Below are 228982 nucleotides of genomic sequence, written 5' to 3' on the forward strand. Positions count from 1 at the left end.
CGCACAGATATATATATATATTAAAGGGATCAAGGAAGACGAACGCGATGACGATATCGAACAAGAAAAACGGGATAAGGAGGAGGAGGGAGGGAGGACAAACACGCCTCTTTACAGTCCTGTGATAGCACAGTTCTGCCCCAGGACACACGTACCATACATACATGCACATGCACAATTGCAGACTCACACCGGTGGTGGGATGGAGGGCTGTTGGGCGCCGTTGCCGTGTGGGGAATGAGGAAGGGGAGGAGCCCTCCTCCGCTTCGTCGCGAGATTCTATGCTGAAAGACTTCACACGCTGCACCGCGGAATTCGAGGAGATCAGAAAAAAAAAATGAGGGACAGAGAAGGGACGAGAAGAAGGGGTGGGTGAGTTCGAGTAGAAGTGCTGGGCCAAGGAGGAAGACGGGGGTGGGTGGGTGGAGGGCACCCGAATAGGTACGATTCACCGTCTTGTTTGCCGTGACGAAGGTCGGGCGTGCTTTTCTCGCTCCTGTACAGTTAGCCATCCCGTTCGTCTGGAAGCTTCAGCGGTGAGTGAGAGACGGCTTCCAGAAGTGCTGCTCGATTCCTCGTTTCTTGTTGCAGTGAAGGTGCTATTTTCTAGTCTCCTCTGTTTGCCACTGGGTCGAGATGGCGAAGGCGATCACGAGTGGGTGGGGCTGGGTTGCGTGGTGGGCACATACAGACACAGATATGGATAGCCCCCATACAGATATAGCGCCGCCCCCCTCTCCCAGCTTGCGCACGGCAGCACAAGAGTTACAACGCCAAATAGATAAGAATGAAGCGAGCGGGCACGTGCGCAATGCACACAAGGGAAGGCGGGTGAACAGGAAGTAAAGCCTAACGTCCTCTGTCGAGCACACACACACACACACCATTGCACACGTCAAGACACTAAGCGATAGAGACGAGACAGGAGGGGACAAGAGACCGAAGGCAGATAGAGCAGTAAAAGCAAGCGAGAACGCACTTCCCTGCTCCGTTTCTTCTTTGGCAAAAAACATAGCAATACCGCTGAAATAAAGGACCCGCCCATCAGCAGTCACGTTTGTGCGTGCACGAGCATGCATGCATGTGTGCGTTCCCTCTCGGCTGAATACGCCTGCGGCACTGGAGAAAAGATGGAGAAGGTCGGAGAGAGCCAGTGACGGTGGTGGTGGTAGTGAGGAGGGGACTTACAATAACACGGGAGCAAGACGAGCAACCAACTAAAAAAGCACAGAAGGGTGAAGATGCATATCCCGTGCCTTACGTGGGCGCGTTAGTGAGAACAGCACGTGCCACCTTTCACATGAACATTGAAGAAGCACTAAAGGGAGCCGGAAAGATAAGAGGAGAAATGCTCGGCGACTATCTACCTGGCACCGCCATGGCGGCATCGGCGAGTCATGGCAGCCCCCGCAGGAGCCCCGCGAACGGGCATCTCCCACTTTTCCTCTTGCTGTGGTGCACTAGGCGCCGCCCGTTTGCCAAGGTAGTCCTCCCACGCACGCGCGCACACACACACTTGGATCGCGCTATCAGACGGATCATGTGACAAGCGATTCTAGCTTGTCAATGACGCGGTCATTCTCGCTCAGCAGTTCTTGCACCATCTTGACCGTCTCAATCTGTCTCTTGATGGCCGTCTCGAGAGCCTCTTGGGGCATGTGCGACGGTTTCGTCTCAGTCTGCGGGTTAGCGAGCTCGTTCCACATGCGCACGATGCTCTCACCTTCGCTTCGCACATCGCGCTGCTCGTCGAGGTTCAGATTCAGCGAGTAGCCGCTCAGCTTTCCATTAAACTTCGCTGCCTCATCAAGGACAGAGACGTGGGATCTCCGACGTTCGGTGGGGTCCCTCGAGCTTGACTTTTTACGAAAGAGGCTACTGGCTGGAGGAAGGGACAAGTTGCCGTGAGCCGGATTGGTCGAAAACGACGCTGCGGGTGGAGACGCGGAGCTGGCGAGCAAGGTGGCACTCTTCTGCTGTGGTGCGGAGGCCGCTTGCGCGGCCTTCTCCCGCTGCGCGTAGCCGACCCCAGCGGCCAGGTACTGAAGAAAGACGTTGGTCTTCTCGGGCTCGTTGCCTGACACGATTTTCTTTGGATTGACATCGATCTCCACCTTCATGATCTTGTTGATGTACTGGATGAGGGTAGTGAGATATTCGATCTTCTTCTCTTTTGTATCCACCTGAGCCGAGTCGCGCAGTTCGGCTGGAATGATGTGATCGTAGGCCGCAAACCGCGCGTCAATGCTGCAGACGATGTCGTGAATAAAGCGAAACGGCGGTCTCTTCAGCAGTTTTGGGGTGAGCACTGGCGAAGTAAGCTGCAGCGGCTGATACGCCGCAATAGTGGCGGACCAGAAGTCGACCTCGTCACTCATGCTGACTTTGGAGACGACAGAAGAGGAAGAACTACACACACACACACACAAAAGGAGCACGAATTCCGAACAATGAAAGCCGAGCGCACAGCACAGCGTGCCGATTCTCCGCCGCGTTGGCCACTGTTCAACCAAGAGTGCACGAGCACGAGCGGCAAAGCGGTGGTGCGTGTGAATGCTGGTCGCGGCGAACAAAAAAGAGTAATGGAGAGTGAAGGACACTGATCAGATACGCGACTGCAGCCAGCGAAAAAGAGGGAGAAAGGGGAGTGGAGCAGTGGGTGAAGAAGCCTCGAGACGGAATGGAATGCAAACGTAATGCGGAATAGCAGCAGTCAAAGACACAGAGACACCTCAAATCTCGAGTTGCGCCATGAGCCCGCCACCAACGATTTTTGTCCGTCTCGATGCGCCCCTACTCCACAAGGAGCACTTCGCCACACATCTCTTCTTGACATTTCCTTTAACATGCCAACGACTCTTGGGCATCTGCCAAGGCAACTCGGAGGGGGGGGCGAAGAGCGACGAAGTTTCACTGTAGGTGTGGCCATGAACCGGTGACGTGCTGTCCACCATACAAGAGGTGCCACCATCACAGTTTCGCGATCCCGATTCACGCGCTGGCACATTAGAGAGAGGCAGTCCACGATTTCATCGCCATGTCACGGCAGAGTGTGTTGTCGAGCCTCTTCTCTATATCCACAACGTGGCGAAGAAAAGGTTTCCTTTTTTTTTCTTTCTGTGAACGGTGAGAAGTTTGAATCCGGAAGTGTATTACGTGGAAATAAGAAGGCAATACACAGCACATACCACGCACACAGCACACTGACCAAACACGTGGAGTGGTCCGCGACGAGAAGGCGACAAAGAGTGAACCAGAAAAAAATGGGGGTACCGTGAGCCTCCATCCTCCTCCGCCCTCCCCCTTTCCCTCCCACAAATGTACACACACACATACACAAAGACGCACAGGCACCTGCACGTCGTCAAAGACGCATACCAAGGCAGCTTCCAAAAAGCTGCACGCAGGAACGACAGCACAGAGACGATGCGCTTCATGCAGAAAAGGCCACAAGGAACCCTAGCACACTCGTCTCTCTCCGGAGCACACGCAGCCCTCGCTCATTTATGTAGGCGAATTTTTCACGCTTGCCTCGTCTTGGGCTGAAGACGCGACCGTGGCTGTCCCTTGCGTGCTAGACGTCGGCGCGTCGGTGATGCGGTCGTGGCCAGTGATTTGTTTGAACTCCTTCAGCTTACGCGTCTCGTCTGGAAGCCCGAGAACAGCGTTCAACGAAAATCGACTTTCCAGCCGGCGCTGCTGTGGCTTAGGGAGCAGGCGGTTCACGGTGGCGTTGTGCGACACCGGGACAAACAGCGTGCTGGCCCCAACGCCCAGCAGCTTCACACCCATGTTGCGAATGGCGAGGTGCGTGTCGTGGTTCCGCACCGACAGCCACGACTGAAACTCAGGGTTCTCCTTCTTGAGATAGTTCATCTCGCGCAGCTTATTGACGATGGCGCAGAGACTAAACGGGGCGTCCTTGCCCAGCCAGTGGTCCTGCAGCGCCTCGATGGGAGTGTAGTGGGGGTAGAGTTGCTCATCGACGCCCAGCCAGCCCTTCAAGGCATGCGTGAAGCCGACTTCGTCCTCTGTCCTTACTTTTGCCGTCCGCATCAGCTGCGAAGGTCGGTAGAAGTCTCTCATTGGCCGGGCCAGAAGGCGACGAATCGCTCGCAGCACAACAAAAGAGAAGCCGTGAGCGGATATGGCAACCTCGTACGTCCCCTCCGGGTCCTTGAAGTCTAGCTCGCTGAACTCCGGATCCATGAGGGACGGGTGGTACCCCCACGTGCTCATGCCCTCCCTCTCCATGGATGCCTCGTACTCGTCCTTCTCCTCCTTCCGCTGAAACTTGTCGTACTTCTCGGGAGGGCGAAAGGCCACGTACACGTCGGATGTGTAGCGAGACCGCTTACGGAAGGTGAGGTCGCGCGTGCAGCCGACGCCGTCATCAAAGCGGATGGTGCGATGCACGTCCGAGCGACCGAGGCACGCCCCGACGGCGGCCAGGAGATCCGTAAATCCCTCCGAGTACGAGACGTCATTCCGCGCCGACCATACCAAGTCGCGCGTGCCGGTCTTCTTATCTGTGAAGTAGAAGAGAATCGTGAAGAGCTCCTCGGGGCGGTGCTCGTCCAGCTCGATCACGCAGTCCATACACTCGATCTCTTCGCCCATCTCCTTCCACGTGAGGTGTTTTGGTGTCTGTTTGAACTTGTACTCAAACATGAGCTTGTGCTTCCACGCCTCCTCTTCCGCATATGGGACGAGTGCCTCCTCGACATTCGTGCGGCCTTCGAAGATCTCGCTCTCGACATCGTCGATGCGGCGGAAGTCGACCGTCTTCTTCGACTCGTCAAGCACCTCCTCTACGGACCATAGGCCGGTTGCACGCAGCGGCCCGTAGTCTGGCACCATCGGGCCGTCCTGCGGTCGCGCCGCCGTTTTGATCTTCTTCGGTGCCTCTGCTGGCGCTGTCATCTCGCGTCTCGCATTCGATGCGGACGGCGGCGGTGACGCGTCGTGGCTCCCATTTCCTGGCTCGGCACGGGTACCGCTACTGCGTAATGGTATAGCCGCGTACTTTTTTCGCTCAGCGGCCAAGCCGGGTCCAGTGCTAACGGAGGACGCGGTAGCCGGCGTTGCCACGCCAGTTGGCGCCTTGTCAGCCTCAGTAACGATCGTGTGCGTGTACAGCCCCGCGGTGCGATCCATCCCATTGACCTTTTCACCGCTCCCGTGCTGTGGCGCTAAGGATGCAAAAGAGGAGCCGCGTTTGGAGCTGGCTGTCCCCTCTGGGGCGGCGCGCAAAGCCCACTCGCGTGCATCCAGGTCGGCCGAGGACTTGGATGACGACGGCGGCGCAGGTGTGTCTGACCCAGGCCGGGGTGGTGTGGTTGATAATGATGTCCAATCTTTTTGGAGGCGGTCACCGGCGCTTCGAGAAAACCGGCGCGTGGCGAGCGCGGCGGTCGTAGTGCAGGAAAGGCGGCGTTGTCCGCGAAACAGCGACAGCACCGCTGCGGAAGTGCGCATGGTGAATGCAACCACCTCTCCGCAGAAAACAAACGAAAACAAGTTACGCACGTGCGAGTTAGAGTAACCAAGGCCAAGGAATGATTATGGTCGACCCGCTTGAGGTTGATGCACGAGAGCAGGCGGATAAGAAGCGGTCGTCTGCGATAAGCGCTCTTCCGCGCCTGGGGAGTACGTTCACACGCGCACAGAGAGAGCGGGAGCGGTGGTTTCTCGCGTGGTGGCGCCTCAGGGATGCTACAGATGTAGTCCAACGGAGGACGGCAAACGGAAGGAGTAGTCACAAGTAAAAAGAATGCTCTCAGGCAGACGACAGAGCAGTGTTCTTAAAGGGGTGCTCGACGCTTTCCCTCCAACATTAAAGGGCGAAAATTAATCTTGACGCGAAACTGAGTTGGGGCGATCTTCTACAGCATGGCACCTCGGTGGTGGTTGTCCTGCGCTTGTCGGAGAAGAGAAAAGAGCGCCACTCAGATACCCACAGGAGAAAAAAAAAGAGAGCAGATACTCGTTCCACCGTAGAGTAGAAGTTGGGAGACCAGCGAGGAAGGGAGGAAGGGCAAAAACGAGAAGTTGCCGGCGGTGAAAAGAAGGAGGTACACAAGATCCGCAAAGACAGAACGGGAATGCATACCTCGACGGACATTGCACAGGAGCGCGATACTGTGAATAGGCACACAGAAACATTCCACAGGAAGCAGATGGTGATACGAGCGCGATGGGTTGAGGCCGCTATCATAGCGTAGCATTGGAGTCCTTGCCCGGACTCGACTTCGCGGCTGGCTCGACATTTCTATCAAGGAAGAAGTGGTCGTAGTTCTGCACGCAGCGCTTACTCGCCTTCGTTTTTTTTTGTTTTGGTGTTCTTGATCGGCAAGACGTCAGGGCACAGCACGGCAAAGAGTACCGAGCGCCAGTGGCCAGGTAAGGGAGCAAGAGGAGCCGCCCAATGCCCTGAAAGCATTACCTGTGTGTGATTGGACACGCGCACTCAGTCACATCCGTTATTTTTTTTTGTTTTCGCTCGCCACGCACAAGTTGAGATACGTTCATCACCAGTAGCAAGGAAACCTCGCCCCAACTCTCCTCTGTGTACACATTTGACAGCATGCACGTGGGCGCACGTTCCTGTTTCTTCCTCGTGTGCATGCAAAAAAGTGGACCATTCTTTTCGATGAGCACCCTCACAGTTTTCGAGGCTCTTTCCCTGCCGTAATCCTCACTTCCGTCTTTCAGCACATCTATGCAGACGGGCAGTCGTGCCGACCCATTCGGTAACCCAAGAAGAGGAACGAGAAGCAATACCGACGCGCCACGACCATTCAAACTGCTCGGCATGCCACCAGCACCACCACTCCAAAAAAAAAAAGTTTGGAGACAAGAAGAGACTGGAAACACAAGAAGCGCCTCACAGCAGAGAGCCCCACTAAATCAGGGCTGCGGAAAAGGCCTGCACTGCGCACAAGAAAAGGACGTCCGTGGGAAGGCCAGATGCTTGAGCCGCTAAGCCTCTTGTCGCCGCGGAACTGGAAAGTGCAGAGCACGTCGACATTCATCATCATCCGAATACAAAAACGGTCAAGTGCCAAAATAGAGAAAGGAGCATCGCGCGGAGATTCAGTTAGAAAGCGTGGCTCCTCTTGGCCGACACTGATGATGTCAGAAAAGTGCCGATTTCTCTCACACATACACAGAGAAAAAGCATGGTGCAATCACACCGTCTTCCTTATACCCCTTTGTGCTCCCCTCCGCAAAATTGTAACCGCCAACCAGATGGAAAGGCAAACGTCAACTAAACGGGGCAGGTGACCGCAACCGTCGGCGGCGAAACACGGAGCGAGAGCGACACCCCATCACAGCCAAGGGAAAAATAATCGCCACGAGAAGAAGGACGCACCCCCAGAGATACCCCATATGGGACCCATACATGTTGAAGTATTCATAGCACGACGTGACTGAGCGCTTTTCCTTGGCGCTCCCGGCGTACTCATGCTCCATTTTTCGCGTGCCAAAGCAAAAAAGATGTAGTGACAGAAACACACAGGAAACGACACGCGAACAGGCCGGCAGCTGTGCTTTTGGTTGCGCTCAGTATGTCCACCCAAGTGTGTCGACTTACCATATGAGAGACCGAAATGAAGCTAGAAGGCCATCTCTACGCACCACTGCGCTCGTCGAGTATCAGCCCGAACGGGGCAGTGGGAGGGGACGAATCGTGTGTGTGTGTGTGTGTATGCGTGTGTGTGTGTGTGTGTGTGTGTCGGTGCCCGTACAAACGCGCGAGGGAGCGATGCGGGGAAGAAGTGAAATCGAAAGGAAAGGTTGCCAATACCGGCGCAGATGGCAAGATAAACGAAAAGATTCCGATAGCGACAGACAAGGACCCCTGCCCGGATGTCGACCACGTACCATTCGTTGCTGGCCACGCCGTCCGGATTGGTAGGCACACGCCTCTTGGCATTTTGAGGGGCTCTGCGCCCCACAAGGTAAGATCCCTCATCAAAACGAGAGTCAGCCGTACAGCCGAAAATGTCGTTTCGTCTTCTTGTTTGCAGCATGAACATTCTCTGCCGTACACGAGTTAAACGCCACAAATACACACACACTCTTGCCGAAGCCCCTGTCACAGGCCCCCTCCTCCCCATCGCGTCGTGCGAAGCAGCGCTGCAATAGCCTTACAGCAACGCGCCGACTCTGTCATCGGAACACCGCCTCCGCCTCAAACCATACCCAGAGGCCCGCAGCGCAGGGTCCCTCACAGCCGCGTCCATCATGCCCCGTCGCCACCCCTGGCGCATCCCTGCCCCCTCATCGGCGGTGGCACTCAGCCCCCCACCCACCCACCCACACTAGTAGGCCGTGTGAGGACCGAGGGGAGGGGTGGCGGGGGGAGGGGATACGTCCGAGCCACGCTGGCACGCCGCCTAAACTCCTATGGATGGCGCCGCCCTGCTGACACGATCGCGGGCCGCTGCGACGCCACGCCGTCCAGCACCGGACCGCCGACGTCAGCAGCGATGCACCGCTCAGACACCCTCCTCCTCCTCCTCCTCCACCCCCGCTGCCTTACGTCGTAGGTGCCTGATCGTGCCACAGCCAGAGGTGGCTCGGCATTTGGCGGAGGATAGCAGGGGGAGAGTCGGGTGGGCTGCTTGGCTTTAACTCAAAGAGCTAGTGTAGTGGACTGGGTGATACGCCGCACTGAAACGGGCGCATCTGGTCATCAGAAACACAGGAATCAAGCGGCATACAGGAATGCGGAAGGAAAGAGCAGGTATGCGAGTGCGAAAAAAAAAATATATTCATTGTTTCTCGCCCGCGACGGCGTTGCCGCTGCCAGTGAGGATCTCTTCATGTGCCTGTTGTCCTCTTTAGTTTTCAGCTGCAGGGCCCGACATCACTCTTGGAGCGGCCAGACGACAAAGACGATACCAAAGGGGGCGGGATCGTGTGCACGTTCAGCATGGGCATGAGAAAGGAACGGGGAGGGGAAGGGACAAGAGTGAGGACAAGAATGGCGGCCATGATGTCGTGTACAACCACGATGTGATCATCCAACTCGAAAAAAAAAAACGAAAAAAAGGCGCACTAAAGGTTGGACAGAGGAGTAGCACAGCAGAGCGCGGTGCCGCCGGGAAAGGGAAGGGGAAGCGGAAAGGGGGGGTGTTCGGAAAAGGCCAGCTGCCCTCAGAGGGGGGCATTTTCACGGTGACGTTTGTGAAAAGCCTGCGTGCCGGTCTGCGTGTGTGTGTGTGTAGCGTCCTTGCGAGCTGTCTTTTTTTTTTTCAACGCTCGTTACAACCACGATTACCGACAGCTGCCCCTTATTGCCGGCTGATCTTCTGCAGAAGAGACTCCACACGGCTCGACATAACCGGCTGCCCCTTCTTGGTCCGCTTGGCAAAGAGCGCGTTGCGCGACTTGCGTGCTTGTACGCGCGACTGCTTCTGTCGCTCGCGCTCCTGGCGCGCCTTCTGCTTCTCCTCTCGCTCTTGTTGGCGCCTGCGCTGTACCTCCTCCATTCCAGAGACAGCGCTGTAGCGCTTCTGCTGCTTGTCAATGAGGTCGTTGACCGTCGTCGCCGCGAACTTGCGCTTCAGGTTGTACTTACGCTTCTTTTTTTCGTTGTTCGTGAGACTCTGGTCATAGTCGACTTGCTCAAGAGTGCTGCTCAGATTTTCCTTGGCCGCCTTGCGCGTGCGGTCGTAGTCCTCGAGTCGCTTCGACACAATCCCCTCCTCCTTGCATAGTTTTCGGTAGGCCTCCATGCGAGCGCGCTCCTCATCCTTTTTTTGCCGACCCTCCTCGAAGAAAGCCCGGCGGATATTTTTCGAAAAGAAGGCTTGGCGCTCAGCCTTGAAGCCGTACACCTTGCGGCGCTTTCCCCCCTCACTCATGCTCCCTTCCAGAAGTGGCGGTGCAAGTTGAATCTACAAGGCGGTGTAGCTGTGCCCTTCTTCAGGAGAAGCCAAATAATATTAGCGTCTGTGTGTTTGCCGGGGTAGGGCTGTAGACTTGTGTGGGGAGCATGAGGGAAACCCCGAAAGTGGGCAGCGGAAGATGGTGGAAGGCGAAAGGAAGTTGATAATAAGGAAAAACTTGACCAGAGCTGGCACTAGATGCCGCCACGAAATGGTGGCAAAGACGTGCGCAGCATGCCACGTGATGCTCCCTGCCACCCGTTCTCTCACACGACCCGGTCGCTCAGAGAGAAAGAAAACAAGGACGGGCTAGTGGGCGATGAGGCGAACACGATTGACTTCGCCTTCCCCCACCCACACAGCCCTCATCACCATCGTTGTTGGTGTGCTGCGGCGTCTGCGCGCGCTACGGGTGTCGCCATGGAGCTCTCTAGCGCATGCACAACAACATCACAGAAAAGGAGAGTACCGTACAGAAAACACGATGGTCAGCCGGGGCACAAAAAGGGAGAGACGGGATGGCGGGTGGCCTACACAAAAGCAAAAGAGAGGAGGAAGTGTACAAGCCGTGAAGAAGCAAAAAAAAAAGGAGCCGCCTTTGCAAGTCAAACTTACCCGCACCCTCCCCTTCCTCTTTCCTCCACCACACACACACAGAGGTGCGCATAGCCTGCGCTCTTCATGCATCGAGGCCACCCAGCGCTCTAGAATGTGTGCGCCTCCTCATCGTCGCCGCTGCTTCTCGCTGTGATTCGTCCCACTACGAGTGATGCACGATGTGGCGTGCGTCAGTGTACAAGAGCCACAGAAGCGCAGTTGGCACAGATTGCTTACGGTAGAAGCCACCGAAGGGAAAGAGGAGGTAGTGGTGCTCCGCGATCAGGTCCTCAAGGTGACGAATCGGGCATCCGTCAGGCGTGTAGAAGGCGTGTGAGGCGGGCTTGCAGTCGGTCAGCTTCGCCGCCGTCTCCAGCACGTCTTCGAAGTACCGGTATCGCCCTCGAACGAGGACGCGCGTCGGATGCCGAGCGCGCGATACCGCTGAGCCACCATAGCAGGGCCACACGTTGATCCAGAAGCTACGCGAATCCGTCGCTTCGCTGTGCCAGCGCAGACGGCGTTGAGCATTTACTCGCGCTGACATGGCGCAGAACCGCGACTGCTGTAATTGAGGAGTATCCACTTCTACACGGCAGCGTCGCGGAACGCTTGATGGCACGTCATGCCCCTCACAGACAAGCTCCCTCCCGTCCTCGGAAAGGGAAAGCAGCACCGCAGGCGAGCAGCACAGCTGCCCCATCTGTTGTAGCACGGCGGCTGTGGCACATGGAACAGAATCATTTTCATCTCGACCATCCAACCCGCCCTTCTCCACAGTTGGCTTCAAGGGCAGGGATAGAACGCAAGGCGACGAGGAATTCGAAGGCACCGTCACGTCGCGTCGTCTCGACTTCGAAAAGAGGTTGGCCAGGAGGCAGCGATGGTCTGGATGCAGCACAAATGTGGTGCGCGCATCGCCTGCTTCGGCAAACGTCGCGGACATATCATTCCCTGCCGCGTTACTCCGTACATCGGCAGCCTCGCTGCTGATGGAGGAGATGTGCAAAGGCCCCGTATGCTTATCGCGCGCCTCCGAGGTAGCTGGGGATAGAAGAGTACCTCGTCGCGACGCTGCCGTATCCGGCGAGTCGCAGGGAGCGTTTCCTGCGTCCAGCTTGGATAGAAGAGCAAGAACCCGCTGACGTTGCACCTCAAGGGCTCTGCTCTCCTCCGAGCACGAGTACGCAGAGGCACCGATAGCGTTGAGTATGTTCTCCAGTGACTCACGTAGCTCGGCGGCCGGTAGGGTCACCAGACCATCCGAGAAAAGAGGTGCGGAGATGTCCATCCTCACAGCAGTGTATGATGTTCTGTTCGCCTGCCCTCTTTTCGAGTAGCGAGAAGGATCAGCGCAAGTGCGCTGCACCTTCCTGGCACCCCGCCCCCCCTCTAACGCAGGATAATCCGTCTAATGCAGCAGAGAGAAGAGCAAGGTCAAGGAGGAGTCCTCTGCGGTGACGACTTTGCTTTTCTGCTTTCTGTGCGCTTGAAGAGAGGTGGGAGGTGGGGACGGTACAAGCACCCGGGAAAGAAGCCGACAAGCCTCGTTCGCCTCTGCCAGTAAAGCCTGCGTAGTCGTCCGATAACACTACTTATAAAGCATAGCTATGAAGAGTGAGAGTCGCACATCTTTTACGTGGGTGCGCGTGTGTTGCTCTGCAGCACCCGCCTGAGTGCTACGTCATGCAGCGGAGCACACCCGAAGAGAGTAAAGCGAGCGACAGATGTGCAAAGAAGGCGAAGGACAGCGGAAAGCGTTAACACTCATCTCAACTGCGCAGCCTCACCATACAGGCATGCAAGAGAACGCGGCAGCGGAGAGGGAGCCGCGCAAAACATCAGGGCTCCCATAAAGAGGCGTTCAATGGCAACCCATTGCCACTCATCCGCCAGAGACACCCTCGTGCGCCTGAGCGGCGCCACAGTGTTGAAGCCACCTCGGCGGATTTCGCGCAGTTCTCGTCAAAAGCCCAACAGAGGTACCGCCGTCGCCATCTGAATTCAGATGCCAAGCGTACTGTCTTTCATATCGACACGGCCCTAACACCAGACTTGTGACAAGCCTACCGTCTGCTCGCGCTTGCTGATGCTCTTTTCTGTGACATGTAACAGGGCACGTACTGACTTGAAAGGGAGAAGGGGAGGGGGACCGCTGCCTCCTCCCCGCCACCTTCCCCCATTCACAATCCAAAAGGCAAGCACTTAGATCAATACAAGGGAAAAAAGAGCAAGAGAGGCTAATAATGTGCAAGAGAGCATCACCACGTCCAAAGAGCGCACGTAACCAGAGGCACCGACACAACACCCACGCATGCATACACACACAGACACAGACAGACAGCCTAGAGAAACACCATCAGCCGCTGAACGCTCCCGCCGTGGAGGTATGCAAACCGGCTTCCTTCTTGTGGTGAGTAGCAGAGCTAGAATAATGCCGAAGGAGCCATCGCGCAACAATCTGCACAGCCGATGCCAGCCAACACAGTAAGCCAGCGTTGCATTCACAAGAGGGTTCGAAAACGCACACTAAGAGGAGCGGGAAACCCTGCAGGCCAGGCAAACCTCACCGACGCGAATAGGATGGGGAGGGTGGCAGAGGACAGAGTCCAACACCGGAAGCAGTACAACGAAAATAAAAGGAAAGCCGCTCGTAATGAAAGAAAAAAGGACTCGAAGAGACCGGGAAAATGCGTAGACGCACGGAAACATAATGCAGGGGCCCATGAAGCAGGACCAGCCCACACGTGCCTTCGCACTAGCTACGTGATTGCCTTTTCAGTAGATGCTCGAGGGACAACGCAGCGTGGTGCCCTTCAACGGTGGATATTGGCTTTCCGTGAGAAAAAAAAAGCGTGCACACTCTCACCCCTCGCTATTCACACAAGGATACACACGCAGGTTCCTTTCCGTACATTTTAGGCCTTCAGCACCGGACGAGCGCCGAGGATGCTAGCAATATCTGCCTTGTCCAGTTCTTTTTTGCCAAGAAGCAACTCTGCCAACTTCTGGTGCTTATCCTTGTGGGCTAGCAGGGTCTTCTCTGTGTGCACATAAGCCGACTCGACAAGCGCGCGGGCCTCGGCCTCCACCTTGGCGTGCAGATTCTCCGACCACGTCATCCACGCACGGCCGTCATTCTTGTCGTTTGGCTTGAAGGCGAGCTGGCCAATGGTTTTGGACATGCCGTACTTGAGCAGCTTTTCCATCGCCAAGCGGGTGGCACGCTGTAGGTCGTCCATGGCACCGATGGAGATGTCCTTCTCGAAGATTCGCTCCGCGGCGCGGCCGCCCATCAGCACACACAGCTGTGAAAAGAGAAACTCGTCTGTCTGCGGCTCCATCGCCTCGTCCTGCACCTGCTGCGTGTACCCGCCGGCACGACCACGAGGAATGATGGACAGCTTGATGACGTCCTTCTGCAGCGGGTTTGTCCAGGCCATGATGCAGTGGCCTACTTCGTGGTAGGCGGTGCGGTGCAGCGACGCGTTGCTCATGCGCTGACGGTGCTTCTTGCCGATGAGGACGTCGTCGATGCTGTCCTGAAGCACCTCCAGCGGCACCACCTCCTTGCCATTCATGGCCGCGTTGAGGGCCCCTTCGTTCACGATCGTAGAAATCTGCGCCGGCGACACCCCAGGGGTGCGGTCCGAGAGCACGACAGCGTACTCTTTGTTGCTCACGCCGGGGATCACTTTAATCGACTCGGGTTTGGCGTCCTCTGTGACCAGCGCCTTCGTCTCTGTGGCGGCCTTCTCGCTGCTGGCCAGGGCAGCCGACGGAGACGCCTGCGCGGCACCGCTGCCTCCCGCCTCGGCCTCATTGCGCGTCTTGAACACCTGGACCTTGGGCTTGCAGTTCGGGTCACCAGTGATGATGCGGTTGAGGTAGAACTCGAATAGCTCACAGCGCGCCTTGTGATCCGGCATGGGAATGGTCACCTTGCGGTCAAAGCGGCCCTCGCGCAGAAGCGCCTTGTCGATCGCCTCCGGATAGTTTGTGGCGGCAATCACCACAATCGCCTCCTTGCTCGTCAAGCCATCAAGCTCGGCGAGAAGCTGGTTAATAGTGCGGTTTTCCTCGCTGCTACCGCCGCCGCCCATGGAGCGGCCACCCTGGTTGCGCGAGCCGATCGCGTCGATCTCGTCAATGAACACAACGCAGGGAGCCGCTTTCTTCGCCTCCTCGAAGAGCTCACGCACACGTTTTGGGCCGCTGCCGCCAAAGATCTCAATGAAGTCGGCGCCCGAGCAGCTAAAAAACGGCGTGTTTGCTTCACCGGCCACGGCGCGGGCCAGCAGCGTCTTGCCGGTGCCAGGCTGCCCGGTCAGCAGGCACCCTTTCGGCAGCCGCGCGCCAAGGCGAGTGAACTTGGCGGGCTCCTTCAAGAAGTCCACGTACTGCTTCAGCTCCTCCTTCGCTTCAGGGATGCCGATGACATCCTTGAACGTCGTCCCTTTCACCTCAGTGCGAAAGTTCTTCGGCTTCATCGGGTTCATCATGTCCATGAGCCCGCTCATCATGTTCGACGAGCCTCCAGCACCACCCTTGCCCCCTGACGCGGCAGTGGAGCCGGCCGCACTCGCCATGGCATGCATGTACTTGCGCCGGAAGTACCAGATAGGGCCAACAAAGAAGGCCACGTTCACGACAAGGGGTAGAATCCAGCTGACGGCGCTGCCCCAAACCGGCCCAGAGGGACGAACAACGCCATCGTGGAAACCCTTGTAGTAGTCGTCATCCTGGACCGGCGGCTGATACACCGCCGGCATGCGCGCGGGCTGCTGCTGCGCCGTGTAGCTATACTGCTGGGGTATCATTTGCTGGGACGGGTAGTTGTAGCCGGCATAGGTTAACGGCAACGCACCTATGCCTTCTCGGGGAACTGTGTACGGGTTTTGTGCATAGCCATCACCCTGGCTGCTTTTCTGCGGCTGAAGAGTAAGGGGTGGTTGCAGTGAAAGCTGGCCTCCGTATGCCTGCGGCGGCGGCATCTGCTGCTGTTGCTGCTGCGCGCTGTACATTTGCTGGAACAGTGATCCGCCAGGCGAGGCGTCGTTCTGGTTCATTGTGGATGGTCGTTGTGTGTCTCTTTCAAGAATAATAGGAGGTATCCCTCACCACGTAGGGAAGGGCGTCAGTCACAATACGCACAGGTGCGGAAGAGGGGGAGGGGGAAGGGATCAAGAGAGAGAAAGCGGGAGAGGAACGGACAAGGCGCCGCGCACGCTGGAGTGCGAGAGGAAAACACCAAAGCCAACAAAGAATAATAATAAGGGCAAGCGCCGCCGCCGCCACCCCACAAGCCGCAACGACACCAGTCCAAGATGCAGGACAACGAAAGAAAAACGGGGAAAAACAGGTGGAAACCTTAGAGGCAACTTCGGCGGCAACGTCCTCGAGGGCCTCTCTGCGTGTTTGCGAATGTATATATATATATATATATGTAGATTGTGTGTGTGTGTGCAGCACCCTCCCTCTCTCTCTAGTAGCGTTCTGGGTATCTGCGCGTGTGCGAGCGAGCCTGCAGTGCTGTAGGTGTGCGGATGTCTGCTGCGGAAGCACACCAGTGATAACGGGAGAGCGCACGCACGCCCGCGCCAGAGAGAAAGCCAAGTGAAGACGGAAGGGGAGCCAAGAGAGGCACAGGCAATTGGTATGCAGAGGGTTGGTGTGAGGAGAGAGAGATGGAGCGAGGTAAAATGCGAAGGAGGTACCAGCGACGTCCGAGAAAACAAACACCGCAAATACTCCGCCAAAAAAAAAGGAGCTAGCAACAAGCAAAGAAAAAGATATGAGCTCTGTGCGTGGGGCTGGGATTGCGTCGATGCAGAGTTCTTCGTGGGCAGAGAGACAGAGTACGACACACGCAGCGTTAGGAGGAGACACGAGGAAGGAGAGGGGAGGAGTGACGGAGAGACAACAGAGTCGGTGCATCTCATCGCGCAGTGGAGGACAGAGGCGCTGCTACCTCGAGAAGATGCAGCTTCATGCCGGCTTGCAAGTGATGCGATCACTCGACGTTCTGCCAACAGATTCCCTCAAGCGGTGGGGCTCCTAAAAAGGGGGTAGAGGAGCGACCTCCGCCGTGGAAGAGGAATCTCGTCATACAATTCATGTACGCTGTGTATGATTGGCCGTGTGCCGTCAAAACCACCTCGGCATGCGCAGCTGTGAGTGCTAGCGGATCAGCGTGAACGTGCGCAGCCGGGCATGATAAATGCTTCCTCACCTCCACCCAAGATGAGAGGGAAAGAGTAGGATGGCACAAGGCAGAGAGCACCGTATCGAGGCCCTTAAGCGAGCCAGCACGCACGCCAGAGTCAAGCCGACTTGCGAGGCAGTGCGTGCGATCGCGCCGCTTAGACCGAGGCTACACCGGCAAGCGTAGAGGGCGTCTTAAAGGATACACACACGCGTTTCTGCTGTGTTTGTGTACTGACGCGACTGCTGAGCAACCGATCCTTTCATCACCCCGTCTCACCGGGTCGGAGGCGCCAAAGGAGACAGTCGCATGGCGCAGGACTTACACGGATGGCACGGGCAGTGACCTTCCCCGGAAGACGACGGGTGCCATAAGGTCACGGAAGCCCCTTTGCAAAGAGCCTGGCTGCCCCTCAACTACACATGAGAGTTAGCGCAGCCTTTGCCACGGTCCAGCGACATCGAGGCCAAAGGAACAAAAAAGAGAACAATAGTCACATGTGCAATCGCACCTCCATCCTTCCTCCCCTCCCTGGCGAACCACGCTGTCATGTTCGGAGAACGGCGGGCAAAGATAAGCACAACGGTGCATCCACAGGCGGGCAACTCATCATGTAGCCCCCTCTCCCTCTCTCGCACCATCGCCACAACCACCACAGGCATCCGGGACCTCACTGGATGGACGACGAAAAACAGAGAAGATGGTAATGATACAAGAGACAGCGCATCCTCCTTGGCCGCATGCCCCGACCACGGCCCACCATCAACGCACTACTCGCATTCCCTTCGTACGCATCTCTTTCTCGGTCGCACAGCACGGCTTTACCTCCAATTTGCCCCGCCTGCCGCAGGCCCCCTCCTCCCCATCGCGTCGTGCGAAGCAGCGCTGCAATAGCCTTACAGCAACGCGCCGACTCTGTCATCGGAACACCGCCTCCGCCTCAAACCATACCCAGAGGCCCGCAGCGCAGGGTCCCTCACAGCCGCGTCCATCATGCCCCGTCGCCACCCCTGGCGCATCCCTGCCCCCTCATCGGCGGTGGCACTCAGCCCCCCACCCACCCACCCACACTAGTAGGCCGTGTGAGGACCGAGGGGAGGGGTGGCGGGGGGAGGGGATACGTCCGAGCCACGCTGGCACGCCGCCTAAACTCCTATGGATGGCGCCGCCCTGCTGACACGATCGCGGGCCGCTGCGACGCCACGCCGTCCAGCACCGGACCGCCGACGTCAGCAGCGATGCACCGCTCAGACACCCTCCTCCTCCTCCTCCACCCCCGCTGCCTTACGTCGTAGGTGCCTGATCGTGCCACAGCCAGAGGTGGCTCGGCATTTGGCGGAGGATAGCAGGGGGAGAGTCGGGTGGGCTGCTTGGCTTCCCCAGAAGGAGTGGAGGGGGGGGTCTGGTCCCTGAGAAACGACGCTCTGAGGTGTCGTTGCGTTATCGGGGCTCATCAGGCTAAATGAAGACGCAAAAAAAAAGTTCGCTGTTGGCGTTCACGAGGCCCACGTTCGTGGGGCTACTTTGGAGAAAAACAGGAGCGATCATGAGGACTTGCGTGCGCCGAGATAGAGAGAGCCCATCCATCTCCGCTGTTTCACTACTCTTCCACGTTGCCGTGGCAATTTGATGGCGCTTCTACTCGAGGTGTAATCATTGTGTGAATTGATCACAGGGAGGAGCAGAGCGGCCAATGGCAGAAGCAAATGCATTACAGATGCTCGAAATCAAGCCGCACTCCATGCACCAGGTCGAGTCTCTTCCACACCGCCGAGGCCTCAGCGAAGGCGAGAGTCACACGCCGCTGCAGCTCTGTGAAACGCTGTTTAGTTTACTGGTGGCTCGGAAGAGAAAACGCCGAGTCTATCCCACCCTACTTGTGACGCAATGGACCGATGTGCGCCACAGCGGAGCCCAATGCGTTGTCTGCCGCGCTTTCTTCCATTGGTGCCGCTTCAGAGTACCCTGAAGGCGCCCTCGGTGGCGGCGAAAACGGCACCTCGTTGTATGCCGCCAAAGAGCTGAGGCCAGGAATACTGCCTGCGTCTTCGCGCACGGCAGAGGACGCGCCGCTGATGCTATCGCGGCTCTGCAGGACGCTCTCAAATCGCTGAAAGGCCTCGCGAAACTGCCGGTCACGAAGAGCTTCCGACATGGTAGTGACAACACCGGCTGCAGTACCCGGGATGTACTCCAGGTCGGCCTTCTCGAGGCTCTCCCAGTCACTCATGTACCCCCTCAACCGCCACTTCAGCGGCGTAGATTGGTAATAGTCCGTGACGAGCGGCACTCGCGCAGCCAGTTCCTCGCACTCTAGCACCCGCCGCCGTGTCCGCTCCTGCACAAAGAGGATGTGGGACCGGTAGTGCGCCAGCACCGGCTGCAGCTGCGCCCGGATTGAATCCTCTGCCTTGCCACGCCAGCGAATTGGCTGGAGTTTGACGGAATCGGGGCCGCCCTCTTCTCGCAGCCGATGTGCCACAGCCATGACGCTACTCTTCCCCGCCACCTCAGCGGCATGCCCTCGGTGCAGACCTTCCAGGACGGGAATCAGGTGCGGGATGCGCTCCGCCTCCAGCACAGATCCCCTCTGCTGCTCATCCTGCAGGACACCAAAGCAGGTGATCATGGGCGGAGCTGCACTGGTGCTCATGCTTGATTCGGAGTTGCTTGCTTACAATGGTACGCGCTGAACCACATAAAACGGAAAGATGCGAAGCGTTGCGGTGGTCGGTGCCACCATGTCCAAAAACGGCAGACGTACGTGAGCCGCTATGCGGCAAAGCGCCCTCGCAATGAACGAGGCTGCAAACAGATGGCACACACAGTGCAGCTGCCTCGGCGTACGCGGGGCGATGAATCAAATTCACCGCCGGTGCTGCGGCGCACAGAAAAGAAGATGAAGTAGGTAAACCTCGAGAGGCAGCGGCTTAGTACGTAGGTACATCACGGCGGCGGCACGCTGGGCAATTCAGTTCGCCTCTCTTCACGGATGCCAAAAGCGTACCCTTGCGCAACCGTCATGGAGAGAGAGAATGGAAGGCGCTTGTTTGTGTAATGGAGAGAGTGAAGAGGGGTGGCAGAACGGGAATGTATAGTGGCCGCAAGGGTTGAGCGAGGCGGCAGTCGAAGGGCAAAGCAGTCGACAATTCGGAAGTGCACGCTGTGCTCTCTCTTGAACCCTCTGCTGCCAAAAAGAGGAGAAGGAAGGGGCGCGCGTCGGTTTCACGCTTGGCCTCAAAGCAGTCGTTTCCTTGTCACTCTCGCACCAAGACGGTGCCGCGTGTCATCGAGCGCTCTTTTAGTGGCCTTAGTCGGTGCCGCACGGGGCCCCCAGGCGACAGCAAGCTCGACATGAAAAGCGCCACCCGCTGATGCCTGCCGGGGGGGGGGGGAACACTCTTTCGAGGTTGCTGCACAGACACTCACGATGATCAGTAAAGTTGACTACACGCCCGCGGTTTGACACCCACAGCCAGGAACACCGTTACCCCTGAAAGGAGCGCTGCTGCCTCAGGCAGTGGCTACGCCACCCCATCCAGTTCCTGTTACACTAGCCTGCTCTTTGCATCGTCGACACGCCGGCGACGGCAGGCTCCCGTACCCCACTCTCGGATCAGGTCCTTGGTCTGTCTCAGCACGCTGGTGGCATCCGCGGCAGCACGCACGAGAAAACACGGGGTGCCTCCCAGGTGTTCTATCGTATCGCGCAAATGCGAGGACGAGCCCGCGGTGCACTCCACAAAGCAAGGAACGAGAGAAGCAGGAGGACGTGTGCGGGCGCTTACTTGATCCCATACAAGCTGAAGCGGACTCAGTGCGGATGGCCGCCCGAACGATGCCTTCGCGCTCGTATGGAGAAGCTGCTGCATCACCGCGGTCTCTCCAACGAGAAGTGTAGAGCCAGGCGGCGACCATGTCCCGTCCGCAGCGCCACTCATCGAGGGAGGCCTCAAGTCGCGTAGTTTTTCGTAGTAGCAGAGGGGCGCCTGGGAATCGGAGACGAGAACGACTCCCTCACAGTCATTCGCGAATCGAATAACATCCAGTAGTTCCTGCACCGATATCTCGCACACAAGGCACGGCCGCTTTGAAGGCAGAAAGGCTGGAGGGGAGGCCAGCTCAGGCAGCGGGACCGATGCGCGCTGCAGCACTGCTGCATGGTGCGTTGCGGCAACAGCATCCGAAGCAAGTGCAGAAAGCTCGGCAGGGTTGCGCTCCTCTGCGTGTTTGTGAAGTCGGCACTGGAGCGGCGATAGACAGTGACAGAGATGCTCCGAAAGTGCCGAGACGACGCGCTGCTGCGATGGGGAGCACTCTCTCGGTGAGAAGCACACCACAGACGAGGATGGCGTCCCGCCGGAGGATGCCCCTCGGCGAGACGGTGCCGCCATGCCAACAAAGGAAGAGGCAGTACTATATGCCTGAACGCACGTCGCCGCCGGGCCACTTGCCGGGCGCTCCAGCTCTTCTCTCTTCGACGACGAAACCACCGACTCGGAGAGGAAGGGAACCAGGTTCGACAGGGCAGCGTGCGGCGGCGGCTTCGCCGCTCCGGGTGCCGTCACGGACGTTGCGCGCTCACACGGATCGGCCACGTCGTCACCTAGCAAGGACGCAAAGAAGAGACGCTGGTGGAAGTGGATAAAGGCCGTGTCATACCTTGAGTCCAGGGCATCGCCCTGAGTACGAGGTACCGACGGCAAGCTGCACCGCGTCTCTACTCGTCCGGTATCCCAGTCACACGGGACGCTGAGAGTTACCTTTACAACCGGATCGCGGCCGGCCGTGGCCGTGCGTGTCCACTCCTTCCAAAACACCGCCGTCGCACTCTCCTCAAACACGCCCTCCACCTCCAGCGCTCGCCGCCACGACGACAGATGGCTCCATAGCTCAATTTTTGCCTCGAGGGCTTCCGTGTCATCTGTGTCTGCTTCGGCGGGCGCAAAGAGCCGCCGCACCGCAGGCGTCTGTGCCGCAACAGCGATGCGCTCGTACTCGGTTATGTCCGCCCAGGCCAGCCCTGCGTAGGCGAAACACCAGTCCTGCGCTTGCGCCTGCGCGTCGTCATTGCCGCGGGCCTCTCGGCGTCGGTCAAGGGACTCAAAAGGGTTGGCAAACTGCGCGAAAAAGGCGAAAGAACGCGGGTCTGTCAGTGCAGCGTTCGCCGTGATGTCAAATGGAAAAACGAGCGGCACCACCTCAATCGTGCGGAAGTCGAACTCGGTGAAGGCAAACGACCGATTCAGCCAGTCCGGCGGGCCGTCCTTCACCCAGCTCGACACGCGACGCAAGTTTGGCTCTGCCCATGCCCAAAAGGCACGCGAGCGGCGCACGCGCCACCCCTCCACCTGACACATGGGATGGTCGAGGTAGACAAAGAAGTCGCACTCTTCACAGTCGGCGATGGCGAGCTGGCCCTGTATTTGGCACATGTAGTGCATGGGGATACCGAAGGGCTGGTAGCCGGGCTTCGTGGAGTTGTACAGCGCTCTAAATGGGGATTTGATTTCCAGCAGCCGGACCTTGTGATGGGAAGGTGACCCCAACGGCGTCGAGAGCGTCCCATCAATGCTCGCATGGCTCTGCGTTAGAGCAATAGCAGATCTCCCATCCGTGGAGCAGCGAGTGCTGCCAGATTTGCAGCTGGTGCTTTCGTCGTCGTCGCAAGCAAGGGCACCAGAGCTGTTCGACCTGCGGCTAGAGACCGCGGACAGTGGTGAACGTGGTCGCCGCTTGCTCTTGAACGGCACGTGCACAGAGCATCTGCTGCCTCGCCGCTGCCGCTCCATCATGCTGACACCGTTGCTGGCACCGCAGCCGCCGCTGCAGCTCTGGAAGCGGCGTGTCAGGGCCGACGCAGACAGCCCTGCTTGTTGCTCGATGGGCCGCTCGCCAACGTGGTGGTAGATTCGCCCGTCAGGTGAGCAGCCTAAGATGTGGTCGCTCGTCACAAAGAAACCGCCGTCGTAGACGCGGCAGCCGGTAAGAAGCTCATACAGCGCACGAGCCTTGGGCTCTGTGCGGGTGCCGTGTGCCGTAAAGGCGTTTCCCTTGAACTCGTGCTCAGTGCCCACAATGTCGCGAAGGTAGCGCACATAGTCCGAGACGCGACCGCAGAAACCCAGCGCCATCCCAAACTGGGATGCCGACAGTCCGTGCGGATGCGCGTCTTTCCACTTGAGCTTGTCTGGATGCTGTGCCATGATGCATCTCAGCGTTGCAACTTAGGATTTGTCTAGGTGCGATAAGGGCGAAAGAAAAACAAAACAGGCAGCGTCTATCCACAATCAACGAGGAGATGCATGTGCGCGATGTATGCGACCCTCTCGCTCACAACGCTCTAGAACTGTAAATACACGATGCAGGCCGGCAAAACTGCAACACGGAACGAAAAAGAAAGAAAAGCTCACCACACACAGAAGGTGGGGAAGGGGGGGGGGCAAATCCTCACTATCGCCTGTTTGAGGAGCGTTCAAAAGAGTCTGCCAGCGATGCGAGGGATGGCGTTGGCGCACCACTCAAGCATCTACCTGCGGCTTGAATACAAGGGAATGAGGGGCAAAAACGAAATTCATAAATACATTTGTTTTTGGTGTGTGTGTGTGTGTGTGTGTGCGTGCGTGCGTGCGTGCGTGGCGGAAACTATCTATCCCAAATACGTGCTCGAGTAATGGACGCGCTTTCGCGGGCGCTCCTAATCGGCGAGACTGTGGTGCAGCGGGGGGAGGAGGAACGAGGGACGAGGAACCCTGCCTGCCACCGATGCCGCTCCTATACGTCTGCCGGCTGGAAGCACGCCAGCAAGAATCATCGGTATTGAGCAGGACATGAAAAAGGGAAGAAGTTCGTGAAGGAATCGAGGAGAGAAGCGGCACAGGGATGCACAGGCAATGAAAGGCTGAGAGAAAGCGTGTGTATATCTGTGTGTATCGGCATTGTCGATGAAGGAAAAGAACAACATAGCACGGTGCTGCTTCTCCACGGCTCGTCCGGCAAGCATCAATGACAGCGTTGTCCATGCTTCGAATGGCGCGCACCAAGCGCCTCGGCGTCGGCAAGCAGAAAGAGAAACCAAAACGCAACGAGAAGAACATGAGCAACGTGCGCGAGCAGGGTACCCTTCCTTCTCTCAATGCCTCGCGTTGCATTCTCTTCGCCTTCTCACGCAATTTTACCTTTTTTCGATGATGATCGCCCGCCGAGGTCCGCACGACCGCTTCGGTACGTATAAACCTGACAAGCCCGTGCAAGCATGCAAACTTGCGGATGATCACGCACTCAACCTCAAGCGCGAGCAAGAAGACCTCAAAACAAGACACACGCAGCAGACTATGACGAAACAAGCATTTGAAAGAGAAAATCGCCACGAGTAAGGAATGGGTGAAAGAGAGAGACGTGTGCGGAAACAGCCGCGCCTCTGCTCACGCAAGGCGACGCCAGCCAAGCATGGCAACAGAGAAACACAAGCGTCCGAGGGTGGCATTCACGAGACGAGAAGCACTTCATTCGCAAAGCCCCAACTCTCTCTCTCCACTTCCTCGATTCACACAGACACTGGAGAAGCCGAGCAAACAAGAGTGGAAGTATAATATCCTGTAAGGAATGACGGCTTACAGTACGTGAACCTCTGAAAACCGCTCACAGCTGCTATGTTCTTCACGCGCCACGCAGCCAAGAAGAGCCTGCCTCGCAGCGCAGCCAAAAATGTTCGCGGCGAGCGAGTTGAGTGGCGAAGCCGCTGGCGTGCTAGTGCCTGATCCGTCGATGGCCGCGAGCGCGCCGTCCGCCGCGGCACTTGCAGTGTCTACGGTAATCGTGGGAAGGACCGCCACGTTGGCAGCAGGCTGGTTGTGCTTTTTCTGTAGCTCCACACGGAACAGCTGCCACAGGGCCCCGAAGCACCGCTTCGACCCTAGGGGCAGAATGGAGATGTGATACTGTGCCTCCATATCCGGCGAACGCAGTGCGCGCTGCAGCACCTGCAACGGGGTCCACCTGTAGTCCTCATACCACCTTTCGTAGTCAATGAGTTCCTGCTCAAGCAACAATCTGCGAAGCCGCGCCGGCTCACCGTTGGCGGCGTTGCCTTTGCCGACGTTGTCGCTCTCGGAGAGCCACGGCAACGCAATGAAAGAGGCGACGGTAGCCTGCGCCAGGAGTGTACGCAATGCCACATCGAACTCCGCTGACGTTCGAGCACCTCGAAGGGCAACATGAGGGAAGAGGAGGATCTGGTAGCTGACGCGCAGCTCTTGTGCTGCTAGGCTAGCGTAGTAGCTAGAATTGAGGCTATACCTCGGAACGCACAGATACACATGAGGAGGCGGCCACACCTGCGTGGCTGCTTCGGCCTTCGTCTGTGAGGTGATTCCCTCAGAGATGTCCCCACCGACACCGACGTTTTCTGCGGTCGCCGTTCGAACGTCTGTCTGCATGGCCGGCTGCTGCGAGGCTTCAGCAACCCCCTCAGCGGCGGGGTTCGCTAGCACCCGTTCCACCTTGGTTGCCACCCTCTCTGCGTATGCCTGACGTTTTGCTGCGAGCTCTTCCGACCCGAAGCCGTACGGGTCCTTGGGACCATGCCGGTAGCGTTGATCTTGGGGGCGCCATCCATACTGCTGCTCTACAGGCGCGCTTGCCACGACGCTGAACACGTATGTGGTGGGCAAAAAGTGTGCCAGCGACGTTGTAATGTATCCTTCGTGGCTTTCAACAACGTCAATGACAACCTTGCGCGGGTTATGCGTGGCTGCGCTGCCGATCACTGACGCGGTCGTATTGATGGTCGAGGTCTTGAGCACATTTGCCTCCAACTCGTCCAAATCCGGCTTGAGGCTGCGATAGAGAAGGTGCCACATGAAAAACATTGCAGGGCGCTCGTCCTCGCCCCACGGCATCAGATATGGCACAGCTATGCGGGTGCGGAGCTTCGCAAGCCTGGCGCGATCTTCCGAGGAAAGGGTCGTGACGGTGAATGCATCGGGGTCGGAAGCCGGAATGTTCGCATCCAAAACGCCGCGCTTCGCGTTCGGGAGCGGGAGATGTGCCACGTTGAACCCGACAACAGCGCAGAAGACGCCAAACGCAAACAGGACAAGAAGCTTCGCGTATATCTCCTTCTTTGGTGGCCTCCGAGAGCGGAACATGTGCAGAACGTCCATCTTGCCGGTGAGCGTGGCTGTTTTGTCCACGTATATCTCGTGCGAATCGGTATAATGCGGTGCCGAGTTGTGCGGACGTCTGTTGGCGATGTGTGCGCTATGTCGGCGTTCTGCGCGTGCGATGCTGGAGTCTGCTTCCCCAAAGGCCCAAGCCGGGGAGTGCTGGCGTTGATTCAGTGCGTCCTTTTCCTTGACCCACAGTGCCGTGTGCATACCCGAACAGCACGATACAGCTCACATAAGGTAAAAGAACTTCACAACGGGAAAGTTAGAGGGGCGGAGAAGGACATGGTAGGCAAGTGCAGGTGTGAGGGAAGACGGGCAGGGGACGCCGGCAGTCCTTCAGCTAAGGCAAGGCAAGCACACCAACAACAAAAAGGCATTGATCATGCGCCTTCGATGGGTTGCACACTTCCAAGCTGCGCCATTGCAGTGCGAAACGGCAACGAAAAAAAAAACGACTTTAGAGAGCGAAAACTCACCCGGGAGCAGGTAGGTCGCTAGGGGAAGGCAAGGGGTGTCAAGCGGAGATGCCCGTGCACGCAGAACATCTCCGCAAAAGACCCACGCCGCATGTGTTTGCTCTTTCCCACACAGCAGAGGAGGGAGGGAATCGCGGTAGAAGGCAGGAGAAGGGCAGCGTGTAAGTATCCGAATGCGCGCACGAAAAAAAGAATAAATATGATAAAACGCAAGGAGACGACAAACGAGAGAGACACACATATCGCACCGCTGTGCACTCCAGGACTTTGCCCAAACGACGGGGAGAGAGAGAGCTCTGAAGGGTGCCCTTGTGGGGGTCGAAACCCAGCAAGTACATGCAAAACATCACATAATGCGGCCGCATCTTCTCGATACCCCCTGCCCCTCCCCTACCTAAAAAAAAAGGAAGTGCCCGCTAAACTGCTGTTTGCGCATGGCTGATCAGGTTCGTGGAACCAGTGATGGGGTAGCCACGCGACTCCAGAAGCGGCACGGCAGCAGCAGCCACAGCATGGCACACAGAACCCATCCCTGCCCTCTTCCTAGGAGGCGCCTTCTGTACCAAGTTTGCCAACGATCCCCATGCGGCCGATCAAAACTCTGTCCGAACGCCGCGCTTCGATCCAAGAGTGCCCACGTGTCGTGACTTCTCGCTTTTCAGTAGGTAGAGAAGGGGGTACAGCTCTTGGCCGTTGATGCCCAGTTTCTGCCACGCCTTGCGCTTGTAGCGAAATTCCTTGCGGCGTTCAGACACGATTTCGTTCCTTTTGATTCTAAAGACTTCCTCTTCGCCGTGCTCTCCCGACACGGCGGCAGACGGGTGTGCCTCGCACAAAAATGTGGCGGCCTTCTCAAGATCGAGTCCGAGCTCTTCCCACGTCTCACGCTGCGCCGTTTCCTGCGGCGACTCGTCGCCCTCACTGCCGCCTTGCACCGTTTGGCGGAAGTTCACCTTGCTCGTCCTGGCAGGCTGGCAAAGAAGAAATTGAGTGCTCTCATTCACGAAAAATGCCTGAACACTGCGACGATAAGCAAAGCCGTCTTGGCCGCGAGCAATCACCATTTTCGCCTCCCTCTCGGATAGCCGGGCGTGCTCATTTGCGAGTTTGACCGTCTCCACCTTCTTTGATGTCGCTCTGCCGTCGTCCTTCTTCCCTCCAGATGGGGAGCCGCCATCAGCGATCGCAGAAGCTCTACGGTGCTCTGTCGAAGGGGCGGGGATCGCAGTCTTCCCCCTCCTGCTCTGTTGAGAGTTCTGCGGATGTGGGTGAGAGGAGCGCTTCCTGTGCGCTGAGGACGGTGCGGCTGGGAAAACTGGAGGTGAAGACCCATCAGCCGCGGGACCCTCGTGAGACGCCGGCAAAGATGGTACATTCATGTTCGACTTGTGTGGGGTCCTAAAAAAGTTGTGAGGACAGAACAGAAGGGAGAAAACACAAACAAGGGCGCAAGGGTGTTTCCACGAGAAACAGTAGGGGCAGCACAGAGTCGAATACACAGAGGAAACAAAAACGAAAAAATAGCCAGCACACGCGAGCAAAGACAGCTGCAGAGAAGCCAAAGAGATACGTGGCAAGCGTGCCGCTACAACAGCACTCACAAGCGATATATATATATATATATATTCCTGCTGGCTGCGCTAGAGCCAGGGAGAGGCGCACACAAGAAAAAAGACCCGCTAAACGAGGAACAAGGCGACAAGTGGCGCAAGACGCCAGTGGAGGATGCAAGACATATTCGACCGAGAGCCGTTCGCAAGATCAACCCTGTTCACCCCTCTGCAGTGGCAAAACAAAAATAGACTGCAAAAAAAAAGTTGCCACAGGTGAAGCGACGGAGGCACGCGCGTGTAATCCTTGCTCCTGTGAGAGCTGAGATGCACAGCACACGCAAAGAGAGAGAGACAAGCACAAGTCTTGAGAAACCACCCTAGATGCAGCCATATACAAACAAGGAAGAGTCCCCACACTTGTCTGTCTGTGGGTACGCGGTGATGTTCTGGAGCGTCGCGACTATGAGGGTTGCGGAACGTGTCTGGTACACAGTTGATGTATTGTGCGTGTCGGTGCTCATTTTGAGCACTCGACGTTACATGGATAGACTCGAAGGACGGGGAAAGAGAAGCATGGTGTATATAAGGTGCATACCTCAAGGTTGGGGGGAGTACAACGTGCTCCATAGGTCGAGCGCCGAGTATCTACTATGCCCACCGCCACCCTGCAGGACATTGCCGCGTATGCTTGGGGAGAGTAGAAATGACGCACCCAAGTAGTGAGAGAGCACACACGCTCTCACGTTTACGGTCTCCGCTATGAGCGAACAGCCGCCCTCCCCTCCACTCAACCACCACCAAAGAAAAAGTAAAGTGGGCTGAAATCGGGCCTTTTTGTCAAGTTAGCCATGTGGTTGCCTTTCGCGGCAGCATCTACAAACAAACGCTACGATACGTATGCGGCGATGCCGTCCAGCGGGTATCTCCAGCATTGCAGAAGCGGCAGAGCCGCTGCCGCCACAGCGGGGCAAATCACTGACATGACCTGCTTCTTCACGGGCGGCGCCTGATCCTCCAGGACACAGAGAGGTCCCCAGTACAGCAGCTTGAACTCTTGGCGCACCCCACGCTTCCTCGCCTGCACGTCGAGTTGGCTGATGTGATCCCGCGGCAGAAAAAACAGAAACGGGTACATTTCCTGACCATGGATACCCTTCTTGCGCCACTGCTTTGTGCGGTATCGAAATGTTGCCCGGTACTCAGAGACGATCTCCCCGCTGCTGTTCAGCACGCCGTTGTTATCCTGCGGCACGGCCAGTATTCCTGCCGAGTCACAGCTGCCTGAAAGAGAGGTGGGGGGCGGAAGCACCTCCAACAGGAAGGTCGCGTCCTTGGCCAGGTCAAGTCCGATCTCCTCCCATGCCTCGTTGGCCGCCGTCTGCATCGGCGTCTCGCCCTCCACACTCCCGCCCTGCACGGTTTGTCGGTAATACCTGTTCGACTCACCGACGGGGCAACCGATGAGAAATTGGCCATCCTCGTTCACGAAGAAGAGCTGCACGCTGCGGCGGTATGCCAGGGAGTCCGCCGCACGAATGATGACATTCTTCTCGGTAGACTCGTCCGCGTTGCCGCGAGTCCGCCTTGCCTTACTGTCCTGCAAAAGCATCGGCGCGAACATATCAGCGCGGGCACCGGCGATGAGATGTGGTGATGAGCTTAACCTGGTGCAGCGACCTACAACGCCGCCCAGTGCGAGATGGCCACAGAAACGAGCGTTGCAGAAACGAAAAAAAATTTGCCACTAAAAAATATGTAGCAGGCGTCAAACACACACAGACTCACTTGACCGGGGGAGAGGAAAGGAAGCCGACACACTGTCGATGACGGGCATCCATCACAGACACGAAGAAGGCAGATTTGTGAACGACTCTCGCAGACGATCTCGAACCCGCGCCGACGCTTTAGGGGACGAACGGAGAGGTGGTGCCCCGTTTTAGTGCTGCACCCACCCCTCCCTCCCTCCCTCCCTCCCTCCCTCCCTCGCCTGACTCGGCTATGAAAGGCAGTCAATACGGTGGTAGCTCGAAGGTGACGTGCACGACGGGTACTTTAGCAGCGGCTGCGAGAGAGACACGGAGAGCTACCAGTGGAGAAAAGCAGGCCGCGTATCAAGCAGAGACAAGAAAGTGGAAAAGGTACACGGGCTGCTTCTATGATCGGAACAGGTCGGCAAACCCATCATCTTGCTCTACCGAAGACATGGTTTTCAAGCGCATGCGGGCATTTCAAAAGCACAGGTGAGAAACAGTGATGTGCGCCAGTCTTGTCTGGCTCGCACGCACCGCTGCCCGTGACTACCGAGTACCGCCCCATTGGCGGCGGGCCGTGTGACCTTGCATGTAGTGTAAGGCCTCACGCATCACCCGGGGCCAACACGGAGGTGGTCGACTTCCCAAACTCATTGGCGCTCTGGCACCTCCTAGAACTTGCGCACTGGCGGGTTCCCAAGGTGCTACTGCGGAATAAAAAAAAAGAAAGGCAGGGAAGAGGTCGCCATCGAGGTCGTCTACCTTGCGACAGGAGACCACAAGAAAAACAGATACCAAGCGAAGAATGCTGATGGACCTTGGACATGCGGCCGATGCCCACAACCACTCCAGCAGCGACCGCTGGCGAAGGTACGTCTCACGCTCGACAAAACTGGCATGAGCACATCATTGAAACGTGACGGCTTTTTCGGCCGAGCTGAACCCGATCCACACGGCGCAGCTGTTCCGCCTATATCTTAACGAAACAAGAAGAAAGATACACGCCTACAACCGGTGCCAGTGTGGATGCACACGGCAAAGACAGCGGCCTGATTGCGGAGGGAGAGGGAGGCCCTATCCCCCCCCCGCCGCCCCTCGACGAAGCTGACCTGCGGAAAGGCAAGTGATACCCGTTGAATTTGGAACCGGCAACTCTCTATTTTTCTGCGCATCCTGCCGCAGTGTGCAGCACAACTGAAAGAGCTCGACAAGGTAAAGGTCACGGGCAAGACATCGAAAGGGACGGCGCATCGTCACACTCCCGATGCACACCCTACACGCGCCGCGAAAAAGGCGAGGCGCTTCAGGGACTCGCACTAATCCACCACAGCGCCGGTGATGGATCTAAATGGCGAGCACTCGTTGGAGCATGGTGGCGAGTCTGCAAAGCGGCGAAAAGCGTACTCGCGTACCTGGTAGACGGACCATCAGCACGCGAGCCACTGAAAGAGCCAAGCCGGCTGTGCGTGTTGGCCGCCGGCGAGAAAGGGGCGCAGCAATAAGTGCAGAGCAGGCAACGGAACGTCAGTGAGCCAACTGCTGCGAATAAACGGGTCACACCTCCTACATGACGTTGCAGCAGTAGAGTGCATCATTGGCCACCAACTCTCGATGCAAGACCACACGGCGCACGTCGCGAAGCAAAGTCGCCGCAACATCTTCGTCAAGTAAACGTAAAAAATCACCGATGGTAGTGTCACCCGTAGAGGAACGCCTCACTACACCTGGCAACAAAACTAAACGACGATTTGGTATCTTCCTCGCCGATGGAGCCGCCACATTGTGAGGGCCGGCAAAAAAAAGGGTTTCAACCCTGCTCACCGCTTGATGAGATCAGGTATTCGACTACAAAATTTTTTGTGAGGTGGGTGGGTGGGTGGGCGGCAATCAGCAGATGCGACGCACTGCTGCCAGTCAAAGTGCGCAGGATATTGAACGCAAAATCTCTGTAGAGCCATCTAGACGGCCGCCATGAAAGCCTGCCTCCAAGAAGGCAGCTACACATGAATCTCAGCCTGCACCTGGAGTGTACAAGGCTGTCTTTCTTATTTTATGAGTAGCAGAAAATAGACGCTATGATCATCTGGCGGGTAGGTGGCTACGGCAGGGGGTGTCCGTGAAGGGGTGGAAGGTGCGCTGACCCGCAGGATATGCCCTCGAGCGCATATCCCAGTTATGATCTGCTAGACCTTGGGTGGCATTGCGGCCCAGAAGCGTCATGAGCAGGATTAAGGCACCCACGCGCACACCCTCTTTTCCGAAAAAGGATGAGCCCACGAAATGCCTGTTCGTACGAGCGAGTGTATCGCGGCACCTGATTCTCACAGATGGGCTGTTGGATGCCGTTCGGTGATGTCTATCGCCTCACTGAGCGATTACTCGTTGATGCTCTGCTTCCCTACCTTTTAGAATGTGGGGAGGGAGAGCTGGTGGGCGCAGGAAGGCATGGTAGGCAGCCATGCGCAATGCCGTCTGCTTCTCCGCCACTTGAACAAAAAAAGATTCGTTTCTATTCCGTGTGTTCTGTACTCACCAGCAAGGAGCATGAGCATGAGGTTCGATCACGCCGGTGCTGTTTTCTCCTGCAGCATAGGATGCCTGGCTTCACGTGTCGCCCTCGCTCCTCGGTATGCGGCGTGCTCGCTGAGTCACTCCGCCTACCTCCTTACCTTGGCCTCGCAAGTGCACACAGCCGGCTTCATGAGCCGCGAGGAAGAGTGTGCTCGCCTGAAAAAGAAAACCACGTTGAGCGTGAAAAGAGACAAGGACTGTGTGGAACGTTGACGCTGCTGATGTGAGAAGATAAGGATGCCGCCACGGCCGAGGGTGCGAAACAGGACGCACAGAGAGTACAAAGATCGAGCGAAGGGAAGCATGTCGCCGCTTGACGTCACGTAGAGCGTCCTTGGCACACACGCAAACGTGCTCCTGAGGTGATCTACGGAGCATGCGGCCTCCGTTTGCAAGCGCGTTCATCTTTCTTTCTTTTTTTTAGGTTACATGCTCGAGGTCGCTGAGCGCAGTTGTTTACTGCCTTCTGTGTTCTTTCTGAGCAACTGTAGCAGTCATGAAGGTATAAACAGCAGGGGGAGCCCCCTCCCTCCCCCAAAGAAAGACATCCCCGCACTATAATCTAGTCTTGCATGCGGTTGTCGTGCAATGCCAGGCAGGCGAGGGGCGCAAGGCTGAGAAAGGGCCCGCCGCACAGGATGCGTTCCGGCGACGAATGAGAACGACGCTAAGAACACCAAAAAAAAAACACGTTGACCTTTTTTTCTGTCGTTTCTTTTTTTGGGGGGGGGAGGACGAGCCGCTTCTGTTGAAAGCGCTCCGACAGCGATACGAACGTCTGTTGCCATCTCAACGTGCAACAGCCCCCCCCCCTTCCCCCTTCCCCAAAGGAGAGAAGAGCGACAGCTGAAAATGGGACAAAAAAGGCAAAAAGAAATGGTATAGCAGCGAAATAAAGACATGTGCGGCCTCCACCCATGCCCGCTGGGAACCCTCGGATGCGTCTTGCTCGTCGCCGTGAAGGAATACGCAGCAGAGGGTGGCTTAGACGGTCCTCTTCCTCGGCTTCAGCGCGGCGCTAAGCCCGCCCCGCAGGCAGAGCAGCAGGAGACCGTATCACCTTTGTGCACGAGGCCATGGCGCGGCGGAAAAAAAAATCTCTCTCTCGATAAATATATATATAAATAAATAAATATAGCCAAAGGGGTCGGAAGAGGCGGAGAGGGAGGCGGTTTCGCGCTGCCTGCAAACGCCAACAAAGCGCAAGGCACTCGGAAAAGGCACAACGAGTAGCGAGGTGGCCATGCAGCGAGGAGGGGGGGGAGGATGCGCCCAAGGCACGCTTCTCCTCCTTTACAAAGGGAACGATGACGCGCGCAGAGCGCGACGAAAAAGGCACGCCGGAACTCTCGAGGATGTGCTTAGTGCGCCGACGAGGTACCTTGGAAGCCGAAGCGCAAACGGTGCGCTCGCCGTGACGGCACCACATTTCGCGGTGCCTCGTTGCGCACTGCCGTATTCGTGTTCTGCATCCAGATACGCGCGTTGAAGACACGGAACAGCTCCTTGTTGAGCTCTCGAAAGTCAATCACCTCGGCAGAGTCGAAGAAGAAACTGATCTTTGTGCCGTCATACTGGTACTCGCAGTCGAGCACCTCCATGGAAAGGTGCAGGCGATCGGCAATGTCGCGACACGTGGTAAGCGCAAGCCGCTCCATGCTGACGTGCTCGCGATGCAGGCGGTGCACCTCCTCGTCTGTGGCAACACGGATGACCTCCATGATGGACCCCGCGTTTCCCGGCGGCAACACGCCGGGGTCGAGCGACTGAATGGTATCCACGTCGTATGCCTGCTTGTGAGGATTCCACAAAGCACATTGCACCACGAGCCCGCAGTCGTACCCGCGGTCGCCAGGCACAATGACGTAAGCGCCTGCCTTCACGGTCACAGGGCTCAGAAAGCGACGCAGCCGGCCGCGCTTGAACTCCACATGCGTCATGTAGCAGAACTGCGACACCGGCCACCGACGCCGCCTCGGCTGCGCCGCGACGTCATCGGAGAGCCGGGGTTGGGTGGCGGAAGCACTCGCAGGAGTTCTGCTCGTGTCCCGCACATCCGATCGCGCAAGAGAGGGTGTCAGTGCGACACGCAAAGGAGAGCCTTGCATAACACGCATGAGGGACACACGAGGCTCTTCTGTATCGAGCGGGTATGCACACGCGTCGACGCTCCGCTTCGCGACATCAAAGGGAGACTCTGAGTAGCTTATCCCGCACGAGGCTTGATCAGAGGTGGCGCCGCTGGTGACGGTGTCTCGACTCAAGAGAGTGCACACCACATTCTGAGACTGGATGACGAGACGTCGCGTGTTCTCCATGACTGTTTGGAGGAGGTAAAGTGCGTCGCGCTCCGAAGCCCGACGCCAAGACAGCGCAGCTTGCGTTGCGCCAGGCTTTGCAGGATAGCCGTGCGCACCCGATCCCCCCGCGCTGGTAACGGTTGGAGATCGCGAGGTACATGTGACTGCAGAGGGGCCCGTCTCCGCCCACCCGTGCAGCTGCTCCGCGAGGAGCTGAAGATAGCCGTTCACGGCTCTCACTTCGGAGAGCACCTCCAGGGGACCCATACATCCCCTCTTGACCGGTAACTCGTCGACGGGTGCGAGCGGCGCCGTGTCGGTGGCTCGATGCGGCCGGCCGATAGGCGTGCAGAAGATGCCCTGGGTATCTGCAGAGGTACCCGCAGCCGCAGAGGCCATATCGAAAGCTCTCGGGCGTAGGTCTAGGAACAGCTGGTCTGTTCTGTCTACGCAATGTCGCGTGAGCAGGGCACGACAGCAGCTGAGAACTTGTGGTTCAAAGGGGTGTGGTAGGGAGAAGAAGTGCAGGAGCGCAAAATCTGCAGGTGCGTAGGCGGGAAGGTCACAAGAAAACAAAAGGGCCCGCAGTGTGAAGGGGATGGGTCGCAGAACATGTACGCGCAAGCATCCGGCCGAAAGCGTGCGGGCGCCACTGAGGGATAGCGTTGCGTTTGTCCTGTGTTCTGTTTCGCTGGTACTCTTCGCCTTGGCGGTTGTTTGTGGCGCGTTGATGTGGCGTTTCTTTGCTCGCTGTCGGATGATCGCAGGGAGACCAGCGACTATATTTGGTGCCTTTGCACTTCACCGTAGGTACGCGAAAAGCACATGCGAAGACGAGGATGAAGAGACGCGAGGGCATGAAAATGGCCAACGGTGGGAGCCGCATTGCAGGACGGGGGGAGGGGGTGGCACCTCTCGCACGCGAGCGGTGTCGCCATTTCCTTTTATCCCTTCCAACATCGGAAACGTGGCCGAGGCCAGTGCCTTCTCCTCGTTTAAACAGCTCAGCAGGACTAGTTGGCGCCCCAACAGAGACCCACGACATGACTGGCCATTTCAAGTATGCTAGTCCGTCGCCTTCCCCGCTTCCTAAGAGGACGCCCTCAGGGGGGGGGCGAGGGGAGGTGCCAGGTGTATGGACACTCCAAGACTAGGGGTTGGAGAGGGCGGGTTCGGGAAGGAGGTCTTCTGTACGCGTCTTTTTTCCCTTGTTTTCGGAGTTCTGCCGTAGAGGCGTGGAGTGGCGGCAAAGCGAGACGCTTGCGTCTGCCCATGACTTCCTGTGCACAGGAACACCACGACGACATCCATGACTGCAGTGGCGCATGCACATTCTTCTAAGTGGGTGTTTCTTTCTTTGCCTGTTTACTCGCCTCCACTATTTACCGGAGGGCCATGTGCAGCACGGACTCGTCCAGGTAAAAAGGCTGCTGCGCGTCATCTGCCCCTTCCGGGGTGTGCCCAATCCAGAACAGCAGAAGCCTCTCAGCACGGCGCTTTGCTGGAGAACACCCTTGCGGGCCGCTCTCTTCACCTACATCCTCTGACGCGGGTAGGGATGGCAAGGGTGGCTCCATGGGCGGTGCTGGGAACACCAGAATTAGCGGTGCAATGTGTTTGATTTCAACGAAAGCACCGCCGGTGTCCGTTGCGGCCGCGGTGCTTAGAGGGTCTGCCTCACCGTTGTTCGTCTCAGTGTCGCTATCGGTTCGCCGACGTACTATCTTTGGATTCGTCGGCGCAGAAAGTGATGCCAAGGAAGACAAGCACGACTCCGACAAGGTCACCCCGGCCAACGCCGCAACTCGCTCGGCGACCAGTCGTAGCGCGTGCACGGAGAGGTGAAAGGGGCTGCACATTCCGAGAAACCGCGACTGGAGCGCTGGCCCCAAACGAGTGCGCCAGAATCGCTCTGAGGCGGCACCAGTTGGCTGCAGAAGTGAGGTCAACAAAGCCTCACACGTTGCCTGTGCTTCTAATGGGGTGGTGGCGCTGCGGAGATCGTGCTGCAGGAGGTGCTTCGCCGTTCGCGCGACCATCTCCACGTGGCACCAGTGCTCGACTGCAGCTCGTGTTGCCTGCGGTAAACGATGCAGAACGTACGCCAGGTATCGCAGGTTAAGGCCGTTCGCGTGCATCAGCTCACTCAGCGTCGGAACCATGAGAAAGCTGCCCGCTTTTCGGCACCCTGCCGTGCACCGCACCGCAGTGGGGCAAACCTGCCCCAATTGGTCGACAGGAGCCCCCTCTCCACTCGCATGCCCCAGTACCAGTCGCGTGTAGCAGTGCATGCACACACGGCAGCACTGCAACGGATTTGTGCACACCACGAAGCGTAGTTCGTTGGCGTCGATTTCACCGTTGCACAAGTTGCAGGGCTCGACTGGGACCAGAGGTGCGGCCACGGGGAATTGAAACCCGAGTGTGCCGGATACACGTGTAATGCCCTCTGACTTGATCCACGTGCCCGCCGCATAGGACTGGGACGCAAGTGCCGCCGATCTGCACGCGTGCGCAGGACTGGCTCTCGTCGCCGACTCCTGTGACGTGCAAACACACTCGTTCGGGGGCCATCGCGCCTGCCATCTGAGGAACACCTCCGGTCGAACACGATAACACAGCAAGCTAGCGTACAAAGACGAGGCGCGTGAGAGGTTGACCAGCTCGTCCGACGTCTTTGATGGTGGTGATAACACGGCGACAGAGACGTCCGCTCGGTGTAGAGGCAGAACGGGTGGAAGAAGACGGTGGGTCTGCGACAAGTAGAGCCGGCGGTCGCGTCCTGCGTACACACGCCACTCCCGGGGCACGTCGCCCCCCTCGAAGCCAAGGGCATCACCAAGACTCTTCAGGAGCTCAGAGACAAGCGCCGATCGCGGCAATGGCGGTGTTGGCGTGCAAGCACAAAGGGTGTCATCCCCACCCGCGGCAGCAAACATGTTGCTATCACCCGCCACCAGGTTCGCCGACCCATAGGGAGGAATTGTAGAGCACAAAAAGGAAAAGCCACCAAACGTGCAGCAGGCGTGAAGCGGCACATGAAGAGTGTGCCGTGGTGCCACAACAGCGAGCATCTCCTGGTTGCGATAGATGGCGTGCCCGCACTTCATCGCCATCTCATCGCCACCAAGGACGCCATCCGCCGTGTCCACGCAGCGCCGCAGCAGAATACCGCCGTCAAAGTACACTTGATCTGGAAATTGCGGGTGTGCCGCAACCTGGCGGCTCGGCGGCGGCATCGTCGCCTCCTTCCATATCTGCACTACGATGCGCTCAACCTCGGACCGAAACGCGGCAATGAGCGCGTCCAGTTGGGCGTGCCGTGCTGTCTCAGGTGGCGCTGAAGAAAGAATAGAGGAGGCGGGCGCAGCGGGGCGGAAAAAGTCCGCCCAGAGCCAGCGCAGCTCCACCGCTCGTTGATACTCAAAGTTCCAATCCCGCGCTGCCTTCTCTTCGGGATGAATCGTATCCCAGTAGTAGGCATACAGCTCCGCATCGCGAAACAGAAAATGAGCTGCTGCAGTGCGAGAGAAGTCCGCGCAGGAAACGGACGGCAGGACGCTGTGCCAGCACACCTGCGTACTCGGTAGCGCAGCTCGCGGGGACGGCGCCTCGACGCTGTCAGAGGCCGCAGCGGGGGTAGCACGGGTGTCGTACACGCGGAGCCAAAATGGTGCAGCGCCGGCATCCTCAGTCGTTGTCGTTTCAATCGAGTCTGAGTAGGCGATCCACCCTAGCGTGCCATCGTCGCACCGAGTGCTGATCCACCAGCCGCCAAACACGTCGCGGTATCGAGACGCCTCGAGTAAGACGGCGCCCACAGGAACTGTGCCAACGGCCTCGCCCAGCGGGCCGGCGTAGAGGGGCGCCTCTTTTAAGGCACCCCAGAAGACGGGGGAGCGGCTGCGGCGCGGTAGGCCTTTCGGCGGCGCAGAAGACTGCAATGAGGTCGATGCGGTCACCGAAGCCATGGTGCTGGGTGGAAACGCTCTCGCACTTTGAAACGTTGGTCGCCGCCGGGGTGCCGGAGATGAAAGTGGGGGGGCGTCGCCCGTCCCTCGAGGCGGCCGAGGCTGCTTCGCTGCCGACGCGCTGCTGCCTTTGGCGGCGCTCTTCTCTCCATTGCGCTCCCTGCCCATGATTTGGCCAGGAGAGGAGGCTGTCGGACGGACGGACGTGAACGGACACGGGCACCTTCCCTCACACAGCAATCATGTGCTGCAGTGGTACCTGCGGAGACGGGGGAGGGCAGAAAGTCGTCCATGTCGCCAAGCAGGTCGAATACCAGCAGAGAGAAAAAGCAACATAAGAAAAAAACAACGGGAAAACAGTGAAGGACGTCTCCACGACACTGAGAAGGGGAGGCTTCATCAGAAACGCTTCGGTGTACTGTGGAGTTCTTCCTTGTCCGCCGCACCTAATTTTCGTTTCTCGTGTGATACAGCGCCGCCACCGCATCCTAAACGGGTGGTTTCCATTGCAGAGCCACTCATGGTAACAGCAGCACTTGACTACGGAGTTGCAACGCACCCCCCCCCTCCACATCAAAATGCATCAGCCTACCTCACGGAGGGCGTCTCTTACAATACATCGCTTTGGCTGTTGTGTACGTCTCGTCCACACATATATATATATTTATGCAAGCATATGTATATATATATATATCAATGTGTTGTTCAGCAGAGAGCCGTCGCACTCCGCAACCAACGAAACACATGTGCCGGAAAAGATGATGAGCGACGAGAAGCATCTCCTCTCCCTCCCCCTTCCCCCGCGTAAAACGGAAAAAGATGAGCAAGAGAGAGAGAGAATTCGTCTCAGGCAGCAAATCTCGTAGAGAGAAAGAGAGAGAGTCATCCTTTCGATGCAACGGTGGTGCCCCCCCCCCACACACACACACAGACATCTTCAGCATCGCGACGACGAGAAGAACAGGGAGGCACATGAAACGAGCGTGAGGGCGTCCGCCCTCTGAAACATGCGAGGGCATCCCATACACGCGGCATGAGGATAGCCCCTCCACAACAGACGGAAGCACTCACAGTACCCCATTGCGACCTCGCCTCTCCCACGGCTTCTCCCATATCAAAAAACTGGACAGTTGTGGCTCATTCTCCTTTTATCGATCCCGCCTAGTTGGGATGGGATTTCTGCCGGAATCGCTCCTTCAGCAAACGCAGCTGCTCCTCCAGGCGTCGATGCATCTGTAGCACGTTGCTCAAGGTCCCTGTTTTGTGTGTGGATGACGCATAGAACTGCGTTGACGGTGCCCGCTGCGCCGCGCTGCCCTCCTCAGCTATTGGCGACAAAAGTGAGCCTCGAAGGCGGGTAAAGGATGCGTTTGAAGGTGTTGCCGTCCACCTCACAGACGGTGGCGGATGAGCTTGCAGCGCATCAGAGAAGGAGGGCTCAGATGAGCGGATCCCCTGAGGCGGTACATACTTGTCCTCATCCGGCGCTGGCGGCGACAGGAGTGCTCGGCGCGAGCTGCAGAGATAATACGGCTTGCCCAAGACCTGCTTCGGCCGATGTGTCTGCCATGCCCCGTGCCGCGAGCGCACCGCTGCTGCTGCGGTGGGCCGCATGAAAGGCGCGCGCATGGAAGTCGGAGTAGCCGCGCCCGTCAGTGACGACCGACGCGAAGCGGAGGACGAGTTCATTGCCGCGGCAGAAGGCACGGGCGTTGCATCCACGACACAGGGTACGAAATGTGCGCGCTCCTCAACCGAAGTGAGCCGCGCAAGCGCTATGGCACTGGAGGTGGTGGGCGACATCGGCTCCTCCGACAACAGCGGCGGCGTTTCTCGGAGAGCTGCTCGTGGAGACGCGCACGCGGGGCCGTGCGCAAGGCGAGGGGGCAGCTGTTGCGTGGCTGGCCGCCCGGGCGACTCTTGCAGCATCTCTAGGTCTTGTCCACGCTGCTTGCGGTGCCGATAAGAAACGCGCGCTACACTGTCTAAAGCACACTGTGACGAGCAGCACGGTTCCACCAGAACCGTCCTCAACGTCAGTGACGGCGCCAAAGGGAGCGCGGGAGGAGAAGAGCCTCGCGAGGCCGAGAACACTGGGAAAGACAGCTCTGATGGGACTGGATTGCTCTCAAGCACCTCCGTTAGAGGCGCTCGCTTGCGCCGATGTCGACGTGATCGTTCTGACGCCTTTGACTCTTCGCGAGGTCCTGTTTCCGTCACTGGCACCACTGTAGTTTCCTGCTTAGCGTCGTCTGAGGGATCTCGCAGCAGCGGCGGTGTCGCCGTTCGAACTCGATCGCGATCCTCTGGGGCAAACACCTGCGCATGCACTGGCTCACCAGCATAATTACGCACCTCATCGAGCGGTACAGGAGGCGCCATCCTCTTCGTCCGTTTTGTCCGCTTCGCCGTGCGGCGACGCCTGACCTTCACGCCGCTTTCTTCGGCTGCACCCGGCATGTTTTCGAGTGCCGGGGCCGCTGCCTCTGGTCCATCTACTTCGGTGGCAACGATGACTGTTACGGAGGTGGACGGCGACGGCATCTCGCGCACCACGACGGTCGGAGACGAAACACTATTCGAGAGAGAGGTCTTCGCGACCAATGTCGGCTGCACTGGCGGTGCGGACGTGTTCAGGGGTGCCTCTAGCGCCACACAAGGTGTGGCTGTGCGCAGCCAGTCGAAAATGGCCGCTTCCTTCTGCTTTGACAGATACGAAGCGTCGAGCGCGGCTCGAGGGGACGTGTTGGTGTCGAGCGCAGCAAGGGAAGCCACAGCTGCTGTCCGAGTCGCTGCGACCGGGTTCGAGGTCAGCGGCACCGTGCCCCTGACAGACTTTGTTGGTGTGGCAGGTTGCGCACGTTGGAGGTCTTCGCCAGCTCGAGGTGCTTTGGCGCGCTCTGCGTCGCTTTGCGCATCCACAGCAGCTCCGCCGCTGGAGTCCGCTGCGGACGGAGGAAGTGGCCGGTAGTACCGCCTCTGCACATATTTAAGGCGAATCCACTTCATTACGTTGGCTGAGGTGTCCCGTTCCCCAGGTTTGACGTAGCTGGTCGGAATGGTGGCCTCGTAGGCCCGCTTGGCGCGCTCGTTGCCCATCTTTGACATGAAGGTGATCTGCTCCGGTTCCCAGAGATCCATCGTGCAGCTTTTTACCTTGCTGATATGCACGCCCAGCTGACGATGCAGGCCGCTGCAGCGGATGCAGATGAAGATGCCGAGATTCACGCTCGCCCACGTCGGGTGACGCGCGCTGCAGTCCATACACTCATCATTGGCGGGCTGCTTCAGCAGCTCTAGTAGCTGTCGTTGATTTCGCTCCTGCACTTCTTTGGTCTGCCGCTGTACGGACGCCATGTAGACGCAGCGCCCGCAAGAAGGAAGCGATTGTGGGGTGCCACGTGGGACGGCGGCGGCGGAGGGGGTGGGCGCTTGTGGGAGGGAGAGGGAGAAACAAGGTGCGAACGGGCTCGGTTTCTCTGATTCGTCGGCAGCGAAAAAAAAAACGCCGCCACGTATACGACCCCACCAACGCCCTGGAGCAAGAAGAAACACAAAGCGGCGAAAAGCACACAACAACGACAGAAACCAAACATAGACAGAGCGAGAGACACCGCCGGGGACGCACGAGGTGACTGGTGCGGATGCGACAACACCACGTGGTGTCACCTCCGCAGTTAGTCTCTCCCTCTGTAGCTGACGTTGTTGTGCCCGCGGCAATTCGTCGATTCCACGCCGCTAGAAAGCGGCAGTGGGAGGTGAAGGAAGGAACAAGTCGGTCTCTGTGTGTCTGTGTGTGTGTGTGTTACTCTTTGCGGTGGTGGCCTATTTCTTATTCAGTCTAGTGTGGTAAGCACGTAGGCTCCCTGTGTGTGAGGTCCTCCAGCACGCGTGGACGAAGAGGGAGCGAAGGAAAGGGACCATCGATCGGGAGAGACGCGCCACCAGCGCAGCGCGGAAGGACAGGGCCATGAATGGCACACACATACATGTGTGTGTGTGTGTGTGTGGTTGGGGGAGGGAGGGAGCGGGTGACGGACGTGTGCAGCCAAGCCCGAACCACAAAAGGGAAGAGAGGAGAGCGAGCGAGAGAAGGCACACAAGTGAGGAGAACGTGCGCAGTGCACGTGCACCGATAAAGGAAAAACCCACGCATCCATACATCATCTCACGAGGCAGCCGTGAGCAGCGACAGTGAGTCTGCTGAAGCCGGATAAAAAAAGGAAGGAGCCTGGTGCGCTGTGTGAGCCTAGCAGAGCGCCAGAAACAGCGTGCTCCCTCTATCCTTATCACTCCCCGTCGCAAAAAAAAAAAAACAAAGAACTGATGCGTGCCGAAGCGCAGATGCTGAAGGCAACTGCAATGGACGTGGATGGCGAAGAGGCAGGTCATGCTAAACCCTCTTTCTTTTTCTACTTGCTTTATTTTTCTGGTCGCTCGTTTCCGCCGTGCTGCACCGTGCGAAGTATGATTTCTCTGGCATTGCACAGGGCACATTGGTTCTCCTCTTTTCCCGCCTTTCTCGCACCGGCACATATGCTCAAAATCTCACACACCCATCTTACCAGCACGCCTGAAATTGTCCTGCGCGCACATCTGCGACACAACGAATGAAGGAGGCACCCCACCGACAGAGGGCGGCGAAGCAGCAATGGGATAAGAAGTCCTAGCATCAAGCGAGAGAGAGAGAGACATCATGCCCGCGGGGCGAATAATAACAGCAAAAAAAAAAAGAAAGGCGAAACAAAATGAGAGGAAGCATCCGTGAAAGCGTGCGCGAGGAGATACAGGGTGGGGAAGGGGGGGCGGGAACATCGACGACAGCATCGGAGGCATACACACGCAGGAAGAGCGCGCGAGCGAGAGACGGAGTGTACATGCGTGCACGACACAAGCGTATCGGGAGAGGAGAGAGTGGCGGTCCAACAAGCAACAAGATAAATACGAAAAAAAAAGTCCTTCCTCTTTTGTTGTTGTTTACAAAATAATAGCCTCTGCGTGGGCCGCAGTGCTCACCTTTTCGGAGTGCATGTGTGGACATGCAGGAGATGGGGCTTGGTGTGAATGGAGCTTGTTATTGATGCCCTGAGAGAGGGAAGGGAGAAGAACAGAGAAAACACATGGGCAGACAATAATAACACAGCTCAGCAAAGGAGATCGGAGGCCGAGCAAGAATCACGTTTCAAGTGCAACGACAAGGAAGGGCACCCGCGCATCACTCGCTGCTGCATACGTATGCCCCTCGCATCCTCGTTTTCATAGTGACGAGTAGATGTGGTCCTCAGACAACACGCGTCCCCACTCACCAACCGCGACGCGTCCTCCACCCTCATCGGTTTCCGCCTTGCTCCGATTCGCTTCCCTCACGCGGACTATTCGCGTTAAGAAGCCCAACGAAACAAAAAAACATCGACAATGAAATCCGCCCTCGACCCGACACCTTCATGAGTTTCACACCCCGCAGGCGCGCTGTACAAAAAGAAAGAGAAGGCATCTGCAGAAAAAAAAAACAGGACAACAGAACGAGACGGGAGACTGCGCGCGTTGCCAGCGCCCGAGCACACACTAGGCGAGATGGGCAACAACACTAGCAGCCAACAACAGCAAAGCAAAAGGGAGCCGACAAGAAGACTACAAAAGGGTGAGAGAACCAGCGAGAGAGAGAGAGAGAGCATGAGAGGAAGACAGAAGGCGCGCCAAAGAAAGCAAGAGAATCGTGAGAAACTTTTTTTTTTCGTGTGTGTAGAGCTTAGGTAAGGCTTGGGGTGTGCGAGGGGAAGAGAGAGGTGTGCGCCGAGAATGTGTGCGTGCTCTCATCACGAGCGAGCCTATCAGCTGCCGTGAGCCTCTGTGCACGTGTGGGAGGTGACACGTTGTCTGTCAAATAGAACGCCAAGGAGGCATGCGCTCTCGTGTCCACACAGACACGCATCCGCAAGCGCGTACAACACGGTGGACTACGAGGTGGAAAAAAAAAAGAAAAACACAAGGTGGGGACAGTACTTGAATCACCGTGTTCTACCTCTTGAACCCTGGCGCAAGACAGCGACGGACGTCTTTCATTTACTTGTCACGGAGGTCGCTCAGCACGCACCACCCAGCGTCAATGCTAAAGGGAGCTCGGCTATCTGTCGCTCAAGTCGTTGGTCGACGCAACGAACACAAGCGCCTTCGCTCCCTCAGCTTGGCACGTCACCTTGCCGTACGGCACCGCAAAGCAGTCGCCGGCGTTTACCGTCGTCCCGTTCACCTTGGCAGACCCCTCCAAGCAGAAGCCCAGGCCTATCGTCGGCAAGGTCACGGAGGTCGTCCCTTTGCCAGAAGCGTGCTCGTACTGCATGCGGTACAGCGAAAAGTCCGGGAACTGTGCCGGTGGCCGGTAGTACTGCACCTGCCACTGCGCCGCGTCCTCGCTGCTCTTCTTCTCGTGGCGGGCAGACGCAAGCCCGGTCGTGTCGTACTTCAGCATGCTTATGAGCGTCGGCACATCCTTCCACTTCGGCGTGAGTCCAGCACGCACGACGTTGTCGCTGCATGCCATGATCTCGACACCGTCGCCGCTGATATACGCGTGCGGCTCGCTGTCCGATAAGAAGAGAGCCTCCCCGGGCACCATCTGTACGTAATTGAGGAAGTAAACCATCCAGCAGCCGACATCATCCGGGTACTGCCTGTAAATGCGAACAAAGAGCTCGTCCTCGGCACACTGCGCGCCCGTCTCCTCGATGCGCTGGAGGTGCAGGCGCAGCGCCTTCGTGACGATGTCGTCCGAAGCAGCGTACACGTTCGTTATCATCGCTTTCAGCGACTGCTTCTCTTCGTCGCTGTCCGTTGCAGGCAGCGCGCTCTCCGGCGCCATCATGTACTGACCCAGCACCGCGTCGGCGCCCACAAGCTCCGCCAGCTCCGGGATGCGCTTCAGATACGCGATGATGGCGCCGAGCGGTCGGAAGCAGCAGAGTGCCTCAAAGGGGGTCAAGGCGCAAATGAGCTCTGGCTTGTGGTTCGGGTCCTTGTACTTATCCGGCCTCGCTGCGTGCAGCTTCTCGGCAAGCTTCTTGCACGGGTGCGCCTGGATGGACAGCGCCGTGCGAATCGACAGAATCTTCAGCAGGTAGGGCACTGTGTCACGGAAGGTCGTGGCCTGGTGAGCTTCTGAAAAGTACTTCTTTTTATTCTCTGGCTGCTTCAGGAACTCCTCGAGCAGCTGCGCGTCGCCGTCGGCGATCCTGGACGGGCAGTTGGGGTGCGTGCCTACCCACAACTCCGCAAACATCTTGCCGGACTTGTCGTTCGTCAAGCCCTTCATCTTTGCCACGAAGCTGGACGCGGCATCCTTGCCCCAGGCATAGTCCTGATGGCCCACTTCAAGCTTTACGAGCTCAGACATATGCACAGAGCGCAGTTGCTTGCGTGGAAGCTGGTGGTTAGGCGGAGGAAGGAAGAGGAGGCACGGGACGGGTGGCGGTGGTGACAGTGTCTAGTATGACGAGAAGGACAGGCACGTGAGGTTACTAAACAGCCCACCAAACAATATTATATTGCTTTGCTCTTGGCCGCTTGAAACCAGCGAGACACGCCGTACGTGCACGAGTGGGGCCACTGCTTCTGGCTTGCCGATGATTTTATATATATCGTTTCGTGTAAAGAGAAACAGCAGGAAACGTGGGCCGAAAGCGGCTGAGGAATATGGGGAGGAGTGGGGGAGAGACTGAAACCCGATGAGAAGAATGCCAAGAAGCAGTGCGACGCGTTACCGGGACAGAGCAACAAGGGAAAGGAAGAGCGACGCAAGCGAATCGATCAAGGGACACCGGGGGAATAGCTGTGCTGTTGGGTCCGTGGTTCATGTAGCAGGTTCTCTCGCGGAGAGGTGTGTGGGCGAACGTGTAGGTTAATGTGTTGGCGCGTTATAGATGGAAAGGGGAGACGAAGAGGGAAAAGATAGAAGCGCGGCACGGTGCGGCGGAAAGCAGCGTGGCTGCGGTCTCAAGTGATACGCGCGAGAAGCGCCATGGGCTTATCCCTCTCCCCTCTGAGACATCGCGCTAGCGTGCATCCGTAAGAATGGCGGCGAGACGCGATGCGGTGTGTCGCGGCACAAGGGCCACAGCAGGCACAGGTGAACGCAGCTCACCCCGCACAAAGGGCAGCGTTCGCCTGCGGAGGCAGGTTCGTCGGTCGCTTTCTACCTTGTAGGGATTTGATAGCAGTGAGAAAGTGGAGCAGTGATCGCACAGGGACGAAGGCTGTATTCGAGACAGCGAAAGCGGAACAGAATAGAACACCCACTCTTCCCTCTTCCCTTGTCTTCCAAACAGACAACTCTGAGTGACGGAGGCCGGTGTTCTGTGTTTATGTGTGTGTGTGCCAGACTTGTTCCACACACTACGTACACAACAAAACGAGCAATAAGAAAAAAACCAAAGTTGGCAGAGTTACATAGAAGATGCAGAAGTAACACCTACATATATAGGTAGATAGATCCGCAACGTTAGGTAGTCCCAGTCGCTGCTACGGGCATGGCACGTTGCTCGCACCGTCTTCAGGGATACGCGCCACCTCTACCGAGCTGATTCTCGGCCAAGGTGAGAGGGAAGGTAGAACAACTGTCCCGAAAGCGGCATCGACCTCCATGCCGCCCACGTCTTTGCCGCGGCCTCGACGCCTGGGATGTTTTGGGTGAAGAGCAGCGAGGGCCTGTGCACCGATATCATCCGCGGAGAGAGATTCACAATGCGCAGGTGCTCGAACTTGCGCACGCGACTCGATGCGACGTAAACGAGGTGGTCACACGGAAACATATCGCCGGCGTCAAAGAGCACGGCATGGTCCAGCGTAACGCCTTGGACTTTGTGCACGGTAAACGCGTAGGCCGGTGTCAACGGGATGCAGGCAGCATCCACGGTGAAGCACCAGTCCTGCTTCGTGATCGAAATCGGCAGCGTGATCCAAGGAATCGCGACATCTTTGCCGTCTGCGTCCATCCGCACTACAGGCACCTGCACAGCGCTTGCGGCGCCGCCCGGTCCGTTCCCTGTGGAATACACGGCGACACGCTCTAGCAGGTTTGCCGGAGTCGCACGCGCCTTCATCTCCTCCGGCAACAGACCCTTACACGCCGAGAACGATCGAAACCCAACCACCCTGCCAAGAGAGCCGTTCACATACTGAAGCGTCAAGTTGCGTAGCAGCATCACACGACACCCGACTTTCAGCAGCTTATCCTGGAGCACGGTATCCTTTCGGATAGCCTGGCGCAAGCTCTCCTGCATAAACGGTTGCAGCCGACGCGTTAGCTGCCGCGCATCCACAGCTTCCACACGCACGAGTTCTCGCGGAAACATAGCACCCAGTGGCTGCAGGCGAGCGACTGCACGTGCGTACTCCTGAGCGCCATTGAGGTTCCCCGACGTGGCCTTGCCGTTTCGGGCGCTGGGGACTCCAGACCACATCTCCAGAACGTTCTTCACAGTGCATCGTCGGTCCTCTGCGATGCAGTGAGTTGCGCCACTGCAGCGCACACACACGGCAGACAAGGATGTGGAGTACGAGAGCGGTGAGGGGAGGCCGTAGACCTGCACGGAGCCGCGAGGAAAGAGGCAAACCTCCTCCAGGTTACGAGCGACGCCAATCGCCTCCATGTCCCGTAGTCGCCCTCGCTGCTTGAGCGCACTTCTAGCACTTCCAGTAGGGGAACAGAAACGATAGTGCACAAGCAGTGCGGCTCCCCACTGGCCGCCGTCGTCGGCATCTTCTTGTCTCTGCCCTGTTGTAGTACCAAAGGTAGGCGGGCGCATCGCCTCTGTCATGGTGAGCTGCGTTGGAAAAAGTCGCTCCTCTCCCTCCAGCTCCAACATCTTGCGGTCGTTGTAGTTCTTGACAGCCCCCTTGGTCGGTAAAAGGCGCACGGCATCCTCGACCGCCGCGTTCAGAAAACCGGAGCGCGACAGTCGATAGGGAAGCCTGCCCTGCCGCAGGCGATTCAAGTCGGCGGCGAACCGTTGATCCTGCTGGCGCTGTGGTTCTCGAAGCTGCACATGAAGGAGATAGTGAGTGAAGCACCAGCTCTCAAACATGGGCTTGTCATAGTACCACAGGTCGCAGCGGCGGCCCTTCCCGGCGCTACAATGAGAAGCACGGGAGACTCGTTTCCTTTTGCTGTGTTTGGCAGCCGATGCGCTCTCTACCTCAGACGCGGCCGCGTCGACGGCGGTGCGGCACGACTTCTCTGCCGCCTCAACGGGGATCGTGGCCTCGTCTGCGGACGGCTGCGCATCGTCGCTCTCAGGACTGACGCACTGGCAGACGATGCAGTCGTCGTCTTTGTTGGGCCTTCCGTCACCAACTTGACGGTACCGCCGCCGCCTGCCGAAAGGGGCGCCGACCGAGGCGAACGGCGTGAGTTGCAGAAAGTCGCCGGAGAGAATCATCTGCAAACCCCCGAACGGCTGACTGGCGTCACGCCCTGCCATGCGACGGGCGGCCCGCTCAAAAGACTCAAGCACCCCCGCGTGAAGCATGGAAACCTCGTCGATGACCACTACGTCCACCTCCGCGAGGACCCCGGTGTTTCTGAATCGCAGTCGACGCGGGTGTCCGAGTTTGTCGACCGAGGACCCTGTTGCGAAGTCGTCTACGACCACCTCTTCCTCGATTCCTTCACCATCGCCGCCCCCGCTCTCTTGACCGTCGTCGATGTCGAAGGCGGCATCCGTGGGTGGCGGCTGCGTCGACAGGTCCGTCATATCATCTGGGGTGGGTAGAGGCACGCCAAAGGTGCTGTGAAAAGTGTTGCCACCGATGTTCAACGCGGCGATACCGGTGGAAGCCGTGATGGCGATGCGGTATCCCTGTGCCGTCAGTTTCGCTGCGATGGCGCGCAATAGGTGCGACTTGCCGGTCCCCGCCTCGCCCCCAATGAACAGCGATGCACCTTGGCACGCCAAGTCGCACACAGTGGCTTGCTCCCGTGTCAGCAGAGATTCCGTTACTGCTTTGTCTTTCGCCGGCAAAAACACAACGTCGGAGGCCGTGCTCGCCCCTGTCAGATCAGCAGCACCGGCAACGTCAAATCCACTGCGGCGCTCCATCTCCCCTTTCTTCGCCATTGACTGTGATCCACTGTTCTGCGAACGGCACTTTGTCCAATGCTCACTGCATCCGGTACGCTGTGCAGCCGCAGACCTGAACGCGTCCGGGGTCGAAGCACCCGTTGGGAATTGCGGAGCCCCACACCGGGGCGGTAGCGGCGGTGCATTCTCCCAGTGAACAGTTGCGGTGGCGGAGGTAGCGGCTGCGCTTCCCTTCACGCGCGTCTCGACTTTTTGTGTGAACTTTTTCTGCGCTATTCCGCACCGGATCGAGCGGCACCGCATCGAAAAAAAAAACGAAGAGAGTTGTGCGAGTAAGGGTTCTGATAAAAAAAAAGAGTTCACCGTCGAACCAAGGAGGTCGCCCTCTCTGCCTGAGCAGCGGCGTTCGGTTCCAGCGACCCTCAACGCCTGTGTTGGCCTTGTCTGTGCGTGTAGGTGCCAGTGCAGAATCGTAGTCAAGAGTGGAGCACAGAGTGGCAACGATGATACGAGAGAGTGCAATGGATGAGAGGTGGTGGTGGTGGGGATACAAAAAAGCAAGTGCGAAAGGAGAGCAGCGCCGCCCTGAGGAGGGAGGCGCACGTAGACATGCCCACACACATACACAAAGCAAGAGGAGCGGGGAGTGGCGGAGCAGCCAGTCCCCGCAAAAGAAGCGCTCACAAACATGTGCACAACACACCGAGCGGCCGAGAATTGCGGATCGCTTCGCTGGAGGTGAGTGCTTGGATGGTGCGGCGGCATCCGTCGCTGGGCTGCACGGCTTTCACTGATGTGCTGTACGCACGTCAACGCTCTTCTCCTTTTGTATCGTCTCGCAAGACTACAAAAACGCACAGCTCCGTCTCTCATCGCGTGCGGGCGTCGGTGCCTACGGCAAAGGGTACCGACGCGTGCCCGCTTTGGTCTCTAGGGGACGGGCCGGGGAGGAGGAGGGGGGGGGGCGGACGCCGTCGTCGTTGCGACCCTCCCCCCGCTCCCTCCCCCCACCCCCCACCCAAAAAAAGAAAAGGAAACGGTGGGCACCAAAAGTGAATGCGGATCTATTTATCCAAAACAACAGTAAAAGAAGAACACACACAGCGCGAACGTCCAGCGGCGGCGGGGCGAAGATGCACGCCACACGACAGCATTGCCGGCACGGCGCGAGCGGCGTGATAAAAGACACGGCGATGGTGTCCTCCTGACATCATGAAGCAAAGGAGGACGTCTATGAAAAGCACTGAATGACAAGCCCAGGAGGCCAAGAGGCACAAGAAACAGCTGCGTTTTCGCTTACACATCCATGAAGCGAAGCACCGGTGGCGGGGGTGCGAACTCGGCGTTTCGTGACCGCGCAGAGACCGTGACGCGCTGATAGGATGGGATGTCCTGGCGCTGCTCCTCGGCGACCAGGGAGTGTAAGGACTGCCGAAGCAGTTTCAGCTGGCGGTGCTCCTCGGCTGTCACGTACAAGCGGTGGCAGCGCACAGGTGGGAGCCGGTACTCCTCCGTGTCGCCCTCAGAGTCGATGAGCCCGCGCATTCGCAGAAGGGCAAACAGCTCCGCACCGGTGACGGGGCAGAGAATAGTAGCCTCCACGTTCAGAGAAATCGGCTTTGGTCGTGCAGCTGCCTTCGGCGCTGACTTGCGTGACCTGGCAGCCGTGGACGTACTCCCCTCCCGCGTCGCAGGCCAGCGCGCCGCTGATGTTGACGACGGCGCGTGCCGAGACCCGGAGCGTCGCGGCGCTGAGGAGACACGATGCTGACTCGATGCAGTCGTCCGCCCACTCCTCCCTCGATCACCTTGTACGCGCCCTGCCATCGCTGCCTCAGGTGACCGACGGTACTCGCGCGAGCTCACCCGCTGTTCCCCGGCGGTTGGGTCGAAGTGCGCATCGCTTGACGGCATCCGTGAGGTCCTGAGGTGATGAGCGGTCGGGTCGCGGAAGACGCCACGCGGCGCATTCGCCGTGCCTGCTTTGGTGGATTGCGCGCCGCACCGCGACCACTGCCATTCGCGCGACACCGCCGTCGTCTCGTCGCCGTCGCCTGCTACAGAGTCATGTAGAAACCCATGAGTAAAGAGCCGAGTCTCGCTCGCATTTTCGGTGGCAGGCTCCGCGGCCGCCGGGAGCACTTCCACATCCACCGAGGAGTCACCTTGATCATGCTGGCACCACGACGATGTCGGTGGGAGTGGGGCAGTGTCGTGCGAGAAAGAGTCATCCTCGCCCGGCGAGCGCGTCGGGGTGGCCGTTTCAGCGCGCGTGCCCGGTGGTGGCCGAGGTGAAGGACTTGAATCGTCAGCATCACTCACCGCACGAGACTCGGTGAGGCCTCTGTGAGGAAGCTCTTCCCGGGGCGCTGTTGCGTCATCACTCACGGCAGACTCGGCGGGAGCCCCTCTCGTTGATAACGGCACGACGGAGTGAGGAGAGGAAGTCGTGAGCTGCATCATCTTCTGCCGCAACCGCTCCTGTACGACGCGGAAGGCATCAAAAGAGGTCGCCTCATCGGCAAGCATCGTGCCAACGATCGTGGCGTCGGCTGCTGTGATGCGCGACTCCTCGCGAGGAGTGTTCTGTGGCGTGCATCCTTCGCCATTGCGGGGGGTCAGATTCACCGTGTTCGCGGCGAGTGACGCCGTGGGTCGGCGAGGGCTTGGAAACCGCTCTGGAAACCCACACGAATGCGAACCGGCAACGCCACACGCCATGAATGGAACGGGCGAAGAATCCATGTTATCTTGTCCTGCGTTGACAGCGAAGGCTCCGGGGGAAACCGTGGCAGGGGCTTTGGGCACCGAGCTTGGCAGACCACCCCTGAAGCGTACGATGTCGTTTGTTACGCCAGCCTCTGACAAGGAGCCGGAAGCGTGGTGCCGTGCAAGCTGCAGCATCGCATTCACTCCAGGTCCAGGCTTCGCTGCACAGGTGCGTGTGATGAAGGCTGGCGGGCTGCTCGTGTCGAAGTGGTGACCAAAAGCAGCATCCTTTCTTGGGGCGCTGTGCACTTGATTCACGTCGCGTTCGCTGATACCATCTGTGCGCGGCACTTGACTCTTGCTCGTGACTGGCCTTGAGATAGGCGCCGACGATGGCGGTGTAGACGTGGAAGCTATCGGCTTTGTGGCCGCGGGTGCCGCCGAAGAGCCTACTGCTCTCGCCTCCATAAAGTAGCGATGCTCGAAAACGCGACGCTGCTGCTGCTGTTCCTCTTCCCGTTCTTCGACGGTGTGGCATAGGCTCGACAGGCGAGCTCGCATCGCGCTCATACGGGTCTCGAAAGCGTCGCTCATGGTGAGGCACACAAGGAATGAGGCGCACCCATACGCGTCCAGTCTGCGGTCGCGAGAAGAATCAGCCCGAGAAGCAGAACGATCTAAAAAGAAGCGTCTCCCTCAGTAGTCTGCTTTCGCCCTCTGCATCTGCGTAGCCTGGAATATGGGCAGTAGTGCGAGACGCGTGGAAAGGGATGGTTGAGAATGCAGCAGTTCAGAAACAGCAAAGAAAAAGGGACACGCAGAAAGAGAGACAGAGAGAGAGAGCCACCGAAGAATACGGAGGAGGAGCCGGGGTAAGGACTAGATGAGTAGCGCACTAACTACCTTCATCCCCTACGCCACCCTCTCCTGTACTGAAGACCACGGGCAGCTTGATCAAGCAATGGCGTTAGGCATGTCGCCGCAAAAAGGAGGAGAATGGCACTCTACCCTCCCCCGCCCTATTCCTACTGCAGTTACAGCAGCACACACCACGCATAAACCCCACCCACCGGCGTCACTTCGCCATTCGACATTTTTATTTTTATTTTTCTTTCCGCTGTTCAAAATCTGAATGGCCCCCACCCCCGAATAAAAGAAAAGGAATCAGCGAAAGCTCTACACACGGTGTATATGCGACTTAGCTAACGAGTAATATGAAGGCGACCGGTCACACAAGCGCACACCCAGGAGAGACCGACAAGTAACGTGTTCAGCACGTGAGCAAAACATCACACAATGAGAAGGTCCATCGAACGCGGTTGCGCTTCTCACCGAAGTTTCCCCGGCTTCAGCTTTCTCCTCCGTGCCTCCAACGCATGTGAGCGTGTGCGGGTGTGCGTGCTTGAGCGTCGCTCCGGCGGTGGTTCATCCGGAACCCCGAAAGAGCATCGCGTATAAAGAAAACTTTACAAGGTAAAATAAAAAGAAAAAGGCTGAAGGAGAAGCCGCACACCCGAAGCAACAACAACAATGTTATGTGCGCCCCCCCCCCCAGATGTGCCCTACGAAAATCCACGCGTCCGCCTCCTCTCCCTCCTCATCTGTCCCCAGCTTCGGTGAACAGAACAAGAGACGCAGACGCCGAGGTTACGGCACACGTGCACAAATATGGGCGACGGCACGCTCACAACACTCCAGAGCGCAATGGACCGATTCCTCCAACATTACGAATGTGTGCCCTCACTCATGATGGAAGATCGAGCAGAGAGACGGGGCACACAGGCCACTGCACCTGTTGCGTCTCTTCTCACGACCTGGTTGTCTTGGATGTGATATTGAGATGAGACGCAACACAGAAACAACAAGCTCCCACACGCGATCGAGGCTGAGCGTGAATGAGCCACGCGCACGACCGGGGCACACACGCACACACACGCACAGGGCCGCGGAATGCGGACGGACCCAAAAAAGAGCAGGTAGGCTGTGAAAACGTCCACAACAGGAGAAACGGTTCCACGATACACAGCTACATCGTACATCGAACGAGGGTGACGACGGGATGCCAGCAGACAGTCGCCAGGAAACATGCATTAATGCATACTCCAGTATCTGTCGCTGTATGCACGCGCCCGTCCGATGTGTGCGTTTTCTGCGCCCATGTGCAAATCCACGAAGGCCCGTACCACTGAAAGCTAAGCGAAACAAAAAAAAAACGGGAGGACAGACGAAAAGAAAGAAAGAAGCCCATCGCCGGCCTGTACCTCCTCGCCAGGTGCGGTGTATAGGCTGGACGGATCCGCTGTTGGCGCGCCAGAAACGAAGAGAAGCGCGAAGAGACAGAATCCTAAAGGCGTGAAGAATGAGCCAGCACCGCCCCGCTTTACCGATTCATCAGCAGCGAGCGCAGAGGAAAGGCAAAAGGGGATAAAGACAAATATAGCAGAAGGCGATGGTCCAGCTTGCTCAATCAACCGCGGTAGAGCCGGGTAGCCTCGATGGAATGCTTCACGCATTCCGTTTTTCTTTTGGGTATTTATTATACTCTAAATCCACGAAATACGTATTAGGTAGACCTTTCTCGACATCTTCACGTAAGAGCTCCTGTCCTTCGTTTTTTTTGTCTTTGCCAGCATGAAGCACCGCCTTCCCCAATTACACGTGTGCGTACATGTCGCTCTGCCTCGCTGTGCTTGTGGGGGGAGATAAAGAGAGGCAAGGCTGGGTGGGTGGGTGCTCGCCTGTGGAGGCGAGGAATCAGAGGCACGGAAGGCGCTGAGGCAGAGCCGACCCCCGTTCCCATTTTCCACTTTTCACTTTACGCTTGCAGCATTGAATTCATTCGGATTCAAAACAAGACACACACACGCACACGAAAGCAAAACAGAAAAAAAAAATACAAAAAGCGCTGCCGTCTTTCTTTTTCCCCCCATCCCGTTTTTACGTGCCCACTTCGTCTCGCTGGCGCAAGCGTGTGTCGCTCCTTTCATGCGTCGCCCTATCCTCGGCCTCCCGCGTATCTTTCACATCTTCTGCATCAAGTGTGAATACTTCTCCGTTTATCAACGTGAGAAAGACGCAGAGGCCGACCGGGGGGCCGAGATGGAAGAAAGAAGAAAGAGGGTGTGTAACACGGAGGGCCGTACGCGCAGGCACAGAGTGCGTCCTTTATTCAATAGCATGCACACGCGTCTATGTTGTGTCTGTGTACAGAAGAGAGTGCAGAGCCGCCTGCCCTTACAGCTTCCTCAACACACCTGGTGGAAACATGCAGGGGGGTGGATAGCGTGGGGTGGGGGGGGGGGGCTTACTCTCAAGGCACGGACAGTGAAAGCAACGCGAGAAAACCATAAGGCCGTTGCGAATCCTTCTCGAGCAAACATGAAACTACAGATACAGCTGACAGTTGAAGCGATCGCTTTCACTGAACACGGGAACCGAGCACACACACACAAAACAAGAAATATCACTCGTCCTCATCCCTCGATAGCGCCGCACCGCGGTGGCCCGATCAAAAGCCACCACGACAGCGAAACAGAGCAAGCAAAGGAAGGACGCTTTCACATCTGTGCTTCCCCCGAATGGAGCCGTGCACTCGCTGGCGGGCGAACGAAAGGAGGGGGGAGGGGCAGGTAAGAAGCGAGAGAGCGCGAGGGCTCGTCGTCCGCACTCGCGGTCCACGAAACGGCGCTGCCACTGTACATCTTGGCCATCGGGACGGGGCGCTGGTCAGAGAGCTGAGAGTGACAGAAGAGGGTCAGAAGGGCGTGAGAGGGGTGGGGATGTGATGACGATGTGTCTGCACATTATGGAGAAAGGGACGGAGAAACGTGAGGCGCAGGGGGTGGCGACGTGAGCAGATGAGATCAACGCAAGAGAAACGGAGCACACAAGGGAGATCCGAGTTGGTTTTTTGGTGGAGGGGGTGGCGTGGGCGAGGTCACCCCACCCCCACACAGACACCCGCACACCACTTATCATGTGCGAAGACTCGGGCCGAAAAAGCCGAACTCACCAACGGGCCAACGCGAGAAAGAAAGAGGAGAACAATCGAAAACAGCCAGAAACACGAGTCGCGAGGACAGAAAGAGAAAAGGGAGAGCAACGGGGAGAGAGAGACGACGTGAAAGCAGGAAAGAGGGAGAGGGAGCTCGGGGAAAAGGGTGAAGTCGAGAGATAAAGCCAAAACAAAGGAACGGAGGAGAAGAGACACAGAGAGACAGCAAGAGATCGGAGGTAGGACGTGCCGAGCCACACGTACGTCAACGAGAAAACCGCATGGAGGTGAGGAAGACGAGCGACAGAGAGCAAAAACTGGGGTCATTTCGTGCATCAAGCCACTATACGAGTGCGCGGAAAGGAGCCAGACGTATTTATGCCTCTGTGTGTGTGTGTGTGTGATAAAAGTGGCAGCAAGCGGCCTCGCGTGCGAAGACACACGAGGCCACATGCTGAAAAATGACCACACACACACACACATACGAACACATGCAAGAAAAAAAAGAATACAAACACAAACGAAAGAAGAACGGAGCGCCCGTCAAGCAGCAGGCCTTTTCGCTCGACAGCCGTCACACATCGCTATCGTTGCAGCTGCCGGTCGCCCCGACGTCATGCAAAGTACCGCGAAGACGATTGCACAGTGACCGCCACACCGGCACAAAACGCTTGTCCATGTCGTCCACGTTTATCACCGTCAGCTTATCTGACATCTCATCCTCGTTGTGCCGGCGCGACTTCATGCCGAGCAGCCGGCGGCTGCGGTAGATTTCGTTAATGAGCTTCACGTCCCCTGTCAGGAGCACTGTCTCCATACCTTGAAGCGCCTGCAGCACGCGATGCATGACATTATCAGCTGCTTGCGTTTGGCCGCCGCACGGCGTGAAGAACACCTGCTGCTTGCTCACCAAGATTTCCCAGATGGAGCGCTTGGTGGTGCCGGCAGCATTCACGGACACGGCGCGATTCGGCAGCGGCTCGCAGACAGTCTGCTCGCTCGGCCACGCGCGATGATGGCGTGTGAAGCACGAGCCGAAAAAGCTCCACACAAGCACGTGATCGAGCAGTTCAACGTCCGGGTACGGCGGGATGGACTTGAACTGATTGAAACCAAAGTTATCAAGGTCGACGAGGACGATGACGGGGGATATATTCGGCTGTGCACGCATCTCCGAGTACCGCGAGAGCACACGAAGCGTCTCACACTGAATGCAGTGGCAATCCTTTGACATCCACGCGTCGCCGCTCATGAAGTGAGCGTCATGGCGTGCGTCCTTGTCGTCGCACGCGCCGGCCACAATGCTGAAGCCCTCCTCACCTGGGCGATGGAACCTCACAAACGCCTTGCCGCCTTCTACCGCATCGGCTACGTTCTCGGCCACCAAGCGATCATCCTCATGCGATGCGCAGGAGACATCTACGTCATCGAAGGAAATTTCCTTGAACATGGCTGCTGAGCGCCAAAAGACGCCAGCAACAAGCAAAGGAACGTAACAAGTGCCCAGGAACGTAGCGAACGCATGCACGGAACGCGAAATAATACTTTAACACGAAAAGGGGGACAATGGCGCTTAGAGCTGGTGTAAACGCCGATTAGATGGAGAGTCAGCCAGATTCTTCTTTCGCTTCTCCTAGATGTATCGTTCCGGCTGATATGTTTACCGCGTTACCTCCGCAAAGTCAGCGAAAATAGCGCCTACTTGTGTGTGTGTGTGTGTGTGTGAGGAAGCCAAGGAAACAAGCAAGGCGCACCTTCGTCGATGGGTGGTGTCTATGCGCGCGAGGCAATGCACAAAACGAGAGAAAGATCGCTCAGCCCCCCCAACAACCAAACACGACCGCTTCAGCACAGAAAGCGAGTGGGTGAGTGGGGGGAGGAGGAGGAAGGGGATACCTCCTGCAGAGTTGCCAGCAAAACAAGCGAAAAAAGCCCCTCGTTTTTTTTTTCCTTTGCAGAGCTTACTGCACTAGTCCTCGTCAGGTAGAGAGATGATAGCGACGAAGACGATGAAGACGCGTGGCGTCAATGGCGGGAGGAATAACACGGCCGGGACAGGCGAAGAGGCTGGCGAGAGTGTGTATGTGTGTGCTAAACGTGGTGGTGGACGGCGGTGGGGGGAGGGGGAGAGGGCGCGCTGCAGCTAGTGACAGAGATTCATCTGGATGAAAGGATGTGGCGCGAGAATTCGTGATTAGAAAATAAAGCTCACCACGCCGTGCCAACAGAGCGTCGGTAGATGCGCAATGAAATTCGATGGGGGCGGGCGCCACCGGAGATGCAGCCAGAATCAGTTCCATGGAGTGACGCGCGCGAAAAAGGCCGCGTGTGAATGTCGTCGTTCATCGCCACCGCAGAAGCACAGTGAGGGGATTCACAAAGGAAACCACAGGGCAGTTGGATAGCGCAAAGCAAAGAGGCCGGAGTGCTTCACAGGGGAGGACGTAAGTTGAGCCCCCGCGACCTGGAGTGGGACTCGCGCGAAAAAAATAAAAATGGCAACATCGCACGCGCGGCGGTGAGGCGAACCAATGAGAGGAGATGGAAGGCAATACTCGCCTCGAAGGGGGTCTGTGAGGCCGCGTGAGGACAAGGTTACACAACCACACACAAACACGCAATCGTGCCTTTACAGGGTTCCCCGTTACCTACTGATCGTTCTGCTTTTTTTTTGTTTTGCATCTCCAGTGTCGAGCTCGCCCAGCAGCCTGTGATTGACGTTATGCGAAGGCAACGCAGTTACAGTCTCTCTCTCTCACACACGAGGGATGCATGTAGCCTACAGTCAAGCACAACTTCACTTCAGCGGACGCAACAGACGCGCACATCTGTCGTCTGCGCACAGAATAGGAAGCGCCCTCAGTTCGCACGTGTCTTTTTAAGCGGCGGCTGCCCCGACTCTTCCTCTCCGGATCCTGCTGTGACGATGCAAGATGACACGCGGTCGTCCCTGCTGCCGCCTCCGTCTACGCCTGTCTTCACCTCTTTTCGAACGGCTTTCGCAACGGTGCGCCGCTCCCAACACACATCGTCGAGGCCGCCACTCGCTGCAGTTTGACGAGATGCCCGTCCACGCCCAGTTGCCGGAATAGCGTAGCCCAAAAGCGCAGGTGGGTAAAACCGACGGGGTGATTCTCCGCTGGAGTGCTGCTCCGCCGCGAAAACCGGAATAGAAACCAAGCCCGACCACTCATCCCACAGGGAGCTAGGGTCACCACCGATGGCAGCCGCAGCGACAATGCATCTCTTCACCCACTGTACAGCCCTCCGATAGAGGCTGGCCTGCACCTCGGGCACGGCGGAGACGGAGGCGACATCACATCGCAAGCTAGCAGAGATACGATGAAGGCAACGTCCGGCCATCCCAATAATAGGGAGCACCAGGTCTTTGCGCTCGTGACTCGTACGGCCGCTGGGTTCCCGCTCAGATGTGCCCCACGCATCGCACATGTCCAGGGCAGCCTCCACAAGTCTCTCGATACGCTCCGTTGATCGATCCGGGCACTGCAGCATCATCATTGTGTCATACAGAATCAGCTTCAGCTCCGCCTCCACCAGAAGCGCGCGCTGCTGCACGCAAGCATCGTAGCCAGCTTGCGCCTCCTCCCACTGCGCGGTCGCGTCAAACAAATCATTCAGAAGCGCGCGGCAAAACGTCTCTATGCCGATTTCCTTCATCCACGAGTGCATGGCCGCTGCCGCCGTCCTCAGTCGCGACTCACGCTTTTCCATCTTGGTAAAGGCAGTGGTTGACGCGTGGTAGAGTTGCGCACAGTGCACAACCGAGTAGAAGACGGCGCGCAGTTTATCCACTCTGGTGGCAAGCACATCCAAGTAGCCCAGCTGCGTCTCAGCATGCGTGCGCACCGCCAGGTCCTGCAAAGCAGGCTTCTCCGTCACCAGAGCCCACGTGAGGCACACAGCATGGCGGTCAAGCAAAAACGTCCACAAGTCCGCGTCGTCTGAAGCAGCAAACATATCAGTCACGGACCACCGGTGGTGGGAGCCAATGTACGTTGCAAACCATTGGTGCAGCAGATAAAGGTAAAACTGTGTCTGTGACCCATTCAGGCCGCGCCACGGGCCGGTAGATGCGGACGCCTCGCCGTTGTCCTCCATCAGCCGCTGCATAAGAAGCCCCAGCGCAGGAAGGAACCCCTGTCCTCTCGGAACCTTTATCAGAACGCTCAGCAGCTGCTCCTCCAATTCCTTCAGCCGCGCATCGCGAGACAGGGACGAGGCTTCCAGCATCCCACCCACGTCTGAGGGCCTCGTCGTGTCGGTGAGGCGTGTCGTGTGTACGTACAGGGCAGACGCTGCACGCATCCAGGAAGAGCTCAGCGTTGCCTGCCCAACGGCGACAATATCCTTGACTTTATGTTCATTAATCTCGCTCTCCTCATACTCACGGAGCAGCTCAGGCAGGGCGACAGATGGCACCTGCAGGTCTCGCTTAAATGTCCGCCTCACGAGCATCTCCACAAGAGGCTCGGCAGGCTCGCCGAGGGCGGGCAAGACTGTTTCGCTGAGCCACAGCCGCTCCACCTTTCCGATCAGCGGGTAATCGGCGAACAAGTGTGCCGATTCAGCGGAGAGCCGCGCAAAGGCTTGCAGAGGCTTCGCCAGTGCCGCCTCCTGCTCCGCCACAAGGGCAGCTGCCCCAGTGGCCATCACAGATTGGAGCTCCGACGCAGCGCTCTCGGTGTGCTCCAGCACAGCGGCAAGTCCAGCCTTTGCAGCGCCAGAGCTGCCCCAACAGAGCCGCCGATACAGATGCCAATATGAGTCGACGAGCTCCTTCTGCACCCTTTGCACTTGCGGAGAACTCGAGCTGGACAGATCATCTGGGCAGGCACCCATCGTGGTTTGTGCACCCTGCTCGCTCAGTCCAGCAAGCCACTGCTCCCAGCGAGTCAGTGACAGCGGCACGCAGCGCACACTCGCCTCGTACACGGCGTGGTAGTGCCGCAAACCTTGTGCGCGCCCACGGACCGAAAGATGCTGTCTCTCCCTCTGTGCCTGCCAGAGGCTCTCCAGCGCATCCAGTGTTGCGTACACCGACGCGATGGACAGCGTTTGCGTGCCGTTTTTGACGTAGTCACCGCCGCACGCGAGCAGCGGTGTGATCTCTGTAGCGGAGTTCACGTGTTGCAAGGCAGCCATGTTTCGACACGTGGTATGTATTTATGGGTATGTCTGCAGCAAACGCTCCACCGGCGCACCTTCTGCGGAACAAGGAGGGTGGTGCCTCCTGCGCTGGTTTCGGCGACCCAGGGCAGCAAACTGCGCCTCTTATGGAAGACAGAGCGACAGAGAGAGAGGTGGAGGTGACGAGAGACGGAGCGTGACGGCATGCGACGAAGCACACTTTCCTGGAGATCCTCGGTGCCGAGCAAGCGACGTGGTGGACAGGGGGCGAAGACAGCCCAATCGCGAGGACACATGCAAGAGATAGCAACAACACAACCAACGTACATCAGCGCATCCCTTCTCTTCTGTCGTTTCCGTGGAAAGATGCACGTACGCCTTCTTTGACTCGCAGGCATAACGAGCAGCAAAAACGCCAACGAGAGAAGAGCGCGGCACACATGTGCCGTGAGAAAAGTCGGCCAACACACACACAAAAACAAAACACACGCACACACAGAAAGCAAGAAGACAGTGGGCAAGAGTAGAGACGGGTTTGATCGGCGGCCCCGGTTCCAATAGATGGCGAGCAGGGCGTGAAATAATACACGTCAACGAAGGAGAGCGGGAAGAAAGAGAAGGAGAGGCACAGCAGGAAGGGGTGGGCGTGAGCACATTCGACTAAGCATATGGGTCTGTGTGCGTGAGCGTGTGAGAGGTAAAAAGGCATGCATGTATTCTCTCTCTCCATTTCCACCCGTAGAAACAACGGGGGACGTCGTAGACTTCAACCCAGAAGTTTCGTCTCTCGATAGAATCACCGACCCTGATCAGGAGATACACCTCAGTACGTGTTGTCTCAGGGTCCCGCGCACCGCCACTCTCTCCCTGCCGGAAAACCACGCAGAACCCACGAAATCCTGGGCCAAATGCCGAGCCACCTCTGGCTGTGGCACGATCAGGCACCTACGACGTAAGGCAGCGGGGGTGGAGGAGGAGGAGGAGGAGGAGGAGGGGGTCTGAGCGGTGCATCGCTGCTGACGTCGGCGGTCCGGTGCTGGACGGCGTGGCGTCGCAGCGGCCCGCGATCGTGTCAGCAGGGCGGCGCCATCCATAGGAGTTTAGGCGGCGTGCCAGCGTGGCTCGGACGTATCCCCTCCCCCGCCACCCCTCCCCTCGGTCCTCACACGGCCTACTGGTGTGGGTGGGTGGGTGGGGGGCTGAGTGCCACCGCCGATGAGGGGGCAGGGATGCGCCAGGGGTGGCGACGGGGCATGATGGGCGAGGGTGGTAAGTAGGGTTGGAGGCAGAGGTGGTGCTCCGATGACAGTGTCGGCGCATTACTCCAGCACGGGTTTATTGCTCCTTGGGCGCGACGCCTGGCGAGCCCCCTGAGCGGCTGTGTCAAGAGCCCTTGAACGAGTGTTTTGCGGCAGAGAACTGGACACGGTGAAACGAATACACACGTATATCTTCACTGTCTCGTTCAAGATCCTATTCTGATCCCACGCAGTTCGCATGATGCAGATACCGCGAAAAGGGATGTTGTCAGCACGAAAACAGCGGAGCTCCAGCGGAGCCGGGGCCGGAAGCCGCGCAGAAGCGTATCTATAACAGTGTGCACACGTAGATGGCTAGCGCCCATGTCTTGTGTAATCGGACAAGGCCGAAGGCTGCGACGTGCATCACGTGCAGGCGTGCCGATGAAACACCAACGCTTCACGTCCAGAGGCACTTGCAACGGTGCAAGCACACAGTATTTGGTGAAGTTGTTTGCCAGGATAGAAGGGGTGCGCGCACCGACAAAAAAATGTCAGTGTATCGCCGCCGCTTGTATGTTCTGTGAGGATAACCTTCGCTCCTCATGCATCGGTAGATTCTATGAAGTGAAAATGCTTCTCGCCCCTTCTCGTCACTGTAAGCTGCTCCTCTCACCGCTTGCACGCCATCTTGGAGAAGAAGTCAGACAGCTTCATCTGCATCTTAGTAGACTGCGTTGCCACGGAGGAGGATGGATTCTCGACAGCAGTCTGCTCGCGAGCCGAAGCAGACAACGTCGGTGTAGGAAGCGCTGACGGGGAGGCGAACGGTGAACCACACGGATGCTCCGGTGAAGTCGAGACGAACGCCCGCGAGGACCTCTCATGGGGTGTCGTCGTCACGGTTTCCAACGACATCGTCGAAGATAGCTCTTGCTGCGGCGATGGGGAAGAGAGGGACCGCGCTGCAGAGACAATCTTCGGCTGCGTGCTGCTGCCGTTGGTGCGGCCATCGCAGAGTGGGGCTAACGATGTCCTCTGAGCCACCGGCGTTCGCGAAACGGCCGCCCCAAAGGCCTCATCTGCTGAACGCTTGAGACCGACAACGCTGCCGCCGCGGACGAGGGCGACCTTCGTCTTGCCAAACAACAGCGCCTCCATCTTTTCCATGCCATCACCGCCCCTCAGAGGCAGGGTGACTGGCGCGCCGGCAGAAACAGGTGAGCGCTCACGGTGTTGGGTCGCCGCTGCCGTCGAGGACGTGCTTGCGGCGGTTCTGCTCGACGGCGCAGCGGCGCAAAGCGGCGTGAAGTCGCTCATCTCTGGTTCGCTGTCCGAGACGATACGCACCCCCGGTTGCGCCGGCTGTGGAGGGGCGCTCGCGGTCGATACAAAGACCTCATCGTCGTCAAGCAAGAGCGCCATGACCGGAGAGAGGCCGGAAGGAAAGAAGCGAAAAGAAGGCTAGCGATGTGTGAAGCGACGGAAACGTCGAAGCAATCTGTGGAACGCAAGTCGTGGCTTCACAGGGGCAGACTGGGGCAAGTCTGTCGGCTCGAGAAGTGAAAATGAAGAAAAGAGAGAGGGTCAACGAGCTGCAAGGGGCCCGGAAATCGAACATATGAGCAGGGGATAGTCACCCATGAGGAGGAGGAGGTCGGATAGCAAGAGGACAGGAAGAGGCGGTCGTGTAGACGCGAACGTTGATGTGAGCAAAACAGGTAAGCTCGGCACATACGTCTCGCCTACAAGCCTCACAAGCATAGAGGCAGGACTACAATTTGTTCTTTTTGAGCACGGCACAGGTCTCCGGGAAAGGACCTTCTCACGCAACAGCATAGCCTACTTCATCGTCGCTTGTCGGCAGCAACTCCGCGGAGCACCGCCATCCGTCTGTGGGTCTACCTGAGTGCTTTCTGATAGCCGGTGTCGATCCGAGAGTGACAAAGGGCAGGAAGAGACGATGAGAGCGAGAGTGAGAAGAAGAAAAACAGATCGGGAGCGGGTGATGCTCCTTTACAATGCTTGCCTGCGCGCATTCTTGTGCTACACACACACACACGCCTAAACACATCTAAAGGAAAAAAGAAGACGCCCATGCGATCAACGCTGCTGAGAGTCGGCCAGGTCTCTTGCCATGCCATAGTGCGTGAAGAAGATCTTAGTGAAAAACGGAGAAGGCAACAAATTAAGAGAGAAGTCAGGAGAGACAGTGTCGTCCCAGAAAGTCTAAACCGGCGTGGAAAAATACACAGGGATGTATACGTACGCCCAGGCGTGTGTCTAGTAGCAAAGGCATCAAGCACATCACCATACGGAAGCGCCTCATTTGGCCGCTCTCTCTCTCTCCTCTCACTACCGCTCCATTCAAAAGCTCGAGTAGAACGAGGGAGAGAACGAGAAAGGGATGGTGTCGTGATGATCGCTATGGCGCGCCAGGTGAGGCGCCTGCCGGGGCGAATCCTGTAAACTCTGGTGGGGTGCTAAACAAGAAGCTCTCTTTGTTGGCTTTGCGCACATCGGAGTCAATGACACAGATGGAGGCATCGCCGATGACATCACTGCCCACAGCTGCCGCGCCGCCACCTCCTTTCAAGCCCTGCGTTTGCTGAGACGACGGCGTGGACTGTAATGCGCTCGAGAGTGCCTGACGGTTGGAGTCGATGGCGTGCTGCTGGGCGAGCAGCCTGCTTGTCTCCAGGAGAGATGCAGTCCACTTTGCATCCATGTCGGGGGACGTCAACCCCTCGACATTCGCTGCAGTGACGGCTGTCCCGAGATTGCCCTTTCGGTCCGCAGCGCGCTTGAACTCGAATCCAGTCGTCAGCCGCAGCGGGTCCACCGTCACGGTGTACTGCTTCTTCGCGTTCGTGTTGAGCTTCGCCACCACGCGGTGGATCTCTGCCTTGTATAGGGCAAGAAACTCATCCGATCTGTCCGGCTGCAGTGCCAGCTCCGACAGCTCCGCCGCCACGAAGTACTTGGTTTGCAATGCGTGATTGATGCGACTGAGATGGTGGCGCAGTTGAGCCGCCTCGCGCGGAAGGACGCGAATCTCCTTGAAGGGATCGACGTCGCTTCGATAGCTTGGCATGACTGCGTGCTGCGCGCTCGACGCACGTCACAGAAATCAGCGAGACAAGGATTGCCCGCTGTTGGCTCGCACCTGAAAATTGGTGAAAGCGTGTGAGAGCCAAAGAAGATCGAAGTGACCTCAACGCTATCTTAGGGGGTCCTTTTCCCTCTTGAGATGGACGGCAGGAGCACATGTGCTCGGGAAGGAAAGGAAAGACAAGAGGTACGGAGGAAGAGATGTGCGTAAAACAAAGGTACTACGTCGTTCCCGTATCGTGCAGCATCACGTCTGAGCAGAGACAGCTGGCGCCACGCGACAATCAGACCGGGATACATATGGACCCTGACGACAGACAGGGAGGGAGCCATAAGTGCTTGCTCATGCACCAGCAGACGCAATGACTGCGCTGCTGTGCAGCTGCAGAAGCGTCTGGCTCGCACGAGATGCCGCCGAGCCGGGAGAACAACTCGTGTGCGCACGCCGCGTACATCCTTTTGCATCTCTATATACACATATATATGCGTACATGTGTATGTGTCTGTGCGTGTTCGTGTGCCTTCCGATGCTGCTAACGGAAGCGTCTTTCTCCCTCTCAAAGAGTCAGAAGAGCCAGGATGACGGAGCGAGCATCGACAGAGCGTCCTCGTGTGCTGGGTGCTCGCCTTCTTCTACGCAAACCTCCAGCAATACAAAGGCCGGCCTCGAAAAGAGAGTTCTGGCTAAACCATCACAGCACGGGCCTCAGACACCAGCAGCAGTGGACAGACACACTTACACACACGCGCGCGCGAGATAACAAACTAAGAAAACGGGCCACTCCGTTTTTTCTACCCGTCAAGCCGTATGGCAGCCCCCCCCCCCTCACCCCTCCCTCCCTCCCTCCCCGCCACTTCCCCCGCCAAAGCGGCATGGAGGGGCGAAAGGAATAGAATACACAGCGAGCAGGAAGCAAACTCATAGAAAAGGAGAAAGACAGCTAAGTAAGCGGCAGCTTCGGCTGCTTGATGCGCGCGATTCACGGCTTTTACGCACATGTTTGTGTGTGCGTGTGCGTCTGTCGGCGGCGCCCTCTGCGTGTGCGTGTGAGTGTTTGCAGGTGAAAGAACATCGCCCCTACCGGTGTCAGTAGTCGCATCGAATGCCGCACAGCCTTTGCCGGACTCGCCGCCCTCAGTAGGCTTTCTCTCCCCTAACTGTCGGCTATGCACCAAGTCTTTGCACGAGCCCCACCTGAACTGTAGTCCAGGGATGCCGCTCGTCATCATGACAGCAACAACGCCACACTACCTCGCAGCCGTCCTTCTCCGAAAAGAGAGAACAACAACAAGCATGGAAAAGATAGTCGAATGTGGTCAAGTAGAGGCAGCACGAGAGAGCGCACAGGAGCGCTGCGTGATGGAGACACACGCACGCACACACATGCACGCAAACATACAACATACACAACAACACGTAGTCGAGAGACCGTGAGCAGGGACAAGGGGTGCGGAATAGGGAGAGAGAGAACAACAACAACGGGCAATAAAAAAAAAATGGCAGTCGGGGTACAGGTGCGTGATGGTCAACAAAAGAAGAGAAAGGAGCAGCTTCTACCCGGGCAAAGCTGGCAAGGAACGTCACAAAAACAAAGGTAACTGCGGATGTGTGTGTGTGTGTGCCTGGGTCTGTGCGTCCTTGTGTCGTAGTGTCGGTGTCCGGAGAGGGGCGGGGCAGGGTACACTCTGGCGAAGAAGAGGTGGTGCACCAAAACGAGCGCGCGCGCCATAAAGTGCCCCTGGACCAGCAGCACCGTCTGGCGCTTGTCGGACGTATATGCTGGTGAACGCTGTATTTGCCTTTAGCGTCAGAGAAGGGAACGGTGTATGGACGTCAAACAAACAGAACAGCCAGCGTTGCGTCCGGCACGCTTGCTGCACCGAGTGGCTATATGCATCCTCCTCTCCCCCTCGACGTTCCCGTCGCCTTGCCTTCCCTCTTGCTCAGCGACGATCTGTGAGTACGTCACTGGGGATCGCTCTTGCGCTCAAAGACGTACACAAGGCGGCCGTTCTTGTACGTGTAGCAGAACCGCTCGCCCCCTGGGGCGATGGCCACTGTAAGTACCTTGTTCGTGAACGGCTCCGGTATCGCCTCCTCTGGTACCCCCATCCCGAAGCCGTCCTCCTCGATTGTTTGCGACGACGGCCGGGAACTGCGTTGCGCCGCTAGCGTCTGTGACCAGGCGTCGGCAAGCGACTTCTCCAGCTCCTGCACCCCCACCACCCCGCCAGCGACCGCGTCATCAGGCTCGACGAACGGGTCGGCGCGGTAGTGGACAAGAGAGTTCGCCAGAGTCAGCGACGAGTGCAGCGGCTGCCACACGGCGACAGCGCTGTCGTAGAGGCCTGTCACCACCGTGCCAGAGATGTCGTCCACGGCGACGGGGAAGCGATCAAAGATGGAGTCATTCTCGTACAGTGAGTCGAGGTACTTGGAGACGTAGTTCATCACGGGCATCATGGCGCACGGCTGATCCGGCTTGCGCAAGTCCCAGAGCTTCAAGCTGAGGTAGTCGCGCGTCACAACGTGGTCGGGGCCCAAAAAAGAGGCGCCTGAGATGCTGCAGAGGATCTCGTCGTACGCCTGGCAGCTAAATGGGTTTTGCTGCGTCGTAAGCTGCGATGAGATGGCGTATTTGCGGCTCTCGCGCGATGGCGGGTCGCGCAGGTCGCCAATGTTGAGAATGCCGGAGCTCCGGGTCAGCAGGAACAGCGAACTGTGCGTCGGGTGAAAGGACGACGCGGTGACGAGTTCCTCCACCTCGTCCAGGGCCCCCGACGGCGGCCGAAGGTCCGCGATGCAGGTTGCCTTCGTCGTGTCCGTCGCCTCGAAACTCCACCAGAAAACTTGCAGGTCCTCGACGCTCATGAACGTCTCCCCGTCCGCGGAAACACTCAGCGCTTGAATGCTATTGGTCACCGGACCGAACTCCTTGATGGGCAGAATGGCCGGCTGTGGTGGCAGGCGCGCAAAGTAGCGCGACCCAGCAAAGGTCTTGCCGATTACCTCCTCCATGCCCGCGAAGGCGTTAAATGGACTGAACCCCTCACGGCGCACGTGAAACAGCTTGATGACCCGCTCGTTCGCGGTGAGGTAGCTGATCATGCTCGGCGAACACCGCTGGCGCACAAAGGTCAGACACTTCACGTACGGCTCTACCGCAACGGAGGTGAGGGCGTTGATCGACTTAACGAACGCCTTGTGCGAATGCCGCCGCAGCACCTCGCGGCCACGCATGTCATGGGTAATGTTCTCCGTCGCTGCCGAGTCTAGGCTGCCGCACTTGTTCGGCGTTGCGCTGGTACCGGTGCCGTCGTCACTGCTGTATCGCAGCGAGCCCCGCGTCTTGCCACAGACGCCGTGCATTTGCCCAGCTGGCGAAGCGCGGACTTCTTGTTGCTGCATGAGCGACTTGCTGCGGCGAATGGAGGAGTTGTAGGTGTCCGCCGTACTCACCTCAAAATATTCAATGTGGCCGCTGTAGTCGCCTAGGCACAGGCCCAGAACTGGGGCACCGCTCATAGGGTCCAACAGTGTCGCCATCGCTACTACACTCACAGACTGCAGGGCGCTGTCCTCTCCATCGGTCTGCAGCGGCGCCCGGAAGGATTCAGATAGCATGTCGCCAGACTCGTCCAGAAAGCCAGTATTCTCGAAGGAGGCGTTGAAGGCTGCCTCGTCGAAGCAAGGGCTCGGGCTGTTGCTGCTACCTCCGCAGCCGCTCGATAGGTTCCCCATAAGGGCGGCGGCAGCGGCACCGGCAACAACGGAGGAGTGACTAGTGGATGAGCGAGGATCCGACGCGGACGCCCCGGCGGCGCCGCCAGGGGCGGTAGTGATGTTGTCTCCGTCTTCGCAAGCGGCGGGCGAGGGCGTCCCTCTCATGAGCTCCGTACTTTTGGCAGCGTTGTGGCTGCCAAAGCGCGGCTGTGGGGACGGCTCCTTCGGATCCGCCGGCAACGCCATCGATTCGCTGTATGCCTGGCCCTCCGCCACCGTAGCGCCTTCCGCCACGTCAGCCTCATCTCCTGCGTTTGGATACTCCAGTGGGTAGTGCAGCTTCTGGTAAAACTGAAAGGTCGTCGTCGCACGGTGCACCGTGCCGTACAACCGCTGCTCGACGTTGTGGATGTGCTCGCGCACGCTCTGTGGAGCCCTACCGCCGCCGTGGACGTCGGCACGGTGCCCCGACTTCCCTGCACCGCTAACAGCGCCGCCAGCGCGTATGGATCGAAGCGCGGAGCGACTTCCAGTCGACGCGGCCATCATCATGAGATTCTGCTTGGTCTTTCCAGGGGTGCGCTTCGGTGACGGTATCGCCGGCTCGTTGTAGCCGCCGCGCTCGGGCACCTCGCTGTCCGCCCGCGAGCTGCGAGCGGAGCGGTCCTCGTTCGGCTCATAAGCTGGCCCGCGGTCAGGCACTTCACTGCCAGCGCGTGAACTACGATACGACGCGTAGGGGTCGCGGCGCGTAGCACTACTGGGACTGGCTGTCACTGACTCTCGCTGCGGAGCCTCGCTGCCGGCACGAGAGCTTCGGCAGGCAGCCATTTGCGCGTCCTGGAAAGAACCGCTGAAAGGGGCCGCTGGCCCTTGCTCCGAGCGCGCCTCGCTAGAGGCACGAGAGCTACGCAGTGATCGGAGCTGTGCCTGCTCTCCGGTGGGCATTTCCGGCGATGGGGAGAGCTTCGGATGCACCTTCTCCACCGCCTTCCGTGGCTCCATTTTCGTAAGGGCAAGACAAGCGAACGCGGCAAGTGGGCGACTTCACACCGACGTAGAAAGGGCACAGTGTGCGTGCCTGCAAACCACTCGTGGCAGCAACACGCGCGACAGCTCTCAGAGGTGTGGTGGGTGGTGGGTGGGGGGAAGGGATCAGGGAAGTGAAGTACGGGGAACCTCAAGACAAACACTGATGAGCTTGTGAAGAGAAACGAGTGGAAAATACGACAAAAAAAAAAAGAAACACCACCGCGCTCACACACGCAAATACCCGCAGGAAAGTCCCACACACAGACGGACAGAGATTGTGTGTGCGTGGACGCGTGTAGGCGCGTGTGTGTCATACAGCAAGTGAGAGAACGAAGAGCTGAAAGGTGCAGGAGGTGGGTGGGCAAGAGCTGATGAAGAGTGCAGTGCGCCTATGTTGTGCCTGTGGGGCTGGGCGGGTGGGTATGGGATGCACGTGTGTTTGGAGACGTGTGCGTGCCTCCAACAGCATGCGTTGATAAGTGCGTGTGCCGAAAGTAATCGATGATGATGATGATGAGGGGGTGGCGTGTGGTTCCTTAGATTCAATTGTTTATGTGTTCCGGAACTGGAGGCGGTAGTGAGCAGCGGTGGTCGTGTGGTCCCCATACACACCCACACACAACACAAAAAGAAGGTGACGCCACCACGAAGGCATGAAAGCGCATGTTGGTGGAATCGGACGAACGGTGAAGATTGCGGGATGAACAGCAAGACGCATCAAAATAGAAGAGGATGCAAAGAAGGAGTAGAGAAAAGCGGCGTTCTAGTCCATTGTTTTTTTTTTTGCGCATCTCCTTTGGTGGTAAACGGCACGTGTTCTCCACCTATCCGCATCCAGAGCGCGAGTCTGTGGAGGCACAAAACGATCGGCGCCGTTGAGCAGGGGCTCCTTCTGCTCGGTGAAAGAAGATCCGCATCAGCACCACTTGTTGTCGGACACGTCGATGAGGAGAAGACGCACATCGCGCAGAGCACGGGGGGGAGGGGGCAGCGACTATGCCTCAAAGAGCTGCGGAGTCGGTCGTGCCCGTCGAAGAGGAGCGGCACAAGGAAGCATCCGACCTCCCCCATCGCCAAAATAAAATAAGTAGGGGCATGCCACGAGGCGGAGGCGGATCGCATGTCGCCACTCCCAGCAGAGGAAGGGAGATACTCGGCAGGTACACATCCAAATGGCCCACAAGTTTTAAGTGAATCTTTCTCTATAGCGCTGAAGCACTTTTCATTTCGCGCTTGTCGCCCGCCGGGACCAGGTTTCCTCCTGATGGTGTCCATTGGCGCAGTGCAGAGGGCCGCCAACGAAACCTGCACAATGTGGAGCGACAGGTCATGGTGTGTGCGAGGAGGTGAAGAGAGGCGACAAGAGAAAGCCGGTTTCGGTGGCTCTCTCTCTCGTCGCCTCACTTCCTGATAAACGACAGTGAGCAGGAACAGGCAGACGCACATGAACTGAAACGCATGCTGGCTGCCGACGCAGTCAACACTGACGCACACACACACACACAGATTAAAAAAAAAGCACAGAGAGAGAGAATGAGAGAATGACGGAGAGGTGTCGTGTAGTGCGCCGCGTGGGCCCCTGCCAGAGGAATAACCCTCTGTCTCGTTCTCTGTCTGATTCTTCCTCAGCCGTCTGCAACGTCTATGAGAGTAAGTCTACACTCCCGCACACACTCCGCCTTCTATGGTGAAATCGACGACGTGCGAATCCACGGAGGCACAGATGCGCGCTGCACACGGATCAGGTAGGAAGGCAAAGCACTTCGTCCCGTCCGTTGCGGCAGGCCCTACCTTGCCCCTCTGCTGCGTGCGTCGGTTTCCCTGCCCCCCTTGCGAGGGTCAGCACTGAGTTAAAACTCAGCATCCTGCTGTCGCAGCACGCCGAAGCACTTCGCCATTTTAGCAATGTACGCCGGCTTCTTTGTAGTCTGCGGACGGAAGGTGCACACGTCTTCCTCAGCCTGCTGGGCCTCCTCCGCCTGCTCCTTGCGTTTGGCCTCGAGCAACTGACGCTTCTCGAGCAGGTAGGCCTGGTACGGCTGGTAGTTGCGAGGGTTCAGCATAGAGTGGACGCGGGCGTTGCACTTCACATTGAGCGTTGGCTGAAACGTCAGCCCCTCCACCTCCTTCGCCTCCGCGCGCTTTTTGGCCTCCTCGCGGTGCTTCGCCCTGCGCTGCTCATCAGCGTAAAGCCGCTCGAAGAAGCTCTGCTGCTGCACTGCCGGGGCCTGCCTGTTTGCGCGCTGGCGACGGCGATCCTCCTCCCTGGCTGCGCGCGCCGCCGGTGATATATTTGGTTTGAAGGTGCACGGGTCAACGTACGGCGAGGCATGCTGCTTCACAAAAAGCGACGTGAATGGAACGCGCTGCCGCTCCCGCTGTGCCACAATAGAGGACATCTCTGGGCCCATGGACTCGTTTAAGAGCGACCTCGACACCATGTTCTGCACGAGCCGCGCGCTTGCATTTGTTGTCCTGGGGGTGAAGACGGGGGCCATCTGCTTCTCCAGTTCCCGCACCGTTCGCGAACGGTTAAAATAGTACGCATTCTGCCGTAGAAGGAATTCATCAAAGAGGGCGACGCGGAAGCTCTCCTCGGCGCGCGTGGCCTCTCCGCTGTCTGCCGGCGACTGCGCTGTGCCACGGCGACCAACCCCGCCCCCCACCTCTGCATCGCCCGCTTCAGCATGTTGCCCGTGCATTTCTGCTTGGCGCCTGGAGTTGTACTTGCGCTTGGCCTTCTTCTCCTCCAAGAGCGCCACGGCCATTGGCGACATGTATGATGTCTGCACTACGGCCACCGGTGCCACAGCGCTGCCTTTCATGCGTGACTGAGTGGGCGATGACGACGCGGCAACCAACCGTGGTAAAGCTATCGCTGCAGTGGCTTCCTCCCAGTCTGTCTGCAAGATGGTGCTCATGAAAGAGCTGAATGTCTCGCGTGAGCGGGCCGCGCCGCCACCGCGGGCGCAGCGAGGCGCGCGTCGATCAACGCCGCAGCGATGTCGCAGTAGAATCAGCTCCTCCCGCGCGAGACGGCGGTACTCCATCTCCTGGTCAAGGATTCGCCGACGTGACGCCGCCGCCGACAGCTCCGCTGGATAAAGACGCTTGTACACAGACTGTAGGGTTGCTTTCAGTGTGGAAGCGTCTAGAGATGGCTGCTGGGAGTCGGGTCGCGCCAACCTGGGGCGCGTTCCGGCAGCCTGCGCCTCTGCTCCGTCCTCCTCTTCCTGTAGCGTTCTCTCCAACTCCCGCTCCTGCGCAAGTCGCACCATGGCCCGCGTGCCAGGCGAGAGAAGCGGTTGGAAGGTGCACTCGGCCATCTCCTTGGCCCGCAGCTCCTCCTTGACGCGCTGCTGCCGCCATTCCGCAGGCCGCGGCAGCGCCGTGTTCTCGTGCGGAGGTGTGGTCGCCGACGCCTCCGCCACGGAATGCTCCGCGTGCGCCAGGGACTGGCGCTCCGAGCAGCGCCACCTGTTCACCCGTGACAAGTCCCGGGATCTCGGCGCGCTCTCTGTGGGCAGAGGCACCTTCGCATCCGATTGGAAACCTGAGCTGGCACCACCGCCGTCGTCGGGAAGGAGAACGACGCCAGAGCGCACGAGCCGCTGACCGAAAAGCGGTGCGCGATCGACTCGATTCGCGCAAAGGCTCTGAGGCGGGTGCTGGCACTCACTTGCAGAGGCCTCGGTGGTGGCGGTGTCGTCGACGGTCACGTGATCGCAAACGCGGGTCTCTTCTGCGGACGCAGAGACAGCGGACGGCGCCGTTTGCGCGGTGTGAAAGTCCACCGTGGCCACATCGGCGGATAGTTCGTGCATCGCCTCCAGAGCGCCTTGCAAACTCCACCTCCCGAGTGCGTACGGAGGGGATGTCGTCGTGGCCCAGCTAGCAGGAGGGGTTTGCAGCATCGCCACTGCCGGCGGCCTAGTGTCCGGTGTGCCGTACAGGTCTGCCAGAATCGATGGCACGTCTTTCTTAATGGGGCTGATACCACTCACATCGGTGCTCAGCGCAGGGCGAACGATGAAGCGGCTGCCGCTCAGACTTTGTGTCGCCACCGGCGTTGCCGCTGATCCTGCTGCTGGTTTCACCGGCGTGGCAACCTTCTCGCTGAGCGATGCATGACTCTCACCCTCGTTCAAGCTGCCATAGGCTGCCGGCTCCTTTTGTGATCGTGACAGCTGGCCTACGACGGCGGCGTCGCCGATCCAGGAATCACCGAGAAGCTCGCCAAGGATGCTCGCCGCTGTCTTACCCTCGGCACGGGGAGGGCCTCGCGTCTCCGACGGCATTGCCCTCTCGCCGGAAAGGGGCACCTTTGAAAGATCCTCGAAAGAGTCAGACGGCTGCAAGGCGCGCTCACGACTGATCACCGCATCTGACGGGAAGCGCAGCACGTGAGCCTTCCCGGGTTCACGTTGCGCGAGCAGGCTCGATGATCGACGCTGAGGGGCGAGGGAGGCGACGGTCCTGGATGGGTGATCAAAGTTCGCGCGCAGTCGCTCCAGCGCCGTCTTGCGTGTTGCAGCCCACTCTCTTGAGTCAGCATGCCGCGAGACTGCCGAAGAAGCCGCAGATGACAGTATTGCTGACTTGGCACCTCCGATGCTGAGGTCGCTGCTCGCAATCGACGGTTGCCCCTCCGACCGCCGTTCCTTCTCGTGGCGGGCCGCCCACACACCCTCCGGGGTGTCCGACGAGGTGCCCTCAGAGACCGCATCCGTGCCCTGGCGAGCGCGCACCACCTCCTGCGCCTCCTCATGCGCTTCGTGCGGCAGCACTGCCGGGTCATCGTCGACGACAGGTACGATTGCTTCAATTGTAGCGTCTTGCTCGATAGCAGGATCACTCGTAGCGTCACCAGGGTCATCTGCTGTTTCGGCTTCGTGGCCAGAGCGATCCTCGCTGCCATCATTATCGTCGCTATCGGCGCGATGAAAGGTGCGCATTCGCGGCATGTCAGGCGACCCAGCGCTTGTGCCCCTCGCCGTGGACGATATGGCATCCGTGTAGCAGGCCAGCTGCTGCGCCGAGTACGTTGTGAGCACCAGTGCGCCGCTGCGGCAGTCTTGAAAGGCGCTGCTAGCCAGTTCATCGGCATAGTCACGTGATTCAGCACTGCTGCTTTCTCGACTGTGATGGCGACGTGCGCGGGGGCCTGTAGGTGGTGTCAGATGCTGCGCGGTCAGCTTTTCACTTGTTGCATTCAACTGCGAATTCTCCTCCTCTTGCTGCAGCATTGGTGACGCCCTTGGCGTTGCAGAGGCGGAACTGGAGGTAAGCCAGTGCGACCTAGGCGGTGATGTAGCCACGATAGGGTTCGACTCGCTTTTCAACATGCTCCCCCCTGTGTCCTGTGCGCTGGGCTCCATCTATGCAGCGGCGATTCGAGGCAAGAGTCAAAGAATGGTTTGACTTTGTGTGTGTATGTGTATGTATGCGCGCTTGTGCTTCCTGTGCTGTTTGCCCGTGCCCAGACGCTCTCGGCAGCTGGGGAGCTTGACTTCCTCTGCACACGAAGCGCTCGCCAGCTCAGTTCGCGTGCTGCGTCGATGCGGGCGTACACGGCTGCCCCCCCAGTAGCACCCTCGCTGCACGTCGGCCCAGTTGGTGAGGCAGGGTAGAGCAAATCGATGCGAGCACGACCAGATGCGTAAAACCGAGAGAGGGGGGGGAGAGAGATTCAAAGAGGTGTCGCGGAGTAGCTCTTTGCGACGCGGATCCTGAAAAGAGAACAAAGGAAAACAGGGCACACTCGCGGGGCTGGAGCTGCAGCGATCGGAGGTGAACCTTGAGGCAGGTCAGCCACCCACTTGATCTCGTCCATCCGCGGCACCGTCAGAGCAACTATGGATGCACTCGACACTTGGGGTACAGATTGTCCTGATCAGACCTTTGTGGTCTTGATGAAAGGGAGACCCACATGCAGCAAACGATAGCCGCACTCACCACGAACACGCAGGAACGAGCGAAGTAACAACATCGTCGACGTAGTCATTGCGGTGGTCAGAGGCGCAGACGCAAAAGGGGGCAGGGCGAGGCCGAGAGACCCAGCGATGAGCGGATAGCGTCCTCCCGGATGCAATGCTCAGGATCACCACAGGGTACCATGCTCACACGTGGAGCAGAAATGCTCGCCGCGAAAATGACGGCGGAGCAACAGAGAAGGACGAGGAGGAGGGTGGGCGCGCGCGATACAGACGGTGATTCGAGGTACCGCAAATAAAAAAAAATGACCTCGGCAGAGTGACCAGCACATCAGCACATGCCGCTTCGTCGATGCGACAAGAGACCAGTAGCAGCACGACCACAGTAGCCTTCTTTAGAGGTTCACTTGGCCCTGCAGCTTGTGCGCGTTACGGCGGTGCACGAGCTCGCAGGCGGCGACGTACCGCTCAAACTGGTCTCGGGCCTCATCAGATAGGCTATTCAGGAATTCGAGCTTGGCCGTCTCGAGCTGTTTCAAGTACCACTCCGTAAAAAACTCCACAAAGTCGTACGGGAAGCCCAGCTCATCCTCGTCAGTCTGTGCCTCCCAGAGGTCGGCGGATGGGGCCGCATGGCGCGTGTTCTCCGGCACCCCAAGGACCTCGGCGACGAGAAACACCTCGCTCTTGTGTAGGTCGGAGATGATCTGCACATCCACGACACCGTCGCCAGCCTTGCAGAAGTAGCCCAGGTAAAAGTCTTCGTCCTTGTTGCCGGTGCCCATGACAACTGCCGGCGTACCTTCTTGGGTGAGCAGCTGCGCCACGTAAAAGCCCGTTGGGGTACGCATGTAGCTGCGCAGCTGCCCACGCGCAAAGGCGCCGCCGTCAATGCCGACAGCCTTCTCTACAAGCGTGACGAGTTCGGTGTGAAGGGCGGTTTGGTCAACAACGACCTCCGTCGCACCGCAGGCGGCGATGTTCTCCTTTCCCCTCCTCAGTGCCCAGTCACTACTGTGGATGGGCTGGCACAGTCCCACGTTTTTCTTAATGGGGCTGTTGTGCGCCCGCATTGCGCGCGCACACATGGCGAGCACGACTGCCGAGTCGATCCCGCCCGAGACACTCGTCACGCAGGCCTTCAGACCGCACCGGCGCATGTAGTCGTTCAGCTTCGCGCACTTCATCTCAATCCACGCACCCGGGTCGAAAGCGCGGGCCCTACGGTTCTCTTTGAGCACGCGCTGGAGCTCTGGATGAAGCGGCGCCACCGGCATTGTCGCTGTTTTCGAGGCGTTTACGGAGAGGAATGCGATACAGCTGTAGCGTCGTGACGGCAGGAGAGCCGGAGGTCTCCGTAGAACGAAAGCAAAGAATCGAGAACGGCTACGTCCACGATGACGGTGGTGGTCAGAGCTGATAACGTCGCTCTACTCGCCTGCAGCGGGTGCGGCAAACAAGCTGTGTGGCTGTTCGGTGGATTGTCCCCTTACGGATCCGGCGCGAGCGGGAGGTGCTGGAAAAGACAGTCACCCCAAGCACCGCGGAAGAGCACGAATGTGGAGAGACGATGTACAAAAGACGAAGTGAGAAGGGCAGAAGGGAGCGGAATCCGTTCGTCTAGCGCCAACAACGCTGCAAGTAGGCTGCGCGTTCAACGAGCGGTAAGCAGCGCGCCAGCAAGGAGACCGGGACTCTCAGGAAGTAGCGCGCGTCTAATTTATTGGGCGGTACAAAACGGCAGCCTCTGAAGCCCCTTCTCCAGCGCGGTAGCCCCTTGCCAGCCTTACCCGCACGATTGCCGCGTCTCGAGAAGAGGGAATAGGCGAGCAAAGCAGGCACATCTCGCGTGCCATCCTGCTCAGCAAGGTAGCGGGCCGCATTACAAGATGCGAAAGTACTCTAAAGCCTCTTCTGTTTTGCCCTTTTCTTCCTTGTTGTTGTTTGCACAATGCATGTTCCACGTACGGGTGTATCGGCATGTGTTTCACCCCGCATGCGCTGAGGGGAAAGACGCTTATAAGACCACCCATGCACACCATTTCTTGCTTACGGTGTTCCACGTGCATGTTGCGTTTAACGAGAAGATCACTACATCAGGAAAAAGAAAAGAAGGAGGGGGAGCACAAGACGAACACACGCACACACGCACACGCACACGCACACGCGCGCATGCCTTGCAGCGATCGCAAAATATGCAAAAAAAAAAAGAAAGTAGAGGAGGAGACACATCAACGAAGAGCTCAACGAACCACAAAAAAGAAAGAAGTGAATCATAAAGATACTCGGAATGTACAAGGCTTGGAAAGACACAGGTAAAAGAGGAGAAACAGCCTGTGGGTGGAGGCAGAAGGGAGGGCACCCAAAACCAAAGCAGAGAGTGCTGGCCTACTTGAACGGGATGGTGGTGTGACGTCCGCTTGCCATGCCCTTGCCTGTGTTTGCTCCCGTGCTGCGAGTGTCGTACATCATCTCTTTCACGCGTGCAGACAGCACTAGTGCTGCAGCACATACGCATCATAGCACTAGACGAGGAAACAGAAAAAAAGGTAAAAATTGCCCACGCGGAAGACCCGGTGGAGGGGAGGGAGGGAGGGAGGCGCGAACGTACTTTTTTTTTGTTTCCGTTCTTTTACGAGTAAAGGCAACTATGAAAACATATCGGGAAGCTGATCCACAGCTGGCACGACGCTACACGGACACATGTTCATCCACTCCGGCGCGAGGGCCCAGAAAATACGGGGGCATGGGAAGCGATCATCACCACAGGATAAACACCGTACTGGTCGAATCCGTGCTGCGATTCCGAGCGTCCTTCTTTTCCTTACCTTACATATCAGCGTTCTCGATGGCGCGGGCGCGGCGATGCTTCTCCAACAGCTTGAGGCGGTAGGAGTGCGCCTTGTCGGCGTCCACGGTGCGGCCATTCGTGCGGTATGCTTCCATGAATTTCTCCTGGTATATCATACCCTCCAGAATGGGATCAGGGTGGAAAGTGCCTTGGCGCTCCTTCTCCTCCACGTACTCCCTCAGAATCTCTCGTTTAATGCGCTTCCCATCCTCGGTCTCCACAAAGTTCTCCATGTGCACAATCTCCGCGTTGCGAATCCACGTGTCGTCTTGAATGGGCTGCAAGTGCAGGCTGGCAAAGTCCTCCGACGGCATTGTGAGCACGCCATCCGCATGGCCAACGGCCACGGGCCCTACCTGCATCGAGTCGCTGTCGGTTGGAGCCTCCATAATCAGGCACAATGGGGAAAGGGGACACACGGCAAAGATGAAGAGCAGAAGCGAGAAGCAGACGGAGACCGCGCGGCAGCAAACTTGCGGAATGTTGGTAGAGTTGCAAGGCAACGTTGCAGAGGTGTGCTTGAAGGTGGAGCTGAGTTGGACAGATCGGGGACGCGCGGGCCGACAAAAGAGAGGGCGGGTGGTGGGCGTGCGAGTCCCGCATGACAGACGCGCCGTAAAGGAAAAGAGCAGAAGGGGAGTAGTGGGCAGGCACAAGGAAGGCGTGGCGGGAAATCACATGGAAGCGGGCGTTGAAGTCCGTGGCCGTGGGGCCACGTGCGGGACGTCGCGAAGGGAAACGGTGAAAGCGCAGTCCCCATGCGCGACGTTCACCGCGCAGCACCAGGGTGCGTGTGTGTCTGTGTGTCTCGGTCTTGAGGGAAATGCTGGGTGAAGCTGAGTGATTGGTACACGACACCGCGTCGCCTGTGCAGCTCCATGAGCTTGCGTCGTTGTACCCCTCCCCCCCAAACACACACACGCTCTCACAAAAGGTTTCCTTCTCTTCCTCCACCTCCCTCCTTTGTTTTCCTTTTTTTTGTACTTGTGTGTTGCCGAAATCGAAGAAACCGCCCCTGCTTTCCCACCCGTTCCCTGACTCTCTCTCTCTCTTGTTGTCTCCTTCCTGCACCTGATATGAGCAAACACATCTCGTTTCCGCCTTCTTCGTTTCTATATGTATGCAAATAATACATATGTAGATGTATATATAGAGAGGTGTGTGCGTGTGTGCGTGTGCTTCTCATTGCTGTCATGTTTTTGTGGAATGAACAGCGCAGGGGGAAGTAAAACAAAGTAAAAAATAAGCATAAACTCAAACTCGCGACAGAGAGAGACACACACGCATACGCAGACAACGAGGGGAGAACACACACGGACACAGCACCCTCCCCGCTCCCTTCCTCCATCTCTCTACCAAAACCATCACCACCGCCGCACAGGGAGAGAGATGGACACAGACAGACAGATAGCAGCCCCCCCCCCCCAACCCCGAAGAATAAAAAATAGGGCACGCACAAACGTCACATGTCAAGGCCTCACATCTTCAGGGTTACGACGGCTGGTAGAAGCCGCACGCACGAGACCGATACAACACAAGACGACGGCATCACCCAACACAGGCACAGCCAGGCATGTGCTCCCGACACAGGCGCAGAGAGAGCAGAATGTTATGAGCAAAAGACACAACAGTGAACGAGCAGACAAAAAAAAAAAGAAAAAGGCGGAGGGCGAAAACTCGGGAAGAAACCGAAGACTGACCGCTACCGAACAGACCTTCAAACAAAGTTTGCTTTTTTCTCCTCTGCGGCGTGACGACTCTCTGCCACCGTGCATGAGCGTCAAACCTCCCTCCCGCCCAGGCCTTTCACGGGCCTCATCCGCGTGGTGCGAAGAAGCGCTATAGTCATGCGTTACAGCAATGCACCGACTCAATCACCCGAGTAGGGCGTCTGCCTCGAACACTACCCACCTACACCCCGCCCCTCGCAGGTCGCCTCACCGCCGCTCCCCCTTGTGCCGGTCGCCACTCGTGGTGCATCCCCCTCGGGGTGTGGCTCGGGCTCTCCCCACACCTCTAGGCAGTGCGAGGGCCGGGGGGGGGGGGTTACGCTCGAGTCACGCTGGCAGGTCGCCCATCACATAGATGGTGCAAAAGTTTGCACCGCCATACAAGGCAGGACCGCCGGCATCAGCAGCGGTGCATCGCTCTGACACCCCCTCCCTTCCCCCAGGTCGTGGGTGCTGGACCCTGTCACCATCAGACGCCGCTCGGCATTCGGCAGCGAGAGGGGGGAGTGGGAAGGAGCTGCTTGGCTTCTCCATACACAGAGCGAGTGTGCAAGACCGTGACGTACGGAGCACTGCAGCAGCCCCCTCCCCCACGTCTGTCATCGGTGTTCATCAGGGGGTCGAAAATGCCGACGAAAACACAAGAGAGAAGAGACGCAGCCAGAGCACTGCAGTTCAAGTACAGAATCACGCATACGCATACACACGCAAGATAGAGGAAGAAAAAGACGCAGCGGCCTTCTCAATGTCGAGCGAGCAGGCGAGGGAAAAAAAAGGTGTTGGAGGACGTTAACAACAAGGGCCCGTGACATACCTGTCTGCTTCAACTACAACGGACAGAGGAGAGATGTGTCACGTGGAAGTTGCAAGAAGAGGCGATGAGGTAAAGGTACTCTTATGTGTGTGCGTCTGTGTCTGTGCTGCAAGTGAACCGGCCACTCTGTATGCGTCGCTCTCATAAAAAAAACGCCAAAAATACGAAAAAGACGTGCAGCAACCGCACACACACACAGAATAAATTCTTGTTAAAGTCTCAGCTCTGACTTGCCGCATCTTTTCCCCTTGTACAGCTGCGGAAGGGGACGGCGATCCACATCCGTGGAGTGCCTCAAACACCTCGCAGTCACTAACCTTGTAATGTCTTATTGTCTCATTCTTGCCGGAGAGGCACAACACCGGAGGGTTCCCACGTCGTTTGATTGCGTCTGTGCCAGTGTGCGCTGGAGTGCACCCGAAAGTACAGCGCTTCACTGCATGCACACACGCACGCGCGAGCAATCCGGCACGCGCCTTCGGCGTACTGGAGAGTTCACCCACTAAGTGGGCGATGCCCTTCGCTTGCGATGCAGCATAGAAAGAGGAAGAGAGGAGAGTGCGAAAGAGGGAGATGATGGAAAAGGAGGAAGTGGGTGAGGGTGGGGGCCGGTTGGGTCCGGTGCTTCACATCACACGAAAGCAATATAGGCAAGCAGACAAAGACAGGTAGATGAATAGCGAAGAAAGCAAAACAGAAAGCGAATCGGACATCGCTCGGCAGCGGACATACAGCAACTCTCACGATACAGGAAAAGAACAGATGCACACACATGTATCTACGAGCTCCCTCATCCTTTCCTATGCCCTCCAGCGACAACGGGCGCCAGCGCACGAAACCACACCACAACACCCGCACGTCTCTATCAACACAGAAACGCATACGCAGCCGCGCAGGCCGAAGGCTCTCGTCTTCTTACCTGCGAGCCGCCTTCCGTAACACGATCATCGTCTCAGCAAATCGCACACACATAACGTGGGCTGTGAAGCATACATGTAGCCCTATAAAGTCTGTACGCAATAGCACTGGGTATCAGGTCCGCGGCGACGCCTCGCCTAAACACCCTTGTCCCTCATGTTGAAATCGGGCGTGGACCCGGTGGGAGACAGCACCTTGGGGTGGAAGCTCATCGCTGCAGAAGACCCATTCGACGTGTCCTCACAGTCTCGGCTGTCACGTGCATCCGCGCCAGATTGATGGCTGCTGGAGCTGTGCAAGGCTTTCGTCAACGCAGATCTGGAAGGCTCTGAGGTCATCTTCGCGGAGGAGACCTTTGGCGATACCAGAGGCGACTCTTTCGGCTCCACAGAGCCGACTCCCTCTTTTTTATGGCCCGATGCTGCTGCTTTGTCAGCCGCTGCGGTGCTTGTCTTCCCTGCAGTACCAGGTGTCAAGAGTACGCCGTTGGACACCTCCGACACGGCGGCGTGCGAGCGAGTATCATTCGTGCCGGAGACGGTGCTGTCGTCGTCCGCCACGGATGCGGATGCGGCTGGCAGACGGGGCGGCACCATATGTGGCGAGCCGGTGATGGTTGCCTGGGCAGTTTGAGCACCGCCTTGAGGTCCGCGCTTGAACTTCACGATGACAACAGACATGTTGTCGCAGCCGAGCCGGAACGGCTGCGGGGAGAGACAGGCATCCATCAGCTCCTCACAGATCTTCCCAAGTGGCACACGCTCCTGGATGCGCGGCCGCACAAAGTCCACGACCTGCTTGCTCGACATGATATCCCAGATGCCGTCGCACGCCAAGACGGCAAACTCGTCCTTGTCGCGATTGAGCTTCGTGACCCGCACCTCCGGCGCACTCGTCACCGCCTGCATCTCCCACGATACCTGCGCGTTGTTTTTGAACATAAAGTCGCCGATGGCGCGACTCAGAGCCAACATACCGTTCACACGGCGGTTCAGCACGTAGCAGCCGGCGCGCTCGATGCGCATCTGCTCGGATGGTAGAAAAGGCTTGTGATCCGTGCTGAGCGCATCGACGCTGCCGTTGCGGCACATGACACAGCGGCTATCGCCGGCGTTTGCGCAGTACACGTCATCGCCGTCTAAGTAGAGCACGACAGCTGCACACCCGCCGCGCTCAAAACTCGGGATAGAGTGCAGATACTTGTCAATCGCAATAAAGCCGTCGTAGAGGGCCTTCGAGATTTCGCCTTTCATGAACGCCTTTGTCTGATGGACAAACTGAAACATGTACTCGCCGCAGTACTTCGCCGTCGCGGCCCCGCTGTGGCCATCGTAAACGCCGAAGAACCCGCCCTTCTCGAGGAGCAGCAACGTGTGCGCGTCCTCCATGGAGCGACGCCATCCTTGCATACTACTTGAGCCGTACTCCAGGAATTCGTTCTCCCCGCTGACGCTCTCCTTTTCCTTCATCGGCTCACTCATGATGTCAGCGCGGCGCAGCAGCTCATCGAAGTTGGGCTGCCCAGCGTTGCGGGCCACCCATGCGAGCACAATCTGCAAGAGCTCCAGCCATCCCATCAACCATCCACCGATGAGAACGGTGAGGGCTACAATAACGCCATATGAATAGTAGCCGTAGCCCGTCATTACTGTGAGGGTAACGAAGAGCAGGATGGAGCGGACAATGTAGGTGCGCCGATCACGCGTGTGCTGCTGCAGCATACGCGCCATCTGCACCTGCTGCTGGCTCAAGTACTGCATCTGCTTTGCGGAGGACATCGGCTGTTTCGCGGGAGGTCGTCGCGGCGGGGCAAGCTTCAGTGGAATCATCACGGAACACCAGTCAAACAGACACCGATCCACACCTGGCGCGTGCGGAGAGAGGGGGAGAGAGAGCCGAAAGCAAGAGCAAAAAAAAAGAGGAAAAGAAGGGAACGTCAACAGAGGCTTTTCAACAGACCTCTCGCAGATGGCCCGGCCCTTTTCTCCAAGGCGATCCCACAAGGCGTGGGTGTATAGAACGGTTTGCCTCGAAGAGGCACGCGGAGGAGCTTGGGTGAAGCGAAGCAACTCACCAGCTGCGGTCTCTTTCTGTTGTGGTTCGAAGAAAGGGGCAGATCGCGGGAGGGAGGGAGCCAGGTGCAGACGGACAGCCGGTTCAGCAGCAGAGAAGCAAAGACCCAAATGATGAAAACGCAGAGCCTCGATCGGGAGATACCTGTGGCAACTATCACCTTTCCTGGCTCCAGCACAGCGAGCCCTCACACACACACACTCAGAAAACGCCGGACTTTTGTTTTTTTTTCTCTCCCGCGTACAGATACACAGACAAGCGCGTACAAGGAAGCTGTTCACAACAAAAAAGGGGTTAGGGGGAAGGAGGAGGGGGGAGGGAAGAGCGCGCACAGTGCAGAAGGGGCGAGATCCAAAAGTTGACAGATAAACACACGCTTTATGTGTATACCCCCAAGATGTGTGCATCCAGACACGGACCGCAGAGGAGAGAGACGACAGGAAAGTTGGCGAATGTCCGCGGGGGAAAAGAAAAAACAAACATAAACAAAAAAGGGGGAAGCCCCCGAAAAATGGCGCACTGGAATCGCGAGGGTTCGCGTGTCACCTTCGGTACCCTTGGTTTGCGTGCGTCTTTGTGTGTCCGCGATGGTGGCGCGGCGTCTTCTCCTCGTGCTTTGTGCTGTGAAAGGAGGGAAAGAACAGCGCAGCCGCACCCCTTTTTTTTTTCGTTTTCCCGTGTACGGGGCCCGCGCCAGAGAGCGGTAGGACGAAGCGAGGAGGGCGGGAAAGGCAGGGCGACAAAGGCAATCAAGCTTACGGTGATCGACAGGTGCGCACGGGAGACGCCGGCGCCGGCGGAGATGCCGCCCTGTGGCAACGTGGGAGCACACCACCTGACTCTGACGAAGCAACGCGGCGCACGGTACTCTGGAAGTCTAGACTGAGGAAGGAAAAAGGAAAGTATCGGCGAGCTCAAGGCGTCTTTGCACGTGAGGAGCACGAAGGGACCGAGAACGGTCTCGTCTCTGGCTTATGCTTTGCTGTGTGTGTCTACACGAAGTCGCGTGTGCCTCATCCGATCGTTAGCCCTTTTTTTTTTTGGCTCTGTTCACTCCTGACTAAGCGTCTCTCTTTCTGAACAGCGCCACGACGTCGGTGCCAACGCGTCTGAGCCGCACAGGCACTATATACAGCAATAGCTAGCTGTTCTCTCTTCCCCTCCCGCCGAAGAAGCGACTGAAACGCCAAGATACGCACGCAACGCACAACGTAGAATAAATTTCTGTTGCACCGATACCGCACACGCGAAATTGGGGTGGACAAAAGACGCGAGAACAAAATGAACGCATGTATACGCGCGTTGCCACCGGTGAGCAAGACGGGAGACGGTGGTGGAAGGGGCCCACAGAGCAGATGCAAACCGACCAACCAACACTGGGACGAAGCAGCGGCGGCGAGAGCAGCAGCGCACACCCATACAGGACTTACGTGCAGCCATGCAGGTGGGGAAGGGCGCAGAAGAGGAGAGGTCAGAGGTTAGAGGAGGCCGGCGTGCGGATGGGAGAGGTGTGAAGAAGAGGGCGTAGGAATCGCCAGTCACACACAGGAAATACACACAGAGAAGGAGAGAAGTGCCGAAGGGGAGGGGGTGGTGAGGAAGGATAGCGAAGAGACAAGTGGACCGATGCACTGGCGCTTGCAGGCGCCATTCATTGCAGCTGGCAAAAGGGTCGAGGTCGACGGGGAGACGACACAGTGCCGTGCCAGCGATGCAGGGATGCATCCATGTGTCTTTACCAGTAAACACTTAACGTTATGCGGAGCCGGCGTCAACACACAGGGTTGCCGGTTCACACGCCAGCTCTCATGAAAGAGAATCGCCCCCAAACATGGCAGTTTTTTTTTCTTTTGTTTGTCTGCCTGCGTGTCGTCCTGCGTCGAGCATACTTCCATCAAGCACGATTACGCAATCACGGAAGGAATGCACACAACAAAGGACTTGCATGCGACCACCTCGACTGGTGCGATGGCTGCGATGCCCACCCGCTTCCTCCTTCTCTTCCCATCGACACCATACGCAAATTTGGGCAGAGGAGGGGGGGACCAGGGGTGAAGTGGTGCCTTCAAACAGCAACGGTGACAAAACAGTGCACACACACAAGCGAAAGAAAGCGAAGTCAGCGCTAAAGCGGAAAATCCGCACCATCCGAAACAGACGAAAAGTTGTCGAGACAGGAAGGCTTTACGCAAGAGGCGGAAGTGTGCGCAGTGCTCGAGGAGAGCGACGTCATCGTGTGTCTCAAAACTGACGCCCACTTCCCTTCAACGTATAACGGGTATGCGTGTGTGGGAGGTGGGGGGGAGGCACACCCGCGAGAAGGCCGCGCCGCTGTATGCGAGAGGGCCTGCAGCAACTCCATCACCCCACCCATCCACCCTTGGCTGTGCCTGAAGCCATGCTCGCCGTGTGAGAAAAAAAGAAGCCACTACGCTGGAGAGCATACGGCTCTCTGTCAGGATTTCTTCTATGAAGCTCAGCAACTTAAGCCAGGAGTGCTCACACGTGCGCAAAAGACTCCATCGGGCACACGATAGTAGAGACGCAAATATAGAAGACATGTGTCGGCGGTTCGGAGAACAAGAAAACATTATCTATGCCGCTCCGGCTACATTCTCTTTCCGGTAGGTTTGTCAGGCAGCCCACGTCTCCGCAGCAAGTCGACCACCCCGCATAGTAGCAACGCTCACAGTCCGTCCACGCTCTTCCTCGCCGGCGTGCACTGGCGGAGAGTAAAGCTGCTTATACATGTCGGGCATTTGCGTGCTGCGCCGCGATGATAATCCGCTCGGCGACGGCAAGTTCGATAGCATGCGCTGGATCGGATGCCGGATGCTCGGCTTCATCGGCGTGCGTACTCTGACGCTGTGGCGGGCACTGGGGCCAGTCGTGGGGCTGGACCCCGACCCGACAGATGTGCTCGTGCCGACACTCGTGTCGCGGGCATCCGTCGCCTCAGTCATCACGCGCCTCTCTTCCATTGGAATTTCCAGCAGCAGTGTAGCGGCGGAAGCCGGGGAAGCACGCTCCAGCAGGCGCTCCGCTGCGGATGCTAGCTCAATAAAGTCGCACGCAAACAGAGCGTGCTCCGAGGTGTGGCGCAGTGTCTGAAAGAGCGGCGTGTGACGCAGCCGCACAAAGGACGCCAGGATCGACGCGAGCTGGTCTTGCTGGTCACGGAACTGGTGCTGCAGCGCCGTGTCTGCGTCGCTTCGCCTATTCGTCGGCGGTGTCGAAAGCTCATAGGCTCCTGCCTGGGCGACTCCCGTGGCGCCGGGAGGTGTCCGCAGCTCCCCCGTACCCGGCTCTGGAAATTGTGTAGCCGCGCCGCGCAGGCGAAGGTCGCTGTACTTTTTGATGTGTGCCGCAATGAAGGAGAGAAAGCGGGAGGTGCACCCGACCTCCTCGTCGTCCATCCACGACCTCTCCTCCTCATCGTCTGTGAGAGCAACTGATGTCGAAGAAAGCGACGAGGAGGGCGGCAGCACATGCGGCAAATCGCCCACCTCTCCCTTGCTCGCCACCGCTGACTTGCGAGCCCGTCGCGAGGCGGACCCCAATGGCCCCTCGACGTACGCTACAGTGGAGCCCTTCCACTCAAAGTGGAACTCAGGGTCGATCGCCGTGCTATGCTGAAGAAGATGCAGCACTTCCCGAGGAAGGCTGGGGATGGGATTTTGCTCTGCCGACTTGTTCGCCATCGCCACCGTCTCCTCAACAAGGTTGCCTTCGGTGAGAGCGTTCGCCATCATCCGGTCCACCAGCTGCGCGACAGTGGCAGCGCTGCAGCGGTCACGCGACGTCAGAGATGTACGTACACTCAAAGGCAACTCGGAGAGGTAAGTGTACAGGCACATCCATGCTCGCTCATTCCACTCCTCCTGTGCCAGGTCGTCCACGAGGAGTCGCAGCTGCCGCTCCAGTTGCCGCAGGAAGTACCGCGGGATCACAACCGACTCTGCCTTGTCGCCCACAGGGGGCTGAGTGTGTTCGCACGCGCGCTTCTCTGCGTGCACTGCCCCTCCGGTTGATGCCGCGCCGTCGTGCAACGGCGTCCACCCCAAGTCGGCACAATGGATCAGCATGGAGTCGCTCACGTTCTCGCCGGTAGGCATGATCGGACTCATCATCGCCGCCGCCAGCCACCGATCTGGCGTCGCGCTTGCCGCTGATTTGATAGCGTCTTGCATTGCGCTTGTCTCCGTCTGCGTGCCGCGGTCTTCGCAAAACCACCGCGGGTCCGTCTGCGCCGTGGAAGCACGGATGCTGGGAGAGCTCGGCTGTGCCTTTGTTGCCGCCGGTGCAGCTGCTGCAGCTGCAACCCTCACCGGCTTCGCGGTGCCCGTGGCTGGCTGCGGTGAAGTGTTGCGGTCCGCTTCCTCCTTGCGGCCCCTGTCGGTACCCTCAAAGCATACACGCGAAGACTCGACAACCGCTGGTGACGCGAGCCAAGGCGTCATCGCCTCAGCCACCTTCGCTGCCTCAGAGGGTACCTTCTCCGTGCCTACCGTCGTCGCCGTCGCCGGCGCCGGGGACGGAGCTTGGCTCCCCACAGTGGCCGCGTTCGAGGCGCTTCGGTAGTACGCGCCATCCTCCACGCTGCCGCTGCCACCGTTCACACGGTACCCAGAACTCGAGACGCCGCGGCGGGGAGCGTGGATGCCAGCGAGGTCGCTGTGCCCTGGATCCTGCAGTGCGCTGGCCGTGCCCAGTGCCTTTTTGTGTTGCGCAACTGCCTCTACCGTTAGCTTCGGCGGTGGAGTCGCGTCCGAGCTCTCGATACGAGATGTGGCAGCTTCCGCCCACACGCCGCCGTTTCGAGGGTGAGAGTGGTGTCGATGCGAGTGTGCTTGCGACAACTCACGGCTCTTCGCAGCGTGGATGCGATCGATTGCTGTGGCCGTCGTGGGCGCGGCACTGTTGTGTGCGTGGCTCATGTGTGCCACGCGAGGCCGGCTCGAGCTGCGGCTGCGAGCGCCAGCCGCGCCGTGGCTTGCCGAGCGGGTCACGGTGCCTGCACGCGACACCGACAAGGCGGCGCGGCGTCGATGACGTGAGGGTGTGGTTGCCTTTTGAAGCACCAATACCGTTCCAAGGAGTAATGTAGCGCAGGAGACGAAGACAATCGTCTCCTTGTACTTGGATAGCGACTGCATTGCTTTGCCTGAGGAAACAGGATAAGGAGAATGGCCGCACTCGCGACACGCAGTCACAGAGGACGCGCGAAAAACAGCAACGGCGATGAATCTGCAGCGATGGGAAAGAGAGAGAGAGAGCGGTACGCTCTGTGTTTGATCTATGGTGTCCCCTCTCACAAGTTATGGTCGATCGAAGATCCGGGCAGCTCTATGATTTGGTAACCGCTTTCTATGCATGACCCTCCAGCCCGCCGCTCCCCTTGCCACCGAGTCGCACCTTGTCCTCGTGCACGGTTCTAGGAGGAGGCGCCCAAGCAGAGGAGCAGCTGGCCTCTAAACGGTCCGATCCCCGACTCTTGCGGAGTTGTAAACAATCTCCGCCTTGGGTGGGAGCCCAAGCTCGGCAATATCAGCTACACGAAACAGATGCACGAAGAAGGTTTCGAGCCGGCAATGCGGTCACGCGTCCCCTCTCTTGACGGGATACGTGAAGAGTGCTTGTGTCGCTGACGAATGATGTGGCGATAAGGAGAGAGCAGGAGAGTGCTTCACAGAGGACAAAGCCTCTACGCGCCTGTATCACCGCTTGATTAGGCGGACAGGAACCGGAAGGTGGAGAGCAGCGACTCACTAAAGCCCCGTCGTCGTCGTTGTGTGTGTGTGTGTGTTTAGGTGTGCAACCTGGTAGATGCTCAGAAGACACGACAAAAAAAAAAAGGATGTTACCGCTCAATCCAGCTCAGGGACTGCCGTCTTATGTTCCTCGGTTCCTCTACCAGTTGCGCATTGACGATAGTAACGAAACCACATCAAGTGAGAAAGGAAGCGAGAGAGAGCGAGAGTGAGGGCAATTCGGTAAATGGGAAGGCGCTGCCATCGCATGCAAGGTTGAGAAGAAGGTGACGACAGTGACGGCGAAGATAGTTGTCGCGCTCGAAAGGCCCGTTGTGCGCGCGCTTGATTGCACAATGCGAAAGAGTAGATGCTGTTGAGAGACACCAGGCAAACGCACTCACAGTTGCAATCATGGGCGTAGACGTGCAGTGGACAGATGAAGGGGACGGGGCGCAAAGGTCAGGGTGTCCGTTTGGTCATCAGTGGCCTTATGAGCACGCACCACTCCGTGTACGTGCACCGGTTAGGAAGCAGAGCCACGCCTCAGTTGCACGAGAGGATGAGCGGGACAGCCCCACAGCCCCTTATCACCGGGACGCTGATTTCGTTTTTCGAGATGTGTGGATTAGAATAATCTGTGAGGCAAACACATATGCATGCGCGCATTAGAGAAGCAGTGAAGGCCATGCGACATCGCACCGTACAACACCTCCACTTCTCTCCTCTTCGCTCAGAGAGCGGCTAAGCGCGGGTGCATCACAGCGGACAGTCGCTGCAGCGCCACGCCGCTTGCCACCTGCGACGGTAGACCGCGGTGGCCGTTCCCTCCACGACCACGGCCATCGCCGGCATCTCCTCCGTGCTCGCAGAAGTGAGCTCCTTCGGGAAGAACCGTGAGGACGCCCGTGCACAACCCCATCAGCCCAGGATGCGGCAGTCTGCCCTCCTGGGGAACGAGTAGTACCAAACCGCCATCACTCGCCTCTCGCAGGCTCGACTCGCTATCACAGAGGGAGTGGGCCTGCCCGTTAGCTTTCAAACGTCGAAACGCCTGCAAAGACGCATGCGACGATGCGGCCGCGCCCACCTCACAGCCATGGCACGGCCGCTGCCCATCGAAGGTCGCTTCATACAGGAAGTCGTGTCCGCAATCGAGCAGCCACCAGTTTCGGGGTGCATTGAGTCCGTATGCCTCCTCTACCCTGGCGTGCATCTCCGCCGCCCAGTCACCTGGGGCGCTGTCCGACATTGCATCGCTCGTTGACGGAATTGATGGTGAATCGGGTAGAGCACCGAGGTGCACCGGCGGGGTGTAGTGGTAGGAGCCGACGGCGCCGACGACATTGATCTTGCGTCGACCGACATAGAAAATGTAGTCGACGAGGAAGGCGTTGGCGCTTCGAATGAGCCCGCCAAAGTTGCGCTGGTCATACTCGTTCTCATAAAAGACAGAAAGACCAAAGTAGGAGGCTGCCAACGGCGAGGACGCGCTCGCATCTGCGTTTGGTTGTCGAGAAGAGTCAGCCGCTTGAGGACTGCCGCTGTACCGCAGCAACGCCTGCCGGTAAGCGCGCAGTTGGTGCTGTATTTCTTCAGAATCGCGCAGGTAGAAGGCTGGATGGAGGGGACGCTGGTCCACGCGAGGGGTCGTGTTCACATGGGCGTCGCCGACTGATTTCGTTGGCCCAGAAGACGTTGCGTCCATGAACGCTGACGCGCTTCCACTCCCGCCGGTCACAGGAGCTGGAAGGGCCTTGGAGAAAAAGGCCTGATACTCGTGTAGACGGCGCCGCAGCTCGTCGAGAGCGTCGTAAGAGGAGGCGCCATCAGCCGGTGAGCCATCAACAGCTGAGCACGAGAAAGAGCCTGCGGGGTAGATCTCGCGCGCCTCTGGACATGCTGCGTCCATGTAGCAGTAGAATAGCGCTATACCCAAGGATGTGGCCACGTTGAGGGAGCTGGTGGTGCCATACTGAGGAACGTAGACCACCATATCCGCGACAGGCGCCGGCGTTGGCCGGGGGATGCCAGCAAGTGCAGCGGTGCGGGTACGATCGCAGAGAGGCACCTGCGTCGTGTCGTCCTTGGCCCGCAAGAGGCTCCGTCGGACGCCCCAGTTTTCGTGTCCCACAACGAGACGAATGCATCCACCCTTCTGAGTCGCGGCAATGGGGAGGCGCGTGCGCATGATGCTCCGTGCACCGTCGGCAAAGTTCTCAAGCGCCACTAAAGGAGACGCATTAGGCGCTGCAGCCGCGGTTTCGCCGTCGTCGCAAGACGGGTGAGAGACGGGTGAAAAGTAGTCCTCCTCGCCGAACAGGGCGATGCCGTCGAACGGAGATGCACACGCTGTGCCAGAACCGCCGCAGCCAGATGGGCCCGGCTCCGTTTCGGCATAACCGACGGCTGTGGAGTTGGAAAAGACATCCTTCTGCATCTCGTGGGCAGATGAGCACCTGGGGACGGCCTCTCGCACCTGCACATGCTCAATCGCCTTCCACGAGGCTGCCGTCAAAAATGTTGGCGGCGACGCCGTTTGAAAGTACAGACATGTGCGTATGCTATTCGTGGCGTTAAAGGCGCTGTGGCATCCTTCCAGACCCACTTGGGCGCGCGTCAGTGCGCCGCCGAGGTCGGCCCATTTTGGCAGGCGCCGCGACCATCTCGTGAGCGGGTTGGTGGCGAGCGGGATCGGGTTCCTGGGCGGATGCAGAGTCTGCTTCTGCAGCCGCACGGATCGCCGCATTTGGTCAGACAGCAACTGCCGTGACGCTGAGTGTGTCGCGGAAACGCATATTGCATTGTGTGTGTGTGTGTGTGTGTGTGTGGTGGTGGTGCGCAGTGAAGCGAACAACAGGAGAAGTGGATCAATATGACGGTGGGAAGACGACCTGGACGAGCCTTTTAAGAGCGATCAAAGAGAGGAGAGTCCGTCAACCAAAGTACAGTCCACTCACGCGAACTCACCAGACCGAGCTGACGCTTGCGTTGTGCGAGTCGGTTAGCCGTGGCGAGTTTTAGGGGGTCACTTTGCTTGCTTGCCACATTCCTTACCGCCTTGCGTGCTCGCTCCTACGGCAGTCCGGCAGCACCACATACTTCTCCCGCGGTGGTTCGCCTTGCTGCTCAGACTACAGCAGAAGCTGCATCAGCGGAAGGCAAACACGGCACATGCGCATCTCGCGTCATCCGCTGCCCGAACAAACCACGATCAACCGCGACACACACACGGAATCCTTCACTGCCTATAAATGGCCCGGCTCGCCTCCCTTGAGCTAATGGTTTTTTTTTATTCGTGAACCCCTCATACTCCTCTGTCTACTGCTCACGCCACGAGTACCAAAGGCACGCAAGCAGCAATAAGAGGATGGTGCAGCAAGCGATCAAGAGCAGGCGCGCCTTGTCGTCGCTCGAGGTTCACCTTTGCTGCAAAAAAAAAAACATCGTGCGAGGTGGACAGATTCGGTGTTGTGTCGCACGCTTGAACTGCGTGCAAAGTCGGCTGTCACGGTAGGCAGCCCCCCACCTCAAGCCAAGGGACGGATATCGACGGAGGCCATCAGAGTTGATGAAGAGAGAGGTTCCGCAACGAGTGCTGTTCTCAACAGCAAACCACGAAAAGAAGAAAGACCGCGCTGGTGTGTGCCCATGCGAAGCGGCTGTGCGTATGCCGTTGTGGGTCGTTTGCCCACAGGCTGCTCACTTCTCAAAGTCTCGACTCTGGCGTCATGCAATGTGTATCTGCTGCGACAAGCCATTTAGGCCTTACCGCCAGTGTGCAAAACGTGGTGGAAGGGAGGAAGGGCAGCGTGGTTGGGTGCAGCGGTGCGGTGCAGAGGCCCTTCGCTCATGGCTTTTTTTTTCGTTGCTAGTAGCGTTTTCCTTTTGGTTCAACTTGTGTCGTGCGTGTGCTTCTGCTAGGCTGGAAAAAGGCCGACGACTTTTACAGAGAGGGAGAGACACGCACGTCATGCACGGCTTTCGTTGACCGCTAGCTCATCATAAACGCCCGCCGACCCAGTCCCGCGCACAGCGACATTCACCACGACACCGATTCGTAAGTGGCACGCGCAAGGCGCACATATTCTCTATGGTACCTTTCCATCACATTTTCCTCGATAAACCGGCGAAAACAAGATACGAAAGCAGGCGTAGTCTGTCAGACTCCAGTGAGAGTTGACGGGCAAGGAGGGGTGCACGCCGCGGAGAGCGACCGCGCGCTTCTGCAGTGCCTGCCCACGTTCCCTTCCCTTTGCCAAGGATCTATGCGCTGTAGATGTGCAGGACACCGCACGCGACGCCGTTTGTGGAAGTGGCGCCGCGCCGCAACACGAGGTCCGTATTCGGAATCGTCACCTCTGCCACGCGGAGCTCAAATTTTGGCGACGAGCGCGTCGACCAAATCTCCTGGTTCACCACCAGGACGCCAGAGGCGCTTTCCGCGCAGTCGATGTCGGCGCCGTCGACCTCCTCGCTTTGGTGCGTGACGGTAGCAAACTGTGGGCGGGTAGAGGGGAGGAACATAATGTGAGGCAGGTACTCCATCTTCGATGAGGCCGTCGGCGTTGATGCAGCCAACGGGCTGCCAGGTGCGGTCGCCGCATCCCCCTCCTCATTGTCACCGGCTGCATCCTCCAGCTTCACCCGCTTCACCTTGTGCTGCAGCGACCCCGCCAGGTCGGTGGACGGCTGTTCCGCGACATTAAACACAGCCTCCCAACCACGTGAGGAGCTGGCGCTCGGCGTACTCATGGTGGCATCACCGCCGTCGGCATCGCCACGGCGACTGTCGTTTGCAGCAGAGCGGCCTGTCAACGCAGCAGCAGCCGGCGTGATCTCGAGCAGCTCGTTCTGCGACGGCACGTAGTCCATTCGCAAGTGAGGGAGATGCTTTAGATCTGCCGTCATCACAGGTATACTGTAGAGCGGGACATACAGGCGGCCGTTCACCAAGGTCTCTACGACACGTCGCAGGCTACCCTCGGCGGTCGGCCACCGCTCCACCATGCGCTCACGCATGTCGCCCACGACATCCTCGTTGCATACGCTGATGTGCACCCCATTAACCGACAGCCGACACGGGTTCGAGCGAATGAGGATGTCGTCTGTGTCCGCGATCGCGTACATGGTGGTGGGCAGCACAGGGATTTGGGTGACGTCACCCCTGTGCGACACGAGCAGCACCTTCATGTGTGGCAGAAGCGGCCGCGTAGAGTAGTAATTCTTCAGCGTCTCCTCCAACGTGTCCACAAAACTCTCCATCACCTCGTTGAAGGTGGCGCCTAGCGACGGCAGCAACTCGCGCTCAAAGTCGCTGGCGAAGGGGAGAATAAAAGGGCCACCAATAATCAGCACATCCGCGCCGCGGTGCAGCGCTTGGGTGGTCACCGTGCGCAGCAGCCCCGACACGTCGCGCCGTGGGAACGGCCCACTGCAAAAGTGGATGCGCACGCCAGCGCCGCTGCCATCGGCGAGGGCGCCGGCACCCGAAGTTGATGTCACGGCCGCAGACAGCAGTGGCCGGTCCACTCGCCATGGCAACGTCGGCCGCGATGGCAGGACGAACTCGCGCACCAGTACGCCCGTGAGAACGCCGCGGGCACTGCGCTGAAACGGGTCGCCGATGATGCCGACAGCCATACCGGGATGAAGGCCTGTAAACCATGAAGCCTGTCGCGTGTAGAGCGAAAGGCGAGTGCCATCACAGGCCGCCGCCTCCTCGTCAGCCTCGGCGGCCGTCCCTGGCGTTTCCTCCCCGGCCTCACCAATCGCCGATGTCGTTGCCACCCCTGTGGAGGACCGGGCGGTGCTGCTCTCCATCCTACCTGAGGCTCGCGCGCAGAAGCCGGCGTGCGATGCATCTTGCAGGAGAGCAAACGACGCGTCTGCCGTTCGATCCGCCTGCGCCAATGCCTGCAGAGCACGAACGTAGCACTCGTCGTCATCCACGTCCCGCACCACGTAGAACTCCCACGGTGCTTGCTGGGTGACCGCACTCACCGCCGACGCATCCTGCACTCGCGTCAGGATGCCAACAGCACGGAGCAATGACCCGCCGGAGGCAAGCGGCGCACCTCCTGCCAGAGGGACCATTCCGTCAGCATCATCATCATCTTCCAGCTCTGACTTCACCACTGTACCCCGGCAGCTGCCTTCCTGCTGTGTCTTCGCGAGCCCTCGCCAGAGAGGCACGCGGTGTAGCATCTCCTTGTAGTAGTCGATCACGTGCCTTCGAATCGTCGGCGCGGACTTGTCTTGGAGGCCGCAGTAGGAGGAGCTCCTGAAGTTGGCGGTGTTGCGTGCCTCCACCGTGACAAGGGCAGAGCTGCCAGCGCTGCGCTGCTGTGGCATAAGCAGTGGCTTCTCCAGCCGCGCTGGCGGGTGCTCGAGACCGAGAAGAAGATTCAAGTTGGCCGCAGCCTTCCAGTTGCCCTCCACTTGCATTGCCGGTGAGACAGTGCGTTTCTGGCAAGAGACGAAGGAGAGATACGCGAAGCGAAAAAAAGGGGAGGGCTGCGCCGTCCGACGCGGATGCAGAGAAACAAGAAACACGCTAAGCTGAGCCGCCAGTACGCGGAGTAGGTGTGTCACTTCAGTGGTGTGGCCGGTACAGGTCGCAGATTATCAATGAAGGAGTGATGGAGAGAGAGGTGGGGGCACTTGAGAAATGGCAGAGGGGCTGCTGATCTCGGAATGGCAGATCAAAGCGAGCGGCGTATGGCGAGTCGTGTACACCCTTGACAGAGAGAAAAAAGAAAAGCACAGGAGGAGAGCGTCCTCACGCGCTTACAGCCGCGCCCTGGCAGCGTCGAGGACGATCCCTGAGGGGATGAAAGCCAGAGAAAAAATCCACCCTGACGCGAAAGCTCCTTGGCCCTTCTCTATGGCCCGCATGAGGGGAGGAGGGAGCTGAATCATGCGCTCGTCTGGCAGCACTGTCATGCCCTGTGTTGGCAGGCTGAGCAATTCACGCCGTGCACCTTTGACCTCCGCGGGCGTGAGCCGGCGCCGTTCCCTTTTTCTTCAGTATACCTCGCTTATTTTCCGAAACACAGCACACCGTGGAGAACGCACAGATGGCAAACTTCAACGTTGGTTTGGCACAGGGGAAGAGGGCGAAGCGCCAGTGAGGTGGGGTAAAGCGTAGAAGAGGAGCGCGCGGTACCCCTCAAGAGAAACCAGCACAAAAAGCCTGCCGAGCACAGACACCACTGCTGTTTCCTTCGCCACCCCGATACTTTCCTCTCTCCACAGGATTTCGAGGCAGTCGTCGACGCACACGCACGCAAACACGCCAAGGCTACACCACAACAGAACAACACAAAAACAACACACACACAAGGACAGCGCGCAGAGGAAAAAAAAAAACGTGCCCGACAAAGAAGGGCCTCGGCAAGAGGGCAAACACCGAGGACAATCTCTTCTCCACGGGACATGACGGATACGTTGGTGAGCTCGAAGGCGCGGTGAATGAAGGAGACGGCGGAGTGAAACAAGGCAGAAAGGTGGCCCCGTTGCCTTGATGTTTTTGCTTTCATGTCCCGTCAGCCGTGAGCAGACACCGATGCTACCCTACAGCAACTGCTCCGCTCTCGCCCCACGACGAGCAGGGTGTGCGCACGTGTAATGGCCCAGGGTGCGCACATGCCTCCCTTCCTCGCCCCGCCTCGCCACTAGCAACCAAGTCGGTAGGACGCGCGTCGCACTCGCTTGACAACGAGAGCCGCGCGTGTGCACGGTCGCCTACTATGGCGCGCGCAAGGGGACTCCTTATAGTACCAGCGTCCTTGGTCACAGCGCTGCCTGAGAGCCGATGTCCGTGTGCAGCTACTCCTCCAACATGAAAGCGCTAATATCTTCGTCGAGGTTCCGCTCCTTGGCGTGGTAGGCCTGGCCCCACGTACCATGCATCGAGGCCGCCTGCTGGATGTAGCGCTCGGCGTCGTCGAGGGACTTCGCTTTGTGGGCACTGACGGCGGCGAGGTTCACCAGTGTGGCCTCATCGTTGGAGCGGACGGCTAGCGCGTCGAGCAGCGAGCGCTCAGCCGCGTCGTAGTCCTTGAGACCCATGTGCGCCAGGGCCATCAAGTTCGACACCATGATGCTCTGCCCACACCGCAGCTGCACCTCCTTGAAGGCGGATACGGCCGCGTTATAGTTGGCCACGTGCACGTCAGATGCGGCCTGATGGAGGGAAACAATGCCGCTGTACAGTATGGTCACGATCGCCTCGCTGTCCACCTGCTCCATGCGCTTTACCTCTTTCGCCGCCTCATCTGGTCGATTCAGCCGCAGCAGCGCCTCTGCCGCCACACCGTGCAGCTCCACCGTGTAGCGCCTGACCAGCGCCCCCTCCGGAGTGGGCAACTCGCCGAGCCACTTCTTTGCCAGCGTCAGCGCCCCGATGACGTCTTGCTGGTAAAGCAGGGCTGTGGTAGCGAATACAGCCTTGTAGACAGCGTCCGCCGCCACATTCTCCGCATCGCTTTGCAGACGCTGCGTGACGTTCGTGGCCGGATCGGAGAGGACACCGTAGTCGCGCGTAGCGCAAATGAGCTCTGCCCACGTGCGAATTGTCACGAGCAGCGGGTTGCTCTCCGAGCGCAGCTGACTGATAACGGCGTCGACTTGGCCGAGACCAATCTGACCCAGCGCGACCACCGCGTTCTTCTCCGCGTTGAAGGCGGCCACATCAGCCGGCCGGCTTGACAGAGCGCGTGCAGTGCTCCCATCAGCGATCGCCTGATGGTAGTTGCCCACCACGAGGGCGTTGCGCACGTCAAAGAGGACGTCTGTCATTTGGCTGAGCCCTGTGCTTGCGGAAGCCCGCGGTGAGACTTTGGTAGCTACCTTTGCTCGCTGCAGCTTGCTCGCCTGCCGGGGGTGGTTTGCGGTTCTCGGTTTTTTCGTTTTTTTTCTCAAGGGGGAGGGTCAGCACCTGGCAAATGAGCGAGCTTCGGGATCTGCCGACGTGCACGAGAGCGCCAAAAAAAAAGAAAGAGCGGGAAAGGAACACAATGATTGGACAGCAGCAGAGGAGGAGGGCCGCCGCCGGCAGTATGGAAATCTTACTTTTTTTGGAGGAGGAGGGGCCTGGAATCTCTTCTTCTATAAGACGCTGATATGAACGGCCGTTTGCTTGATTTTTCTTTTCGTTCGCGTACGACAGCGTATCGCGGCATATGGGTGTGTGGTAGAGTCGCGCGGAGTGCGAGTTCATGGGATTACCAAGAGGACACACAAAGGAGAACGCGTGCGTGCCCGGTGCATGTGAGCGTTGCAAGAGAAGTACCAGCATTCCAAGAGCAATGTGAAAGCCAGAAGATGGACGGATCACAGCGGGGATGGCCCAGTCGTGAGACGACCGTTTGGCACAGTGAGGAGGGAGATGGCGGGAGTCGTGAAAGGCCGCGTGGAGATGCGATACCATGAAGGCTGCCTAGTTGTTTCTCATCACCCAGCCAATGTCAGCCCGCTTCCGCTGTGCTCGAGTGGAGAACGAAGAGCGCTGCGACGTTTCTGGTACGACTGTCAATCGCACGCGCGTGGCAGAGGCTGAGCACACCTTGCCGTTCGCACAAAAAAAGTCATCATCGGGTACGAAGTGACGAATACGAGCGAAACACTTGCGTGCGTGCATGTGTCGATCAATCTTTTTTTTTTATTTTTGGTGGTGGGTTTTGCATTGTTGTTCTAGACTTAGTAGATTAAACAGCTAAAACAGAGGAGCACACGAAAAAAAAAGAGACAAATGAAGTGCAACCGTATGAACAGTTTGTATGTATGCCTGAATGTATCCGTGCGTAGGTGAGAGTGAGTCCGCGGGACAGAGAGAGCACGCAAACATATACATGTGTATGTATATGCATCAAGACCCTCCTGTGCACACACAAACACCCTTTCCTTCGAGTTTGCCTCCTTCTACGTCACGCTGTATCACGATAGAACGCTCGTGTGGTGAGCACACCCGCGTATGTCACTCCTTTTCCGAGAGTGCCCCATGTATGCCACGTGGGAGCCACCGCTCTGCAAGGTTCGCTCGCAGAGTACAAGCATGCGAAAAAGGAAAAAGACGAAAAGGGGGAAAACCAAAGCGAGACCGTATTACATGGCCAAGAGGCGTAGACGTGCATGCCGGGGCGCGTGCGGAGGCGAGAAGGATGATGGCAAAAAAAAAAGGGAATAACACGAGACAGACCAAACACAGCTCCAGCGGAATCACGCGTGGGGATGAGCTGGTACGGAGAGAAGAGAGAAAAGGGCTGATTCTACCATATAAAGGTCCTTGTCAAACACGCGCACACACGGTCACAAAAGCGCACGCGCAGAGGGAGAAAGAGAGAGGTCGAGAGTGCCAAGGGTATAACACGGGGAGAAGAGCGATGGAAGGGCGGCGGCGGGGCGAAGGAAAAAGGGGCTCTGTTCTCGTGTGCGGTCCACTCTTCTCAGTTTTTCTCCCATTTTAGCGAAAGACAATAATAATAAAAGCAAGGGCAACAAATAACAACAGGACGCCGAAAAGAGAATACCACCAGGCACGGGCGAAGCGGAAACGGAACGACGCAAAGAAAACACCGAATCGCACAAAACGAAGGAAGAAGACCCTGCGCGCAACACGGCCAAAAGAGGGGCAGGGAAACAAAAACAACGCCGAGAAGAGAGAAGCAAAAACAAGCAAAAAAGGTGGAACGCACAGATACACACACAAAGACTGTCAAAGGCCGCCACACAGATCCAGAGAGAGAAGGAGGCGTGAACAGGTGCACAGAAATGCAGGAAGACGGGGGTACGCCATCGAAAAAACAACCGACAGAGAAAGAGAACGCCTCAGAGAAAAGCAAAACCATAGAGAAAAGGGGGAGAGAGGAGGGGGGAAAGAGCACCAACACGCACGCACACACACACACACACAGATGGTAAAAAATGCGCATTACGTAGAGGCAGTCTTTTTTGTTTGTTTTTCGAATGCCTTACTCGTTAATCGTTATGAATGGTCACCGACGGCACACACAAACACCCCGACCTGTTACACAATCAACAAGAGCACCCGTACTTCAGCAGGCAAAAAAAAAAAACAAAAAGAGGCATCCTAGCGGGATAATAGCAACAAACGGGATGCTGAGGTTCACGACGGTCGAGAGCATTTCACAGGAGACCGTCAACTTGCACAGACCCACGCGGTGCAACACTCTTTCTCTATTCGCACCCATACACCGGTGCGGGGACACGAGCTCAGAGCCCCAGAGGCGTCTTCCCACGAAACGCAGACATTCAGACAAAAGAGAGCCACCACCGGCCTCGGTCCACCATGAAAACGCGGGCTAAACACGGCAACAGCACGATACAAACTCACATTACGGAGACCGACAAAACACACACACACACACAAAGATCAAAACTAACGCTGCACCACAGCAAATGACCACCGGCAGCACCAGTCACCAAGAAAGCACCTATGCATAAACACGAATGCCCGCAATCTTCAGTCACTTCGTTACTATCGAGCCCAACAGATTTCTTTACAACAAGCATAATCAAACCATAGAACAAACAAAAAGGAGAGAAAAAAATGAGAGAAAAAGAGAGAAATAAAGAAGCATGAGCTCCACATCGCACTGAGCACTCCATCCCTCTTTCCCTCTCGATCACTCTTCGTCTACGTAGAAAAAGTTGACAACACACATGCTCTCTTAATGATCAAGAACAGAGGACAAAATTAGGTGGGGAGAAAAAAAACAAAGAGCGAGCGCGACTACGCCAAAATGGCGCTTGCACTCGTGCAGCATCGGCGTCTATCTCTCTGTGTGTGTGTGTGTGTGTGTGTGTGTGTGCTCGAGAGAGAGGATCCCGCGGGCATCGCAGGACAACACATGATCGTGAGGGACCAAAAGACAAGACGTACAAAGGTGGCAGTGAAGGAGGCAAGCAAACGAGAAACGAAAGGAGGGATCTAGTCGACTAGTGCACGCGAATAGAGCCGGTGGGAAGCAGAGAGGGAGAGGGAGGCAGCAGAAACGGGAAAAAGGGGGAAGGAAGGAGCAGCAGTGGATAAGCGGACAATGGACGGATAGACACCTGTGAGAACGTACAAGGGAAGAAGAGCGGGCTCAAACAAAGTACGCGCACGATATGCCCTTTTCGTTTTTTTTTCCTCTTGCGTTACCGTCACCCTTCTCTCTGCGACTTTCCCTCGCTCCTCTCTTAGCCCTCTTCCGTTATCTCATGTCTTACAGTTTGCCTTTTATGCGTTCCGCTTCACCTGCCCTTCGTCGCTGCTGTGCGTCGGATTCTGTCTATTTTGTTGTCTCGTTTTTGGTGTGCTCGCGCGCCCTCGGAGGCTCACGGGCCCTCCTCTCATGTGGTCGCCCGTGCTGTGCGCGCGGCTCTCTGTCCCTGCCGTCCTCCACAAACACACGCGCGAGACACTCGCAGAGAAAGCGGCAGAAACGCACGAAAAAAAAAAGTTGACAAAACAGAGTATGGCACCCTGAGAGATAGGAGGCCTGTCCGCTACACTCCCTCCTACTTCGCGCTGTAGCCCGCGTCTGGAGCGGGGTTGAAGTGAGGGTGCGTCGACAGCTCCTCCGAGGAGTGGGCAAAGGCGCAGTTGGCCCCGTAAGAGCACGTGCCGCCGTTCTCAATGTTCATGCACATCTTTGTCTTGGCCTTGCTACGGTCGATACCGCGGCGCTGGCGCTGCGGGCCACGGTAGCTGCAGATGGACTGCTGCATGGTGTACTCCGCTGGTAGTTGCCAGTGCGTAGTACGAGTATTGTGGTCAATGTAATAGATTTCGCCGTTGGGAGTGTACGCCATCTCCCAGCCAGGAGGCATCGGCACCGGCGGCGGAACCATTGCCGCGTAGCTGCGGTTGTGGGTGCTGTAGCCACCAGCGTAGGAGTTCATCTGCATTTTTTGCGGTGAGAAGAGGAATAGTGTAAGAGCGCGGAAAACAGGCGTACAGGGACGCAAGTTTCTTAGAAAAACACACACGAAACAACTTTAGCACCGTCGGAACGAGGAGAACAAAAAAGGGGGAGGAAATGGAGCTGCGAAAACGCAGACAGAGGGCCTTCACACAAAAAGAGAGAAAAAAGCAAAGGGAGGGAGCGAAAGGATAGCGGCGGCAGGGGCGAGCTGAAATCACGGCAAAAAAGAGACTCTGTCGGTTACTCTCTTTCTCTCTCTTGGTCTGTCGAATCTGTCGGCGCGCCTGCACGTCTTTCTATGTGCGTGAGAACAACGGAGAGCGACCCAGAGGCGCAGAGAAGGAGCAGTAGCGTAGAGCGGGAGTTGCTCGGCTAGCTGGAGAAACCGCTGACGAGAGAGAGAGAGAGACGATGCACCAAGAGGAGTGGGTAGACGCACCGAAAACAAAATGAACACGAAAAAGGGCAAGTCGAAAGACAAAAAAAAACGAAAACGAAGAGAACGGAAAACAACAACGACAAAGAAAAAAAGGGAAGGGGGAAGGAGGAGAGGCGCGCAAGAAGAAAGGCAAATCTCTGCGTGCCCGTTTTCCGTCGTTGATGTCGTTGTTCGAGGGAACAGAGAGAGAGGGCAGCGCGGTGGCGGCGCGAGGACAAGCGTAAATGCGCCAAGAAGGTGTTGGGATTGAAGTGGGAATGAGGAGCGCCGTGAAGCGCCATGGAGAGGGCGGGCGCGTGGCAGGCCCAATAAGGGCAGACGTCGGCCAAAGACGAGAAGAAAAGGGACGAAGACGCAGAGAGTGAGTGAGTAAGTGAGTGTTGGTGCGAACGTACGGGACATGTGAAAGTCGCCGAACAAAAAAATCGAGAAGAGACTTCTGTGAGGAAGCGAACGTGGGCGCCAGAGTGCGGCGCGCGGGAGAGTCTGTTGCTCTTGTCCGCCTCTCCCCTCCTTTCTACCCTCCGCTCTCTTTTCCGTGTCCGTCAATGCCTTTTTTTTGTGGGAGCATGGGCGGGAGAGGAGTACACGTGGGTAGCGACTCGTGCACAGCACCAACAGTGCCAGAGAAGGACTTCGCCATACGCTCGTCGAGCCCAAGATAGCCCTGTCTTCATCTCGGCAGTTTTTTTGAGAATATGAGGTGCGCACGCAGCCATGATGGAGCGTGAGGGCGAGGAAGACGACGACTACGAGATTTCAACCGCACAAGGGCGCTTTCTCTTGTTCGTTCATGCCATTGCAGTTTGACTTTTGATACTTGACAACTTAGACGTCGCACATTACATCCGTACACCTTTACCTATCGTTTTTTTTTTCTGCTTCTTCCTTTAGCGGTGGCTGAGTTAAATCGAACTTGTGAGCCACACGAAACCGAAAACAAAATGGAAAAGAGGGGATCGACCGACTTACGTAAGCACTCATATGGAGAAAAAGGACAGACACGCAAGCAAGCACCTTCGCACGGGCCTCAGCTCGCCACGGGAGACTCTGAACGCATAGCGGACAACATCGAACGAGAGAGAGAGGGCTGGGCACCAAGAATTTCGGCAGGGAGGGGGTGGGCAACGCGATCAATGCACCAGCTCCCACAGACTTTCGTCCTCCTTTGCTCATCCTCACTGGAGCTGTAGCAGCTGCATTCCGGCACCAGCAGATTGCGCACTCGCATGGAAGCGAGTTCCGGCACCAAGTACGCACAAGCCGTAGTGAGGCGGACTAGCTCACACTCGATAAGCACAGCAGGAAAACCCCCTTCAGCTGTGGTCGTTGCACCTACTTCTTCATAGAGCGGAAGAGTTTCTTCTTGTGCGCTGGTGCGCATTTCCCTTCGGCGCTGCTAGATCCCTCCGTAGCCTTCGACTCCACGCCCTTGTCTATCTCCTCGCGCTGGCGCTTCAGAATGTTGCGCAGTGTCGGGTCAACGCCGTTGCCGCGGCGCTTCTTCTCCTCGGAAACGTCCGACAGCCACTCCTCTGCCCGCATGAAGGCGACATTCTTCATGGCGTCTGCGAGCTGTGCGCTGCCGACGGACATCATTGTGTCCAGCACCACGCGACCGGCCCACGGCGAGACCGCCAGCTCGAAGACGTGCGGCTTCAGCTCGTTCATGAGCAGCTTGCGCTCGCGGTCGAGCTGGCGTGTGCGCACCTCTCGCAGCAGCGCCTGTACGACATAGCACGCGTGCGTGTGCAAGGCGTAGGAGACAAGTGCATGAGAGAGGACCTCGTAGTGCTTGGCCCGGTTCAGCTCCCGTTGCTCCTTGCGGCTCACCCTCTTCACCTCTTTTTTCTCCCCCGTATCGGTCACACCCTCCTCATCTACCGCGTCAGCGCAGCTGCCGTCGGTGCACTTTGCCTCCTCCATCTCCTCCTCCTTGGTTGCCTCAGAGATGAGCTGGTTCACTGTCTGCACCACCGTCGCATCTGGTGCATAGGCTAGCAGCTTCTGCATCACACGCGAGCCCTGCGCGTACGAGAGAGAGTCATGCAGGTGTGCCGCGTAGTAGCTCGAAAGCGCCGCCACCAACGGCGCCCGCACCTCCTCCGGGGCAAACTGAAGGATCGACTGCAAGAGGAAGGATGCCGCGGGGTGCGTGACGAGGCTCGTGAATTCGGTAGAGTTGAGCAGTACCGCCAGGACGTCGCTGGCAAACCCGCCGGTGAGGTCGGTCTCCACCATCTTCTGCAGCACTGGGGAGCTGACGGAGTTTTGCGCGAGTGTGACAGCGTCGTGCACAAGGAGCTGGGTATCTTTCCCCGGTATGGTGTCGCGAGCAACCTCGACAAAGGCGCGCAGCAGAACCGACCGCACCGGGTCAGTGGCGACGTCTACAATGGAGCTCCTGGCAACATCCTTGTTGCTAGATGGCTCCGCCTCGTCGCTCTTCGTTGCCTTCTTTTTCTTGGGGCCCTTCTTGTCGGGTCTCGAAGTGGCAGTCGTGTCCGCCGCACCAGCCGTACTCGACCCCGCGTCCCTACCGTTGGACTGCGCGCCTGCAGGAGTCGACAACAGCATGGCATCAAACAGCCCCTTGCGCGCCGCCTCCACAAAACGCACGGCCGCCACGCCCACGAGCACCGCCCCCTTCGTGTGCGTGATGGCGTGCAGAATGTCGGCGCTTGCAGATAGCGCCGACCACAAGTCGGCGCGTTGCACATCGTCACCGTGCTCGAGAACCGCACAGTAGACATGGACATTCGCAGGTATGTCGGTGGCCGCTACAGATTTCGCAGAGATGGAGCCAGTGCCGAAGTCGGGCAACCCGTACTCGTCTTCATCGCTACCGCGTTTCTTAGCCAGGCCTTCCAGCGGTGCCGAGGCGGGCAGCAGGTAGTCCGCCGCGAACTCGCTCACGTGTGCCGCAATCGCGTCCTTTACCTCGACCGGCGTGCGAATGTGACGCAGCAACGCTGTGAGCACGAGCGACTCCTCGGCGGAGCGGAAGAGCGCTAAAACGGACTTGTCGAGCGCGTCAGAGGCTGCCACCGCGGCATCATCGCCTTCTGGGTCTGCCTTCGCGTAAGATGGAAAGAGCGCCTCAATCGTTTTGCTGCACCCGTCAGCGACACACTCGACGTACTTGGCCACCACGCGCATGCCATATGGATGGAGACTGAGGCTCGTCAGGTGCGGTAGAAAATGTGGAAGCACCACTTCGACGCACGCCGGCACCTCCATTAACTTCTGCGCCACGTGGTTGCCAAACGGATGCTCGCAGAGGCGCCTGAACTCGTCCTCGTCCACGTTCAGCACGAACGCCTCAGCGATCTCCTTCTTCTGGCGCACCGGGACCTTTTCCAGCATGCGCTGCAGCACGGAGTTTCCCACCGGCGACTGGGCCAGGTCCAGTAGCTTCCTACGCACGTGGTAGAGCATTTTTACGCGATCCATGTTCTCGCAGTGGTCCAAGAGCGTCAGGAGAATGTGATGCGTCGTCTTGTTGAGAGAGAGTCCATAGACGGCTGGAAGGAGCTTCTGCACCACCTTGGCCCGCTGCGCCGGCTTGCCGTACAGCACAATCGCCTCCACCTGTTTCAGCGGCAGCGACTTCCCCATCGCCACGCGCTGCGCGGTGTTCTTGAGAAAATCCAGCTTCATTCCCGGCATGGCTGGTGGGCGCGTGTGTTTCTCTTTGCGTGTGGGAAAAAGAAGAGAGCAAAGCCGAACGCGAAATCGTGCAGCCGCGACGCAGTGCGCTGTCTAGGCGCCTCTCTTTGCGGGAAACGGGGGAGGGGCCTCAGTGAGGATGCTGAAGGTGCAGTGGCTTCTCCCAGCAGCGCAGAGAGAGGCGAATGAAGGCGATCAAAGTCGCAAAGAAGAGAAGGGTCATGCCGTAAGACGAAGAGGGTTCGGGGAAGCATAGGTCAAGGAGCTGGGCTCTTGCCCGCGCACCTCTGTCACAAAGGAAAGCAAGGCACTCATCGATGCTGGGCTGCGGCCAGAAATGCAAAGCCAGCTTTGGAGACGAAGCATGCGTGCGTGTGTGGGGATTCCCACTCACATGCTGCTTGCCTCCAACCGCCAAAACTTCCACTCAGGCAACTCTTGATGGAGAGACACCACACATGCAGCCGAGACATGATCCTGCTGCGCCAGTACACACGTCATGTGCGCGCATGGCCAAGCGTTGAGTAGGGCATCCGCTTTTGTGCGGTCATCGCCTTTTCGTTGGCACAGACGCCGTTCTCATGTGCGTGTGTGTGTGTGTGGGGGCCGATGGGCGTTGCTGTGTTCATTCATCTGGGCGACGCTTTTGTCTCATTTTCTGCCCTGCGTAGCACAGCCCGGCAACAAGGCAGAGATGCACACGTTCCAAAGACGGGGGAGAAATACATCAACGAGACAGAGAAGGGTACTTGAGAGCTGGAAGGAATATGTGCATACGCACATACGTACACATATGCATATGTACATACACGTATACCCCCCTCTCTCTCTTTCGTCATCAGATGGCGAAGGGTACATGGACAAATGAGAAGGACAACTGGCAGACTGACACAGGAGACACACATGCGCGCCTATGCATATATATATACATACGCGGGGTGTGCGCTGAGCAAGAAAGAGAGGTGATGGAGGTCGGGGTGGCCATAAGCGAGAGCCTATCGAGGACGAACGAGGGTCACCAGAGGTGAGGTCCATAAGGCAAAGCCACCTACCACCACCACGAAACAGAAGGTGGGAGTGCGGAGGAGGATGCCGCAAACACGAGACACCAACATCAACATAAGGCATACAAAACGAAGATACAGCGAAAAAAAAAATCGAGAGCGCGGCACACTGCAGGAATGACTCACAGCGGCGGTAAACAGATCGAGGGGAGGGGCGGGGAAGGAGACGAACGAAACAGAAATATAAATAAAAGACCCGGAAAAAGATGCGCACAGCGAAACAAACAAGAAGCAGCAGCTGCGTCACGAGTTTGGTGCGGTGGCATAATAGTCTACATGTGCACGTGATGGCAAGAGAAAACAAGAAGCGAAGGCGGGGTGGCCGTTGCTCTCGGCAATTCCTAACACGCCGTTCAAAGTGCAGGAGGACGCCGATGGCAAGGCTCGAGATAACCGTGAGTTAGGTGGTGGTTGTGGGGTAAGGGGAAGAGGAGTGGGGGAGGGCAACAAAGAGGCTGAAAGAGGACTTGAGTCTTCACATACATCATCGATGCTTCAGTCCTCACACACACACACACACACACAAGAAAAGAGACACAACAGAAAGGTGAGCAGCAAGTTCCAAAGGAGGCTCGGAAAATGTGCGCGTGATTGTGCAGTTATGTCTTCAAATGTGCGTCAGAGCTCGCGCACGTCAGACAGAGACAGACACACCCGCCCGCAGGTTTGTAAGCCCCTTTCGACGGCCTAGTCTTCAGCGACATCCACAAAGACCTAAATCCTCCCTACTCTGCGTTCTGCATTGCCTCGTCGACTTCACGTTTCGCCAGCGCGCTGAGTTGCTTGCACGCTTCCGGATCTGTAATCTCGCCTGTGACCAAACGCAGGTACGCCAGGTCATCAACTTCATCGGCGTTGGCTTCTGCCGTCGTGCTTGCACCCTCCGCCAACGCCCCGCTCAGCGGAGAGAAGTTGTCCGGTACGGTGGAGGAGGAGCTCTGCGGACTCGGCTGCTCTAGCGCGCCTGCCTCCGCAATCGCTGCCTGGTCTTTGGGAGGATGCGCACCCTCCTCGGTGCTCTTTCTCGAAACGTGCGGCTGCACGCACGGGTCACCACCCATGCCGTCGTCTGGCTCAGGTAGCGGGCGCGCGCGCTGACGCAGCAGGCGCTCCTTGACTTCTTTCTTCTGTGCTGCACGGCGCGCCGTAGCAGCGTCCGCGCTAGCCTCACGCTTCTTCCGCTCCCGAGTCGCCTCCTGGGCAGCGTACATACCGTCCACTTCGAGGCGCGTGATTTGCATCCGGCACATCGCCTCCTCCTCCAGCACATTCTCGCGCGCCGCAGCCGCCGCCTCCTGAACATCGATCACAGCGCGCAGCCCTCGAAGCTCTACGTAGCGCCGATCCTTCGCTGCCTGCAGGCGCGCCCGCCCCTCCTCCTGAAAGAGAGCCTCATCCGTCACCGGCAGCGTCCCATCCAACAGCGGCGCCGGGTCCTCGCCCGTGTTGATCGCCAGGGGGCCAAGCGCAGCGGCGGTACAGCAGCTCGACGTACTTTTCTGTAGCAACTGGGCCAAGTAGGCTCGGGAGCTGCGCGCACACGAGGCACGATGAGAGCCTTTTGCCAGTGCTAATCTGCTCCCTAGAAACTTTGCCGCACCGGTACCGCGGCGGGCGTCCGTGAGGCGAGAATCCTCCCCTGGGGATTTGATGAAGCACCCGGCCCCGAGAGGGCGGTTCTCTTTGTGCCAGCGAAACACTTCGCCAAGGTCGGCGGCCTGCTCACGAAGGATGCGCTCGCAGCCCGCAGCGTGTGCCGGGAGCAGCGCCTCAAACTCGATAGCCAACAACTGTGCCATGCGCTCGTCGTGCAGCCGAAGGGCCACATTTTTCTCGATCCCCTTCATCATGGCTTGCCGCTCCTCTGCCCGCTTCTGTGCGTCCCTGATCACCAGCTCTGCTGCCTCGTCTCCAGCTAGCAGCTCGGCGCGCGCCTGCAAGGCCTCAATGATCAGGTTTGTGAAAGCAACCTCCTCGCCGGCGAGAAGGTGGTTACGCATGTTCTCCTCTGCGGAGATGTGATAGTGGAACTGCGCCTCGCGAAAGAAAAGTTCGAAGATAGCCTCGTCGTCGCCATTGCCCTCCGCAGCATCGCTGTCGTGTGTGCCTGCAACGACTAGCGCGCGCATTGGAAAGGCAGGACTGGACTTGGCTGCTCTCGTCGCACCGTCCAAAGGGAACGGAGATGCCGCGACGGCAGAAATGGCGGCAGCTCCTGCTCGCATGTTCCGCCGCCCGCGCATGAAGGACGCGGTGATGGAGATGTGGTGGCCGTCATGTTGTCGGTGCTGCTTCCACTTGTACGGGCTAGGTGGACGAGGAGGCAGCTCGTCCATCAGGCTGTGGGGCTTCTTCACGAGTTTGCGGCTGGCAGCAGACGACTCTCGCCTGTCGCTACATCTAGCTGCGGTGGGACGCTGCATGGGTGTAACTGGTCCAAGGGCAGAAGAGGAGTGCGCAGAGACCCGAATCTACTTAACGGGTCGCTCGGTGACGGATGCAGTGCGCTAGCACACAGAAAGGCAGAGGCGCGCTCCCGTCCTTCTGTGCGTGCGTGAATTCGTAAGAAAGTGAGCTCGACGTCCAACGAATGATGCATTCATTGCGCTTTCGTATGGTTACGCTCGCCAGCAAGGCATGCGAAAAGTGGAGAGAGAGAGTGAGAACGGCCATGTGGCAAGAAAAGGGGGAAAAACATTGAACGACGAGAAGGTTTGAGCACGGGACTCAGAGAGACGGAGACTTCTGGAGACGATCGGGAAGCCATGCGACGATTCTTCTTCTCCGGCCCGCTTGTGTGTGAGTGCGAAATAGAGAGAGTGCAAGAGCTGCACTCTCACACGAATGACACCAGTAGTAGTTCGCACGTATCTCTCAACGCACACAGCGCCCCGTGCAGGGCTGCATCGCCACCACCCTCTCCCCCTCCCTCCTCCCCGCCTATCTCCGTCATTATGGCTCAAACGCAGAGAAAACAGAAGCACGAGCATCAGCGTGCGCTGAACGTTTAATGCTCAGAGCACGCTTGTCTTACCTTTAGCTGAGATACGTCGAGGAGACCCCCTCGGAGGGGCACGAGCGCACACGAGGCTCTCCAACTCTGAGTCGCCACCACGCGCCCAACAGCGCCTTTCCGGTGTTGCCATGGGCGGTTGCCCTTGCTTTGTGTAAGAGAAAAAGAGGGCGCACCTCTTCCGCTTGAAAAACACGTCCCCGCCGTCCCCCCCCCCCCAAGCGAGAAAAGGAGAAAAAAAAGCCGGCAGCGCAAGAAACAGCAAGATCCAAGCCTGGATTGTGGCACGCGGACACACACACACACACCTGCACACACCTACACGTGCGGACGGTGACAGGCGCAACATTGCCATCGCCGTGCTGGCCACAATGACGCAGGAGCTTTCGCTGGGCAGTGCCCCGCAGTTCCGGCATTTTCTTAAACACGGTACGCGAACGGATGCGCCGCCACCGCTAAACAGAGCTCATACGCTGCTACTGCCGCCGCTAGATACACCTCCCATCTGCGCAGCTGCTCAGTGCGGATACACCACAGGTACACCGTTGGCCCCCATCGTCGTACGCCGCGACCACCCCAAACCACGCTGCATGCTCCCGTCCATGCTGCGCGTTGGTAGCGCCTGAGCCCAGAAGTGCGGGTCATCGCCCATGTTTACCGACCCATCTGGGCGGTGGCGCGCGCGCACGCGCAGCTTCTCTGGTCGCATCGCGTGGAACTCTAGGAGAGCCTCGATTTCCTCGTCGACTGGCGCCGCCGGTTCAGGTAGCCCGACTTTCTCATAGTACTCCTGGACCTGAATGTCCCACTTGGTGGTGAAGAAGGTAACGGCGCAAGGGTCTGCCGGGATCGCCCCCTCGACGGCGCGCAGGCTGGCTAAGCAGGCCGCTGAAGCGCTTGGTAGCACCTTCAGCCCGGACTGCTTCGTGAGAGCACTGTGCAGGCGGTAATTGCTGCGCTGAGCTAGGGGGAAGTCCCGCTGCTCCTCGGTGGCTGTCATCGGCTTCACGTGTGGCACGTGGTTGGTTTGCTTGAAGAGAAGGCACAGATGCCGCGTCGTTCCTGCGTCCTCGGTGGGCAGCGGGGCAACGTAGGGGACAACAACGTCCCCCTTGCTATGCAGACCCTCCGTGTCCACGACCGCGCCGTCCACCGTGGGAAACGCTTGCGGAGCTCTCAGATTAGCTACCATGTAGTTAAGGAAAAAGCCACGATCAGCCCTCTGCCGATCGTGCGAGAGTGGCACGCGATACGGGTAGTCAGGGGAAAGCATGATAAACGTGTAGTAGTTCACAGCCGCGTGTGAAGACTGCTTGCGAGTCGCATCAGCTGCTTCTCCAGCATTGCTAGCTGCGCTCGCGGCGGCAGGCGCTTCCTCAAAAAGGAAGACGCTCGGTGGTTGCTGAACGTCTGTCAGCTCCATGTAGTTGCCGCAATGCGCCGTGAACCAAAAATTGCGCGGCGTCATCTTCGTCTGCGCCGGCGGCGGCGGAATCTTGTCCCCGTTCTCGTCCGTGAGCCGTGCACGTGTGTTGTACTGACCTGGAAAGACAACAGAGAGGTTCACGTTGGCGTGGATATGCGGGACGTAGTGCGGCATGATCTCGTGCTTGCGCAGGTACCGCAGCAGGCAGGCGCGATGCTCGATCCAGCGTGGCGACTGCGACGATGGCACGAGCACGCGGTGGTCGTCTTCGGGAACCGGCGGGTAGGCCGTTCGCTCGAAATCGGTAGCGTTCCAGTAAATGAAAAAATCCGGCGGCGGGGTCAAGTTGAAGAGATGCGGTGTGTCGAGCTCCGTCTCATACACAGGGTACTCGAACATGCTGTCCGACAGAATCGTTTTCTCATACGGGTATTGAAAGTCGTGCAGTGCCTCTGGGCGGGGCAGCTTCTCGATTTGACGCGCCTTCCGGTCCCTATCGCGTTGTTCACGCGACCGGGCATCCTTCGTGCTGGATTGCGTTTTCCAGCCCGGCATGTGGTACCATTCAGCGGCGTATTGCAGGACGCGCCCCGCACACGACGCCGCCACAGAGCTCGGCAGAAAGCGTCTCATGGCCTGCGCTGGTGAAGCTCCTTCTGCAGTGGCGGACGGAGCGAGGTGAGCCGAGCCCGCGTCCGAAAGAAAAAAATTCCTCTTGGCAGTCCACACAGCGAGGAAGAGGACGGGGGATGAGAAGAGGAGAAACAACCTTGGAGAGGATACGTAAATCACATGAACAGAAAAAGACGCCGTCACTCCTGGTGGTCGCAGCATTCAGCTCAACGCGAAATGCAGCCGCCAAAGGCACGAGAAACAAACGCCGTGAATGGACAGGGCGCGGGAGGGGGTGGCAACTTTGGCACCTCAAGTGCGTTAGCCACCAGTGCACTCGTGGAATCATCGGCCAGCACATTTTGGTCCGGCTCACCTCGGAAGGAGAGAGAGAAAGAGAGCCTGTGCAGAAGACTAAAAGGGAAAAACAGCACTTCCTTTGTGAGCCTTTCTTCTCTGTCTCTGACCGTGTGCCGTTTGGACGTCCATGGGCAGTCGCCACACACGAACACACACACATACCGACTGTTCCCCGACTCTTCAGCTGCTGCACCGACAGCCGGCTTCGAACGGGGGAAGGGGGTTGATGTGCTTGGAAGCAGGAGGGTGATTGGACGGTGGGCAGAGAGACAAGAAAAGGGTTCGTGGCGGGATGCAACACCCTGAGGGTTGCTTGCCACTGCAAAAGAACTGAACAGGGATTCTGGCAACATGCCGGCAAAGCAGAACTATCATACATCGCTGAAAGGCCGACCGCCATGTAGAGCACACGAAAAAGCAGATGTGTATGTGCGTGGGCTCTTTCCATTTTTTCTGCTTCACTCGTCCTCCTTCTTCGACTTCTTCGCGAAGAACGCCTGCTTGTAGGTAGTGACGGGCACCATCAATCCCCCGTCCGACGCCGCTTGCGCGTTGCGGTCAAGGTAGCGCTGCCGCTCGCACTCATCTGCCGTCTGGCCGCCGAGGAAGTTCATGTGCTTTAGCCAGTCCGCGTCTTCGGTGTAGCGGATCATGTTATTGCGGAAGACGCGATACACCTCTTCCTCCTGCTCACCAAAGTAGGCGCGCGTTGACTCCTTGATGTGCAGGACACTGTACCCGTTCACAGGGTCCTCGATGTCCGCCTCCTCAAGGCCGATGGACTTAATGAAGTCGCAGAGCGAGGTGTCGCGGTTCACCGTGCCGTGGCGGCGCCGCTCTTCTCGCTGCGCCTCAATGACGTGAACAGGAATCACCGAGATCTCCTGCGCGGTGAGGAAATCAAAGTCGCGGGGGGGAAGCTTGAGCACAGCTACGTCGCGTCGCTCCCTGCCAAGCTGCTCATACTCCGCCTCTGCTTCTTCCACCAAGTTGCGCATTGTCGCGCCGCTGTCGGACTGTGCGAGCCCAAGTGACGGCAATGACTAATGAGATGCACACCGTCGCCGGCAACGGTGCTGATACCCGCACAGAGTAGAGCTGCGCCTTCGTAGCCTGCATCACCACCAGAGAGAGAGAGGGGAGAGGGAGAGAGAGGGAGAAGGGGGCAAAAAGGTGAGATGCAGCAGGAGACGCAAGGAAGGAAATAAAGGGCAACGTGCGAGGCGCACCAAACAGAACGACAGCAGCCCAAAGGAGAGCCGCTGCCTATGCCGGTGCGTGCGAAAGGAGTCTCACAGACCCGTACACAACCGCGCACTTTCGCGTGTTCGCCTACTGGCAGAGCGCTCAGATCTGGGAAGGGTGCGCATCACTATCCTGGGCTCAAAGGACGAGGTGCGCCGGAGAGGAGGAGGAGGGAGCAGGCGCGACATTAGACCCCATCGCACCATCTTCAGGCCCCTGGCAGGGCAACCACTAGCACGAGCACGGTGGTGCGCTCGTGAATCATGGATGCGTGTCGTGCTGCTGTTCGTTGAATTTCACCGCGGTGTGTGAATGGGCGTTACTCGGAGTTCCACTTGCATATCGCCGGAGAACGGGATGGAGAGAAGAAGACGCAGCAAGACATCAGCCACCTGCCTCTCTTCCTCGCCCATTACCGGCTCGCTGCTGCAGACTTGTATCCGTGACCGTACCCACGCCTGCAGGATAAATACGCGGGCGACGAGAACCTTCTTTCTCCTGCCTTTTACCGGAAATGTGCAACACCACCGGGCCGGCACACAGCTCAAAAGAGGTCATCGAGGAGCTCATCCTTGGCCACCTTGCGCGTTCGCAGGAACGCCATCAGCTCCTTCGGCTTGGCCTCCAGCTCCTTCATCTCAAAATACTGCTGCACCGTCGCCTCCACCGAGTCCTTCTCACTGCCGTACACGGGGCTGCAGGTCATTGGCGGGTACACGACTGGGAGGTACTGGGCCTTCTGCTGGAAAGGCGTCAACCGCGCGCTGAGCGGGTGCACGATGCTGGGGACGCGGAGGACGCACCCTGCCTTTGGCCAGCACCAGCTCATCCCCCAGTACACGGCCAGCCATTCCTCCATGGTGGCTGGAGCTTCTGCGCTGGGCGAGGCACAGTACGGAGCGCTCTGTAGCACCGCGTGCATCTCCGGGTTGCCGCCGTGGAGAAGACGATCAAGTGCGGCGCGAGAGCTGTCAGAGAGACCGTAGTGCTCTTGGTTGACGGCCAGCGCATGCAGCGAGAGCACGGAGCGCCGGCGTATCGCTGCATGGTACGACGTCGCCTCCTCGTGCTCCTCGAAGACTCGGATCAGGTAGGGTACCACCTGTCCTGCAACAAAGCTGTCGTCCTGCAGATCTTGCTGAAGGTAGGCTTATATGATGGGGCTCGCTTGCCATCGAGCGCAGCGGTGGAGAAAGTATGAGACGTCGTCGAGCCACAGATTTGAGATGCGGCGCTGCTCGACGACAACGCAGTCTCGCAACGCGATCGAGGTTTGCGCGAGGTTTGGCGGAACGATGAGCGGCGCCCCACCGCTTTCAAGAACTGCAACCGTGAGAACTGGCAGGAGGGCAGCATCGCACGGGAGCGCCTCGTCCGGAGTTTGGAAGAGGTCCAGCGCCACCACCTTGCCGCGCATGTTCGCCTCGTCATCATGCAGCACCCAATCATATCCGCCTTTCGGCGCGAAGATGGCCAGCATTGCCGGCACATGGGCACTCCGGGCCGCTGGCGACACTGCTGCTTCTGCTGCTGTGCTCTCGGGATACAAGAGAGATCGAATGCGCATCGCAGTGGTGCCGCTGCCCCCTGACGAAGGCGACGCCGACGGAAGTGATCGTAGTGTCGGGTCTGAGAGACCCACTTTTGCATCCCCATCGTCGCTGTGATCCACTGGTAAAGGCAGCGCGGCCTGCATCGCGAACTCGCCGCAGTCGTTCAGGTGCCAGTGCCGCACCATGCCCCGTTGTGACACCCACGTGGCCTGGTCGCAAACGGCCCCATCGGCGACAAACGACGGCCATAAAAGGCGCTCACCAAGGACAGGGATTGGCGGACAGCCATCGCTGCGGTGAAACAGCTGCAGGTCCAGCACCTCCTCCGCTTCCGAGACGTCACATGGCACCAGGGCAGTAGCAGCACCGACCGCTTCCAGCTCTTGCAGACTGAGCGGCACCTCGACACCGCGAGTGTGGTGAAACACCTCTTCGAAGGAGGAGATCATCTTGTGAAAGGAGGACACGCGCATGTCCACTCCAGGTGCTCCCCAGCCGCGACGTAAAGCAATCTGCGGCTTGGGGAACGCAGCCCAACGCGCGTCAGTCAGCCAGCGTAGACTATCTGGACCACACGCGGTGTGGGCCGCCGCCGCACGCATCTTGCTCGCACGCACGGGCACCCCGGCCTCAAGGTACGGCATGAGCTCTTCTTCGGAGAGGAGGAGGTCCTCCGATGACGCCCCAGCTCCAGCCTCCGCTGTCGGCGCGAGGACGCATCGCCACTTGGCCGAGACCGCGGAAGCGTCGAAGGGTGCTGGAAGCGGCAGTTGGCTCAGCACATCGCGAAGCGCGAAGACGAGGAGGCCGCAGTGGGTCTCCGTCGGTGGTGCCGGTGTTGAAGGGTCCGCCATTGCGAAAGGGGATGGCACGCGCACAGCGAGAAAACGCAAGCCCGATAAATGCAGCAGATTTTCCACAGTTATGTAGTTATTGTGCCCTTCGATGGTCCCCGTAGGAGTTCAGTCGCAGTGAGTAGTTTTCAACGTGCACACACAAACACAGCCTCTGAAGCCAAGGCTCGAATCAGAATTGAGCGAGACAACAGATCTGCTGGTGCGCGCCACACGGATCAGCTCTCGCTTGCCGAGCCCTCGATAAGTCTGCTACTCCGATATCACGGGGGGTGGAACCTCGAGCGGAAGTGGAATCCAAAACCCGTAGAGAGAAGGATCTCGGACGAGGGCGGATAAACAGTCGGACGCAGTCTCACGCGTAAGCACGAAGGATACAGTGAGGGAGCGTGTGTGTGTGTGAAAGAGGGGTGAAGACGGAGGGAGGGGGAGAAAGGAGGCAAGAAGCCCAGCAGAGACGTTGTGTTGGGATGGACAAGCACGCATACTGCTTCTGCAGCGATCTATACCGCATGGAGCCACGCCTAAGGTGGAGGCTGAGCTGTGCTCATGCACAGGTGCAACGGTGAAGGTGGACGACCATGGTTGTGAGCCTACCTCCTCTCACTCTCTGAGAAACGTCGGCGCACGCGAGAATAAAGCAGGCAGCAGTGCACCTTTTCTTGTTACCACGCTGCCACTATCCTCACCCGGAGGTATGCTATCTGCAATATGCATGCGTGACGACGGTTGGAAGCGAGAGAAGGAACGTACAACACAATACGCGGATATCCCAAGTTCGTTTTCTTTCTTTTTTCGTGTTCTTTTTTTTCGTCTTCTCGTGTTGCCGTTGGAGAGACGAGGGGGTGTGATAGTCTTTTTAAACGGTACTTTAGACCAAAACAGAATCAAAGAGAAACGACGGAGCACGGGCTCGCATGGACCTGGGTACACATACGTGCGCATGCTGGTACGGGGGGGGGGGAGGGCCACACCACTCTGGAAGAGGCAAGCTTCAAGACCGAGGACAAGAGCCCCCTCCCCGCACGCACTGCATTCGCCTTTGCAGATGCCTCAGAGCAGCATCCGTTTCTGGTGCGCCACGAGAAAAACAATCGATGCGCGATGTCCTTACACCGGCTACTGCACCTGCCTTAGTCCCACACCGCCTCTGGCACCGCGCTCAATAGAGGGAGCGAGTGGGCACCTTGCGAGACCGCTCATGAAAGCTCCCGTTTCTACTGGTATTCTGGCGATTGTGCGAGCTCCGACCGCCACGGGCGCTGCCGCGGCCGCCGCGCTGAGCTGAGCGGCCACCGCGAATACCCTGTCCGCGACGACCGGCACCGCCACCACGCCCGTGCTTGCCGCCAGGTGCAGTGGAATCCTTGTTTGCTGCCAAACATGCGCCACCTCTGCGTGGAGTAGTACCACGGCATGCGCCACCGCCACCACGAGCATAGCCCGCTTGCCTGCATTGCACAGCACGACGCCGGGAGCTGGCGATATCCTCTTGCTCCTCCTCCTCCTCGTCAACGTCATCCACTTCGAACGCGCTGTTCGCCCGGCTGCCAAGCGAGGAGGAGTCGCTACCCTCGTCCTCATCCATCTCGCTCTCCTCCGCGCCACTGCCCTTTCCCGCCAGGCCGCCTTCCCCGGAAGCCTCAGCGCCATCCTTTGGTGCGTCCTTCGCCTTCTCCGCCGCCCGCTCCGCCTTGCGGCGGAGTATGTATGATTCCATCAGCGCTGTCATGTGGCTGTCTTCTTGAACAGCGAACTTGCGCGCCGCGATGCGGCCTAGTCGCTTCTTGAGCCGAATAACACGCTTCGTTTTGGCTAGCTTCGCTTGCTTCTCCTTGCGCCGCTCGGAGCGCGACTTCATGGAGTCAAAGCCCCGGCTGTACAAGTTACCGCGCATGGGGCTACTGCTGACAACTTCCCATACATAAACAAGTACCAGCACACGAGATTGCCGTGACGCCGACGGCCGACGAGGTGGTGGGAGACGAGAGCGCGTGAGTCTCTGCCTGCGTTTGTAGAACGCAAGCGCGCCGTAGCGTCCAAAAAGGGCGAGGGAGCACTTGCAAGGAGGCAGGATGGTACGGCTCGCCGCACAGAGTCGATGGGAGCGCACAGAGAAGGGGAGGTGAAAGATGCATGAGCCTTCGTGAATCAGGGAGGACAAAAAGAGAAGAGCGCTTCGCTTGGATTCGGCTTCCTTGCAGGCACGCCAACAACATCGCACACAGCGTTCCGCTCACTGCGCAGGCGGTCGACGGGTAGCTCAAACGGCACAGAAAGATGTGCTCGCGGAATTCCAGGTCTCACGGGCGACTCCTGGAAAAAGCAGGGATGATCACCTATCGAGCTGGGTGGCCTCGTCTTCATGCTTGTGCCCTAGGCAAGCTTTTCGCCTGCAGGGACGGGCAGAGCTTGGCAGACAATGACAACGCTGTGCAGACAGACCCACACCCCCAATCCACTAATTGCCGCAGTACAGTCGGCGGAAGCGCAAGGCACACAGACGCGCGCACAGAAAAGAATTTTTTGAAACCACTACCTCCGCGTGCACGGATGCCCTCCCATGTACACGCCGCGCGTGAGGAGCGGAGGGAAGGGGATTCCATCGAGTTCGTTCAGCAGGCGCAATGAGCAAGCCGCCGACACCCTGGAGGTCCGCGCCGAATGCACGCGACAAGGCACCCGCCCACTCGTCGGCCCTGCAGAGGGCCCTAGCCAGGTACGCACACCTTGTGCGTCAGCGATGGCGTTTGCGGCCACACTTCTTGGATGCATTGGATCGACCCACAAAACGGCCGGCCTCAAACCCAGCGTTGTAGAAAGACTGCACAAGTGCCTGAATGTCCTCAGGAAGGCCATTCAAAGATGGGAAGCTGCGCGAAATCATCTCGGACTTTGCCGACATCGATCCCCGTTGCACTCGCACCTCTCCCTCCGATGCGGCTGTGCTTGACGATGTCGCCGAAGCGGCCACACGCCCCGTCTCGCCGTCCGATCTCTCGGTTTCCGTGGACAGGACGGATTCGTCGTCATCCTGCGTCTCCTCATGAGCATCTTTCACGGCGCTGGCATTGTCGAGTTGCTCATTGAACAACTTCAACAAATACGCATCGTCCCAGAGCGCCTCGTCGGCACGCGAGTAGGTTTCGCATGTTGCCAGCTTGCCGTTGCGGCCGCGCGAGCGTCGCGCACTAGACATGGAAGCGAAGCAAATTCGAAGGCAAAGGGAACGAGAGGAAAACGAACAACGGCGGCGCGGGGCACCTTGCAAGAACGAAACGAAGCCTTTGCGCCACACTTGCTCCACGACGGAGCGAAGCGAACGCAAACACAGCACAAAGGAAAAAAGCGCCAACGACAGGGAGTAGGGCACCGCTCAGAGTAGCGGCACACGAAGAGGGTGGGGGTGGGGGACCCCGTGCATGTTGTTTGTAACCCATGAAATCGGAAACGACAAGAAAGAAGGGGGGAGAAGACAGCTGGCGATGCACACGACGAGCACAGCCTTGAATCTGAGCTCAATGCACTGCCCGTCAAAGCTGAGCAGTGCACCAGCAGTGGCAAGGGGCTGAACACGGGCAGTAACCACTACTGCGCATCAGCCAGTCGCCCACGTCATCGCTTCTCCAGAGACAGGAATAGAGCCGCCGAAGCGAAGACAAAATCCTGCGCGATCCACCACCGCCACCCCCTCCTTTACAGAGGTGATGGCGCATACATGATGATGGCAAGAGGCGCACATACACCTACGACAGGTGGCTTTTGCTTTTCTTTCTTTACACTGTTAGTCTACCACGAAAAAGTTAACAAATACACGCATACAGAACCACAGAAGTCCCCTATCGCTGTAAGAATAGGGCTGAATCCTGGTCGTCTAGGCCGAGCCCGCCGGCCTCAGAGGCGGGCCATGTCCCTAGCGGGTTCCTCTTGTCTTTCCCCATCCTTTCTCAGCGCACCGTGATCGACAGCAGACAAACATGAGTGCCCCTTATACATTGATATCAGCTGGATGAGTCCAGTCTCCTGCGCGAGGGCGGGGGCCGTAGTGTCTGCCATGCGTTGAGTAGGGGGGGGTGTTCCACGTGCATGCCGGGTGAGCTCAAAGAGGATGCTGTCCAGGTTCAGGTCAGGGCCCTCTGAGGCCCTGCACGCCCTGCCTTGTGCCACACCTATCCCTCTGCGTCACGTAAAGCCGCTCTAATCCATCACGTGGTGTAGAGACTCGCCCATGCTGGACCTGGAGGGCTCGATAGCGCAACGCCGTGGGGTTCTCGTCATGCTTCCGATATCTTCGCCACATCAGCCGGTCCGGCCAAATACAGGAAATGACGCATGTTTCTGCATCCACGCGTTTTGGGGTTCATTGGTATGGGATTTCTTTCCGTCTTCTCCGTCGATCACTCGTGCTCTTCTCCCCTCTGCACGCCTTGTTCGGATGCGATAAGCCGTGCCGTCTGTGTTTGGCAGCACGTGCGCGCAGTGCTCGCATTGCGGGATTTCGGGGCCTGTTTCAGAACGACGCTGCTGCTGCTGCCCAGGTGACTCGTTGTCTGCATCTTCCATGTTCGCCGACGTCACGGGGAGGGGGGTGCCTGGACGGCTTGCCGACACGTGCCGCGTTTCCCTGAGCCTTTGGCCGCATGGAGCACTCCGCGGCTTCTTCAATCCACATGCCCGTGGCAGACGTAACCGTTTATTGAGCAAAAGTCGGAATAGCAACAACATCCACATCACGACAGCATCAGAGGGGCGTGGTGTCCGCCCCTCACCACAGAAGAAGAGTCCAGTATTGCTGCTTCCTTCACAAACCAAAGCAGCCGAGGGCGTGCGTGAGGAAAGAGGACAGAGAGCGGAGAAAAGAGAAGGTAAGAGAGAAGCCGCCTCCGTGAGGGGTGAAGCAACGTCGAATGAAAAATTGTCGAGGATAAACAGAAGGGACGGAGAGAAAGAGCGAAAAGAAGGGACAAGTCAATCGGGAGAAACAGAAAGTGAAGTAGAGCCCCTCTCCCCCTCTCCACACCCCAACCATCCAAGCCATATGCACACGGGCACACACACATAGAGAGAGATGTGGAAGCACAACAGAAACGAGAGAACCAGAATGCAAAAAAGAAAAATCTCTCGCTGCTGCTGCTGCTGAATGCAATACAAGAAAGGAAACCAGCAGAACAGACAAGCGAACCAGCAAAGGTAGCTTCCTCTCTTTCTTTTTGGTTTTGAGGTGTGACCGATGAGCTCATGAGGAGGAGGGGGAAGGTGTGTAACGGCGCACAAGAAAAAAAAAAGAAACAGAAAGGCAGACGTGAAGCAAAGTTATAAATATATATATATATATATATATTTATACATGTTCTCTCCCTCCCTTGTTGTTGTCGCATTTCATGCGGTTTACAGAGGCCTCGCTGCGAAACAAGAAGGGCCATAATATATAGTAGAACGGGCGACAGCATCACAGCCCTGTCCCAACCCAGATAGACTCCGTTGGATGTAGCCGTGGTGCAAACAGCAACAAAAGCGGGGTGATGTCACTCTTGCTATTGGGAAAGTTACACACAAGCAGAAGAAAAAAAGGGCAGGCCTTGTAGATCGTAGGGAAAGGTTGCTCAGGCACACCGGATGCAAGTTCACCTGCTCTCACAGACATGAACGTGAGAGCGTCTACGATGCTGGGAAAAGGGGAGCGAGGCCAGAAAGACTAACAGAAATGCGCAGAGAGAGACAGTGTGGTACGCAGGAGGAGCTCGTACACGCTCGCGTGAACAACGGCACAGGCGCAGCGGGGAAAACAAAGGTGGACAGGCGCCCGAACGTGAGGCGCCTTCACCCTCACCAACGACCACCACCCCGTCCGCCGGCCTCCATCATGATATGCGAGAGAGAAGACGCAAAAGACCAGACCTTCTCGCCACACACCAAATAAAAAAAAAGGATACCTGTCGCGAGAGAGAGATACACATGTCACCGTCATTCCTGCCGCTTTCTAAACACCCTCCCATGAGGAAAGCGCCGCAGAGGCACTGCCAGAGACGCCAGGCAGCTCCAAAATGAGAACAGACAAAATAAAAGGAGCCGCTCACCTATGCGAGCGCAGAAAGGTGAGAAGGAACGCTGGCGAGAACAGTAGAATTTGTGGTGCTCGTGCTGGCCGCACTTGCCCACACACAGAACTAGACAGCGACACAATCCGTCACGCTGAACAATACGCACAACGACGCGAACCGCGCGAAAGAGAGCAACGGAGCTGCAGGGAGGTCCCTCACCGACCGCAGAGCGACGACGTTGTGATGAATGAGGGGTGAAAAGCAAAAAGCGGAAAGAGGAGGATGCAGAGAAGAAGAGAGCCCCGAGACAAAGACGGAACCGAAAACGACCTTGGGGAACAAACAACGACAAAAAAAAAGGAAAAAACTCAGACAAGACACAAAGAGCAAAACGAAAAAAAAAACACAAGACAACAACATCAGCAGCACTTGGGTAAAGTCGTTTGTTTCCGTTCGCTAACGTCAGTGTGTGTGTGTGTGTTTGTGAGTCCGACGACAGGGGGACGGGGGCCGAGATGAAAGAAAGAAGGAGGGTGTGTAACACGGAGGGCCGCACGCGCAGGCACAGAGTGCGTCCTTTATTCAATAGCATGCACACGCGTCTATGTTGTGTCTGTGTACAGAAGAGAGTGCAGAGCCGCCTGCCCTTACAGCTTCCTCAACACACCTGGTGGAAACATGCAGGGGGGTGGATAGCGTGGGGTGGGGGGGGGCTTACTCTCAAGGCACGGACAGTGAAAGCAACGCGAGAAAGAAAACCATAAGGCCGTTGCGAATCCTTCTCGAGCAAACATGAAACTACAGATACAGCTGACAGTTGAAGCGATCGCTTTCACTGAACACGGGAACCGAGCACACACACACAAAACAAGAAATATCACTCGTCCTCATCCCTCGATAGCGCCGCACCGCGGTGGCTCGATCAAAAGCCACCACGACAGCGAAACAGAGCAAGCAAAGGAAGGACGCTTTCACATCTGTGCTTCCCCCGAATGGAGCGGTGCACTCGCTGGCGGGCGAACGAAAGGAGGGGTGATGGGGCAGGTGAGAAGCGAGAGAGCGCGAGGGCTCGTCGTCCGCACTCGCTGTCCACGAAACGGTTTCGCTAACATAAAAGAGATGCATATCACGAAACAAAAAGAAAGTAAAAAACGACGGAAGTGATGGGAAGAAAAGAGGGGAGCACACATATAGAGAGTTGCACGGTAGTAGGAGACGTGAACAGGATACAGCAGAAATCAAGAGAGGAGCAGGTCAAAGTGGAAGCGGACGGATGCGCTATGTGCGACACCGAGTGCCATTCCGTGAAGCTTGCAGACGGCAGGTGCGCACGAGAAGCGCAAATAATAGGATAGAGCACCGCGCCGTGATACCGCTGCCCGACAAATGGAGCGGGGAAAGAAAGAGCAGGAGAAAGAGGGATACGAGCACACGAGCTGACGAAGGCGGGTGGCTGTCGCATGCACACCTGGCAATGCGTCTTTAGGCGCAGATCTCCTTCAGTGCCGCTACTCTCTGGATGGACGGCGGGCACCATCCTCTTCTCGTCCCGAATAACCCCTCCCTCTGCCTTTCCTCTGTCTCGCCCTCTCCTTCGCGCTGGTTTGCCGCCTTTGCCCTCCCCTCCCCCGCCCTTTAATCGATCTGCAGGGCACGCATGAGCGCCTGCATCCAGTGGTCCAGCTCCTCAGCACTAGCAACACCAAAGACGATAGAGTTGGAGCTGTGCATCGCAATGGCAAAGGCGTAAGGTGGCTTGTACCCATCGCTGGGAGACGCAGCGTTCACGACGCGCACGTGCGCGTCCTCCACCTCACACGGGCTCACTGACTTGATGGAGGAAAGCAGCACTCGTTTGCTGCGCTCACCGCCGCCCACGGCCTCCTTGCCCTTGGACAGGGAAATTGTGAGCGTGGCTCCATCGAGCAGCAGATAGCGCTCCTTCCAGACACCGTTGTGGTTATCCTTGTACACGACGCCCTCGAACCGCGCCGAGGCATTCTCGGAGATCGTGCGCTTCGTCACTTGTTGAATGGCCGCCTTCCCCTCTGCAATGCCCTGCAGCACCATTGCCTGATCCCCCGGGTCGGCAAAGTAGAGTCCCTGCCGGTCCATCGTCGGGTTTGCCGCCAGTGCCGCTGCATCGTAGCTGATAAGAGAATGGACATACTTTTCAAAGACATAGAGGTAGTGCTGCATGACAGGCTTGTGCAGCAGCTCCTCCGCACTCGGACGCTTCTCGGGCGCCTTCTGAAAAATGGCGACGAGCAGTTCGCGCATGTCGTTGGAAAATTTTGGCTGTCCGCCCTCCTGACTGTTCACATCGGCTGCCCCTGATGTCGGTGGGCCCGTAGGTGGAACAAACTCCTCCTCGAGCACGCACATGCGCAGCTCCGGCAAGCTGGCAGCCTCAAAAGGGCGGCGCCCACCCATTAGCATTTCGTAAAGCACAACGCCGGCCGCCCAGACGTCCGCCTTCTTGCCGTAGCGCTTTCCTTTCCACATCTCTGGCGAGAGGTAGTACGGGGTGCCGAGAAATGTGCCGGCGATTGTCTCACTACTGACAGTGCTCTCGTACTTCTGGGAGAAACCGAAGTCGCCAAGCTTGAGGAAGCCGCGAGAGGTAAGCAGCACGTTTGCACTCTTGATGTCACGGTGGATCATGCGACGCGCAGAGATGTGATGCAGGGCTAATAGCAGCTGCACAAAGTATGTGCCTGCCTCTCGCTCCGTCAACAGCATCCGAGAATCATTAGTGCCAGCATTGCCGCCTGTTGTGGCTTGGCTGCCCGCCTCAAGAAATGGACGCACCGCGGAGGCGTTATACAAGTTGCGGCGCAGGTCACCGTGATCCGCAAGCTCTGTCACGATCACCACCGTCTCGTCATCGCTGTCGAGCACGTAGTGCTCGTAATAGCGGATGATGGCGAAGTGATGCGTGTGCGCCAGGCACATAATTTCGGTCTGTGCGTACTGCCGGTCTTGCGACACCATCGCGCGCAAGTCCATAATCTTCGCCACATACAACCCATTTGGCTGTGTCGGGTTCGCCAGCGCATTGCTTTGAATCTGCGCCTCCACCATGGGCCGTGCAGCCGCGTCGTAGGCCGGGTTGCGCTTCACTACGTACGCCTCTCCGTAGGCGCCTCTGCCGATGGAACTGATCTTGATATACTTGCTGTGGCTGTCCTTGTCCCCGATGATGTCGCTCAGACAGATGTACCCGACATGGCTCCCCCCGTTTCGGATGGGAATGGGCGAGCCATTGTCGTCCACCGCCGAGGTGGCGGAGTTCGTGCCGCGGTTGCCGCCGACGCCGTCGAGGGCACTTCCGGCTCTCGCGGGGGCGGTGCCAAGCCCCCTCGCCTCCTCTTTGCGTGGTGCTGCCGCCGCCGCCGCTGCTGCCGAAACGGCGACGCCATCTCTACCAGGCTCAGTGGCGTTTCTTGCCCACTGCGCGTCCACCACAGACAACGGCTTCGTCGCTGAGGCGGCACCTACGACGTTGTTGTTGGGGTCCGTTTTAGTGACAATGTAGGTACTCTCCACTTCTGTCGCACCTTGGTAGTGGACATTGAGTTGGCTCTTTGACAAGCCGCCGCCCATGATTACGCCGATGGTGGTGCGCAAGGGATGTGCCTCACGGGCGCCCAAAGGAGTCTACTGGTGAAACCGGAAGCGCGGCACCTGCAAGACTGACGGAACCCTAGCAGCGCCCAGACACAGAAACTCCACACCTCGAAAACAAACGGAAAGACGCAGAATACTGGTTTTGCTACACGTGCTGAGCCTTGAGAGAGCAACACACAAACAAGAAACAGTCGGTCGATGACAAAAACAAACAAACAAAAAAAAAACATAAAACGAAGGAAGCGTGTGTGCGCACCCCAAGAACGCACAGGCGATTTCTCAGATGCGAAGGGGCGGGAAGGGGGGGCAGCACACAAGAGATGTACAAGAAGAGAACAGACAAAGTGCCCTGTCCCTCGTGTAAGAAACAAGACAACAGATTGCAGGAAAAGAAAAGGAGGCAGCGGGGGTTGCAACACGGTTCAGGGCACACAAAAACCTGAGGCGAGAAGCCCTTGCTGGGCGCGCGCGTAGTCTCTGCAGTGTTGCCGCTGCACCTTTTTACAGGTGCCGACCTCTAAAAAGAGAGAGGCGTCGAAAAAAAGGGTTACCCGTAGAGGTGATAAAGGCGAACAAACAGACGCAAAGGCCAAAATATCGCCACGGATTCAGTTAGTGGCAGTCCGCGTGAGTCTCCTGCTGCTACAGTTGCACGCCAATCAAAAAAAAAAGAAAGAGCACAACGTGATGATAATAAGGTGATGAGCACAGAAACACCACCCGACACACAACAGCGTCAGCCGAAACCTCGCGCTCTTGGTACGGTGTGTATCCAAGAGTTGCAGACACACCGGAGAGCGTGGCAGTCCCAGGAGAGGAGAGAATCGCACGGAGATAACGGAAACGAGAGGACCAGCAGACCAAAAAGATGGACGCAAGAGCGCCGAGAGAGAGTAGACAGATTCTCTTGTGAACAAGAAAACAAAGGAAACCAGCACCCTTCGTGTGGGGTGTCTGCACGTTTGTATACAGTTTACGTGAGCCTCGGGAATCGAAACGTGTGAGAGGGTTCAGGTGTAGGCGAGACGAAGCAACGCAGTAGCGTGACAGACGTCCAGAGAAACTTACACATGCACCCCAGAACCTTCTCGCGGACTCCAACGGCAGTGCACGCGCACACGAGCTAGTAGCCGGCCAGCCAGCTTCCGTATACAAGCCGAGAGAGGCTGAGAGATGGGGCAAGTAGGGAGGGGGAGGTGGAGGGGGTGGGGTGCACTGTTGAGCTGACGGGAAAGAGAAGGGAGAAGATTGTGTGCCTGGTTCTTTGGCGCCGAGAGGAAGTGTGACTGGAGAGAGAAAGAAGAGAGAAGCTGCCGAGAATACAATAACAAAATCAAACACAAAGAGCCACAAGCAACCACGAGCGCACACACGCTTAATGAAGGAGAGGGAGAGGAGAGGGTGTACGCAGTGATACCAACTTACCACTCAGGAAACAAACAAAAAAAAAAACAGAACCAAGAACGGAATAAGCCAAAATGTATAATATGAAGCGTGAAGAGAAGAGGGAACGCGGACTACTACAACAAAAGCCAAACACCAACTAGAAACGCCAACACAAGAACAGAGATAACAATCAAAGAAAACCCTCGGAGGAAAGGCGGAAGGAGAGAAAGAGATCAGCAGTAGTAGTAGCAGTGGCAGTAGTCGACGCAAACAGAGCGTCGAATCCCGCACACTCACCAGCAAGCAAAAAAAAAAACGACGGAGAGAAAAAGTGTCGCTGTGCAACCCTTCCACTACTGGGTATGTGTATATGGCTGTATGATACAGCTGGCGTGGTAGGGTGCGATCAGATTGAGGCGGCGGAGGGGGAAGGGAGTATCTCTCGAGCGCGCCCACACAAAAGGAAATAAAAACCCCCGAAAAACAAGCAGAAAGCAGCACGAGAGAAGCAGAGGCCGCCCAAGCAAGGGAAAAAAAGATACACACACACACAACAGAGAGAGTGGAGGAGAAACAAAGAGGAACAAAACCACCGAACCAAGGGATGACGCAATACAATGTCTTTTTTGAAGCGTGAAAGAAATCCACAAACGAAACGAAAAGTTTTTTGAGAATTCTGAGATTTGGTTTATGCGTTTTTCTTTGTTCTTTCCTTGTTCTCTTGTCCTGTTGTCCACGATAGAAGCATAAACCTACGCGCGAGCTCGACAACACCACACACACGCAAAGAAAAAGGGGGAGGAAAAATACACGCACACGCGAAAAGAAACAACACGGGAAAGAGGGTGGAGAAAGGAAGCGAAAAGGAGAGAGAGAAAGCAATATGAGAGAGAATGTGCAGAGAGGCGGCTTACAGAGACGGGTTCAGAGGGAAACAGCCACAACACACGTGATGAGGGGTGTGCTGTACAGTAAGGGAAGGCTCAACAGGGCGATGTCGCTCTCGATCGGTCTCTTTGTCCTCGCTGCAATCTGCTTGAAGCGACTTCCCTACCTTTCACTCCGTTTTTGTTGCTGTTGACTTTTTTTTTCGGTTCTATCACAGTCCTCCGTGCAGGGCGCTGCGCAAAGCGAAAGGCAGAAGCTGGTTGAGCGGGTGGAAGGCTCGAGCGTTCCCCAGCACAAGAGTCGGGGTGTGTAGTGATGATATTGATGTGCTGGAGATCGCGAGGAGTAGGCGTCCGTGTAGAAAACGCGCAGAGTGTGGCCGAGAAAGCGGAAAGACAGAGAGAGATTTAGCTCATAAAGAGAAGGTGAAGCATGTGCAAGGTACTTGACCAAGAACACGTACATCGCCGGGCCCCAGTGAAGCGTCGCCGCCATCCACAACACTAGTAACACCTATTTCTTTCCTACCGCGCTCGACTTCTGGAAGATGAGGCGCGCGAGACGCACACAAGTGAAAGAGCGCTCTCGTCACACACCCAGAGCAGAGGTCACAACTCGCTGAAGGAAGAAGTAGAGCTTTCCTCGGCGATTCTGGTTTGCGGCGAGCCGAGCAAGCAGAGAGCGTGTGGTAATGGCAAGAAGTGCGTGGCGCGGTCATGTCCACGCCACAAACGCCGCCTTCACCCGTTCCAGTGGTCTTTTGCCGTCATCGCACGCAAAAATGCCTGCCAAGATTTTGACGTGACCGCATGTTTGCCTTTAGATGGCTACGACGACATCCACGGAGTGGAAATAGGGGTCCCCACGCGTGCGTCCTGACGCCGCGGCAGCCCGTGTTTTTCTTTCAAGCGTCTTTCGCAGCACACTTTTCGGCCTCCCTTCACTGCGCTTGATAGACCGCATATATGTTTTGAGTGCTTAGTCATAACTGTGTAAGGCATAAAACACGCACGCAGAGCCAAGCAAGCAAGCAAAGAAGAACAGGAGAGAGGAGAGAGGTAGCGTTCACACTCTGGAGGAGAAACGGCAACAATACATGCAGAGGAAAAAAAAACAAGACGAAGAGACGCGGAACGTGACGGAGGGAGGAGTATTGCATTCCACGCACATAGGGCACACGTACACGCGCAAAGAGGACACGGTGAAGGAGAGAGACCGCTGAGCAGCCACAACGAGTGACAGAGCGGCAGATACGCATAGAGAAAGAGTGGTAACTAGCACAGTACACCGGCGGATACAGGCGCTTACGTGGCACTTTACACTAGCCCGGCACACAAGCGAGACTGGCTGGGCACGAGGAGGAGAGCAGATGCGCAGCAGGGTCACTGAAGTGCACTTGCGGGAAAGCGAAAACTCTTGCAGTCACTTTACTTTCCCTGCTCCCACCTTGTTTTCAAACGACCGTCCGTGTGTGTCGTACGCGGGCACGTCTTTTTTCCCTGTATTTCTCCCCTCATCCGTACCGCCACTCGTTTGGCATCGTCTTGCTGCAGAATACATACACATGTGTGTGTCTATGTATGTACGTGCGCTGAAACCACACTCCTCTTACCGCCTTCTCGTCGTCTTTATGGTGTTCTTTTTTTGTTTTCGTTTGCTCCCTCTCTTGTGGCGATCTTTGCGGTTCTTGAGCACCAAAGAAACGCTGGGGAGAGAAGAAGAGTACAAGAACCGTACCACACATCAACGACTGGCAGATGTAAAAGTGAGGGGGACGGAGGGGTCGCAGAAGATAGCGATTCACAGACGAAAAAAAAAAAAACGGAGAAACAGTGCGGCAAAAGAAATAAAAGGCGCACCTGCTACTACTCTGTAGACCTAAAGCATAGAGAGTTGCAAAACGGTGTACCCTTCACCCTCTCTGGCGACCCTACCGTTGTCTTTACAGCTCACCGCCTTTCACACTGGCTAACAGTGAGGCAGAGGTATACCTGCGCTCAACGTGCCATTACGTGAGGCTGAATAGGAGAGGGAGACGGACGGCACAGCGGGGGCGGCAAAGGAGGGGTGAGGAAAGGTCACAGCAGCCAGACGCACGCAGGCTGGAGACACAAGAAGAGGGAAAACGAAAAGTCACAGACGCTGAGAAGCGCATGAGTAACTTTCCGATTCCTTCAACAATTTGAGTGCACGCGCAGACGCTTTTTCTCCAGCTCATCTTCCTCGATCCTGAAGGATCGTTACATGTGCGCAAAAGGAACGATTCTTGAATTCTTCAACAATCCTCTGTACGTCAGTTCGCATTTTTCGCGCCTATTTTCCACGTTGTTCTCTTTGCAGTTGTTGTGCGTGCTCCTTCTTTCCCGCTTTTTTTTCGATAGTCGTGTCAATACCATCTCGTCATGGACCACCGTTGGCGGGGATGAAAAGCACAGGAAAGAAGGGGAAGTAAAAACAAAGTGGGGGGAAGAGGGCGGGGGTTACACCCCAAATGAGACCACGTGCGGAAGAGAGCTCTTTCTGTATGATTTCCTGGACTGCCGGCCCACTCCTTCCCCCCACCCCGCCCCACCCGTCCATCATGTCCATCACGCTCTGTTGTTACTGTTCCAACTATCCTTTCGGTCACTTGCTCGTGCTATCACACGCACACAGACACAACAACAACAACAGCAAAGACACAACCGAGAGAGAGAGAGAGCCGCGAGACGAGGTGGGGGGGGGGCAAGACAGGAAGGAATGAGGAAGCGCCAGGGAGATGAAAGGCAGGCATGCCCATACGACACACCCGAGAAGTGTGGTGGTGGACGGAAGAAGAGGAGACTCCCATTTGCCTCTTTTCTGCTTTCGCGCCAAAGAAACGACGCACCTATGCAACAACAATGACACAGACATCGATACGGGAGAGGGCGAGAAGAGAAGGGCAGAAGGGGGAATGGCGAGAGAGGGAAGCAACATGAAAAGCACGAGAGTAACGACGACAAAAAAAAAGAAAAAGAGAAAACGCGTGTGAATCTCAGGGCCCAATAGTCCAAAAAAAAAGAAAAAATGGAAAGAGAATACAAACTAACGCATCAGAAAAGGCGACGGGAAAAAAAAACGAGCCAAACCTATCGCCAGAAACAGAAGGGAGACAGCGGGGAGGGAGGTGTCGACGTATCCCGTGCTAATAAACGTCGATGCGGTCAATAAAGCCGTTCGTGAGATTGCAGGAGAACGAAAGAGAGAAAGAGATCGAGAAGCAGCGAGTGAAAAGGGGGAGGATAGGTGCTGCCGTGGCTGCGAGTGCTTGCATCTTCGTTTCGCTTACGGCTTTATAGAAAGCCATGGCAGCAGCAGTGCTAGAAGATGTTAGAGACAAACAGTGACAAGTGAGAGAAGGTGTGTTATAGGGTTTACAGAGCAGTGCAGTGCTTCCTTCCATCATATTCCCACCCTACTCAGCACTTGAACCGCAAGCATGAGCACACGGCATTGTGCGGGGCGTAAGTGTGTGTATGAAACGGCAATTTCAGAAAAAAAGAGAGACAAGCAGGCAAGCACCGCCGCATAACCCCCTGAGGGAGATTTCACTTCTCGTTGAAACAGCACCGTCGAAGAGACAGACGTTCGGTCAAGACGACAATGCTGGGATAGAGAGCGAGAGAGAAAGAAAACAATGGAAACCAGAAAACGAAATAGTGGCAGAGCTCTTCACACGCACACACACAAAAGCACCGCGCTACTTATACTACACTGTTCGCTTCTTTCTCTTGTCTTTCCATCTTTGTTGTTCCCACGAGCGCGCCAGCACAGTTCCGCTTCCCCCTCCCCCGGCGCCACCCGTTACTCGCTCGGCCTCTTTCTCAACGTGAACTCCAAACTGCGCATCGCAGAAGAGCTTAAAGCTGGCTAGAGGCGAAATCCCAGTCCACCATGTTCCAAAATGCGTTCACGTAGGACGCGCGGTCGTTCCTGTAGTCGATATAGTACGCGTGCTCCCATATATCGCACGTCAAGATCGGCACGAGGTTGGGCTCCGTGAGCGGGCAGCCCGCGTCGTGCGTTTGGAGCACCTTCAGCTTGCCACTCGACTTGTCCTTCACGAGCCACGCCCAGCCGGAGCCAAAGTGGCCGTTGGCCGCATCCGTGAATTCCTTCTTGAAGCTCGCGAAGCTGCCAAAACTGTCGACGATCGCACTCGCCAAAGGGCCCGACGGCTCGCCACCGCCTCTCGGCGACAGGCAGCGCCAGAAGAAGTCGTGGTTGAAAATCTGCGCCGCACAGTTGAAGGCGGGGCCCTTCTCAGACTTGATGATGTCCACCAGCGACTTCGACGCAAGACCCGAGTTTGACTCCGCGGCAGCGTTCAGCTTCACGGCGTACCCCTTGTGGTGCTTCTCGTGGTGGAAGGTGACCTGCTCCTTCGACATGCCCTTCGACGCGAGCGCATCGTGGGGGTACGGCAGCGGCTGAACAGCGAACGGCATGACGCACGAGCAGAAAGCAAACAGGGATGTAGAAGAACCGTGAGAAAGGCACGTGAGTTGTGTACGTCGTCCGATTCCTTAGCTGGCTGAGGTGGAGAGATGCTGTTTTCCTCCTGCAGAACCGAAAGCAAAGATGGTGAGGCTACACGCGGCAGCGAAAGAAAACGGAAATAATAATAATAAGGGATGAGTGAGAGGGAGAAAGCGCTTCATTCTGTTACGTTCCAGCACGTGTGTTGGGAGAGAAGGAGAGGGGAAGTCCCATATGTGCATGTTTGTGCAGTTGGGCAAGATATGTGGAACGCGGGAGACGGAGAGAGAAGGATGCGACAGGGGAGCACAGGGCAAGTGCATATAAGGGAGATGGGGGAGAAAGAGGATGGCAAGAAATGGTAAGCGCGCGCACAGTGATGTCAAGTTGAAACACGGAAGCAGAGGCAGGAGTGGAGTTTGTGAGAGGACGTAGTGTGCGACGCGGGGTGGCGAGACTTACGGAATTGGGCGACGGAGCTGTCGCTGCAGAGAACAAAACAATTCGAAACGGGAGGAGTGGGCGATGAGCATTCTTCGTGCGCTTACTCTCGGTGAGAGAAAGGGCCTGGCTGAGACACGTGACCACGCGACGGTCAGTACCTCCGACATTCTCACTGATGTGCATCTAGGGTACTTGGACTCCCATGCTCGCTGCCTCGTTGTGTAGTAGCACCACTTCCTCAAGCCCTCTTGTTTTTTTCCTGTCGCATTTTGTGTCGCTTCTTCGCTTTTACAGAAGGAATGCGCCCAACTATCGCGTCATGACCAGCCACCCTGTCTCCCGACTCCCTCCTCGCTGCACAGAAAAAAAAGCAAAAACGCTAACACACAAATAAGCACACACACACACATGTACAACAGTGAAAACACAATCAGATCACGGTCACCTACTGAAGAATAAAAAAATCATAAAGATATATATATATATAGATGTACATGGAAAATAAGACGAATCTACAACATGCATCCATCATCTTTCGTTACCTTACACCACGACCATCCACACCACACCTCTGCCTCCTCCACATCCCACAGCGCACCAGCATATTGAGTGCGGTTACCAAAGTGAGCTGAGGGACAAACACACGCACAGAGAGACAGACACACACAGACAGATACAGAGACGCAGAGAGAGAGAGACAGAGGAAGGCACAGGGAAGGCACAACCCAGAAAAGGAAGAAAAAAAAAGACGGGGAGCAGAGAGGAGAAGACAGTAAATGGACAGAGAAATAAGCCCGAAGAGAAGCCATGGTAACGGTGTAAGTTTTCTTCGCTGTTTGTTGCTCCCTGTATACCGACAGTCAAGCATCACCCGACATAGATGCGGGATATATATCAGCCCGGCAACAGAGCAGACGGGGCCGATCATGCCAGTCCAAGAAGTGCCGCAGTACAGAGAGTGAAATTGAATGAAGCCTGTCCTCCACAAGGCCCTGCCTTCCTGTGTCCCTTTCGCTTGGCCTACACAGAGGAGCGCGTCATCTCCACATTCGCGTTGTGTCGCGGCGCAGCAGTCTTCTGCTCAAAGGAGAAAAATGTAGGGAATCAATCAGGGGGAGACAATACCGGCAAGATGGTCGAGATGTGTAGCACACACGTGAGCCGTGCACACCAATTTGCTGGTCAAGAGTGCCACTTCTCTTTTCTGAGGCACATCTTCCCTCGCACCCAACGATTGGCGAGGTGGTGTGTACACGAGCACTCTGGCACCGAACGGAACACATACACGTCCGCACATCTAGCAAACGGATGTTTGGACTGCCCTCGTCTCACAATAGTAACCACGAAAAGATATACGGAGGCGATGGCGACTCGAGCTTTACTATGAGCTACCGAATTTACGCGCGAGTATGGATCCCCCGTTTCCATTCCTTTTACAGATCACTGTTGACGTAGTGGGAGCCACCAGCAGCCCTGTAGCAGCGGTTGGCGTGCGACCAATTTACCATGTTCCAAAATGCGTTCACGTAGGACGCGCGGTCGTTCCTGTAGTCGATATAGTACGCGTGCTCCCATATATCGCACGTCAAGATCGGCACGAGGTTGGGCTCCGTGAGCGGGCAGCCCGCGTCGTGCGTTTGGAGCACCTTCAGCTTGCCACTCGACTTGTCCTTCACGAGCCACGCCCAGCCGGAGCCAAAGTGGCCGTTGGCCGCATCCGTGAATTCCTTCTTGAAGCTCGCGAAGCTGCCAAAACTGTCGACGATCGCACTCGCGATCTCTCCGTGCGGCTTCGACCCGCCTCTCGGCGACAGGCAGCGCCAGAAGAAGTCGTGGTTGAAAATCTGCGCCGCACAGTTGAAGGCGGGGCCCTTCTCAGACTTGATGATGTCCACCAGCGACTTCGACGCAAGACCCGAGTTTGACTCCGCGGCAGCGTTCAGCTTCACGGCGTACCCCTTGTGGTGCTTCTCGTGGTGGAAGGTGACCTGCTCCTTCGACATGCCCTTCGACGCGAGCGCATCGTGGGGGTACGGCAGCGGCTGAACAGCGAACGGCATGACGGGCTAATGGAGCGACAGGGAAAGAACGGCGGGGACGCCACTGAGAAGGGCAACGAAACAGCTCGAGGTGTGGGCGATGGAGCGTCGTGACGAAGCAAATGTGTGTATCGGTAGGTGTGAGAGAGAAACAGAGAACTGCAACGGGGCAAACCGTTTCCAGTGTGGCCCAGGGATGTGGATGGTGCAGGGTCAGCGCGGATTCGGAGGGAGAGAACAGAAGATGGCAGGCCGTATGAAGTCCAAAGCGGATTGATAGCAGCACCACCATGGAGCGCAGCTGCCCCCTTGCGTATCCACAAAAGGAGACGAGTCACACGTAAAGCAGGCAGCGATGGAAGGTGGGGGGCACTCATTCGCATGTCCCGAAGATGCAAACCCTGGCTGGTGCAACTCTCCGAGGCACCGCTTCCTCCTGTTCACAGCGGCGCTTTCATTTCGTGGCGCTGATGGCGTGCACAGAGGGGCCTGCGGCTGGCTCACGAGTATCAGTAGAAAGAGGTCGTTTGTTGGACATCGCACCACGCTCAGGCATTTTGCTGAGGTCCCTCGGCGTTTCACTCAGCACTTTCCCCACCCCCTCCCTCTTTCCTTTTCCTTTTTTTTTTCGTTAGGGAGGAGAGGAGAGGGGGAGGGCGGCGGGCTCCTGACATGCGTGCGTGTGCCCTTCTTTTGCTTCCGTGTAGCTGCACCGTGTCCGTGCACGGACTCCAGACGACTGCAGCAGAGAAAGACCGCCCTGCGCACGGCGACTTTCCACACACGCGCACGGAGGGAGGGAAGGGAGGGCGAAACGAGCACGAAAAAAAAAAGGCAAAGCACCGAAAAAAAAAGCGCACCGAAGGAAATCGACAAGACGAGGAGGAACAACGAGAACAAAACAGAAAAGCCCTGAAAACGGATAGGCAGCTGGGGAGAAGAGAGGGAGCGAACAGGCCACAGAAGTCCGTACTTCGTAGCGAACCAAGAAGCTCGAAAGCAAGGGCATCACACACAAGTCGAGAGACCGCGAGAGAGAGAGAGGGCGGTAGAAAGAGGGATGGAAACGGAGGCTCGAGGGGTGCAATGCCCACTCGGGTGTCCCCGCACCGACCCACCAACCAACCGGCCACAATCTTCCTCATCCTTCCCACAATGCGCTCATCCGTTGAAGGCCTTCAGTGCGCAGTATTTGCCCAATTTAAATAATAATAATAAGCCGTAATTGGCCTTTTCGGCCACCCTGTACCCATTGGGCGCGAACATGGGCCTCGTGTTCCGTACATGGGTGTCTGTCTTTAAGCGGAGCCCCTATGCCGGCATCGATGGGAGAAGCACACAAGTCAGAGGAGGAGTCACAGGGCGCTCCGCAGACAGGAACACCAAAAGAAAAAGAAAACAGTACATGAAAAAGCCCAGAGGCACACAAACAAACAAACGAAAAAAAAAAATGTAGGCTCGGCTCAGCACATCTAGCATACACTGATCGCAACAAGGGATGTAACAGCAGTCTAGATCACCACATCTCATACGCATTTACATAAACAAGCATGCGCACTACAACAGCTTCTAAAGGGAAGAACACTGCGGCCGAAAGACGAAGAAATCAGCCCATATATATAGTCCATCAGCCGCATCAGAGAGAGAGAGAGATGGCAAGAGGCAGGAAAACGGCTCGCAGTCCAACTGGGGAGATTGCACAGCATCGGACGCAGCTGCTTCGCCTCGCCAAGCAAACATATATATATATATATAAGCGTTATTCACACAAGAAATTTCAGCGTTCCCTTGTCGCCTCCATAAGTAAGACAACATCAAGACAAGGGAAACTTGAATAATGATGATGTGAATAGCACAGAATCCCGGAGACGCGCATCCACAAAACCGTAGAGACGGGATGATCTGCAACGTATTCTGTGAACTAGGAGAGGGGAGTCCACCTACTGCAACGTGAAACCCCTATCATACAAGGCACGAACCGCCTAAGGGTAGAGGATCCCCGTGCGTTCATGTAGCAGACGCTTACGAGCCGCAGTCGCACTTCGAAGACGCCATTGCCGTGTAATTCACACACACACATATAACAGCCGCCTGCACCGTCACAATCGTCGGCCGCGCAAACGAAGAGCACTATTTGGTAGGCAATGTTCATGTCCGCACGGAGGCTGAGGTACATCAGGCACGGCGATGGATGTGCGCCCCGAACAAGTACCTCATAGAGCATACCGCAGAGAGCTGTGGCTTGTCTGTGTCAGCGCACCAAAAAAGAAACACTGTGAAAAAGAACGCTTCCAGTGCTCCTGCTCTTCTGTTTTCGCGCTCTACGATGACACTGCGGAGGCACCCGTGGCTGTCTTGTCCTCCTTCAGAATGCCGATCACCTGCGTCATGAAGTCGTCCTTTGCGGGATTCTTCTTGTACGCGGCCGCCGTGGAAATGGCGCTTTCGAAGAGCTGCACCACGTTGGAGCCGTCAGCAGCGGAGACGTAGTACAGCGGAAAGTTGTGTTTCTCCGCAAAAGCAAAACTCTTCGTTGTAACAGACGGATCGGTGTCGATCTTGTTGCACGCTACAAGGCACGGAATGTGCTCCCGGTAGACGCGCATCTCGGAGAGCCACTTTTCTAAGTTTTTGTAGGTCGCCTTGCGTGTGCTGTCAAACACGAGGATACACGCGTGTGCGTCGTGATAGTAGCTCGGGTGAACCGTGGCAAAGCGCTCCTGCCCGGCGGTGTCCCAAATGTCCACGTCGACCTCCTCGCCGTCTTCTGTCACGAAGTCGTAGCGGTACAGGGTGAGGGCGTAGGTGGACATCTGCACTGGGATGTACCGCTGCATCAGGAAGCGCTCTACCAGCTTTGACTTGCCCACCGCGCTATCGCCGAGCAAGATGAGCTTGATGGGCTTGCGAGCCTCATCAGGGCGGTTGTCGAAGACGGTCTTCGGCTTCAATACCTTCATTTGTGCCGTCATGGTGTGTGCGTGTGCAGTTTGCATATCTCCCCCTCTGTGTGTGTGTGTGCGTGTGTGTGTGTGTGCGTGTGTGTGTGCATGTGCCTGTGTTTCGCTTTACAAGCAACAGCACACAAAAGCACGCGCGAGGATGAAAATGCGGTGCGTCACCGCTCCTCGCCACCACCGCCTCTTTCTTTCTGTGAGTCTACGGGACGTGTGCGCGCAGGGTAGGGCCACTTCTGTGTTGAGTGGGTGTATGCGTGGGCGTTGAGCTCCTCCAGTAGAAGCAGACCAAAACCTTCATGACGTGAGACGCCACAGTGCAGACAGGCAAAAAGACGGCATCACGGGAGGTGAGCACGGCGCGATCCAGAGAAGCGTTAGCGGAGAGAAGGGAAGCAGAATGGTGCGTTGTGAGACAACTCTCTTCAGACGGCAGACGCATGAGGCGTATATAAAAATACAAGATATATATATATATATATGGCGCCGTGGTATGGGCAGAGCGTACGACGACATGAAAACGTCTCGGGACATCGGCTGCCCCCCTGACCTCTACAACTCGTACAACGGTCAAGCGCTGCGCTGTCCCTCCTCCTTTCGGCATACCAAACGTAAAGACGAGGCGGCGAAAGCATCGGTTGCCTTACCGTCTTTAACCCTTCGTAGGAGGTCACTATCGGTCCCTGACATCACACGCCATCGAATCCTCTTGCTCGCCTTGTCCAGTGTTTCGCTCCAGTCGGTGATGGAGGAGAAGGAGGAAAGGAATGGGGTGTGAAAGAGAGACACACACACGCCGCGAACAACGACAAAAAAAAGAAAACGATGTGGCGCAGGGCAGCCGCCACATAATACGAGCCGCACGCACAGAGAGAGCAAGGAACTCGATAAGCACCGTTCATGTGGTGTATGCCCATGGGTCACACGCCGGACCAATCAACCACCATGGCAGCATCACTGGCAAAACGTTGAGGCAAGAGTGGTCGAAAAGAAAAGGGGGTGCAGAAATGGAGACGGCGCACGCAAACCTTCCAGCACAACATCGGCTGACGATGTGCTGCTCGACAAGGGGAGTGGAAGCTCAGTCACTACAGTCGGCAAAACACATCCCGGCGCCGTCACTCGCACTCCTTGCCGTCCTCCTCGATTACAGCCCTTTCATCTCAAACTTCATCGGCGGCGCCATCTTGGGCATCGGCGCATTCCGTTCATTTACCTGCTTGCGCAGTGTGTCGACGCTGCGCTTCTTCTCCCTGTCCTCCATCCCCTCATCCTCGATGCGCTTCTCTCGCCCTAGCAGGTCCTTCTCCACCACTGCCGCCTCCGTCGTAATCATCATGCCCGCCACGGAGCATGCGTTGACGACGGCGGACTTCACTACTTTCATGGGATCGATAATGCCAGCCTCGAACATATTCACATACTCGCCGGTCTGCGCGTTGTAGCCGAAGCTCGGGTCCTTGCGCGCGAGTACCTTCCCCGCCACCACGCTGCCCTCGACGCCTGCGTTGTTCGCGATGTAGCGCGCGGGCAGACCGATTGCCTTCTTCACAATGTTGACGCCAGTGCGGATGTCAGGTGGAAGTCGTCGGTCCTTAGAGATGCTCTCGAGACGCAGAGAGGCCATGAGCAACCCGGTGCCACCACCTGCGAGGATGCCCTCTGACACAGCCGCGCGCGTGGCGTTGAGCGCGTCGATGATGCGGTCCTTCTTCTCATTGATCTCGACCTCCGATGCGCCACCGACCTTGATCACCGCAACCCCACCCGAGAGCTTCGCGAGACGCTCGACCAGACGCTCGCGATTGTACTCGTGGTCCTCGGCGGAGATCATGTCTTTGATCATCTGCACTCGCTCCTCCACCGCGATGGCGCTGCCGCCGCCCTCCATCAAGATGCACTCGTCACGGGAGACGGTCACCTTTCGACAAGTGCCGAGGAACCGCTCGGAGAAATCGTTCTGATCCAGTGAAAGACCTAGGTCTTCTGAAATCATCTGCGACCCCGTGAAGACGGCGATATCCTGCAGCTGGTTGATGCGCATGTCGCCAAAGCCCGGGGCCTTGACGGCGCAGCCGCTGATGCGCCCCTGAATCTTGTTGTACAGAAACGTGTGCATGGCCTCCCCCTCCACGTCCTCCGCAATCACCAGAAGCGGACGCTTCTGCTGAATGGCGTAGTTCAGCGCGGGCAAGATGTGCGCCACGCTCGTGAGTTTGCGGTTCGCCACGTAGACGAGGGCGTTCTCGAGCTCGCACCTTTGCGCCTTCGTGTTCGTCACAAAGTACGGCGACGTGTACCCACGCTCGAAGGACATCCCCTCCACCAGCTCGAGCTCCGTATTAAGCGAGCGACCCTCCTGCGTTGTGATTACGCCATCCTTGCCGACCTGCTGCATCGCGTCACCGATCAGGCTGCCGATCTCTTGGTCCATGTTCGCCGAGATCATCGCTACCTGGGTGATCTCAGATTTGGAGGTGACTGGGCGAGACTGCTCGGCCAGGGATATCAGCACCTCCCGGCATGCGAGGTCGATGCCCCGCTTCAGGTCCATCGGGTTCGTGCCACTTGCAACGCTGCGGAAGCCCTCCTTGAAGATCGCCCCGGAGAGGACGGTAGCGGTGGTGGTGCCGTCACCGGCGTTGTCGTTGGTCAGCCCTGCCACCTGACGAACCAAGTTCGCCCCAAGGTTCTCGAAGCTGTCCTCGAACTCGATGCTCTTGGCAACCGTGACTCCATCCTTGGTGATCTTCGGGCTTGCGTACGGCATCTCGAGAATCACGTTGCGGCCCTTGGGGCCCAGCGTGACGCCGACGGCCTTGACAAGGTTCTCGACGCCGGCAAGCAGGGCGTTGCGGGCCTCCATGCCATAGCGGATGTCCTTCGGCGTTGAGCCGTACTTGACACAGCGAAGCACCGTACGGGAGAGCATCTTGCAAGAGTATAGAAGGTGCTGATGGGGGTGTTCCAGTTTGAACTTTTTTTGCTTGATTGCCGCAATCGGCGCCACAGCGAAGGGCTGCTCTTCGCCAGGCGGTCCCACACGAGTTCGACGGCGCAGTTGCGCTGCGTCACGCGTGGCAAGCGACTCGAAGAGACTTCCTCACGCAGACACGATTCCAAGCCGTCAGTCGACAAAGTAGCTGGGAGGATGGACGGCGTGCCTGGTAACTCCGCAGAATACACGAGTCCCTCGGTGAGAATGGTCCCTTCGTGGTCGTACTGTGGGACAAGTAGGCGGAGGAGAATACGAAATCGTACAAGGAAGTGGTAGGTGACGAGATGATAGCGGCAACAAACAGAGCTCTTCGCGGTGACGCTGAGGTCCTTGACCCCCGCGTCTGGGCGCCATCGAGGGACTCTGCGAGAGCAGCGAAAGAAAAAAGAAAAAGAAGCCGAGCCGAAAACGGACGACGGAAACAGGCATGTGTATCGATGCCAGGAGAGGCTACTGCCAAGGTCTACAAGGTCTCCGCGAGCGTAGGCCGATTAGTTCGCAGACGTGTACGCGAGCGAACTCATCACAAATCAGCGCTTGCCTTGCCTTTGCATTTTTCTTGCATCGAGCTTGATTGGGCCGTGGCCATCTACTCTAAGTACAACCGCGCACCCCGCGCAGTTTTGAGAAAAGTCTGCGTGTGCTGTGCCGCATCCCCTCACCCCTGCCTAGGAGTACGTCTCCGCCATGATCGTGTCGCTCCCTGCTTTATTCGCAGTAAAAGTACCGCCGAGCGGCCGCCACGAGCTCGCGATTGGGGCCCATGGGAAATTTCAGGCTCCCGTGCGGGGGCGGGAGAGAGATGCCCCATTCTTCGCCATCACGGCGGGACAGCTTCACTTCCACCTCCCCGCGCAGCGTCAGTGTCTCCAGCAGCGGACGCGCCGCCGTGGTTGCCACCGCCGCGGACGAATAAGCACTCACAACGCCATGAGCGCCGTTCCCGCCGTCTCCATGCTCATTGGGCCGCAAACCTGAGACGGGGGCGCCAGAGCCTTGAACGACGGTGAGAGCCCCGCTATCGCTGACAACGCTAGGGGGCGGCTTGGCCCACACGGGTCCTGGGCTAATGGACAGCGATGCCCCCGGACCCATGCTCTCGTGCAGGGATGCGGAGTGGATGTGATGCGATTCTGACTGCAGCTGAGACCATTCTATCGGGCTCCGGCGGCGCAAGCTTATCGAGATGCACGCCAACCCAGCGTTCGCCGCCGCCGTCACAGACCACGCCGTGTACTCTCGCAGCTCGTTCGAGTTCATTGGCGAGCCGCTGCCCCTGCCCCCGCTAGTTTCGGCGGCCAAGTCCGTCCCTGCAAAGCGTGCGCCACCTGCGGGCATCGGCGGGCCACAGAAGTCGTCGCCGGCGAGAATGTCATCGTACACGGTGCTTATCGAGCGCGGCAGTGCCGGGCCGTCTCGCAGCACCGGGAAGTCCGAAAGAAAGCCGCCGCCGGTCAGCACAAAGCCATCCATCACATCCACTGGCGCAGCAAGCGTCACGGCCTCCCTCAGCTGCGGCAGCCGCCCCTCTGCGCCAGCACACCGCAAAGCGGCACCGGACTTGTCGTCGAGGTGCTCCTCGAGAAGCAGCCCATAGATCTGGGAGCGTCGCTGCAGAGCACAGAGCTCATCGTTGTCGATGCCGTCGAGCACGCTGGAGAGAGACACACGAAGTTCGTAGAGGTTGGCCGGGTCCACCAGCGTAACGACCCGCACAGTGAGGCACGGTGGTGGCTGATGCGGCCACGACTCGTGCACTGGCAGCTGCCGCACCACCCAGGCGTGCTGCTCGGGATCGAAGAAGGAGGCGAGGAGGCCCGTCTTTCCCTCACCAAAGAGTCGCACCGAAGCGGCGAGCGGCTTGCAGAAAGACGGAATCGGCAGGACAATCTCAGCTGCCTGGCTCCGCTGCGTTACGAAGTGGTAGTAATCGCCACTATAACTCTCCGACATCGCCACCGTTGATTTTGCTTCTTGAGAGGAGCAGGAGGGGACGAGAGCCAGCGTGCGTGCTTGGGAGAGACGAACACGTGATGAAGCTGTTGGGTCACGATATTCGGTTTTTCACGCAAGGAGAGTCACGTTTTTTGTTTGTGCTCGATGAGGGCAACGAGGGATTGAGCACAGACACCCACACGTATATGTGTGCATGCTGGTGTACGTCGCTGCCTTTCCCGAAGCAGTTGTGTAGTGGAGAGCCCAGGAGGTCCACCGTGCAACACGAGTCTGTGCAACGCTGGGAATATATACACCCTCACTCACTCAGGAGTAGAAAATAGATGCAGGAAAGATCGATGCGGTGATGACGAAGGGGATATAAAAAAGAATGTGAGTAAAGCAGGTGAGGATTAGAAGATGATGCGCGACACCTATGTGCATAAGGCGCGCTATCGAGATATTGTCTGCACATAACCTATACAGCAGATGCAGCAGGGGGATACCCATCTTATACCGTGCCGAGTAACTCCGACAACGTGCAAACCGAAGTGATGCACGGCTGAGCCGCGCGCAGTGGTGAGAGCGTGGACAAGGAGCGAGGACGAACGACATGATATCTGCACCCTGCACAAAACGCACCCATTGCCTCGTGCTTCATTCTCGTTCTTCACCTTTCAGTATGCATTTAGTGAGTCGCACGAGCCCGGGCGATACGGTGGGGGGCAAGTATTGTAAAACGAAGGGAACATCGGCACCACAGCCCAAAAGAAGAGAAAAAGAATAAGAACAAAACAACCAAACACACATAACCTTACCAGCGGTGACGCGAGGAGAAAGAGCGACGCCCTCACGTGGATGTGAGCCGGCCTAAATAGGTTTTGGACAAGCGCCATGCATGCGTTTGTGCACGCCAACAATCCGCTTTTCATAGTACACGGTGTCTACGTGCCTCTCTCGATGTGCAAGTCACTTCACAGGGTAACGGCTACTTTCCTACCGCGATATGTTCATTCTCTGCTGTACAACACGAGCTGAACTCCATAGTCCCAGTCCCGGCACAGTCCCTCAGCGCGTGCTGTCAACCATCGCTTTCGCCAGGCGTTGCGGCAGTGTGCCCACTCAGTCATCGGAGAACGGCCCCACTGCCCTCAAGCTCTGTCCGCCCACCCATCCTGCCTCGCAGGCCGCCTCACAGCCGCTCCCACATCATGTCGGTCCCTACGTGCTGCACACACACACACACTCGCGGTGGCGCTCCGCCGCCCCACACCACTGGGCAGTGCGAGGGCCGGGGGTGCGGTACACGCTCGAGTCACGCGGACGCTCTGCCCATCACGTGGATGGCGCAAGCGTGTGCACGGTCGCAGGTCGGTCCGACGCAGCGCCATCCAGCCCCTCACCGCCGACATCAGCAGTGATGCATCGCTCGGGCCTTCCCCTACGTCGTAGGCACCCGGCCCTGTCACCACCAGAGGTGGCCCGGCATTTGGCAGGGCTAGGGGGCGGGGGGCTGCTTTGGCTTCCCTACAGAGTATAAATAGGGAAGCCTGAAGATTTCAAGCACTGACGGGTGTGTGCCCGCGTCACCAGGGACTCGCATATGTGCAAGTACACAAGCCTTCGATGGACGAGAGGAAAAGAGAACGTCATACTTCTCCTCTCATTCCTCGGCACAAGGCTACCGCCACTGTCCCGGCGGCAGTCCATACCCTGTGAGCGGCACACGTATCAGGCGTCCGCCGGGGTGCCCAATCGGTGAGGTACCCTTTCAGATTACAGTGCGTCCGTAAGCAGCGCGAGAGTTCCCCTTTCACGCGATCAATCAGAGGAGCAGAGTAACAGAGATCGTCATGTCACGGTTCCTCAACGATACTCATGAGAAAGCCGTTCCACACGCTATCAGCAGCGATCTGCGCAAGTTTTTGGACGCATTTTGCACATCAACGATGACGAAAAGTCGAGATCGGCGTCACCATGCTCTCACAACGCGGCACATCACACGTGGTCATAGGTTGCGCTGTGAGGTGCGCCTCCCCTCACGTTACTGCCGATATGCACGTCTCCATCTCGGAACGGCGTGAAGGCCGGGGGCGGAATAGCCGGCAGACGAGACGACGGCGCTGCAGGGAGCCTGAGGGAATCAGCAGCCTGAGCGGCTGTGTCGCCAGGTGCGTGCTGCGCGAAGCGACTGCCTTCGTTCGTACAGCCCCCACCGCACGAGCTAGATGCTCCATGTGGAACGCCTGTAAACGGTGACGGCGTCGACAAAGTGGCGCGTCTGTTCGCCGCATCATATGCCATGGGCAACGCCTGCACCGAAGAGGGTCTGCCGATGGGTGGAACGCCGCTCGCGAGGCCGTGTCGCTTAGTCGACGAGTCACATCCACCGCTCGTGGCTGCCGGCGGTGTCGGAAACGCCAATGCAGCCGGTGCGCCACCCGCGTAGGCGGTGGAAGACACTGCTCCAGGAAACCCCTGCTCTCCGTAGGGCAAATCAGCGCCGACAGAGTCAGTTGGCGGGTCACTGTTGATGTTACCAAACTCGTTGGAGTATATCCTGGCTCGCAAGTTGACCTCGCCTTTGCTGGCAAACAAGTGGCTATGCGAATGGTCGCAGCCGTGGTCGTGGTGGCCGTTGTCGTCGTCGCGCCCATTGCTATGACTGTGTCCGTGTTCGTGACCTTGGACACCTCCATGGTTGTGACCGTGCACGCCGTGGCTGTGTCCGTGTGCACCCATCAGCGACGCACCCCACGACAGCTGGGTGCTGTGCCCGAGATCGTTCGCACCGTTGGCTGGAAAGCACTCCACATAAACATACGTCGCAAGCTCAGCCAGCTGCCTGCGTACTGCGTGAGACACGCTGCACGCATCAGAGCCAGACATGAGTCGTAAACGGATCAGCAGCATACTCTCCGAGACGTTCAGGTTCCACCACACGGTCGACTGTACCTGCAGCACACCGGCCAGCATCTTGATGTTGCGCAGGCATTGCTCCAAGTTGCGCAACCGCCTCGGGTCGGTCACACACTTGTTCATCAGCAAGTCGAGCATGTCGCGTCCATTCCGATATCCGACGTAGGCGTAGTAGACGGCCAGCCACAGCGCCCCGACCACGTCGGGGAGGCTGCTGTCTGTCACGACCATCAACAAGCTGGCGACGACGCACGTGATGGGGCACAGCAGGTAAACGGCCGTTTGTGTACACTTGCGGCGCATAGTGCGTTGTGCGCCACAAGAGGGGCCGTGTACCGCCGGCGATCCACCAGGCGGCTGGGACTGAGCCAATGCGCTCGAGGGACTGTGGAACTCCTCAAAGAAACCTCCACCTCCCATCCCACGCCTGTCCCTGCACGCAGAAACACAGAGCAAATGAAGAAGATCCTCGCTATGCGCGCCGGCCATACCGCGGTGCCCCGTCACGCGATCGGTGAGGCAAACATCACGGAGGAAGACCAGCTGTGATAGGAGCTGCACGCCACCGAGGGCGAGAAGGAAAGAGGGGTTCGAGTGGTGCCCGTGAGTGCCGCGGTGCAGAGACTCCACCATGGTTGTCACACAACCGAATACCAGAAAGATAGTGCTGCCGAGACGCACGACGACGCTTAGACGATACAGCCCAAAGCCGAAGGGGTAGCTCTGCTGAGTGCCGGCACGGCTGCACAGAGACTGGGTCACGGCTGCCGCCGTGAGCGAAGCGGCTGTGTTCAGCAGCACGAGGGCCTGCATGGAGGCGATAAGAAAGGAGGTGGAGATCATGAAAAAGATGCTTATGCCCCATAATCCGGAAAACGTGATGGCGGCCTGTTGCCATCGGCGTACCCCCTTGTCTCGCGAGGGAGTGAACAACAACGTGCACACCTCCTGCAGCATTGCTGGAGGAAGAGAAAGAGAGGGAGAGAAAGGAGCGATGAGCCGAAACAGTGAGAGCGCGAACTAGCGACGGCGGAGAGACGCAAAGACGCTAGAGGCGAACACGAAAGTATTGAGAGGAAGGGACGAGCGAAAGAAATGCGGGAAGTGAGCAGCTGAGCAATGTGTTCAGAAAAACAGTCGTCACGGGGGTCGGAGGGTGGGGCGTCGATGGCTGGAGGAGGGGGTGGGGGTTTGACGTTTAAAGAAAGTAGGAAGTGCACAGAGGTCGGTGCAAAAAAGAGTGAAAGAGAACAACGCTCTCCCGTGTGTCGGCGTGTATTCGTGCGTGCGTACGCAAGGTGGAAGCTGAGACGCGCTTCACGACGATTTTGTGAACTAGGTATATCGTCAGAAGAAAAAGAGAACGAGAGAAAAAGACGATATGGGATTCGCTGCGGGTTCGCTTGCGGGCACAACGCGGTCGTCCCGCTGCATCACGTATTGACTAACTTCAAGTACGATTTCGTGCAGCGACTATGGGATCCGCACCCATCTCGCTCCCCAGTACTTCCCATCTGCCTTCGTGACGCGCAGAGGTGAGAGCGACCTCTTTTCCATTGAAAGCTGCAGCTTCGCTATGGGTCATACGGAGCCGCGAGCCATCCTATCCGATCCACGTCCAGTCATAGTCCTCCCCAAGGAGAGTTCCACCTTTATTTCCAATACGCAGCAGCTCGGTATCATCTGCCTCTAGAGGCGGTTCTCGGTTTGGGGCGGTGAGCAGATTAACTACGCCAATACGTAGTAGCCCCTTGCCTACCATGTCGAGAAGCTCGGCCTGCCTAGCTGGCGGCGATGCAATCACGATGCTGTCAAGACATGGTATGATGCTGCGCAAAATATCGATATCACCCCACACCCGCGTAATCGACTGGCTCACCGTCACGCCCCATCTTCCCCTTGTTGGAGTTGTGCGCAGTCGGCCGTATTCACCACTCCTCCGGACAATGCACTTCGCTCTCCTATTCCCAGGTAAGAGGACAGCGTCATAATACGCATCGAAATCCAGCGCGCAAACGCCACTTGCGCCTGTTCAAGATATGCCCGCTTTCTTTCCGAGTCGGGCAGGTCAGGCGGGGGGCAGCACTCGCTGGTGCAGACAGCGCTCAAAGTTCAACTCTGTTATGCGTCTGTGTCCGCCTTCCTTTTCCTCGACCGCAAACGTATGCGCGCCGTGCGCGTCACGCCCAAGAGATTACTCGCGCATAATTTCATCCTTTTGCGCGGGTTCCAGCCTGCCCATCTGCATGACTCTAGTGAGATATGCGCCTGCCTTCCTGCAGTTTTCTGAAGGTGCGTGAAGCTCGCAGAGCGGCCAAGGCCTATCGAAGCATGGGGCGCTAAGCGCAGTTGCAGAACCTTTCGGAGTTAAAATGCCGCGCTTCCATCCTCACAATTCTCTCTTCATCGCACAACCTTGTCGCCTTTTTTGGGGGGGAGGGGGGGCGCAGGTGGGGGGGCATTCCTCCACTCGCAGCAGCACCAGTGGAACTTTCCCTCCTTTTTCACGAAAAAGGCGCAGCAACTGCGTTTCACTAATCGCGAGGCCCTGCTGCTCTGGGACACTTGCTCGTAGCCTCCTCTCCTCCCGTGGAGGACCGCGGCGACGACATCCCGCGTGGCCACGTCCTTCATCGTAAGATGGCGACCAATACCCCAGGTACCGCCGCAGCGTTACGTAGGACCCGTCCTGCACGTCGGCTGGTCCGCTGAGAGTGCGCCGTCTGCCATGCGCCTTGCAGCACCTTTTCTCGCTGAGGCAAGTCCGCGCCGCTGCCCCGACTCCTGCATCGCTTCGCGCAAAAAGTCCGTCTGCATGCCAGAGGCATGAAAGGCGCGTTCGCCACCCCCACGGTTTGTCCTCCATCTCCGAAGAAGCCCGCCGCGCTCTTGTTTCGCAGCGGAAGCGGATGCAACGGCAGCAACACAGAGAAAAGCACACACGCGCGCACACCCGCGGAGGCGCCGACGACGAAAGGAGCGCACACGCATGTGCGGAAGTCGCCTGCCGTTCTCTATTTTCCTCACCTTCCACCACTCGTACGGAATGCACAGCATCTTGCAGCTCGGGTGGGCAGACGAACCCGCTATGCGCAAGCGTCAGCCGCATCCGAGGCGCACTGCCCCTCTCTGCTCTTCATTCTATTCCACAGCGACGCCAGAAGATTTCGATTCCACTTTCTATGCTACTTCTATGATAGCAAGCGCCACGCGGCTCTACAAAGCCTCACTCAGTCCCGCCCGCGTTTCGCTGCCGTTGACATGAGCGGCAGAAGGTGGGCCATCCCCGCCGCTTTCATGGCTCCGCGGATGTCCTGCACATTCAGCGTGGTGCGCGTAGATCCGGTGGCTTTGCGGCTGGCGTCACCCAGGCAGGCAAGATAGAGAACTGAGATTGTGGCGGACTTCTGCAGCGCTACGCGGGCGTCTCGAGACACTGACATGCCCTCTGGCAGTGCCCCATGCACGACCCGGTTCACCTGACCAGCTGCTAGGCTGCGCGCCTTCACCGACGCACCAGTGCCGCCGGATTTTGAGTTCGCTATGCGAGGGCGTACGCTGTCGCTCGTGTGTACGGCATCCGCCGCGGCCGCAGTACCCGAAGACCCCTTCCGCGCAATACTCTCGTCCTCGTGTGTTTGAGAGAAAGTTGCCTCACCGCTCCCGTCTGAGAAACGCTGGCTTGCCTGACACTCCTCCGCGTTCATTGCTTCGATGGCGTCTCCGGGCTGGAAGTGCCGCAGACCGAGAGAGTGCTCGTGCGTCAGCCAGCGCAGCGTCGGTGGGTATAGCTGCCTCCTTGGCGGCAACGGTGGAAGGGGTGTGGCAGGGGCTTACGGAGCTGCCAACGATTACAAGGCAGGCAAAGAGGGAAGCAGGCAGGAAGCGAAAGGGTAGGCTGGAAAAGGAGCGGCGACACATACGCAACAGCACAAATCCGTTGAGGGTGAACATGTCTCCTTCAGCTATAGCGCCACCAAAGTGGTTAGCGCCACGGTGAACAGAATACTGGGGGCTAGAAAGGAGCAGTTGCACGTATGTGTTGTACAGCGAACGTGGCGTATTACTAGCAGTGGTGGATGGGTGAGAAGCGGGCAGCAAGCGCACGAGAGGCGTGCCACAAGCACGCTTGTCCCTCTCACTGCATCCTTCACTGACCCCGCCGACCTATTGGCTTTGTCGCCCATGACATTGCAAGACAGCCACAGTTGGGTACCCTTTCAGACGCTATTCTCTGAAGTAACGCCACTGACGCTGTCGCTGTGTGGGAATCATGCCTATCGCGTTGTTGCTGTTGTTGGTTTCTTCGAATGTAGAGAAAATAAACGACGCCCTCGAAGAAGTAATGAAGAAGACACACGCACGCAGCGATGTATGTACGCAACATGCACGGCAAAACAAAAAAAAAACGAAAAAAGACAGAAGCAAAGAACATGAGAGAGCTAAAAGATGCTCACACAATTGCAGAAATACAAGCAGAGCATAAAGTCATCCCAAACCTTGTTGTTCGCTTATCTTCACGCAAGATGTTTTCTTTCCTTCCCATTGCAGAGGCGCTGTTTCGCTTTCTTGGGTCTGTGTTGGTTATTTTGAGACCGCTTCTCCCCTGTTCTCCGTCCCATTCAACACACACACACAGGCCTGCTCTCACTCTCTCCCCCAAGGAGACACCCGTGAAACTGATAGACGCCACGAGCCCCTAAAGACATCCGCACGGAAGCAGTCGCTCCGGTGAGTCGGCGCAGCGTCACCGCAGAGTGGCTGAGGCAGAAAGAGAAAACAAGAGTGCGTGAAAGACAACGACAGACACAAGAAGGGCAAAACGTTCTGTGCACCAAATAGAAAGGTGGTCGATAAACATGGCGCGACTTGCGAAAAGGAAGGAAGCAGCAGGAGGTGTGGGAGGGGCTAGAACAGAGAAAACAAGATACACACCATTTTGTGCATTATCGAGTTCGGTCACACTCGCAAGCAGAGCACGGCACTTTGAAAGGGCACACACACACACACAAGAGAGAAGAACGGAAGAGTTCACAAGCATCACACATCAAGCAAACGTGATACGTGTTTTCCAGAATGAAAGCACAAAGAAATGCAACGAGACAGCTACAGAGAGTTCTAGCAGCGTAACACAGGGAGGAGAGGGAAGGGAGGGGTGGGGGGGGGGGCAAAAGAGAAAGAAAAAGGAAACACACACACACCTCTGAATGCATACGCTTGCGTGTGTCTGTCTGTGTGTGTGACCGCCTGCCCGCATGCTTATGATGATGTGGATCTTGTGATTTCGATGGACAAAAAGAATTCCAAGGTCTGTCGTTGAGCAGCTGATGACGAAAAGTGGATGAAGGAAAGCAACAAACTGCGTCGGGGAGATCGAACGCAGTACAACGGAAATATAAAAACAGTAAGCGAAGATTTAATTCAAAAAAGACGGATGAGCAGACCGCATCTGCCCTATGCGCATTTTGGGTCGCCCCTCCATATACATATATATGAAAAAGAAACCACATCGGGCTCCTCTTCGTTAGAGGTGATAGAAAGCCTCGAGAACGCACCGAAACACACAGAGAGAGAGAAGGGGAGCATCACTACCAGAAAGACCAAAGAGCAGAACAGCGACAGCGATGATGGCGAAGAAAAATGGAAGAAAGACAACAACACGAGGAAGCAAAGCAAAAAAAAAATGGAGAACGCAAAGTCAATGCAGAGAGGCCGAAAAGGGACGACTCTGGAAAGTCCGAGTAAAGGCGCAAAAACGAGAGGAACGCGGGAGGAGCAAGAGGAGCGAAGGAGAAAGGCGCCCGCACGCAGCAGAAGAACAACAAAAAGGGAGGCGGATGTGGCCAAATCCACGAAAGAGGAGATACACCACAGAGAGGCACAAGAAAAAAAAAACACGTTCATGTGTGTGTGTGTGTGGACGGGTGTGTGTGGGAGGTAGGGAGGTCCACCTCTGTCTCCCTCTCTGTCCCAGATCAGCACCCGAGAACGAAAGACACTCACATACATACATACAACACTTTAGCTGCCCTTGTTCTGCTGAAGCCTTATTTGCTCTCGTCCTGTCAGCTTCTGTCTGTACGTGTGCGTCAAGTAAAAGACAGAAGAGAAGCGCTAGCGGGACACGACGCACGCAAAGAGATGTCGAACCTTAACATCAAAAACATAGAAATGAGCAAAACACGAGCAACCCAGAAAACACACACACACACAAAAGCCACAAACGAGAGTGTCGAAGTACGGCACGCGCTGTTTTACCGCTGAGCTGATGTTCAAGTCTGTTGATATGAGCATCTCACTGTCTTTCACATGGCCACTGGCTTCGACGCAACAGCAGTTCGAACGCCACTGAGCCTGGCCTGTCACCGGCCCCACATCGCGCCGCGCCAGGCAACCGTGGAGATGCTGTTACAGCCATGCGCCCACTCAGTCATCGGAGAACGGCCCCACTGCCCTCAAGCTCTGCCCGCCCACCCATCCTGCCTCGCAGGCCGCCTCACAGCCGCTCCCACATTATGTCGGTCCCTACGTGCTGCACACACACACACTCGCGGTGGCGCTCCGCCGCCCCACACCACTGGGCAGTGCGAGGGCCGGGGGTGCGGTACACGCTCGAGTCACGCGGACGCTCTGCCCATCACGTGGATGGCGCAAGCGTGTGCACGGTCGCAGGTCGGTCCGACGCAGCGCCATCCAGCCCCTCACCGCCGACATCAGCAGTGATGCATCGCTCGGGCCTTCCCCTACGTCGTAGGCACCCGGCCCTGTCACCACCAGAGGTGGCCCGGCATTTGGCAGGGCTAGGGGGCGGGGGGTGTACTGCACCCTCAGATACGGCGCACTGAAATGTCCCCCCTGTCAGCAGAGGCAGAAAGCGCTAGGAGGAAGCGAGCCAAATAAAAATTGAATACCCGCCAAAGCCGCCCTGGACTGAGTCCATCGCCGCATCACAGTTCGTTTCTCACGTCAAAGTCGCGGAAGGAGTTGCTCTTAGAAGAGCCGCGAAAGTTGCCGTTGCAGACGGATGCCAGCCGCGCCTCGCCTAGCCTACAGCCCTGCTCGACGTGGTCCCACAGGATCAGTTGAGCGGCAAAGAAGTACTTGACGTCGACAGCGCAGTACTGCACGAGTACGTCCGTGAGAGGGCGCTCCTCCCACCGGTCGAAGCTGCCGCCACAGCGCGGATTAAAGAGGTGACGACCGGCGTTCTTGATGCCCGTATCCTCGTCAGTGAAGAGTCCCAAGGCAAGAAAAACGCTTTTCATTCCCGGCAGATGTGGCGACGTCGGGAACAGCGCGAAGCAGGAGGAGATCTGCAAGTCGCACACGTTTTGCAGGCGCACGCAGTAGAGAAAAAAAAGTGCGTCGCAGTCGGCGCGGCAGTCGAACATCAACTTCATAATGTCACGCGACTCGAGCACACGCTGCAGGGGCGAGCCGGAACGCAGTGCCTCTGCACCAAGCATGACCACGTCAATAATGTATACCGTAGAGTAGGTGGCAAGAGTAATGATGCAGATGGACCCCATCCGGCCAAGCGAGCGTCCCTCAAGATCAAGGGCAATAGTAAGCGTGTCAGTATAGTGTGCCTCCTCCGCGTTGTTATTGTCGACGCTATACACGCGCTCTCGCCGCTGCTGCTCGCGTTGCATGCGCAGCATCTCCGACTCGAGCAGAATTTCGCGGCAAACGTGTTCGAGGTGGTCCATATGCTCAATGCACACCACGTCTTGCGGGACGCAGCCACGAAAGCGAATGTCGCGGCCGTCACCGTACTCTGGCCCAGTATTGTAGGCCAGCGACTTACCGGTGCTATACTCGTACTCGCCGCCTCCCATGCGCATCACATCAAGGTGAGGCGGCGGCGCGATGATTTGCTGAGGGGCTGATGCGTGCGCTGCCAAAGAAACGAACGGCGCCGATGGGTACAGCCCACGTGGCGGAGTCGGTGGACTGCGGCTGTCGCGCGCTACCGAATGGGGCCTGCTGCCACAGCCGTCCGCCATGCCAGCTGATAAGCCGCTCTGCTCTGCACCGCTAGAAGCGGCCGCCGATGTTCCGTTCGCACCGGTCACCCCATCCATTGAGCGATTTTCTACGCAAGTGCCGTAGCTGTATCCTTCGTCTGCGAGCCCCGAACCCTTCCATCTACTCAAGGCTCCCATACCAGCGGGAGAGCAGGTCGAGCTGCTGATGCGCCCATGACAGCGCGGCGGGCTGCTCGCAGCTTGCCAGTGCGCGTCCAAGGCATTGCCACTCGACTGGAAACCGACTTCAATGTGGTGTGGATGAGAGGTGCCGGGTGGGTGTTGGGCACTTCTCAGTGACACAGGGCTGTTACCTACATGTGGCTGCGGGAGAAGCCCGCTTTTCACAGCGCTACAGCCCTCGCAGTAGCGTAATGACGACATCGCCAGCGACGGGCGGTGCTCCACCGGCGCGTAGTCGCATGGGGAAGCGTACGTCTGCTGCGGTGTGGAAAAGAACGAGCTGATGGCGGCATTGTTGATGGTCTTCGGCTTCTCTGAGTGCAAGGGGCCAGCTTGTGTGTGCAGACCCGTAGGCGGCAGTGGCGGCCTCGAACCGTTCCCGGAGAAGGAAGCGACGGAGAAAGCCGACGGTGCGGCAGCTACGTCAGAAAGCGCCGATGCGTCTTTGGGCCTAAAGGATGAAAGGCGAAGCGATGAACCAAACTGCGAGGCGGACTCAAGCGCATCCACCGGCCCGCCCGCTGCCGCTGTCGCTGCTACTGCCGAGGTTGCTTCGGGAAAGTCTATTGGATATGGCGGCGCCAGTCTCCTCTTTGCCAACGTGGTGCTGAGTGGAGAAATCGGTGTCAACGCCAGGGCTGCTGAGTCACTGACTACCTTGACCCCGACGCAGAGGGCGCCGACCGCGGCAGTGGAGGCGAGAGAGAGGTCCTCGAGAAATTCGCAAGGCGTCGGCGGCGTCGGCATTCGCAGATCACACGAGACGCATTCATTGCTACCGCTGCTAATACTGCAACTGCCGCGCTTGACGATGGGGCTGGGCGCCCTAGCTTTCAGCGTTGACACTGCCGTGGCTGTCGTCGTTTGACCGTATGCATCGGTGCTGCTACTGCTGCTGCATAGGCTCACCGATGTGTGGGTGTTGACCTCGTCCATGCCTTTCGCGCCAACTTCTTCAACCGAGTAGGCAGACTTGCCCACCTCGATAGCCGGCGGCATCATGATTGCCTCTTTTCGGGAATTGCAGTCGTGGCGTCGCCTTAGAGAGCTGAATCTAGTGAAAAGACCATAGACGAAGGCGAAAAAAAAATGAAACAGAAAAAATGCCGGACTGTGCCCTGTTGCTCGCCGTGACCGCTCTGCTTGACGGCCTGAAGCGCCTTTTTGCGTCCCTCCTCGCCTTCTGCGAAAGCTGTCCTGTTCACCTGTGTCGTCGTAAATCCAGTACGAGGACGAGGAGAAACACGGGGCGGATGCGTCTGCGGGATGAGCTGTCAAGGGTGCGCTGCGTGGGTTGTGCAAACAGTGTCTACTCTCCCTCCGCCGTCTTTCGAGAGCAATCAAATGTAAGAGCGCGCCAAATCACACGTGCGCGCAGGCGGGCGCCACTCCTCCTGCTCTGCAAACAAGTGGCCTCGCTCGACAAAAGCGGGAGGCTTCACAAGCCCAAGGCCGTAAAACGAAAGCGTCAGGTAGAGGGCGGATGGGCAGCCAAATAGAGCGGAAAGAAGCGAAGCGAAGGGGAAGGAGGGCGAGAAAGAAAGAGAGCCGGGTGGAAGCAAATCAAGAATAGAAGCGTCAAGAAGGGTACAGAGAAGCGAGAACGGCTCAAGGTGAAACACAAGAACAGCGGCAAAGCAAGAAAAACATCAAAGAGATCCTGGAAAGCAAACGGAAAGAGAGCGAGAAAAAGGGGGGCAACACCGCATACACACACACACGTACTCACGCGCACATGGGCCAAAGAACAGACGAAAGAGTAGGGTGGGGGTGGGGGCGAAGGCGGAAAAGAAGCAAGAAAGCACAGCAGGTGGATCTGCTGCTCTGTAAGTACGCTCGCTTACCTATTTTTTTTTCGCCGAAGAAGTTGTTGAGTGTGGGAAAGAAAAGCGTCAAGTCGAATGATATCGACAAAAAAGAAGGACAAAGAAAGGCGGCTGCCACCTTACAGGGCGGGAGACGGTGCCAAGGGCGACGAAGAGGCGACAACACCAGATAAAAGGGAAAAGAGAAATAGAGATCTGCTATAATCAGCCCGACAACGTGTGCGTAAGCCTAGCAAAAGCAAACGGAAAAGAAAGATAGCGAGGGATGAGGGGGACAACGCGCCGAAAGAAAAAAGAAAAACAAGGCGGGAAGTAACAGGAGATCCGCGCACGCATGCACATACACGCAGAGAAAAACAAAAAGAAGGGGCACCGTGTCGCCCTCCCCACTAGACGTCACAACGATACAAAAGGCACCCTGGGGGGAGGGGGGGAGGAATAAAAAAAGGGAAGAAAAAAAGGAAAAACAGCAAAGCAGAGGAGAGAAGAGGCACAGTGGAAGGGGAAAAGGTGTGACGAATACAAGAGGAAACAAGCAAGACAGAAAAGGGAAGATGCGAAAGAACGGAGGCGAGGAGGACGATGCAAGGAGGGCAGTCGCGCAGCAAAGCAAAACACCAAAGGCGTGACGACGAGGGGGCTCTTGCGGTCAAAGTGCGAGAAAAACGAAACGCGATCACGAGCAGCGCAGGAAGAACAAAGAGGGATGGGAGGGGAGGGGAGGGGAGGGGAGGGGAGGGGGTGTAGTGGGGCGGACTTCTCTGCAACCTGTCGAGACACCGGCAGTGGCACGAAGCGTTGAAAAGAGCGCAGGTGGAACGTATTTTTGAGGGGGTGAAGTGAGCGGAGTGAAGCACAAGAAAGAGGAGGAGAGAGACGGCGTTTCAGCAGAGCGAATACATATATGTATATGGATTGTATGAGTGAAGCTATGATGAACCGAAACAAAACGGCTAGTGTTCGAGTGCGTTGTTGCGTGCGAGGGAAGCAGAGATGAGGCGTTTTTGAATACGCGGGGCGGCAGTGGAACGCCACTACGGGTATCCTTTTCTCCCCCTTTTTTTTTGGTAGCGCCGTCCCCACTCTCTTCCCTTGCCTCGCTCACCGTCACAGAAGAAGACACGCACTGAGTCAGACGGTTTGAAAGGTCGAAGAAAGAGAAGATATGTGGACGCCAGAAGACAAAAAAAGGGAGACAGAAGCAGCGCCCCCCGAAAAAAAACGCTGCTGATGATCGAAGAGTGTATCCCGAGGCAGAGACCAAAAGGATGTGTGTGTGTGTGTGTGAATATAAATAAGACGTGGAGCGGGAAGAAAAGAAAGCAGCAAGGCGATGTCAGAGCACGCACCGAGAGAGGTAGAGGGAAGAGGAAGGACAAAAAAGAGATATGGTAAGGAAGAGCGTTGTCGCGCAGGCACGCAATGAGGAGAGAGGGACACATAAGGCGACAGACGACGCAGAAGCTCGCGGCAGCCGAGTTGCGGCACTCACACTCGGATCACATGAACGGCAGTATGGGGTGTGGAGTGATAGCCGGCAGGGAGGGGGAGAAGGCACGCCTCAAGTGCATTCGGAGGCATAGGTAAACGCCTCGGTCCGCCCCTCTACTCCTCGCTCGCACCGCTGCCAGACCTGTTATTAACGGAGGGAGTGTGGCCATCGCAGAATCCCTACACTTAGGCGGGAGCAAAGACTGCTGGCCCGTTCCTCCCCCCCGCCTCCGTCAACACACCTGTACTGTTTCAAATCAGAGAGCCCTTCTAGTGGCATTTGTGCGGCTTTCGGTTTCCGGGTATCTGCGGACCTGACACACCAGCACCAAGACGCCCCGATCTCTTCCCTTTACCCCTTCGCAGCGTTGCAAAGTTAACCTCCTCGCAGCACAGGATCACCACCTTGACCATCCGCCTTCTGCGGGCACTGCCAGTCCGCGCGCTTACTCAGATCGTGAGCAGGGTTGCAGCGTGACGGTGAACTCGATTTTGTCTCGCACCTGCGCAGCCACGTCACGGCCTGTGCGCACAGCGTTTCCATTGACCCGCAAAACACGCCAACCCACGACATCGGCAAAAACACCGGCACGATTCGATATGCAAAGCAGGTGTTGCCCCTGCTGCTGCTGCTGCTGCGCTAGTGCGCGAGCAAAGGGAGACTCGAGCAGATCCCCTTCGGCTTCATCACTGCCATCAGCCACTACTGCTGGTCTAGCCACCTTCATCTGCACACGCAGGATTCGCGCGGCGCCGTCGAGAACCAAACCGAGCGGAATGCGCTCAGAGTCTCGCTGGACTACCACGTCACGCAGCTGCGGCTCCCCAATGCACTCGTCCTCCGTTGCATCCGCCGGGGCGGCCTCCTTGGCGGGCGTGGGCGAAGGCGCCCCGGACCGTGCGCGCTGCAGCTCGCGGTACTGCTGCTGTGACTTGACTACATTGATAAAGAGACCCTTCTGGTGCGTGTCGTTCATGGTTCGCTCCATCCTGTCCAGCGCGCGCACAGCACCGCTGGCCCACCGCGGCGCACCCTCCATCTGTGCCGGTAGTCGAGGGAACTCCTCGTGCAGCTGCATCGCCCACATGTGTGCCCATCCGTAATTGTTGCGGCGGTGCACCTCCAGCTGTGGGGAGCGTCTGGCGTTTTCAAGAAGCCGGCCTCGGAAAGAGGGCTTCGTCGGTGTCGTCACTGACGCAGAAGGGTCGTCGCTGATTGCATGAGAGTCGATTGCATCATGCGGGACCGACTCTAGCAGGATGCTCCGGTACTCGCGCAGAATGCCGCTCAAGACGTGCAGGCGCTTCACAAGGTACCCGTGAACACGAGAAAAAGTGCACGTGATGTCGCCGACATGCACTTTCGGGTATTCCCGTGTCCCATCACTAGGCGCCACTTCGCCGCCACAGTTCGCCTCGGCATCACCGCGAGTGCCGAGGCGGGGTGCGGAATCGATGTAGCGAAACAGCTGCGGGTATTGGTCAAACAGAAAAACCATCTCCTGCACCTGAGCCAAAGGCATCCACAGCAGCGTTGGCTGCTTGCGGTGCGCCTGAACCACAGACAGCGTCGACGTGACGTGGCGCTGGCGCAGATTCGAGTCTTGGAGGAGCTTCGTCTTGTCCTGAAGCTCTCCGCTGAAGTGGTGGAGCCGGTTTGTCGCGCGCAGGTGCTGCAGCTGGCGTGCCGTGTCGTGTTGCAGCTGGAACAGCATCTCCTTCGTGTACTCCACCGCTGTGGCGCCAGTGAGAAAATGGGCGACGGAGGGGCACGGCATCCAACTCACGACACCGTCGGAGGCCAGTGCGGCGTCGAGTGCTGTCCGCTCGGCCTCGGTGCCACGGTCACAGGACACTCCGGCGTGGTGTCCCGTTTCTCCCGACCAGTGGTAGAGGTAGTAGGCAAAGAAGAAGGCGCCATCCATGGCGATGGCCGATGTGGTGCCGCAGACCTGCCACTCTTCCCTGCAACACTTTCGCGGCGGCGGAGCACCGTGAAGGGCGTCCGACGAGTGCGGCACCGATGGCGCCACCGGAGACTCCCCGAAACGAACGCCAAAAGGCGCCGCTAGCTCACGCAGCCATGCAAGTACACCGAGGCACGCAGCATACACTCGGCGGCACTCCTCCTCGGCAGTCTGGTCCGTGTAGGTGGCGTCCGTGTAGTGCGCGAAAAGATATTGCATGCGAGGAACAGCAAAGAACGTTCGGGAGACAGCGTTCACGAGCGCCACCGCCAGAGGTGAGGCGCTGCCGCTGTCGCGGGTGTTGGCGTTGATGGCAGGAGACAAGGAGCCTCGCTGCGACAACGATGGTCGGTTTGGTGGGCTCCAAGATCCGTTGTCCGCCCGTGGCAGTGGCTTCTTAGCGCCCCGAGAGCACACATCTGTGATGGCGCAGTAGAGCAGCTCCGTTGCGGCGACACGCAGGCCGCCGCACAATCGGTACACACGAGCCCAAGATGCGTCAGCCTCGGCAGTCTCATGTGGATTCACTTTCATTGTGGCATCGCCAGATGCACCGCGGCGGCGAAGACGCTGTATATGACGCGACTCGATCCACTTCGCAATCGGGGTGGCCGGGGTGGGAGGCGCACGTGGTTCTATACCGAGATGAAGTGCAGCTAAGAGGGTCGCCTCCAGTTGCAGGTCCAGGCCAACGCGAAGAAGGCGACTGTGAAAAGGCACAAACCACGAGAGATCCGGCGACACAGGGAACGCTGTTGGGCTCGCCAAAGGCAGTGCGACTGTTTCAGAGGCACTGCGGGCGACAAAGACAGGAAGAGCGGCCCTGCACTCCGTCAAGAGGGAGTTGTAGCTGCACAGGAGAGCGGTGATGTGCTGGGGCGTCTGGTTCCAGTAAGGCGTAGAAGAGGACGCGGATGCAGCGGTGCCAGCAGCGGCCTTCCACCATGTTGCCAAGCTGACATTCAGCGCCGTATGCACGGTGCGATGTTGCAGCTGGCTTACCTCCGCGGGTGAGAGGACTCGCTTCGGCTTGATCTCCCCCCACAACATCTCCAAGCCCTTTGCCAGCTGCACTCTCTCGTCTCCCGTGAGATACAGCGACGCGGTCGCATCACCTTCCAGCTGTGCGCCCGCCCCTTTTGGATTTGCGCTCGGGGCCGCCTCTCTGCAAGCCGCATTCACTGTTGACCTGTCCATTGCAATCATAAGCCGCAGAATGGTAACGTAGTAGACAAGTACCATGCTTTGCAGCGCCGGCACACACCCCGCCAACGACGACGCAGGGCCCCCTACACGCATCCGCATCTGCAGCTTCTTTGCCTGCCCTGCGAAAAGCGAGAGAGAGGAAGTGCTGTAGAAGTGCTCCAGTTGCAACTCAGGAGTCGCCCGCGTCCTCGCCGCCGTCGAAGACCATCGAGAGCACAGGATACTCACCTGGAGACACAGGTGCTGCAGCTGATCCGACACGCCCTCGGCGCGGAAGCCGTCTACACTCGCTGTCGCTGCTCCGTCTCCAGGCGACGGCTTGCCGGCGTCGTACGCGCACTCCTCCGCAGACTTCATCAACGAGAACACGGCCAGCAAAAGCAGGTCGAGTCGCGCACCGATCGCATGCGACACAGGGAATGATGGCTGTGACACAAGAGCCAGCTCTTCAGCAAGCCTGCGCAGGAGTTTGGTAAGAAGGCGGCTGTACGCACCGACCCTCTCGCAGCGCCACACCGCCGCCGCCTGCGGTGTCTCCTGGTCACCTTCGTTCTGCCCACGCACGCTGCGCTTAGTCTGTCCAGGTGGAGCAGTCTTGGATTCCTGCGCCAGAGCCGCGACGATTCTGCGAAAGGCGAGCAAACTCGCCTCGAGCGCCGAGGCCATGATTGCCAGAGCATGAAGGGTGGCCACGGTATCATCTGGCAGCGTCTCCTCTGCCGAAAAACGAACCGGCGCAAGAGACGGGTCCTTGATGTAATGCCCCAGTCGTGAATCAGATAGCAGCGCCGTTAGCACCTCCGCAGCTTCATGCGAGGAAGGCGCCAGCGGCTGCACCCTCCTAGACAGGGACTTCACAGAGATATGAACACGCACAAGATCGTGCGCAAGGTCTGTGAAGCGCGACGGCGCGAGTGTGAGCAGCGCTGAGGCCAGCCTGTTCATTGCAGAAGTTTTAAGCTCCTCGTTATGGCTGTCCCCGGCAGTGTTTGTGGCGGACGCCGAGGCAGCACTATGGCTTCGCAGATCGGAAGGCGAGGCATGCCGGCTGCCGTGGTCGCGTTGATGCGAGGTGGTGGTGGTGGTCACAGGATTTTGGCGTCGCTGCGGGCAGCGAAGAGACTGCTCCACTGAAGTGGCCGTACGACGCCTCCCCGTAGCGGTTTCTGCACCAGCAAACACGTTGGCCAGGTGCCACACCTTGGCAGCATCATACTGCAAAGTACGTTCCACCCACCGCGCCGACGACGATACTGATCGACGGGCAGCCGCTGTGTCAGAGCCGTCTGCCCGCGCTGCGTCCTTCTGTGAGGTCGGGCTTGCTTGAGTTTTTCCGGCTGCAGCTGTCGTACGCTTCACGTAACCTTGGCGGCCGCATGTGCTCGACTTCCTCTTCCTAGCTCCTTCCGCTGAGATGGCGACAGTGGTGGCGCTGCGCGCCGTGCCTTGCAGTGCTGCTTGCAGCGCACCGCCGTGGGCCGTGCAGCCGCGTGCAAGTACATGCATTTCCTTTTTGCGAGAGAGATGCAATAAGGTCGGCGTTTCGACAGTGGCCCATGCGAGCCGACGCGTAGACGAAGGAAGAAAGCATCCAGCAAATGAAAGGCAAAAGAGGGTAACGAAGCCGAGAAGATCGCCACAAGGAGATGTAGTGCATAGAAACGGGAGCACACACACGCACACACGCATACGCGCACGTTGAAAGGAACGCGCGCCTGCTTGTGAGCGCATTCGGCAACGGCACCGTCACCGCTGCGGGTGCTGCACACCCATCCGGTACGCATGCGGAAAGAGGGCCCGAGAGCCAGTGAATGATGGCGTCGGAGGGGCAGGAGAGAGAGAAGTAACATGTGCCCCTATCCCCCTCCCCGAAAGTCGCCGTTGTCTTGCGGCTGCGGTTCGCATGTTCGGTATCTTCCGCTCCGGCCACAACGAGGCCATCATACGTGCGCCTCAACTAAATCTGGAAGCGCTTTTCGTGCAGCGCTGCCAGGGTGAGAAGTCGCAGCATTCGCCAACGCATACGGCGACAGCGATACGCAGCGATGGACAGAGGCAGACACACAGAAAGTGGGGAAGGCGGCAGCGCCACGGGACACGCACATCAGCGGTCCCGCCGGTAAATAAAGAGACAGGCAAAAGCGGGGCCGCAGAGCTGCACAACGAAAATAAGGCAGTGGGTGTCTTGAAGAGTCGAGTCACAGAGTGTATCTATCTCTCACTTGTATCTATCGCTCGCTAAAGTCGCGAGAAAGTAGAGCACACGGGGGTCCGTGCGCACAGGGCGGAGGTGTGCGTGTGCGGGCGGGTACGGAATAGGACGACGTTAATAAGGGGCAGAGAGACAGAGAGAGTAGCGCGCACAAACGGGCAGTTACGGGTAGCACCAGTCATTCGTGGCAGCGGTGACGACAAGAGTGGATGAATACCACGGAGAGAGGCGCACGGCTGACCTGCCGCGAGCCTGGTGAAGGCACAGAGCAAACAAGGAGGGCTTATCATCCTCATTCTTCCGCGACCCGTCGTGACAACGCTTCTTGTTCGACTCCTCCGTGTGTTCGGCCCTCACGGGAGCGTAGACGAAGCAGTCTCCCTACCTGATGCGCCGTCGCTGCAGTTTGTCAAGTGCCTGCCGTCGCAGCAGCGCTAGGGCAGATTCCGTGCGCACCTCCGCGTAGTGTCCCCTCACCCGAGCCATCGGCGAAGCCGACGAGCACACGCTGTTGTCTTCTTCATCGATCTGCATGCCAGCAAGGAGCGCGGCGCCGCTCCGCTTCGCCTCTTGCTCGCGCCGAATCTCCTCCTGTGCAGAGCCGCTGCTCCCACGACACTGAGAGAAGTTGATCTGTCGATTCCGCCCATACCACAGTCCGTGATCGGTGACTGGGGCCGGCTCTGCCGTCGGCGACGCCGCAGACAAAGACGGAGGTCCCAACTGATCCTTCAAGCGATCTAGTAGCTGCGGTGACGGCACTGTGTACAAATTCTGGAGTCGAGTCTGGAGAGGAACAGCACCGATCGCCTGCGTGCTGGATGCATAGTAGTCCACCCACGTGGTGGTTCGCGCGTCGGCTGCGGCATGTGCTGGGTCAGGCTTCAAAGAACCAACGTGGTCGGCGGAGGCGCCGGTGTCCTCAGCACCCTCTTCCGCATGCGCGGTGTTTGCGCTTGATTCGGCTGCCGGCGTGCATGCTGGCGAGTGTGGTGACGAAGTAGCCATCGTGCCCTTTGATGTGAGTGGCACACTGCGGAATGGAAACTGCTCTAGCACCACATCTTGGCAGCCAAGAACCTGCTGCTCCGCAGGTTTGCAGAGCGCACTCGTGGAGGGGGCAGCGCCGTGGCTCTCCACATCAGCAGCTAAAGCGCGATGCATTGGATTTTGCCCCGGCGCTGTGAGACCCCCTGCATGTTTGCTTGACGCACAGCTGGCACCGCAGCGGTCGTTCTCGATGCATTGTTGGCTTGTTTCCTGCCCCTCGTCGAGCACGATGGAGACGCGCCCCGTTTGACCTCCTGCACTGATTTCGGGATTCGTGACGCTGCTGCCCAAAACAAGTCGAGAGATGAGGAGAGAGAGAGCACTGCCTTCGTCTGCGATAGGTCCGTTGGTGCTTTCAGTCAATCTGCTCCCTCGTGCCCATTCCACCTCGCAGGCGGTAAGAGGCCACAAAACCTCCTCGCTGCAGATGACGCCGTGTGGCGGTGGCACACACAATCCAACGACAGCACATGAAAGCGATGAGCCGGCTCCAGCACCACTGGTGACGGGGAACGTATCGGTGGTGGTCACCGTCGTGACCGTGGCTGCGGTGGCGGCCTTGAGTGCATCTGCCTGTGCGCTCTCGAGCTCCGAAGCTACGCCCCGTTGCGTTGAGATGAAGTGATTTGGTGGCGGGCAGTCTCCCATAGCAGATAGCACGAAAGGCGATGCAATGAGGGGCGAGACAGTCGGGTCTGGCATCAAAAGCGGCGTCTTTCCTGGCGACAGCTCCAGATTACCCTTTCTTACTGAATCGACATTCATTCGTGTCACCGACCAGGCCACAAAGACACGACTGGCAGGAGCTGATGCCTCGGCGGCGGAATCCACAGCGGACACGGAACTTAAAGGCACCCATACTGCTCCAACCGTGCGATGTGGACCCCCAATGAGAAGGGGGTCCGACGAGCTCGCCTCAACATGCTCGCTACCGCCTGTGCGATCGACCGCCACAAGCGAGATCGAAACTAGCTCGAAGCTTGGTGCATTACGCACTTCGAACGTAGACGGTGCAGCGGTGCAGTGAATTATCGCATCGCGCCGGGTGCAGTGAAAGATGAGCTTGTGTCGACGCTCGTCCCCGGTGTCGGTAAGCACTTCGGCTGGGACAACGCTCACCACCTCCAGGTTGTACTGATAGTCGTGCATGATGACGACTGCGTGAAAAGGGAGGGGGTAGAGCGCGACGGGAAGAATCGAGACGGAAGTGATCTGGTCCTCCGTGGTTCAGCCTCGGTGCGTTTTGGATCTTCGCGTCCGTGCTTTACCCTCCGACGCGCTCTGCTTCTGCAGTGCGAAGGTGCCTCCGTGCGAGGCCACGCACGGAAAGCAAAGAGCCGGAATCCGTAAGGTGTGCGATGGACGGTGATGATGGTAGCGACAGCGCTGCCAGAGTATCTATAGATGGCTGTGAGAGCTTCGCACGTACGCGGGCGATGTGAGGGCAACAGCACCGCACTGCAAGGAATGCTGCTTTTGAGAGAGGTAGAGAGAATGAAGGATAAGAAGGAGAGGTGGTTCGCTCAATGGCGAGGTTCAACATGCACCGCAGAGAGCTCATCGAGCAGAGAAGTACACGCTCGAGACGCGTGTGCGTAGCCGCCACATCAGGGCGAGAAAAAAAAAAACAAAGAGTCGGGGAGAGAGAAGCACCTGCACAGGATTCGAAGCGCCGTGTTTGGGCAACGTGCCACCTGCCTCCGCCCATGTGCTTGTGAGAGTACTGCTGCAGAGAGCATTACTGGTGAGAGCCGCGGTGTCTCCCTCCCTCACTACGCACCGCAGTTCAACATCTCCCCACACACACACGCACACCTGATCTCTGGGATGCCTTTCGTGTTCGTTGTTTTCCTTTTGTTTTGGCTCCCGTGGTTGCTTCTTGTGTTTTCCAACGAGCAATCGCGGAGGTGAAGGGAATCGCGGAGAAAGAGAGGAGACGCCCTCTATCGCCACGGCTGGAGAGGTGAAGGGGGAGAGGGTGGAGGTAAGAGGGGGCGATGTAAGAAGAAGCGTACATGGGCAAGCAAACAAGAAACCACCCGGCCTCCTCGGTCTCCCCGAGACAAAGACAGACAGAGAATGACGTGAGACCGTGAGAGAGTGAGAGAGTAATATGGAAAAGAGCAAGCAAACAGGCACACGAGAGCCGAACCTGTCCCAGAAAGGGGTCACACAATTTACATGAAGAGTGAAAACATCCGGTAAAATAAAAGGAGGAGTCCGGGCACACTATCCCCCCCCACCTCGCACATAGGGGATGGGTGAATGGAGAGACGCAACCAGTACAGTATACATACATGCCACACCGACACGCAGACAGCGGAGGTGGGGAGTGGGGGAGGGGGGCAGTGGGTTGGTCGGGGCAGCGATGCGGCAAAGCCAACAGCAAACAGAAAACCGAAAGAAAGAGCGCTGGCGAGAATAGACCTCAAGAGAAGGGGGAAAGGAGGAGAGGGGCAGAGGGGGTGGACGTTGCGGCCGCGTCACACGCGCATTCCAATCGGTCACTTCATGGGACATGTGGGAAAAATAATAATAAGAAGAGAGCAAGGACACACAAGAGAAACACCCTTACAGAGCACCCCTTACTGTGTCTCGGTCAGGTCGCCACCGCTCCTCATTCCTTCTCTCCCCCCTCCGAACAGGCCCCCGCTTACTCCCACCTTTTTTTTTTGGGGGGGGGGTTCTACAACTGTTTTTCCATGCTGAGGAGACTAGGCGAAAGGGTCACCGATAAACACTTCTGTATGGGCGTAGACAACACGCGGCTACGACGACGGCGTCGGCTTGAACTTGGGGGTGCACTGGAAAGGGGCAACGGCGGCAACATCTTTCGGCTCTCACTTGTTCTCTTCGCCCGCGCAGCTGACGGGTAAGTGCTCCTCCATCTCCTCATAGGCGTAGAGCACGCGCAAACTGACTTCATTCGGCTACGGTGCTACCTCCATCTCTGTGGACGGCACCGACTCTTCGTGAGTGCGCTGGTCCAACGCGTCCACCGCCGACGGCGATGTGTCCACTTCCGATTCCTCGCGCTTCGTCTCCGGCTCAGGCACCTCTGTGCTGCCAAGCTCCGGCTCAAACACCATCGTTGAGGCTGTGTTAACGGGCGGCATGTCGTCCACTGGCGGTGGCAGTGCATTGTGCGAGTCGTCGCCGCCGTTCGTACGGCCTTCCGCCTCCTCCGTCTCTCCTTCCGCGCTGCCCGCAATCTCGCCCCGATCTTCCTCGAAGCCGAGTTCGCTGATCATGCCGGCGACATCAAAGGCAGGTATCCAGGAGAAGCGCGACCTGGTCGCCGCCGTCCGCCTCGGCGCCTCCTGCATCTGGGCAACGCAGAGCGCACGCAAGCACGGCTGCGAGGAGTTGAAATGCAGAGCCAGTGCAGGGACATGGTAAAACACAATGCCAAAGTCTTCGCGGCAGCACTGCAAGATAAGCGGGAAGAGCATGTTCCGCTCCTCCTCTTCCAGCTCGTAGCGTCCCAGGACCTCGCGGTGGTTCAGCGCAAAGAGCTGGACATCATACATGTCCTGCAGATACTGATACGCAGACCTCCACGAAGCCTCCTCCTCCTCCATCAGCGCCGCACGCACCTTTTCTTCCTCCTCCTCAAAAGGCAAATCCTTTGCCTGCTCGATCGCGTAGGTCGTCTGCCCATAGCGCGCGATCACGACGTTGCGGTAATAGTCGGCCGGCACCGCGCGGAAGAAGCGCTGCTTGATGGCAGTAAAGTCCTCGTCCTCCTCGTATTGCAGTCGCTGCCGAGACAAGCTCTCACTCCTGGCTGCATCGTTTATGACGTTGAGGAAGAACCACGCACGGCCGCACGCTTCCTCGATGTGCTCGCGGAGGCGGCGCTCGACGCCGTAGTGCCACTGGCGCAGCTCCCGCTCCTCTCGGCACAGCTCCGCGAAGGCAGCGTGTGGAAAACCGTGAACTGGGCGTGTGATGGGCAGGTCAACCTTCCGCGGTGGTGCCGCCTGGAACCAGACGGCCGTCTGCTTCTTGTAGAGTGCCACCTCGAAGAGGTTTCGGTGAGCCAGTGCACCCCTCCCAAGTGCCTTTTTGTCGGAGATCATCACCGCCGCAACGTGAAGCACATCCTGGAATGCCATCTGGCACTTCTCCTCCAGCGCCTTGCGGTCGCCTACCTCGCGCCGTTGCAAATCAAGCAGCAACTCCGTATAAGTCGGCACGTGCGCGACAAGCTCCGCGTAGCGCTCCGCGAAGCTCTGGCTGACAAGCGCCATCGCTGAGAGTTTGTATGTCGCTTCTTAATGTTTAGGTAAAACACACACACACACACGAAAAAAAAAGAGACAAAGTACGCGCGTGCACGAGTCGAATGCAAGACAGCCCTCTACCCTACGAGGTTGCCCAATGAGCACGACTGCTGATAAAAATGGGGAGCAAGTGTGCGAGTACCCGGTAAGATGTCGTCAGACCGGCAGAGAGAACGGAGGGTATGAGAGGAGAAGAGAGGGGAAGAGAAGTAAAGAGGGGTGCGTACCGACTCCAGAGATGCGACAGCGATGTCGTGCACGAGGGTGCGTCGATGCAGCTGCCTAACTCTCAGCGTGTGCAGGCGAGTGAAGTGGCTATGGAATGTAAAAGCTCAGAAGACATGAGGAAGGCAGAGAAGGAGAGGGGGTAGAGGTCATTTCGAGAGACCGAGAGGCTGTGCACCGCGGAGATGCGACAGACAGAAAGCCAGGCCTATCCGTGAAGCGAGTAATAGATGGTCAACCGTGAAAACTTTAGCACTCCTGCCCGCTGGTCTTTCTGCATTCAAGACATGGGAAACAAAAAGAGCGGCAAAGCAGACGCAAGCTGCTTAGGTGCGGCCAGAAATGATCGGCGCCCTTCGTTTTCGTTTTCTGCTTGATGTGGACGACACGTTCTCCTTTACGAGCGCCTTCCACCTCACGCCTAGGGACATCAGCATATTTGTATATCTATTTATATATATATATACATGCATGTGAATATTTCCTGCCATCGCTAATGCGCGACCAGATAGAGAAGAGCCAGAGGAGAACAAGGTAGTTTGTGGGCCTGCGTGGGGCTTTATCCTCATTTTCTAACCTGTTATGGACGATGCCACAAACGTGTTGGACATCACCAGGTAGGAGAAACCGGCTTGTGTAGTCCGCTCTTACAGAGTTGCTGCTTATCGTTTCGATGCCTTCCACGAAAGTATTGGGCCCACCCTTCCTCATCCATCATGTCTCCCACCCAGTGGCGGGCACGATGATGGGCTGGTCGGTGTGGGATCGACTCGAACTCGCAGAGAAGTTAGTACACGAAAAAAAAAAAAACAAGCACCTTCCCCAACATCAGAAGGGATGTGAGGAAAGAGGTCCACCACGCCCCACATGCAGATATGGCCCGCAGGTCACGACCGTGAGACTGCCCCCATCGAAAACGAAAAGAACGAAACACAAATAGCAGGGACCCTCCTTCCCCCCACCTAGTACAAGAGGGCCAAATACCTTTTTTCAATGAGAAGGAAAAAGACAGAAGAGAAGGAGCACCGTCAAATTTCAGGATTTAAGTGTGCAAAAAAAAATCAGAATAGAAATAAAGAATCGAAAAAAAAAAGAATCGAAAAGGAGGAGAGCAAGGGCGTATACGTACTGCCTCACCCGAACCGCGAGAGCACACAAAAAAAAAATCGACGCTCCGGTCACCACGCACCGTCCAAACACCACTGCACGTTGTTGATTTGTGTTTTTTTTGCTTTTCGCTAAGTCCTGCTGCGCGCTGTTGTCGTTACGCTGGACCGGAGCTGATCTCGCGCATCCGCTTGCATGAGAGAAGGGCACAAGAAGTAAGAGATTTGTCGTCATGCCCTCCTTCTTTGGTACACCTATGCCGCCGCATTTGTGCGTTCCGAGAGCGATCAGCGAGGCCTCAGCCTCACACGGAATGGCACGAAGAAACACACACACACACACGAGCGACGTGGAGGTTGTGCTAAACGATAAAGGCACGGCAATGACGTGTAACCGTAACCGAAGCAGCACGAAAGAAAACAACAACGAAAATGTTCATAGTACAACAAGAGCAGCTCGGTACCAGAACTTCATTCTAGCACAAAGTTGGGCGGAACAACAAAAACGGCAAGTTCGCCCCGACCCACCCACTCAAACCCACATAAAAACACACACACCACTTTTCCTTTCTTGTTTCACTTGTTGTTTTGCTTTTCGTTCCGCTGCACCGTCTCCCGTGGCATGACGTGGCCGCCATCGAACCTCATTTGTTTGACTTCAAACCCGCCCAGCCCTCTTTGTGCACCAGCGGATAGCCTCCTCCTAAGGTAGGCCGTAAGCAAGCTCACGCTAAGGCAGCTGTGGCAGAAACGTTCCGCCCGCGTCGAAACATCACAACGCACAGGAGAAGGAGGGGGAGTAAGGCCAATGTGCCCAGTCGCTGTCAGCGAGCATGGGCCATACTCCACACTAGCCCAGGCCTGCCAAAGTTCCTCAGCGCGTGCTGTCAACCATCGCTTTCGCCAGGCGTTGCGGCAGTGTGCCCACTCAGTCATCGGAGAACGGCCCCACTGCCCTCAAGCTCTGCCCGCCCACCCATCCTGCCTCGCAGGCCGCCTCACAGCCGCTCCCACATCATGTCGGTCCCTACGTGCTGCACACACACACACACTCGCGGTGGCGCTCCGCCGCCCCACACCACTGGGCAGTGCGAGGGCCGGGGGTGCGGTACACGCTCGAGTCACGCGGACGCTCTGCCCATCACGTGGATGGCGCAAGCGTGTGCACGGTCGCAGGTCGGTCCGACGCAGCGCCATCCAGCCCCTCACCGCCGACATCAGCAGTGATGCATCGCTCGGGCCTTCCCCTACGTCGTAGGCACCCGGCCCTGTCACCACCAGAGGTGGCCCGGCATTTGGCAGGGCTAGGGGGCGGGGGGTGTACTGCACCCTCAGATACGGCGCACTGAAATGTCCCCCCCCCCCTGTCAGCAGAGGAGGAGAGAAACAACAATAAAACGGACTGCATTGTCAAAGGCATTATTGCCGAGTCCGGGTGTATGCTCCTCGTCTGCCTAGGAACTCACGCATAGCCATACTTTCCGATCTATGCCGCGCAGCCCTTCGCTGCGCTCCGCATGGAGGGCGGTAAAATGAGCTCTGACATGCGGAAGTTGTGGTGGTCCAGGAGCGGTAGGTGCACGTCCCAGTCAGCAGCCAGCAGCATCTGGCCGAACTCCTCCCCACGCAGATGCCACAGTTCTTGCTCACCGTGGCACGTGCGCACAAAGCGGCGCAGCTCCTCCTCTGTATCTGCATGCTGCAACACAGCCGTGTACATGATGAGGTACGCCGCAATGAGGTGTTTGGCGGTGCATTTCTGATGCACCAACAGCACCAGACGCCGGCCGTGGAACTTCTTCTCCATGTCGAGATCCTCCTGTGAGCGGCGCCGCCAGCTGGCTTTCCGGAACAAGCGGGGCAGCGGCGGGAACTCGTAGCGCTGCCAACACTCCCTCAGCGTCAGAGGCAGCGGGGATGGCTTCCACATAGCGAGCATGAACATGTGGTCACTGTTCACGTACAGCACATCCTCCTCCAGCGTGTCGGACCGGATCAGCAGTTTGTTCACCGGCGGGCTAACACACACGAGGTGGGTGGCCACATCCATGGCAATACCAACCTTCTTCAGTGCCTGCATCGGCAACATGCGCACGCCAAGCAAATTCGATATCTCCTGTGGCGTCAGGATGCGGCGCTTTTCCAGGATAAAGGCGCGAAGCAGCAGCTTCATTGTGTCGAAGTTCAGCAAGCGAAACGTGATAGGCATCATGGACATGGAGGACAAGAACATGTTCGTCACACAGCAGGCGGCGACCGTGATGAGCTGCACCGTGAAACTCGCAATGTAGGTGCAGTACAGGATACCGAGCGCTGTCGCCACCGTGTAGGATACCATGCCGAAAGAGTTGAACTTCTTCGTCAGCTCGGCAAGGTTATTGTTGATGGCGTAGTGCTGGAGTGCCGAAGCGCGCGTCACAAAGTACATGAGAGCCGAGGACTGCTTTACGGTCGACGTGATGATGGCGGCAGCGAGGAGGTGGTTCGGCAACACAGAAGGAATGAGCATGTCCGATATAACCGTCAAGTTGTTTATGAAGACGCTCACGACGAACCAGAACTTGGGCCGGCTCTCGTAGGAGACGACTTTGTTCGCCATGTAGGCCGCGAACAGGGCGGGAACGAGATCCTTCAGCATCCACAGCTGCGGCGAGGAACCGAGGAAGAAGCCGCTGAGCAGCGACTGATATCCGATCGAAGAGGCGAAGTTGGACACAAAGGAGCTTGTCAGGGACAGGTAGAAAAACCGCTGAAACCCTGCGGCGGTCGTGTCCGGAAAGCCTTTCGGCATGCCGAAAAGCCGAATTCGATTTGATACCGTTTCGCGGTGCTGCACCGACGGGGCGCACACCGTGTCCGTGCCCGGGATGGCGCACCATCGGTAATCTGTCATGCCCTGCGAGAAGCTCACCATCGCGGCATCTCCGGTTCCCTTCACATTTAGAGCATGCGCGCCGGACGCGGTGCCGGCGCGACTCGAGAAAGATGGTGGAACTGGTAAACCTGTTGCCACGGACGAGGTCACCTTCGACTCCGCCACGCGGACGCTGCTCTCGGTGCTGATGCCGTTAGCCACACTACCGGCGCATTGCGCCTCCGGGAGAGTAGCCGTCATGCGCGTTTGTGCGCACGTCGTCCACGCCGCTGAAGGGCTCCGACCAGAAGACACGGACCATTGCCTCAGCAGCGACGAGTTTGTGCCTACGCTCAGTACTGTCTCCACTCGCCCATGGCGTAAGTTTGCACCAGCAAGTCGCCGACGAGGGGCGGCTGCACGGATGCAAACGACGCGAAGTCGTTCCATGCTCACCCGTGTCTCGACTGAGTCTGAGGCCGCGTGACTAGTTTTCTCTTGTTATTGCTTTGCTATGTTGTGCCTCTCGATGCCTCACCCCCTTCTGATACTTCTTGAGAGAGCAGATGTGAGGGTCGGTAAGGGAAAGATACGAACAAAAAGGGAAGAAGAAAAAACGAGGGAATGAAAAGTAACGGAGGAAGGGACGTATACGGACACGGAGGGCAAAGACCGGAAACAGGGCAGAAAAGACGTCGCTGCGTGGTGACCCGAAGCGAGCAAGCGGCGGCGGTAAGAGGAACGCACACATAAGTAGACATACAGCAAGGCACCAGAGGACAGCATGCCGATCCGAGAAAGAAGAGGCAATAGGGATAGAGGTGGACAGAGGCAGAGACACATGTGTTCAGTGGTAAGGCTGATGCGAGGCACGCAGGGTCGCCAAAGCCGCGCACAAGAGCCACAGCCAAAAAAAAAAAAACGGAAACTTTCAGTGACCTGCGCCAGGCTTTCTGTCGCAGGGGCATGAGAGCGTGCAACTTAAGATGTGAGCGTATACTATGCTTGTGTTACGATTGGGGGTATGTTCATAGCAGAATCATTCACCAGCGCGGGCCAAGCCTACAGGGAAACGTAGAAAAAACTTCGTTCTTCTTCTCAGCAACTTCCACACTCTCTGCCATAAAGCAACCGCTGAACTCTGTCCCAACACAACTGTATCTGGCCCCACATCGCGCCGCGCCAGGCAGCCGTGGAGATGCTGTTACAGCCATGCGCCCACTCAGTCATCGGAGAACGGCCCCACTGCCCTCAAGCTCTGCCCGCCCACCCATCCTGCCTCGCAGGCCGCCTCACAGCCGCTCCCACATCATGTCGGTCCCTACGTGCTGCACACACACACACACTCGCGGTGGCGCTCCGCCGCCCCACACCACTGGGCAGTGCGAGGGCCGGGGGTGCGGTACACGCTCGAGTCACGCGGACGCTCTGCCCATCACGTGGATGGCGCAAGCGTGTGCACGGTCGCAGGTCGGTCCGACGCAGCGCCATCCAGCCCCTCACCGCCGACATCAGCAGTGATGCATCGCTCGGGCCTTCCCCTACGTCGTAGGCACCCGGCCCTGTCACCACCAGAGGTGGCCCGGCATTTGGCAGGGCTAGGGGGCGGGGGGTGTACTGCACCCTCAGATACGGCGCACTGAAATGTCCCCCCCCCCTGTCAGCAGAGACAGAAGAAGGGCGAAGCGGAAGCGAAAAAAAAAAGAAGCGGAGGAGAAACGCGTACTGAGGAGGCGATGTGGAAGCTTTGGAAACAACAGTGCACTCACAGAAACCCAACAGCAGATGTGTGTGTGCTTGCTGCAAGTATACACGCATTCGTAAAAAGCGGAGCCAGACCAGCGAAGACGCACGCGGCAATCGCCACGGCCACAGCCGCGGAGCACCGGCCGCGGCCCAACACCTGTCTGGAAAGCGTCGCCCAAAACGGACAAGCAAGAAAGACACCCGAGGAGTCAAGGCTGATAACTCAAGGCGGCGGTCGCACAAACGGCAAGGGCAGCAGAAAGGAACAGGTGGCTAAAACCTGTGCATAATCGGAAGATGGGCTGGGTATGACTTGCGCACACACGCGAAGAATCGCTGCAAAGAAGTCAAGGCAGTAATCAGATGCGTCAACGAAGAGACGGAAGAGAACGTGTATACGATGCTCCGTGATAAGGCCGCTGCATGTGCTGGACACCTCTATTTTCGCTGAGCTTCGTGTAGGAGGGAGCGCATGGCTACCGCTAAGTGGGGAGAGAAGTACGCGGGCGCTTTGCTGGCCTCGCTGCTGGTGGAAGTGGGTGCGAGGGCCTCCATGCCCGTCTGTGTGTTCAGTGTCGACGGGGAGGGGGAAGGCAAGAGAGAAGGGCACTGCTGCTTCCGCCCTTCTCGAGCGTTTTTATGTGCATTAGGGAGACACGCCTCCTTGGTGGAGCGGCGTTGCCCGCACTGGCATGGCCGTCTATTCTATGTCTTTTATTTTGCTCGATCCTCCATGCGCACGCTGCCAGCGACTCAAGACGAGCATGAGAAAGAGCGATCCGGACAAGTAAAGTGGTGCCAGTTGGAGGGGTAGTAAAGAGTGGCGTATGTTGGCCTGAATCTGTTCGTGCGCGCGGTGCTTGACGAACAGAGAACGAAAGGAAAGGCTTTGTTTCTCAGTTCCCGTGCTCGTCGACTGCCACTTGCCATCCGTGATCAACGAGAGCGGTGGCAAAGACGCACATAGATACGACACAGACCGGCAACCGAGAAGCCCGACACTTCTCAGCGACACCGGAAACTGTCACCGCCACACCCCAGACTCTGCGCTGTTGCCAAGAGGGGGAGGGGGCAACAACTCGTGAAAGAGGATAGGGCGTGGCGCAGGTCACCGAGCCAATGCTAGTCGCTCACACACATCCCCCTAGCACGACCCAAAACCTGCACCTGCAGGACATCGCAGGTCGTTCCTTGTCGTTGTCGTTGTTGCTTGCTTTGCTTGCTCTGATTTCTGGTTCGCTGCACATACGGAAAGACACACGCACGCACACTTGCACACGAAGATACAGGTGGTTCCCATTCGTTCTCTATTCCTTGCATATTACCCCAGGTAGCAAGTCGCTGCGGCACGGATGTGTTGAGGCGCACCCTGTTTGCCATGCATACCACGGCAGGCAGAAACAGTCAGAGAGCGCCGCAACAGAGAGACAGAGAGGCACTTACATCGTAAAGACGAAGACGCAGAAAGAAAAAGAAAAATTGGGGGAGGGGCAAACAACAAAGAAAGAACAGGGGAGGGGGCATAAACATATGCGCTACAAGAACATAAGGTCAGCGACCATCTTACGCTAAGCATCTTCTGTGCGGGTACTATAGACATCAGGTCAGGTCTCCCGGAATGCGAGAAGCAGGATATATATATATATATATAGCGGTATCATGGAAAAACGTATATAGATACGTTTGCAGAGATTGAGAGGTAAGATGGTCGGGGGAGGGGGAGGATGCCTACACTTAGAGAGCGCCACAGAAGGTGACAAGCTGTGCAGCATTGCCACCTCGTGAATCATGAGAACCGAAGCACGGAAGCAGCAAAAAAAAAGAAGTGAGGAAGTTCATGACAGGTTGCAAAGGCGAGAGACGCAGTCGACCGACACTGGATTTCAAGAGACACGATGGGCGCGCATCTTCGCTGGACTTTTACCACTAGTGTCACCTCTTTTTTCGTCCAGTATCAGCCATCCTTCGTCACCACCAATGTCTTCCCCCTCCATCGACTTCTCTGGTCTCGACTCTCCCCTCCTCGTCTCCTCATGCCCACATTCGCTCGTACTCACCGATACACACACACACACAAACACGCGCGTGCGAGAGCCAAAGACCAGAAAAAGAAGCACTTCCGAAAACCTAACCATTAAAAAGAAGTGGAAACACGAAGAAGAGCCAAACGCTTCACGCACTTGCGCAGATAAGGCAGCCTCCCACGCCCCCTCCTCTGCACACGACGCAGCGACTCCACCCACAGCCATCAGAGTCTGAGAACGCGCATCACGAGCATCACCATCCTTTCCACAAAGGAAACACTCCAATGGCAGGACGAAGCCCGCACACACGAAAAAAGGAGCGAGAGAGCAGGTCGAGCAGTGCACGCAGAAACAGACACACACACAATCGTTTAGATGGCGAGGTGAACACGACGGGGAGGGGGGCAAGCAATTGTTCTCCTGAGGGGCGGCGCCATCATCGTGGAGCAGCGAGGCGGACTGGCCACCGGTGTGTCCAGCAGAACGAGGCAACCACAGGTCGCTGAAGAGGAGAGGACCGAACAAATGCCATGCGCGGGGGACGTCCTCCGTCGTGCGTGCCAGATGCCAGGAAGCAGGCTCACAGATGGAAAGGGGCGTAGACCTATGCATTCAGCGGCAAGCATAGAAATGTGACGTGAACACCGACTACTGAAGTCTACGCGGTGATAGACGCCTTGCCCGGCATCCGGCGAACATCAGAAGTTTAACCAGTCTGGACCGTCGTCGCCGTTGTTGTCCGCCGCAGGCGCGGGGGGCGACGCGGCTGCGTACGCCGGGGCATGACCGTCGGCGCCGAAGAGTACATCATCCAGCTCCATGTCCCCATGAGCCGATGCAGCGGCCGCCGGCGCTGCCTGTCCAGCATCGCTACCCAGTTCTTCCTCCGCTATGTCCTCCTCGACGCTGTCGGCAGCGTCGTGCTCGTAAGAGGGTAGCCGCGCCAGATCGGCTTGCGTAGGCGCGACGTCCAATTCGCCGCCATCCTCCCCGGCATCCAACCACGGCGGCGGCTCATCATGTGCCGTTGCTGTCTTGTCAGTACGTTCTTGATGCCATACGTCGGCTTGCGGTACCGCAGGCGCTCCGCTTTCCTCTGAACAGTCGTTTCCTGCCGTAGCAGCGTCATGAGAGCTGCGTTGCGAGTACGTGGCTTCGTTATGGCCGCTCTCAGCCGCAGAATGAGCGTTTAGCCACGCGGTGGCATCGACGTCGTCGTACGCGTTGTTTGAACCTGCCTTTGCTGACTCCCCATCGACCGAGCACGCGCGGGCCAGCTCCTGTACAACAGTCGCTGCTGAGGTGCCCTCCTGCTGCGCCGCCGCAGGGAGTTCGTTTTGAGACGCCTCAGGTTTCGGCGACGCAGCCGCAGACCCCGTGTCCCCAGCCGGACTAGCTGCATCGCCGATCGACGTCCTCCGCGAGGCCGCGACCTGGGAAGGTTCGCCTGCAATGGCCTCCAGTTCGCGACGAATCTCTGAAATGCGCTTCTCAAGATACTCGCGCTCGGCGTCGTCGGGCCGCGTGTAGCACTGATGTCTGTGACAAGCTTGTGGGGGCCCATGGAACTTCCTCGAGTGCGAACCAGATTCGCCGCGGGTCTCCCTGCCCTCTTGCCGCAGCTGCCGCAGTTGCCTCCGAAGCTCGTGGATGCGAGCCTTCTTGGCTTGATTAAGCACGCATAGCTGATTCACATCTGCGTGGCTTCCCCTCTCCACCCACTGACGCCGCTTTTCCAGCTCCCACTTCAGCTCCTCCACCCGCTTCGCTGCGGCATCACGCACGCGCTGCGCACTGTCGGCGTCACGCAGCGCATGCTCGCGTCGACGCTGCGTCAGCGCGTTCTGAGAGCGAACCTCCTCTAGCAGTCGTCGATCGCCAAGGCCACTTTCGAGCATTGCGTCGTTCATCAAAAGCAGCTTCTCGTTGCAGCGCACCTCCAGGTGCGCGTCGCGGTGGTCCTCCGTCAGGACGGCAATGTCCTGCTTGGCGATCTCGATATAATCCTTGTACTTGGTGGCCTTCTTGTAGCGACTCACGAGCTCCCTCAGCTCGTCGCGGCGCTTGAGGAGCTCGCGCTGCTCCAACCGCAGCACCTGCAGCGTGCGATGCGCCATAAGCGACACCTGCACAAAACGCGCGGTGGACTCGCGGTGAAGCCGAAATGTGCTGTCGACGGCCGACGTCAGCGTGCTCTTGTGTGACGCACCAGGGCCACCAATGGTGCGATTTCCGTTGAAGGTGCCGCCGCTTTTGCTGCTCTGTGAGAAGCTAGCATGGTAATGCTCGCGACTGCGCTGGAAGAGCTCTTCGCGCATGCTGGCATTCTCCTCCTGCATCGTCAGAAGCTCCTCGGCAGTTTCCGGAACGTCGGGCCGCTGAAGGCGGCAGCGCCCGGTCACCGACGCATTGGTGGAGACATAATCGGGCTGAGAGCCGACTGGGTAACCGGCCTCGCGCGCACACCCGCCGCCAGTGCTCCTCTGGTCGACGGAAAGGCGGCCGCTACGCGAGCGGGATTCGCTCATGCAGCCGTCGGCGAGCCGCTGCTGGCCTTCGTACACACGGTCAGCCGGCAGGACGAAGCTGTCAGCGTCATACGCGGTGTTCTTCTCGGCGAACCTGGCCTCCTCAGAGGTGGCGTCGCCATTTGCCGAGTGGGCAGATGCACTGTCGCTGGAGCGGCGCGGGAGCGGCAATGAAGACGACGATGAGATCGACGACGCAGCGGGCGAAGCGCCTTTGGCGGCACCTTTCAGGTGTGCCGGTGGTTTCCCCAGGCTGTGAAGCACAGAGGAGTTGCGAGAACTGCGTGAGCTCGGTGGGTTGCCTGAACTGGAGGTGGACGTGGTTGCGTTGCTCGGCGTGCCCTCACCGCTGACTGCAAAGTCTCCTGGCGCCGCCCGCTCATTATGCCTTCTGGTCTCTTTCATGTGCGCTGAGCGGTGCGAGGTGCTTGAGCTGTCGCTTTCGAAGTCGTCCTGAAAGGAGTCGCCCGGATAGCACTCGTCGTCGTCGACATCGATTGCCTCGACAGCGGTCGTCATTGTGTCGGAAGGGAAAGCGGAGAGAACTGAACAAACTGGGTTGAGTGTCGACGCTGTTTTATTGCTGCTTTCCGTGGCGGTGTGTGCGTGTGTATATATATATAGAGAGAGAGATGTCCCACGTAGTCAAGACGAGCTCTTCGAAAACGGGCGCACAACACGAAATAAAATCGGGCAAGAGAGAAGCAAAGGAAACAACGGAAGACGAGCAAAGAACAGACAGATACGTAACTATATACAGATAGATATCTAGGTGTGCGCAACGACCATGTACAAGGATGGAGTGCGGAAGCCGTAGCACAGACAGAGATTACCACCACCACCACAACACACACACACACAGAGTTGAATCGTGACGATTTTGCTGTGGAAGCAGTGGTGGGGAGGGAAGGGTGGGTTATGCCGTATGACGGCGGTATTCGCGGCGGTGAAGGTGGTGCACGAGAGATGAAGAAAAATGACGTAAGCGTATGTAAAGGAGGAGCCAACGCAGGAGGGCGAGGAAATGAACGAAACAGCCGACAGTGCCGTATGCGCACCAGCAAGAGAGCGGGACGCAAATCGAGACAGAGTCGCAGCGCCAGTGCGTGCGCACAAACAGAAAAGGAGGCTCCAGTAGAGTGGAACAAAACCGAAGAAAAGGTCGCTCCAGTCCTGCTGCGGCGAATCCTGGGAGGCGCAAGGGCAACGTCTGGACTCATATCGCGCACGTAGGCCGAGGCGCCTTCGTGCGAGAGCAACGAGAGCAAATCGAGAGGTGTAGTGGCACGCGCAAACATGGGTGAAGCTCTCCCTCTTCCACTGGCAGCAGCTTTATTCTTTCCTCGTTTCGGCCTTTGCTGAGGTGTCCGCTTGAAAAGGGGGAGGGGAAGAGCTAAGCGTACAAAATTGCGCTACGATACATGCATCTCTGCGAACACCGCGAGATAGGAGAGCGCGTGAGCAGCGCGCAACGGCAGCGCCTGAGAGACTCGGGCACCGATGCGCGCAGAAAGCGAATAGAGGCTCACAAAAGACGCACTGAATCAACCCAGATCAAACAACGAAAAGGAAGAAAAACGACGGCAATGCGCCATGTGAGTCATGCACCCACCCATGCGCACAGAGGCACCCTTGCACGGTCTCAATACAACTCTACATGGCCACTCCATGAGCTGGTTATCTTATCACTGAAGCTCGTCTGCGTAGAACCTCCACCAGCCAAAGTACCCGATGCCGTCTCGGAGCTCGAAGATATGCATACCACAGCCACCACTGCCGCTGCGCAAGTCGACACATTTTCATAGGTAAAACTCACACACATATGTCGATGCGGAGAGCCACCGCGGATGAGAAAGAAGCTCTGATGACGGCGCGCGCGCATCGACTACACTCACAGAAGAAGACGACAGAGCACGAGCAGAGACGCGAACGGCGCTAGTTGGCATCCAAGATACGACCAATCTCTGCCTTCTGCTCCGCTGTCAAGAAGCTTGGGAACTTTGTGGTAAACTCGATGATGAGGTCTCCGCGTGTGGCATCACCGACGCCGCTGCTCGGCAGACCCTCCCCTGTGATGCGCGTGCGGTAGGCAGGGTCGACAATCTCGTCAATCAGGATGGACAGCTCACGGCCCTCCATCGTGCTCACCGTCACGGTAGTGCCGCAGAGCGCGTCGCGGAGAGAGATGTCTGCCTTTGTGACCAAGTCGTCGCCCTCCCGACGAAACCGAGTGTGCGGCATGACGTCCACCACCACGACAACATCACCACGCGCGTACCCCGGGTAGGTGTTGCCGCGGCCTTCGACAGTGAAATGATCGCCCGTCCTCGCACCCTTCTCTACACGCACCTCGTAAGACTCCTCCGTTGTAGTCACAGCAGCATCGAGTGTTGGCACGCCAGCATGCGTCGCATTCCACGCGGCTCGGCGCATGGCGCCGTAAAATACGTCCTCGAGCGTCACCGGCAGCTTTACTTCGATCGCCGGGCATTTGGGCGGGTTCGGCGGCATGCCGGCGATGACGCTAAAGAAGTTGTGCTGGTTGTTCTTCACCGCATCCACGTTGCCGATCACCTGGAACGGGTTGTCGACGCCGAAGAATCGGGTGAAGACGGCGTTGGGGTCAATGAAATCGAGGTCGATGCCGCCCGGCACCCCCTGTTGGCCGGTGCCACCGTGGCGGACGCCCTCCTCACCGTAGATGTCATAGATGGCGCGCTTCTTCGGATCAGAGAGCACCGTGTACGCCTGCGCCGCCATCATGAAGTTGCGCTGCAGCGTCTCTTGGTCGGTGCTGTCGGGGTGACACTGCGGGTTGTAGGCGAGCGCGTACCGGCGATAGGCCTTTGCCACATCGTCATCACCCGACTGCCGGTTCAAGCCCAGAAACTGGTAGTAGTCGATCATCTCGCAGCACACGAGGCAGGGCGGCTGAGCGATATGTATAACGGATGCTTCTGTTGTTTGCTGTTGCGCGTGCTTTGCTGCAGTGCTGTGTTGGGTATCGCAGTGCGACCTTCGATGGCCAGCCGGTGTTAGTGCTGACTGATGCGTGCCGCGGCAATGACGTCGCGTCACGACTGCGGCATTAATCGAGTGCAGAGGGGAGAAAGAGGAAGAGGAGGAAGGGGAAGGGTTCGGTAGAGGCGGTAGAGAAAGCGACGACAACAGGCACGTGCAAACAGCATGCTAATGGGGAGCAGCGATAAAACCTTGCAAAAAAGAAAGGAATAACAACTCGAGGTGGGGCATGACGCATGGCGCTCACAGGCAGTCGCCGCGTGCAACGCGGAGATGGGGCCAGCGCAGATAGGCTTGTCCTACATGGCAGTCCAACCGGTACTGAAAGCCGCATTGCTCAGGCGACGATTCATCACTTGTTTGTTTTGCTTCGCAGGGCATCGCATAAGGGCATCATGGGAGGTGCCCAGAGTGTGTTTGTGTGTGCGTGTGTGTGCGCGCGTATGTGCTTTAGCAAACGTTTCCATCCTCGTTACTTTTTGTTTTCGCTCCTTCCTTTCTGGGAATCACCCGTTCATGCGAGGTGCGGCGTGCAACAGATGTCTGACACGTCGACACGAGCAAGAGGGGAAACCCGATATGCTCATCGGCGCATGTTAGCAGGTGTGTATAACCTTGTTCTCTTCACTTGGAGAGCGCCCGTGTTTCCTTGGCCTCCAGGCAGCCAAAGAGCGGCAAAGGGCATTAGCGAAAAAAAAAAAGGTGGGGAGCCGTCGAGCCCAGCTGTTGTTCCTGGCTGCCCTTGCTTCCTCCTTGTTTTTTTTTTGCGTGCTGCGATCCGTAAACTCATCCGCAGAGAAGAGACGCACCTCGAGCCACCAAATGCGCACGCTGTAACTATTCGCCGTCCGATATGTACGTGCGTGTGTGCCGGGGATATGTCTCGCGTGGAGAAGCGAACACGCACGCAAAACCAAAGAAGCAGCACGAAAACAAAGGAAAGAGAGGGGCACGCGTAAGATGTTCAGGGCGAACCGCCCCCCCTCCCACACCCCAACAACGGATAAAAAAAAGAGGAAGAAGGACGAGTGGAAAAGGAAGGAGACCCGGCATCCACAACCAGGGCGGGGAGAAGGGGGGACTAAATCGAGAGACAGAGAGGCAGAGAAGGAATTGCAACCAAAAGACACACGCACACACGCATACAAAAGGAAACAAAAACAAAAGGGGAGAAGAAAAACGCCGGTCACGTCGCGCGCCCACGAGGAAGAGTCCAACGGAGAGGATAACAGAGATCGGTAATGGTGAAGAGGTCGAAACAAAAAAAAAAGAAGACGACAGAAGCTGAGCATCAGGCAACAAGAGGAGGGACAATATTCAAGTTTGTCGTGCGCGCGTGCGTAGAGGTGCATCCGCGAAAGGCAGCGCTGGCATACACCAAACTGTTGGCGAGAAATCGAGCAGACACACCTCCGCACGGGCGCGCCTGTGTAGAGGAATCGAAAGAAGACAGCTCACCAACACATGAGAGCAAATACATCGAAAAGAGAAGAGAAACTCACCACAGGAGGCATACGAGATCCACAGAATATATGTACATGAGAAGCGGAAAAAGCGGAACTTCCTGTTGCTCACCTTCCCCCGTCCCGTCGAGGCGATCCCAAACGCGAACGTGAGAGGCAGAGAGACGGGGCACCTTCTGTTTTCTTGTTGTTTGAAGAAGCGCGAAAATGAAAGCGGGGGCGGCATGTGATGAGCAGATGCATGCAAGCAGCCACGGAAGCGAACGGATACGGAAAGAGGCGCATACGCGGCGTGGGAAAGCGAATCAAGGCGAACAAAACCAAAAAGAAAAACGACATCAAGCGCGAGGGGAAAATGCATAAGTGTGCGAGAGAGAGAGAGCGACGCTAGCACACCAATCACCCAGCAATAACAAAGGTTAAACATCTAGTCCCGAACGCAGGGAGAACAGCAAAGGACCGGAAGCGGGTGGCAGAGAAGGAGGCGCAGCTGAGGCGACGGGAGGGGTTCGCGTGAGTGAGTGGGTGAGTGGGGTCGTCTCTTGCCTCTCCTCTGCACGTGTCGGCGTGTACGTGCACTGCCTTCCGCCATCCAACAACAATGAAGATGAAGAGGGGCGAAGAAAAAAAAGAAAAAGCATGAACGTACCAAGACCCTCAAGAAGAGAGAAGTATGTAGCGCATGCGGCGCACACATTCACACGCACACACACAAGCGCACGCACAGTAGACTCTGGCGCACGAACCGCGCATCCCATAACGGCAAGCTAGCAAAGAGACAAGTGTGCGAAAACGAGATTTTGAGAAAAAATAGGAGAGAAGAGCAGTAAACAACAAACGAACACATGCATAAGACAGAAGTGAGACGGCCGCTACTCTGCAGACGAGACACACCTATATACAAGTGTAACGTTGTCACGCCCTTTGGGCAGACCGTTTTTCTCAAAGGCAGCCCACTGCCTTGCCCGCCATGAAGACAGTGGGGTAGAGATGCAAGTGATTGTGAAGGGTGGCGAGGAAGACAGAAAGGCAAGCACGGGGATCTCCCTAGGCAACCTGCGCTCAGCACGCGGCAGAGCAGTCTCTTTTTGTTGTTGTTGTTGTTCGTCTCCCTAATCCCCGGCTATCGCGCCCGCGTGCTTTGCGCGTGTATCGCGGCGTTGTGCAGCGCACAGACAGAGGAGCGCTGCAAAAGCATGCAAAAGAGAAAGAATACGATCAATGGAAATTCAAGAATGAGAAAGGGGGAAAAAAAAACACCACACGTACCGGAGCAACCAGACACGCGGAACAAAACAGAGAGACCACTGACGAGTTGAGATGCGGCTGTAGCACCTCTTCATGCTAGCATACCACGAAGCGTCGATGCCTGTCGCACATCACTACGTCCGCTGCGAATGAACCAGCAATGTGCGCGGCGGGTTACTCTACTTCAGCGCCGTTGAGTAGCGCGTCACAAAAAGACTGGCGGGGAGCAGCAGGCTCAGCTGACGCAAATTTTCAGGAAGCAGCCGGGCCTTATCGGCGGACGATGACGTGCTCGCCTATCGGCCGTTCCCTCTCGGTGCCACTGTGCTCGTCTTCTGATCCGCGCCGACGGAGGAGCGACTGGGCGTCGTGCCGCTGGGTCGAAATCTCGAGGCAAAGTTTCTGCGCATCGACGGCGTGGAGGACGCACACGATGATAGACACTGCGGAAGGTCGAGTAACATCATCGAACCTTGATGCGAGACGGAGGGCCGCTGCATATGTGCTGCACCATCTTCGTACTCGGGCGTGTGCATGGGCTTCGTCTCGCGCTTCCGCTGCAGAGGTGTGCACACGCGTGAAGCGCGAAGTCTGCTGGAAGCTACGGTGTGTGGCAACTGTGTCTTCGCCGCCGTCAGCTCAGCTTTACCAGCGGCGCTGGCTGGCGCCGGGGTGTTACCGGCAGGCCTTCCGCCGCGAAAACGCAGCAGTGCCACGTAGAGCGCCTCTCACACTGCACAATGTGATTCACAGAGTGGCCGTAGGACGCCATGACGACCTCGGGGCGGTGCAGGAAGCTGACTGCTAGAGACCACAGCGCGGTGATGATGTCGTGCTGCCACTGCTGACTAGTGATCTCCGCGCGGTGGGTCGAGACGAGCCGACGGAACTACTCCAAGTCGTGGAGGGCTTCGTCGTCGTGCATCAGAGCTTGGAGCACCATCACGGCATTGCGCACCAGCTCGTCAGAGGCCGTGACTCCCTTGTCTGCCAGCGAGCAAAGATTCGCCATCCGCACCGCATCCCGCTCTGCGAAACTGACGAAGGCCTCGCCAATGCTGCGCCGGAGAGCATGATCAGCTGCGAGCACCTTCTTCGGGAAGTCCGTTACGGGACAGCTACTGGCGCGATACTGCAAGGCGCTGCACGCCTTGCGCACGCGGATCGCTTCCGAGACGCCGAGAAGCGGCATCTCTAGTCGCGTGCGAGTCCGCTCGAGCGACACCTGGCTGGAGTGCATCAGCACCGTCTCCTGGTCCGTGGTCCACAGAATCGACAGACGATCAGGATCGGCGTACGGCGAGTCGCCCACTTTACTTTCCGGATCGTGAGACTCCTCATCCTCTTCGGCATCGCCTCCGCAGCCCACCTACGTGCGCTGCGGCTGGCCTGCAGCGTCTGCCTCACTGCACTCAGACGACGACGCGCCATTCACCTCGCCGTACATCGATTGCGGCTCATGCCGCCGTGTAGCGTGGCCCGACTCCTGTTTGGCCTCGCCCTTGTTCAGATGTGCGCACTCGCTGACGTCTGCTTGGTTCTCCGCCGGCATAATGCAGCCCTGCGAGTGGTGTTGCTGCATGATGTCGGCCTGCCCGATGACTGTAATACCTACGATTGGTGGGAACGCGCCTGCGCAGCTTCCTTTTTGTGTGTGTGTGGAACTAGACGATGGCACGACACCTACAGAAATGGGGAATAACGGAACAGCACAAGGAAAAAGAATCCACACAGCCGCATACGCGCAGAGACACGCATATACACAGGGGGACTTACAGGGAACGAATGGACAGAAAAAGAGAAAGGAACCGCACGTTGTCGAGACTGCTGCCCGTGGAGAAAAGAGGATCCCGTTTTTGCTAAAATTCTTAGGAGGACGGTGCGGAGTGTGATGCGACGTCAAGGAAAAGGAGAGAGAGACCGCTACTGCACACAGCAGTGGGTGCGCAGGCGATGGGCAATGGTATATGTATTTGCGTCCTTTAGTGTGCGTCTGTACTGGCTGCGCCTTCTGCGTGTTGCGAGACAATGCGTTGAAGAAAGAGCGACAAGAGAAAATAAAGCGAGCGTGGGTGCGCGTGCGAAGAACAAGCAGTGATGAATCGGTTTAAAGCCAAAGAAGAAAAAAGGAAGGCGAAACGCAGAGGTGCGTGGCAGTGAAGGGCTGACAAGTGAGCAAGGAGGACTGTGGAACGGGGGTGGGGTTGCAGTAGGTCTGCCACGCCCTTCATGACAGAATGCGAAGAGGAGAACAAGAAGGAGTGAGAGAATTTGGCGGACGGCATGGAGTGCATGGAAGAGGGCGGTAAGAACGATAAAAGAAGGAGGAAATTGCTGCAAGGCAAACGGAGCCTCGTGTCGTCGCAAACGTAAGATGGTAGGCTTTCTGTTGGCGGAACACAGCAAGAGTGATTACCTCACCCCCCCCACCCACCACTGCCGCCACGTATGTGTTCGGGCAAGCTCCTCCCCCCCCAATGCCATGCGAGCTCGCTGTGTGGGATTCTCCCATTCTCTTCTTCTCTGAAGCCGGCGTGACAAGAAGTAATAAACCACGATCTCTGAACACATCGAAGAGGTCAAACCCTCTCTCACCCACACGGGTTCTAATCAGAAAAGGAGGGAGATGTACAGCAGAACTTCGTCTACACACACAAAATTTACGTTCTGCAGCGCTTTCCACCTCGGGTGCAGCTCCTTGAAAATATTTGTTCGCTTACCCTATACATCCATTATCTGCCACCGTGCATGAGTCGAGCTCCACACTAGACCTTTTCATGCCAAAGGCACCGCATCGCCTGGTGCGAAGCAGCGTGAGACACACGTGCTACAGCAATGCGCCGACTCAGCCATCTGAGCATGGCCTCTGCCTCAAACTCTACCCACCACGGCCGCCTCGCAGGCCGCTCCCCATCATGCCAAGCCGCCACCCCTGGTGCGCCCACCGGGGTTACAATCAGCCTCCCCGCAACACTAGACAGTGAGAGGGTCGGAAGTGACCTACGCTCGAGTCATGCTGACGCTCTGCCCGTCATATAGACGGCACAAGCGTGTTTAGCATCGCACCGCCCTCCAACGCAGCGCCATCCGCGACCTAGCCGCCGACATCAGCAGCGATGCATCACTCTGGCCTTCCCATGCTTCAGGTTCTTGACCCTGTCATGGCCAAAAGCAGTTTGACATTTCATAGAAATTGGAGGGGGCGGGGAGTCGCCTGGCTTCCCCGCAGAGTCCGTACTGTACCCTGGCTACTACTCTTAGATGTCGCCCGCCACCAAGGCTCGACATAAAGAAGTGATAGAAGCACGCGTTGTCCGCCATTTTCCGACTAGCAGCGCACCAACGACCACGCAAGAGAAGCGCCTAAGGTGCGAGCGAGAGTTCCATATCGAAGAGCTGCAGAGGCTACTCCTGTTTTCTGCTTTTCGTTTATGTTGCAGCTGCTGCACTGCAGCAGCTGAAATACGTGTCATTACACAAAGTACTCATGCGCGCAAGGCGCACGGCTTCGCGGTGAGAAAAACATAAAGAAAAAGATGATGGAGAAAGTCACCGCAAAATAACGACACGTGGATGGATTCTTACAAAAAAAGCGCTAATGATGGATGAAAAATGAAGAAGGAGCTTGCTGAAACACACAGGCACACACGCACACGCGCCTGCGACGACATCATACCCACACTCGTAAAAAAACATATCGCCTTTCTTTTTGAAACACTTCTTTTTTCCTTTTTCGTTTTCACGTGCCCTCAGACGATCCCTCTCCCAGCACATACGAAGGTCAGCTCAAGAGCGATGCACCACAGCAAGAGCAGCACGTATAGTGCCACATGCTCGCGAATGCCCCCTAGAGGCCTGGAGGGAGATGGATCTACAAACCGCAGCATACGTATAAGAGGAGGCTACTACTGAGTGTAGCAGTAACCACGAGAAACGGCGCCATCAACTCCTGCGATTATCAGCTCCAACGGAGACGCACGGAAAGCATACATGCACAAGCGTATGCGTTCACCCACGTTCTTATCTACCGCATTCCAGTGTGTGTGTGGTGTGCCATCGTGTGGCACGATTGCCCCGTCCCGATGCTTAACGGTAGAAACAACACAAAAGATAAAAAATAATATTAATCGATGCCAACCATTATCGTCTATCTGTGGGCTCATTGACGTGTACTCACGGAGCCTTCCCATTCAAATAAAACTGCGCAGAGGGAGGCTTCGCCTAAGCCTTCGCCTGCCGCGCATGTAGCTCGATGCGGTCCGGATGCTTCTCGCGCAGCTCTGTGATGACATTCCACACGTGCTGCGACAGCTCCTCGGCCGATTTAAAACTTCTGGCGTCGATTGGATCCCCAAAGGAAAAGTACGCGTCCGCGGCGTCCATCAGCGCCGACCCGCGCGGCCATAGCTTTTCCGTCCCGCTCACTGCCAGTGGCACGATTGTGGCTCCCTCGTCGACAGCGAGAGAGAAGAATCCCAGGCGGAACGGGTTCAGCGGGCCGTCGGGGTTCATGTTTCGAATACCCTCCGGGAAGACACAGAGCATGCGGCCACGGCGCAGACGCCTTCGCGCGTTTTCCATCATCGGGCCAACCGTGCCTTTCACCGTCGCAAAGCTTGTCTTCTTGTCACGGAAGTGCACGGGTAGGTCGCCGGCGTTGTACAGCGCCCACCCACCAAACGGTACACGGAACAATCCAGCCTTCGCGATCCACGTGCCATCGCGGGGCATTAAAGAGCGGATGGCCACAAATGGGTCGGCACCGCTGAGGTGGTTCAGCATGAGGATCACCTTCTTGCTCTTCACCTCCGGGAACTTGTTGAGGACATGAATGGACCAGAACGGGTTCAGCAGATCCATACCAACAAAGCTGACCTTGCGCAAAATGTGGCCGCAGATATCCTGGCGGAACTCAGACGTCGTGAAGGGAAAGGAGACCACGATGAAGATGACCTGTGCGACCCAGATGATAACCCACTGCAGCACCAGGGACAGGATGAGGTACAACGTGCACAATAACCGGAGAAACTGGTTAGGGTGTCTCCGTTCTGCCATGGTGCCGTGCAGTTCTGATCGGTCTGGGAGGCAAAGTCTGTGCGCCAGGACAAAAACGATAAATCAAAGTAGGCGCGCTGAACAGCAAGCCAAAGCCAAATTGTTATCAAACACGGCACCCTATTCCTGGGGAAGAGGGAGATGAACAGACGATGGTCAGATGATAGCAGAGGGGCGGGGGCAACACACCGACTGTGTGACGTCTTCGTCTCTCACTCTACTCCTTGGTTGTCTTTCTTTTTCTTTTTCGATTCGACGGGTTCGCAAGCGTGCTACTCTTCTCTACACAAAAGATCAAGAAGTCTCAGGGTAGGGGCAGAGGTGGCGATGGCGGTGGTAGTGGAGGTGGTGTGCGGACGCGAGCATGCGCACACCCACGCACAAACTAGGGAAGAGAAACGGCGTGCGGCTGTGCGTAGATGCCTATGTGCATGTACGTATGTGAAGAATGGCGAGTTCGACCGTAATAAACGGCCCTGTAGAGGTTCGGCAGCTATGATTTACAGCGATGATTTCTTGCGATACGCTAAGCAGCAAAGCGCACACACACACGCACGCGAGCTCGGAGTAATGGGCCAGCTAAGCAGAAGACACTCAGCGCGCAAAAAAAAAGAGAGATTAGGTATACCGGCTTATGTATGTGTTCCTCATAAACGAAGATCTGTTGACGGTGGCAGGGAGAGACACATGCAGATGTTACAGGGCGAGAACGGGTAACAGGATAGGTGCAGGCTACAGTCAGGCGAAGGATCTAATCACGCACGACGAAACACGCAGCCGCAAGGAGGGGAAGGGAGGAAACACCAGATAAGAAAGCCAAGTACGCGTGGGAGTGAGGCAACTTTCGGCCCTCTCGGCAGCACGCACGGGAGTACTCTCCAGTCGGATCGGGAGGGACACAGCAAACGCGCTTTCGCATGCGCCTTGCTTCTCTGTTTTGTCTGATGTTGTCTTTGTTTGGCGCGGGAGGTGGGGGGGGGGGGGGTTAAGGCCAACGTGCCCACTCGCCGTCAGCGAGCATGCGCTATACTCCACACTAGCCCAGGCTTGCCAAAGGCCCTCATCGCGTGCTGTCAGCCATCGCTTTCGCCAGGCGTTGCGGCAATGCGCCCACTCGGTCATCTCTGAACGCACCCTGCCTCAAAGTCCATCGACCAACTCCTTGCGGGTCGCTTCAGAAAATCGCCGGCCAGCGCCTGACCGCCGACATCAGCAGCGATGCATCACTCGGGCTTACCCCTAAGTTCTAAGTGCTTGAACCTGTCAGCACCAGAAACAGCTCGATATTGGCAGGGATGGAAGGCCTTCCCGGCTCCCCCTCCACCCCTCCCACATAGAGTGCGGAGAGGGAGGGGCGCTAGGCCGCGGATGCCAGGCGGAGATGTCCCCCTGTCATCAGGAGCGCACGCAAAGAAGTAGAAACATATATATATTGAGCACAAAAAAGGGGTTGTGAAGCAGCACAATAGTGGGAAAGACGCAATTTCAGCACGCACTCGTGCGCCAAAAGAGAACGTATGTAAGCAGTGCCCGGCCAAGGGTGATTCGGCAACAAACGAAAACGAGGCGGCGTGTCTGCCTCGAGCTCTTTTCTTACAGTTCGCTCAGTGCCTCTCCAGAATCTCGCAAGGCGTCATCGGCGTCGCCGCACCTTGCCAGGATCTGACGCAGGCTGCGACCATGCTTAGCCGCTGCTTGAACAGCGGCAGCGTACTCAGATGTGAGATGTGCAGACTGCGGCACTGACGTCACAACCGCCGGCAGGCGCCTATGCCGCACCGTTGATCTTGACATCAACGGCCTCACATGCGCGCCGGGCAAGAGGGATGAGCGCGTGTCGGTAAGCAGGTAGCGCTTTGTGCCGCTGTGCCGCCGCCCGACCTCGCACTCGAGGAGGCTTTCTGCCTCCGACGCGTCATGGAGGTCGTCACCAGCGTGGAAGACGCCTGAGTCCGCTGTACTGATGTCGAGCTCGTGGTCGATGAAAGTGACAATCGAGCTATTGGGGGAGCGCAACGAAAACTCGCGTGAGCCAACGCCAGCTACGGCCACAGCCGCTACCTCCTCCACCGCCGAGCCTGAAACGCTGGTGGTCGCTCTCAAGCACGACGCACGCGGCCCAGAGCTTGACGTGGGATTCGCGCCATGCGGAGGCTGTGCGGAAAAAGACTCGTCGCCATGGTGTGCCGTGGGGCTTCTAAACGCTAAAGTGGCTACTTTCACAACAGCAGACCGAGGCCGGTTCACTTCCTCCTCAGGTGACGACCTGTGCACCAGAGCCTTATTCCTGTTTGCCACCTTATGCAGCGCTGGAGCCGAGTGACACCGGATCAACCCTGCGCCGCGCAACTGATTGAGCTGCGATGAGGCAGCCGACATGAGCGACGAGGATGAAAACGAAAGCACGTTTTGCACCGCTACGCCCTGCCATGTGTCGGCTGGTGATGAGGCCACACAGCCCTTCTGCAAAGTTGGGTGGGATGCTCCGATGGACGGGACAAGTATCGGCGTAGTCGATGGCTGCGGCAAAACAGCTGCCTGCGTCACCGCATCTTTATGCTCTTCCTCTGGCGGATGCGTTGGCAGCACGCTCGGTGCGATGCTGCTAAAGGCTTCCGAAAGGAGTGGGTAGCCGAGGTCCGGCGACATCCGCGTGCTATCGTGGTCGTTGTGGTGTGCCGCCGCAGTGCCAGTGACTTCGGGCCGCCAAGACAAGGCGGGGAACAAGGAGACCGAGCCCTTGGTAAAGCTAGATGGGGTGGTGATCACGGATGCTTCCTCCCTTTGTGTGTATGACCGCGCTCCGGCCATGGTTGACTCTGGCCGGAGACAGGAGGCTAAGTTGCTGATGGGGCATGTATGCGCGTTCAGCTGGTCGCGTAGCAATTTCAAGGGCTCATAGCAGGCTGGTGTGCTCTTCGTGTCACCTTGTGTGGGGGAGTTACGCTGGCATTCCTTTGTGTCTAACGGCAATATGCCTTTCAGCGGCTGCTCTGCGGATGAGCCTGAAGGTGGCGACTGCATATTGCCGGTAGAAGAGGAGAAGGCGCCAGCTGGGCAATAATCGTTGCAGCAGTAATGGTCGCACAAGAGGAAGGTGCCCCTCCCGTGTTTGTGCGTGATGCACGAGTCCTCGCTCAAGATCTCGTTGGCGGGGTGTTGGAGTACGTTGCCAAGACAAGCCTTGAGACCAGGGCGCCTGCTGCCCTTTTTTGTTCCCCAACCCCCACCCCCTCCTTTTCTTGCACTTGCAGCGCACAGAAACACACACGAAACCGAGCGAGGCGCTTATGCGCATGACGGCCAATGCCGGAATCGCACGCCCACAAACAGCAAAAAGATCACAAGAGAAGAAAAGCAGTGGTCGTGACAGAAGCGACCGTGATCGCAAAAAAAAAGCAGGAAAACTGTGTGAGGGAAAGCCTCAGCAAACAACAAGAGCAACGCGGCACCACAGACGAATCCAAGTGCGCGTCTGTGTGTGTTTGTGTGCGCGTGTGGGAGTGGACAAGTGCAAGCTCTGCGGCGGAAGAGAAATGTGCTGTGGGCGGGCCAGAGAGAACACCAATAAGGCAGACATCAGCGCAAACATTCAATGGAGGGTGAGAAAAAGGGAAGTGCGAGCAGCGCCTACAAGGCGAGGGCGTACAGACAGAGGTAGAAAGGACAACTACACCATTGTAGAAGGGGCCGGAACAATATCACGGTCCCCTGCGCATTCGAGGGTGTGCCCTACTCACCTCCACCCCCCCCCCACAACAGAACGCACACGTCTACGTCTCGCAAAAGCAAAAAGACGAAGGGTGCGCAATACGACACCATCCTGCTCCTTCCTTTGCTTTCCTTCGTGTATCGCAGCTAGGCTCAGCACAATGCACAAGAGTGCGCCTGAACGCTGTTCGAAGATACGCGTGAGCCCAAGCAGCTTACAGTGAAGCCTACCAAAACGTACACCGCGTTCCTTTCTCCGCTGTTGTTCAAGCTGTGCCCATGTCGCTAAAATAGAAATTAAGCCAGACAGCACACTAGCAGCCCCGTCACAGGCACCGCATCGCCTGGTGCGAAGCAGCGTGAGACACACGTGCTACAGCAATGCGCCGACTCAGCCATCTGAGCATGGCCTCTGCCTCAAACTCTACCCACCACGGCCGCCTCGCAGGCCGACTCGCAGGCCGCTCCCCCATCATGCCGGTCGCCGCACGGTGTGTGTCCACCATCAGGGATGGTACTCGGGCTCCCCACACCAGTGGGCAGTTAGGGCCGGAAGGGGTGCGCTCTAGCCACGCGTACACTCTGCCTAACACAAGCATGGCACAACCGTGTCCGCTGTCGCGGCTAACTCCGACACAAGGCCATCCTGGACCTGAGCGCCGACATCAGTAGTGATGCACGCTCTGGCCGCTCCTTCGTCGAACATCCTTGACAAAATAAGCACAAAGTGCTCCGGCGTTTACCAGGCATGGGGATGGAGGGAAGCAGGGGGGCTGCTCGGCGTCCACCCAGAGAGGTGTTTGCTGGGCCCTGCAGCACCACACACTAAGGTGTCTCTCTTCATCGGTGTAGAGCAGTGCATGAATGCCCCTTGCTTTCAGCACGCCATTCTGCCACGAGCAAGTCCGCAAACGCATACACGCATATACAAGCATGGCGTACCTGCCTTTGCTGCACTGTGGCTCAATCCGGGTCCTCTGGGACGAGCCGTCCTGCCGTCGAATCGGGGGTATGCGTCTTGCGGCCTTTTCTGGCCCTTCCCGTTCCTTCTGAGCATATGTGGTGCGCAATGGGCGCCAGACGGGCATGGGTGCACCGCACACCTTGACCCGCGAGGGCCGCGTCCAGTCTCGTACTCGACGGCGGAGGCCGTGGTGTCTATCATGCGGCGAGTAGGGGGTGTTCCAGGTGCATGCCGGGTGAGCCCAGGGGGGATGTTGGCCATCCTCGGGCCAGGGCACTCTGAGATCCGGCGCAACCTGCCTTGTGCCACGCCTATCCCTCTGAGTCGCGTATAGCCGCTCTACTCCATCAGGTTCTGTAGAGATTCTCCACATTAGAACCTGGAGGGCTCGGTGGTGCGACGCCGTGCGGTTCTCCTCACGCTCCCGGCATCCGTGCCGCATCAGTCTGCCCGGCCGGATGCAGGGGATGCCGCGTGTTTTGCGCCCATGCGTTTTGGGGCTCATCGGTGTGGATACCTTCGCGCCTTCTCCGTCGATCACTCGTGCTCCTCTCACCTCTGCACGCCCTGCTTCGATGTGACGCGCCATGTCGTCTGTACCTGACAGCGTCGGCACACAGTGCTCGCACTAACGGATCCTGGGGCCTGTTTCAAAACGACGCTGCTGCGTCGGTCAGTCGCTGTCCTCATCCTCCATTTCCCTCTCTGTCATGGGGGAGGGGAGGGCGGCATGTCGGCACGGCTCGCCCGCACGTGCCGCGACAGGTGGGATAGGTGGGACGCCGCTATGAGCCTGCGGCGACATGGAACACTCCACCCTCTCCTGAGTCCGCGCGCCCTGCACAGGAGCGGGCATGTCAAGCGGAGGGAGGGGGGCCGTGCATAAGCATGTGCCTGCACGCAGAGAGATCATGGCTTGTCCTTCCGAAAAGGCACAGGGGGGGGAGAGCACCGCAACGCCAGCGCAGTAGTAGGCAGCACACCACCTGCGACCCCACGCTGTCGCTGCCCGTCACCCGCCACTGCAGGAGCCCAAAGTGCGGACAGGTGCTCGTGCGCAGCTGGGCGAGGAGGGTCGCCTGTCGTCTCGTCAGCTCAGCATCCGCGCTCTTGTGGTGCCGGGCAGATGCCGCCTAGTAGCTGCTCTCGTCTCAGCGTGCCGCATCGCGTAGCGCCGTTTCGGTGCGCGTCGGCCGGGCGTCGGAGACCGGTGGCCAGGTCCGGAATCCATGCAGTTGGCGTCGGCGCCCCTGGCACTGCCTGTTTTGCGAGCTTGTTCAGCCTGCCTTTGGGTTCCCACCCGCAATGGACCAAGGCAATCGGTGCTCGAAGGCGCACGCGACGGCCCACAGCAGCGCCAGCGCACGTGCCCAGGTCCGTCGCGCTCCGCCATCCTCCACAATGACAGGGCCACGTGTCGAGCGCCGTGAGGGCGGGAGAGCGAGTCCGCAACAACGGCAACCCCACATGCCTCTCTGTGTTGTAGCTGGTCAAGCCATCCTCGCAGCAGTTCAGGCGCCAGCACCACTGCTCCATACTCGGCGCGGGCGCCGCACGCAAGGCCGCCGCAGCTCCTTGCCCGTGTACACCTGTGCGCGCGTTATCACGATAGCGCACCGCGGCCGCACCTGACTTGGTGTCTGTCTGTGCTGTGCCGTCTGTCCACCGCGGGTAGCAGAGCTGCGTGACGCGGGAGAGTCGCTGCCTGCCTGCCGCTGGCTTTCTCTTCGTCTGGAGAGCCCGCCCGCGCCCACTGCCGAGAGAAAAAGCAGATGACGGCACGGGCCTTGCCCAAAGCTCACCTTGTCTAAATCGCCAGAATCAGCGCGTACACCGCACGCGCGGACGCGATGCAGACCGTCGCCGCCGTCGTGCTCTCGGCGATCGACGGTGTCGCATTCAACGGGTGCGACGCTAAGTCATCAGAGAGCCGCGACACTGCGCTGGCCTTGGAGAGGGCCTTCGACTACCTCGTCAACTCCGGCGTGGCTCTCGCGCGTGCGAGCCCTCTGCAGCGCATGTTCCCGGGACGAGCGGACGATAGAACCCGTGGTCCTGGTGTGTCTAACCGCGAACAGGAGCACGAAAAGGGGGGGAGGCACGGTAGGAAGAGAACACGCACTTGCAGAGCAGCAGGATGCCGAAGTGCCCCTATCACGGGTACAGCCTCCCCAGCGAGGTTTGTGGGTGGGAGATACGGCGGAAGCGGGCAGAAGGGCCAAAGCAGCCAAATGAAGTAAGCGCAACCTTGCACGCCCCCTCTCACGGCGGACACACCACAGTGTACGCCGCCGAACCGGAATGGAAGCGTCGCGCAGCTTCGCAGCCGCCGGACACTGTCCAAGCTGTTGGCAGAAACGCGCGATCTTGCGCTGTGGACCCGCACACGGCACTTCTGTTCATCCACCGCGCGGCCGTGTCGTGTCGTGCGCACAAGAACGAAAAAGGGGTAACAAAAATGGTGGATGGATGGAGGCTCTCCGCGTCTGACCTCTTCGTCAGCGATAGTTGCCCGCTCGCCTTCTCATCCGCTTGCGCGACACCACGATACCGAAAATGCTCTGACTCTGCTCATCGGCTTTGTCACGCTCCCCTCCTCTTCGAGGGGGAGAGAGAGAGGCTGCAGGTATCACCTAGCATGTGGGTGTGGGTGTGCGCGTGTGTAGCGAAGCGTGCTCAAGAGCAGGGAGGGGACGCGGGCGATTCGCCGGCAGCAATATGAAAGCGATCGCAACGATATGCAATGCGGAAGGAAAAGAAGAAGCTGAAGAAGGAGCAAATACACGAGAGACAAGGCGGCAAACTCTTTCATGACCATCTGCAGAGTGCTGCCGTGACGGAACGCGGGCGTGGGTCTCTGCATATATGAGCGAGTAAGTGCCCCAGACTCGACCGGACAGGTGACACACACTGGTGCCTCTCCCTCTCCCTTCCCTCCCCCGACACACATGCGCACTCACATACACACCAGCCCATACCAACATCATCTATGACGGGCTCGTGTGGAGAGTCTCCCTCAAAACGCAGGAGCTTGTCTACGCGATGCGATGCACCAAGACGGCGCTTCTTCCTCCGCATGTATTCTTTTATGTCACATCTACGCGACTGCGCAGGTGCTTGTATGCTTACTCGATATTAAGTCATCACTTGCCCTGGTGGATTGTCTGTTTGTGTGTGTGTGTGTGCGTGCGCGGAGAGCCAGAGGCGCGAGTGATGTAGAAAGTGTGAAGTAGAGAACTAGATCAAGGCTGACAGGCTGCGGAGACGCATCACAGTAGAAGGTGGGTGCCTGAGCTCTCCCCTTGAGCCGGCGCCGCCCTACACACTCACACATAAGCGCCCGCATCATCCCGTGCGCGTCTGCCCCACCCACCCCCGCGCGCTCACGCCGTCTCCTCCGTGTTATCTGCGGCGGCGCATTCGAATTCCCTCCTGTCTTCGTCCTCTTCTCCGGCACGCGCGTTAGCACCCCAATCGGAGTCTTCGTCCTCCCCAGCCTTGTCGTTCTCTTCGTCATCTTCAGAGCATGAAGGTTGCTGCCATTCGCGTCGGTTTTTTAGACGTCCGCGGCGCTCATTCAGCGGGCGAGCAGCCGACAGGTCTATCGAATCCAAGTCGAGGCCGCGTCGTGCCTCACTCTCCTGCAGCTCCGTCTCCACGTACTTGTCCTGAAAGGCAGATATCTCCGCGGAGTTCGCGCACTTCTGGTAGCCGGCCAGTAACTCACGATTCACGTCAAAGAAGCTCGCTCCATAGGAGAAGTACGCCATGATGCTTCGGGCGTCGTCCATCAGGCCCACAATCGCCAGTGTCGCCGCCAGGGCCTCTGCGCAGTTCAGCTTCGACGGTCGGCCGTAATTCACAGGGTTAGCTGCCAGCAGCAGTGGCAAAAGCCGTGGGGCCGACATGCGCATTTTTCGCCACGGCACGGCATCCAGCTCCTTCCATGAGCAGTCCACAACAGCGGCCCCGTTCTGCAGCACAATGCCGCGATCGGCGGGACTGACGATCTCCGTCGCGCTTGGGGTCAGTACCACGCCGTGGAATGGCTCGTTGAGGCGCAGGAGGCGCAGCGCGTTCAGGCGATACAACTTCTTGCCAGAACAGGCATTGGGGTCGCACTGCTCAAAGTCCCACATGGCAAGTGGCACGCTGCACGGATGAGCTGGTGGCTCGTTGCTGTGGAACCCACTCGTCGAGCATACACCGCCAGAGCCGCCGCCTCGTCCTCGACCACGGAAACGGCCGCTGCGTGTGCGCGCATCGCCCTTGCCCATTGGTCGCACAAAACAGAGCTGTTTCGTTGTTGTTTGATGATTTAGTTCGAGGAAGAGTAGCGAGACTGCGGAGAATCACCACACGCCGCTTCACCTCGTTTCGGCAATCGATGGAACACGCACACACACACAGCTGAGGGTGCTTTTCTTTCAGACTCGACCTCCTCCGCCACGTATATAGATCGAACCTCAGCGCCAATGAGAAGCCTTTTATCGTCCGCTGCTGAGGATATATATCGAGGATGGGCACAAACTACGGCGAACTCAGCGCGGTGAAACCGGCGTGAGGAGAAGAGAGGGGATAGGGATGGGGTCGAGAGACAATCCTGCGCTTGCGACGGCGATGCTGCCACCGGATTCGGCACCCACAAAACGCGAGGGAAAAGAAACAGCAGCAGCAGCGAAACAACACACCGTGAAAGCGGTTCTTCCCATGGTGAATCTTACCAGCCTCACGAGCAGTAGGCAATATGCTCACGATAGTTGCCCTTCCTGTTAAGAAGCTCCATGCAGACTGATCGCGCCACTCACCCTCTGCGGAAAGAGGGGAAGGGCAAAGGACAGCGAATGGAGGTGCTCCCTGTAGGGGAACTTTTTGTGGACGTCTTTGCCAGTACGTCGTTTTACGTCAGTGTACTTTATTCGTCGCTTATCCGTACAACGCGGTATACTTACACACACACACATATATATATACAGAAGGTGGAGACCAACAACGCACTCCTCCATCAGCGTGCCACGTTGGGCAGTGCTCTCACATGCCCTGGTGAAATTTTTTGCGTCAGTAGTTGCGGCGTTTGAGCGTCTTCTTCGCGGTTGTGGTAATCGCCGACGTGTCGCGCGGAGCTGCATCGGTCGTCTGCGCAGTCGCCGTGGACGCTTTCACCAACTCTGCGAATGATTTCGTGGAAAAGGAGCGCCGCTTTGCTGGAACTGTCTCAGCGGCAGCAGCGCTTTTTGCTGACGTTGTCAGGGACAAATGCGTGTGCGGCGCTGCCCCCTCTTCGTTCCTCGCGCTCGCCGCTGTGGAGGCGTCAGCCTCGGTGCGACGCTTCTTCGGTGCACCAGCCTCCATCCTGTCGCGTGCCTCACCCATTACTTCCTCGTTTCCCGTCTCGCGGCTGCGCTTGTGCGCGCGGCGCTTCTGCAGGTAGGTCTCCCGCTCCTTCTCGAGGTTGCGCAGGTGGGCAACATAGTTTTGTCGCTTGACACGGTGTTTCTTGGGCATTCGAGCACACAAGAAAAGCTAGATGGGCAGTTGCACGAGTTCTGAGGTGGTGGGTAGGGGCCGCAGAACAGAGGTGGAAGGAGAGAGAGACTCTCTCGAACAGGCAAGGGGCGCTGGCGCTGCGGCACAACAGCCTCTGCTCGGGATACGCGAGGAGTCTATGTCGCTTCGTTGGCGTGTCAGCGAGAGAAGGGAGGAGGAGAGGAGGGGAGGAGGGGGGTTATGCGTAAAGGTGTGGGTAGGGCACAAGTTAGAGAGAGGTGAAGGAATACAAAGTTATCGGCCGCACGTCCACCCGCGACAGCGCACCCCGTGTTGCCGACACCAGCTCCGCTTGCGCACTCTCGTGCTCACTCCAGATAGAGCAGAGCAAGAAACACCAGCATCCCTCACCCATTATCGAAAGCAGGGTCGCTTGTGCGCAGCGAAGCCTCTGCGCACGGAGCGCGGGGGCAACTCTCATTGTAATTACTGCTTCCCTCTTGCAGCAGGCCGCAGACGCCTCTGATCAGTCGCAGGAGAGCAGGACTTCACCAGCGTGCACCTCAAGTGCCTTCCTTCGCTCTGTGCTCTTGCCATTGAGGTGGTGGCGAGAGCAACACGGCCGCGCACACGCACACAGAGAGAGAGATCCAGGTACACACAAACACAAACATCGGAGCAAGAAAGTGTAAAGGACAGGCAAGCTGCCTGTCTGAGCAACAAAGCTGTACATGACATCCATACAAGCGAGATCGCGCAGAGCGGGGTGCCGCGGTAGCCATCGGACTGCCCCTCATTCTCATGTACATCGAACCTCTCTCACCCTCTCACCTCCCCGCTCGCTTGTGCACCTAGGCACACACAGAGACACACGCACGCAGCCACACAGTGCGGCAGACCAGTGATAGCACCAACAGCACCCGCACCCTCCAAAAGAGAGAGGAGGGAGCGTCGAAAAAAAAACACGAGGTGGACGGCTGCTCCGCCTGAGAAAGCGAAGGAGAACGAAAACACGAAGTAAGCAGGAAAAGCAGTGAGGGCGGCGCACGCACACACACACACATAGAGACACGGGGATAACTACGTTCACCGTACTCACACAACACGGAGACCCACAGAACAGCAAGCTGAAACAAGGGTACCCATGCACAACACCCCCCCCCTTTCCACCCGCCACCCACACAAACACCCTACATAAAGATGGACGCTCCACGCGCCTCTTCACACCTGGCCTTTCGCATAGCTACACCTACATAAAGAACTCAGCGCCGTCCTCGTCCGAGTCGATGTTGTCGAGTGAGCCGTTCAGCGCAGCAGCAGCCCGCTCCGCCTTGCGCCGCGACTTCTCGTCCATGGGCTTCGAGACAAAGGAGCGCGGACGGAAAGGCTTCCCGATCTTGTGGATGATGGGTGCCTGCGACCGCTCCAGCGCGCGTCGGATGCGTTCCTCCTGCTCATCCTCCTGGTTGGCCAGGTGAATGATCCGCGCCTGACGACGACGCTGCTTGTCACTCTGCTTCATCACGGCCTTCATCAAGGCCAGCTCGACGTGGTTTGCCGGGTCGCTCAGGTATCGGTGATACTCCTCCAATTTGTTCTCAATAATGGTCAGCATCTCTACCGGGCCCATGGAGGCGTCGTGATGCTGCTGCTGAGACGCCGCATCAGCCGCGCCGGCCGCAGTCGTCGCGCCGACGGTGCTCTTCCCCGACCGGCGCGCCCCACTCGACGGCCGCTGCGAATCACAGGATGGGCCGCCGGTGGCTGCCTTCATCTTCCCCGTCTGCATCGCTGACGACTGAAGAGCCTTGGGGCCGCGATGCATGGAGGCGGCACGCGATCGGCGATGACTCGCGTTGCCAGCCACGTTGGCGCCGTCAACGCTCTTGCGGAGACTCGGGCTCTGCGCTTTGAGCTTGAGCTGCTGATCGCCAGTGCGGAGCAGGTGAAAAATGTGCTCAATCGACTCCTCAACCTTCGTTTTCAGCTCCTCGGGGGCCATCTTCGTGGCTGAGGCGACACCGGCGGTGTCCCATGCGCCGCCAATGGACGATGCCCCCGCTCTGACCCGTTTGGACGTCGTCGCAGTCGACCCAGCTGGCGCGTTTGCCTGCACATTTCCATGCGGCTCGAGCGCCATCATCCGTTCGTCTAGCGCTTGTAACTTCTTCTGGGCCTCCGCTACGCTGCTCGTCAGCGCCTCCAGCTGCGCCGTTCTCTGGTCAACCATGGCGTTCATCTCCTCCCGCTCCTGCATGTACCCCATCTCGACACCCTCTAGCTCCTCTTCAAGCTCGTGGCAGTTTTGAATCAAGAACAAGTTGCCCTCCTCTACGTTGATGAACACCTCCAGAAGATCATCGACAGAGGTAAAGCACAGCGGCAGCCGCTTTTCTTCGTATTTATGGTGTAGATCGTCTTTCACATCCGCCAGCGTCATGGCACCAACCTCCGCGCGGATGCTTGCGGTAGCGGCCGCGATGGCAGCGCGTGCCTCTTCCTCAACGGAGGCGTAGAGATGCTCTAGTTGCACCTCGAGCGGCACCACCTTCGGCTCCTCGGCCTCGACGACCGGGGTGGCATTAGCCTGGTACCTCCCCTTCCGTTGTGCAGTTGCCGAGATAGATGGTCGCTTCCTTTTGTCGGACGATGCCTCATCCCGTTCCCTCGCCAGCGCTGCCTGCTGCGCCGCCTCCAATCGCGCCGCCTCCTGCGCAGTCAGGGAAGCTGACCGCGCCTGATACGCCTCCTCGGCGTCGAGCAGAATCTTCTCGGTCGCGTCCTCGATACGCAGGTTGCTCAGTGTGTCGTAAAACCACTGCGGCTTTGTCAGAATCTCGAGAAAGTCCTTGTATGCAGCGCAGTTCTCAATTTGCAACCGTGTCTTGCGCATCTCCGCCTCGGCGTGGCTGATGAGGGCTGACAGCTTCTTGATCTCGATTGTCTTGGCGTGTTTGCTGCGCGTTTCGTCGTCCGCTCGCCGCACCGCCGCGTCTTGCTCGAGGTTGCTAAACTTCAAAAAGCTGTTGAACTTCTCACGCGTGTTCGACAGCTGCTCTTGCTGCTGGTGCAGTCGCTTCTCAGCGCGGTGGATTTTCTCTTCCAGCTTGCGAATTTCAGCCTTCTTGGTCGTCAGGGACATGCGCACGAGGCCGACCTCTCGCTTCTGCTGAACGAATTCGCTCGTCGTGAGCGTGTCGTGCACGTCGACAGCGTAGCCAGCACTACCGCCGCACGCCGCGGAGGAAGCCGCAGCGCTCCTCGTCGATGCGCCTGGGCGAAACGCACGACCGTACCGTGGAGCAAGCGCAACAAGGTCGTCAGCCATAGCCGCATCATCTCTGCGCACCTCCTGCAGCAACTCCTTGGAGATGTGCGAGCTCTCCGCGTAGACGCCACCGCCAGGCGGCTCGTTGAAAGGGTTTGCCTGAGCGTGCAGATCCATCTTTGTCCGGCCTTGGCAGGCGTACAGAAAAACTATGGAGAAAGAGAGAGGCAGACGCAGGGTAGAAAGGAGTGAGCGAAATGGCTACGATACAGCGCAGGATTTGTGTGTGTGTGTGTGTAACCAAAGTGCTGATCCACTGCAGTTTCGCTGCGCACGAAAGCACGCAGCTCTTTGTTTACACAGTTCGTCGAGATTCTCCCCTCCCTCTCTCGAGCGAAGTTGGTGCGCGGTGTCGAAGATCAGCAAGCCTGTTTGCGGGGAGCAGCGTGCTTGTGCTGCTAAGCACTCCAGCACGCGCATCGCGTGTATTAGGCAAGGGAGGGCGGCGAGTACGCATGCAAAAGGGATAGAGAAAAGTGCAGTGTGTACCAGCGAGAAGCTGCACAGAGGAAATCACTCAAGGAGTCGCTGCAGCAGCGGCAGAACGTCTACAACGCAGCCCCCCCCCATCAAGCGCGAGAGGCAACGTTCATTCTCACAGAGCCCCGTGCCGTTTCGACAGACTCGCTAATGCGGTCCTTGCTGCTGTCCGCTTCACCGAGGAAGAAAGAGATGCAGTCAGCCCGCCGTCAAAGAGAGACCTCGTAGACATCCACAATAATGCGCGCCAAGTGGCGTAGCGTGGGGGAGGGGGGTTGGCAACGGAAGAGTGTGTCTGGGTGGTTAGTGGGCCGTGTGGGGCGAGATGTACCTGAAAGTCAGCGACAAGGCTGCATCGAACGCGACCGCACGGTGATTCCCATTTCACCTTCCGCATCACTCTCCCTTCTCCGTCAGCTAGGCAATCATCGCAGTGCGTCCAGTGCCTCCGTCCATGCCGCTGGAGGGTTTGTGCGATGCAACCGCGAACCGACTCTTTGTTTGTTCGTTTTCCATGTATTCATTTTCTTTTCTTTTTGCGTCCTGTCAGCGACTCACCAGCGCACGTCAGACAAGGAGGAAGGAAATGATGATCATGATGGTGGCGTCCAACGCAGTAAAAACAGCACAGCACCAACCGCAGCAGCAAAGCTTCCCTGCTGCCCGCTCTTGCCTTCTCCTCCATCGAGCGGGCCTCTCCACCTGCCCCCGCCCCTCCCTCCCCCTTTCTCTCTCTCTCTCTCGTGCTCGGCCTGCGTGTTTGTACCACATCGGCTGTCGTGGTGCTGACCCGGAGCTCGAGAGAAAGAAAGAGAGACAAGCCTGGCAGGAGAAGGGAGAAGGCAGCAGAAGGGACGAGGCAACGAGCGCGCGACGTGGCGCAGTGCAGAGGAGGGTATGATCAATGATAAAACAACAGCCGACAAACGACAGCCAACAACCAGGACGCACAAAACACACATACACACAAGAGGAGGATCTTGGCATGCGGCGCTTCACAGGAGCGACATCGGTGAGTGCGTATTTCTGCCTTTAAGTGTGCTTGTATTTCGGTGTGTGTGTGTGGGGGGGGGACACAACCGACGCATGCAAGTGAAAGATGGTGCTCTAAGGATCAAAGGTAGATACGGTCACACAGAACCGAAGGAGATTGAGTCAGAGGCGGGCTCACGCACAGCAATCGCGATCCACACACGCGCACACGTGCACACAAAGCAGAAGCTAGAGATGAAGGGAGTGAGAAAAAGAGAAACAACGAAAAAGAAAAAGCGCAGACGAGGTAGAGAAACCGCTCGGCACCTTCGGTGTCGTTGCGCTGAGGAATGATGAGCGCTTTCGGTTGGCGGGCAGAGGTGTCTCAACAAGGCGTTCGTCGGGCACCGGGAACTGCGTAGCCATCTGGCAGCGGAGGAGGTGGCGGGTTCTTGCCACGAGGTGCGCCACCGTCTGCCGCGCCAAGATGCAGCCCGTCCGCCGGTCCGCGACGTGGGATGCCGTTTGGCGCCATTTGACCGTGTGAGGGCTGCTGCTGCTGTTGCGATGGCTGCTGCTGCTGCTGCGATGGCTGCTGCTGCTGCTGCGATGGCTGCTGCTGCTGCTGCTTGCGCACCTCGTAGTCGGCGGAGTCGAAGAACTTTTGCTGCTGCGGCGCCTGCATCTGCCGCAAACGCGGGTCACGCTTCTTCGGCATGTTCACCCCCGGAGGCGCCTGATCAGCCATTTTCTTGCGCTTGCTCTCCGCCACGGAAAAGGGAGAAAAACGATAGAACAAGATGGAGAGAACAGGGAGATGGTGGGACGGTGGCGGTGATCAGTGTGTGATCGCTGCGAGCTCAAGCAGAGGAAACCCGGAAACGCACATGCACGTGCACGTGCAGCTACATGCACACCAGCGCCCCCTAGGTGCTGGTACCGAGACAAATCCAGAGAGACGCGAAAAGGCAAACAAAGGATAAGGCGGCAGTGGTGTCGCCGGCAATAGTGAGAGACCCTGGCTGCTGTGTAACCTGCGAACAATTTGTTTTGCGTGTGTGTGTGAGAGCTTTACATCTTTTTCAAGGTATACGCAACGCGGCCGTAGAAGCAGCACAAGCGTGACAATACGAAAGGAGAGGGCACAAGGAGGGAGACCTGGAAGGATGGCAGACGGGAAAGGAGCATGGAACGGGGTGGGGAGAGACACGAATGCGCAAGGACAATAAAAAGCTATTACAGCCCGCCCTTGCAGCAATGCGCCAAAGAAAAATTCACATGAATCGCAAAGTCACAGCAAGCACGCACACGCACATACACACATACATACATATATGGGTGTGTGCCCGTATGGATGCGCAGACTTTGCGTCTCTTTTTCGTTTGCTTTCCTATGCCAGCCTTCATGGCTCGGCAGACTCTGTCGTGAAACTCAAAGAGAGAGAAGTGTGTAGCGAAGTGAATGTGGCGGCACACTGAGTGCACCTCATCCTTACTCCCATCTTACTCTCCCCCTCTGCCACTTTTTGTGTTTTCGCGCTTGCTGTCAGTCTTGCATGCACCGTTGCAGGCTGTGATACCCGCGACGTGATGAAGCCCAGAAGAAGAATATGTGCACGTGCTCAGCTCTTGTGAAGAGAGCTCACGAAAGAGCGAGACGCATCAACTGCGAAACAATAAAAGAAAATGCGTGGCCAGTGCGTTGAGGCAAAGGCGAAATGACGGGAGGGGAAGAGGGTTCGGGAGGAGAGACACATTGTCCTCCGTCGTTGTATACACTACTGGAAACATTAACGGCGTCTTCGCATGCGTGTGCAGTACAGGACGCGGGAGAGAGCCCTCACGGCGGACTGCAGGCTGTGCAAGGGAGAGGAAGGTGAGCGATAACATGTGCGCGCCCCTGCAGCATCGCGCGCGCAGCGGTCAGCGCAAGCACTGACCACCTGATGACCCTTTCCTCATGTCTGTCGCAGCACAAACAAAAAGACACATGCATACACATGCACAATTACAGAGGCACCTGAAACTCATTCAAAGGTCGCCATCAGTGCGGTCCTCGGCCGCTTCTTTGACAGCTCCATCGGCAGAGCTGTAAGGCGCCTCCTCTGTAGGGGAGTCAATAGGCTCGCCTGGAGCCCCTGGAGCTGAGCTCGCAAGGGCCGCTGCCGCCTCTGCATTTGTTGGTGCCTCCTCCGCAGGCTCACTCGTGGCAGCGGCAGCAGTCGTTTCCAGCTTCCGTCTCTGGTCAAGCTTCGCCTTCCTCTTTGCTTCGCGGCGCTCATACTGCTCCCATCTTTGCTGATCCCGGCGGGCGGCGGCCCGCAGCACCTCCACATCGGCGCACACGTTGGTGATGAGAGGAACTGAACTCACCTCATCTCCCTCGGTCTCCCCGTCCAGCGCTGCGCGGGGCTTGTTCACGGGAAGCGCCATACCGCACAGGCTGTGCTCCGTCTCTTCCAGACTGCGCACACTCTTGACAAGGCTCTCGATCTCGTCCTCAAACTCTTCCACCAGCAGCGCACACATTGTAGGCGTCGCAGACAGGCTCTGCAATCCTTGTAACGCATCCGCATCTTGCCGGCTGTACAACCTCGCAATGGGGTATAGTTGCCCATCGAGCTTCTCAGCCCACGCCGCCGAATCGGCGTCGGCCGGGTACACCTCATCCTCACGCAACGCGTGTCGCACACCGAGACGGGTGTCCCCGAAAACCTGCTGGTGATACAGGCGCACCTTCGACTTTGGATGCAGCCGCAGCAAGCGAGCATCGTTCTTGTAGGAGGTACACACGTTCTCCATCACCTCGGTCACGAGAAGCTCGCTGTTGCGGTATTGGCGCCGACGCAGCTGATTTTTCTTGCCGAGTCGGTGCGAGATGAGGTAGGTGGAGGGGTTCTCTGCGAGGGTCTGGTTAAGGCGCTCAAACAACGTGCGTGCGACGGTGATGCAAGCGGAGCAGTCCAAGTGCTCGTAGCCGGCTCCGTGCAGCGGACGAATTGGTTTGCCTTGAGGTGGTGGCGCTGCGAGTACAGTCGGCGAGGCAAGCAGCAAGATCGCGAGAAGCGCCACTAAAGCGAGAAGGCAGCATTGCTGGTGCCGTTGCGGCGGCGCCAGCAGAAAAGTCGAGTGTCTCTGCATGGAGGCTGCACGAAAGCCCCAGCGTTCAGATTCCCCGATGTGCGCACGTGGATGCACGTTCTAGTGCGAGTGGGTCTGAAGAAGAGAAAGAGAGCCGAATGTGTTCTTTGTGATCTCGTGGGTCGTTCCTGCTGCTACGCGTCAGCTCCTCTCGTGTCGGTGCGTGTCTGTGCGTATGTGTGTGTGTGTGTGTGTTTTGGCGAGGAATTAAAGGCAAGTCAAGCACGTGTGTGCGTGTGCGCATCTCCTTTCCGTGCGTTTTATGTTTTTTTTTTCGGACAGCGGCGGCACGGCAGATGTGGATGGCGTGATGAAGAGCGACAGAGAGAGGAGGGAGGAGGAGGAGGAGGAGGAGGGGGTCAAGGAAGTAGGTCGCCATCAAGAAATGCAGCGATGGTAGCAAACGGCGTAGACCGATGATCGTCCAAGGCGGACAGGCTTTGAGGACACAAACCGAAAAAAGAAAATAAGGGCGCGAAATCAACGATGCTGTGCAGACGCCGTTGACGTAAGCTTCTCGACGGCGCGAAGCAAAAGTGCGCTCTGCGCAAATGTGGGGATTAGCTGACCTGAAGGATAGCCATGCGTGGGAGAGAGCGGCTGGCATCTGGCGGGCGTTTCAGCACTCGGCCGCTAACGACGGCAAGTTTGGTCATGCACTGTCTGCGCCATGGTCTAATGCGCGTCGCCACGGGCACCTGCGTGTGCCAGCGGGAGAAGACGTGCGTGTATTTGGTTCTAGTGTGGCTGCTCTTGCACGATTACATGTGGGGGTGCATAGAGAGCGTGCGGGGTGGCTGCGCACGTGAACAACGGCGTTCCCTGCACTAGCGCATGCACACGCGACGATGCAAGTCGATGCAACATACTTCACGCTCACCAGCACATAAAGTGAGTAGATGCGCACGTTGAGAGTGAAGGAAGGGAACTCCTTTTACATCGTAGAGTTGACGAAGGAGAAGGCGCCGACAGCATCACGAGCCGGTGGAAGAGAGGCTTGCGTGAAGAGAGGAAGGGACCCACATACACAGAGGACAGCCCACGCGCGGAGAGAGAGAGACACGCCAGCGCAAAGAAAGCTGCAGTCGCGCACATGTCGCTCTGCTCTTTGTCTTCTCATGGTGCCGCCGAGGCCTCCTGAGTATCTTCCTCACCGCGCACCGCACCCTCGTCAGACTCTTGCTGAAGTCCTTGGCCATTGTGAATGAACATCCACAGGTTTTCCGGCGCCGGCGGGCCACCGCGCCTCTTGGTTGCTAGCGCCGTAAGGCGCCCACAGCCCACCTCAAACTGCGCGCCAAAATCGTTGTAGAAGACTTCCCGCAGGCTCGCCAGTGGTGCGGCTGTCATGTTGTGGCGAATGCGGATCACATCATCCGCCTTGACAGGATGATCACGCATGTCCTCCTGGTAGGCGGGGTTCGCGTCCTCGACGCACCACATGGCCGCCGCGCTGCCGCCGTCTGGAGAAAAGTACGTGTGCTGCAGCTTCTGTGTCACCCGCGACGCGCACCCCGGCGTGATAAACTCCGACATCAGGAACAGCGGATCGTCGCAGAGCTCGCGCACCGTCATCAGATAGAATGGCTGACCATAATGCACCACGTCCGCCTCATCTTCGGGAATAGGGAAGCTATCCATCTGTGGCATCGCAGCAGGCGTAAGCACCACGGTGCACCGCGACGTCGCCTCCTCCGCTGGGGCGGTGGAGCATTCTACCTGCCACCCTGTTGGTGTGGCCTTGCGGTCGTCAAGGTCCACGCTAAGAAAGCCGCACGTGTGAGCGTTTTGGAGCATCAGCGGGACGTAGAAGTGCAAGTACCCATCCTCTGCGATCGGCGCGATAGGATGAGGGGCGTTGTGATGCCGAATCTTGGCCATCATGTGTGCCACCTCGGCTGAGGCCTCCACGATGCCGCCGCTGCGGCCCTGCATGAGTCGCCGGCGGTCTCGCTCATACGCTTCCTCCTCAAACCAGTTTCCGAGTAGAGCTCTTCGAGGCATCGTTCGTGTACGTCTGCGTGTGTAAATCCGTGAGCAAGCAAAGGGGTAATGGATGTGATGCAAGCAGAGAGACCACACCAGAATAGTGAAGGGCAAAGAACCGAGAGGACGTGTGTGCGCGTTCCTGTGCTTGTCTATTCCTCGGGCTCTGCCAGTCGTTCCGCTTTTCTGGGCTCGCGTCTCTCGCTTTCGTTTTCGTTTTTAGTCCCCACGTTGAAGACGACTGCGACGTGCGCCGGTGACAAAGGCGGACGGAGTGAGGAGGTGAACACAAACAAAAAAAAGACAGGAAGACTCAGTGGGCAGAGAAACAGACGAGCTGAAGTGGAAGGAGGAGTGCGAGCAGCCCACGAGCGATCAGATCAGGCCGCATGAATAGCGAGAAAGACAGATACAGACGGATAGAGAGAGAGCGGCACCGTCATCGCGCCTTCATCAGTGACGATTCACCGCTGGTGGTGCATGGCAACAGCGAGAATGAAGACAAAGGAAGAGGCGCCACCACGAAGCGCTATGCGGCCCGGGCTTCTCCTGCTCAGCGGATGCCCACAGCACGCGCGCTGCAACGTCACACAGATACATCGACAACCTGTGTGGTTTGACTTTTCTGTGCCTTTGAAAGGACCCAGCATGCAACATACGCGGAGCGACAAGCCCAGACACTCAAGGCGCGTGATCACGCAAAAAAAAAAAACAGCAAGGCGCAAAGGCACCGAGGAATGAGGGAGAACAAGAGAAGGATACTTATGGATGTCGCTCCCGTCAAGGTGATTCGGGCTTTCGTTGTTTCTCTTTTTTTTCTTCTCCGTTTTTGCTGGTTGAGGGGATAGGGAGGCGGTTACTTCATGTCTCCATCAAGGCGGCCACAAGGGGCGTGCACATTCACAGCGCCAAACCCCTCCCTGGCCCTCCTCCCGCAACGAAAATGTGCACACACAGATATATACATATATTTATATATGTAGTTCAAGCTGCAAGGCGCAACGATGTGCAGAGAAAAAAAAGAAGCGGGGAAAATGAGAGAGACGTTTCTGTCGTGCGGAGTGCCTGGCGCACCATCTCGCGAAAGCCCATCCGATTGCCGAACAAAGTCGCCCAAGTCACAAAATGCGACGAGCACACACGGCGAACAAGCGTGCGCGCGGTGCGTGTGAAGCCCATTCTTCAGACTCCTACTTTGGTGGTTCACTTCCACTCTGCTTTCTTTGCCCCGCTCCCACCCCCCCTGCTCAGGAAACTGGACAAAGAGAAACACAATCATGTGCCTCAGCATGCCTCGCACTTGCAGGGAAGAACACTTAAAAGGAAGCGCGCGCCTCTTCGACCTTTCGCACTCGACGATCTCATCTGCCTCTCCCCCTCTCCTCCTCTTTTTCAACGTCTTTTAGAGTTCCCTGCCGCCACCCTTCGCCCTTCCTAGAATTTGCTCCTTCACTTGATCTCCTCGCCCCCAACCACCCCCTACCTCCGAAATCTCCGCTGCAGCTCATCGCGTATGCGTCAGAGGGCCAAACTAGCAAAACAGGGGGGGGGCAACAAGTCCGTGCTCAACTCTAACCTGCACCGAGGCTGTTCGCCATTGCATCCATGGCCAGTTCACACCATGCGCTTCGTCACAAACATCTGGCGCAGATAGAGGACGCTTCCGACACCCATGCCGATAATGAATACGCTCTCCAGGATGCAGAAGACCACAACGCGTGTATTGGCGACCTCGGTTGTGGCGCGGTGGTCCTGCTCACGGGTGCGCAGGGCCTGCTGCAGCTCCTCGATCTCCCGCAATCCCTGCTGCAGACGCATGATGGAGCGGTGAAGTGAGTCCGACTCCGCCCCCTTCGGCCGCATCACGTCGGCGGCGTTTCCATTTCCCACCATCACAGAGAAGGACACCACCTTCGAAGTCAACGTGCTCATGCGGTTGCTAAAGCAGAAGGCGTACGAGCCGGGTATGCGGGACTTGAAGAGGACACGGTTCTCCGTGTCGCGCTCGGCATTCCAGATGACAGTCTTGTCCGGCGCCAAAATCGTACAGTCAATGTCCATGGAACCGCCCATAGTCACCATGTAGTGCAGGAACATCTTCAATCCAGCACCAGGAGCTTCCTCGTAGAAGCAGACCTCCCGGCCAGCGGCAACCTGCACAGCAAGGCTACCATCATCGGCACGCGCTGACTGCACCGCAGCGCAGCTGCCCAACAAAACCACAAGAGTGAGGAGCGCGCCGAAGGCGGCGAGTGGCCTTTGCGAAATCTGGGGTGACATGGAGACGAATGCTACACAATGCGAGAAGATAAGAAAAAAAAGGAAAAATGAGCAAGCTACGGCGGCCGCGAACTCAGAAGAAACGGGGATTCTGCGGCGTGCACCTACGCGTCCCCAAGGTGCCCGCACCGGTGTGTTTGTATGCGTATGTACAATTGTGCTGCTGCTTGTGTGGAGGGAGGGCAAAAAGGCGCAAACACGATGGGGCTTTTCTTTCTGTTTTTTTTTGTATTCTTTCATGTAAGGTTGAGTGGGGGCAAGCACAGACACGGATACAGGTGCACCTATAACAACAGACATAGAGGAAGGCCCCGTCGCCAGAAGAAGACGGGCATATGTTTAGTGTGCCCATGAGAGAAGAGGTACGGGTGGGGAGAGGCAAGTGGATGCTTTTTCTTCGATGATGTTCAACGTGCCCACTTTGCTGTACCACATGAGTCACTCTCCAGTCTACCCCTGGCCCGTCACAGGCACCGCATCGCCTGGTGCGAAGCAGCGTGAGACACACGTGCTGCAGCAATGCGCCGACTCAGCCATCTGAGCATGGCCTCTGCCTCAAACTCTACCCACCACGGCCGCCTCGCAGGCCGACTCGCAGGCCGCTCCCCCATCATGCCGGTCGCCGCACGGTGTGTGTCCACCATCAGGGATGGTACTCGGGCTCCCCACACCAGTGGGCAGTTAGGGCCGGGCGTGGGATGCGTTGGAGCCGCGATGACACTCTGCCTAATCATATGGGTTAGTGCAAGCGGGCGCACCGTCGCAGAGCGCTCTGACGCGGCGCCGTGCAGAGCCTGGCCGTCCACATCAGTCGCGATGCATCGCTCTGGCCTTCCCCTACGCCGTAGGCACTCAGCCCTGTCACCACCAGAGGTGGCTGTGCATCGGAAGGGGATAGGGAGGCTGCCTGGCTTCCTCCCAGAGTGGCGGGTGCACTGAGCATTGATATAACACGCATGGAGACTGGCCTCCCCACCCCACCCTGCCATAAGAGACAGGAGCGCGTGCATAGAAAGCAAGCTAAAAGATAGAACGGCCAGAAAGGAGAGCGGGAAGAGAAGTCTGGCGTTGAACACCTCCCCGAAAATGCGTCACGGTGCGCCATGCGAATACCACAAAAAAAAGAACAAAGAGAAAAGGCACATATGTGCGTGCAACGGGTGTGCGAACCCGCATTCACGCTCCCACCCACATCCACAGCAGAGTTTTTCATGCACACGTACGCACAAAACATTCATCGGTTGCTCGTAACCGCATTCGACCCCCTCCCTCCCTGTGAGAAGGGCGGCTCATTGCTCCCTTGGGATTGAACGGTGGCGGCCACATCTTCCCGGCACGCGCACGTGCATAGGGATGCAGCGAAATCATCGCCGCTCCGACAGTTCGGCCACCTATGCGGCAGCAACAAAACGAAAGAGCTAGGCAAGCAGCACAACTGCGGGTATGCATGTATGCATGCATGTGTGTGTCTGTGTGCTTCGTGGAAACATCGCTGATGTCTTCAGCAGCATCTACGCAGCAGAAGCGAGAAAAAGGAGGCAAACAAACAAAGAAACGGGAAGACGGCAAACGTCCAAATCCCAAAAGGGGGAAGAGAAGGGAAGAGGGAAGAGGGAAGAGGCAGACACACGCTCCTATGCATCGGCAGCCACAACAGCAAGAGCCAGAACAGCGGCAGCAAAGAAGGACGTCGGCCCAAAGCATGGAATCGCACACGCGGCACAGAAGCGGAGGAAAACAGAGATGGGCCCGCACATATATACAGAGACACAGAACAAGGTACATCATCGCCATCTCGCCTCCCGCGCGCTTGTCTTGACCTCTCCATATTGTCCCTTCATTGAGGAGCCCTCGACAGCACACAATGCACAGGTCACGCCCACAGGAACAGGCAGTGCGAAGGATAAGGAGACGAAAAGGCGCCGAGGAGCCGATAAGAGAGCTGCCCACGAGTCCGCAGACAAGGCGCCGACCACAGCAACCGACTGCAGTCACGAAAGCGCCCACCTACAGACTCACTCGCTCAAGCAGCGGCGCGAACCCACAAAGGAGGATGGCCATCGTGCAATGGCGCACGTGCCTCGCGCCACAGCTACACACCTTTTCGCCAGAGAAGCTGAAGAAAACAACGAAGACAAGAGCAAGCGAAAAGAGGCAAGATACAGAACAGCAGCACACACACACACACCTCCTTGTCGCACTCCCCGAAAACAATGAACACGCAGATGGCACGCCGAGCAATACATGCGCAAGAGATCACACACGCTCGAAGCAACCGAGTAATAACTCCTCAACAGTGAAAGCACGGAGCGCACGAGGAAGAGGGGGTGAAGTTGGGAGTTAGGCGGCATCCAAACACTAAAAAAAAAAGAAGGAAGAGCAGCAGAGCAAGCGCATCGAGAAACAAAGAAACAAAACACGACAAAGAACTCCCTACACACCGATCCACGACTACCCCTACCGCAACACACATCACTCGCTCGCGCACACGCGATCGAGCAAACGCCATCATCTCAAAGGGCAAAGAAAAAAGGAGCCGGCCAAAAAGACATATTCGCGAAAATAAAGTGAAGCTGAGGTTAGGGAGACGCGCAGCCGGCACGCCCTCTCAGGCGCTAGCCTGAGACGTTTGCGAGCACGTAGGGAGTAAGGCACACCTTTCCAAAATATCACCACGCCTCCGGATCGGTGCTGCCAGCTCCCCCGAATCGCCGCGTTTTCGCATCCGCATGCTTCTTTGCATTCTCCTCATCTAGCATGCGCACCCGCTGTTTCTGTTGTTGTTGTTGGCAAGCGCATTCTGCAAATGTGCGTTGTTCACCTGCGTCCCTGGACGTCCAGAGACGACAGACGCATCGATCATGCCAAGCTGCACGTTGTCGTAGATGAGCGCTGCCGTCTGCAGGAAAGCATCGTCGACGTTCTGCGATGTCTTGGCGCTCGTTTCCATAAACATCAGCCCATTGCAGCGCGCAAACGCCTCTCCTTCCTCTCGGCTCACCTGGCGTTTGCTCTCGAGGTCGCACTTGTTACCAATCAGCATAATCACAAGTGCCGTGTTCGCGTTTGCCTTGGCATCCTCCAGCCAGCTCTGCAGGTGCGTGAAGGTATCGCGTCGGGTGACGTCGTAGACGAGCAGAGCCCCGCTAGCACCGCGGTAGTAGCTACGGGTGATGCTACGGAAGCTCTCCTGCCCAGCCGTATCCCAAATCTGCAGCTTGACACTCTTGCCTTGGATGGAGATGAGCCGAGCCCCAAACTCTACGCCGATGGTCAAGTCGTGTAACGGCTCGAAGCGCTTGTCCGTGAACTGGAGCAGCAGACAGCTCTTGCCAACGCCGCTGTCGCCGATAATGATGTATTTGAACACGTAGTTGCTCTGCGACATTTTTTTTTCTGCGGCGAAGTGCCGATGTGGGGAAAAAGAAGATACGTGAACGAGCTCGCAAGCACGCGCACACCGGCACACGCGGGATGAGCAGCTGGGGCAGTGGCGGGAGGGAGTTCACTACTAAAACAGATAATACTGTGGTTTGCACACACCGCCGCTGAGAGTGGCAAGCGAAGAGAAAAATGTAAAGTGGAAACAGAACGGAGGAGCAGTGGCGCGATGGGAGCGCGTATACAGGAGAGTAGATGATGAGTGGGTGGCAACAGCAAAGGAGTCGACGAACAGAGAGACAAAAAGAGAGACACGCACGGCAGCAACGGATCGATGGGGACACGCCAAATCGCGAAACGGGCAAAGAATCTTCTGGATGACGGCTTCACGTGTTTTGACGCAGCAGCACAAGCAGAGGTAGTAGAGCTAGGCCTTTTTATCGGTTGGCTGTTCTTCTTGTTCAAGGGCAAACGAATAGGGGGAATAAAGGGATACCAAACCCATGGAGACGCATGTGCTCATTCACATGGTATGTGTATGCGTGGGTGTGCGGGTGGGGAGGGGGGGTAGATGAATAATCAGAGGCGGAAGTATAATCAGAAGAGAGCATCGAAACAGAAGGTGGAACTGATGAGCCTGGTAGAATGGCAACCTGCAGCACATCTCGACCGGCGATTTGCTTAGGTATGGAAGGAGTAGAGAAGGTCCTATAGCGAAAAGACAGACACGAGCGCATACGACGGAGTCGCATTCGATCTGCTGCTCCCGATGTAGTACCCCTGACAGGCCTTTGCACAGGCGCAGTGCTACGTCAGATCTCCTCACACCGCGGTACTGTTTGGCTTTTTCGGTTTCGCTGCAGGTCCTCATGCTCAGACCCACCTATAGACACGCACACGCACACCACAACTTTGAATGCAATAGTTCCAAAAGCAGTCCAGATAGCGAGAGCGCGAGACACACCGCACACAGGGTTTCAAAGCAGGAAGGCGCGTGGAAAGATGCGGGCACCAACAGAAGAAGAAACGACTGCACATGATGAGTACGGTTACACATGGAAGAATGAAAAACAAAACAATATATGTATATATACATACATAAAGCGAAAAACTCTCACAAAAATGGCATACACATCCTCAGCAGCGGCCTGTCTGCGCTGTTATGCGTGCGCGTTTCACTGCCTAGTCAGTTGCGGTGGTGCCTCGCGTTCCGTAATTCATGAGATGTTGAGCGGTTTACTCGCACGGTCTCACCATCACACCCGCGGAGACGAGGGATTCAAGCAAAGAGCACACGAAAGGGAGGGGGCGCAAGGCAGAAGAAAAGTCAAGGAAAAGAGCTCGTGAGGAGAGCGGAACGGCAGCAGCTAGCCAGAGAGAGAGGTGTGGTAACAACGCAACAGTTGCGAGAACGAACGCCAGAGCGTCAGAAAGGGGCGGGCGGGGGCGGGGAGGTCCCTCGCATACACCCTCCTCTATCTGTCGCCGACGCCCCTCTATTCGTCTGCCCCCTTGCTCGCGTCGATACGCCCACTCATATCATCCTCTCCGCAAAACGCATTTGCCAGTCCCCCGCCCTTGGGGTACTTTTGAAAGATGGACTGCCGGCTTGATGCGGGACGTGTTGTGCACGTCGCCAGATACCTGCTGAGTCGCTGGATGCTATGCCGCATTGCAGCGCATTTCTCCTCATCCTGTGTTACATCAATGCAGAGTGGCTGTACCAGCGATGAGTTGGCCGTTACATCGCCGCTGTTGCCGCCGGTATCGCGCTTCCCTTCCGTGCCTTTAGCGTGATCGCGAGGGAAGGCACAGTTTTTAGAAGGTATGCTGCGCAGTAAGCTCTGCAGCAGCTGAACGGTGCGCGCATCTGCCAGATCTTCCACCGACTCCCCCAAGGCAGCTGTCGAGCCGGCCACCGACGCTGCCAGGGAGTCTGCGACACGGCTGGCACTGCGCTTTGACTCGGCAACAGTGCTGCCGCGGCTGGCGTCAGTGTGTGACCCCAGCCGCGGCAGCGCGACTCGGCCAGCCGCATCATCCGCGGCGGCGGTGGCATCCATGATCGCGTACGAGGATGGGTGGCGGTGAGCCGAGTCAAAAGAGATGAAGCTGGGCGGGTGCGAGGTCGGCGCCCGCGCTGCCTCCATAGCCAGATTGCGGCCTCCGCTCCCCAGGTCTTCCGATATCGAGGCGCCCACACGCGAGAAAGAACGCCGCTGCTCTGCTGAACGCCCATGAAGCTGTTGTTGCTGAGGCTGATGCTGCATCATCACCTGCTCTGCACGCTGGCATAGGTACTTTTTGCGGACATACGGGTTGCACCACGAGCGAGCAACGCGCTGCTCAATGAGTCGCAGCGACAATGACGTCAGTGGCTGATGAGCGCGCGCGCAGATGGAAGCCAGTGACAGAGATGGCGTGCTTGGCGACGAGGTGGTCAGCGGCCGTGACGCGGCATCACTTCTGACTCTGAAACTCCACTTGCCTCCTCGGTGAGAATTACGCAATGTGGACGAAGGCCGCGCCGTGATGGCTTTCGTCACCTCCGAGGAGGAGGCTTCCTCTGTCGTAGCGGCGATGAGGCGAGCCTCGGCGCATGGGGGAGGCGCCGTGGTGTACGGAAATGAAATACTAAGACTGCTATCGGGCACCATCGTTCCAGCTGCATCCACATTAGGTCCCGCGTGCATCAGCGTCGGCTCCAACACTTTCACATTAGGGGCGGAGAAGTACACTAGCGCCGCTCCACTGCCGATCCCCTCCAGTGAGCTCGACACCCGAGAGGCGCCATCACCGTAGACGGAGTCTCTGCGGTGAAGTAAGTGCGCCTCCCAGAGGTAGCAGCGCCGGCAAACCTCGCGAAGACGATGCAGCACCGACACCTTCGCCTCCTCCACTGCCTTCACCTTCTGATCATGCGCAGTTAGCGACTCTCTCAAGAGGAGCGCCTGCTCGCGCAGGCTGTTCACCTCGTACGCGCCGCCATCAAGTAAAGCCGCTTCGCCCAACTGGAAGTGACGGAGATGCCGCTGCGCCGTGTCAAGGCAGCGTTCAGCCTGCGCAAACCACTTCTGCAGTGATTCCAGGTGGGGGAGCAGCACCACTGGATCCGCGCGTGAGCGGAAGGTTGTCGCGACACACACTTCGTCCGCGATATGTGCGATGCAGGCAATGCTGTCGCTGAGGTACTCCAGTGTGACAGCAAACGCGTTCGTGCTGAACATTTGCAAAGGTGCAGGGGGGCGGTACGCCGCGTCCTGCTCAAGCCACGTCGACCCTGGCAGTTCTGTCGCTGTTGTGCCCCTCCTGACGCTTCTGCCAACCGTCGAGTACTGGGCCACAAAAGGTGCATGGTGAGTGTCGAGCATCTCCTTCAAGGTCGACCGCAGCTCTTGAATCATTTCCACCTTCCTTTTCGCCTCCGTTACAGAGGCAGGGTGCCGGTTGGCATTGTCATCCGTCGCTAGGCCGCCAAAGTCCACAGCCGTGAGCGCTTTAGAGGGCTCATCTGCCTCCTCGACGGAGGTTGAGTAGCTCCTTTGGGTCAAGCGCCGCTCCACGTCGGCGGTAGCCTCCTCGCTGAGCTCCAGGATCGCCTGCTGTATCCCGCGCATCTTGATCAGGGTGTCGCTCTTCTCCTGCGCCTGCTGCTTTAGGTACTGCTTGATGTCCAAGGCCCCCTCTAACGCTAGCCCGATATCGACATCTGGGAACGGTGTAGGGTTGTTCTTGTCGGGTGATGCCGCGGCAGCATCGACTGGCGACGCTGGATTGAAGGAAAGGCCAGGTGTAGATGGCGTATCGCCAGCAGTTTCCACCCTTGCCTTCGACGCTGCCTTCTCGCCCGCCGCTTTTGCGTCCTCAAAGCCCGCTACGCTTCTCGGATTCGTCTGGGCCTGCTGAAACGGTTGCGGCTGCTGCTCCAAAAGCTTCTGCCGGCCACGGTACGCCTGCGACAGCAGCCGCTGCTCCTCCTCCATCTGTACAACATCCTGCACCTGACGGCGCATGCGCGCGGAGAGGGCGGCCGCCTTCTGCACGATCTTTCGCCTGCTCGTATATCCGGCAAGCAGCGCAGCACCCGTGTACGCTGGAGGCGCCGGGGAGGCGGTCGAGGGCGACGACATCAATAAACTGTCAGGCGCTTCCGTGGGGCCGGCAAAGCTGACCGCGGTACCGCCGGCCGCGATTGCATATGGAGGGATCGTCGTCTTAGTCGCAGTGCTACCATGTGCCTTCGCTGGCTGCAGTGGCCATCTCTGTGCATGTGCAGATACTGCAGAGCCAGGACCTACAGAAAATGGGCGCAGCGTTTGAAGCGAGCCATCGCCGTGCCGGGGCTGCGTCGAACGCTGAACAGATGCGTGCTCAGCGGCAAACGGAGCCTTTTGCATGCCTCCTCGCCAAGTTCAGCGGCAGCCAAAGAAGTAATAAAAGAACTCCTCACGAACTGCTTCCTGCCAACAACTGTAGAAACGCGTATGCCTTCGTATGCATACATTCGTGCCTGATAGCGCGTGACAGCACAACGATCACAGGCACACCGAGAAGCAACGATTGAGTGCGGAGTGGTTGCCGAGCAGAGGCCAGCTAGAGAAACAAAAGAAAAGCAGAGACACTCTGAAAGGCAACAGCAAGCACCAAGTCGTGCAGCGACTCGTGCACCACGCACATACATACACGCACGCGAGCAAAGGTGAAAGAACACCGTTCGACCGAAGCGGTCGCAGAGAAGCCAACAGCGAGCAGCGTACCACCGCCTAACAAGGTCCAGGCAATGAGGTGGCGTAACCGCACGCCACTTGCCGCGGCTTCTTGTTTTCTTTTGACCTAGGTTTGCTTGTTCTCGTGCACGAGCCACTCGTACTCTGCTGAAAACCTGCGCACTGCAGCGCGCCAACGTACAGTGGCTGTCGCAGATAACCATACTAGCAATCAACAAAAGACACAGACGAGAAAGTGAGCATCATCGTCATTGCCGTATCGACCTCGTCTATGGAGTGCCAATGCGCCAAGGACACTCACACGCACGCAAGCTGTACGCCACCTTTCCGCTTCCGACGCGCTCCCCTTCTCTGCCATAAAGCATGAGTCACTCTCCAGTCTACCCCTGGCCCGTCACAGGCACCGCATCGCCTGGTGCGAAGCAGCGTGAGACACACGTGCTGCAGCAATGCGCCGACTCAGCCATCTGAGCATGGCCTCTGCCTCAAACTCTACCCACCACGGCCGCCTCGCAGGCCGACTCGCAGGCCGCTCCCCCATCATGCCGGTCGCCGCACGGTGTGTGTCCACCATCAGGGATGGTACTCGGGCTCCCCACACCAGTGGGCAGTTAGGGCCGGGCGTGGGATGCGTTGGAGCCGCGATGACACTCTGCCTAATCATATGGGTTAGTGCAAGCGTGCGCACCGTCGCAGAGCGCTCTGACGCGGCGCCGTGCAGAGCCTGGCCGTCCACATCAGTCGCGATGCATCGCTCTGGCCTTCCCCTACGCCGTAGGCACTCAGCCCTGTCACCACCAGAGGTGGCTGTGCATCGGAAGGGGATAGGGAGGCTGCCTGGCTTCACCACACGGAGTGTGGCTAGTGAAACCTGAGATACCACACACTGGGAGGTGTCCCTTGTCACGAGGAGCACACGCGGTCGTGAAAAGGCAAACACTCATCAACAGGAGCCCACAAAAAAAAATAGAAAGAACTGAATGAGCCGGCTTTGCTGCCACGCACACGCGTAAGGTCACCACCACCCACCTCAGGCACAGACCGCGGCGCCCTCCACTTAGGCGACAACACTACCTCCAGCCTTATCTGTTGATCTTTGCGACCTATTTATCTGCGGAGGCACTCTCGATCTCCTGCTGCTTGTGATACGGATTAAAATGCTTCGGCATCGACGACACTGACGTCATCATGGGGGCGCCGCTGGCCCCGCCTTGGCCGCCGAGTTGATGCTGGCGCAGCCGCTCCGCCTCACGCATCCGCTCTTCCTTTAAGTTATCCACGACGGTGCGCAGCTGGGTGGTGGAGCGGCGATTCCATGCAGTGAGGAAGATGATAGCCACCGAGCCCCAAAAGTAAATCTTGCCCGCAGTGAGACGCATGTTCGTGATGGGGTGGTTTCCGCGCCTATTCGAACTGAGAAGCAACCACGGAGATGGTTATGGGGCGGAGAAGTTCGAGCTCAGTGACTCCTTAGCAAGCCTGGCACTTGCCGTGTCGCCTCGATCGGCGGCCCCCGCAATGGCAGACTCTACATGAACGATGCGGTGAGGAAGGATGCGCATGCCGCGTTCGCGTCAGCAGCGTCGCAAAGCCGTAGCGGGAGTGAGACCGGGGCATAGAGGGAGAGCGAGGAGGAAGCGCGAGAGACACGATACGAGCACAAAGAGAGATCGACGGACAAGAAGGAAATAAGGTATTGGTGTGCGACGTGCAGACGCCATCATGCTCGAGCTGGACGAGGTACCCGCGGAGGGACACCTCTGTCCGCGCGCATCAGCGACGACTATCACGGTGCACTCGCACGGGCGAGGCAAGCGTACACTTCGTTACAAGGAGGCCAAACAGAAAAGTGCCCTTGTGTAACGCGGGAAAGCGGGGGAGTGGATCATCGTTTGCCGGTGGAACAAAGCACATGCTCCAATAATGAAAAAAAAAATGCAGCGCCGCAACGACGAGGCGGAGCATCTGACCCGTGTGTGCCTTCCCGTGGGTGTGTGTGTTTTGCATCTGATTCATTCACACAAGTCCAAACCTTATCGAAAAGGACATGCGCAACGGCGTCCTCACCGTGCCTCTGCTGCGCTCGCCGACAGGTCGATAACTTTGTCCGCCACCTCCGCCACACGGCGATCGTGGGTCGAAATGAGAATCGTCTTGTGATGGGTGTCACGCAGCTCCTTGATAGTCTCCAGCAGCACCTCCACGGCGCTCCGGTCGAGTCCGGTGGTAGGTTCATCTAGGAGGACAAGCGAGTAGTCGTCCGTCCGCGCCAACATTCGAGCCAAGACAATGCGCTGCAGCTGGCCACCGCTGAACTGCGGGTGGTCGACACTCTCGATGAAGGTGCTGAACGGGTTGCTCAGGAAGTCTGCGCAGCCGCTCTTAACCGCTGCGTCCGTGACGCGCCGCTGCAGCTCCGCGAAAGTCGCTGCGGCAGTGGGCAACTGAGGAACGCCACTCGATGGCATCGTGGGTTTTAACGCACTTGCTTTAGCCGTACCACTGCCAAAGCTGGATAGGCTGGTGAGCAAGATGTTTTCTGCCACCGTGCCGATAAAGATGGCGTGTTGCTGCTCCAATAGCACGGCGCGACGCTGCGTGCGCACCGTGCCTGTGTGAGGCCGCACCAGACCACACAGAAGCCGCAGACAGGTGCTCTTCCCACAGCCACTGGGGCCGTAAAGGACCGTGATGCCTCCAACAAGAGCCGTCAAGCTCACCTGCAACACGCCGTTATTGTGCCGACTGCCCATGGCGGTGCTCAGCTGCTGCTCCCACGAGGCAACGGCGTCGCCTGCGCCAGCGGCGCCACCAACCTCGCTGAAGAAAGCCGGCACCGCTGGATACGAGAAGCTGACGTGGTCCAGAGCTACCTCTGCTGTGGGGGACTCCTGCACGTCGACCACGGCCAACTCCAAGGCCACGGTGCAGCCCTCTCCCGCGGTGCCGCCCTCTCCCGCGGTGCCCGCGAGCGGCTCCGAGTACCAGCGCAGCATCGCATCCAATGTCTTGAGGCGCCCGAGTGTGGCGCGCAGCTGGCTCACTGCGGACGAAAGCGACGCGAGCGTGTTTACAAACGATTGGAAACACGCAAAGTACAAGATTGTGTGCCGCATGCCGAGCTGACCCTTCTGCTGGTAGTAATTCGACAGCCCAAGCGCCACGACCAGGATGAGGCGGGTGAGGCCGGAGCTGACGGCGGCGTAGCCGTGGATGCTGCGGTTTAGACCGTTTGTCAGCCGCCACAACTGCGCCGATCGGTCTGCCATGCGGTCCAGCACGAACTCGCTGCAACCGAAGACCAGCACGGTCTGACTACGCTGCAGGATGTTCGCGATGTACGCCTGCACGCTCGCCTCCTCTGCCGTGACGCGGCTGCCCTGGCGGTGCAACGAGATCCCTTGAAAAAAGAAGAGACACTGAATCCCCACCACCCCGACTAGAATGATCAGGGTGAGTTGGTAGGACAGGAAGAGCATTACGGCAAAGAAGCCCACAATGTACATCACCTGCGAGAGCACGTTCGTGAGCAGCTCGCCGGTCGTGTCGCTCAAGGCCCGTCCACTGGCGGTGATGAGCTGCGCCAGCTTCACCGCGTTCACGATTGCGACGCGCTCGGGGTGCGGAGTATGAAGGATGCGGCGCACGCTATCCTTCGTCAAGGCATTTTGCGCTCCCGATCCCGCGTAGTACGCGGCAAGGTGAGCGAGCAGGGAAGTGAAGTGGTAGCATATGATCGCCACTGCCATGAGGAGGCAGCGGCAGAGAATCCCTTCGACGTAGGGGGATAGCGACGCCGCAGGCTCTGCATCATCTCTGACGACGACGGCACTGCGAAGAAAGGCGAAGAGCATTGGAAGCAGCGGCTTGAAGATGCGCTCGCTGAGCGGACCAAGGCCTAGGAAGAAGAGCCGATCCCCTCCAGCTCCCGCGCCGTCTGCGGGCATCCCGAGTCCCGGCGCCGCCGTTGCTGCCTCCAGTGATGTGGCGCTAGAGCTCTCCACAGTGTGCGAGACACCGTCTATGGTCTTTGTGGTCGCCCTCATGCCGTATGATACTATCTCTTCGGCGAGGGCGGGAATCGAAATGCTCAGCAGCGTCGCACAAGCCATGAAGAGGCCGGACACGAGTATGACGCGCAGCTGGCATGTCATGTAGCTGTAGGCAAACCGCAGGAGCTGCAGCGTACCGACCGCCTCACTCTCCGAGGCCGTCGTTGGAGACGACAACACGCGTGCCGGTGGTGACCCTGACTCTGGGTGCTTCGCAGAGGACATGGCAAAGAGCGCTGCACAGATAAAGCGGGTGTGGGTGCGGGTGCGTCATTGGATGTCAGTCTGCAGAGAGGCAGCAAGAGGATCAAGAACAGGAAAAGCACAAAAGCAAAGGCGGCAAGGGAGTAAGCAGGGAGAAGGTGACTGGAGCGCATGTGCCAGTCCGTCAGAGGCATCTCGTTGGCCAGGCGGGCGCCGGGCGGCGGCGCAAACGCAAGGGAAGAGATGGTCCGCCAAAGCACGGTGAATCAGAAGGTTCTTGCTTACCCACCGATAAGTGTGAGCATCAGCGATGCTGCGTGATCGGGGGGGGGGGAGTATGCACGAGCACACAAAAAACGCACACACCAGAAAGCCCCATGACGACGTGCGTTGCTGTTCTTGTTTATTAGTTGCATGTCGTTGTCCTCATGCGCCCATGAATCTCTTCGTTGTCGCAGAGTCAGCCTATGCAAGACACGCACGTACAGCGTGGGGCGCTTTCTTCTTGCTAAAAGGGGCGCTGCGCGGCTGCTGCATGCGTGAAGCCCTCTTTTCTTGGAAAAATAAAGCATGACCCCCGAGTCCCGCGGGAGAGAAAGAGACACAGGCCGACACTTCCGAAGCGAGGAACGGCAACATTGCCACACACCTATCCACACGCGCACATGCACACATACACGCACGCCCATCAGGGGTATCAGAAGGTAAATAATGGTATCATGATCACGAAGTGAGTCAATCGCAAATTGCTATGTCGATGTCAACGCATCATACCCTGTGCATCGTGCGTATTGTGTGCCTGTCTGTTTGCGCGTGTGTGCCTTGCACAAGAGACGCCAGACATTCAGCTGCATTCCTTTGCGGCATTGATCTGCCATATGGGCACAGCGAGCACGTCGAACAGGGTGCGCCGCCTCTCCAGCACCACGACCACAAAACTCGACCTTCCACCCTGGCGCAAGCCGGCTCATATGTCATCGTAGCCGTCGTCTACTAGTAGGCGATAAAGCAATGCGAAGAGGCCTCAGAGAACTGAGGCCGCTCCTCTCGCGTCACCATCCTGTCCTCTGCCTGCTCTCCTCCCATCTTTCATCCACGCGAAAGGGCATTCCCAAGAGCCGCTAGAGGCGAAACGTCCGCAGACGATGCAAAAACCAGTGCGCAGGCGTACACCACCGAGACACAAACACAGACACATCGCGCGTACTCAGAATATAGGCAGGTGAGAGCTTCCCTCTCCTTTGCCAGCGTGCGTGAGAGAGGCGGGAGAGAGATGGAAGAAGCGGGAGAGTGAGTTGCTCCGAGGTCCTTAGCGAGTCCGCCCCATTCGTCCCAGCCCATTCGACTGCTGAAGTGTGTTCAGCTGCGCCGCGGACACGGAGGCCATGTCAGCGCGAATAGAGAGCGTCCTCTTGTACAAGAGCGCAGATGCGCGTACACGATGTGTTTGCTTGTCCTGGCGAGGCTTCCGTGCCACCTGCCCTTCTATCTTCCTGTCCCACCGGGTGGAGACGTGAAGGGGAAAGTCGGGATGGGAGGTGGGACGTACTATAAACACATAAACCGTAGAAGTGACGGGCGAGAAGGCACCATAACGGCAGCGGGGCCCATGCGCAGCGAAGACGGAAACTGGAAGCAGCCCTGGTAGGTGGAATAGAGTCATGGCTTCCACTGGACAAATAAAGCTCGATCGTTACTCCCCTCCCTTCCCCGTCGAAGCGCGCTGTCGTGTCCGGAGAACAGCGCGCGATGATAAACACAACAGAGCAACCACGGGGGGGGGGGGGGGGGGGCAACTCCTCACGTTGGCTCCCCACCATCCGACAGGGGTCAGCGCCATCGCTGGCCGGCCTACGAGAGCAGAGGTGGTCGTGATGAGGAGAGAGAGGTGGCGCAAGCTCCTTGCCCGCATACACTGTCCAAGGCACGACTACAACATAGTATAGGAGGTGCTCGCACCCATTCTAGTACACGTGCACAATGCCAACACAGACAGACACGCAAAGAAAAAAAAACAAGCGGCAAGCATAGGAGCGGAAGAAAGAAACCAGAGCGCTGCGACACACCAGCGCGATCTCAGGAAGGCGGCGCTGAAATACACAGATGAGTGACGAGATCGCGTCACATGAAGCGCTGACAAAGATCCCGTGTGCGTTCCGCTCCACCCAGTGCACCTGCACATGCACATCTCCGCACGTTTGCGTGTGCCTGTCTGTGCACTACCCGAAGCAAAGAAACGTGGATGCATAAGCTGCGGTGCGGCACAAAACACCGGATAGACTGGGGGAGAGAGATCGCAGCACCAATCAGACGCTCACTCCAGTGCGGCATAAAGACAAGGAGAGGGAGACACAACACATCGCCACATTACGCAGAGAAGAGGGGCGCAAGTCGGCAAGCATCAAGGAAAGCTTTTTGCCTCCAACGCGGCTCCATGTCTCCCAGATAAAGCATCGGCTAAGCGCCAACCTATCCCTGGCCCGTCACAGGCACCGCATCGCCTGGTGCGAAGCAGCGTGAGACACACGTGCTGCAGCAATGCGCCGACTCAGCCATCTGAGCATGGCCTCTGCCTCAAACTCTACCCACCACGGCCGCCTCGCAGGCCGACTCGCAGGCCGCTCCCCCATCATGCCGGTCGCCGCACGGTGTGTGTCCACCATCAGGGATGGTACTCGGGCTCCCCACACCAGTGGGCAGTTAGGGCCGGGCGTGGGATGCGTTGGAGCCGCGATGACACTCTGCCTAATCATATGGGTTAGTGCAAGCGTGCGCACCGTCGCAGAGCGCTCTGACGCGGCGCCGTGCAGAGCCTGGCCGTCCACATCAGTCGCGATGCATCGCTCTGGCCTTCCCCTACGCCGTAGGCACTCAGCCCTGTCACCACCAGAGGTGGCTGTGCATCGGAAGGGGATAGGGAGGCTGCCTGGCTTCACCACACGGAGTGTGGCTAGTGAAACCTGAGATACCACGCACTGGGAGGTGTCTCTCGTTATGAGGGGTTTCAACACAAAAAGAAGGGCTAGCGAGCGAAGGGCGGAAAAGCCCGCTCACGCAACAAGGCCAAGACGAAACCAAAAGAAAGGAGAGGAAACAAGACGGGTTTTGGTCAGCAAGCTCGACATGCAAACGCGCACACCTGGACACACACTGCAAGCAAGTTTTCTTTCTTTGAGCGATTCGTGCGGCTTCCACCTTCCCCCCCCCTCCATTTCCATCTCGGGTGCTTTCAGTCCTTCTGTTTCATGGAGCCTA

The 228982-nt window shown here is 57.8% G+C and overlaps 63 protein-coding genes and 3 pseudogenes across 66 annotated transcripts; all 66 read right to left on the reverse strand.

The window, feature by feature from the left end:
* Positions 1-1538: 1538 nt before the first annotated feature.
* On the reverse strand, positions 1539-2378 carry LINJ_32_1530 (conserved hypothetical protein; the record flags this gene model as incomplete). The annotated part of the gene is made up of 1 exon (XM_001467796.1): positions 1539-2378. One exon carries the CDS (start codon positions 2376-2378, stop codon positions 1539-1541), a length of 840 nt encoding a protein of 279 aa, XP_001467833.1.
* A 1126-nt stretch (positions 2379-3504) lies between these two features.
* LINJ_32_1540 (conserved hypothetical protein) lies at positions 3505-4923 on the reverse strand (the record flags this gene model as incomplete). Its single annotated transcript, XM_001467797.1, has 1 exon — positions 3505-4923. The coding sequence occupies one exon, from the start codon at positions 4921-4923 to the stop codon at positions 3505-3507; it is 1419 nt and encodes a 472-aa protein (XP_001467834.1).
* A 4379-nt stretch (positions 4924-9302) lies between these two features.
* Positions 9303-9875, reverse strand: LINJ_32_1550 (conserved hypothetical protein; the record flags this gene model as incomplete). The annotated part of the gene is made up of 1 exon (XM_001467839.1): positions 9303-9875. The coding sequence occupies one exon, from the start codon at positions 9873-9875 to the stop codon at positions 9303-9305; it is 573 nt and encodes a 190-aa protein (XP_001467876.1).
* Positions 9876-10659: 784 nt separating this feature from the next.
* Positions 10660-11787, reverse strand: LINJ_32_1560 (conserved hypothetical protein; the record flags this gene model as incomplete). Its single annotated transcript, XM_001467840.1, has 1 exon — positions 10660-11787. One exon carries the CDS (start codon positions 11785-11787, stop codon positions 10660-10662), a length of 1128 nt encoding a protein of 375 aa, XP_001467877.1.
* A 1627-nt stretch (positions 11788-13414) lies between these two features.
* On the reverse strand, positions 13415-15565 carry LINJ_32_1570 (metallo-peptidase, Clan MA(E), Family M41; the record flags this gene model as incomplete). The annotated part of the gene is made up of 1 exon (XM_001467841.2): positions 13415-15565. The coding sequence occupies one exon, from the start codon at positions 15563-15565 to the stop codon at positions 13415-13417; it is 2151 nt and encodes a 716-aa protein (XP_001467878.2).
* Positions 15566-18574: 3009 nt separating this feature from the next.
* Positions 18575-19354, reverse strand: LINJ_32_1580 (hypothetical protein; the record flags this gene model as incomplete). The annotated part of the gene is made up of 1 exon (XM_001467798.1): positions 18575-19354. One exon carries the CDS (start codon positions 19352-19354, stop codon positions 18575-18577), a length of 780 nt encoding a protein of 259 aa, XP_001467835.1.
* An 895-nt stretch (positions 19355-20249) lies between these two features.
* On the reverse strand, positions 20250-22907 carry LINJ_32_1590 (conserved hypothetical protein; the record flags this gene model as incomplete). Its single annotated transcript, XM_001467799.1, has 1 exon — positions 20250-22907. One exon carries the CDS (start codon positions 22905-22907, stop codon positions 20250-20252), a length of 2658 nt encoding a protein of 885 aa, XP_001467836.1.
* A 1407-nt stretch (positions 22908-24314) lies between these two features.
* LINJ_32_1600 (conserved hypothetical protein) lies at positions 24315-26078 on the reverse strand (the record flags this gene model as incomplete). Its single annotated transcript, XM_001467800.1, has 1 exon — positions 24315-26078. The coding sequence occupies one exon, from the start codon at positions 26076-26078 to the stop codon at positions 24315-24317; it is 1764 nt and encodes a 587-aa protein (XP_001467837.1).
* Positions 26079-26763: 685 nt separating this feature from the next.
* On the reverse strand, positions 26764-27411 carry LINJ_32_1610 (annotated as a pseudogene). The gene has a single exon. A coding segment is annotated over exon 1 (648 nt).
* Positions 27412-28786: 1375 nt separating this feature from the next.
* LINJ_32_1620 (hypothetical protein, unknown function) lies at positions 28787-29521 on the reverse strand (the record flags this gene model as incomplete). The annotated part of the gene is made up of 1 exon (XM_001467801.1): positions 28787-29521. One exon carries the CDS (start codon positions 29519-29521, stop codon positions 28787-28789), a length of 735 nt encoding a protein of 244 aa, XP_001467838.1.
* Positions 29522-33583: 4062 nt separating this feature from the next.
* Positions 33584-34789, reverse strand: LINJ_32_1630 (conserved hypothetical protein; the record flags this gene model as incomplete). Its single annotated transcript, XM_001467802.1, has 1 exon — positions 33584-34789. The coding sequence occupies one exon, from the start codon at positions 34787-34789 to the stop codon at positions 33584-33586; it is 1206 nt and encodes a 401-aa protein (XP_001467839.1).
* A 1115-nt stretch (positions 34790-35904) lies between these two features.
* Positions 35905-38661, reverse strand: LINJ_32_1640 (conserved hypothetical protein; the record flags this gene model as incomplete). Its single annotated transcript, XM_001467803.1, has 1 exon — positions 35905-38661. The coding sequence occupies one exon, from the start codon at positions 38659-38661 to the stop codon at positions 35905-35907; it is 2757 nt and encodes a 918-aa protein (XP_001467840.1).
* A 993-nt stretch (positions 38662-39654) lies between these two features.
* Positions 39655-41850, reverse strand: LINJ_32_1650 (conserved hypothetical protein; the record flags this gene model as incomplete). The annotated part of the gene is made up of 1 exon (XM_001467804.1): positions 39655-41850. The coding sequence occupies one exon, from the start codon at positions 41848-41850 to the stop codon at positions 39655-39657; it is 2196 nt and encodes a 731-aa protein (XP_001467841.1).
* A 2767-nt stretch (positions 41851-44617) lies between these two features.
* PMI (phosphomannose isomerase) lies at positions 44618-45883 on the reverse strand (the record flags this gene model as incomplete). Its single annotated transcript, XM_001467805.1, has 1 exon — positions 44618-45883. One exon carries the CDS (start codon positions 45881-45883, stop codon positions 44618-44620), a length of 1266 nt encoding a protein of 421 aa, XP_001467842.1.
* Positions 45884-47057: 1174 nt separating this feature from the next.
* Positions 47058-50333, reverse strand: LINJ_32_1670 (putative DNA repair and recombination protein,mitochondrial precursor; the record flags this gene model as incomplete). The annotated part of the gene is made up of 1 exon (XM_001467806.1): positions 47058-50333. One exon carries the CDS (start codon positions 50331-50333, stop codon positions 47058-47060), a length of 3276 nt encoding a protein of 1091 aa, XP_001467843.1.
* Positions 50334-50864: 531 nt separating this feature from the next.
* LINJ_32_1680 (conserved hypothetical protein) lies at positions 50865-52871 on the reverse strand (the record flags this gene model as incomplete). The annotated part of the gene is made up of 1 exon (XM_001467807.1): positions 50865-52871. One exon carries the CDS (start codon positions 52869-52871, stop codon positions 50865-50867), a length of 2007 nt encoding a protein of 668 aa, XP_001467844.1.
* A 3974-nt stretch (positions 52872-56845) lies between these two features.
* Positions 56846-57721, reverse strand: LINJ_32_1690 (conserved hypothetical protein; the record flags this gene model as incomplete). Its single annotated transcript, XM_001467808.1, has 1 exon — positions 56846-57721. One exon carries the CDS (start codon positions 57719-57721, stop codon positions 56846-56848), a length of 876 nt encoding a protein of 291 aa, XP_001467845.1.
* A 1409-nt stretch (positions 57722-59130) lies between these two features.
* LINJ_32_1700 (conserved hypothetical protein) lies at positions 59131-61434 on the reverse strand (the record flags this gene model as incomplete). Its single annotated transcript, XM_001467809.1, has 1 exon — positions 59131-61434. One exon carries the CDS (start codon positions 61432-61434, stop codon positions 59131-59133), a length of 2304 nt encoding a protein of 767 aa, XP_001467846.1.
* Positions 61435-63329: 1895 nt separating this feature from the next.
* On the reverse strand, positions 63330-64082 carry LINJ_32_1710 (conserved hypothetical protein; the record flags this gene model as incomplete). Its single annotated transcript, XM_001467810.1, has 1 exon — positions 63330-64082. The coding sequence occupies one exon, from the start codon at positions 64080-64082 to the stop codon at positions 63330-63332; it is 753 nt and encodes a 250-aa protein (XP_001467847.1).
* Positions 64083-65082: 1000 nt separating this feature from the next.
* On the reverse strand, positions 65083-65751 carry CPC2 (putative chromosomal passenger protein; the record flags this gene model as incomplete). The annotated part of the gene is made up of 1 exon (XM_001467811.1): positions 65083-65751. The coding sequence occupies one exon, from the start codon at positions 65749-65751 to the stop codon at positions 65083-65085; it is 669 nt and encodes a 222-aa protein (XP_001467848.1).
* Positions 65752-67734: 1983 nt separating this feature from the next.
* On the reverse strand, positions 67735-70497 carry LINJ_32_1730 (conserved hypothetical protein; the record flags this gene model as incomplete). The annotated part of the gene is made up of 1 exon (XM_001467812.1): positions 67735-70497. One exon carries the CDS (start codon positions 70495-70497, stop codon positions 67735-67737), a length of 2763 nt encoding a protein of 920 aa, XP_001467849.1.
* Positions 70498-72374: 1877 nt separating this feature from the next.
* On the reverse strand, positions 72375-75869 carry LINJ_32_1740 (conserved hypothetical protein; the record flags this gene model as incomplete). Its single annotated transcript, XM_001467813.1, has 1 exon — positions 72375-75869. One exon carries the CDS (start codon positions 75867-75869, stop codon positions 72375-72377), a length of 3495 nt encoding a protein of 1164 aa, XP_001467850.1.
* Positions 75870-76852: 983 nt separating this feature from the next.
* Positions 76853-77734, reverse strand: LINJ_32_1750 (putative NAD+ synthase; the record flags this gene model as incomplete). Its single annotated transcript, XM_001467814.1, has 1 exon — positions 76853-77734. The coding sequence occupies one exon, from the start codon at positions 77732-77734 to the stop codon at positions 76853-76855; it is 882 nt and encodes a 293-aa protein (XP_001467851.1).
* A 1552-nt stretch (positions 77735-79286) lies between these two features.
* LINJ_32_1760 (conserved hypothetical protein) lies at positions 79287-79697 on the reverse strand (the record flags this gene model as incomplete). Its single annotated transcript, XM_001467815.1, has 1 exon — positions 79287-79697. One exon carries the CDS (start codon positions 79695-79697, stop codon positions 79287-79289), a length of 411 nt encoding a protein of 136 aa, XP_001467852.1.
* A 3210-nt stretch (positions 79698-82907) lies between these two features.
* Positions 82908-84599, reverse strand: LINJ_32_1770 (putative protein phosphatase 2C; the record flags this gene model as incomplete). Its single annotated transcript, XM_001467816.1, has 1 exon — positions 82908-84599. The coding sequence occupies one exon, from the start codon at positions 84597-84599 to the stop codon at positions 82908-82910; it is 1692 nt and encodes a 563-aa protein (XP_001467853.1).
* A 2877-nt stretch (positions 84600-87476) lies between these two features.
* On the reverse strand, positions 87477-89999 carry LINJ_32_1780 (conserved hypothetical protein; the record flags this gene model as incomplete). The annotated part of the gene is made up of 1 exon (XM_001467817.1): positions 87477-89999. One exon carries the CDS (start codon positions 89997-89999, stop codon positions 87477-87479), a length of 2523 nt encoding a protein of 840 aa, XP_001467854.1.
* A 1327-nt stretch (positions 90000-91326) lies between these two features.
* On the reverse strand, positions 91327-93342 carry LINJ_32_1790 (conserved hypothetical protein; the record flags this gene model as incomplete). Its single annotated transcript, XM_001467818.1, has 1 exon — positions 91327-93342. One exon carries the CDS (start codon positions 93340-93342, stop codon positions 91327-91329), a length of 2016 nt encoding a protein of 671 aa, XP_001467855.1.
* A 1517-nt stretch (positions 93343-94859) lies between these two features.
* Positions 94860-97040, reverse strand: LINJ_32_1800 (conserved hypothetical protein; the record flags this gene model as incomplete). The annotated part of the gene is made up of 1 exon (XM_001467819.1): positions 94860-97040. The coding sequence occupies one exon, from the start codon at positions 97038-97040 to the stop codon at positions 94860-94862; it is 2181 nt and encodes a 726-aa protein (XP_001467856.1).
* Positions 97041-98423: 1383 nt separating this feature from the next.
* On the reverse strand, positions 98424-99395 carry LINJ_32_1810 (putative coatomer epsilon subunit; the record flags this gene model as incomplete). Its single annotated transcript, XM_001467820.1, has 1 exon — positions 98424-99395. The coding sequence occupies one exon, from the start codon at positions 99393-99395 to the stop codon at positions 98424-98426; it is 972 nt and encodes a 323-aa protein (XP_001467857.1).
* Positions 99396-103118: 3723 nt separating this feature from the next.
* On the reverse strand, positions 103119-103508 carry LINJ_32_1820 (putative zinc finger protein 2; the record flags this gene model as incomplete). Its single annotated transcript, XM_001467821.1, has 1 exon — positions 103119-103508. The coding sequence occupies one exon, from the start codon at positions 103506-103508 to the stop codon at positions 103119-103121; it is 390 nt and encodes a 129-aa protein (XP_001467858.1).
* A 1791-nt stretch (positions 103509-105299) lies between these two features.
* On the reverse strand, positions 105300-107633 carry LINJ_32_1830 (conserved hypothetical protein; the record flags this gene model as incomplete). Its single annotated transcript, XM_001467822.1, has 1 exon — positions 105300-107633. The coding sequence occupies one exon, from the start codon at positions 107631-107633 to the stop codon at positions 105300-105302; it is 2334 nt and encodes a 777-aa protein (XP_001467859.1).
* Positions 107634-109422: 1789 nt separating this feature from the next.
* Positions 109423-110922, reverse strand: LINJ_32_1840 (conserved hypothetical protein; the record flags this gene model as incomplete). The annotated part of the gene is made up of 1 exon (XM_001467823.1): positions 109423-110922. One exon carries the CDS (start codon positions 110920-110922, stop codon positions 109423-109425), a length of 1500 nt encoding a protein of 499 aa, XP_001467860.1.
* A 1305-nt stretch (positions 110923-112227) lies between these two features.
* Positions 112228-113769, reverse strand: LINJ_32_1850 (conserved hypothetical protein; the record flags this gene model as incomplete). The annotated part of the gene is made up of 1 exon (XM_001467824.1): positions 112228-113769. One exon carries the CDS (start codon positions 113767-113769, stop codon positions 112228-112230), a length of 1542 nt encoding a protein of 513 aa, XP_001467861.1.
* Positions 113770-114566: 797 nt separating this feature from the next.
* LINJ_32_1860 (conserved hypothetical protein) lies at positions 114567-115106 on the reverse strand (the record flags this gene model as incomplete). Its single annotated transcript, XM_001467825.1, has 1 exon — positions 114567-115106. One exon carries the CDS (start codon positions 115104-115106, stop codon positions 114567-114569), a length of 540 nt encoding a protein of 179 aa, XP_001467862.1.
* Positions 115107-115897: 791 nt separating this feature from the next.
* On the reverse strand, positions 115898-117760 carry LINJ_32_1870 (annotated as a pseudogene). Its single transcript has one exon. A coding segment is annotated over exon 1 (1863 nt).
* Positions 117761-118922: 1162 nt separating this feature from the next.
* LINJ_32_1880 (conserved hypothetical protein) lies at positions 118923-119657 on the reverse strand (the record flags this gene model as incomplete). Its single annotated transcript, XM_001467826.1, has 1 exon — positions 118923-119657. One exon carries the CDS (start codon positions 119655-119657, stop codon positions 118923-118925), a length of 735 nt encoding a protein of 244 aa, XP_001467863.1.
* Positions 119658-120497: 840 nt separating this feature from the next.
* Positions 120498-120959, reverse strand: LINJ_32_1890 (conserved hypothetical protein; the record flags this gene model as incomplete). Its single annotated transcript, XM_001467827.1, has 1 exon — positions 120498-120959. One exon carries the CDS (start codon positions 120957-120959, stop codon positions 120498-120500), a length of 462 nt encoding a protein of 153 aa, XP_001467864.1.
* Positions 120960-125436: 4477 nt separating this feature from the next.
* LINJ_32_1900 (putative protein kinase) lies at positions 125437-127407 on the reverse strand (the record flags this gene model as incomplete). The annotated part of the gene is made up of 1 exon (XM_001467828.1): positions 125437-127407. The coding sequence occupies one exon, from the start codon at positions 127405-127407 to the stop codon at positions 125437-125439; it is 1971 nt and encodes a 656-aa protein (XP_001467865.1).
* Positions 127408-133586: 6179 nt separating this feature from the next.
* SODB1 (putative iron superoxide dismutase) lies at positions 133587-134174 on the reverse strand (the record flags this gene model as incomplete). Its single annotated transcript, XM_001467829.1, has 1 exon — positions 133587-134174. One exon carries the CDS (start codon positions 134172-134174, stop codon positions 133587-133589), a length of 588 nt encoding a protein of 195 aa, XP_001467866.1.
* A 1908-nt stretch (positions 134175-136082) lies between these two features.
* Positions 136083-136709, reverse strand: SODB2 (putative iron superoxide dismutase; the record flags this gene model as incomplete). Its single annotated transcript, XM_001467830.1, has 1 exon — positions 136083-136709. One exon carries the CDS (start codon positions 136707-136709, stop codon positions 136083-136085), a length of 627 nt encoding a protein of 208 aa, XP_001467867.1.
* Positions 136710-139009: 2300 nt separating this feature from the next.
* On the reverse strand, positions 139010-139684 carry LINJ_32_1930 (putative rab11B GTPase; the record flags this gene model as incomplete). Its single annotated transcript, XM_001467831.1, has 1 exon — positions 139010-139684. The coding sequence occupies one exon, from the start codon at positions 139682-139684 to the stop codon at positions 139010-139012; it is 675 nt and encodes a 224-aa protein (XP_001467868.1).
* A 1108-nt stretch (positions 139685-140792) lies between these two features.
* On the reverse strand, positions 140793-142577 carry LINJ_32_1940 (putative chaperonin HSP60, mitochondrial precursor; the record flags this gene model as incomplete). The annotated part of the gene is made up of 1 exon (XM_001467832.1): positions 140793-142577. The coding sequence occupies one exon, from the start codon at positions 142575-142577 to the stop codon at positions 140793-140795; it is 1785 nt and encodes a 594-aa protein (XP_001467869.1).
* Positions 142578-143351: 774 nt separating this feature from the next.
* LINJ_32_1950 (conserved hypothetical protein) lies at positions 143352-144596 on the reverse strand (the record flags this gene model as incomplete). Its single annotated transcript, XM_001467833.1, has 1 exon — positions 143352-144596. One exon carries the CDS (start codon positions 144594-144596, stop codon positions 143352-143354), a length of 1245 nt encoding a protein of 414 aa, XP_001467870.1.
* Positions 144597-146576: 1980 nt separating this feature from the next.
* Positions 146577-148454, reverse strand: LINJ_32_1960 (conserved hypothetical protein; the record flags this gene model as incomplete). Its single annotated transcript, XM_001467834.1, has 1 exon — positions 146577-148454. The coding sequence occupies one exon, from the start codon at positions 148452-148454 to the stop codon at positions 146577-146579; it is 1878 nt and encodes a 625-aa protein (XP_001467871.1).
* A 2273-nt stretch (positions 148455-150727) lies between these two features.
* Positions 150728-151204, reverse strand: LINJ_32_1970 (conserved hypothetical protein; the record flags this gene model as incomplete). Its single annotated transcript, XM_001467835.1, has 1 exon — positions 150728-151204. One exon carries the CDS (start codon positions 151202-151204, stop codon positions 150728-150730), a length of 477 nt encoding a protein of 158 aa, XP_001467872.1.
* Positions 151205-154444: 3240 nt separating this feature from the next.
* Positions 154445-156709, reverse strand: LINJ_32_1980 (hypothetical protein, unknown function; the record flags this gene model as incomplete). The annotated part of the gene is made up of 1 exon (XM_001467836.1): positions 154445-156709. One exon carries the CDS (start codon positions 156707-156709, stop codon positions 154445-154447), a length of 2265 nt encoding a protein of 754 aa, XP_001467873.1.
* Positions 156710-159470: 2761 nt separating this feature from the next.
* On the reverse strand, positions 159471-163142 carry LINJ_32_2000 (conserved hypothetical protein; the record flags this gene model as incomplete). Its single annotated transcript, XM_001467842.1, has 1 exon — positions 159471-163142. One exon carries the CDS (start codon positions 163140-163142, stop codon positions 159471-159473), a length of 3672 nt encoding a protein of 1223 aa, XP_001467879.1.
* A 1648-nt stretch (positions 163143-164790) lies between these two features.
* Positions 164791-166608, reverse strand: LINJ_32_2010 (conserved hypothetical protein; the record flags this gene model as incomplete). Its single annotated transcript, XM_001467843.1, has 1 exon — positions 164791-166608. The coding sequence occupies one exon, from the start codon at positions 166606-166608 to the stop codon at positions 164791-164793; it is 1818 nt and encodes a 605-aa protein (XP_001467880.1).
* A 1781-nt stretch (positions 166609-168389) lies between these two features.
* LINJ_32_2020 (conserved hypothetical protein) lies at positions 168390-169712 on the reverse strand (the record flags this gene model as incomplete). Its single annotated transcript, XM_001467844.1, has 1 exon — positions 168390-169712. One exon carries the CDS (start codon positions 169710-169712, stop codon positions 168390-168392), a length of 1323 nt encoding a protein of 440 aa, XP_001467881.1.
* A 2850-nt stretch (positions 169713-172562) lies between these two features.
* LINJ_32_2030 (conserved hypothetical protein) lies at positions 172563-173969 on the reverse strand (the record flags this gene model as incomplete). Its single annotated transcript, XM_001467845.1, has 1 exon — positions 172563-173969. The coding sequence occupies one exon, from the start codon at positions 173967-173969 to the stop codon at positions 172563-172565; it is 1407 nt and encodes a 468-aa protein (XP_001467882.1).
* A 4429-nt stretch (positions 173970-178398) lies between these two features.
* Positions 178399-180747, reverse strand: LINJ_32_2040 (conserved hypothetical protein; the record flags this gene model as incomplete). Its single annotated transcript, XM_001467846.1, has 1 exon — positions 178399-180747. One exon carries the CDS (start codon positions 180745-180747, stop codon positions 178399-178401), a length of 2349 nt encoding a protein of 782 aa, XP_001467883.1.
* A 1416-nt stretch (positions 180748-182163) lies between these two features.
* LINJ_32_2050 (putative heat shock protein-like protein) lies at positions 182164-183135 on the reverse strand (the record flags this gene model as incomplete). The annotated part of the gene is made up of 1 exon (XM_001467847.1): positions 182164-183135. The coding sequence occupies one exon, from the start codon at positions 183133-183135 to the stop codon at positions 182164-182166; it is 972 nt and encodes a 323-aa protein (XP_001467884.1).
* Positions 183136-186849: 3714 nt separating this feature from the next.
* On the reverse strand, positions 186850-187542 carry LINJ_32_2060 (annotated as a pseudogene). The gene has a single exon. A coding segment is annotated over exon 1 (693 nt).
* A 2639-nt stretch (positions 187543-190181) lies between these two features.
* Positions 190182-191015, reverse strand: LINJ_32_2070 (putative 1-acyl-sn-glycerol-3-phosphateacyltransferase-lik e protein; the record flags this gene model as incomplete). Its single annotated transcript, XM_001467848.1, has 1 exon — positions 190182-191015. The coding sequence occupies one exon, from the start codon at positions 191013-191015 to the stop codon at positions 190182-190184; it is 834 nt and encodes a 277-aa protein (XP_001467885.1).
* Positions 191016-192608: 1593 nt separating this feature from the next.
* LINJ_32_2080 (hypothetical protein) lies at positions 192609-194039 on the reverse strand (the record flags this gene model as incomplete). Its single annotated transcript, XM_001467849.1, has 1 exon — positions 192609-194039. The coding sequence occupies one exon, from the start codon at positions 194037-194039 to the stop codon at positions 192609-192611; it is 1431 nt and encodes a 476-aa protein (XP_001467886.1).
* Positions 194040-199073: 5034 nt separating this feature from the next.
* Positions 199074-199967, reverse strand: LINJ_32_2090 (conserved hypothetical protein; the record flags this gene model as incomplete). The annotated part of the gene is made up of 1 exon (XM_001467850.1): positions 199074-199967. One exon carries the CDS (start codon positions 199965-199967, stop codon positions 199074-199076), a length of 894 nt encoding a protein of 297 aa, XP_001467887.1.
* A 781-nt stretch (positions 199968-200748) lies between these two features.
* LINJ_32_2100 (conserved hypothetical protein) lies at positions 200749-201195 on the reverse strand (the record flags this gene model as incomplete). Its single annotated transcript, XM_001467851.1, has 1 exon — positions 200749-201195. The coding sequence occupies one exon, from the start codon at positions 201193-201195 to the stop codon at positions 200749-200751; it is 447 nt and encodes a 148-aa protein (XP_001467888.1).
* A 1231-nt stretch (positions 201196-202426) lies between these two features.
* LINJ_32_2110 (conserved hypothetical protein) lies at positions 202427-204622 on the reverse strand (the record flags this gene model as incomplete). Its single annotated transcript, XM_001467852.1, has 1 exon — positions 202427-204622. The coding sequence occupies one exon, from the start codon at positions 204620-204622 to the stop codon at positions 202427-202429; it is 2196 nt and encodes a 731-aa protein (XP_001467889.1).
* A 1720-nt stretch (positions 204623-206342) lies between these two features.
* Positions 206343-206705, reverse strand: LINJ_32_2120 (conserved hypothetical protein; the record flags this gene model as incomplete). The annotated part of the gene is made up of 1 exon (XM_001467853.1): positions 206343-206705. The coding sequence occupies one exon, from the start codon at positions 206703-206705 to the stop codon at positions 206343-206345; it is 363 nt and encodes a 120-aa protein (XP_001467890.1).
* Positions 206706-207987: 1282 nt separating this feature from the next.
* LINJ_32_2130 (conserved hypothetical protein) lies at positions 207988-209097 on the reverse strand (the record flags this gene model as incomplete). Its single annotated transcript, XM_001467854.1, has 1 exon — positions 207988-209097. One exon carries the CDS (start codon positions 209095-209097, stop codon positions 207988-207990), a length of 1110 nt encoding a protein of 369 aa, XP_001467891.1.
* Positions 209098-210213: 1116 nt separating this feature from the next.
* On the reverse strand, positions 210214-211101 carry LINJ_32_2140 (conserved hypothetical protein; the record flags this gene model as incomplete). Its single annotated transcript, XM_001467855.1, has 1 exon — positions 210214-211101. One exon carries the CDS (start codon positions 211099-211101, stop codon positions 210214-210216), a length of 888 nt encoding a protein of 295 aa, XP_001467892.1.
* A 1596-nt stretch (positions 211102-212697) lies between these two features.
* LINJ_32_2150 (cop-coated vesicle membrane protein p24 precursor) lies at positions 212698-213180 on the reverse strand (the record flags this gene model as incomplete). The annotated part of the gene is made up of 1 exon (XM_001467856.1): positions 212698-213180. The coding sequence occupies one exon, from the start codon at positions 213178-213180 to the stop codon at positions 212698-212700; it is 483 nt and encodes a 160-aa protein (XP_001467893.1).
* A 2935-nt stretch (positions 213181-216115) lies between these two features.
* LINJ_32_2160 (putative ras-related protein rab-2a) lies at positions 216116-216751 on the reverse strand (the record flags this gene model as incomplete). The annotated part of the gene is made up of 1 exon (XM_001467857.1): positions 216116-216751. The coding sequence occupies one exon, from the start codon at positions 216749-216751 to the stop codon at positions 216116-216118; it is 636 nt and encodes a 211-aa protein (XP_001467894.1).
* Positions 216752-218240: 1489 nt separating this feature from the next.
* LINJ_32_2170 (conserved hypothetical protein) lies at positions 218241-220874 on the reverse strand (the record flags this gene model as incomplete). The annotated part of the gene is made up of 1 exon (XM_001467858.1): positions 218241-220874. One exon carries the CDS (start codon positions 220872-220874, stop codon positions 218241-218243), a length of 2634 nt encoding a protein of 877 aa, XP_001467895.1.
* A 1700-nt stretch (positions 220875-222574) lies between these two features.
* Positions 222575-222850, reverse strand: LINJ_32_2180 (hypothetical protein, unknown function; the record flags this gene model as incomplete). The annotated part of the gene is made up of 1 exon (XM_001467859.1): positions 222575-222850. The coding sequence occupies one exon, from the start codon at positions 222848-222850 to the stop codon at positions 222575-222577; it is 276 nt and encodes a 91-aa protein (XP_001467896.1).
* Positions 222851-223534: 684 nt separating this feature from the next.
* On the reverse strand, positions 223535-225748 carry LINJ_32_2190 (ABC transporter-like protein; the record flags this gene model as incomplete). The annotated part of the gene is made up of 1 exon (XM_001467860.1): positions 223535-225748. The coding sequence occupies one exon, from the start codon at positions 225746-225748 to the stop codon at positions 223535-223537; it is 2214 nt and encodes a 737-aa protein (XP_001467897.1).
* Between the last annotated feature and the right edge of the window lie 3234 nt (positions 225749-228982).

This window comes from Leishmania infantum, chromosome 32 (assembly GCF_000002875.2).
Source record: "Leishmania infantum JPCM5 genome chromosome 32".
Taxonomy (NCBI): domain Eukaryota; phylum Euglenozoa; class Kinetoplastea; order Trypanosomatida; family Trypanosomatidae; genus Leishmania; species Leishmania infantum.